Source organism: Schistocerca cancellata, chromosome 3 (genome assembly GCF_023864275.1).
Source record: "Schistocerca cancellata isolate TAMUIC-IGC-003103 chromosome 3, iqSchCanc2.1, whole genome shotgun sequence".
NCBI classification, from domain to species: domain Eukaryota; kingdom Metazoa; phylum Arthropoda; class Insecta; order Orthoptera; family Acrididae; genus Schistocerca; species Schistocerca cancellata.
Genome location: NC_064628.1, coordinates 939,320,107 through 939,608,464, shown reverse-complemented (window position 1 = coordinate 939,608,464; position 288,358 = coordinate 939,320,107). Strand labels below are relative to the sequence as shown.

Sequence of the window (288,358 nt, the reverse complement as noted above, 5' to 3'; positions counted from 1 at the left end):
GTGGTGGTGGCTGGTGGGTGCGGCGGAGCACATGTCCCTGGCCGGTCGCGCCAGGAGCTGTGTCTAGGTGAACACGTATTTGGAAAGGAATTTCACGGACGTGGAGTATGAATGCGGCTGTCGACGCCTCATGCTTGCGGAAGCCGAGCAGGGATCCGTGCGTGGTTTGAGGGCTGTCAGGCGTGCGACTTTGCGGGGGAGAGGGTATGGTGGTGGATGCTTGTGCGTGTCTGTTGCATTATTTTGCGAGCGGCCCTGTAGGCTGTACCATGCGTTATTTGGACAGTTTACGAGTACTGAGCGTGTTTGCAGATATGTGTACTGCATTATTTAGGAGAAGTTTGCTATTGTGCACTGAAATTAGGAGTTGTTTGCGTGTCTGCAGATTGCGTATTGTGACGCCAAGCACATCAGGAAGGATATTTTGTATCAGTGTGATGATATATTCAATAGCTAAAGAAAATGTTTGTAACTAAATAGAGTGAACTCCTCCTTTACTGCCCCGAGCAGCCCAGAGCAGGCTGAGTCGTTTCCCCTCACGATCTTGCTTTACGGCACGAAATGGACGACTGTGTCGTAGACCTCGTGGAGAACACACTATTTACCGCCAATATGGATAACTGTACTTCCGTCATCAGCTGGTGTCACTGAGGCGTCCTCTGATGGCGAGGTAATGTACTAAGACAGTTGGGGTCTGGAGTTCGTGGTGAACACACTAGGTGGCCCCATCTTAGATTACGATACTTGCGTCACTACAGCGTGCTCTAGTGGCATCGATATGAACTAAGTCAGTTGGGCTATAGACTCAGTGGCGAATACACTTGGTGGTGGTGTTGCCTCTAATTGTTTAAATAAGGCTGGTAAGTGATTTCGACAGTCGACGATTAGCAAGCAGAGTCTTTTACATGGATTATTACTTTGACGATTTAGGAGTTGTTTGGCTATATGGACATAAATGCTGTGCATTTTTTATGAGTGGTTCGCATGTCTCTCTGCTGTGCAATGTGTTAGATGGTTTACAATTAGCAAGCGAGTGTTTTTTTTTTTTGTGTTATGGTTTTAGGGCGCAAAACTGCTAAGGTCATTAGCGCCCGGCGCAAGCAAGCGAGTGTGTACAGCGTTATACATGAGGAGTAGTTTGCAGGTCCGTATGCAGTGGGACATATACGCCATCGGTAAATAAATTGCTCCAAAATAAATAAAGTACAATGCTTCCTCTCTCCATCAGCCTAGTGCAGGCTGAGTCCATTTACTACCCACCCCTAGAAAGAGGTGGCGGCCTGGTGACTTAGGTCAAAGGCGGTAGTGAGCTTTGTTTGCAACAATTTTCTTACGTTGGTAGGGAAAGAATAAGTGACCTTTCTTTACTGCCCGAATTCAAACTCGGCGCCAGTTCCTAGGAAGAGATGGCTGTCTGGATCGAACACCTTTTCCTACCTATATGAAGTCTAATCACGTGACTAATAAGAGTGCAGCATTCTAGGGGTAGGGTGCTAGGTCATGAATGAACACTGCACTGATAGTGAGAAAATATGGAACTTCTCATTTGATCATTGAATATTGAAATTGTAAATTGAATATGATTAAAACTGAAATCGAATTAAGTACTTGGGTATTTGATAGGTTAGATGCAAGATGTGTGTGTTAGCATATTTACAGAAGACTATGTGTGGCGCGTGTATGGAGGGAGCGCTCAGCCGCTCGCGGATCTGTGACACAAGTGGTCGGACGCCCGCAGGCCGGTGGCGCGGCGCGTGTCCGGTTATAAAGCGCGCACGCGAGCGAGCGAGCGAGCGAGCGAGAGAGAGAGAGAGAGAGAGAGAGAGAGAGAGCAGACGATCTTGTGTCATCACGCGACGTCACGGTAGCGTCCTCTGGTGGTCACGACGTAAACTAAGCCACTGGAGCTCGTGACGGATACATCGGGTGCAGCCATCTTGAATAACGGTACTTGCATCATGATCTGACATGAGGAGAGCGCCCTCTAGCTGCACCAATATGAACTAAGCCAATTGGAGTCCAGACCCAGTGGAGAACACAGCTGCTTGAAATTGGTTTTTCCCACCATTATCGTAGGTGTGCCGCATTATCATGTTGGAATTTGAACTTCGCGTGATTTTTATTGGGAAGGGGGTTAGGTTAGTGGAGGTAGGCCAAGTGTCCAATCTTACACCACGTGGTGGATACACTGGGCACAGCCATCTTGATTGGCGTCACGGTCGCCACCTTGGATGACGTCACAGTGGCGCTCTCTGGTGGCGACGATGTGAACTAAGCCAGTTGAGCTCTGAGCTCGTGGAGAACACACATGCTTTAAACTTGTTAAATAGTAAAGACATGTCCATTTTTCCCGCCATTATCCTGTTGGAATTTGAACTTGCCACCATTTATCTGAGGGAGGGAGGCGTGGCACTTTCCAGCCAAAATACAAACTTCCCGCCAAAATCCGTCCTCTTGGAAGACGTCACAGCCGCCATATTGGATGACGTCATCGCCGCCATCTTGGTTAACGGTACTTTGAGGTGGAAGCGGGTAGTTCCAATACTGACGTGTCACAGGATGAGGTCGTCACATTCCCTCTCACCCGCGTTTCGCCCCTTCTTTTGACGCCTCTGCGATGGAAGTCAGAAACGCGACGCCCGGCGATTTTCTTGCGAGTGGCCGAGGACAATATCCCAACCACACTGCCAATCAGAATCGGCACGAAAAGGCCGCAAGAAGTGGCATAACGGGTGTCAATGAGACTATCACTTTCCTTGTAGCGTCGATTCCCACACATTTCACGATCGAAAGCGACAGGTCGCAGTGTCATAGGCAACAGGATGACGTGCTGGACAACATTTGACACTGCTGTGGCCTTTTATTCGTACTTGTCGACACGTTGCTGTTTGAAGCTCAGGCTGACGTCGGAGGGCGATGTGATTTTGCACCACTGCACACAAAGGTAGTATGCACATTTGAGCAAAATTTCAAACTTAAGCGCAGCAGTGGGTGAGAATTGCGGGATTTCGAAAAAGTATCCATGTAATTCTGTTGTGCAGTGTATTCTTTTTTCTTTTTTGTAAGTATATGGAACTACAGGGTGTAAACGGTAAAGGGGTCAAAACAAACCTGTTAGTAGAACACAAGTAAATATTTCAAAACGTCTAGTAACATGTTTCTCCATTTCCTACGGTTGTCCTACAAAAAACAACAGTTCATCTTGGGACAATCTTTTTGGAAAAGTATACATTACCGCTGCGCGTACTGAAATCGCGAGCGTGACTCGCAAACATGATGGCTACAACGGCCGGCGTTGTTGAGTCACTGTAACACAAGTGTTTTTTATTCCAGTCATTGATCACAATATGAAGTCCATCGACGATGACCGGTTTCAGTCAGTAATGAGTATCTTCAGATATACAATATAAAAAATATACAACTAATGGGCAGTCTAGCTTTCAAAACAATACACTATTTCCTATCACGATATACTCTGATACAAACTGGGAGTGTGCTGATAAAATAAGGTAAAACGTACCTGTTCTACACCATGTCCTAATGTGATAAAGCCGTAATGGCATCGTCAAAACATATAAACACACTCATCAAAGCATCGTCACGCAGAACTAAACTATGGTGTAAAATAGGCCATATCGTTCACACAGTCATTTTGCAACTGGCGTTACTGTACAACACAGACTGAAGTGCAGTAGCTACCAAAAATACGTATGGCTATAGGTTTCACAGACGTAGCTGCTGTGGGCTTAGATGTAATCTTCATTTACGTAAGAACCGTAACACTATGAAAATACAGTAGGTAAAATACATATAGCAGACTTTTAAATTTTGATAATTACTATAGAAAACGGCTGTAATAAAATAAAAGACGAATACACCAACATATAAAATTATTTAAAGGAAATGTATAAAAGTGATAGGTTTGACACTTCTTTTGTTGAATTTATCGTAAAAATAAAAACTCTAATACAGTGCCTATAGCAACCTATAAATCACCTATGAAAGATAAAACGTCTATATGACAACATAACTGTATGGAAAAAAGACAGATCAATGATCAGTACCTTCTGTTGGCTCGGTCGCCATGATGTTACGCAGGCTCGTAGTGATCGTAAGAACTTAAAAGCTAGAGGGCTTTTCGTACATCGTGATACAACTTCCACAGAAAAGGTTTTTACAACATATTAACAGCCAATAAATAACATTATATAGTCTGCCCATACAGTCCACGAATAGACACAATATAATCAGTTACAGGATTAGAGGGACGAAAGTATGAAAGTGAGGCAAAATGCATACTTTTCTCGACATAAATCAGCAACAAGACTAGATAAAAAAGTGAGGCATTAAGTAGTTATTGTAATATATTATCAAAGGAAAGTAGGTGTTAGTCACAAAATAGCTCTGTCCATTGAGTACCCTTGTGGCCTCATAAATCTCCAACTCCTCTAACATATCGAGAGCACGACCCTTCTCCGCCTTGTGCAGAACTGTCAACATTCCCTATAGTGTGGTCGCTTTCTGCCAAATGCATTCCCAATGCAGTTTTGTTATAGGCCTGCAAATGCTCCTTGAATCTTACTTTAAAAGAACGGCCAGTCTGACCGATATAAAATCTGTCACAACCGCTACAAACGATCTTGTAAGCCCCAGAACCATCAAATTTTTCAGAATTATTACACAAATTGTGTTCTACACGGAGTTTCAGAGAGTTGTTAACTTGAAAACCACATCTAACCTTAGATTTCCTAAAATATTTTTCTATTAGTTGGGACAATTTTCCGTAAAATTTCATTGCAATAGTTTTCAGTTTTTCTTTACTGCTTCTTTCTTTCTGTGTAATTATGCGCCTGCCTACTGTTTATTTTCTGTTTTTTTTATTTGTTTGTATTGTACGGGCGCATAACATCATTTGTAGAAAAGCCGTTGGCTACTGCAATTTGTTTTTAGATACTAAGTTCTTGACGTATTTCATTGTTGGCCAATGCTAATCGAAAGAGTCGGTGGGTAATGGAGGTGACGAAGGCCCTTTTATATCTCGGCGGGTGGCGTGAACTGGCACCGATAACAGTATCTGTACATGTAGGCTTTCTGAAAATCTAAAATTTGTATCTGTTGTCAACTATCTTAATAGTAAGATCTAAATACACTCCTGGAAATGGAAAAAAGAACACATTGACACCGGTGTGTCAGACCCACCATACTTGCTCCGGACACTGCGAGAGGGCTGTACAAGCAATGATCACACGCACGGCACAGCGGACACACCAAGAACCGCGGTGTTGGCCGTCGAATGGCGCTAGCTGCGCAGCATTTGTGCACCGCCGCCGTCAGTGTCAGCCAGTTTGTCGTGGCATACGGAGCTCCATCGCAGTCTTTAACACTGGTAGCATGCCGCGACAGCGTGGACGTGAACCGTATGTGCAGTTGACGGACTTTGAGCGAGGGCGTATAGTGGGCATGCGGGAGGCCGGGTGGACGTACCGCCGAATTGGTCAACACGTGGGGCGTGAGGTCTCCACAGTACATCGATGTTGTCGCCAGTGGTCGGCCGAAGGTGCACGTGCCCGTCGACCTGGGACCGGACCGCAGCGACGCACGGATGCACGCCAAGACCGTAGGATCCTACGCAGTGCCGTAGGGGACCGCACCGCCACTTCCCAGCAAATTAGGGACACTGTTGCTCCTGGGGTATCGGCGAGGACCATTCGCAACCGTCTCCATGAAGCTGGGCTACGGTCCCGCACACCGTTAGGCCGTCTTCCGCTCACGCCCCAACATCGTGCAGCCCGCCTCCAGTGGTGTCGCGACAGGCGTGAATGGAGGGACGAATGGAGACGTGTCGTCTTCAGCGATGAGAGTCGCTTCTGCCTTGGTGCCAATGATGGTCGTATGCGTGTTTGGTGCCGTGCAGGTGAGCGCCACAATCAGGACTGCATACGACCGAGGCACACAGGGCCAACACCCGGCATCATGGTGTGGGGAGCGATCTCCTACACTAGCCGTACACCACTGGTGATCGTCGAGGGGACACTGAATCCAAACCGTCGTCGAACCCATCGTTCTACCATTCCTAGACCGGCAAGGGAACTTGCTGTTCCAACAGGACAATGCACGTCCGCATGTATCCCGTGCCACCCAACGTGCTCTAGAAGGTATAAGTCAACTACCCCGGCCAGCAAGATCTCCGGATCTGTCCCCCATTGAGCATGTTTGGGACTGGATGAAGCGTCGTCTCACGCGGTCTGCACGTCCAGCACGAACGCTGGTCCAACTGAGGCGCCAGGTGGAAATGGCATGGCAAGCCGTTCCACAGGACTACATCCAGCATCTCTACGATCGTCTCCATGGGAGAATAGCAGCCTGCATTGCTGCGAAAGGTGGATATACACTGTACTAGTGCCGACATTGTGCATGCTCTGTTGCCTGTGTCTATGTGCCTGTGGTTCTGTCAGTGTGATCATGTGATGTATCTGACCCCAGGAATGTGTCAATAAAGTTTCCCCTTCCTGGGACAATGAATTCACGGTGTTCTTATTTCAATTTCCAGGAGTGTAGTTAATGGAGCCCGCTTCTTCTACTTCTGTAGTAAAAGCTATTTTTTGGTGCTATGGCTTGAGCAAATGCAGTAACCTCATTCTCGTCACCCTCTAACAGTAGCAAGATGCCATCGACATAACGTTTATCACATATAGTCTTGTCTTTTAGTTTTGGAGACATCGACATAACTTTTGTAACATATAGTTTTGTCTTTTAGTTATGGAGACTTAGCGAAGAACTTACATTCTAAATCGTTCGTAAAAACGTCTGCTAACGTAACAGCCAAACTGTTATCCATCCCAAGACCATCTTTTTGTTGATATATCTTACCATTGATGGTAAAAAAGTTACAAGTTAACACAAATTACAAAAGTACTATTAATTCTGTGTATTCTGCAGTACTACTCTTCCTATGAATTACCAGATTACATTTAATGATCTGTATCGTTTCCTTTATCGCGACGTCACTGTAGAGGTTTTTACATCTAGGGAAGCTAGTGTCGCATTATTTGGAATTTGCATGTTCTTAATCGCATTAGCAAGGTCAGAACTGTTTTTCACACCAAAATTGGTAGTGGACGTTTACAATGCTTTAAGTTTGTTGCTAAGAAACTTATTTAGTCTACAACACGCCGATGACAATTTGTTAACAATTGGAAGGACTGGGTTTCCATGCTTATGTATCTTAACCTGCGATCTTAGTTGGGGGAGTTTAGGATTCATCATTTTCAGCGATTTCTTTTCGTAATCGTTAAGCAGAAACTGGGGCTATCTTTTTCTATAGATCTATCTGGAACTTCTGCCTTGGGTTTTTGTGAACTTATATTATCTCATTATGAGAGAAAAAGAAATCCTCTCGTGATTGACGGTAGCAGAAGAGTTACACCGACTGGATAAAGCTTTATTAACGGCTGTGTCCGCAACTTCTAGTTTCGTCATCTTAGCTGCTTCACAGGCTATTTTAGTTTCAACTGTGACTCTTGTAATAATACTAGTATTCATCCGTAGGTCTCTTTTTACAAGGATATAGGACATGTCGAAGTATTTACAAGTTTAGACCAATTTAAAATAAGCTAATTCGTATACATATATATTTACAGACTTCTAGTTAGAGACAATCATTAGATTTACTCCAGGTATATAATACTTGTTTTACAAATAACTTATTAAATAATTTAATGCCACACTGTTCACTCCTATCTCACTATCAGTCACCACACACACTATTGTACACTGTTTCATAACACTTCACTCACTACACACACAAGTATACAATACTTGTTTTACAAATAACTTATTAAATAATTTAATACCACACTGTTCACTCCTATCTCACTCTCAGTCACCACACACACTATTGTACATTGTTTCATAACACTTCACTCACTACACACACACACACACACACACACACACACACACACACACACACACACACTGGTGATCTCTGGGCCATTTTCTGTACTGCAGCTTCCCATTTGCTATCCTGAAAAACTGAGTCAGCATCCCTCCATAATGAGTGAGATGTTGAGCTCAGAAAGAGAAAGAGGTGTTAGTATTGTGCTATGCATAGCTTGGGGTAAGTATTTCTAGAAATGAAAAAAGAAAGAAAAAAACAAAGTGAAGGTGTTATGTGGAATGTTTTATAATCATTATTATTATTATTGTTATTATTATTTATTTGTACAACATTTTTTTAATCAAACCCCTACTCTGTTTTATCTAAGTAATCCCTTAACATATAAAATGTATTGCATAACAGATACTTTTTGGCTTCCTTTTTAAATAAGTGTAATTTAGCAATTTTTTAAATCTCTTTTGGTAATTTATTGTACAGTTTATTCATTGGTAGAAAATGCTGTTTTGAATTTTATGTTTATTTTTTCTTGGTAAATGTAAGTTGAGTCTATCTTTTGATGCATGGTCAAGGACAGAGCTGTTTGTGCAGTAATTACCAATGCTATTTTTGATGTGTACAACTGACTGGTAAATGTATTCACACGGAGCAGTTAAAATCCCCATTGTTTTGAACAGATCTTTACAATATGCTCGACTAGTGTTTTTGGTTATTATTCTTATGGCTCTTTTCTGGAGTTTGAAAATTGTGTTCATATTTTGTGCATTTGTTCCCCAAAAAAGAATGCCATTGCTTAGAAGTGTACATATGAATAACATGTAAGTAAAAGACACTGCATCTTACACACTGATGATAGGATTCTATGGGCATAGCATGCTAATGACATTTTGTTTGCAAGTACCTTTGTGTGTTCACACCACTTCAACTGAGAATCAATATTCATTCCTAGAAGTTTTGCATTTGTTACACAGTCTATAGAGGTTCCATTATTCCTCTTCAAACTAAAATTCATTGCATTAGTTTTCTTTATGTTCAATGTCACTTTATTGCTTAGTGACCAATCATAAACTTCCTTGAGAGTTTCATTTGCTTTCTCAGCAAGGTGTTCTCTTGTTTTCTCAGTGACTATAATATTGCTGTCATCAGCAAAGAGGTTTTTTTCACCATGAGTAACACTACTGGCAAAGTCATTGATGTATATCAGGAATAGTATTGGTCCTAATATGCTACCCTGTGGAACCCCTATATTAACCCTCCCGTCACCAAGCTTTTTCACACCTCTATATTACCAAGCGCGGTATTTGGACTACCCCAAAAGAGTTTTGTGTTTTATTGTAATATTTGTTCTCAGTTTTAGTTATTTCCATTGAATGGGTTTATTAAGTATTGAGAAACAGCTTTTCAGGTTATTAAAAGTATTTAATCAGACCACAGATACAAAGTACAAGTTTTTTTTTTTTATATCTTTCACTAAATTCAGTACTCAACGAACAGAAAATAATCTATGTACCTCAACAGTCACTGCAGTAAAATAACACAAGACTTTTTTCAACTTTTCAGTCAAGTACAGTTTTGCACTGCATGCACTTCACAGTAACAGTTTCTTCTCTGTGTATATTACAAACAGGTTTCTTGCATGTTACACAACAGAATCTTGTTTTCTGATCTATGGTTCTCTTGCAATCTTGACATTGTTGTAGCGTTGGTAACTTAGAGCACTGGGTGTGGATCACTGCTGTAGAATTGCAATGCCACAAGCTTTCAGTGCATCTTGTACAGCTTTATGATGACCGCTGATATTTTTGGCTCTTTCTTCCATGTTGCCTTTGCTGAGTCAAAATGTCAGTTCAGTCGTGAAAGAGTTTACATTCTTCTGCCATTCAGGAAATCTTTGAGTGTACAGAATATATGCATTCAGTGCTGCAATATCTATCATTTCCATGAAGATTCTTAGTGGCCACCATCTCGTTCCTCTAACACAACTGTATTCTCTTGTCATTTTGTCCCCATCATTTACACCACCTTTGGTTTTGTTGTAGTGCAGTATGATTTCAGGTTTGTGTTCACTTTCTTCACCACTCACTTGTCTCTCATTATGCTGAGTAGGGAGTAGTATTACTGCCTTTCCCTTCTTTGGAACATAGGAAACTAGAGTCAAGTCATTTGTGAAGCGAAACATTGCAGAATGAACTTCTCTTTTTCTGTTTGACAAGAATTCCTTCAGACTCTTTTTCTTATTGGAACGCTAGGTACCAACCAATGTCGTGTTTCGTTTTATTAGTTCAGCAGCCAATGGAAAACTGGTGAAAAAATTATCAGTTGTTACACCATGAACCTTATTCAGAAATGGTTCCATCAGATCCAAAACAACTCTCTGTCCTTGATTCACTTCCCAAGTATTGTCCACCATTCCTGTGTAAATTTGGATCCGTAATAAGTAAGATCTCTTCACATCAGCACAAACACAAATTTTAATGCCATACTTCCCAGGTTTGCTCTTCATATAAACCCTAAAAGGGCAGTTTCCTCAGTACATTGCTAATCGTTCATCGATCGGGGACATCAGAATTGTATAGAATTACCATGATCTCTTTGCTAGAAAATCCTTTTGACATCCTTACTTGCAGAGGAAATACTGACTCGTGTAATGTCAGCTCAACAGTGAACGTCAAATTCAACTCAACAATAGCAACCAGCAATAATAACAAACATTGGATCTATGGCAAAACTCAACAAAGAAGACGAATGACAGATATATTTCCCAAAATCTTCTTTTTCTACAAATAAGAAGTTTCATACCAAGTGGGGTAGTCTCACAACCCCACCAATAAATGACTTGAATAACAATGATAAAGCCAAAAAATTAGACAGTCTTGCATGTGAATTCAACGTCAATCATTTTAGTGCAAAGTCATGAAACCACAGGCGTATGGCCCTTCAGATAACATTATTATAGGGAAAAAAATCAACCTGGGGTAGTCAGAATACCCCGCTTGGTAATGCGAGGGTTAATGTATTTTGGTTCTGATAAGTGTTTCACTAAATGTTTAGATCTATTTGAGGTATGTGTTATCTCTACTCTTTGTACCCTATCTGCTAGGTATGATCAAAACCAGTCTTTAGCTACCCCTCTTATTCCTAATGCTTCTAGTTTAATAGAATCTTGTGGTCAACGGTATCAAACACCGTAGAAAGACCCAAAAATATACCTGTGATAGACTTATCTTTATCAAGAGCATCAAGTACAACTTTTTTGAATCTACAATGGCAGACACTGTATTTTTGTCACTTCAGAAACCAAACTGTGATTCTCTTAAAAGATTGTATTTATTCAGGTAATTCATTAATCTGTCTTCATAAATGCTTCTATTATTTTTGAGAATGCTGACAGGAGGGAAATGGGCTGGTAATTTTCTATGTCTTCTGCATTACCTTTCTTAAGCAAAGGTACAACTCTTGCCTGTTTTAACTGCTTTGGAAATGTCCCTGATGTGAAGGATTCATTTATTATATTTGTCAAGGGGGTTTGTGTAATCCCTTTGCATTGTTTCAGTACACACATTGGAAGCCTACTGACTTTTTATTTTTTTGGTTTTTGAACAGTTTTATTGACTTCATTCTCTGTGGTTGGAAGTAACATCATTGTATTTACTGCAACATTATTTACAGATGTTATATTTGTTTTGGGGGAATATTTGCTGTAACTTCTCTGCAATACTTGAAAAATGCTCGTTTACATAGTTTGCTAAGTGTTGTGAATCATTTATTACCTTATCCCCGTCCATTAGCAGTATGTTATTCTGCATTTGGTTGCCTCTCCCAGTTTCCTTTTTTATAACATCCCAAACTGCTTTGCTTTTATTCTCTGCAATATATATTATTTATCAGTGCTTGCTAAAACCATTTAAAATGTCACAAATTTTTGCACCACCCTCATGACTTGCATAGCTGGTGGGAAATACAGGGTGTCTCAAAAAGTCCACTGCAACTTCAATGTGCTATAGCATCCAAACTAATTAAGATATTCACACCACATCTGGCTTATGTGACAAGACAAATGTGTGAATCCTTAAGGGACCAAACTGCTCAGGTCACCTGTCCCTAGACTTACACACTACTTTAAGTAACTTAAACTAACTTATGCGAAGACAAACACACATACCCGTGCCCAAGGGAGGACTCGAACCTTCGAAGGGAGGGGCCCCATGGTTATGTGACAGACAAATTAACCAAGTCTTGTTGTGAGCATTCCAGGTTGCCTTGAGTTAAGCATAATGACAATGGTTCAAAAAAAAGGTTCAGTATGTGGAATGGTTTATTCAGACAAAATCGGACATGCAGGGTCAAAAGAACTTCTAAACACGGTATAGAAAGCAACCACCCTCGCAGGTGTCGATACGACGGTGGTGCACCGCCACACTGGGATCGGACAGTGCGAGATGTTCGAGACCAGGTGTTTCCATTTCGCTAGATTGGCAGGTGTGGTCAAATTCCCTGGTCTCCTAGGTCGCCTGATATTACACCAATGGACTTCATGCTACGGGGGTATGGCAAGGATAGCTACTACACGCCTGTCAATCACATCGATGACTTAAAGGACCGTATCGTTGCTGCCACTGCCTCAGTTGATACAGATATGTTGCGCCGAGTGTGGATACACCTTGAATGCAGGCTGGATGTTGTGCGTGATAACAAAGGTGCACCTGTTAAATAAGACTGAATGGCACAACAACTTTGTGAGACAGTGTGTCACGTAAGTCCAACATGTGAATATCTAAATTAGTTTGGATGCTATGATGCATTAAAGTTTTACTGTACGTTTTGAGACACCCAGTATTATCGCAAAAAAAGGGAAAAAAATGTGCACAGAGGATCAAACACGTGTCGAAGTCTGTTGGCACGAATGCAAATGTCCTTGCCAATGCCACAGGCAAAGTACATATTCTCGTTCAATAAATAAAAGGACAAGAGTAGGTGTCATACTTCGGCCACTAAAAATGTTAATAAATACTTGTGTTTATCACCTATTATTTGAAATTCTCCATAAAAATGTTAGTTGCTACAGGTGACAAAGTTGAGTCCACAGCAACCTCGTTACAATGTTCATAAAACATTCATACTGAAAATAACTCTACTGCAAGCATAATTCCACCAGGTCACACATATTTGGTTCGATTATCTCCAATGTATCTGGTACTGGGATGTTAGTCAGTAAAGACTTGGCACCAAAGTTCACCAGTAGGCCAGTTGGGAATACTTTTGTTGTTCGCAATGGATGCCAAATTAAAGTGCAGGCATGTTGCGTACTGTCTGGTCGATTCAGCCTTCTCCATTCTCTTCGGGGTACATACTAGCCATACTTTATGGGTAACAAATACAAGTTGGTGGTATTGACGACTGGTGACCATTACGGCACATATCTATCCCTCACGATCGGCGCTCAATGTCCAAATGATCTTGCTGCGGCCAGCTTTCTGTGCTGACAAGCCTTTTTGTTGTAAAAGTCTCAATGTGTGCACAGTCTCATATAGAAATGGACCTACGAGGTCTGTAACAGACCAAACAGTGTATAAGTACACTTTGCATTGTTCTGTTCACAAGTGGCTATACAACGCACTCTACTGGAACCACAATGAGAACCCAGATTTACATTTAAATCCATTATACAGGGTGTACATAAAGTCCGGAAACACATTCAATTAGTTATTGCACACGAACTAAACATTATACAGATGTCATATATATTGCATTTTGAAGAGAAACTCAAAGGTCCCCCCCCCCCCCCCCAACCATTCCCCATTCCATATGTGAACCATGAGTGACCCGGCAGTCTTTCCATACCCGTCCCAGCATGGCATCGTCGACTGTGGCAGTCGCTTCCTATATTTTCTCCCGGAGCTCTGCTACATCACGTGGTAAAAGCAGTACATACACCAGATGTTTAGTGTGTCCTCACAGTAATAAGTCATGCGGAGTGAGATCTGGTGATCGGGGAGGCCACTTGATGAAACAGCTGTCCCCTTCAGTAGCACAGCCGATCCATCGATGTTGCAGCTCCGTGTACGTGCTCAAGTTAATGGGATGCACGACGCACAGATTTCTTTGGACTCCTTATGAATGTATCTCGTATGCGCTCACACTGGGATGTCCGCTTCTCTTTGGCGGGCACAAGCAACCCGTCGTAATGAATTTGTTGTGCCAGTGGTAAATGGCCTTCCCTGTTGCAGGCTTCTTACTGTACTTGGTTCTAAACATCCGTTGAACAGCTGTAACACTCTTGTTTTTGTCGAACTCCAACACACATAGAGCTCCCTCCACACCTGAACTCGCCATGTTTGCAACTAGCACTGACTATTGGCAAATTACCAAACTACGCTGTGGTGGTGGTTTCTCTTCAAAGTGACATATGTATGAAATCTGTACAATGCTTGGTTCTTGTGCAATAAACAACTGAAAGTGTTCCCAGACTTTATGTACACCCTGTACACTATGTGATCAAAAGTATCCGGACAACCCCAAAAACATAAGTTTTTCGTATTAGGTGCATTGTGCTGCCACCTACTGCCAGATACATCATATCAGCGACCTCAGTAGTCATTAGACATTGTGAGAGAGCAGAATGAGGTGCTCCACGGAACTCATGGACTTCGAACATGGTCAGATGACTGCGTGTCCCTTGGGTCATATGTCTGTACACGAGATTTCCACACTCCTAAACATCTCTATGCCCACTGTTTCCAATGTGATGGTTAAGTGGAAACGTGAAGGGACATGTACAGCACAAAAGCATACAGGCCGACTGTTGTAACCGAGACCAGAACAGTTGCGGGGTTGCTGAGAACGAAGCACTGCGGGACCAAACGGGAGCGGTCCTGCAAACAAACAAACGGGAAAGGATGGACACGGACAACGACGGACGGCTGAGCAAGACTTTATGAACAACAACACGCAAGAAGCAACGGGGTCACAAGTAACAACCTCAAGAATTCCACAACATCCACTCGTATAAATGTAGATGTACAGGGTTATTACAAATGATTGAAGCGATTTCACAGCTCTACAATAACTTTATTATTTGAGATATTTTCACAATGCTTTGCACACACATATAAAAAAAGTTTTTTTAGGCATTCACAAATGCTCGATATGTGCCCCTTTGGTGATTCGGCAGACATCAAGCCGATAATCAAGTTCCTCCCACACTCGGCGCAGCATGTCCCCATCAATGAGTTCGAAAGCATCATTGATGCGAGCTTGCAGTTCTGGCACGTTTCTTGGTAGAGGAGGTTTAAACACTGAATCTTTCACATAACCCCACAGAAATAAATCGCATGGGGTTAAGTCGGGAGAGCGTGGAGGCCATGACATGAATTGCTGGTCATGATCTCCACCACGACCGATCCATCGGTTTTCCAATCTCCTGTTTAAGAAATGCCGAACATCACGATGGAAGTGCGGTGGAGCACCATCCTGTTGACCGTCGGCTGTTGTATGTTTAGCTCCCTGCTTGCTTTATTCGTCGACTTCCACGGGCTACGCGTGAAACTTGCCCGCCAGTGTTCAACCGTTTCTTCGCTCACTGCAGGCCGACCCGTTGATTTCCCCTTACAGAGGCATCCAGAAGCTTTAAACTGCGCATACCATCGCCGAATGGAGTTAGCAGTTGGTGTATCTTTGTTGAACTTCGTCCTGAAGTGTCGTTGCACTGTTATGACTGACTGATGTGAGTGCATTTCAAGCATGACATACGCTTTCTCGACTCCTGTCGCCATTTTGTCTGACTGCGCTCTCGAGCGCTTTGGCGGCAGAAACCTGAAGTGTGGCTTCAGTCGAACAAAACTTTATGAGTTTTTCTACGTATCTGTAGTGTGTCGTGACCATATGTCAATGAATGGAGCTACAGTGAATTTATGAAATCGCTTCAATCATTTGTAATAGCCCTGTAGATGTAGATGTACACAAAAACAAAGTAAACATGCTGTCTGTAGGTAAGATGTCGACAGACTCAGGCGAATATCAGACTGCCTCGATGAGCGAGGCAGGTGCTTAAATACAGTACAGGGGTTGTCGCTATTGGCTATTGGGACCACGTGCTTCACAGTGGCACCCTCATGTCTTAAACGGGCCAGGAACGCGCGCAGTCACAGCCTATGGCACAACAGCTGTAGAGACTACAGCGCAACGGCTGCAGAGACCTCTAGTGGTAATCTAGGTCCATGCTGTCAGACGTGGATTCAAAACCTGCGACACTCGGTACCACACCGACCTTGTCTGTTGACTGATAAAGACTGCCGATGGTTGAAGAGGGTCTTAATGTGTGATAGACAGACATCTATCCAGGCCATCACACAGGAATTCCAAACTGCATCAGGATCCACTGCAAGTACTATGACAGTTAGGCGGGAGCTGAGAAAATTTGGGTTTCACAGTCGAGCGGCTGCTCATAAGCCACACATCACGCCGGTAAATGCCAAACGACGCCTGACTTGGTGTAAGGAGCATAAACATTGGACAATTGAACAGTGGAAAAACATTGTGTGGAGTGACGAATCACGGTACACAATGTGGAGATCCCATGGCAGGGTGTGGGTATGGTGAATTCCCAGTGGACGTCATCTGCCAAGGTGTGTAGCGCCAACAGTAAAATTCAGAGGCGGTGGTGTTGTGGGTAGTCATGGTTTTCATGGAGGGGGCTTGCATGCCTTGTTGTTTTGCATGGCACTATCACAGCACTGGCCTACATTGATGCTTTAAGCAGCTACTTGCTTCCCACTGTTGGAGAGCAATTCAGAGACGGAGATTGCATCTTTCAACATGATCGAGCACCTGTTCATATTGCACAGCCTGTGGCGGAGTGGTTACACGTAATGGACTGGCCTGCACAGAGTCCTGGCCTAAATCCTACAGAACAGCTTTGGGATGTTTTGGAACGCTGACTTCGTGCCAGGCCTCACCGACCGATATTGATACCTCTCCTCAGTGCAGCAGTGAAGAATGGGCTGCCATTCCTCAAGAAACCTTCCAGCACCTATCTGTGAGAGTGAAAGCTATCATCAAGGCTACAGGTGGGCCAACACCATACTGAATTCCAGCATTACCGATGGAGGGCGGCACGAACTTTTAAGTCATTTTCAGCCAAGTGTCCGGATACTTTTGATCACATAGTGTATTTAGCTGTTCCCTGTGGTCAAATTAGTATTGAGAAAACACTAACATAGAAGTCAGGCTTACAATGGCCAGAATAGCCATTAGCAACAGTAATTTTTGGAGGAACGGACATTAAAGTCTGTTCACCATTCAGAAAATAGTAACTTTTCCCCTTTCCCTTAAATTAATGCTGTCATAACTTACTTGAGGAAGTTCCCTGCACAAGCCTTTGTTAAATGAGACTTCTTGAAGTTTAATTTGCTCAATAATGTATATTATTATTGTTGTACGGTGTACAATCAATCTATGTTGTTTTTGATGGTTGGCCTTCCTTTGTGCCCAAATTTGTTTCAACCTTCCTTTCTTTCATCAGACCATGGTGTTCCAGTCTGTTTTCTGATTTCCTTCTGACCAATTTTTTAATCCAAAATCTTTGGTCTGAATGTTTTTCTATCTGTAATGTCTGCCTGACTTATACAGGCACAACTCTAAGAGCCTCCTTAATCACAGTGATCCATTTAATTGGCTCAGATTTTGCCTTACTTCTGTTTCTATTTGTTTTGTCAACTTAGTGGGTGTCATTCTTTTAATTCACCCATAAAATTTAAGTCTTCGTTTTCTCATGTCACAATGTATGTCTTTGTATTCTTCTATTTCCTTATTACTTCTCAGCCTGTAAGTTCCTCCATCAATAATTTTGGAGCCTAATATTTCCCTCTTAATCTTTCTTTCTTCTGAATTTCTTCAATACCCCTTTTATATTTAAAATTAAATTTTCTGCTCCTTGAAGACATTCAGGTTTGATTGCAGCGTTGTGATGCCTAAGTTTGCTGAATTTAGAAAGTGATTTTTTATAACAAATATTTTGTGTTAATCTGAATACAGTTGCCATTTTCTGACAGCGAACTTAGTTTGCAGCTTTTTCCAGACTTTATTTGTATGATTTCCCCCAAGTATTTAAATTGAGAAACCCTTTTTGTTTTTCCATATTTAGCGTTCAAAAACTTTGGTGTTTGCTTGTTGAAAGTCATATATTCAGTTTTTTCGAATGATATTTGTAATCCTACCTTTTCTGCAACTTTTTAAAGGATTTCAATTTGTTTTTGAGCTGTGGTAATACCCCTAGTTAAAACTGATGGATCATTTGCAAAGGCGAGGCAGCCTACTCTAATATTACTTCTACCTAATTTGATTGATTGATCTATGTTTTGACTCGACTTTTGTTCTCACCATTCGGTAATTACCTTTTCCAAAATACAGTTAAACAGTAATGGGAAGAGTCCATCTCCCTGTCTGACACCAGTCTTTATATCAAATGGTTCAGAAATTTCTCCCATGAATTTAACTTCAGAGCTGGTTCCTGTTAACATTTCCTCAGTTAGTGTTAAGAGTTTTATTATCTAGCCCTTGTTTCTTTAAAATTTGGGAAAGAGATTCACAATCAACTGAGTCATATGCCTTTTTAAAACCTGCAAATGTACACACAATATTGTTACTAGAAATCCTTTAGTTTTAAATTAAGAATTCGTTCCAGACAGGATCTGTTCAGTGTAAAGCTTGCTTGGTATTAACCAACTTTGGGTTCTAACTGTTCTTAGCCTTGACAAAGTAAACATTGCAAGAGAATTTTGTATATGACTGGGAGAAGAGAGAGTCCTTGGTAATTATTAACACAGGTTATATCTCCTTTTTTTTGCAGTGGGTGAAGTAGGGCAATTTTCCAGTTACAGGTATTTTCTTAGTTTTCCAGGTATGTCCTATTAGTTGAGTGATCTCTTCTAGTGTTAGGGCCAGCTGATTTTAGTAGTTCTGCAATTATACTGTCTTCTCCGGCTGCTTTATTGTTTTACAGCCTCTTAATTTGTCTAGTTATTTCGATTTTGTGAGGTTCTTTAGAGTTAGGGTTGGTGTTATTAGTTTGGTATAGTCTGTATTTATTCGCTGGTTCTGGACAGTTTATAGTTTTCCAAATTAACCAGCAAGTACATTACAATTTTCCTGGTTGCTAAGAGCCAAACTCCCATTTACATATCTTAAGTAAAGACTCTGAGGTTGGTAACTGATTAGTTTTGTTTTGAATGTTCTATAAAAGTTTCTTGTATTGTTCTTTAGGAAGTTTTTTTTTATTTCTAAAAGTTGGGCATTTTTGTAGTTTCTTTTAGTCTGTTGGATTAATTTATGTGTTTCTTTTCTTACAGTTAGAAAGGTGGTGTACGTATTTTCAGTTTTGTTACTATTCCAATTCTTGAGTGCCTCATGCCTAGACTTAACTGCTGTTTTACAATCCGTGTTCCACCAAGGGTAGTTTTGTTTCTTTCGAAGCGGAATTAAATTCTGTGCTATTTTGATGAACTTTTCTTTTAGGCTTTGCAAACTGTTGAAGTGTTTTTTTGTGAAGTTCGCTTGTTAGAGTTGGGGTTATTTTGGCAGTGTCAAATTTTGGGATAAAATTTTTTGTTATGAAGAGTTTTTGAGGTTGAAGTTTTACATTTATTCACATTAAATAATGGTCAGAATCAATATTAGCCCTTTTCCTAACTCAGACATTTAAAATTTTTTTGTAGATAGGGTATAAAATTACTACGTGATCAACTTTAAATCCCCCAATAAATGTATTGGGTGCCCACCAAGTATTTTTGTTTAGAAGGGTTCGTTTTAAAATATGTTGACAAGATTTGAAGGTTAAAATTTTTTCATGTTTCAACAGGTCTTTGATCATTCTGGTTTGTCCATTTATGCACAGGAAATCCACCCAAACGTTTTCTTACATTTTTTTGCTTTACCTAATTGAGGATTAAAATTACCAGTAAAATTCTTAACATGGTTTGAAGGAATTTCCTAGGCTATGCTTTCTAACATTTCCCAAGCTTCATTAACTTCTTCAAGTTTTTTATGGTTATCCTCATTGACTGGCATATGGGCATTAAAAAAAGTGTATGCTTTTAAGAGAAATTGTCATTAGTCAGTTATTAATGGGTTTTACCTCCGTTATTGAACTTAAAATATTTTTGGAGACTGCAAAAACCACTCTCTAATGTGGTGTATTATTAAGTATTCTTTTATCAGTTTTACTTTTAAAAAGACGATAATTGCCGAAATACACGGCGTTATTGTCTGCCATTTGTGTTTCCTGAAGTGCCAAAATTTGAATCTTCTGTTCTTTTAATGTAGCTCCCAATTAACGAAGTTTATTTGTTTGCAAAAGTGTTTGTATGTTAAGTGTTGCAAAAATGTATTTTTCTTGGTTTTAAGTTGGCCAGAGCACTCCAACTGACTCTATTGAATCACATTGCATTTTAACCTGGCCGCTCCATAATACGAAAGACTAGTTGCACCAGTAATACTGGCAGTGGATTGACCGTCTGTGGTAATACTGTGATTATCAAAATGCTCCATGATGATTGTACCTGAAATCAGGTGGGGCTGAGTAGACTTACTGAGTGTGTTAAAACTGAAAGGATTACCTCCTGAATAGAAATTTCAGTGCATCACTGGTGAACAGACACTGACCACTTTGCCGATACAACATGACTGATGCAAAGTGGATTTGGTTTTGTCTTGCCTTGGTCCAGGACTGCTTATTCTGTACTCGCAGCTGTCCACCGTATCTGATGGGACACCTGTGACCCGTCCAATACCCTAGGCAAGCTCAGCTTCTTAAACCTTTAGTTACAAAATCTTGAAGCCTGGGTATAAAAATTCAACGCTGTGGCAACTGCTCTTGCAGAATGTTATCACTGAGCCAATATCTGAATACGGTAATGACAGATTTTCTATTAAAGCACATCCCCGTGGGTGATGTCAAATGATAGCTAATTTAGAAGCGAAACAATTGTGAATAAATTAGAAGTCAGAAGTTTGTGGGCGTTACAAGAACTTGGTGGTGGCTTAGTGAGCAGGTGTATGGGGAAATAGAGAACCTACCCACATCCACCATCCGCTTCGAACAATATGTATCCAATGGCGAACATAAACCACTCACACACCACACATAAAATATCTCGTAACAGAATCACAGTTATTTTCTTAACATTGCATTCATCGACTTTGACAACACATGACACGACTGCGCACTTTAAACATGTCGTAGATCTCACACCATGCTACTGATCTCCTGTCACCATAACCTGCAGTCTAAAAACTGATAAAGAAGCAACATAAACATTGTTAGTGATTTATTCCATTCACATTTTGTGCACATATGATGTCACACACAATACGACTGCACCCTGCATAAGTCAAAACTCATGTCCGGTGTTGGTAGCTTCAGCCAATCTGTGTCATGCCAGGTTTCAAATGCCTGAGGCTCAATCCCAAGTAACTCCAAGATTTTTTTTCTGTCTCATATCGCCTAGCATCCATTTGTTAATGTGGAAAATGCAACATGGTTTGGAGTCGACTGCAGGTCCCCTGATAACTGGCTGCGTAAATCGAGTTTAAAAGTCTGACGAAGGTACAGGGAAACCACCTCTTATAAGACCCTGATTAGTAAAAGCACTGAGGTGTTCAAATAAACCGTCACGTTAGTGACAACTTTAGCTTTACATAGAGTTGTGCTTACAGAGCATTTCTTTTCCTTTTTTAGCACAGAGGATAAATTTAAAAAAAGTAATGAGCAGCCAACTTCAATCACCATGCCAAAATTGATCTCTTATTCAATTTGTACATTACAGTATTACAAACAAAAATGGAAAGGCGTCATCAGCCCATAGGCCTTGAAAAACTGAACACAGATCAATCGAGAAAACAGGAAGAAGTTGTGTGGAACTATGAAAAAAAAATAAGCAAAATATACAAACTGAGTAGTCCATGTGCAAGATAGGCAACATCAAGGATAGTGTGAGCTCAGGAGCGCCGTGGTCCCGTGATTAGCGAGAGCAGCTGCGGAACGAGAAGTCCTTGGTTCAAGTCTTCCCTCGAATGAAAAGTATAATTTTTTATTTTCAGACAATTATTATCTCTGTCTGTCAATTATATTTTCATCACTTTTTTGGAAGTGATTATCACATCCACAAGAAAACCTAAATCGGGCAAGGTAGAAGAATCTTTTCACCCATTCGCCAAGTGTACAAGTTAGATGTGTCGATAACATGTTCCTGTCATGTGACGCGCATGCCGTCATCAGTGTCGTATAGAATATATCAGATGAGTTTTCCTGCGGAGGAATCGGTAGACCTATGACCTTGCGATCAAATGTTTTCAGTTCCCATTAGAGAGGCACGTCCTTTTGTCTACTAATCATACAGTTTTGCGGTATGGTCACAAAACACAGACACTAAACTTATTACAGTGAACAGAGACGCCAATGAACGAACGGACAGATCATAACTTTGCGAAAATAAAGAAAGTAAACTTTTCACTGGAGGGAAGACTTGAACCAAGGACCTCTTATTCCGCAGCTGCTCACGCTAACCACAGGACCATGGTGCTCCTGAGCTCACACTATCCTTGATGTTGCCTATCTCCGGATGGACTACTCAGTTTGTACATTTTGCTTATTTTTTTCATGGTTCCACACAACTTCTTCCTGTTTTCTCGATTGATCTGTGTTCCTTTTTTCAAGGCCTATCCACTGTGCCAACTTATAACTAAATCTGAGGGGGGTGCAAAGGGGAGGTTCCCTTGTTAGATTTTGTGTAATACTTCAGACTTTGATGACAGATTGCAGTATGTCATCAAATTACAACATACTGCAATATATGACAGTTTTCCTTACTTGAGTGTAGTTCCACACACACACAATACCAAACAGTGAAGGTTAGAGAACCATTTGATCAAATGCACAGAGAATACATGCATTCACAACAGTGAAATTATGTTTTCAAACAAAACATTGACTGCAGAACCAGTCATGTATAACAATACCACATACTCCAAACTATTGGACAGTGTCAATTGATCACAGAAAAGCAATACTGCGACTATTACCAATGTTTGACAGCCGATCAGAATGTTCAGTACAATCAGTACATTGTAGTATAGTATTGTCATATAGGAAAAAGATCACACATATTACCCCACACTAAAATATATTTAGCACCTTCAGCATATAAACTATAGCAGAACTTAAAGATGTGAATCATCATACATGAATCTAGATGCTTTGTGTAGTTGATTGTTTCCATAAATTTCCACAGAAAATAGAAATGGTAGATATATGGATTAGGGAAAATGCGAAACATACAACAGAATACAGGTCAGAGAGAAAGAACGAAATGCAACACTACTGAGCCTGAGGAATTCAGTAAGTCATGTGAAAAATCAAGCACTTGGTGTTTACTATTATCCACAGTGTGTTTTATCTGATTAGTGCAGGCAGCTTATCTATAGCTAAGTATTTCTGTAAAGTTTTATGGGTGACATGCACATCACTAAAGAGATCTTCCAGATGATCAACAAAATTCATCTACTCTGTTAACTATTTATTCATCACTTCAAGATACAGAGTCCAGGCAATAATTATGATTTGCCATTTCGATTTTGTTTTTGGTATTGGAGTTTACACATACTAAGCTTCATCCAACACAAAAGGGCGGGAGACCACATGTACTCTACCTTCCTCCCATAAGACTGGAAGTAATGCAAGTATGATATGTGTTTTCTACTTGTGCTGAGCACAAATAATTGATCCATCAATAACTGAAGTACAGACCACTTCTCTGAATAGGGATTTGAGAAACTTCTCATCATGGAATAGAAAGTGCTTTGTAATACATTGTCATACAAAATAGCCACGCAAAACACAACAGCTAAAAGTCATGTTCTGAGTCCTAGTATACTGCAGTAAAAATATTAAGCTGTCAACTCAAAAGTTGGTTTGAAAACCACAGTGCTTTACCAGGTGAAATACTTTTCGGGGTATTATACCCTTTCCTTTAACTTTCGAACTGACTAATCTAGGCAGATCCCTTGTTGGGATCAAATATTTGGTATTTTTCGTATCAACAGGTCATTCTCAAGAGCTGAAAAAATTATAGATGTAAGAAAAAATCTTAGGACCAACTAATGATTGAATCCCAGACTTTTGGCTTTCTTGTCCGACTTACCCATCGAGCCTCACATATCAAGATACATTTATATTATTTTATCCATACTCTATCTGAGACTGCCAATACATAATTAGTTGGTAGTTTCTTGTATCCTCCCAGTTTATTACCAGCAAATCATAACACAATGAAAAATTATAAGAATAATGAAGGTTCATCTCAACCTGTACAATTTTCCGTCATTTACTTGTCAGTTTATTTACCTCCATACACTTCAGGCTATAATTTTGCAATTTATTGACCTGAGGTTGTTCAGGTATGATTATAATATACCACATATATAGTAGAATAAAAACTCACATTTAATTCCAACCATAACCATTACGCATTTCATGACACTTAGGTCCACAAGTTACCATTTTGGTATTATGCTCACAGAACTTTTGTCAGTACAGGAATCTCTTATCCTGGAATCCTCAGATCTAGACACCAATTACCTTATTCTTCTGTAATATCTATCCCATAAAATTCACAAGAGACAACAGAATACAGGTCAGAGAGAAAGAATAAAATGCAACACTACTGAGCCTGAGGAAGTCATGTGAAAAATCAAGCATTTGGATATGTGCTTGTCTAACTGCTATAAAGATCTTTTGCGTAATCTCTCCTAGGCAGTTCATTGGCAGATTAAAAGCTCACTTCACTTCAATGAATTACAATGCTGGGCTCTCATGCACAGCAAAAGGATCAAGTGACATTCTTCTGTACTGATTGTTCTATTCAGAGAACCCACTGTAAATGAACAGAAACATTCCTATACCATCTAAAATGACAGAGTAAGTTCTGTAAACTAAATGAAATGAAAATTAAGAAAAACAAAAGGCAAATAAAACTTATTCTAATTGTTTGTGTGCTACAGAAATTAGTTTCTACAAAAGCAGGGTCAACACAATCAAAACCTGAATCATTGTAACACTCACCAAGAAGCCTGTAATTCCCTAATTCTGTACCTACATTACTGAAGTTCTCACTGGCTTGGCTATACCTAATACCATTATTACAAAATACAGGCATACATATAAGGAGGCAATATTCACTGCAGCAATGAACATTGTTTTTCAGGCAGTACTGATATCAAAAAGAGGACTATCAAAATAGTAAAAGAAATTTATGAGTATATTAGGGAAACAGGAGATACAGTTCTGTCGACAGATCCAGATAATATACTGTTGCTCACAGTGAAATCAACACTGACAAGCTTCTCATCAACCAGTCAAGACAATTCAACAACATCTCATGCAGGGGAGCAACAGAGGATTATATTGCAGTGTGGCTGAGAGAGTTTGGATGGTGAATAGCCGATACGAACAGCTATTGTAAAACAAGATAATCTAAATATTAACATACCAATTTTAGTTATCGCAAAATTAAAACCATATGAATGCAATTTTCAATTTTTTTTCAATTTACGATAGTTGAGAGAATTTTGATATTTTGTTATTTGCTACATACAAGTTCCGGTATGTACTTCGGAGATCGTAATAGTTTTCGGATAACTGTAATCGCACACGGGTGAATGTGTTACTATTACACTGTTCACAACAAAAAACAGGAGTTTCAAGCAATGTTTATGCAGAGCAGCATAGTGGACGCTGATACAAGTCTGCGCCAAAATGGAACTTAGCACAACAATGAATAAGTAGCTCTATTGTTGACAGCCTTTCTGGTAAATTATTTCTATGCCATGTTCTGCTGTAGAGTTTCATTAGCACAGCATCAATACCAGTAAGAATTCCGTCGGTAATTAATACAGAACTAAGGCAACTTTTCTTACTTCTATTTCATGAGCTAGGCTGCTTGCAACTGTATTTACTCACCGTTTAAGGGCCAGATATTCGACGGCAACGAATGAGCAGCGTAAACTCGACCAAGACTAATGTTGGCAGCCAAGGGACCAACCAGCACATGATCCTCGGGAGAACTGCTGTCAGTTTCAGGGGATTCAGATATGTCATAAGCGCCGACGCTTGCATTCGGTATTCCAATTGCTTCATGACTTGAATGACTGTCAGGAACACTTGACAAGGATCTTGCTCTTTGTCTATCACTCGACACAGCACCTGGAATTGCTCTTAGAAGGCTAAATCCCGTACTCCCAGCAGCAACAACATCGGAACTGCTACTCGTAGAAAATGTTCTAGTTCGCGGACTCGATCCTCCACCGTTTGCCGTACTGGCTTTAGCACCCATTACACTTGATGCGGTATTAAATTCCTAGCAAACAAAAATTTTGTATGTTGTGAGGACTACGGATTCGAATACGACCGAAATCGACACAATCATATCACTGACCCTAATACAATAACACGGCCACAACAACAAGCGGCCATAATGCTGCTGACTACCATAGCACACCCTAGCGCGCAAGAAAGAAAACAAAACATAGTGACGGCCAACTTCCTCGTAATGCTGCAAAATAATCTCTGGTGCTAAATAGTAGCGAAGCGAAAGGCTCTCTTTGGCGGTGGATTTGAAAGATCCATTTGTCGGCTACCATTTCTATACTGTGAGTAGTTTTTAAACATCTGAATAAGTTTATTGAATTTAACGTATATTATATTACAGTAAGCTTCGTATCTGCGAAAGCTATAACGCTGCAGTTCACAAACAAATGAGATAGGCAGGAAGATATCAGAATTCAATTTATAACACATAATAACAAATTGAAGTAGGGACTACAAGGGTTGCAGTATACCATATTCATTATCTGAATGACGTTAGAGGCATTCATAAGATAGTAAGTATGACAACGAATATCTACAGTCACATAGTTATTCTGAAAAACTATGCTATTCGTGAAAGGACAGTGACAAGTTATAAGCAGAACAACATACAATTTTAATAACAGAACTTTAAAAATTAATCAGTACAAAGTGCACCTACATCTGTAATTTTGCGGTAAAAATACAGATGTCAGACTCAATACACTAATCATCATTGTACTAGTAATAATAATAATAATACATTATTCTATTAAGTTTATTATAATGTTTCCCACAGTACATCACACGCAGTTAATTTTTATGTTAATTTAGGATGAATAGAAACAACTGGTTACATCATATGTAAGTATCAGATGACTGAACAGGTCGTGTAATATTGTATGCAAAAATTTACTGTTAACCTCTAATCTTGTAAATGTGCCATTGATAAACAGCAGTTTGACATAAAAGAGCAACAGTTTTTCTGTGAGATACAATTGTTGTGCCCTACAATGATCTGGTCAGTATGTAACTTTATATTACATTTTACAGCAGTAGTTGTTTTTATATTACTCTTCTTTCTTCATATTTCTTTTCATTTTATTTAGTTCTATGACAAAGTACTGAAAGTGCATTGAAATCCCCACACTATTTATTTTGTCAAAAAGAGCTAATTAATGATTGTTTCATGCAAATCATTTCATTATGAGTAACAAAACTACTTTGTCAGCTTTGATATAGTCTATGCAAGAACTAAAATAATACATTTTATGTTCATAATTTACAAAATATATTCATGTATAAGGAGGATCAGACAAGGAAATGCCCTTGCACATGATGTTTGGTCACAATAAAACAAAATGTGTGTACATGGTGACAAAAGCATATTTTTTAGTGACTGAATGGATGGTATCATACTAAATAATCTATACAGCAACTATGAAATCATGACCACATGTAAGAAGAATAAAAAATGAATATACTTTCAGATTTGATTAGTTAACCATAACAGAATATTGCCAATTACAAATCAGCATCAAATTCTTACCAAAGCAATAGCATAGGTTGTATAAGTTTCTTATAAATGTAAGTTAGCTGATGAAAGCTATGGCATTTTCATTATGTTTCACTGATGTCATCGTACAAACTTTATCAGAAGGCTGTATAATGAAGATTATCTGTACAATGAAGGTTATATATATTTTTACTGTTGCTTTGTTGTAATGAGCGACTCATTCAATCAGTTGTACATTCATTCATTTGTCCATTCATTCATGCATCGCATTATGTAAATAGTATCATGAAGCAGAGCCTTCATTGGTCTGGGATGAACCGAGTTATACATTTATAAGCAGTTACTGCAGGCTACTTCTGTACAGAATACTAACAACAAACTGTGACTAGCTCCAGTAATAATACTGATGATTAAGGTAAATACTTTACATCTGTGGAGGAACAAGTAATTTGAAACAATCTTATCATAATCAGCTGTTGTTGTCATTTAATAATTTTTTTACTTAAAATTAAGGATTTATGTAACTTAACACAGACCACCTCCAGCTATCTATATTTTGAGGCAAAACTGAAGATTGTGGTACCATCTGTTGACTTTTTTGCTCATGGTGTCATCAAGATGGTGGAGACCCTTATTTCAAACTTATATAACATGGTGTCCTTGATGTCACTCATTGCACATGTGAGCAAACACAAGTAATATGAAAAATATTTAATTGCAAAAATAATATGTAAGTAATGGGACAACTGCAGAAATTAGCTTGTTTTGGGTATGGACAAATTAAATAAACACCAATCCTAGTAACTAAGACATCCTAAAGAAATACTCACACACACATCAAGAAAAAACAGAAAGAAAGAAAACCCTCAGCAATTAAAACCACAATAAAAAAAAAAGCTTAACCTGGTATCAGAAATTTCACGTGACCTCTATACCTCAAATGCAGTTCGTGATGTCACAAACACACACATAGATTTAAAACCTGGTACCATAAATTTCACTTGACACATACAGCTCAAAAGAAGTTGACAATACTATGCACCCATACACAGTTCCAAAACCTGGTATCAGAAATTTTCAATCGACTTTTACATGAAACCCACAATACCCTGAAACTACACACAAAAAACCAGTACCTAAGACTTCACATGACCCAACAATGGAAAGTCCAGACTGTAATAACAACAATATGAAAAGGAATTATTTCTACGCACCGCATAGAGTTAGGCAATGAGTCGCTAACAGACGCAATGAAAATGCTTTTGCTGTGACAATCTTTTCATAGTGTCAGTCTGTGACTCAAAGACTTCACTTGCCCTATGTAGCTAAAACAAAATCTGCAGTATCACAAAACCTAACCTCAGCAATATAACTAATATCAAAAACCTATCCTCACCCTTGTAGGTAGAAGAAACTTCATGATACCTACCAATTACAATCCAACATCTAACAACACAATCCAGAACTTTATAAATAATTATTTATTATATAAATTATTATATTATATAAATTATTATAAATATTCCTGCTATACAAACTACAGTAAAAACAAAACAAAAAAACATGCTTACCATCCAGTCATCCAACATATAAATCTAGCAGTTTAGTGATAGCAAAAGTAATGACATCAATCCTCTTCGGGGGACACCATCTTGATGAAGCACTGTCTGTGCAAGTAGAGAGGCTTGCGCATCTGCAGGAAGCTGAGGGCTATGCCGAAGGTAGAGGACCTACTGCTGGAAAGGCCTCAGCCAATGGATCAGACTAAGAGTGTCCCACAATGTCCCTTCTTCCCCATCCACTTCTAGTCCTGCCCTGTTCCCTGACCCAACCCAAGGTGTAATACGATCTGTGCCGAGGGGTGCATGGCACATGGGAAGATGTGTCACAAATGGAGCCTCTGGGATACCGGGTGACCTCCCTGAGTAATTAGCCTTACACTGCGCGGGGTATTTCTGGTGTGGACCTTCTAGATCCCCAAATCTCATGGGACCAATATGGACACGATTATAAAAAATAAAGAAAAACAAACTGAGGAGCAAATTGAGACCTCAGATACCCAAACATCAGGGACAGAACTGATGGAAGGCATTCCCACTACTGAATCAGGGTCTAGACCTGGGCCAGAACTGGGAAACGTAACCAAGAAGCAAGACCAGATTAAGATCAGAGGCTTGTCTGGGGCCCAGAAGAGGAAACTACTCAGGAAACAGAGGAAAAAGGAAGGGAAAGAGTGGCTTCCTAAAGGCAAGTGGAGGGAATTAAAGGGACTAAAACCTAAGACCCCCAGGAAGAAATGTCTCAGGTTGAAGGGGACACACAGACCCCCACAACGTCAAAGACAGGTAGTAAGCAGATAAGGGAGGAATCAAAGACTCCCTCCTCCCTGGATAAGTGAGTCAAGAAAAAACTGAAGCAAGAAATGGGGAAACAGACCTATAGTACTGCTGTCTCGGTTTTTAGGATGGCAGTTATCCAGGAAGGTTATCCACTGGTGGCCATCACCTTGCAGCAGGAGGAACTGGTACAGATGGCCCTCTTTGAAAAGAATGGGGTGGACAGGTCTCGACTTCAGGAGGGTCTATCTAGATCGCGGTGCACTCATTTTTGTCTGTAAGGGGGTGCACACAGTAGAATGGCTCAAGAACAAGGTGCCCATGATATCCCCGTGGGAAGATGTGAAGCTGCTGGTTAAGATGGCAGGGGAGCTTCTAAGACCGCAAAGATATCATTATGGGTACCTAAGATTCTTAAGGAAGTCCCTCCCAAGACTCTGTTTGGGAAAATAGGGGCCCAGAACCCAAAAGTCTCAACAGAAGACTGGAGAGTGATTAACCAGAAGGTTGCTCCAGAAGGACGAACCCTGGTGGTGGAGGTTGGTGAGAAGTCCCTGAAGGCGATGCTGGAGCAGGACCTGAAATTGTTTTTAGGGTTCTCGCAGGTCACCGTGAGGGATCTCAAAGACCTCAAAGATGGCAGCAATATGGAGCCTGGAGGTGCTGCAGATTAATCTGCAGCACAGTAAAGGGTCCTCTGCTGCCCTGAGTCACTGCCTGGGGAGTCGGGAAATGGATGTGGTGCTGATACAAGAACCCCTATTTATACAAAGGGGGTGTATTGGGTCTTGGTTGCACTGGAGGTAAGCTGATCTATGATAGAAATCTAAGAAACTCAAGAACATGCATCTATGTAAGAAAAAATGGCATTTCTTTTATGCCAATGATGGATTTCTGCTCTAGGGACTTAGTGAACATTAAAATGCAGCAATGTGAGGAAGGTATCACAAGGGAAATTATTTTGGCCTCAGCATTCCTTCTTAATGAAGACAGCTCTCCTCCTCCCTTGGAGGTGAGGAGACTGGTAGAGACTTGCCATCGGCAAGGTGATCAACTGCTGGTGGGATGCGATGCCAATGCCCACAACCTAGTGTGGGGAAGCAAGGACACCAACAGTAGAGGTGAGTAACTTCTTGAATTTCTTTTAGCTCACAACTTAGAGGTCCTGACTAGGGGCAGTGAACCCACATTCAGGAATAGCAGAAAGGAAGAAGTAATTGACATAACCTTTGGTTCCATGACGATGGGTAGCTATGTTGAACAATGGCACGTGGTGTTGGAGCCATCCTCATTGGACCACACGTACATCAAATTCAAGGGTGAAATGGGAATCAGACAGACCATGACCTTTAGGAATCCCAGGAAAACAGACTGGGAGACATATAGGAGGGACCTTGACTTAGGATTATTGGAAATTAAAACCTCGATAAGGAATCCAGTAGAATTTGAGGAAGTAACAGAGGCTGTTACCTCTGCCATAGTGACCTCATATCAGGACAACTGCCACAATCACCAGCAAGTGCACAAATAGGATTGTTCCTTGGTGGAATAACAAACTGGAAACGCAAAGAAAACAGGTACAGAGACTGATTAATACTGCGAGACGTAAAGGACAATGGGCTAAATATCGTGAAGCCCTTGTCATTTACAATCTTGCAATAAGACAATCAAAGGAGGCATCCTGGAAGGCATTCTGTGAGGAAGTGGAGAGCATGGCTGCACAAGCCAGACTTCACAAGATTCTCACTAGAGTACCAGCCAATCCAGGAGGTATGTTGAGAAAGGAGGATGGGGAATATACAAAGGCAGCACATGAGCCACTGGAATTGCTCCTCAAAACTCACTTTCCTCAGTATGCTCTGGTGGACAACACAGACCAGTATGTGACCCCAGAGAGACAACAGCTCTCAGGCACTCAAAGAGAGGCCAAGAAGTGTGTGAACTTCAACAAAATCCAGTAGGCAGTGGGAACATTCCAACCATTCAAGTCATCTGGCCCAGATGGAATTTTTCCAGCTCTCCTGCAACAGGCAGGAGGAAAGCTCATAAGAGTCCTATGCAGGCTATTCAGGGTTAGCCTAGCAGTAGGAATCATTCCCGATGCTTGGAGGGCAGTGAAGGTTGTCTTCATTCCAAAGCCAGGGAGAATTGATCATACCAAGGCCAAGGATATGAGACCAATCAGTCTGTCCTCCTTTATTCTCAAAACATCAGAAAAACTGGTTAATGTATGTGTTGGGGAGAGGAGGCCTCTACACCCGAATCAACATGCATACCAACCAGGTAAATCATGTGAGACGGTTCTTCACCAACTCATTGGGAAGGTGGAAAAAGCACTTCATTTCCAAGAAATAGCCTTCTGCATTGAGACGCTCGCTAAACCCGCTGGGCGGAACAGGTGATTAGGATTGTGGAAAGGGCCAAATAAGGTTGGGGTCAGTTTCACCTTAAAATTGTAATTTATTGTACTTTAATAACACATTTACAACCAAAGTGGCACATAGCTGAACCTTCACAACTATGAGTTTCAGAATACAATTCTTTCATGGCTGAAGGCCTCCAAACAAGAAATCTTAAAAATCAACAAGATAAAAAGTACAGTTAAAAAGGTCAATAAAATAATTAATATATATATATATATATATATGACAGCTAGACTGAAAGCCTCAAGGCAAGGGTGGATAGACAAACATAAACAAGACACAATACAAATGGCTGAAGGCCCATAATAAAATTTTCTAGATTTTAAAATAAATTACCATAACCTTTCAAAGGCAGAAGGCCACAATGTCTAAGCTTGAAAGGTAATTTTAACAATAAGGTTTTAAGGCTGAAGGCCCACAATTAATTTTCCAATTTTAAGAAAAATATAACCATAATCCTTAAGTTTTAATTAGCTGAAACTGGACTAACAAAAAAGACAACACAATGGCAATAACCTTTCAGCAAATATCCACTTGCCAGAATTCAAACTTACTTACATAAAACACAGTAAAACCGAGAGAGAAACGCAGTAAAGACAACAGCACTCAGTGAGACAGGTGGTGAACCCAACTACACTTGATCCGTCGAAACCCAACCAAGGGACAGCCATGGACAGACCGACAAATGACTTGCTTGCCACCAATTGGTACATGAGAATTCAAACACAAAGTGTTATGGGGGTGATTATCCACAATCAAATATGTATATGCATTAAGCTGTAAAAAGTACACACCGTGTTGGACAGTGACAAGAGGAGAGGAAAGGACATGCCTGAAATTACGTTAATGGCCAGGGCAGATAACTGGAAAGTGCCAAATAAGTTTGGGGTCAGTTTCACCTTAAAATTGTAATTTAATAACACATTTACAACAAAAGCAGCATATAGCCGAACTTTTACTACTACGAGTTTCAAACTCAAATCTTTCATGGCTGAAGGCCTCCAAACAAGAATCTCAGTCTGGCACACAGTTTTAATCTGCCAGGAAGTTTCATAACAGTGCACACTTCGCTGCAGAGTGAAAATCTCATTCTGGAAATATGTATATGTGTTAAGTTGTCAAAACTACACACCATGCTGGACAGTGACAACAGGTGAGGAAAGGACACTGCCTAAAATTACATTAGTGGCCAGGGCAGGTAACTGGAACACTAACAGCCACAAGGCAGAAAATTCCGCTGGTGCACTTGAATTGTAGTCAACCAATATAGTTAATTCCACCGCATGGCGGCTAAATTTCAGCAATACAAACACTCGGTGTTGCTCACAGGAAAACCTCCCCAACAGTGAACCACCGAAATGAACCACACAACATGAATTGATGTGGCTTGATTACTTGAAACCACTACTCAACTTTGACATCCTGGGTTGGTGAACCACAAAGCCCATAACAATTGGACAGCTCCACACACACTCCGACACTGCGCAGGGACCGCTTGCAGACCCATCCAGCTGCACCCTGTGGAGATAACTTCCCCGGTCCGCTGCAACCAACCGACCACCTGCTGGTCCGTCCGCGACTGCTGCTCCATCGTGACTGCACTGCTGGTGTGTCTCCCACTCACTTCCAGACACCCGACGGAGGAAATACTGGCTCGGACCCAACCATGCGGAGGAAACACCCACTGGTTACCCGACATCCCTGCCCCAGGAAGAGAGGGAGCTAAGTTCCACAAGATGGTAATGTAAGGGGCCCAGAAGTGCTCAGAGAACCAGTTACACGTCACCTGATGAGACGACTGAGCTTTCAGAGCCAACAATATGCCGACGACATTTAAAATAACTTGTCAATCAAAATCACACAAACTACACACACAACCTGACAAACACTTGCACGAAAATCTGAATGATACCCAGCAGTAACTAAGCACACATGAAGACAAATTGGGAGTCAATGTATACAAACAGCTGACTCATGAATGATCGGCGAGCCAAATTGCGTTGTCCTGTAGGACGAACGACCGATGATTCACCAAGACCACGGCCCGGCTCAAGTGGTGCGTGGTGGCAATGGTTGGGCGAAGCGATGTTGATGCAGACCTCACAGTTACAACCCAACTGCACTAGTGCTGCATAGCAACTCCCCAATTGGCAGGTCTGAACTGCGCTGCAGGCGCGTTCCAACTGACTGGCAGACCTGAAATAGCGACCTGAACTCCTTTATGACAGACAGCAACTGGGAAGTAATAGCAGTCGAGCAAGATACTACGAATGGGGATATACTGATATGTGTTGCTAGCGCCATTCATGGTCAGGCAAAGCAGCAACTCAGTGACAATAGCAATTTAAATTAATGCAGTGAGGTGGAAGTACGTGAAAAACAGGATGTAAAATACATGATGGCGGGAACGTGAGCCACACACGGCTCATGCATCTTCCTGGATATCAAGGGGGCCTTCAGTAACATGAACTTCGATTCCATGGTAAGGGCAGCAGAGGTGCATGACCTGGGGACCACTATATGTAGGCGGACCAGGGCCATGCTTAGTTGAAGGAAGGTAGAGGCTACCATGATGAATGAAAAGATGGTAATTAAGACCACTAGAGGCTGCCATAAGGAGGAGTTTTCCTCTATTGTGGAATCTAGTGGTGAACAAACTCATTGAGGAATTAAGTTCTAGACAATGCTTCTGCCAAGGATACACAGATGACCTTGTCATAGTAATACTTGGCAAATCGCTGACACAGTCAGGAATATGGCACAAGGAGGATTGTTCATTGTGCAAAAATGGCACATTAAACAGGATCTGAGAGTTAATCCTAAGAAGACTGTTGTGGTGCCATTTACGAAGAGACATATTCAGCATGCAAGTTGGAATATAAAGCTCTTCGATGAAACTCTACCTGTGAAGGGGATAGTGAAATATCTAGGGGTAACCTTGGATGAGAAGCTAACTTGGACCCCTCACATTAAGAGCATCTGCTCCAAGACAAAAAGGAGTTTAGTGAGTACTAGGGGGGCTTGTGGCAAAAACTGGGGCCTAAGCCACAGGGGTATGCACTGGATATGCACCACAGTCGTTAGACCTAGGATTTCCCACAGGGCCGTAGTGAGGTGGAAGAAGGTAGAACAGTGGGTTGCTGCTAAGGAGCTTGCTAAGGTGCAGAGATTGGCCTGCTTAGCCATAACAGGTGGAATTAGCAGCACACCAACCGCTGGAATGGAAGCCATGCTGGATATGCCTCCACTTCACATTTGGGTCAAGATGGAGGCAACAGCTGGGGCACACAGACTTAAAGCTGGCAAAACATGGATCTCATTCAGATATCCAGAATCACACACTAACAAAGTGAATGAGGTAAATATAGGAATGGCCGGGGAAATGCCTGCCAACTATACGATGACTCCCAACTGCTCCAACAAGCCTTACAACATAATACACTCCTGGAAATTGAAATAAGAACACCGTGAATTCATTGTCCCAGGAAGGGGAAACTTTATTGACACATTCCTGGGGTCAGATACATCACATGATCACACTGACAGAACCACAGGCACATAGACACAGGCAACAGAGCATGCACAATGTCGGCACTAGTACAGTGTATATCCAACTTTCGCAGCAATGCAGGCTGCTATTCTCCCATGGAGACGAACGTAGAGATGCTGGATGTAGTCCTGTGGAACGGCTTGCCATGCCATTTCCACCTGGCGCCTCAGTTGGACCAGCGTTGGTGCTGGACGTGCAGACCGCGTGAGACGACGCTTCATCCAGTCCCAAACATGCTCAATGGGGGACAGATCCGGAGATCTTGCTGGCCAGGGTAGTTGACTTACACCTTCTAGAGCACGTTGGGTGGCACGGGATACATGCAGACGTGCATTGTCCTGTTGGAACAGCAAGTTCCCTTGCCGGTCTAGAAATGGTAGAACGATGGGTTCGATGACGGTTTGGATGTACCGTGCACTATTCAGTGTCCCCTCGACGATCACCAGTGGTGTACGGCCAGTGTAGGAGATCGCTCCCCACACCATGATGCCGGGTGTTGGCCCTGTGTGCCTCGGTCGTATGCAGTCCTGATTGTGGCGCTCACCTGCACGGCGCCAAACACGCATACGACCATCATTGGCACCAAGGCAGAAGCGACTCTCATCGCTGAAGACGACACGTCTCCATTCGTCCCTCCATTCACGCCTGTCGCGACACCACTGGAGGCGGGCTGCACGATGTTGGGGCGTGAGCGGAAGACGGCCTAACGGTGTGCGGGACTGTAGCCCAGCTTCATGGAGACGGTTGCGAATCGTCCTCGCCGATACCCCAGGAGCAACAGTGTCCCTAATTTGCTGGGAAGTGGCAGTGCGGTCCCCTACGGCACTGCATAGGATCCTACGGTCTTGGCGTGCATCCGTGCGTCGCTGCGGTCCAGTCCCAGGTCGACGAGCACGTGCACCTTCCGCCGACCACTGGCGACAACATCGATGTACTGTGGAGACCTCACGCCCCACGTGTTGAGCAACTCGGCGGTACGTCCACCCGGCCTCCCGCATGCCCACTATACGCCCTCGCTCAAAGTCCGTCAACTGCACATACGGTTCACGTCCACGCTGTCGCGGCATGCTACCAGTGTTAAAGACTGCGATGGAGCTCCGTATGCCACGGCAAACTGGCTGACACTGACGGCGGCGGTGCACTAATGCTGCGCAGCTAGCGCCATTCGACGGCCAACACGGCGGTTCCTGGTGTGTCCGCTGTGCCGTGCGTGTGATCATTGCTTGTACAGCCCTCTCGCAGTGTCCGGAGCAAGTATGGTGGGTCTGACACACCGGTGTCAATGTGTTCTTTTTTTCATTTCCAGGAGTGTAATTGGAAGTAGGGAGCAGTGGGAAAAAACAGTTCGACACCGTACAGGGGACATTGTTTGGTTCACCGATGGGTCAAAAACAGACCAAGGCATTGGGGCAGGGGTGTACAGAGTACAGCCAAGACTGGAGAGCATCATCACTCTAGGGAAACTGGCCTCTGTATTCCAAGCTGAAATTACTACAATCAGGGCACGTTTGGAGGAGAATATGTGTAGGTGCTACAATGACCATAGCATCTACATCTATTCAGACAGCCAGGCAGCCCTGAAATCATTGGCAGCTCTGCAACAAGATCTAAGATTGTTACAGATTGCCGCAGGGCTCTGGTGGAGCTAGGGGGAAGCAGCAGGGTAAACCTAGTGTGGGTCCCGGGACACTCAGGGATCTGTGGCAATGAACAAGCTGATAGATTGGCTAGGATGGGGGCAACAACTCCGTGTATTGGATCCGAACCTGTTCTGACAATCACCAATCAAATTAGAATCACAGAACTGGCTTAGGAAACAGCACGTAGGATATTGGACCAAGGTCCATAAACAAAAACATGGTAAGGTAATGATGCCCAAGCCATATTTTAAAAGAAGCTCTGTAATCCTGGGATTGAACAGGAAAGAGATCAAACTCATGACTGGACTGATGACAGGCCATGGGAATTTCAAAAAACACCTACACACAATGGGTATAATGGAAGAGGACCCTAAATGTAGGATCTGTGATGAGGGTGAAGAAACTGCATCACACCTAATCTTCAAATGCATGGCATTGGAGAGTAAAAGATACAGAATCTTCGGGACAACCTGACCTGAAGAAATTGTGTCTAACAAAAAACTGGTAGAGGGACTCCTTGCACTATTTAAGGGCACTGGTTGGCTTTAGTAGATATACAGGGAGCGATACCACACAATAAACCTAGTTTCGGTGTGGGCAGTGGTGGGTCAGACCTAAGCTGTTTTAGCTTCCCTGTTAAAATCAATCAATCAATGTCATCAATGCAATCTCTCGAATGGCCAGCCTAGACTTATCAAACCAAGAATCCCCTGGGACATATCACCATACTTTGTCCCACTGACAATGTCACATATACTAGTCCATGGTGTGAAGTGCAACAACTTTAGTCAATCCTATACCTTCTCCATGAGTGGAACACTTCACATACTTCTTGACATGAAAGGGAATAATTATATATTTGTATGTAACATACAAACAAACAAACATACAAACAAACAAAAGAATACACCCACCATAAAATTAAATCTCCATCCTTAAAGAACACACCATGCTAATAATTCCAAACATGAAAATGAATCAATGGTCTATAACTGCCAACATAAAAATAAAAATAGCTCACAAACCAGCTGCCATAAACTCTTCCAATATTATTCTCACAAACAGTGCTTAACAAGTTCAACTAATCACTAACAGCATTCACAAACAATTTAAAAACATAAACATCCCACAGTAGATATGCCACTACATACTCCAGCATGCCCTCTGCAAACACGATCTGTTTCAAATATGCTATGCCACTATGGCGTCACACAACACAAAACAGTTACATCCCAGTGCAAAGCAGGCAGGGAATGCCTTAAACTTTGGTTGACCTCATACTGGCGAAGTCAAGATCCGTTTCTATTAAAAGTTAAATTTAGGTCAAATTAACACCAGAAGTCCAAATATTCTGACAAATTGTAGGACCAGCTAATGAGGTATTCTTTTCTTTATTTTTGAATATTTAGGGATTTTCAATGTCTTGCCCTATATCTGTTAGTAATCTGTTAAATTATTGACACATAATGTAAAATTCTTTGCTGAAACATAGACACAGATGCATAGTCTAAAAGGAATTTGTTTTTACTTCTATTTTTGTAGTGGAAGAGAACTAGCTGCGCATAGCAATTCCATCTGCTTGCCAAATACAGTGCACAGTACTTGAAATAGCTACGGAACACCACATCAGTCATGATAATGTTTGCTAGGCAATTGTGGATTTTTGCACTCACAATGCTGTTCCACCATAGGAAAAGCTTTTTAATAGCTAGAGTAAAAGAAACACTCAAAATGACTTGTGAGACAGGGAAGGGAGCCTGCAGTAGCTGTGTGTGCATGTTGATGTATAACTTGACTTGCTTCTCTTATCTGAAGGACTTGATAACTTTTCTCTGTGATTCAATTTATGGAGTATAATACATGTGTGAACAGTTTGAGGATGAGGGGAAATGAAGATGAAGAGACAGGTATATGATGGAGATTAGTAGGGGAAACATATTCTCAATGATGTTTACAGTTGGACAGTTTGTAATAAATTAAATATGAACGTAAGGAAAATAGACATCAAGCACTTCAGCATTAAGTGGGACAAACTTGTAACACTAAGCATAAATGATAAAGATATAGATCTACAGACTGTATAATAATCAAAGTTTTTAGGAATGTATATTGGTTGTCAGGTAACACAGAATGAACACTCAAAGATACTGGCAAAGAGAAAGCCTTCAGAATGTTATTCTCTTAGTACTTTATCATGAATTTAACAACAGACTCAATCAGTATTTGACAAAATAATTTTATTGGATAGATAAAAAATCTGCTCACCAGGTAGTGGCAGAAAACACACGCAAAAGATTGTTGTAATTAGGCAAGGTTTTGGAGCCAGTGGTTCCTCCTTCAGCTAGAGGGATTGATGGGGAAGGAAAAGGGGTAAAGGAAAAGAATTGGAGAGATGTACGAAAAAGGGTAGGTTTCGGGAAAGTCACCCAGAACCATGGGTCAGGGGAGACTTACCGAGTCCTGAAATCTCCGGAGCATGGAATGTTAGATCCCTTAATTGGGCAGGTATGTTAAAAATTTTTAAAAGGGAAATGTACAGGTTGACGTTTGATATAGTGGGAATTAGTGAAGTTCAATGACAGGAGAAACAGGCCTTCTGTTCAGGTGAGTATAGGGGTATAAATACAAAATGTAATAGGGGTATTGCAGGGGTGTTTTTAATAAAGAGTAAGAAAATAGGAATGTGGTTAAGGTACTATAAACAGCATAGTGAATGCATAATCATAGCCAAAATAGACATGAAGTCCACACCTACCACAGCAGTACAAGTTTATATTCCAACTAGCTCCACAGGTGATGAAAAGATCGAAGAAATGTATGGTAAGATAAAAGAAATTATTGAAGTAGTTAAGGGAGGCAAAAATTTAATTGTGATGGAGGACTGGAGTTCGACAGCAGGGAAAGGAAGAGAAGGAAAAATAGTAGGTGAATACGGACTGGGGGAAATGAATTAAAGAGGAAGCTGCCTGGTAGAATTTTGCCCAGAACATAATTTAATCTTCGCTGACACTTTATTTAAGAATCATGAAAGAAGGTTGAATTTGTGGAAGAGACCTGGAGACACAAAAGGTTCAAGACGTTTCCAGTGGCAGATGTGGACTTTGACCACAGTTTATTGGTTATGAACTGTAGATTAAAACTAGAGAAATTGCAAAAAGATAGGAAATTAAGGAGATGGGACTTGGAAAAGTTGAAAGATCCAGAGTTGTTGAGAGTTACAGTTGACTAGAACACTGGAAAGAAATATAGTAGGAGATGAATGGTTAGTTTTAAAAGATGAAATGGTGAAGGCAGCAAAGGATCAAATAGGTAAAAAGACAATGCCTAGTAGAAATCCTTGGATAACATGGGAGATATTGAATTTAATAAATGAAAGGAGAAAATATAAAAGTACACTAAATGAAGCAGACAAAAGGGAGTACAAACATATAAAAAATGATATTGACAGAAAGTGCAATATTGGCTAAGCAGGAATGGCTAGAGGACAAATGTATGGATTTAGAAGCATATTTCATTAGGGGAAAGATGGATACTATCTACAAGGAAATTAAAGAGACTTTTGGAGAAAATAGTAGCAGTCATTTGAATATCAAGAGCTCATGTGGATAACCAGTCCTAAGCAAAGAAGGGAAAGCTTCACCCTCCATCGCCAGTGGTGAACTGGAGCTGAGATCGTGGCTGGAGACTATATGTATCTGGTACTCCAAGGTCTGAGGGATTCTCCACGGTCATTTCTGGTGCAGTTCTCCTCTTGCTACCTGTGACGGTTTTTCGCTGCTGTACGGGAAGCCGAAAATGACCGCGGAGAAGCTCTCGGATGTTGGCGCACTAGGTACTTATAGTGTGCAGCCGTGAGCTCGGCTCCAGTTCACCATCGGCAGTGGAGGGTGAAGCTTTGACAATGCCAGCCACTTGTGCTGGCGAAATGTCAGTAAAATCATCAGATGAACGTCGGCTGAAGAACCCGAGACAGAAGCCAATAGGCACTTTGTCAACAAGTGGTGTCAACAAGTGGCCACGAAAGCCTTAACAATTTTGTAAGGAAGGGAAAGCTGAAAGGTGGAAGGAGTATATGGAGGGCCTGTAAAAGGGAGATGAACTTGGAAGGCAGTATTATTGAAATGCAAGAGGACATAGAGGAAGATGAAATGGGAGATATGCTACTGCGAGAAGAATTTGACAGGGCACTGTAAGACCGAAGTTGAAACAATGCCCTGGGAGTAGACGACATTACGTCAGAACTGCTGATGGCCTTGGGATGGGTAGCCATGACAAAACACTTCCATCTGATGTGCAAGATTTATGACACAGGCAAAATACCTTCAGACTTCACGAAGAATGTAATAATTCCAATTCCAAAGAGAACAGTTGCTGACAGCTGCAAAAATTACTGAACTATCAGCCTAATAAATCACAGTTGCGAAATACTAACATGAATGATCTACAGAAAAATGGAAAAACTGATAGAAGCCAACCTCGGGGAGGATCAATTTGGTTTCCAGAGAAATGTAGGAACACGCAAGAGAATACTGACCCTACGACTTATCTTAGAAGATAGGTTAAGGAAAGGTAAACCTGTGTTTATAGCAATTATAGCCTAAGAGAAAGCTTTAAGGCAGTTTACAACATATACAGAAAATAGACGGCAGTTGTAAGAGTTGAGGCTCATGATAGGGAATCAGTGGTTGGGAATGAAGTGAGACAGGGTTGTAGCCTATCCCTGGTGATATTCAGTCTGTATGTTGTGCAAGCAGTAAAGGAAATCGAAGAAAAATTTGGAGTAGGAATTAAAGTTCAGGGAAAAGAAATAAAAACTTTGAGGTGTGTCGATCACCCTGTAATTCTGTCAGAGGCAGCAAAGGACTTGGAAGATCAGTTGAACAGAATGGACAGTGTCTTGAAAGAAAGATATAAGATGAACACCAACAAAAGCAAAACAAGGATAATGGAATGTAGTCTAATTAAATCAGATGATGCTAAGTGAATCAGATTAGGAAACAAGACACTTAAAGTAGTAGATGAGTTTTGCTATTTGGGCAGCAAAATTACTGATGATGGCCAAAGTAGAGAGGATATAAAATTTAGACTGGCAATGGCAAGGAAAGCGTTTCTGAAGAAGAGAAATCTGTCAACATCAAGTATAGATTTAAGTGTCAGGAAGTCTTTTCTGAAAGTATTTGTATGGGGTGTAGCCATATATGGAAATGAAACATGGACGATAACTAGTTTAGACAGGAAGAGGGTAGAAGCTTTTGAAATGTGGTGCTACGGAAGAATGCTGAAGATTGGATGGGTCGATGACATAAATAATGAGGAAGTACTGAATAGAATTGCAGTGACAAGAAATCTGTGGTAAAAGGGATTAAAAGAAGGGATCGGTTGACAGGACACATTCTAAGACATCAAGGGATTGCCCGTTTAGATTGGAGGGAAGTGTGTGGGGTAAAAATCGTAGAGGGAGACCAAGAGATGAATACAGGAAGTAGATTCAGAAGGATGTAGGTTGCAGTAGCTATTCAGAGATAAAGAGACTTGCCCAAGATAGAGGAGCATGGCGAGCTGTACCAAACCAGTCTATGGACTGAAGACAACAACAACAATAAAACAACAACAAAAGAACAAAATGGGAGAACTACAATATCTTTTTATATTACAGTACATGATTATAATCTGATGTTTTTACAAATAAATAATGTGAGAATATCTATAGTGCGCAATAGTAGTAATGCTTATTCTCCTAAGCTCATCATCTCACTCGTCAAGGTTGGATGCTGATTCAGTTCTCCATATGCACTGAAGGGTATAGTAGCATGTGTACAGGCCTGGAATCAGTTTTGCAAACAGACTGATGGAAATGCAAGGGGCACAGCATTGTGTGTGTGGTCCTGTAGTCACCAGTGTATGTCCATAGTACATTAAGTGATGCAGTGCAGATCTATGTTTTATTAAAAACTGAAATATACACTATTGATGTTCTACAGTAGTAATTATTTTATATTTTGCTGTGAACTGGCTTTTGGCTTTCTCAGCCATCTTCAGACAATATAAAACAAATATTATTGTTGTGGAACTTCAATGCTGTGTATTTCATTTTTCAGTATTTCTATGTTTCTTGAAGCACTGTTGGAATATGTGATAAAAAACTATGTTTTGTACTAGAAGTTATCTAGTTATATATTGCAAACTGTGAATGATAAAAAAAAATTTTATTGTAGATACCAACTGAAAAGAAGCAGTGCAGTTTGTTAAGACACTGACCCCATATTCAGAAGGATGGCACTCATTCTGTCCAGCTACCCTGATTTAGGTTTTCCTAAATAATTTGAGGATAATGCCAAAATGGTATCTTCATCAAAGTCACAGCTGACCACATGACCTACCCTCATAAAAACATACTTACTTTTTGTGTGTGTATGCTTGAGCTTTTTGTTTATGTTGTGCTATGATGAGAAATACTATATCATTGAGAGATGACACATGGGCGAATAAATGAATTTTTTGGAGCACTGTGCCAATGTCAATTCAGAGCTGATATAAGAGTGAAATGGGAAATGAGGGTATACAGTGGAGAAGAAATGACTAGTGAAATGAACAGAGCATTTGAAAACTGATAAGAAGACAGGGGAAAAACAAAAAAGTGAAAGAGGGAGGAACTATTGAACAAGATAGAATAAAATATCAATATAATGAAAACCTGTATATATTACACAAATTTTGAGGAGAGGACACAAGGATACAAACTCCCCCACTCATACTTTCAAATGAAAGATTGAACCTTAGCAATGTAAAATGAAGAAAACTATGAAATTGTTGCTGAATACTTTTAAGTTGTGAAAAGCCAGTTCCTCCAATCAGAACTAATAAAGAAAGAGATCAAAATGGGTGGTCTCTTCCCCCAGACTGCAGTGATATCAAACACAATATCCACAAACTAAAAACAATGAGGCTGCCAGAGAAGACTCCACAATAGTAGAATTACGTACATTTGTGTTTGAATAAGCAATAAATGTTTTACATAAAACCATAGAAAAGCAAATCAGAGAAAGAAGAACTACATAATGAGGGGAAGTTAACCTTAATTCATCCTCTGCATAATAAAGGAAATACTACAGAAGTGAATAATTGGTGTAGCATCTAATTACTCCCAGTAACATACAACATTCCATCACTATTCACCTTAAAACACAGGTATCTTTTCCATAAATACCAGAATTCTCATTAAAACTCTGTCATAAACCTAGTGTGTTTCTTGGCATTTCAGTGTCTTATCCTCTCTGAGAGAAGTTAAATAGCTAAACTGGAAAGAAAAAAGAGAAAGATCATACAGGATGTAATAGATCCACATTATAAAAATGGGAGTTACATAAGAAAATGAAAAAAAGAAATATATTCTAAAACAAAACGCGTTCTACGGATCGGAGCGTGGAATGTCAGATCACTTAATTGGGCAGGTAGGTTAGAAAATTTAAAAAGGGAGATGGATAGGTTAAAGTTAGATATAGTGGGAATTAGTGAAGTTCGGTGGCAGGAGGAACAAGACTTTTGGTCAGGTGATTACAGGGTTATAAATACAAAATCAAATAGGGGTAATGCAGGAGTAGGTTTAATAATGAATAAAAAAATAGGAGTGCGGGTTAGCTACTACAAACAGCATAGTGAACGCATTATTGTGGCCAAGATAGACACAAAGCCCATGCCTACTACAGTAGTACAAGTTTATATGCCAACTAGCTCTGCAGATGATGAAGAAATAGATGAAATGTATGACGAGATAAAAGAAATTATTCAGGTAGTGAAGGGAGACGAAAATTTAATAGTGATGGGTGACTGGAATTCGTCAGTAGGAAAAGGGAGAGAAGGAAACATAGTAGGTGAATATGGATTGGGGGGAAGGAATGAAAGAGGAAGCCGCCTTGTAGAATTTTGCACAGAGCATAACTTAATCATAGCTAACACTTGGTTCAAGAATCATGAAAGGAAGCTGTATACATGGAAGAAGCCTGGAGATACTGACAGGTTTCAGATAGATTATATAATGGTAAGACAGAGATTTAGGAACCAGGTTTTAAATTGTAAGACATTTCCTGGGGCAGATGTAGATTCTGACCACAATCTATTGGTTATGAACTGCAGATTGAAACTGAAGAAACTGCAAAAAGGTGGGAATTTAAGGAGATGGGACCTGGATAAACTGAAAGAACCAGAGGTTGTAGAGAGTTTCAGGGAGAGCATTAGGGAACAATTGACAGGAATGGGGGAAAGAAATACAGTAGAAGAAGAATGGGTAGCTCTGAGGGATGAAGTGGTGAAGGCAGCAGACGATCAAGTAGGTAAAAAGACGCGGGCTAATAGAAATCCTTGGGTAACAGAAGAAATATTGAATTTAATTGATGAAAGGAGAAAATATAAAAATGCAGTAAATGAAGCAGGCAAAAAGGAATACAAACGTCTCAAAAATGAAATCGACAGGAAGTGCAAAATGGCTAAGCAGGGATGGCTAGAGGACAAATGTAAGGATGTAGAGGCTTGTCTCACTAGGGGTAAGATAGATATTGCCTACAGGAAAATTAAAGAGACCTTTGGAGAGAAGAGAACCACTTGTATGAACATCAAGAGCTCAGATGGCAACCCAGTTCTAAACAAAGAAGGGAAAGCAGAAAGGTGGAAGGAGTATATAGAGGGTTTATACAAGGGCGATGTACTTGAGGACAATATTATGGAAATGGAAGAGGATGTAGATGAAGATGAAATGGGAGATAAGATACTGCGTGAAGAGTTTGACAGATCACTGAAAGACCTGAGTCAAAACAAGGCCCCGGGAGTAGACAACATTCCATTAGAACTACTGATGGCCTCAGGAGAGCCAGTCATGACAAAACTCTACCATCTGGTGAGCACGATGTATGAGACAGGGGAAATACCCTCAGACTTTAAGAAGAATATAATAATTCCAATCCCAAAGAAAGCAGGTGTTGACAGATGTGAAAGTTACCGAACTATCAGTTTAATAAGTCACAGCTGCAAAATACTAACGCGAATTCTTTACAGACGAATGGAAAAACTGGTAGAAGCCGACCTCGGGGAAGATCAGTTTGGATTCCGTAGAAATGTTGGAACACGTGAGGCAATACTGACCTTACGACTTATCTTGGAAGAAAGATTAAGAAAAGGCAAACCTACATTTCTAGCATTTGTAGACTTAGAGAAAGCTTTTGACAATGTTGACTGGAATACTCTCTTTCAAATTCTGAAGGTGGCAGGGGTAAAATACAGGGAGCGAAAGGCTATTTACAATTTGTACAGAAACCAGATGGCAGTTATAAGAGTCGAGGGGCATGAAAGGGAAGCAGTGATTGGGAAAGGAGTGAGACAGGGTTGTAGCCTCTCCCCGATGTTATTCAATCTGTATATTGAGCAAGCAGTAAAGGAAACAAAAGAAAAATTCGGAGTAAGTATTAAAATTCATGGAGAAGAAGTAAAAACTTTGAGGTTCGCCGATGACATTGTAATTCTGTCAGAGACAGAAAAGGACTTGGAAGAGCAGTTGAACGGAATGGACAGTGTCTTGAAAGGAGGATATAAGATGAACAAAAGCAAAACGAGGATAATGGAATGTAGTCAAATTAAGTCGGGTGATGCTGAAGGAATTAGATTAGGAAATGAGACACTTAAAGTAGTAAAGGAGTTTTGCTATTTAGGGAGTAAAATAACCGATGATGGTCGAAGTAGAGAGGATATAAAATGTAGACTGGCAATGGCAAGGAAAGCGTTTCTCAAGAAGAGAAATTTGTTAACATCGAATATAGATTTAGGTGTCAGGAAGTCGTTTCTGAAAGTATTTGTATGGAGTGTAGCCATGTATGGAAGTGAGACATGGACGATAACTAGTTTGGACAAGAAGAGAATAGAAGCTTTCGAAATGTGGTGCTACAGAAGAATGCTGAAGATAAGGTGGGTAGATCACGTAACTAATGAGGAGGTATTGAATATGATTGGGGAGAAGAGAAGTTTGTGGCACAACTTGACTAGAAGAAGGGATCGGTTGGTAGGACATGTTCTGAGGCATCGAGGGATCACAAATTTAGCATTGGTGGGCAGCGTGGAGGGTAAAAATCGTAGAGGGAGACCAAGAGATCAATACACTAAGTAGATTCAGAAGGATGTAGGTTGCAGTAGGTACTGGGAGATGAAGAAGCTTGCACAGGATAGAGTAGCATGGAGAGCTGCATCAAACCAGTCTCAGGACTGAAGACCACAACAACAACAACAACAACAACAACATTCTAAAACAGGGAAATTAAGGACACAATGCAGTAACAGAGTTTATTTTTTGGCCATATAAGAGGAATGAATAATTTGAAATGGACAAAATGCATCTTAGCATATTTTTTGTGTACTCAAAAACGAAAGTCTGCTCTGTACTGGAAATTTACATTTACTGTGGAATGGTACATAATTTAACTAGTTATTTGCTGCTGTCATCTGGAAATACAATCATATGGTCCACAGTAGCCAAAGAAACATTAGTACTTCATTCTGATATTACGGCAAAATTTTCATCTGCAACATCTGTTGGTAGTGGGTTGAAGAAGAAAACTTAGTTCGGCTGAGACTATTTAGTATAATGTTTTTTAATATCTTGTTATCACATCTCTTTTAGTGTATGGTAATACATTTAATAATCTGGATTAATGTCAGTAAAGTTGAGAAGTGTATGCAAATTTTTCCTTACATTTGACAATATAAAATTAATCTATTACCAGTGTATTCACTAATATTATTGACTCCTGTTTTCCACTGGGGATTTCTTGTGCCCGGTCCATTATTTTGTTCTCAGTCAGGATTTGGTTGCCAAAATCTTTTTCATCTTTATTCAGCAGACCACGAAGATTCTCCATCATTGTAGCTCCAAATGCAGCCTGGAAATCTACATCTATGTATACACTGCAACATACTATGAAGCTATCTTCTATTCCTTCAAGATCAAACTCTGTTTCTTTGACACACAAAAGGTTATTTCATGTTTTCTTAATGGTTGTAGCTCTGGGAAATCCAGCTGCCGGCCCAGTTGCAAATGACGCACTTTCTGTTTTATTAAGGGCTGTTCACTTATATTGCCTTTAGCATTGAAGCACACCATACATTCATCAAGTTGCTTGCATCTATGAAGGTGCTTATAAGTGAGACTTACTCCTTGATCCATATGCTGGATCAGTGGAGTAATGTTTGAAAAGAGAAACATACAGTACACTTACTCAGTCCATCATCAATAGACAGACAAGGGGAATGAGCGGGGTCATTCTCCAAAATGAATAATACTTTCACATATTCATGTTTCAGTTATAACTTTTCAATTTGCAGTTTTCAAACTTCTGGGGTGAAGATGTTCTTGAACTTACTGTGCAGAAATTCAAGCCTTTTTCAATGAAATTATGTGGTTCCAGAGACCTTTTCAAGTCTCAAACATGTATGATGTATATATGCAGACTGAAGTGACGTGAAAGTTTGTACCAAGGCCGGGATATATAGATCATACATGTCTGAGACTCGAAAAGGTCTTTGGAACCGTATAGTTTCATTTGATTAAAGCACCTGCCTGGGTTACAGGCAGGTTTTGTTCGATGCTGAGGTGCTATACAGCTGGAGAGCCTCTGCAATGTTGTTTGAGTTTATGGGGAATACCAAGTGGTCTGAGGTGTAAATGGAAATTTTGATTGGAAGAGAGGCACGTTAGGGTAAACCATGCAGTTGTGTAAAGGCACTGTGCCATTGCGATGTAGTGGTTAGCGCATTTGCCTAGTGAGCAGGAGACGCGTGTTTGGATTCCGGCCTTGAGCCTTTTTGTTAGCTTTATAGGTGACTAGGAGTGCTGCATAATATTTTTGATTGCCCTAGGTATTAAAGATTTCCCAGCTACAAGTGATTTAAAATAGTGCCATTATCACAGAAAATACTAGTGGTTTGTTCTTTGTTCGTTTTATGTCAAGGTGTTGAAATGTCTTTCCTACTGCCACGAGTATTGTTGGGGAAAGATTTCCAAAACTAGCCAGTTTCCTCATGTTAAAGAGAAATTTCCCTCCTATAAGATGAAATGGTTCAACACTTGCAACATTTGCACTTAAACATTCCCCACACAGTTTTTGGTAGACATTACAGAATCTGCCAGTACTAGCCTTCAAACTTGTGTGGCCTAACTTATCTGAAAATGTTTCCTCTGCAGCCTTCGGTTGGACTTTTTATGGGGCCTCCAACAAAGCATTATTGTTTGTACTGGGTGCACACATCATCATAGGCAGTGGTTAGTTTTGGTTCAGTTGTCTGTTTTTGTTTTATCTGAAAATCTAAAGTTTTATTGTAATTTTTTCTCAATTGCTCAAAAGTTACCTTAGCAATGCCTAACTCTGTCATAACACTCTGGCAAAAGCACCAGCTTTGATTTTATTACGCACTTTCCTTTTATTTTCTAAACTTAAGGAGAGTTTGTTTACAGGCAAAAATTAGAAAATTTTCACATTTTACAAAACACGCCCTAGAATATTACGTACTCTTTCCTGTACAAAATAGCGCATAAATTATCTGTGTGTGACGTTTAGAAGTATTTTATTTTTAATTTTGAAGTCTTACATGCGTATCTGCAAGATCACCAAATTTCGGACGTGCTTCTGTTTATATGTGAATATCTCGGAAACTACATTTTATAGAAGGCTGTGATTTTCATATCTGACAGAAAATATGTGGTGCTCAATGTTAGTCACACTGCTATTTCACAGTTACTTGGCAATTGTTTGTTTGTTTTGAGCGAAACAGTGACTTTCGATGTAATCTGGTGCAGTTTGACGTAATATAAACATGCCTAGAAGTGCTAGTCTATTCAAGAAACCTAAGTTTGGTGGGAACAAACACACTAGAAGTGTAAAACCATGTGTTATTCAAGAGTTGGAACCCACAAGCAGTGTAAAATCAAATAATCTTGATGTGCCACTGGAGAACAAGGGAGATGCGACCTCACCGAATGCAAGTAAAACTAAATTACATAAACAACTCGAGGAACTAGGGTTACTGCAGGATAATTTAGAAACTAGTACTTCTGGTTGGGGCTATATTTTGTGTGACATGAACGTTTTAATTTAGGTGCTGCGTGATACATTGTGCTATAATATTTGTGGCAGAAAAGTAATTATTGAAGAAGATTTTTCTGCAAGAATAGGACTCACTATGACAATAGTAATTATTTGCACTGGCTCTGACAACAAAAAGTCATTTGTAATGTCAAATGGATGCAAGAATAATCTTTATGAGGTAAATGTAAGATTTTTCTGTACCATGAGAGCCACTGGAAAAGGTCTTAGTGCAGCTCAGTGTTTCTGTTCGGTTATGAATCTACCATCACCACCTACAAAAATTCAGAGGAATACTGAAGTTGTAGGAGAAGCTGTTGAATCTGTCACTTCCCTGTCAATGAAGGTTGCAACAAATGAAGCTGTTGAAGTGAATGAAGACAACATTGATATACCAGCTGTGTCTGATGGGACACGGCAAAGCGTGGTCACACATCGAAAAACTCAATTGCCACAATCACAAGTGTAGACACAGGCAAAGTAATTGACTTTGAGGCACTTACAAAACATTGCTATAGCTCCTGTGACAAAAATGGAAAAAATGAACATGAAAACTGCCAGAAAAATTATGAAGGAACTACCGGAAGAATGGGAGCTGATGCCGCAATGAAAATGTTTAGCAGATCACTGCAGGAAAGGGGTGTACGATACACCCAGTTCCTTGGTGATGGAGATTCTAAGGCATATAACTGTGTTGTTGAAGCAAATCCATATGAAAATATTGTGATAAAGAAACTGGAATGTGTTGAGCATGTGCAAAAGAGGATGGGTACACATCTCAGAAAATTAAAACAATCTCTTCCCACCACCACACTGTCTGATGACAAGCCACTTAGAGATCAGCTGACTGATAAAACAATAGATCAGGTCCAGAAGTATTATGGAATGGCCATCAGAAATAATGGAAATGATTTAGAAAGTATGAGAAAAGCAGTCTGGGCCACATACTTTTCCACAAACATTCAACCGACAGAAAATCGACACATGCACTCTGCCCACCTGGACCTGAATCGTGGTGTCAATTACAGAAGGCTGAAGTTTCAGGACTGTCTTTTGTACACAAGAACTCTATTCCTGAAGCTGTTATGGAAGCAATAAAACCAATTTATAGGGACCTAGCTCACCCAGACCTCCTCCTAAAGTGTCTACATGGGCAAACACAGAATCCTATCAATACACTAAAATGGGGCATTAGTGATGCTGTATTAACATTTAATGATAAAAATATAGGAAGAATAAGAGTTCTAAAACATCTTAACATCACTCCAGGCTGCCATACTGTAAAGGGCTTGAAGTTATTGGAGAAGATAAGGCTCGCGTGCAGCTCAGTTCACCACCAAAAAAGCAAGATCAATCAGAAGAAAGAAGCTTTTGGAGAAGGAAGCTGGCAAAGATAGTGATGCTGGCTATGCTGCTGGGTGTTTTTGAGACTTAATTTAAAATTACAAATAAATTTTTATTATTTTATACTTTAAATATGATTTTCTCAAAATGACATTTTTATGCTTTATGTTCCTTTATATCAAAACCTACTTGTGATAGCTATATAAGACATTGGCACCTGTTTCATTATAATATATTGTATGTACTGAAGCAAAACCATAGCAATAACTTGAATAGAAGGCCATCTAAGGCATTATGTGTACAATTATTTCTAATAAAAAATATTGTAATTGAAAATACATATATAGACCTATCTCTCCTTCTTTTGTACCTCATCTCTTAAATCTGGTTCAGTAGACATAAATAACATCAATAAGAACGCTGTAAAAATTGTACAGTGTTATCTTCATTGGTTCCAGAGCTAAAGGTACATGAAGTAGGCTAATTGCCCACATAGGCACTGCAAACTCCCCTTACCAATCTATGGGTACTTCTAACACTCATCTCAATAGCTGTATTGCACTGTACGACACTTTAATATACTTTCAAGTGATCACAAAGGTGGAATTTAACTGAGCTTGTTATTTGGGATTCAGTAAGTGGACTGAGCAGACTTCAACTTTGTTGCACGCTTCTGATCAACAATAATACATTTGTTACTTGTTATTGGCCATGAGTGAAATGAGTAGGGAAGGAGGGGATGTGTTCACCATTTTATAGTGAAAGATCTTGTTGTGAATGATGTCTGGTACAGTAAGACTTTGCAATAAGAAGCCTGTCCAAAATTTGAAGAAACAGCTCTTCAGATGGCCAAGACAAAACCCAGTTGTTGGTTTTTGTATGTTGACAATGCATTTATTTTTTGGCTGTATGGAGAAAACAAATTATCATAATTTCTAAATGTTCTGAATGATGTTTGTACTGATATAAGGTTCACTATGGAAGAAAGAGATGGGAGGTCAAATTTTATTTTTGGATGTGCAGGTATTCAGAAAACTTGATCGTATTTTAAATACAAACTCTACAGATACCTTCACAAGAATTCCAACTGCCATTCTAAGCAGGAAATAGGAGTGATTAAAACACTGGTCGATTAGGCTAAAGAAATTTGTGAGCCACAGAACAAGGAGGAAGAGCTCAATCATTTAAGAATTACTTTCAGAAGAAATGGCTACTTTGACCTACGGCTAAATAGGGCAACACATCCTAAAAGATCTGGAGCTTTCAATGAAACAGAACTAACTTATGGGAAAGTTTTACTTCCATTCGTAAAAATTGTTGCTGGCTCCTTTATCAGGGCACTAAGAAGTTACAGTATTCATACATTGTTTAAACTGACAAGAAAGGTGTGTGAATATCTAGCCACTCCAAAGGACTTACACCTGCTTGTTGCTGCAGCAAAAGTATACAAAAATCCCCTGCACATGTGCTCAGGTGTACATAGAAGCAACTAAAAGAACAAACACCTAGCTCAAAGAACACAAGAGCAATTGCCATTCAGGCAACACTAAACTGGCAGTAGTGAACTAGGGAATCACCCAATTCATTTTTCGAGTACTATAGTTTTATCAAGGTCCAATCATTATTATGCTAGGAAAAACTATGGTGGAATGTAACAATATTATGAAAAGTATAGTTGCTACTCACCATATAGCAGAGATGCTGAGTCCAGGATAGGCACAACAAAAAGACTGTCAGAAAGTGAGCTTTCGGCCAAGGCCTTTGTCAAAATTAGACAAAACACACACACACACACACACACACATACACACATGTAAATGCAACACACACACATATGACTAGCTTCAGCTGCCAGAGACTGTGGTTGTAGTCTTTTTGTTGTGCCTATCTGCGAATCAGGATCTCCATTATATGGTGAGCAGCAAATATCCTTTTCATAATATTGTTACACTATTGTGCTAGAATGTGCACAAGCACCATAGGGGAAAAAAAAGAAACTATATTATAAAAGGAGGAGGATTAAAATTAGACAAGATGTGGACCTTATTCTAAATAAAGCAAGGAGCACCAAATTTCCCTCACTATACACTCTGTGGCAGGTGCTGGAGCAACTCTGTAATGCTAAATGAACTCTAGAAACACCTTGGGGAAGATGTGATTGCCACAGAAGAGGAGAGACATTTTACAACTGCCCATAGGGAATCAGTCTGTGGAACCAGCTGGATATAGGATGGACAGGGAAGTTGAAAATGTTTAACAATGTCAATGTTTGGCTCTGTACTACATAAGCAGCTTGTAGTGAAATTGCGTGCTAATGGAATATTGTCTCAGTTATGTGACTGGATTCGTGACTCTGTCAGAGAGGTCACAGTTTGTAGTAATTGACAGAAAGTCATTGAATAAAACAGATGTGATTTCTGGCATTCCCCAATGTAGTGTTGTAGCCCCTTTGCTGTTCCTTATCTATATAAACAATTTAAGGAGGGGTAGGATGTCAAATGGGATGACTTGGAGCAAAAGAGGCATTACAGGACATTTTAATTTCCACTGTCTATACTTTTACAAATAAATTTATAAAACTTTTGCAGCATGACCAGGAAGGATTCATGATTAGCAGTGGAAGTTCAAAAACTCAACAAATAATTTTTTTTTATATATGAAATTTCATCAGTTTTTCACTTCTTATTGGCTGCATTTGTTCCTATAGGTACACTTTTCTTCATAACTAGGAGAGATTCTTCAATGAATTTTGCACAGCATACAAACCGTAGTTACAGGTGTATGAAACTCTAGAATTTTCCAAATCTATTAAAAACTGTGGTAAAAATTGAGATAATTGACTATAAAATTTGAGTTTGTTCTAAACATGAAGTTTAAAATGTAACAGCTTATTCATTTTTTTCATAAATTAAATAAATGCTGTGCAAAATTCATCGAAGAGTCTCTCCTACTTATGAAGAAAAGTGTACCTATAACAACAAATTCTGCCACCAGTAACTGAAAAAATGATGAAATTTCACATCTAAAAAAAAATTATTTTGTCATGTTTGTGAACTTCCACTGCTATGAGTGTGAATCCTGAATCCTTCCTGGTCATGCTGACAAAGTTTTAAAAATTTGTTGGTAAAAGTATAGACAGTGGAGATTAAAATGTCCTGTGGGGCCTCTCCTGCTCCAAGTCGTCCCGTCTGACGTCCTAATCCCCTTAAGAGACAATCTGAGCAGCCATCTTGCAGGTTGTTTGCAGATGACGCTGTTGTTTATCGACTAGTAAAGTCACCAGAAGATCAAAAAAATTGCAAAACAATTTGGAAAAGATATTTGTGTGGTGCGAAAATTGGCAATTCACCCTGAATAACGAAAAGTGTGAGGTCATCCAGATGAGCGCTAAAAGAAATCTGTTAAACTTTGGTTACATGATAAATCAGTCAAATCTAAAGGCAATAAATTCAACTAAATACCTAGGATTACAATTATAAACAACTTAAATTGGAAGGAGCACATAAAAAATGTTGTGGGGAAGGCTAACCAAAGACTGTTTTATTGGCAGTACACTTCGAAAATGTAACATATCTACTAAAGAGACTGCCTACACTATGCTTGCCCGTCCTCTTTTAGAATACTGCCGCACAGTGTGGGATCCTTACCAGACAGAGCATGAAAGACATCGAAAAAGTTCAAAGAAGGGCAGCACTTTTTGGATTATCCTGAAATAGTGGGGAGAGTGTCACTGAAATGATATAGCATTTGTGGTGGACATCATTAATACAAAGGCGTTTTTTGTTGCGGCAGAATCTTCTCATGAAGTTTCAATCACCAACTTTCTTCTCTGAATGTGAATATATTTTGTTGATGCTGACCTACATAAGGAGAAACGATACAAGAAGATATAGGTGCTCGTTTTTTCTGCGCACTATAGGTGATTGGAATAATAGAGAGTTGTGAAGGTAGTTTGATGAACCCTCTGCCAGGCACTTAGATGTAATTTGCAGAGAATCCATGTAGGTGTAGAACACATGATTGTGTTTCTTATACTACATGGTCTGTGGGCAAAATAGTATGACCCATTTAATTTTCTTTGTGAAGGATAATCACTAATTGGTAACAACTAAAGGAGTTAGCCATTTTTATCATGTTATCTTCACTAATATGCTACACTTTAATGAACTGTCCACTGCAAGACACTCTTTGTCACATAACCATTTTGGTCTCAATATTCTGTAATTGTAGGTCAGTGATATGTCAGGACATGACTTTCTATTGCTCTCAGTTAGGTTTGGGTCATGTTATTATGGAATAAAAGTAATGAGAAACAGCTTTTATTTTTCCAGGAAAAATACTCCCATGTATCAGCCATGATACATGATTAAATCACAAAATGTTCAGTATACGAAAATATATCTATTGACATGATACTTAATATCTTCTGGCCAATTGACATGTTGGTCCTCTGCCATTTTTGCATATTTTTTACTGACCTTGGCCTCTACACCATCCCATGTTCACTTTAATCAGCCAGTTTGGCATGTGAACTGTCCATAGCTCAAAGCCTATCTTCTCTTATAATTCTGGCAAGATATTCTTCTTAAATCCAGTCAAGAGAATCAATATACTTAGACCACAATTGTGAACATGTTTTGCACCAGAACTATGTGGTTGTAGGTCGAGTTGGAGACATTACACAATAGCCAGTTTATTTAAACAAATTGTGAGATTTTGTTAGAACTTTCAATATATCTTTGTGTTGGTCACATTTATCTGTCTGTTAAGCGAAAAACACATGGTGCAGGAATTTTGAGTTTTCTGCATTACAATAACAACAATCTAGAAAGAACATATTTCTACTCACCAAACAGAGGAGGCACTGTGTTGCAGATAGGCACAATGAAAAGAATATTGGTAATATTTAATCTTGCTAACAATGTCCATCCTCAGAAACAGAACTTCCACACAGTCACTCAACAGCAACAACTAATACACACATGGCTACAGTCTCCAGGTGCCTGGAGATAAAAGCCATGCACATGTCAGTTGTAGTTGTTTGAGTTTTCTACTTCTGAGGAAGGACTTTGTTCAAAAGCTTAAATATCTCTAGTATTCTTTTCTGTCTGTGGCTCAATGCCTCTTTTATGTGGTGAGTAGCAATCTACCCTTTCCATATTGTTGTTATTCCATCCTGGACTTTCCATTGTCTGTGATGGACACCTTATAAACAATACCACTGAAGATCAGGGTTGTTTACACTGGAACAGGTTATTTTTATTGACAGCATTTACATCATCAGTGCTAACAGTGCCACTGAAGCTCCTCGAACTTTTTAACCTACTCTTCTCTGTAAACTATGACAAATTTCTGAATGTTTGTCTCTTGATCACTGATGGCTACCCTGTCTCTTCTGCATGTATTAAATTCAGTGACAACCAAACACATCTGCATTTCCAGTGCTCTTTGCATTTTACTCCTCACCCTTTTTCTGTATTGAATAGTCCTCATCTAGTCAATTACAGGGCTTTTTTTTGGTAATGTGTTATTTCTATTATTGTTGTTCTTTTAAGTATTATTTTCATTCTGGAATTTCAAGAGATTTTCTTTTTTCCTTTTCATTTCACTGTACGTATTATGACTTCTCCATAGCCTTGTCTCATCTGTTCCTAATGAGTACGAATTATGAATCTTGTCTGCAGTGGTTGCGTTCTGTAGTTTCTGCTGTACACACTCACACACTTTCTTTTGTACTGTCCAACTTCACCTATATTTCTTCTATATTAAGGGAAAAATACTGTTTGTGAAAGCTGCAAACACAAGCTCAAGTTGCTAATGTTGGTATTCGACAAATGACAGCTATAGAAGAAATATTGAAAAGGAAAATATTTACCATAAGACTGATGAGGGATTTACCCTTGTTAATGAACATCACAGAAGATGCTGGAAATGGGCACCATTAATGTCAATGCTACACTGTGCCTGATTTATCAAAATGTGACACGTGGTTAGCAGCTCAGCCTGAGTAATAGCAGCAATAGTGTTCTCCATGTTCTGCAGTAACTCTTCCAGCGCGAGAGATTTGTTTGAATACAATTTTCTCCACAGGTAAAAATCACACCGAGAAAGATCAGGTGATCATGATATTGGACTACCTCTGCTGATTGTCCACACCTGACACAACACATCATACACTTGAGACAAAGCTCTCACGGTGACACGTGCTGTTGCTCTGTGTTGCTGAAAATATCCAAACACTCATTCATCTTCTATGAATTTATCCACATATGGATTAAACAGTTTCTAGACAGACCAGTTAACATTAACAGTTTGGTGAAACAATCGTATTATGATGTGGACACCAGTCATCGCGCACCTAATACCAATCTTGAGATGAGCTCTTGAAAGTTCTGATGCAGGTTTTCTGATGCATAATGGTATATGTTCTGTGAGCGCACGTACCACGACAGGCTGAACCAAGCCTCATCTGAAGAAATGAAAAACCGAGGATCTTGAAGTCCTGATTCTACTTCACTCAGAAACCACTGACAGAACACAACACATGAAATTTCATCCAGGTGCTTTGTAGGTATACAAATGAAGGTCTTTTTTATATTGTTTCAATACGATGATCTGTTAATTCCCACTTGCACAGTTAAATGAGATTTCATGACTTTGTTCTAGGCTTTCCTTCACTTGAGCAATGTTTTCTGATGTTCTTCGGATAATTTGGGATTTTATACACTATAGAGCTTGTTTTGCACCATTTCGCCACTAAGTTTTGCATTGCAGGCTATGCTGGAGGTTTCGCCACAACACTTCCAGTCTTAAGCACTTGCACAAACAGTTCCATATACATGATTTATGGTTTGCGTGAACCTCAACAATGAACACATGCTGTTTTATTGTAAGTGCCATTTTATGTTGTGCTCAACTGGTCTCTAAACGTGTCAGCTCCTCTCACTCATTCAAATGTAATGACACAGCAAAGTTTTTGTTTTTGGGAGAGGAGCATGAGCAGTTTTATTTTGCCCATGCTGTGTGTGTGTGTGTGTGTGTGTGTGTGTGTGTGTGTGTGAACACCAGTGACAGTACAAGTTTGAATCATCAGGCTTGTGGAACCACACTTCGACAGCTTAATGGTTAAGGCAACAGCTTGGAATAAATAGAATATCTGGAGTCCCAGTCCGGTAAAAATTTTATTTGTCACTACTGATTCATTACCATGCAGGTTCAGGTTCAGGTTCAGCATATTTAAAGAATTTGCACTAATATTATTTCATGTCATTGCATCTTAGCTGATTTCATTACCATCAATACATTTCAGTGCATTTAATTCATCTTGCAGACAAATACATAAGTTTCTAGGAAGCACCTTGAGAGACAGACAGGGAGAGGGAGAGTGAGAGTGAGTGAGAGTGGGTTGGGAGATGGAGATAGGCACACATGTATGGAATGAACAGAACAATGTTATGTTTTTATACTCTATTTATTTACATTTTTTAAACAAAGAACTTTATAAAACAAGTGTTCATTTTTGCAAAGAAGAGAAATCAAAAAATATAAAAATTGTACTATCATTTTATGGAAACTAGTTTAAAACAGTTTTAAAATAATAGAATGCTTTGTCATTGATTATCTTTTGGTTCTGAACTCCATTCTGAAAACATAAAAACTGCGAACTCCAGCAACAAAACAATGTTTCATGAAGTTTACCATGGTCATTTTCACGCATGTGAAGTATTATTTCTATGTCTGCAACCAAAAGAGAAAACTCATCACAGTACTGTATTTTGTCTAGCAGCTTCTAGATAAATGCTGGTCAAGACAGAAAGAAAAGAAGAGACAGAGCAAAAGGAGAAGTAAGGAAGAAGACAATGGCAGTGAATGTTAAAGTCTTATCCATCTATTGAATTCTCAAACCCAGTGATTAACAACATTACAGTTCACAGAATCTGCCTACAGCTCCCCTACTAGACACTTCTTTTTTGTTTAAATGGCACAGTGTTGGAGACAGAAGTAGCTAAATATGAGTAAACTGCAAGTTAAATTTAATGATCTGAATTTTCAACAAGTCACTGGAAAATCTGTCTAAATATCTTTTGCATAATGTATGATAATGTGGCATACTGTAACCAAAGAAATCTCATGGTACTAAAAATGTAGGCTTCACAATACTACAGCAATGTGAAGGAATGGTTTTTGTATGCAGATTACTTGAAGTGCACCATATGGAACTAATCTTTGCCACAGTACTCAGATACAGAACAAATCTCAAATAAGATAAAACATCGGTCCCTTAGTAGTACTGATGCATGACTATTCAAACATCTTAAAATATATACAGTATTTCTCATGAGGAGGCACCCATCTAAATCTTCCACTGCTATGATGAAATAGTAACACACAAGTTCTGTGTTACTAAAGGAATACTGCACATTTGTAGATAGCCAACTATTTTTTTTAATCAGTTTCCATGTATGTCCCTTAAAAACATGCACATGTACATGTACATAATCTATTGTGACATTATATTCACAAATTCTATTTAAATCTAATAATGTACATCTTTTCTTTACATGGTAATTTTAAATTATAAACTTCTCCAAGAGCTAAACAAACATATCAAATATACAAAATTTTACATCACTATCTTTCTTAAAATAAAATTCATGAGGATTCTATGCTTTTGAGTCACCATGTTCCATGTGCCATTCAAGAGAAGGCTATCTAAAACAATTATGTTTAGTAATGGTTTTGTTATACACACGTAAAAAAATAATATGTTTACTTGAATGCCCATTTTGTACAATAATGCAAACATGGTGACTAACAAATAGGTCAATAACAGTGTAGTACTTCATTTTCTGAACACAGCTGTGACCTGCTAAAAGTTTAATACAATCACAGGACTCTTGAGATGTCAATGAAAAATGTCTTAATAAATGAAATATAAGAAAACAAAACACCTTCAGCAATGGCAAAAAAAACATTTTATCCTTGAATATTAATCAGGAACTATTCGCTTTACTCCATCAAAGACCAAACCGTGCTGGGGTTCTTCTAGGTGTCGCAGGTGTACCAGGTTCTCGAAGGCCAGGTGTAACAATTTCACCACTGTAAAAATTTTAATTCTGGTATCACTGCATTGCAGTTATGACATATGTAAATAATATAAACAGTAATATCACATACAATATGAAATAAGCCATTACAGTAAAATGACACTGTGTAAGGTAATGTAACTAATTGGAAAAAGAATGCCAGGAACAACAGTAACAGAGTTATGAGAGTTTTTAATAACAATTTCATTATTTTTGATAATCTTGTATTAAAAAGATGTACTTTTGTTGTTGAAGCCTAACACTCTGGTTTACTTTTTGGATGTCACACTCTATCTGCCATTTAATATCATTGTGGGATGTATGAGAGGACATAAAATAATGTTTATCATATCAAAAGGAAAATTCAATTGAGAAAGTTGTTAACTTATAAAGAGACAGAATGGCTGGACAGTACCTTATTTCAGAATGCTACAATTCAAGTAATTTGGACAAAAACATTTAAAAGTATTTAAAAACTATCCCTAGTATTTGGAACTCGTATGTTCCTTCCTCATGAACAGGGTTAGGATTTCTAGATGTGAACCTTTTCTCTTAAGATAAATTGAAGCTCTGCGGAAAGATACCACAGTGCACAGTTTGGCTCTCATTGCAAAAAGATGTTTTTCATGCCCCATTCTGCCTTTTTTCCTTCAACCATGTCCATAAGCCCCCCCCTTTTTTTACTGTAGCTTTTCAGTAATATTCTTATGTGCATTTTATTATTTACAAGATAAATGACTTGTGAGTTTAATCCTACTTGTATATGGTTTCAAATCAATACAAAATATTTAACTTTCAATTAAAGTCTCCTCAGCTTGCAGTAAGCCTGCCTCTTTCAGTACATGTGAGAATGAAAGCACAGCTGCAACAATGGAAAATAGCTGTGTGTATGACAAATCCTCTTTGTCTCACTTTATCACCACAAATAGCCTGCAACAGTGCAAATAACGACGAGTGTATTTCATTCGATACTTTTAATTTCACCGGAATCAGCTTTACCATGCTGCTTTTCTGTTCTGGCTCAGAAAGTCAAGCAAGATTCCACAGAAACTGATGGAACAATTGCACTATTTATGATTTAAGAATTTTCATCATCATCTTCGTTTCCCCTCTATCCAACATCTGGTCGGGTTGGGGTATCAATGGTACTTTGCCACTTTACTTGGTCTTTCCACCATTCTTCTTCTGCAATTTGGTTCCATAGCAGGTTTCTCCTCCTTAAACTCACATTGTATCAATCCATCTTGTTCTCGCTCTTCCTCTTGGCCTCAATCTTGAACTCTATCATTCTTATTGGTATTCTTCCCTCTCCCATCCTCTTCACATGCCCAAACCATTTTAATCTAATCTTTTCAATTTTCTCAGTCAACTTCTCCACTCCAATGTCCTTCCTAACATCTTCATTTTTCACTCTGTCTTTCCTCGCCTTCCCTAGCATATTTCTCAGAAACTTTATTTCACTGGATTGTATCCTACTCTCCTATCTTCTACCGAGCGAGGTGGCGCAGTGGTTAGCACACTGGACTCGCATTCGGGAGGACGACGGTTCAATCCAGTCTCCGGCCATCCTGATTTAGGTTTTCCGTGATTTCCCTAAATCGCTTCAGGCAAATGCCGGGATGGTTCCTTTGAAAGGGCACGGCCGATTTCCTTCCCCATCCTTCCCTCACCCGAGCTTGCGCTCCGTCTCTAATGACCTCGTTGTCGACGGGACGTTAAACACTAATCTCCTCCTCCTCTCCTATCTTCTAGTCATAGTCCAAGTGTCTGAGCTGTAAATTAGTATAGGTGTGAAGTAAGTCTTGTATAGCACCAGCTTGCACCTCATTGGCACTTACCTTCCCCACACCAAGCCCCTCACACACTGGTAAAATGTAGTACTCTGTTGTATTCTTTTGCTAATTTCTGTCTCCAAACGAGCATTTCCCATTAATATATTTCCCAAATAAGTTGTCCAAATTTTCAATATCCTGTCCCTTAATATGAATTTGTCTCTTGCCCTCTCTATCCCCTCTGGTTACCACCACGGTCTTGCTTTACTCCACACTAAATTTAATTCCATATTTTTCGACCCTATCATTTAGGATGTCTATTTGCTTTTGTACCTCATTACTGCTTGTTCCCCACACCACAATATCATCAGCAAATACTAACAGCTTCATCCCCCTTCCTCTGTGGGCTTCTTTCGTCTCTCTGACTTTCATTCATCACCATTATAAATAATAGTGATGAAAACACACTTCCTTGTCTTAGTCCCATAACATTCTCAAAACCATTCAGTTCTTCCAACTGGTGTCTGCACACAACTAGAGCTTTTTTCATACATTGCCTGGATGACTTCAGGTGTTTGCTTTCTAACTCCCTTTCTCTTCAAGGTTGCCCATACCTTTTCCCTGGGAACACTATCATATGCTTTCACTAGGTCGAGAAATTCTTTCCATCAACTGTCTCATACTAAAAATTGGGTCCACTCTTGATCTACGATGAAGATAGCCATACTGCCCCTCTTCTAAATGCCCTTCCACTTTTACTCTCACTCTTCTTTCCAGTATTCTCTCCATTATTTTTGCTACTTGGGATATGAGTGTAAACCCTTGATAGTTGTCACATACTTTCCTGACACCCTTCTTGAAAACTGGAATTATTATTAGCTTTCCCCATTCTTCAGGTACACATCCTTTTTGCCACTGTAGCCCAATTGGTCCAGCTGCCTTTATCATCTACACAGTAATTTCATCTATCCCAGGTGTCTTTCCTGTTTTTATTTTTCTCAGAGCTAGTTTCACTTCTAACATCATTATATCCAGCCCCTCTACCATACTTCTATTCACTTTCCATTACCGTTCTTCACATTTAGTAACTTATCAAAGTACTCTTTTTGTATTTTCCTTGACTCCTCTGGTTGCATTAATAGCTCTCCATTTTCCCCTTTCACTAGCTTTGTGTGTGTTTTTTCCTTCCTCATACTCTTTGTAATTCCATATATCACCCTCTTACCACTAGTAACATCTTTTGCCAACTCTCGGGTGAATTTCTCCCAGCTTTTGCTCTTTTCTTCTGCTACCATTTTCTTACATTTATTTAAGAATTTTATTAGATGAAAAACACCAGGGAAATCACATCAAACAACACACTTCTTGCTCTAAGCAGAACACCACTCTTCACACAAATAAATTACAGCAACCTCTATTATTAAATGCTTTTGAACAGCGTTCTTCAAAAAGCCAAAATGTGAATAAATTCAACGTCAATTTGTATGCAACTCTTACACAAGCAGGAATTCCACTTAGTAAGATGAACCATCCTGCTTTCAAGGGATTTTTTTTTTCAAAAATGCACAAAGATATCAATGCCTATTGAGAGTATTTTAAGAAAAAACTATGTGGAGCCTGTTTACCAAGAAACCATACAAAGAATCGAGGAGGAAGTGTCCGACTGCAATGTGGGAATAATTTTGGATGAAACAATGTACTCAGTGGGATGATATTTAATTTTTCCCTTTGCAGGGAAGAAAGTTAAGTCCATACTGCACTGTTAAAAAATGTAAGAGCTGGAAAAAAACAATGGCAGTACAGTAATGAAATCATGGATTTCTGTCAAAAACAGTGGCCTTGTGGCACTGAGTTTGAGAAAATTCTTCCGGTTGTTAAAGATAACGTTCAGCACCTGGTTTCACCTGTTAACTAACTGAGACGTGAGCAAATGAATATGACATCACTAATCACTTCATCTCTGCTCTGAAGAAGACTGAAAAGAAAGCTCTGAGTCATATTGTTGCCCACAAGGAAATCACTGGCCTGCCCACAACAAATTTCTTGGTAATTACTCACTGGGGTTCCTGGGTTGGGTGTGCTGCTATGTTGTGTGAGAATTTTCACAAGATTAAAGAGTTTGTGCTGTTTTGGATCTAGCCAATACTTTCCATGGCACAGAAACTTCTGCTACTGGAGAAAATACATCATTTGCAGACAGAACTGTTGTGCATCCATAGTTACAAGTACCTCACAACAGCTATTAATGATGAAAAGTACAAGGTCTCATAGAGGAATAACAAAGGGATATTTTTACTTCACTTCCATTAGGGAGTAGTTAGATGGCTTTGCCAAAGACAAACTTGAGTCTAGCCTACAGAAGAATCCAGGTATTGAGGTATTTGCCACATCTGTACAACTGCCATTCTGAGTGACTAAAAAGTTTTCCTACTGGTTTCTGTGGTTTTAGCATCCATAAAGACATTGTATCTTCTAACATGAGCAGACTTATTTTTAAAAATACAGAGAGGTTTATTGTCTTGAAGTACACAGCTTCATTTTTGTCATTTTTACAGTGAATGATGACCTGATGTACTTGCTTGTAATTCAACAAACTAGAATAGGAGAATTTGTTGAATTAGTTGAGTAAATCAGGACCTTTTAGTCCCTTTTTTATCTCTTTTGCACCTGTTACCTTCATTTTTGATCTTCAATTTGCGTCTAAAAATCCCCACTTTGCTCATAAAGTAAAGTGAGGTTTGTTAGGGAAGATTGGAAAGGAGGAGCATGCTGAATGTGACATACCTATTGTGAGGATGAGGAAAAGGAGGTGGCATGAGAAAGAGTAGGAGGCCATAGTAAATTGGTGAAAAATGTGCAAAGCTTCATTTCAACGATGATAAATGAGAAATAAAGGTGGCCTATAAAGGAAGATAATTTAAAAGTGGAAAAAATAATGCAATTAAATGTCTTATGTGGTGTAGCAAGACTCAAGTCTCCTGACTCAAGACAGTTTAGTGGTAGTCATTCGTACATAAAAAGCCACACAGTCACCACATGGTGGTACATAGCATGCATGGTTTCACATACCTTTGATGTAGAACTTACCAGATGTGGGGCTGGAGTAAGTGGTAGTGAGCGGCTGCATGGTGTGTTTCTTACAGTGGGTGGAATTGCAGGGGAAGGGACTGTGGGGTAGGGATAACAGTCTGAGAATATCACATCGATTAACAAATATGGTGAGCAAGGCCCTGGCACAATGTAAAATAATTTAGAGTAAATGATACTAGTCAACAAACAGCAGAAGCACTGAGTTGCCAACAGGTAAACACAAAGAAAGAAAGCAAACTTGCTAGCTTTTGGAATAAATCCTTTGACAAGGTATACCCCAGAAGGAAGTGTGCAGCCACACACGATGCCCCCCCCCCCCCCCCCCTCACACATACACCTATGGCCATAAATAGTGCTGGATGGACTCATTGCATGGTTTGACAAGGATGTCATGGACTTTTGAAGGGCCATGGAAGGTGCCAGTGAGTCATGTGGGAACAATATCAAGGAGGAATGATCTGATCTGAGAGTTTGACTGGAGAAAAACTTAAGATTTGACAGAGTAATGTATTGCGCCATTTGAGGCTAGTGTAGTACTGGGTGACAAAGTGGGTGCTTCAGAGTTAAATTTGTCGTCATAAGATAAGATGAAGAGATTTATATATGGACACAATCCATAGTGTAGTTGTGGGAGAACAAAATGAGGAAGAGGTGGTTGGTGTAGGAGTTGAGGAATTTTCTGTAGGTGCAAATATGTTTGCATGGAGGCCTAGGTTGTAGGGAAGAGAGAGTTTCATGTGCTCATGAATACTGATGAGCAATGCAGTTGTGGTACTTGATAGTGATGAACAGAAAATATAAAACTTCGAATGCTCTTAGAGTGTACAAGTAAACTACAAATATGAAGAACACCCAACATGAAAGAACAAACACTGCCTTATAAAGGATGGTTCTGGTGAGATACAAAACAGAATTTTGACATGCTAAAATGCACAGACCAGTGGAGCAGAAAGTAAAATAATTATTCGTCTTTCATCCATACTGCTTTTTCATTTACTGCTTCAATTTATTCTCCTTTTCTAGGGCACATATTGTTCTCTGTACACCGTCATTGATCTCATTCTAGTTCTTCAAAAATTTGCCCTTTGGAACTTAATTTTTAACTCTTCATACCACGAATATTTCATTCATTAATCAAGCAATCCCATAAATATATGCGAGCACATCTTCTCTCAAATTGCTGATGGCATTTGATAAAGAACTCTCAAATTCAAAAGTCTATTGAGGCCAGTTAACTGTTAATGGTTCCACCTGGAAAATTACTGATGACTGGCAGTACCAAAAACAACGAGGAAGCAAGTCAACTACGAATTTTCGCTATATGGTTAATTTAACTGATTCTGTTTAACAAACCAATAAATCTACTCTGTTGGAGTGAGAATGGAGGACAGACAGAAGGAAGACTGGCACTTGGCACTCCATAAATGACAATATCATGAGATGGAGCACACAGTTGGACAGAAAAAATATATGGAAGAAACTCGACTGTGTTCTTTTCAAATGAACCACACTGGCATTTACCTTGACTGATGCAGAAAAACCATGGAAAACCTAAATCTGGATGTCCAGATGGGGATTTGAAGGCACTCCTCTCAATGGAAGGATGGATACATGGAGGCAGGAACAAGGGCAAAAAATGACACAACATACACACCATAAGTGTTCCATATCTACTGAGGCCAATGTCTTTGGTAACCTAGGAGACAACTGTTTGATATTGTATTATTGATAATGCAAGGTTTATTGTTTGAGTCTACTTGTGTTTTATTAATCAATTAAAATACTGTGAAAAGGTTAGATTGCTATTCACTTCATAGATAACGAGTTGAGTTGCCGACAGGCCCAACATAAAGACTGTTGCACATTTGAGTTTTCAGCCAAGCCCTTCTTCAGAAATGAAAACACACACACATTCACACATACAGGTATGCTTCACACACACATGACCACTACCTCCATCTGCTGCAGCCAGAATGCAACTTTGGCATTGAACAAACGCAGCAAACTGTAGTGGGGTGGGGAATGGAGAGGGACAGCAGTGTATGAGGTGGGGAGGGGGATGGGAGGAACTGCTGGCTGGTGTGTGTGCAGGGACTAAATACCAGCAAGAACAAGGCTGTCTGGCACAGCACTGTACACTGTTATTAATCAATTAGTTGTTTGAGTTGGGAGGAAGCGTTTAGAATTTTCAGTTGGTCAGAATTAGTAGAGCAGTGTTACATGGAGAAGTAATTGATATAAAATGGAAGATTAATGTAGATGATGAGTGAGCACGGGAAATGTAATGAGATGATAAATATTAATTAGTGAAATGGTTGAAGAGATTATGATAAGGTGTTACTATAGAAGCAGTGCTCTGATTAAGAGCAACGGAAGTGGTTAACAGTTGCACTACTGAATGTATTGGGTTAAAATACTTGTCAAATAAACAGTCACTATATTTACATACATTGTTCATCCTGAATTGTTTAAAACACACAACTTTCATACTACTGACTATTTCAATTAAAATGAATAATAATGAAACTAAGACATGAAAGAATTACAGACATTGGATGTGAGTGGGCACTGAAATCAATTGGGACTGGGATTCGAACCCTGGTCTCCTGCTTGCAAGGCAGATGCTCTAGCCACTAAGCCACATGGACATGGTGGTCATTGTAGCTGCACGGACTACCCTAGCATGCCTCCCGTCAGACCCAAATTCAAACACTTCTAATTTAGTGCCCCTTGCCCATCATCTTCATTACTCGCACCATTTCGCTGATTCCCGTAAGAATTCAAGCCTGGTGTGCATCTGCATTGAAGAGATCTTGCCCTAATTTTGAAAGAACAGACACCACATATATAAATAATGAAACTGTTTTTAAATCAAAACAGGGACATAAGAGGGATACTAAGCACACAGTTACAGCTCTTAACTTCCCCCTGTATACCTGTATGGGAGCTCTGTCCAACTAAATAAAGTATGATTACCTTAATTAAATTTGTGATGGATAACATTCTTGAAACATAGAACACAAGCATATGTGAAAATATGCAATATGTAAAAAATCATTTACATTAAGTCATCATATCAAATAATTATGAATGAAATAATGCATCTGCATCCTCAACATTTGATTTCTCTGTTGAGTGGTCACACTTACGCTTTTGATGCTGCTTGCAATTTTCGTTCCTCTTCTTCCTTGCGCAGTCTGATCTCTTCCTGTGCAATTTTCATTTGACTTTCCATTTCTTGAAGATGCTCCAGAGCTTGTCGTCTCTTGGCTCTTCCTGAGCGACCTGTCTCCTTCACGGAAAAGAACATAGGGCCCAATTCTGCCAGCCAGTGGCCATCCACAGCAGTAACACACTGCATGTACTCCTATACAGAAGGAAATGACAGATACATTAACAATGTGAGAGACACATTCTCCAACCAGGATAAAATGTGACAGACCACCATTTCCTTTTCAATAGTTGAACTGTTTGTTTATTGGTTTGGTTTATTTTCATGCCAAGTTACTACATAAATCTTACAAATTTGCTGATAACAAAATTTATCACAAATGTCAATCTGGATAACAAACTAAAGTAATGAAACATAAAATTTCATGCTTAACAGATACTGAGTTAAGAGCACACCAGTGTAAATAAAAGCTACAAAAACAATCAATGCTGGAGGTAAATCATCCATAGGGCTGTATATATCTTTGGAGAGAAATACCACAAGAGGATAAGCAATGAACAATGAAGTTTCAACAAGATCTATCACAACCATCCCTCACATTTGACTCGTAAGTGCTGCAGGAAGTTTCAAGTCAACATCTGACTTTTGTAGTCATATACAACATGCTCACATGACAACTTAAGTGAAAAATGGAAAACAAGGGAGAAGGCACTGAGTTGCAGCCAGGCACAATGAAAAAGGCTATTAAAATAATTAAGCTTTTGGACAAAGCTCTTCTTCCCCAACAGAAAACATACACACACACATATTCATACGAGCACAAGTCACACACTTACAGCAACTGTTCTGTGTGCTTTGGGTCCATCTGCAACTGTGTCTAACATGAACAGGAAATTGCTGATGTGGGTAGCGGTGATAATGGGGAGACATGAGATACAAAAGGGAAGGGACAGTGGGGCAGGAATGGGAGAGGATACTGTGCTGCCTGTGGAAGCGTGCAAGGTTGTGACAGGGACGTAAGAGGGCTGCTACATGCGGTATTGATAGGCTGTGTTGGAGGACGGGGTGATCCTTTCCAAAGTGTTGATATTATTATTATTATTATTATTATTATTATAGGAGTAATGCAGGATTAGGTTTAATAATGAATAAAAAAAATAGGAATGTGGGTAAGCTACTACAAACAGCATAGTGAACGTGTTATTGTGGCCAAGATAGATACAAAGCCCACGCCTACCACAGTAGTACAAGTTTATATGCCAACTAGCTCCGCAGATGATGAAGAGATTGATGAAATGTATGATGAGATAACAGAAATTATTCAGATAGTGAAGGGAGACAAAAATTTAATAGTCATGGGTGACTGGAACGCGACAGTAGGAAAAGGAAGAGAAGGAAATTTAGTAGGTGAATATGGAATGGGAGTAAGGAATTTTACTGGTAGAATTTTACACAGAGCATAACTTAATCGTAGTTAACACTTGGTTCAAGAATGATGAAATAAGTGTGTATACATGGAAGAAGCCTGGAGATACTGGAAGGTATCATATAGATTATATAATGGTAAGACAGAGATTCAGGAATCAGGTTTTAAATTGTAAGACATTTCCAGGGGCAGATGTGGACTCTGACCACAATCTATTGGTTATGAACTGTAGATTAAAACTGAAGAAACTGCAAGAAGGTGGTAAATTGAGGAGATGGGACCTGGATAAACTGAAAGAACCAGAGGTTGTAGAGAGCTTCAGGGAGAGCATTAGGGCACAATTGACAAGAACAGGAGAAAGAAATACAGTAGAAGAATGGATAGCTTTGAGAGAAGAAATAGTGAAGATGGCAGAGGATCTATATCTACATCTACATTTATACTTCGCAAGCCACCCAACGGTGTGGCGGAGGGCACTTTATGTGCCACTGTCATTACTAGAGATGGGTAAAACTGTTCTTTTCAGAGATCGGATCAGAACTGTTCACTCCCTGAAATGAATTAGCTCTTTTTCATGACTCACCACTCATTTACAATAGAAAATAAATGGAAGGCACATTGCCCTTTAAACTTGGTTTATTCCAGTACTATACCTGTATTTTGATCTTATTTGATCCTGTTTTGAAGTAACACAGATAATGAGTAAGAATTTTGTATTGTTTATTGAAATTTCCACGATATGACAAAGTTTTTGATTATTGATTTATTTTGCACTATCGTGGTTTTTTGGGTGATCGGAAAATGTTGTAACTTGAGATTTACATTAACAATATATTTGGCTATAATGTATTATAATTTCATTAACCTCATACAAATACATCGCAAGCCATGTATTTTTAAAGTGAACGTTTCCTTCCGAAGACGCCTAAAATCGCAAAATCCGTACCAGAATAAGAAAAAAAAGTATAAATTTGACTGTAAAACGAAAGTGCTGCATATAGCCTTACGCAGAATAAAACAAGGAAAATATTGGTGTATCACATTTTGCGATACGTTTATCGGTTCGCTCGTAATTAAAGCGTAAATTCGAGTGTCCATAATAAAAATCCTATAGTAAGAGGAGTCGTCAGGAACCTAATCTGATCAGTTTAAACAAATAAAAATAAAAAAAAAAAAAACAAATGATGTATACATAACATAATAATGTAATATACATAGCGGTATTACTACGAAGAACAATATCCAGTAGAGACGAACTCCGATGCAGAAGCACTGAGTCGAGCAGGTCGAGCTAAGAGCTGTATTACTGCGTGAGCTAAGACCCCAGAGACCAGAGTGACACATGAGTTGCTTTGCTCAACGCTCTGGCTAGAGTCGAGAACGGTGGGGCGAGCGTTGAGCGGGCGAGTTCCGAGGGTGGGGGGAGCGGTGAACTCACCCGCTCCGAGACAAATCGTCCGTTCCCTTGCGAGCAGGTTGTTGCAAGTAGTTCCTATGTTATCCGCTAGGCGGCTCTCTGTCCTGTTGCTCGCATTAACTGCCCAGAGGGCAGGACGTGCGACTGAAACGATCGCCGACAGAGTGTGATGCGAAGTTAAGCTGCGCCAGACGACGCACAGAGACGGCACGGCATATGTGAAACACAAAATCCAATGGGGCACTGCACAATGCAGGCAGCCAAGGTAGAAGCAGGGCAGAGGCTGGCGCTGGCTGTGTTGTGTGGCGTGCACTGTGCTGTGACCAGCAGAGGCGCTGCTGATATGCTCCGTCTCTCTCTCTCTCTCTCTCTCTCTCTCTCTCTCTCTCTCTGCCGTGGGAAACGTTTGGAGCTACCGTTCTTTTTTTCTGAATCACTGATTGTTCACTCCTTTGAAAGATTCAACTCTATGAATCAGTTCAAGAGCGGATCCCCCATCTCTAGTCATTACCTCCCTTTCCTGTTCCAGTCGCATATGGTTTGCGGGAAGAACGACTGCCGGAAAGCCTCCCTGCGCGCTCAAATCTCTCTAATTTTACATTCGTGATGTCCTCGGGAGGTATAAGTAGGGGAAAGCAATATATTCGATACCTCATCCAGAAACGCACCCTCTCGAAACCTGGACAGCAAGCTACACCGCAATGTAGAGGGCCTCTCTTGCAGAGTTTGCCACTTGAGTTTGCTAAACATTACCGTAATGCTATCAAGCTTACCAAATAACCCTGTGATGAAATGCGCCACTCTTCTTTGGATCTTCTCTATCTCCTCTGTCAACCCGACCTGGTAGGGATCCCACACTGATGAGCAATACTCAAGTATAGGTCGAACGAGTGTTTTGTAAGCCACCTCCTTTGTTGATGACTACATTTTCTAAGGACTCTCCAAATGAATCTCAACCTGGCACCCGCCTTACCAACAATTCATTTTATATGATCATTCCACTTCAAATCGTTCCGCATGCATACTCCCAGATATTTTACAGAAGTAACTGCTACCGGTGTTTGTTCTGCTGTCATATAATCATACAATAAAGGATCCTTCTTTCTATGTATTCGCAATACATTACAGTTGCCTATGTTAAGGGTCAGTTGCCACTCCCTGCACCAAGTGCCTATCCGCTGCAGATCTTCCTGCATTTCGCTGCAATTTTCTAATGCTGCAACTTCTCTGTATACTACAGCATCATCCGCGAAAAGCCGCATGGAACTTCCGACACTATCTACTACGTCATTTATATATATTGTGAAAAGCAATGGTCCCATAACACTCCCTGTGGCACACCAGAGGTTCCTTTAACATCTGTAGACGTCTCTCCATTGAGAACAACATGCTGTGCTCTGTTTGCTAAAAACTCTTCAATCCAGCCACACAGCTGGTCTGATATTCCGTAGGCTCTTACTTTGTTTATCAGGCGACAGCGCGAAACTGTATTGAACGCCTTCCGGAGGTCAAGGAAAGTGGCATCTACCTGGGAGCCTGTATCTAATATTTTCTGGGTCTCATGAACAAATAAAGCGAGTTGGGTCTCACACGATCACTGTTTCTGGAATCCACGTTGATTCCTACAGAGTAGATTCTGGGTTTCCAGAAATGACATGATACATGAGCAAAAAACATGTTCTAAAATTCTACAACAGATCAATGTCAGAGATATAGGTCTATAGTTTTGCGCATCTGCTCGACGACCCTTCTTGAAGACTGGGTCTACCTGTGCTCTTTTCCAATCATTTGGAACCTTCAGTTCCTCTAGAGACTTGCGGTACATGGCTCTAAGAAGGGGGACAAGTTCTTTAGCGTACTCTGTGTAGAATCGAATTGGGATCCCATCAGGTCCAGTGGACTTTCCTCTGTTGAGTGGTTTCAGTTGCTTTTCTATTCCTTGGACACTTATTTCGATGTCAGCCATTTTTCCGTTTGTGTGAGTATTTAGAGAAGGAACTGCAGTGCGGTCTTCCTCTGTGAAACAGCTTTGGAAGAAGGTGTTTAGCATTTCAGCTTTACGTGTGTCATCCTCTGTTTCAATGCCATCATCATCCCAGAGTGTCTGGATATGCTGTTTCGAGCCACTTACTGATTTAACATAAGACCAGAACTTCCTAGGATTTTTTGTCAAGTTGGTACATAGAATTTTACTTTCGAATTCACTGAACGCTTCACGCATAGCCCTCCTTACACTAACTTTGGCATCGTTTAGCTTCTGTTTGTCTGAGAGGTTTTGGCTGCGTTTAAACTTGCAGTGAAGCTATCTTTGCTTTCGCAGTAGTTTCCTAACTTTTTTGTTGAACCACAGTGGGTTTTTCCCGTCCCTCACAGTTTTACTCAGCATGTACCTGTATAAAACGCATTTTACGATTGCCTTGAACTTTTTTCCATAAACACTCAACATTGTCAGTGTTGGAACAGAAATTTTCATTTTAATCCGTTAGGTAGTCTGAAATCTGCCTTCTATTACTCTTGCTAAACAGATAAACCTTCTTCCCTTTTTTTAATATTCCTATTCACTTCCATATTCAGGGATGCTGCAACGGCCTTATGATCACTGATTCCCTGTTCTGCGCTTACAGAATTGAAAAGTTTGGGTCTGTTTGTTATCAGCAGGCCCAAGATGTTATCTCCATGAGTCGGTTCTCTGTTTAATTGCTTGAGGTAATTTTCGGATAGTGCACTCAGTATAATGTTACTCGATGCTCTATCCCTACCACCCGTCCTAAACATCTGAGTGTCCCAGTCTATATTTGGTAAATTGAAATCTCCACTTAAGACTACAACATGCTGAGAAACTTTATGTGAAATGTATTCCAGATTTTCTCTCAGTTGTTTTGCCACTAATGCTGCTGAGTCTGGAGGTCAGTAAAAGGAGCCAATTATTAACCTAGCTCGGTTGCTGAGTATAACCTCCACCCATAATAATTCACAGGAACTATCCACTTGTACTTCACTACAGGATAAACTACTACTAAGAGCGACAAACACGTCACCACCGGTTGCATGCAAGCTATCCTTTCTAAACACCGTCTGTGCCTTTGTAAAAATTTCGGCAGAATTTATCTCTGGCTTCAGACAGCTTTCCGTACCTATAAAGATTTCAGCTTCGGTGCTTTCTATCAGCGCTTGAAGTTCCGGTACTTTACCAACACAGCTTGGACACAGCACCAACACAGCATGTCCTGACTTTGCCCCGCACCCTTTGAGGCTGTTGCCCTTTCTGTACTTGCCCGAGGCCATCTAACCTAAAAAACTGCCCAGTCCACGCCACACAACCCCTGCTACCCGTGTAGCCATCTGCTGTGTGTAATGGACTCCTGACCTATCCAGCAGAACCCGAAACCCCACCACCCTACGGCGCAAGTCAAGGAATCTGCAGCCCACATGGTCACAGAACCGTCTCAGTCTCTGATTAAAACCTTCCACTCAGCTCTGTACCACAGGTCCGCAGTCAGCCCTGTTGACAATGCTGCAGATGGTGAGCTCTGCTTTCATCCCGCTAGCAAGACTGGCAGTCTTTACCAAATCAGATAGCCGCCAGAAGCCAGACAGGATTTCCTCCGATCCATAGCGACACACATCATTGGTGCCGACATGAGCGACCACCTGCAAATGGCATCCGGAAGGACCCTTTCCACATCTGGAATGACTCCCCCCAGTATGCACACGGAGTGCACATTGGTTTTCTTCCCCTCTCTTGCTGCCATATCCCTAAGGGGCCCCATTACGCGCCTGACGTTGGAGCTCCCAACTACCAGTAAGCCCACCCACTGCGACCGCGGATCTTGCAGACAGAGGGGCAACCTCTGGAACAGGACAAGCAGCCATGTCTGGCCGAAGATCAGTATCAGCCGGAGACAGAGCCTGAAACCGGTTCGTCAGACAAACTGGAGAGGCCTTCCGTTCAGCCCTCCCCCTGCCACACCTCGAGACGACCTCCCACTCTACCATGGGTGAGGGGTCAGCCTCATCGGGCGATGCGTGGGACGAGCTGGCTGTCCCCGACAAACCCCCATCCGGACCTCCACAGTGATGCCCATTGACAACAGCCTCAATCTGTGTGACTGATCAAGTAGATAAAAGGACGAGAGCTAATAGAAATCCTTGGGTAACAGAAGAGATTTTGAACTTAATTGATGAAAGGAGAAAATACAAAAATGCAGTAAATGAAGCAGGCAAAAAGGAATACAAACGTCTCAAAAGTGAGATCGACAGGGAGTGCAAAATGGCTAAGCAGGGATGGTTAGAGGACAAATGTAAGGATGTAGAGGCGCATATCACTAGGGGTAAGATAACTACTGCCTACAGGAAAATTAAAGAGATCTTTGAAGAAAAGAGAACCACTTGCATGAATATCAAGAGCTCAGATGGAAATCCAGTAATAAGCAAAGAAGGGAAAGCAGAAAGGTGGAAGGAGTATATAGAGAGTCTATACAAGGGCAATTTTCTTGAGGACAATATTATAGAAATGGAAGAGAATGTAGATGAAGAGGAAATAGGAGATAAGATACTGCGTGAAGAGTGTGACAGAGCACTGAAAGACCTAAGTCGAAACAAGGCCCCAGGAGTAGACAACATCCCATTAGAACTAATGACAGCCTTGGGAGAGCCAGGCCTAACAAAACTCTACCATCTAGTGAGCAAGATGTATGAGAAAGGCGAAATACCCTCAGACTTCAAGAAGAATATAATAATTCCAATCTCAAAGAAAGATGGTGTTGACAGATGTGAAAATTATCAAACTATCAGTTTGATAAGCCATGGCTGCAAAATACTAACAAGAATTCTTTACAGGTGAATGGAAAAACTGGTAGAAGCCGACCTCGGGAAAGATCAGGTTGGATTTCATAGAAATGTTGCAACATGTGAGGCAATACTGACCCTACAACGTATTTTACAAAATAGATTAAGGAAAGGAAAACCTACATTTCTAGCGTTTGTAGACTTAGAGAAAGCTTTTGACAATGTTGACTGGAATACTCTCTTTCAAATTCTAAAGGTGGCAGGGGTAAAATACAGGGAGTGAAAGGCTATTTAACAATTTGTACAAAAACCAGATGGCTGTTATAAGAGTTGAGTGGCATGAAAGGGAATCAGTGGTTGGGAAGGGAGTGAGACCTGGTTGTAGCCTATCCCCGATGTTATTCAATCTGTATATTGGGCAAGCAGTAAAGGAAACAAAAGAAAAATTCGGAGTAGGTATCAAAATCTATGGAGAAGAAATAAAAACTTTGAGGTTCGCCGATGACATTATAATTCTGTCAGAGACAGCAAAGGACCTGGAAGAGCAGCTGAATGGAATGGACAGTGTCTTGAAAGGAGGATGTAAGACGAACATTAACAGAAGCAAAATGAGGATAATGGAATGTAGTCGAATTAAATCGGGTGATGCTGCGGGAATTAGATTAGGAAATGAGAGGCTTAAAGTAGTAAATGAGTTTTGCTATTTGGGGAGCAAAATAACTGATGATGGTCGAAGCAGAGAGGATATAAAATGTAGACTGGCAATGGCACGGAAGGTGTTTCCGAAGAAGAGAAATTTGTTAACATCAAGTATAGATTTAAGTGTCAGGGAGTCAGTCATTTCTGAAAGTATTTGTATGGAGTGTAGCCATGTATGGAAGTGAAACATAGATGATAAATAGTTTGGACAAGAAGAGAATAGAAGCTTTTGAAATGTGGTGCTACAGAAGAATGCTGAAGATTAGATGGGTAGATCACATAACTAATGAGGAGGTATTGAATAGAATTGGAGAGAAGGGAAATTTGTGGCACAACTTGACTAGAAGAAGGGATCGCTTGGCAGGGCATATTCTGAGACATCAAGGGATCACCAATTTAGTATTGGAGTGCAGCGTGGAAGGTAAAAATCGTAGAGGGAGACCAAGAGATGAATACACAAAACAGATTCAGAAGATTGCAGTAGGTACTGGGAAATGAACAAGCTTGCACAAGATAGAGTAGCATGGAGAGCTGCATCAAACCAGTCTCTGGACTGAAGACCACAACAACAACATTATTATTATTATTATTATTATTGCACAGTAAACTTTCCACTGTTTGTAAAACAAGATAAAGATGCAAAATTTTAAAAACAGAAATGAGTTTGTGGCAACATAAAATATGAATAAAGTACTTATGCCATCACTGATGTGCTGCAGAATATAGCCTGCTGCAAGACAGTTTATAAGGGCATCTCTTGCGTCTTATGTAAATGCATGTTAAACACTCTGGCAGGAAAATGAATAATCTTACAGGTATATGAGATGATAAAGCTTATGAAGTATCAATTTCTGTGGATGACTGTTATTCAAAAAGCTGTGATGAGTGAAGGTTACGGGAAATGTGTCCAAGTACACCACTAATTTGTAAAGTACGTTACACAGGTTATGTGTGCAGTGCATCGATGTTAAAAGTGACTGAATTTATTTCAGACTTACAATGACAAAATAATATCAATAGTGAGGAAGTTAGCTCTTGAAGGTAATGTTTCTTGGGGCTTGTGCATTATAATTTGTCAAGATTGGGAATGGGCAATGTAGTTTGACAATCAATGCATACAAATATAGGGAAATTCCCTTGCTATCAAAATTCTGAAGATGAGGAAAAAATGCTAGTAAAAGAAAAGGTTTTACAGAAAAGAAATACTATCCACATTAATGAACAGAACACTGAGATGCATGGAAGAGAACTTCTTATTATAGTACACTTAACAATTGGCACAATGCAGTTATCAACATTTACTTCTTAATGAAAATGTGTGATTAAAGTTAAATAGGTTCGAAGTGAAGCAAAAGCGACCATACTGCTAGTTATTTATAAAATCATTAAAATGTTAATATCATGTGACCAGATGGGTAAAAAATCTACTCAACCAAGCAGCAGCAGGAGAACACACACACACACACACACACACACACACACACACACACACACACACACACACACACATATATAAAGGTTCAGGGAATCTGCCAACTTTTGCAGCCAGTCACACCATCTTCCGGCAGAAGAGTTGAAGGGGAAGGGAGAGGATAAAGAAGAAGGGACTGGTGAGGTTTAGGAAATGGTAAATGCTATAACTGTGTATGTAATAATTGGCTACACAATACAGTACCAAGGCGCCAGCTACGCTCTGACTAATCTATCAATGGCATCTGTGCAAGCTGGCCACCAGAGCCTACCTGCGTTTGGCCACATGTCTTGTGCATATGGTACAATATCTGCCTACCGGAGCCCTCGCCTTTATGAGCTCAGCGCAGCAGGCACTTGCTCTCATATTGTGTTCATACTAATGCTTCTATCAGTACCTAGATTGTTTCTATGTTTATGTCTATGTTCTCAACTGCAGTTTCTTGTATATGAAAGAAGAATAAACTCTGGTTCATTGTGGTTGTGGTGTTGTTTGTGTCCTGCAAAGAATAAACTCTGGTTCATTGTGGTTGTGGTGTTGTTTGTGTCTTGCAGTACAATACAACTAGTGATGCATGTAGTGTCCACTACCAGTTGTTCAGTCTATTTGGTTGTTGCTTCGCTTCTTCTGGCCAAGGAGGCAGTTCTCCAATCTCTCCTAGAGCAGCAGAAGGCTCTTACAGTTGCTACCTCGAACTTGCTGGCCAGAGTGCCTATACAAGCTTCCACACCGTCAGTGTACCGCCGCCCTTTCTGCCTTACAACAATGTGGCTGAAGACTGTGAAGCTTATGACAAGCAGCTCTGGCAACACTTCCTCACTTTTGGTGTCACTGATGCAAACATCTGTAAGGCTTTATTCCTTTCTTGGATTTCTCTCCAGATCTACCAGCCATTTTGCCAGTTAGCCTGCATCACTTTCGTTCAACAACATGCATAGGTGGTTGTCGAATTATCACTATAAACACACACACGTCATTGCAGTGCACACTGGCATCTACTGTAGTCGTAAACAGCCACACCAGCACTACCGGGGATGGGTGGCCAAATTCCATGGCCTCAGTCACAAATGTCAGTTTGTTACTGATGCTCATCATGTTTCCTATGCTGATTCTATGGTCTGTGACACCATCATTCAGTCGGCTCCTGACTAGGAGGTGTGTCAACACGCAATACAGTACAAGAATCCATCTTTGGTTGAAGTGTTAAAAATTGCTCAATCTTCTGAGGTATCTCGTGCTGTTGGTGATGAGACTGAGGCTTACTGTGACATTACCACAGTGGCTCCTGTTCCTCGTCGTCGGGAATCAGCCAGTTTTCAGGGGGAGGATGATGTGGCAGCCACACAAACACGGCCCCTGCACTGCACTGGACAGCAATGTGCTAAACAACAACCACAGCAATGGCAGCACTCTGTACCCCATTTTGCCCACACTGTTTCGTGAAACAAGACAGGACTGCATGCCCTAAGCAATGGGCAACTTACAACAGTCAGAAAAAAGACATATAGCGTCTGTGCATCATTCCCAGCCCCCTCCAGTAGACTTTGACATTATGAAGGAACTGACCAACAGAGCTTGTTTGGTTACATATAGTAATACACAATACTCACAGTAGAGGACCTCACAATATCTGAAGTATAAGACTTTGTGATACAGAATACATTTTTCTCAAAATAAGAAGACCATGTAAGAACGTGGATGTTAAGTGTGCATTTCCATTGCTTACATAACATAAACTGTTTACTAAAGTGAGAGTGATGGACAAAGTCCTCAGACTGCGAGGAGATGTGTGTGCAGCCATGTATTTATTGGACACACAAACTCTGGTGGATTTGGCATATACAGCCTTGTCTCCAGTTATTTGACCTTTGGTGAGCTACAACAAGCAGCATATTCCAGTTTTGTGGCAATTTATGGCTCCCACTACGTATAGATCTGTGGTTCATTCCTTGACTTTTTTTGTAGTGGATGATGCTGACATTGCGAATTTGTTCTATCTGGATTCTCTTAATGCTTTTGGTTTTCCATTCTGGACATAGTCCACTTCATCTGTGACCAGGTCCTTTACCAGCTGTTACATTGTCTATTGTCTGAGTTCTAGTTCCTCTTCACGGATGGGTTAGTTTGTGCCACTAATTTAGTGGCCCATATTATCCACAAAGCTACATCAAGACTGCATTTTTTCTATACATGCTTTATTCTAGAGCCTCTGTGTGAGCAAGTGAAATCAGAATTGAATAGGCTGATGTCGTGGGATTCATACAGTTTATCACATTAAGTGAGTTGTCTACCTCCCTTGTGACTATTAAAATGCCAACTGGTTAGCTTTGTCTCTGTGGTGACTTTAAAGTTTCAATTAATGCTCAGTCTATCATTGACACCTTCCAATTTGCCCTGTCCAGATGAGGTATTGGTTAAACATGCAGGGGACCAGTTTTTCTCAAAAATGATTTACCTGAAGCGTTTCTACATGATCTGTTCAATGAGGATTGTAAATGGCTCCTTGTAATTAACACGACCTTTGGGGTGTAACCAATATCAGCACTTCCCGATCGGTATGGCTAGCGCTCTGTGGAATTTTCAGCATTTTTTTTTTTTTGGAACAGCTGGCGACACCTGTTTTGGGATGCATCAACTACCTCGATGACATTGTTGTGATGGGCACACCAAATAGAGAGCATTTACATAACTTCTGCACCTTGTTCACAGTCTTACATACTGCGGGGTTGAAATGCAACTGGGCCAAGTCATACTTTTTTTCATCCATTCTTTGTGTATTTGGGGTTTGAAGTTTCTCAGAATGGTAACAGGTCTTTACGTCATCATGTCACCAAAGTCACAGCTCAGACTCACCCTACAAATGTCAAAGAACTCCAAGCACATTCAGGTAAAATTGCTTATTATCCCTGATGTGACTGCATTGGTCCATCCTGCTTTGGGTCATCCCCTGCAAGCAATGCTTCACTGTGCCAATCAGTGGATATTGGTCTGTGAGTGTACATTCACACTTCTGAAATCTAAATTACATTCTGCTGCTTGTTTGGCTACTTTCCATCCTGGCCACTACATAGTTTTGGCTATGGACACCTCTCTGTATGGACTCAGGGCCATTCTCACACACTGATATGAGGATGGTTCCGAATGTTCGATAACGCAAGTACCATAAATGCTCAACACCACTCAGCAGCGCTACTCCTAAGTTGAAAAGCAAACACTTGCTATTGTCTACACCCTCAAAGTTTTTCATGTGTTCTTGTATAGAACTAAGTTCCACCTCATTACAGACCAAAATCCCTTGGTTTCGGTGTTTAATCCTTCTGCTTCATTGCCTGACAAAGCAGCATATTATCTCCAACACTGGGCTTTATTTCTGTCTCACTAAACCTTTGAAATACATTTTCAGCCTATTGTATGGCATGCCAATGCTGACCCACTGTCTCAGCTTCCATTGCGGCTAGATATTTTGATCAGGATGAACTCCTTTGTTTCACTTACAAGGGAACCTCCCCATCGCACCCTCCTCACATTTAGTTATAAGTTGGCACAGTGGATAGGCCTTGAAAAACTAAAAACAGATCAATCGAGAAAACAGGAAGAAGTTGTGAGGAACTATGAAAAAAATTAGTAAAACATACAAACTGAGTAGCCACGCGCAAGATAGGGAATATCAAGGATAACGTGAACTCAGGAGCGCCATAGTCCCGTGGTTAGCGTAATTGCGGAACGAGAGGTCCTTGGTTCAAGTCTTCCCCCGACTGAAAATTTTACTTTCTTTATTTTTGCAAAGTTATGATCTGTCCGTTCGTTCATTGACGTCTCTGTTCACTGTAATAAGTTTAGTGTCTGTGTTTTGCGACCGCACTGCAAAACCGTGCGATTAGTAGACGAAAGGATGTGCCTCTCCAATGGGAACCGAAAACATTTGATCGCAAGGTCATAGGTCAACCGATTCCTCCACAGGAAAACACGTCTGATATATTCTATACGACACTGGTGGCGGCATGTGTGTCACATGACAGGAATATGTTGTCGACCCACCTAACTTGTACACTTGGCGAACGGGTAAAAAGATTTTTCTACCTTGCCCGATTTAGGTTTTCTTGTGGATGTGATAATCACTCCCAAAAAAGTGATGAAAACATAAGAGTTTGTCACATAAACTGAAAATAAAAAATTAAACTTTTCACTCGAGGGAAGACTTGAACCTAGGACCTCTCATTCCGTAGCTACTCTCGCTAACCACGGCGTTCCTTGACTCCCATTGTCCTTGACGTTGCCTATCTTCGCATGGACTACTCAGTTTGTATATTTTACTAGTTTTTTTCATAGTTCCACACAACTTCTTCCTGTTTTCTCGATTGATCTGTGCTCAGTTTTTCAAGGCCTATCCACTGTGCCAACTTATAACTAAATCTGAGGGGGGTACGATGGGGAGGTTCCCTTGTTAGATGTTGAAAGTGCAATGTACAGTGGAAGGGTTTGCTATCAAGGGCTGTTGGATGACAGTGGCTGTCATTGTTGATTTGGTTTTGTGTCAAGTTGTTCACTTTATTCAGCATGGTTGGCTGGCCAGGCCTGTGGGTTTTTGGTACTTTGCGTAACTATTTTGCCTTAAATCACTGCCTTTGAGTATCTGATGGAGTACTCTTCATTATAGACGAGCTGTTACCTATGGTTGTGATCCCGGCTGCCCTACAGTGGGATGTACTTCAGCTCCCACATCAGAGACACTGGAGGTCTCGTGTACCAAGTTATAAGACCATTAGGCACCTGTTTTGGTCTGGCATCGATGATGACATCATTCATACATCTTGTCGCTGACTGCTCTCAGTGTGCTTCTCAACAGGTGACGTCATATGTGACACACTCGCTGTGGCCCGCTCTGCAGCATCCATGGGATTCGTTGTTGATGCTTTCTCTATGGTTCTATACATTATCCACAGTCCTTCAATGTCAGCCACAGCTATAATTCAGGCCCCCTCTGAAAGTTTTTCTATTGGAGTGCCTTATACACTTTTGACAGATAACGATCCACAGTTTGTGCCTCAGGCCTTCCACGATTTCTACGCCTGTCAAGACATTCGCCATATGACTGCTCCTCATTTTTACCCCCAATTTAACAGCAAAGCAGAACTCATAGAAAGGCAATGCCTTGACATGCTTCTCGACTTCCTACAAATGTAGGCCACAGGGGGATTGCAGTCCAGTGGAGACACTCCTTGGTCACCAGGCACATATCCTGAATCTGCTCATGCCCCCACCAATGACTGTTGATGCGGGCTTGTAACGGTTCGCTCCAGGCTCCCCAGTCTACACCTGGGAAGTCAACTGCCATCTCAAGTGGATCCTGGCAACGGACCACAAGCTGCTGAGGCTGCCGCATCTGTATGGTATGCACCGGTGTGCGGCTGCATGACGGTGTGAGTCCTCATGCAAAAGCGTGAGACGTGGATCTGCAGCTCTCACATCCACCTCCTCCCTCAGTGCATGTCCCTCCTATGGGGGTGGACTCGCACTCTTTGTGGATATCACTACCTCCTGCCTCTCCTCGCCTGTTGCTGAGTCTTCCCAAGATACTTCACTACCATCTGTAATTCTGTCACTGGTTGGGCCAGCGCCTTTGAGTTCTTGAACACCAGTGTCCCCAGGGCCTCCAGACTGGGCAAGCCTGAGCCTTCATTGTCGGCGCAGTTCCACCACATTGAGGAACCGGACAATGCGATACAATCAGCACCGGTGGCACTGATCCTCTCTTATGCTACTTTGCAGGGGAGCAGCCATTGTGCGTGTACATGGCTGTGCCACTTGCCCCCTCTACTCACTGGTTCCAACTCAGAATCTCCCTCCAGTGCTGCCATCACTTGCCGTGTCCATCACAGAGACCACCAATGTTTCAACAGTTAACCCAATGCCCACATGGACGAAATGGCCTTTCCCAAAGGGGGTTGGGGTGTTATGACACTGTATATAAGACTTTGATAAGAGCTGCAGCATTATGCCATCGGTGTGCTGCATTTTGAATATTTTGCCACCGGCATCTATGCATTCCAGCCACCAGGGCCTACCTGCAGTGTACCACATGAGTTGTGCACTCTGCACAGCTCTGCCGCACCATCACTCAGAGCCCTTGCCTTTATAAGCTCAGATCAGTGGCACTTGTTCTCATATTGTGTTCATACTTATTGACAGCAATTGCTTGTATCAGTCCTGGCATTGTTTGTACATATTCTCAACTGCTGTAGGCATGTATGTGGGAGAATAAACTTTGGTTCATTGTGGTCATGAGTTGTTTTTGTCTTACAATACGAGGGAGTTTGGGAAAGTTGCTCAGAATGTCGGGTCAGGGTAGGCTTACCAGCTGGGATGAGAAGGAAAAGATTTTCTTTCTCATCCCGTCCAGTGAGTCCCCCTGACTTGGAGTTCTGGGTGGCTTTTCCGAGCTCTCTGCATTTCCTAAAACCTGCTAGTCCTTTTCTTCATCCCTCGCTCTTCCCTCTCGGCCTTTCTGCAAGGAGGAGGAGCCACTGGCTAAGCTTGCAAATTTCCTTAATCTGTATATGTGTGTGTTCTACTGCTGCTGCTTGGTGAGTAGATTGTTTATCTATCCAGTTACAATGTATTTCAAAAACTGAAGATCCGTTATTTTCATTGATACATTAACATGTTAAGCTGTGTATACAGAAGACAAGAACAATTACATAACAGGTAAGATTATTTTTACTGAAATGACATACCTTTGCAGTCATAATAAGTTCATGGTAAACTACATAATCTGGTGTAAAACCCATTCCAAATAAAGCTGATGTTGGATGCAAATGGCAAGGCATTCCTGTACGACAATTTACATATTCACCAATGCCTTTAAGTCTTGCTGCCTGGTGGAAATATGCTGGAAATAAATTATTATAACATCTTATTTTCAAATAGAAAACGGAAATATCTAGCTTTAATGATTTTGTTCAACAGATTTAATTACCTGAGCAAATGCATTTCCTTATTATATCCCAGTCTGTTCCACATGAAACAACTTCAATTTTTTGTTGTTCTAATATATCTTTCAGTTGCTGACGAACTTCACGAACTTTACGCATGGCTTTAACGTGTATAAAGTGATCATTGCACCAAGCTGCTGAGTAACTATGAACAAATACAATCAATATTAGAATAACAGATCCAACATACAATTTCTCTTAAAAGTGATATGGCGGTTAACTTTGTATCAGAACAATGTAAAATGATTTAAAACAATCCCTTTGTACATCCACTGCAAATAATCTAAACAATAATTAAATATATTAACCAGAAATTACAATGTTATATGCAAGTATAAGATATGGATTTTTATCATGATATAAACTAACTAACAAAAACAATTTTCCTGGTTACACTTATTGGTATCAGGATATTACAGTTTTCATTGTCCTACCACTTCCACTAAATCACTGCACTTTATACTTTCAGTGCCAAGCCCACAGAATTTAAAAGTAATCAGAAACTTGACAAATCCTAAGAAACAATGGAATGCTGTGCTTAACTTTGAGTATTACCTTTTACTGTGTTTTTGGCAGTCTTAGGCACTTATACGAACATCTTGCAGTCTTTGTTACAATTTGTGTTCACAGATGCATCAAGAAGACTTTGTATCTGACTCATTAAACAGTATTAAGTAAAGAATACAGGGATATACTCCAGTTCCCTGGGTATCGTGAAGACAAATTAGACTAATTACTGCAAATATAGAAGCATTTAAGGAGCCACTCATCCTACGTGCCATATGTGAATGGAATAGGGAAAAACGCCAATACACTGTGTGTGTGTGTGTGTGTGTGTGTGTGTGTGTGTGTGTGTGTGTGTGTGTGTGCGCGTGTGTGTGTGCGCGTGTGTGTGTCTCACGAAATAAGCATCAAATGAAAAAATTACAAAGAACGAAACTTGTCTAGCTTGAAGGGGGAAATCAGATGGCGCTATGGGTGGCCCGCTAGATGGTGCTGCTGGTGCTGCCATAGGTCAAACGCATACCAACTGCGTTTTTTTAAAATAGGAACCCCCATTTTTAATTACATATTCCTGTAGTACCTAAAGAAATATGATTGTTTTAGTTGGACCACTTTTTTCGCTTTGTAATAGATGGCTCTGTAATAGTCACAAACTTATAAGTACGTGGTATCACGTAACATTCCACCAGTGAGGATGGTATATGCTTTGTGATACATTACCTGTGTTAAAATAGATGGTTTACCAATTGCGGAAAAGGTTGATATCGTGTTGATGTATGCCTATTGTGATCAAAATGCCCAACGGGCGTGTGCTATGTATGCTGCTCGGTATCCTGGACGATATCATCCAAGTGTTGGGACCATTCGCCGGATAGTTACGTTATTTAAGGAAACAGGAAGTGTTCAGCCACATGTGAAATGTCAACCATGACCTTCAGCAAATGACGATGCCCAAGTAGGTGTTTTAGCTGCTGTCGAGGCTAATCCGCACATCAGTAGCAGACAGATTGCAGGACAATCGGGAATCTCAAAACCATTGGTGTTGAGAATGCCACATCAACATTGACTGCACCCGTACCATATTTCTATGCACCAGGAATTGCACGGTGACGACTTTGAACATGGTGTACAGTTCTGCCACTGGGCACAAGAGAAATTACAGGACGATGACAGATTTTTTGCACGCGTTCTATTTAGCGACGAAGCGTCATTCACCAACAGCGGTAACGTAAAGTGGCATAATATGCACTACTGGGCAACAGAAAATCCATGATGGCTGTGAAAAGTGGAACATCAGCGACTTTGGTGGGTTAATGTATGGTGCGGCATTACGGGCGGAAGGACAATTGGCCCCCCATTTTATCGACGGCAATCTAAGTGGTGCAATGTATGCTGATTTCCTATGTAATGTTCTACCGACGTTACTACAAGATGTTTCACTGCATGACAGAATGGCAATGTACATCCAACATCATGGATGTCCGGCACATAGCTCGAGTGCATTTTAAGCAGTATTGAATAGCATATTTCATGACAGGTGGTTTGGTCGTCGAAGCACTGTACCATGGCTCGCACGTTCACCGGATCTGATGTCCCCGGATTTCTTTCAGTGGGGAAAGTTGAAGGATATTTGCTATCGTGATCCATTGACAACACCTGACAACATGCGTCAGTGCATTGTCAATGCATGTGCGAACATTACAGAAGGCGAACTACTCGGTGTAGAGAGGAATGTCATTACACATACTGCCAAATGCATTGAGGTTGACGGACATCATTCTGAGCATTTATTGCATTCATGTGGTATTTACAGGTAATCATGCTGTAACAGTATGCATTCTCAGAAACGGTAAGTTCACAAAGGTACATGTATCACTTTGGAACAACCGAAATAAAATGTTTAAAAGTACCTACGTTCTGTATTTTGATTTAAAAAATTTAAAATTGTGAGCCATATGTTTGTGACTATTACAGAGCCATCTATCACAAAGCGAAAAAAGTGGTCCAACTAAAACATTCATATTTCTTTACATACTACACGAATATGTAATAAAAACTGGGGGTTCCTATTTTTAAAAAACACGTTAATATCCGTTTGAGCTATGGCAGCGCCATCTAGCGGGCCAACCATAGCGCCATCTGGTTTCCCCCTTCAAGCTAGGCAAGTTTCATTCTTTGTAGTTTTTTCGTTTGACACTTATTTCGTGAGATATTTGGCCCGGTCACGATCAATGGACCACCCTGTATATATCGGTAGTTGTGATTAACATGTATAGACGAACTAATTATTACAATTTCAGAAAAATTGAATGACTGGTTCAAGACAAAGAACTTCACAAACTGAACAAGTCAGTAACAAGTTGGTCCACTTCTGGCCCTTATGGAAGCAGTTATTCAGCTTGGCACTGATTGATAGAGTTGTATGATCTCCTGGACGATCTCATGCCAAATTCCGTCCAATTGGCATGTTAGATTGTCAAAATCCCATGCTGGTTGGAGGGCCCTACCCATAATGCTCCAAATATTCTCAGTTGGGAAGATATCTGGCGACCTTGATGGCTGAGGTAGTGTTTGGCAAGCATGAAGAGAAGTAGTAGAAACTCTTTCCATGTATGGGTGGGAATTATCTTGCTGAAATGTAAGCCCATGATGGCTTGCCATGAAGGACAACAAAAACAAGGCGCAGAATATTATTACTGTACTACAGTGCTGTAAGGGGGGGCATGGATGACAACCAATGGGGTTCTGCTGTGAAAAGAAATGGCACCTCAGACCTTTACTCTTTGTTCTCACAGAATGTGGCTGTGACAGAAAGATTCATAGCACTGCCCAGACAAATATTTGGCCTGGAATCTCACTGACTGGAGCAAAATTATCTTCAGTGATGAATCCTGCTTCAGACTGAGCCCCAATGTCCAGCTGAGGTGTGTCTTGAGACAGCGGTGGGAAACCAACCTGACTGTCACCTGATACACATCCTGACAATCAGGAGTGATGGTGTGGGATCACATTTCATTTCGCAGGACCCCCTGATTATCGGCAACACCTTTACAGCAGGTCCTATTTTGCTGCTCTTCATGGCAAGCTGTCCTGGACTTCATTTCAGCGAGATTATTCCTATCTGCAAATTTTGAGGTTTCTACTGCTTATCTTTGTGCTTGCTGAACGCTACCTTTGCCAGCAAGGTTGCACCAACTGAGAACATTTGGAGTATTATGGGCAGAGTGCTCCAATCAGTTTGGGATTTTGAGAATCTAATCATCAACTGGCGCAATGTACCTCAGGAGAGGATACAACAACTCTATCAGTCAATGCCAAGCTGAATAACTTCTTGCATATGGGCCAGATGTGGACCAAGTCATTAGTGAGTTGTTCAATTCGTGAAGCTCTTTTTCTTGAATAAATCTTCCAATTTTTCTCACATAATAATTCCCCCCCTTTCAATACTGGTACACCACATCGACCAATTTCCAACCTTTTCAGATAATTTCTTAATGGTGCGTCATCTTGTTTGTCTCAGAGTGTATGTGGTACGATTGGGAGTATCTTGTGCCAGTCACTTAAAAGTGGTTTGCCAAGTACGTATGTACAAAACAGTGAATGATTTCGTAACTGCAGAGTACAAAATTCAGGGGTGTTTACTTGTGTTTTCACTAAACTGCATGAGACTGGTGCAATACCCAGCAGCCATGTCTCATACAAATGGGCTAATGAACAGTGTGAGAATCAAGTTGAGGACATTATTCTGTTGGTAGGAAATAGTCCTTCAGTAAGTACACACCAAATTTCTACATGTCTCAGTGTTTCACTTCAACAATATGGCTGTATTATGTATGCACAACTGCTACCCTTATCATTTACAATTGGCATTTGGACATTTGTCACTGGCTAATTGCAAATCACTGAATAATCTCACTAATGCTGATGAAAACAATTTTACTCATGTTGATATCAATAAAACTCATAATTCACTTTGATGTCCAATGAATACCCACGTGCCTTTGTGGAGACACATTTTCATGAATGTTTCCCTGTAAATGTGTGGTGTAGTATCATAAACAACCAGTTGATTAGGCCTGTCATTTCAATGTATCATCTTACAGGACCTCTTTATCTAGACTTCCTTGAAAGTGAGCTTCCACCATTACACAAACAGGTTCCTTTGGCTACAAGGATAGGTGTGTTCCTCCAGCACGAAGGGGACACAGAACATTCTCGTTATCAGATGACACTGCACCTAAACCAAACATTCCCCAGAAGGTACATTGGCAGAACAATGAAAAATGAAACACCACAGATGAACTGATCATTCAGATTATGAATAGTGTTCCCCCATAAGAGAAAGTGAAGACGATCTCGGAAGACTGAAAAGTGTTGTAAGCAGAATTTGAAGAGGGTGTATATGCGGACGAGGAAAACAAATTCCCAATTTCCTGGTTCAAAATACACTTTCTCCCAGATAAAAACACACTTTATCTGTGTTAAGTGACAGTATAATTTCCCTCGGAACTGTAAAACTTATCAATCCTTTGAAGGGTTAAGGTTTTATGAACCGGCTTGAACTTCCTGGCTCATTAGTACACGACCATGAGAGAGAGAAGGGAGGGAAGGCAAAATAATATATAAAAAATTGATGTGCTGCAACATGTATGCTGCATATTTTCATACTACAGTATTATAAATTCGAACTCCACGTTAGTTTTCGAAGTGTTGAAATCGAGATTGCGGTGTGCTTTTGTAAGTAAATCATAGATCATGTCACGTGATCTCGCCAGCCAATGAAAGCAGATATTCCGAGCATACAACTGGTGATGTAGTCAGTCAACACTGTTAAGTAGCACAAACACACAAGAAGGAAAAATTAATGGTTTAAATTAATATACGCGTGTAGCTACAAGAAGAGCTACACTTTCACATATAATACGGGTCTCCAAGATCAATTAGCCACCAGAAAAGCTAAGCTTTCATGTATAAACTGGTCTTTTTTTGTGTGTGTTATACTTTAAGAAACGTCACACAAATGTGCCAGTAAAATTTTTAAATAATGACATAAATGTCTGGTCTTCTGGCTCAAAATTCTTTTAAGTGGCTGGTCCTTAAAGTGTAAAGTTTTAAATGAGATTCAAACACTCTGTGATTTAAAAAATTCATCGCACATTCTCCTATGCAACATCATTCATCTTGCGTAAAAGGAAATATACATTGAAAGTGACACTTTTCAAACCACCATTCGCAATATTTTCCCGCGAGCTATTAGAAACAGGTTCATTTCAGCAGTTGCCATTGACCGCCAGAGAACAGTCATTACTGCCCATGTGCAGCTACGATGACGTAGGAAGCCTGTATATTTGTTTGCTCAAAGCATTATCAGATCTTATATTACGTCATAAAAGAAACAGTACTTCAGATGATACCACAAGAGCATGAGAACTTTGTAAACCATACTAAAATACATCATTCCACTTAAAGTATAAATTAGTATGTCAAGATTCACAATGAAGTAGGCCCCAACCTGATATTAAGCTTTTCAGTGTGGTTTTCGGGATTTAAATCTTCTTGGAGTACCAGTACTGCATTACCTCATGTTTGGGTCTTTATTATGGCATAATGCCATACATGCCAGAAGATGAAAATGTGAGCTTGAAATCCAGCAAACAATTGAAACTAGCCACTAGTCTGGAATGCACCACTTCGTTTCAAATAAATTGACTGCCTCGGTGGAAAGATTAATAACAGTCAAGTTTCTTTAGCAGACCGATGAAAATTACTTCATTGTTCTGCAAGGCGATTAATGCCTGACTGTTAAAAACCTAGAAATAAAATATAAACAAAAAACTGAAACTAATAATGTATTTTAGCCTTCCATAATTATGTGAATGAATTTTAATTCATTTGCTGGCTCCAGGTCACAGAAATCCATATTGTTTTCATTTGATGTGAGAGCTGTAAATGAAGACAAAACAGCACAATCGCTTAATGTAAACACTGGGTGCCAGAAAAAAATTTTCCGGGTTGCACCTGTCTGTCTGCTACTGCTGATACAGACAACAGTAGCCAGAAGTGGGAGAATGTACTGTTCATACGTGACTCAACTGTGCAGGCACATGAGCCCGCTGGCAACTGCTCTTATGAAAATAATGTAAACAACTGTGACGTCATACTCATCGCAAGCAGTTTGTTGTTATGAAGTGTTGCATAGTCTTTCACCCTAATGCCTTTAACACATTTTGCTGTGGGCAGACGCTTGTGTGTGCAGTGTGTTTTGTTGTAAATGACGCATTTCCTTTGCAACTTAAAGTTTTACTTAATTTTTTTCTCTCGTTTATGTTTTATTGCTGCTGTATAATTCTGCTGTAACGGGATAAAATAACATTCTTTGTTAGACTGACAGTTGTAAGCAGTCAAAATTACAAAATTTAATTGAAAACTAAAACACTGAAAAATTCTCGGAATTCTAAAAAATAGCCGTGTTTCTCCTGGATGAAAAAATTCCAAGGTTTTTCCCAGATTTCCCAGGGCGTGTACACACTGTTGAAAGTGTGCTGAAGTGAGAGGTGGAATTTATGAAAATCAGCTTCGAACTTCATCATTTGCCTTTGTTTAACATTTTCTGTGAGTGTTTGGGTTATACTCTTAACAGTTGTAGCTCTGTAACCAATAACAATGGGACAAATGTTATACGGAATGCTTTATTTGAATCAATTTGTACTACCACCTCTTAAAGTATTCACTATTTCTCCTGAAACAACCTGTATGTATTTTAGAAGGGAAACTACAACATACAGGGAGCTTTGACAAAGGGAAGGTCATTATGGTTCAGCACCTGAAAATGAGCACCTCAGAAACTGCAGAGCTAGTCAGTTGTTTATGTACTACTGTTGTGAGCATCTACAGAAACTAGATGAAGGGTGATGAACCATGAGTGGGCAATAAGGTGTTGGATGTCCACACCTCATCACAGAATAGGGAGTTTGGTGGCTTGTCCTATCTGTGAAGCAGGACAGACAGTGATCTGTGGCTGACAGTGTTGGTGCAGGCAAATGTGTTTGGAGTACACATTGTTGAATGTGAAACTCCACAGCAGATGACCACTGTATGATCCCATGTTGACTCAGTCACATTGTCAATTATGACTGCAGTGTGCACTACTGTTCAAGGAAATGACCTACTTAGGTATACACTGACGGAAAAAAAGTTGCAACTCGCAAAAAGTGTGTTACATCTGAAAGAAGATGTCTATTCACTATCCAAATTTCGCATCAGTCTCATGAGAGTGGCAGCAGTAGAACTACTATGAGGATGCATATCAGCTATTAAAAGCACTGTTATGAGGTGCCCATCAGCCATTAGTAGCACCACTAAGAGGATGCAAATCAGATTTCCTTTAAATAAATGCTGCAAAGATTAAGAGCATTAGTTATTTTTGAGATTGGATGTGGTGAGTTGATGTCGGTCAAGAAAGTCCTTAAGGTAACAACGATGCCATTATCAACACCTGACTGAGTTTGAATGAGGTCTTGTAATAGAGCTACAAGAAGCAGGCTATCCATTCTGTGATACTGCATAATGACTTGGCAGGAATGTAGCCATTGTACATGACTGTTTGCAGTGCTGGTCACGAGAATGTACAGTCGCTAGATGCCTGGAGGCAGCCAAGTACCACTGCCGAGCTGTGTTCAGTGTATGGCTCTGGCATATCATACTGCATCTGCAACAGTAATTTGAGCATCGGTTGGCACCACAATGACACAGTGAACCGTTGCAAATTGGTTACTTTCAAGGACAGCTCTGAGTCGGATGCCCTGTAACATGCAACCCTAAACCAATGCCATTTGTGACATCAGTGGTGTTTAGTGAGAGCTCACTGGAGAGCAGGGTGAAGGTCTGTTGTTTTTCCTGATGAAAGCTAGTTCTATCTCAGTGCCAGTGATGAATGTGTGTTGGTTAGGAGTCCAGTTGAGGACCTGCAATCAACCTTTCTCTGTGTTCCACACACTGGACCTACATGTGGAGTTATAATCTGGGGTGTTATTTCGTATGACAATTTGAGCACTCTTGTGTTTATTCCACACACCCTGACTGCAAATCTGTATGTCAATCTGGTGATTCAACTTGTTATGCTGCCATTCATGAACAGCACCCCAGGGAATGTTTTCCAATAGGATAATGCTCACCCACATACCACTGCTGTAACCCAGCACGCTCTCCAGAGTGTCGATATGTTGCCTTGTCCTGTTCAATCACCAGATTTGTTTCCAATCACACACATATGTGACATCATTGGATGACAACTCAAGCATTAATTGTGTATTGACCAATGAAGTGCAACAGCCGCCGAACTGCATCCCACAACTGACATCTGGCACCTTACAACACAATGCATGCACATTTGCATGCTTGCATTCAATGTTTGGAAGGTTACAACCTTATTAACGTACCAGTATTTCACATCTGCAATCTCCTGCTTACACTGAGCTGTGATCTTGCAATGTTAATTCTTACATTTATTAACTAGAAAAAGGTATTCCCAAAATTTCATTTCTCAACAGTAATTATTTTTTTATCTGATTTTTTTTGCATCAGTATATTCTTCCTCCAGTGTAGATGAACAAGCTCTTGCCAATATCAACAAGCTATAGTGACAACTACTGTCAATGCATTATCCTAATTATCCTGGCGGGAAAGAGCAAACCAAGTTTCCCGAGTTTTTCAATAAAAAAGAAAAATATTTAAAGGTGTGTCCCTCCCATTAAACATATATATATCAGCCATTAGTTGATTAAACTTTTTAAAATATAAATGATTTCTTGTTCTTTCTGTATCTTTCCTTCAACTAAAGGCAAAAGTTGAAATTTTTACATACGATGCTAAAATAACACTCAACCAACTCCACTGATAAAGACAGCCCAAGAAAAATTCTCATGAACATCAATACCATGATTATGCTGCTGGAACACAATAATTTTTTTAATCAGTGAAGCCATTAAAGAACAGAAAGCTTAAATAGAGAGATAGTGTGTGTGTGTGTGTGTGTGTGTGTGTGTGTGTGTGAGAAAGTGTAGTAACATGATGGGCGAAACAAGGAGGACACAAAAAGCAGACTAACACAGTCAAAGAGGGCATTCCTGGCCAAAACAAGTTCATTAGTATCAAACATTGGTCTTAATTTGAGGAAGAAATGTATGAGAACATCTGTTTGGAGCACAGCATTGTATTGTAGTGAAACACACACTGTGAGAAAAACAGAACAGAAGAGAATCAAAGCGTCTGAGAAGTGGTGCTACAGGAGGATGTTGAAAATTAAGTGAATTGGCAAGGAGAAAAATATGTGGAAAGCACTGTCTTGAAGAAGGGACAGGACAATTAAGGTATCAGTGGATAGCTTCCATGGTACTAGAGCAGCAGTCAGCAAGCCACGTGACACGAGCTGTATGCCTTTTCCTTATGGCCCACAGATATTTTATTAATAAGAGTCTTATCATTTACAATTACTTTAATTTTGCATCAAATCTGAATTCCAAGTATCAATGATGACAACTGCTGTCCGTGCACCACCAGTGCCGGTTGATAAAGCGAAACGAGTTATTGTGCATCCACAGCACTGTAGGAAACTAACAATTATTTCGTTTTCAACAATGGAAACACCAGGATGGAACATAACACTATTATGAAAAGGATAGTTGCTACTCACCATATAGCGGAGATGCTGAGTCGCACGTAGACACAACAAAAAGACTGTCAGAAAATGAGCTTCTGGCCAACAAGGCCTTCATCAAATACAGAAAACACACACACACACACACACACACACACACACACACACACACACACACACGTGACCTCAATCTCTGGTTACTGATGCTACATTGCAAGCAGTTGCGCGTGATGGGAGACACAACTGGTGTGGGGGGGGGGGGGGGGGGGGCTGGCGATAAGGAGAAAGCTGGGGCAGGGAGGGGGAGGGATAACAGGGTAGGGGTGGGGGGATCATGAGATGCTGCTTTTGGGAGCACATAGGGGCAAGGAGGAGAGAGGGGAGGGTAGGGAAGCTAGGTACAGTCGGGAGATCAAATGGAGGGCAGTGGTGGAGGGGGGGGGGAGGGAGGTTCACAGAAAAGGAGAGAGAGTGCATTGGTGGAATAGAAGGCTGTGTTGAGCTGTAATTGGAACAAGGAAGGGGCTAGAGGGTGAGGACAATGACTAACAAAGGCTGAGGCCAGGAGGGTTATGGGAACGTAGGATATACTATTGCAGGGAAAGTTCTCACCTGCACAGTTCAGAAAAGCTGGCATTGGTGGGAACGATCCTGATGAAAAGGCGGTGAAGCAATCATTGACACAAAGAATGTCGTGTTGGGCAGTGCACTCAGTAATGGGGGTGGTCCAGCTGTTTCTACGCCACAGTTTGTAGATTGCCATTCATGTGGCCAGATAGCTTGTTGATCATCATGCCCACATAGCAGGAAGCACAGTAGTTGCAGTTTAGTTTGTAGATCACATGACTGGTTTCAAAGAAAGCCCTGCCTTCGATGGGATAAGTGATATTTGTGACCGGACTGGAGGTGATGGTGGGAGGATGTATGGGACAGGTCTTGCATCTAGCTCTACTACAGGGATATGAGCCAAGAGGCAAGAGGTTGGGAGCAAGAGTTGTGTATGGATGGAAGATGATATTGTGTAGGTTTGGTGGGCTGCAGATTACCATTGCAGGAGGGGTGGAAATGATAGCGGGTAGGTCATTCTTCATTTGACAGCATGATGAGAGGCACTAGAAACCCTGGTGGAGAATGAATTCAGTTGCTCCAGTCCTGGGTGGTACTGAGTCACAAGAGGAATGCTCATCTGTTGTCGGATGGTGGGACTTTGGGATGTAGTGTGTGATTGGAAGGAGATAACAAAGGGAGATCTGTTTTTGTACAAGGTTGGGAGGATAATTATGGTCTCGGAATGCCTCAGTGTGACCCTTGGTGTATTTCATGAGAGACCGCTTGTCACGACAGATGTGATGGCCACAGGTAGCTATGCTGTATGGAAAGAACTTCTTGGTAAGGAATGTGGATAGCTGTCAAAGTTGAGCTATTGCTGGTGTTTGGTAGTTTTGATATGGGCAGAGTTACTGATGTAGCTATCTATGAGGTGGAGGCCAACATCAAGGAAAGTGTGTTGAGTAGGACCCAGTGAAGCAAATGGGAGAGATGGTGCTGCTATTCTGGAAGAATGTGGGATAGGATGTCCTCACCCTTGATCCAGATCATGAAGATGTCGTCAATAAATCTGAACCAGGTGAGGGATTTGGGATTATAGATGTTTAGGAAGGATTCCTCTAGATGGCCCAAGAATAGGTTGGCATAGGATGGTGTCATGCGAATGATATAGCCATACCCTATATGAAGGTAATGACTTCAAAGGAGAAGTAATTGTGGATGAGGATATAGTTGATCATGGTGATTAGGAAGGAGATTGTCGGTTTGGAATCTGTTGGATAAGATGGGAAAGGTAGTGTCCAACAACAGTACGGCCATGGCATTAGGGATGTCAGTGTCAAGGGAGACGGCATCAATAGTGATGAGCAGGACACCAAGTGGTAAAGGAACAGGAACTGTGGAGAGTAGGTAGAGGAAATGGTTGGTATTTTATATAGGAGGATAGGTTGCAGTTAATAGGCTGAAGGTGTTGGTCTACTAGAACAGAGATTCTCTTAGTGGGGGCACAGTAAGGGGCCACAATGGTGTGTCCTGGGTGGTTGGGTTTATGAACTTTAGGAAGCATGTAGAAGGTAGGAGTGTGGGGAGTGGTTGGGTGAAGAGAGAGATGGACTGTGGGGAGAGGTTTTCAGATGGGCCTAAGGATTTGTAGGGGGACTGGAGATCCTGCTGGATTTATGGAACTGGGTCACTGTGGCAGGGTTTGTAGATGGATGAATCTGACAGCTGGCGGTGTCCTGCCAGGTACTCCTTGCAGTTCAAAACAACAGTGGTGAAGCCTTTGTCAACAGGTAGGACTATAAGGTTACGATCAGTTTTTAGGTGGTGGATTGCAATTCTTTCTGCAGATGTAAGGCTAGTTTGCATGTTGATGGATTTGGGAAATGATGGTGAGCCAAGGTTTGAGATTAAGAAATTCTGGAAAGTTAAAGGGGGTGGTTTGGGGGCAGTGGCGGTGGATCACGGTTGGATGAAGGAGTGAATTGAGTCAGGCAGGGTTCAACTTTGGTTGGGACCAGTAGAAGGAGAAAAGGTCTTTAACAAGTCCTTCATGATTGAATTTGGGGGTGGTGGGAGGGGGGGGGGGGGGGCAAAAGGCAGGATCCTTGGAAAGGACTGATATTTTTGCGGGGCTAAGGCTTTTTGAAGGAAAGGTTCAGACTGTGTTTCGTGTCTGGTTAGGTTCTGGTTTCTGTATGGTGGAGAGAGGAGTTGTGGAGGATGAGGTAAATGTAGTAGGTCTGAGGCATGATTTGTTGTCTGGTGGCAGCCGGAGGTGGGTAACATGAGCCAAGCAACAACACAGGAACAGTATGTGGGAATGGTTCTGACTAGGGAAAAGGAAACTTATCTGTATTGGTGAAGATGGAAGGAGTAAGGATCCATGGTGGAGGATAAAACCACATGAAAATATGTAGCTAACATAGAAATATGTCCAAAAAATTCACAAAAATACACTAAAACACGTGGGAAAAATGCCACAAAGGATGAAACAGGTGGAGTAGGGGAAAACAAGATGACATCTGTGGTAGTAGGCCGATAGTTAAAGACAAGAACCAACTGAGATTGGCATGGAGACACAAGGAGATCAAGGAAAAAATAAATAAAAATATTAGAATGTGGGTTGTTGATGGATAAGTGTGAAGAAGGGGGACAGCAGATGTGACTAGTTAGGTGAAGTTAGTATGTGCAAACTGGAATAGAGTGGAGGGGGAGGGGGGGTGGAACAGGTTGGTAGGATGAGATACAAGGTTGTGTGGCACAGGAAGGTATGGGAAATAACACGCGAAATTATGCAGGTGTGCTGCAGGAAGAGTAATCAATTAGAAGGTATTGGATTTAGTGGGAGTAATGTGCGACATGAGATGCTGCACCAACAATCAGTGTGGTATTGTAGCTGTCTGCTGTGCAAAGCAGAGATGGTTGATACAGTGTGATAAGAAAGTATAGGTTGCAGGCCGGTGCAGTTTGTAAGGCAACAAGAGAAACACAGGAAAGAAGAGAAAGAAGGACTGACACTGATTACAGTAATGCATTAGAAAATAGTAACACAGGAAAACAGCACTGGGAAAGAAGAAAAGCCATCAGGCAAAATTCAACAATGGAAAATCCAGGATGCAATGTAACAATATTATGATAAGGATAGTTGCTACTCCCCACATAGCAGAGATGTTCAGTCGCAGACACGCAAATGGGAAAAAAGGTCATAAAATAAGCTTACGGCCACCAAGGCCTTCTTTGGAGGTACACACACACACACACACACACACACACACACACACACACAAGTGCAACTCACATGTACATCACCACAGTCTCTGCGGCTGAGGCCACATTGCAAGCAGCATTGTATGATGGGAGATGCAACCGGGTGGTGGCAGTACAGTGGAGGCAGGGATTGGGAGGTGGAGGTGGAGGGATAGCAGGATAGGGATGGGGGATGGTGAAGTGCTGCTTGTGGGGGCATACAAAGGTGAGGTGGAGAGAGGGTAAGGCATCTAGGTGCAAGTCAGGAGGTTAGATAGATGGCAGGGAGAGAGGTTAGTGGAAAAGGAAAGAGGTTAAGTGACTGTGGATGCACTGGTGGAATAGAAGACTGTGTAATGCTGGATGGGAATAGGGAAGGGGCAAGGGGGTAGGACAATGACTAATGAAGGTTGAGGCCAGGAGGGTTACAGCAACTTAGGCTGTATTGCAGGGACAGTTCCCACCTGCGCAATTCAGTAAAGGTGGTGATGGTGGGAATGATCCAGATGGCACAGGCTGTGAAGCAGTTGCTGAAAATGAAGAACATAGTGTTGGGCGGCGTGTTCAGCAATGGGATGCTTCAGCTGCATCTTGGGCACAGTTCATAGGTTCATGCGGACAGGCAGCTTGTTGGTTGTCATGCACATGTAGAATGCAGCACAATGCTTGCAGCTTAGCTTGTAAATCACATGATTGGTTTTACAGCCCCATTATAGCAAGTTACTGTGCCCCCACTGTGAGAATCTCTACTCTCATAGACCATACCTTCAACCCATTATCCACAATATATCCTCCTACACAAAATATACCAACCATTTCCACCACCAACTCTCCACAGTTCCAATTCCTCTACCACGTGGTGCCCTGCTCGTCACTATTGATGCCACCTCCCTGTACATTAACATTCCAAACGCCCATTGTCTTCCCACTATTGAACACTACCTATCCCAATGCCCGATGGATTCCACACAAATAACCTCCTTCCTAGTCGCCATAACCAACTAGGCGCCATAACCAACTATATCCTCTCCCATAATTACTTCTGCTTTGATGGCATTACCTACAAATAAATCTGGGGTACAGCTGTGGGCACTCACACAGTGCCAACCCATTCATGGGACATCTAGAAGAATCCTTCCTAAACACCTAGAATCCCAAACCCCTCAACTGGTTCAGATTCAATGACATCTTCATGATCTGGATCGAGGATGAGGACAGCCTATCCACATTCCTCCAGAATCTCAACACCTTCACCCCATTCGCTTCACCTGGTCCTATTCAACTCAACAAACCACTTATCTTGATGTTGGCCTCCATCTCAAAGATGACTACATCAGTATCTCCATCCATATCAAACCTACCAAGCATCAGCAATAATTCGACAGCTGCCACCCATTCCATACCAAGAAGTTTCATCCATACAGACTACCCATCCACAACCATCGCATGTGTAGTGACAAGTGGCCACTCTCGAACAGAACAAGGATTTCACTGAGGCATTCACAGAGCATTATTACCCTCCCAATTTTGTACAAAAACAGATCTCCCGTGCCTTATCTCCCGTCACCCACCACATCCCAGAGTCCCATTGTCCAGCCACAGATGAGCATTCCCCTCCTGACTGAGTACCACCCAGGGCTGGAGCAACTAAATCACAATCTCTGCCAAGGTTTCAGCTATCTCTCGTCATGCCCTGAAATGTTAAATGTCCTACCCACTATCCTTCCCACCGCTCCCACAATTTTATTCCACTACCTACTGAACCTACACAATATCGTTTGTGGAATTGATTACAACCTTAATGTTTTTGATAAGCTTTAATAGTTATGCTGTTTGAAAGGAATGATTAAGGGGGAAGTTTTATTTCACCACTTAGAACAAGCATTTGCATCATATGAATGCATGGTTTTGCGATGATATGTACAGATAAAATTCTCTCAAGCTTCCATCCGTGTCAAGTAGCTTAAAATACACTTTTGAGTGGTGATCATCTTTGGTTGCTGCAACCAAAAGCAGCCAAAAGACGGTAACAAACTGACAATGACTGATATGTACTGGGCAAAAGCTTGTGGATTTTAAATCACTTGATATGACTGAAAGCTCAGGAGAATTTTATGAATTCTTAGTGTCAATGCAATTACCATGGCTAAAACTGGTAAGTGTTACAACTGACGGAGGCAAAGCAATGAGTGAACAAAATAAGGGTCCGATGGGTAGAATGGAAACTAAACTGGCAGAATAAGTTGTGATATCTCATTATTTTTGCATCATGTTGTTCATTAAAAAGTGTTAGTCTACAGAATTCTTGCATGGGCGGAAGTAATGGACAACTTGGTATCCACTGTACATTTAATAACAAAAAATGGATTGATACATTACTAGTTCCAACAGTTCCTGTCAGATATGGATGCACGTCACTGAGGTGTCCTGTATTATTCTGAAGTGAGGTGCTTAAGCAGAGGTGCAGCACTAAGAAGATTTTTTGACATCAGAAAAAAATCAACACAGTTATAAAAGAAAAAGGCAAATGTATTCCAGAACTTACAGACCCTAAATGGTCTTCGAATTTTGACCTTCGAATTTTGACAGATTTAACAAGAGAGTTAAATATTTGAATATGACTCCTCAAGTACATGGTACACACACTAATGCAAAGTGATTCCATGTGAAAAACAAGCTCTCCATAAAACATATTAATGGGAAAAACCTGGAATATGTCCCAAATTGTACAAAAGCTGTCAAGGAAGTTGGAATGAATTTCCATTGGAAAAATGATAAACTGAAATGCAGTTTAACACAGCTACAAAATCAGTTCAATGAGAGAACTCTTTCTATGAAATCAGTGATCTTGTTAAATTTTATGGCAGTTTGCCATCTAGTTGTGAAGAAATGAAAATGTTTGCTTAGCAATTAAATACAATTTTTGGCAGCATTTACTCCTGTGAGCACACTTTTTAAATTCTAGAAGAAATAATTAATTCCCCCCCCCCCCCCCCCCCCTCACAGACAAGCATTTTAGTACCAGTCTGTGAATTTCTATGACATAAATGAAAGCAAAGACTGCACATCCACAACTAGGTAGCCAAATACAGCTCCAAACATCAATTTCAAGTCTGATTCAACTTGCATGTAGGCCTATAATTATTTCAAAATTCTCATTTAATTTGTCTGTTTTTTCCTTATTTTCCTTTCACCATTGTTCCTACTTCATAATAAAATGATGATGAATAAAATGTAAAAGCGAATATCTGTGTTTTTGGATTTTTAATATCATCATATAGTTACGGATACACAAAATTATTAATGGGTGCAGCTCGCCTTTATTTCATTTGATACTACATGGTTCTTGTCTGCTAAAAGGTTGCCGACCACTTCACTTGATGGGAGTGTGTAGACAGTAAAAATTGTAGAGGAAGACACAGACTGTAATATATGCAACAAATAATTAAAGCTGTTGGGTGCAAGTGATCCTCTGAAATGAAGAGGTTGTGCAAGATAGAAAGTCGTAGCACGCCGCATCAAACCAGTCATATGAGCAGTGAGGAAAAAACAGCAAAACAAAGTAGCATTTTGGTGAATATTGCTAAAATTGTCCAGTTTTTACAGCCCAGAACAGAGAGTAGGAATGGTAGTGACAGAGAGAGAAAAAAAAAAAACAAAAAAAAAAAAAAAAAAAAAAAAAAACACCCAGTATACCATAATTAAAAGTTATTTTGTAATGCCACTCCCTTTTTTGCTTATGGAGAGCTGCATCAACCCAGTCTCAAGACAGAAGACCACAACTACTACAATTCACCTATCATTCATCAGAGGACATTTCCTAATATGATGTGATTTACATTTGAAGAATAATGTAAAATGTCTAGACGCAATGGGACTGTGGTTATGGAGGATGATGGACAAAACGGTTTGGACAGAATGGAAGAGAAATGAAGCAGTATTAAAAAGAATAAAAGTATATTTATTGGACTGTACATAACCATGGTATGGAAAATGAAATAAGAGTTTGGCACATAAGACAGATGGGGTTCGTTGGTATGTAACTGAGTATTGTGATGCACCATTTTGCTTAACTACGCTAGCAACTGGAAGAAACAGTGAATATGATTTTTACTGTTTTCATTCTTTACCTAGATGTTTGGTTTGTATTCAATGAATCATACTGAGTTTAAAACCTATTAATTGCACTTATGTCACCACTCGAGGTGGGAACGTCTGAATTCAAACTTCTCTGAAAGCTTTTAACTGTGGGCATAATTTTTTTCTAGTAGACTGTAACAGACATTATAGATTACAGTGAATATTTTCTGACAATCAGGTGATCCAGTAATATTGTATTACTAATTTGATGATACTGCCCATTTATGAGAACTTTAAGGATGAGGAGGAGATTAGGTAGGGTTTAACATCCCACCAACAACGAGGTCATTAGAGACAGAGCACAAGCTCAGATTAGGTAAGGACAAAGAGGGAAGTCAGCTGTGCCCTTTCAAAGGACCCATCCTGACGTTTGTCTTAAAAGATTTAGAGAACTCAAAGAAAATCTAAATCAGGTTTGAACCATCATTCTCCTGAATACAAGTCCAGTGGGCTAGCCACTATGCTACCTCACTTGTCACATTCTTGCTTGTTCGCACTTTGTCCAAGTACTCTGCTGTCAATTTATTGGGAAATTGTAACCACTACTTTAAACAGTTAGGGATACTAAGCATTACGTGCAGCCGTACTAATTTGTAACATATGTAAGCTGAATTGGTAACAGTTTCATGCTCCGTTCTATCTTTTAAGACTAGCTTTCCAAATGTTGCTTTTGTGGTCGGTTATTTTCTCTGCCATAAGACACCACATCTTTCACAACTTTAGCTACTTGAAGAAAACTACACTCCTGGAAATGGAAAAAAGAACACATAGACACCGGTGTGTCAGACCCACCATACTTGCTCCGGACACTGCGAGAGGGCTGTACAAGCAATGATCACACGCACGGCACAGCGGACACACCAGGAACCGCAGTGTTGGCCGTCGAATGGCGCTAGTTGCGCAGCATTTGTGCACCGCCGCCGTCAGTGTCAGCCAGTTTGCCGTGGCATACGGAGCTCCATCGCAGTATTTAACACTGGTAGCATGCCGCGACAGCGTGGATGTGAACCGTATGTGCAGTTGACGGACTTTGAGCGAGGGCGTATAGTGGGCATGCGGGAGGCCGGGTGGACGTACCGCCGAATTGCTCAACACGTGGGGCGTGAGGTCTCCACAGTACATCGATGTTGTCGCCAGTGGTCGGCGGAAGGTGCACGTGCCCGTCGACCTGGGACCGGACCGCAGCGACGCACGGATGCACGCCAAGACCGTAGGTTCCTACGCAGTGCCGTAGGGGACCGCACCGCCACTTCCCAGCAAATTAGGGACACTGTTGCTCCTGGGGTATCGGCGAGGACCATTCGCAACCGTCTCCATGAAGCTGGGCTACGGTCCCGCACACCGTTAGGCCGTCTTCCGCTCACGCCCCAACATCGTGCAGCCCGCCTCCAGTGGTGTCGCGACAGGCGTGAATGGAGGGACGAATGGAGACGTGTCGTCTTCAGCGATGAGAGTCGCTTCTGCCTTGGTGCCAATGATGGTCGTATGCGTGTTTGGCGCCGTGCAGGTGAGCGCCACAATCAGGACTGCATACGACCGAGGCACACAGGGCCAACACCCGGCATCATGGTGTGGGGAGCGATCTCCTACACTGGCCGTACACCACTGGTGATCGTCGAGGGGACACTGAATAGTGCACGGTACATCCAAACCGTCATCGAACCCATCGTTCTACCATTCCTAGACCGGCAAGGGAACTTGCTGTTCCAACAGGACAATGCACGTCCGCATGTATCCCGTGCCACCCAACGTGCTCTAGAAGGTTTAAGTCAACTACCCTGGCCAGCAAGATCTCCGGATCTGTCCCCCATTGAGCATGTTTGGGACTGGATGAAGCGTCGTCTCACGCGGTCTGCACGTCCAGCACGAACGCTGGTCCAACTGAGGCGCCAGGTGGAAATGGCATGGCAAGCCGTTCCACAGGACTACATCCAGCATCTCTACGATCGTCTCCATGGGAGAATAGCAGCCTGCATTGCTGCGAAAGGTGGATATACACTGTACTAGTGCCGACATTGTGCATGCTCTGTTGCCTGTGTCTATGTGCCTGTGATTCTGTCAGTGTGATCATGTGATGTATCTGACCCCAGGAATGTGTCAATAAAGTTTCCCCTTCCTGGGACAATGAATTCACGGTGTTCTTATTTCAATTTCCAGGAGTGTATATGAATTACTGTGGGCTGATATGCAGTAATGGCAGCTGTTTCATTTCTCTCACACTTGATGTCATAATTTGGGTAAACATTGTCCAAATCATCGCCATCTTTTTCTTTATAGTGAATTCGAACAAACAATTAAAAGAAAGGAAAAATGTAGCTATGAACTCTCCACTTTCAGGTTACCATTCCAATCTTCTGTCCATTACACCATGAGGAACAGATGTGAGCGTAGTCTCTCTGAACATATGACTTGATTTTATCCATTCCACCATAAGATACAGATGAGAGAGTAATCTCTCTAAACATGGCTCCATATGCTTGTAGAATGTACTTTTGTGGCTTTAATATTCATTCCAAACTGTGCAATGTTATAATTTCAAGTTGCAAAAGACAAATATAAGTGGCTTTAGAAAATAAAAAAGTTGCTGGTAAAATTGGTCCTCCATTCTTAGTTAGCCTGAATGGTTAATAGTGAGCCCTCATACACATATTCTTAGACATTTTACAGCACCTGTGCCGCATATTTATTGGCATGTACGTGCTATTGCTGCAATTCAAACATTCACCTGGTTCATAATTTATGACGTAAAGAAAGCAATACTTAGAACATGGGACATAGGTGAATACAAAAAGAGTGTCAGATACCTCGAATTTACTGAATCAATGGCCCACTCCATCTGCCTGGCATTATACTATGTCCTAGTTGTTCTGCTTTTTATGCTGCTACTGCCAAATAGTCTATGTATCTGCCATTTTGTCTACAGTGGCCTTTTTTTTTTTTTTTTTTTTTTTTTTTTTTTTTTTTTTTTTTTGCTGAGTGTATCTAAACTATGAAGAAATGAAGAAAAATGTGGAAAAAATAACTGAATGGTTGCAGTGACAAGGCACAGCTTTCAGTAAATGAAGATTACTAAATTATTTGACCATCTGTAAAATACAGCGTGATTCAAAAAGAATACCACAACTTTAGGAATTTAAAACTCTGCCACGACAAAAGGCAGAGCTAAGCACTATCTGTCGGCGAATTAAGGGAGCTATAAACTTTCATTTAGTTGTACATTTGTTCGCTTGAGGCGCTGTTGACTAGGCGTCAGCGTCAGTTGATGTTAAGATGGCGACCGCTCAACAGAAAGCTTTTTGTGTTATTGAGTACGGCAGAAGTGAATCGACGACAGATGTTCAGCGTGCATTTCGAATGAAGTATGGTGTTAAACCTCCTGATAGGTGGTGTATTAAACGTTGGTATAAACAATTTACAGAGAATGGGTGTTTGTGCAAAGGGAAAAGTTCTGGACGGCCGAGAACGAGTGATGAAAATGTAGCACGCATCCAGCAAGCATTTGTTCGCAGCCCAGGAAAATCGACTCGCAGAGCTAGCAGAGAGCTGCAAATTCCACAATCAACTGTATGGAGAGTCCTACGAAAAAGGTTAGTTATGAAACCTTATCGTCTGAAATTGGTTCAAGCACTGTCTGCAGCTGATAAGATTAAAAGAATCGATTTCTATGATTTTATCCTTGCTCAAATGGAAACAGATGAATCTTTCGTTTCAAAGATTGTGTTTAGTGATGAAGCAACTTTCCACACTAACGGGAAAGTAAACCGTCACAATGTCTGTATATGGGGCACTGAGAATCCGCGGGAAACAACTCAGTATGAACGTGACTCGCCTAAGGTGAACGTTTTCTGTGCCATTTCAGCCAATAAAGTGTTTTGTCCCTTTTTCTTCGAAAATGCTACTGTAACTGGACTACAGTATCTGGAGATGTTAGAGAATTGGCTGTTCCCTCAGCTCGAACAAGAAGCACAACAATTCATATTTCAGCAGGATGGAGCGCCACCACATTGGCACTTATCTGTCCGTAACTACCTGAACGTCAACTACCCGAGGCGATGGATCGGCCGCCAGGCAGCCCGTGACAGAGCACTTCATCACTGGCCTCCAAGAAGCCCTGATCTTACCCCCTGCGATTTTTTCTTATGGGGGTATGTTAAGGATATGGTGTTTCGGCCACCTCTCCCAGCCACCATTGATGATTTGAAACGAGAAATAACAGCAGCTATCCAAACTGTTATGCCTGATAATGCTACAGAGAGTGTGGAACGAGTTGGAGTATCGGGTTGATATTGCTCGAGTGTCTGGAGGGGGCCATATTGAACATCTCTGAACTTGTTTTTGAGTGAAAAAAAAACCTTTTTAAATATTCTTTGTAATGATGTATAACAGAAGGTTATATTATGTTTCTTTCATTAAATAAACATTTTTAAAGTTGTGGTATTCTTTTTGAATCACCCTGTATTTTTAACTTCTACAGACACTGCAGTACCGGCTATAGCTAGCAATATTGTACTGTTACTCTACTGATATTGTCATATTTCAGAGCTCTTTCTACAAAGTCAATGATTCAAGCCTGTAGTCAATAATTACTGGGCAGCCAGCTTTCAAGATGTCTGCAAACTATTAACAACCTACTTGTTGCTTTTCCATTGATTGTAGACATTGAGATAGGTCAGGTGATCTGATTCTGGAACCTGGAATTTCTCTCTCACTGCATCAGCTTCTTCTTCGCGTCCTTTGGGGCGATAAAAAATTGATGGCACAGACAGCATGGAAACTGAAAAAAACATTCAAGATTAATCACTAACAGCAGAACAATAAAGTCTCAAGCCTATTAAATATACAGGAATCTACCACAAACGCAAAGGAAACAGATTAATCAAGGAAAGATTTGAATGTGAGAATTAATATATTTAAATACTGTTGCAAATATGATCATCCTGGCCACATAATACAGTTATTATTTTCTATGTTTTTAGTGTTCTTAGTCCATCTTTTCATGTTAAGCTACTTGTTCTGGAAAAAAAATCAATTCAGCTGTAACTAAAACAAAGAATAAATATACTGAAAAAAAATAATGAATGAATTTTCCCAAGCAGATTTACAGTGGTCCATTAGAAGAGTAGACACTTGAAAATACTAGCTGATGAAAGAACATTTATCAAGGCCATTGAATATATGATTCTCTGTACAGATATAAAACAACAGTACTGTAGAAACTTGTCCTTATAACAAGCTTTTAAGAGTCACCTATGACAGAAACAGTTCATTACAAGAAGAAAAGGCCACAAATCATAACTTGAGCCTAAATGTTACAAATACGAGGGCTATCCACAAAGTACATTACGTTTTGGAATTAAAAATAAATAAAATATTGGAAATTTTTTTATTATATACAGATGAAAGCCACACTTAAATACTAATTTTCTACATAGTTGCCATTTAAATTAAGGCACTTATCATAGCGATGGACGAGCTTGGAAATTCCTTTGTCGTAAAATTCGGCCGCCTGCGCCTTTAACCACGTGGTTACCTCTTCTTGAAGCTGTGCGTCGTCATCAAAACGGTGCATAGCCAACCACCTCTTCATTGCTGGGAATAAGTGGAAGTCGCTCGGTGCCAGGTCGGGACTGTACGGCGGATGAGGAAACAACTCCCACTTAAAAGATTCGAGAACTTCACGAGTGGCATTTGCCGTGTGGGCCTGGGCGTTGTCGTGAATCAGCAAGATCTTTGAGCCCAACTTTCCCCTGCGCTTGTTTTGTATTGCTCTTCTGAGGTTGTGCAGAGTTTGGTAATACCTTTGAGAGTTTATTGTAGTGCCTCTTTCCAGGAAATCCACAAAAATCACACCTTTTCTGTCCCAAAAGACAGTCATTACGTGGTTGAAGGCGCAGACGGCCGAATTTTACGATGAAGGAATTTCCAAGCTCGTCCATCGCTACGATGAGTGCCTTAATTTAAATGGCAACTATGCAGAAAAGTAGTATTTAAGTGTGGCTTTCATCTGTATATAATAAAAAAAATTCCAATACTTTATTTATTTTTAATTCCAAAACGTAATGTACTTTGTGGATAGCCCTCGTATGTTGCTTTAGATTATGGTCACGAAATATTCAAAATGGAATCAAATTGACCACAGGGTAAAAGGCAAATAGGAAATGCCTACATTTTGAAACCTACGATTCTTAATAAGATGAAGAGGGAAGAGGGGAATTAAACAATTTATTAGCAAATAAATGTGAAAAGATAAGAAAAGTATGGCAAGCAGGAAAATTCACCTAAAGAAAGAGACAATACAGGTGTTGTCATTAGTCACAGTTGGTATTAAATGAATTACAAGCCATTACAGATTTTGGGGAGAGAAATTCCGCCTTATGCAAGACACCTTTATTCTGTTTTCTTTCACCCAGACATGTTTCAGCACTTTTTGTGCTATCTTAAGTGGGTTATATTTTTATTTTCTAACTGTAAAATTGTTATTATATATTAACATTTAACAAAACTTTCACATTTGAGATATGTGTTGATGACCTGATGCACTATATATTGTTTATAACATAATGTCAAAGTTCTATACAGCTTAATTGGCAAAAAGAGTGGATGTATGCATTAGTTTACATACCTTACATGATACTATTGGACACTTATTTTGCTAGCTATTCTGGTACACAATCTACAACTTCTCATCTGCAAACAGCAAAATGTAATTTTTATTTTTCTGTTTATTATGCTTTTACAAAGGGATATGGATATAATCACATTTTTCGTGTGTAACTTACAGTTTTGATATTGTGGTCCTGTTTCACATGTTGCTGGCAAAGTGAACAGGCAGATTTAATGACCTATGGTCGCGACACTGCACTTTCTCCGATTTTTCAGAACACAGGGAGAGTTTTCACCACCATTACGTGTTGTTGTGACTGTGTAGTATTCATTTGTTTTGTAGTGTGTTTGGCAGGGTGAGACATGCGAGTTGCATTGTGTTTGGTGTCTCTGTGGTGTGTGTGTGTGTGTGTGTGTGTGTGTGTGTGTGTGTGTGTGTGTGTGTTCGGGACTGGGGCAGAGAGAGAGAGAGAGAGAGAGAGAGAGAGAGAGAGAGAGAAAGGGGGGGGGGGGAGGAGAAATTTTTTTCCACCCTCAATAGTAGTTTTGGTGTGAGTGTTATTTGTATAGTTCTTCTATTGTGGCGAAGAGAGTTTTATTGCACAGTAATGTGTATTCATTAAGTACTTTCTTTCCTCTTTCACTAAGATGTGATCATTAAGAAGTGATCCAACAAACCAATACTGAAGTAAGTTACCGAAAACCCTGAAAAACATAGAAATCATTTTCACAGAAACACAGATTAAAAGAATGATACAGAAAATTCCCAAGGCCCCCACCCTAAAATCATTGCCTAAAGTTCACAAACCCAGAATACATATGCGTCCATTGATAAACTTTACCAAAGCACCAACATACTACTTAGCCAAACACACACACACACACACACACACACACACACACACACACACACAGCCACAGACAGTATATAAACACACTGAAAACAGAAGTCTAAAGAACTCAAGTGACATAATAGAAAAAATAAGGAATGAAAACATACCAAACATGGCAACACTGATTTCATTTGACATAATTTCCATGTACACACACATCCCAACACAATAAACCATTAACATCATAGAAAGAAACCTCCAACTACATGGAAACATAGCCACAACAAACATACAAGAAATATCAGCCACACTCAGGATCATCACAGAGAAAAACTACTTCACATTCAACAACAGATTTTACTCTCAATAAGATGGACTACTCATGGGATTCCCATCACTGCCCTCCTAGCTGACATTTTCCTCAATCAGATAGAAAAACAAATCTTTGACAAAATAGTAATACCAAAACAGAACAAAATAATTTAATGGTACAGATATGTGGATGACATATTTGCTTAATAGATGAACCACTGCCTCGCATAAAAGAACTTCAAGAAAACATAAACTCCATCCACCCACAAATATAGTTCACCATTGAAACACAAACAGATGAAAAACTTAATTTCTTAGATCTCACCATACACAAAAGAAACAACAAACATGAATTCACAATCTAAAGAAAGCCCACAATCACCAGCACCATTATTCATAACCAATCCAATCACCCTATAACTCACAAAGAATCCAGCTTCAGATATTTACTACACAGACTGAACAAAATACCCATGAACAAACATGATTACACACAAGAATTGAACACAATAACACGAATTGGACAGGAGAATGGATATGTTTAGAGGCACCTGTTTTCGCAAAGTTCAAAATGGCAAAATTTTACACATTTTGGTGAAAACGTGGAACTATTTACTTTTAAGCCAAATCGCGAAATAATTGAGGAAAGTTTGCAAAATCTCGTCATTTGAACTTAACTGCGGAAATTCGATTGGAGTTATGGTAATACAATCCAGATATCGATTGTACACCGTTTCAATATATATAGTATATAGAGTATTCCAAAGACATTCTACAATGTTCTGGCAGTATATTCAGTATTGGGTGTTGGAAATTGTTGTGGATCGCCGGAGCATTGAGTGTGGTATTTTGTGTTTTGTTTTCGTGCTGCAGATGATTAATATGGTATTGATAGTTTTCGACTGAGAAAAAGAATTTTCGTCAGAAGGATTTTATGTTTTCGACAAAAGTAAGAAGATACTTATGTGCAACTACTGCAATGTGCGTATTGAGTGGCAGAGGAAGGACACATGCCTGAAACACATTAACAACAGTTCTTCCCATAAGAAGAACACGGAGAAGGCACTAACAACTACTGGTATAAAAAGACAAGCTATGTTCATGGAAGTCACTGCAGCGGCAAAATGAGTGAAAAATGATAAAGAAGAATTCATTTTATCGACTACTCGAGCTTTCATTGAGGCTAACATTCCGATGGAAAAAGTTGATCATCCGAAGCTGAGAGAATGGATCAACAAATACATACCAAGTTTGTGTAATAATTACTTTATCGTCTGCTAATCGCAGCAAAGATTAGGTAATCTCGATAGCCAGAATAGTCCTATATTAAAAATAATTTTTCCTCAAGCACCTTCTTAAAAAAGTCTTATAATTGGGTAATGTGGTAATTTAATTCATTACATAGTACTCTAATAGCAGTTCTATTGACATTTTCAAGGTGCTGGAGACTTACCCTCAGCTGGAAGACTACTGGAAGGTTACATACATCGAATCATCAAAGAAGAAGAGGAAAGATTAAAAGGAGCCGTGAAAGACAAAAGAGTTTCAATTCTTTGTGATGAAACGACAGACAGAAAAGGGCAGTGTGTGTTTGTGGTTCTGATAAAAGTACTTAGTTGTGGCGATGGTGCAGTTCAGAAATTATTTGTCAGGGGAGTGAAAGTTATTGCAAATGCAACTACTACATAATGTTCACAAGCAATTAGTGTAATACAGAAACTTGAAATTCAGTACAGAAATGTAGTTTCTATAACTTCAGATTCAGCCCGTTATATGGGCAAGTGTATAAATGCAGTTAGGATTTTAGTTTCAGAAGGGTTAGTACACACACACACAATGATGGGCTCATAAATTAAATTTGGTTGGCAATGTGTAGGCTGTGGAACTTTGTGATTTGAACCATTGTGTTTTGCAGACAAAACACATCTTCCTTAATACCCGAAAGAGAAAGCATGCATACATTCAGTTCTTAGCTCAGAAATATGTAGGTGTACCCACAAAAGCTAAACTTTTCCCTATTCTTGTCATCACTAGGTGGAACTTGTGGTTTGAAAGTGCTGAGTACCTTGGAGAATATCTCTGTGATATAGTAGAATTTGTTGAAACTGTTGAAGATGTGAGCTTAGCTGTCAATTATTTTAAAGCTTTGATTTCTGCTGAAGAAAAAAAAACAAAAAACAAAAAAAAAAAAAAAAAAAAAATTCAGTGCCTAGCTATTTTTCTTGTTGAGCACTGCTCAAAATGTTGCAATTTGCTGCTGACATTAGAGGGCTCCAATATACCGTTAATTCATCTTCTGCAGTCTAAGCTTGGTGACCTTACAAAGAGCTTGAAGTTACTAGATGACGCACCCCCCCCCCCCCCCCGCCCCCGCCCCCGAGGACAACCTCAGAAAAACATCTTAAACTGCCAGAGCATATGCAAGTACAGTTAACATCACTCTTCCAGTCTGTAGGTAGAGCAAGTCTTACAAAACAGAACCACTTGATGGAGTGTGATAGGGGAAAAATTGTCATTTCTTCTATAGGTAAATTGTTTGATCCAAGAAACATAATAAAAGGCAATTTAGACAGTGCTGAAATCTCTCAGCTGATAAAGAAAATTTACATTCTACAAGAACTTCCAACATCACAATTTCTTGTACCATACACATTGTTTAGGGATTTAGTAGTTAGTTCTTGTAGAGAAGGAAAAGATGATTACGTGATTGGTATTCTTCTTTCCCTGAAATCAGAGTATGGACTTTTTGTGGAAGCTGCAGTGAAGGCTTTGTGGATCCCAGTCAGTAATATTGATAGTGAGAGATCATTTTCTAGATATTGCAATATAATGTCTGAGAGGAGAACAGCTAGAACAGCTCTGACTCCCAGTAATATGAAAGTCATGGTATCCTTGTCTTCCTCAGACAGACTAGTGTGTTGTGTACATACACTAGGACAGGATAAATATTTTCCAAACTTTCATCATTCGGTATTTGTGTTTTAATAAGATTTATAATTTTTATGCTTTTTTAATTTATCTAAAATAAAAAGATTTTTCACTGCAAATGTGCCATAAATGTATTTCCTTTACCTTTTACTACTGAAAAGTGGAAATAAAATTTGGTGGAATTATTGACAAAATGGAAAAAAACTGGCGAAAAATATACCGAAATAACTTTTTAAAAATGACAAAATCGGGCAAACATTTTCCACCACAAACAGGTGCCTCTAGATATGATGCAAAGATAGTAGACAAAATAAACCACAAAATACAAAAACAAACAATACATAACAATGAAACACACACACAAACAAACACAACACAACACACAACAAATCAGCAGACAGTAAGCAACAAATGGCACATAATGACTTACAACAACAAAGTCACACACAGGGTAGCTAATATACTAAACAAACAAGGACTCAACATAGCATACAGAACCAACAACATAATACAAAGCAGACTCGGAAGAAATACCACCAGCACTGACAAATACAGCCAGTCCTGTATATACCAATTTACTTGCAACTGCTGTCAATCTGTATATGTGGACCAAACATGCAAGAAATTCAGAACCAGGTACACAGAACACCTCAGTGCACTGAAAAGCAATAGCTCACACACAACATTTGCAGACAACCTGATGGCACACAATGACCACCCAACAAACATTGAAACTGACTTACACATCCTTAAAACTAGTAGCAGATTATACCAAAAATTAACTATAGAAGGAAACTATCACATCCAAAAATCACTAGCCCAAGGAAAGAAAGTACTCAATGAATACACATCACTGTGCAATAAAACTCTCTTCGCCACATTATAAGAACTATACAAATAACACCCACACCAAAACTACTATTGAGGGAGGAAAAAAACTTCTCTCTCCCCCCCACCCCCTCTCTGCTCCAGTCCCGAAACCACACACACACACACACACACACACACACACACACACACACACACACAAACCAAACACCACAGACACCAAACACCACAGACACCAAACACAATGCAAACTCACATGCCTCATCCTACCAAATACACTACGAAACAAATGAATACTACAGTCACAACAACACGTAATGGCGGTGAAAACTCTCCTATGTTCTGAAAAATCAGAGAAAGTGCAGTGTCAAGCGACCATAGGTCACTAAATGTGCCTATTCACTTTGCCAACAACATATGACAAAGGATCACAATACCAAAACTGCAAGTTAGACACAAAAAGCGTGATATATATGGATATTCATTTGTAAATGCCATTCGAGAGTGGAATGGTACAGAGGTAGTACAAAAATGGTTCAATGAACCCTTCGCCAGGCTCTTACGTGTGCATTGCAGAGTAACCATGTAGATGTAGGTAAACAGAAAAATAAAAATTACGTTTTGCTGTTTGCAGATGAGAAGTTGTAGATTGTGTACCAGAATAGCTACCAAAATAAATGTACACTAGTATCATGTAAGGTATGTAAACTAATGCATACATCCACTCTTTTCACCAATGAAGCTATAAATAGAACTTTGACATAATGTTGTAAACAACACATAGTGCATCAGGTCGTTAACACATATCTGAGCTGTGAACTATGAACATATGATGTATAATATTTTACAACAATTATTCATTCACAATTGTAAATATTATGTACCAAAAGTTTCGCTAAGTGTTAATATACGAGGGCAGTTCAATAAGTAATGCAACACATTTTTTTTTCTCGGCCAATTTTGGTTGAAAAAACCGGAAATTTCTTGTGGAATATTTTCAAACATTCCCACTTCGTCTCGTATAGTTTCATTGACTTCCGACAGGTGGCAGCGCTGTACGGAGCTGTTAAAATGGCGTCTGTAACGGATGTGCGTTGTAAACAACGGGCAGTGATCAAGTTTCTTTTGGCGGAAAACCAGGGCATCTCAGATATTCATAGGCGCTTGCAGAATGTCTACGGTGATCTGGCAGTGGACAAAAGCACGGTGAGTCGTTGGGCAAAGCATGTGTCATCATCGCCGCAAGGTCAAGCAAGACTGTCTGATCTCCCGCGTGCGGGCCGGCCGTGCACAGCTGTGACTCCTGCAATGGCGGAGCGTGCGAACACACTCGTTCGAGATGATCGACGGATCACCATCAAACAACTCAGTGCTCAACTTGACATCTCTGTTGGTAGTGCTGTCACAATTGTTCACCAGTTGGGATATTCAAAGGTTTGTTCCTGCTAGGTCCCTCGTTGTCTAACCGAACATCATAAAGAGCAAAGGAGAACCATCTGTGCAGAATTGCTTGCTCGTCATGTGGCCGAGGGTGACAATTTCTTGTCAAAGATGGTTACAGGCGATGAAACATGGGTTCATCACTTCGAACCTGAAACAAAACGGCAATCAATGGAGTGGCGCCACACCCACTCCCCTACCAAGAAAAAGTTTAAAGCCATACCCTCAGCCGGTAAAGTCACGGTTACAGTCTTCTGGGACGCTGAAGGGGTTATTCTGTTCGATGTCCTTCCCCATGGTCAAATGGTCAACTCTGAAGTGTATTGTGCTACTCTTCAGAAATTGAAGAAACGACTTCAGCGTGTTCGTAGGCACAAAAATCTGAATGAACTTCTCCTTCCTCATGACAACGCAAGACCTCACACAAGTCTTCGCACTCGAGAGGAGCTCACAAAACTTCAGTGGACTGTTCTTCCTCATGCACCCTACAGCCCCGATCTCGCACCGTCGGATTTCCATATGTTTGGCCCAATGAAGGACGCAATCCGTGGGAGGCACTACGCGGATGATGAAGAAGTTATTGATGCAGTACGACGTTGGCTCCGACATCGACCAATGGAATGGTACCGTGCAGGCATACAGGCCCTCATTTCAAGGTGGCGTAAGGCCGTAGCATTGAATGGAGATTACGTTGAAAAATAGTGTTGTGTAGCTAAAAGATTGGGGAATAATCTGGTGTATTTCAATGCTGAATAAAACAACCCCTGTTTCAGAAAAAAAATGTGTTGCATTACTTATTGAACTGCCCTCGTATAACAACAATTTTACAGTTAGAAAATAAAAAAATAACCCACTGAAGATAGCACACAAAGTGCTGAAACATGTCTAGGTGAAAGAAAACAGAAAAAAAGGTGTCTTGCATAAGGTGGAATTTCTCTTCCTATTTCGTAGCAAGCATAACAAGAACGACTGCAACACCACAAGATGATTATTACAGATTTTAGTACAGCAATACTTCAATTCATTTTTTTATGTGCATACATACACTATTACAAAATACATACCAATAATAAGTATATCAGCTGAGCAACCCATTTCACAAGATACAATGAGCATTTGACACTGAGGAGGATCAAGTGGAAATTCTGCCATTTGTCTTCCAAGAGGTGTAAGAGAACCAGTGTGATCTAGTGCTCCTAAAATCCACAGCTGGTACAATGAATTCAAAATGTTGTCCTGAAGAGATAACAATTTTTTTAAATTAAAAGATTGAAATAACTCACATAAAATGAAGTATGATCTTACTTAACAGGTAGTATAGATGACAAAAGCATCTATGTGACGTAGTATAACTATTATTTCCTTTACTATTTTTTTATCTCATTGCCTTTTAACATTATCTTACAACAAAAGCAGGTCCATAGTTCTGGACCTCATTTGCACAAAAGAATGGATGAATTCAGTAACCGATGTTTGGGACACATTACTATCTACCTCATATTATATACAATTTCTAATTTGGCTGCAGCACTATCAAAATATTGAATTATAAAATTCCAAACTGAAAATTATGATGACGAAGATGATAGTAGTAGTAGTAGTAGTAGTAGTAGTAGTAATAATAATAATAAAATAAACATTCAGCACAAGAATTTACTGCATTTTACACATATTAATAATAGTTGAAGAATGGGAAATGTTAGATGAAAATCTTTTGCCATTTCACTGTTATGATTTCAGAAATTGATGGAAAATCCAAATCAGTATGTGATAAATGAATCACAGTTAAATTTTTGGCTGCAGCCCTGGATTTTTCCTCATGAATATTAGGTCTCATGTGTCTGTTTCGATAGTTCTCATGACCACGATATTGAAAAGCATGGGATCTGAAGTGATAAATGATTTGCAGCAGAAAAGCTAAGTCCTTATTTGACAACTCGCTTAGTCATATGAGCAGCTGCCTGAGCATATTTAGCTTTGTTTTCATCCTATAAAAAAACCTACAGTTTAACAAGAAACCTGAACCATGCTGCAACTTGATATTTTTCCCAGACATAAACCATTATCAAAGATAAAACAACATCTGTCAGAAAAATCCTTGGTATGACTGGGAGCATACTTCAGACCTTTTTGTATACCCTTGTCATCAAGCCACAGAAATAAGAAAGGATACATAAATACATATATGAGTCACATTACTATCATGACCACCCATATATGACAAAGTCATAGGCTGTGGTCTGTAAGACGTCATACACTACTGTGGAGGATGTGTAACTCTGCCTACTACATCAACATATACCTTTTTACTATTGTGAGAAAAAGGAACAATTTAACAGAGTTATTACTGATTTGTTTGCTAGTTACTGCAGTATTTCTAAATTAGCACAGTCCTTGAACTGTTCCCTACTCGTGAAAATCAGCTGTAAATGAACAAATGTGATCAGTGTGAGTAACCAACATGTAAACTGTTTTCTGCGACATAGAAAACTGATGTTGCAGATGACTCAGTTCTTAGGATATATGGGGTTGACCAAGTGTGCCTGCATTTAAATTTGCCAGGGATTTTCAAACTTCAACAAAACAGCTCAAAAATCTGTTGTGTACATGGCTCTGAAGCAAATTGATCATCACTATTCTTTATGACAATAAAGGTGAATAAATATGGGTAGTGATATCGAAATTAGTTTCTGCTGTTGGTCAATGTCCCCAATGAGCCCCACTGTCCATAACATGGGTGCTGGCATGTAAGGTGAGAAACAATAGACAACACACACATCTCAATAATTACTGAAAAATGTATGTTAGCAGTGGTGGTGTAATGCTATGGTGATTGTTTTGTGATACTTTCAAGCACCATGCCTTCATGTAGCCATTACTGATAAGATTGTCACAATCATTTGTAGCCAAACATTCTCTAATAAACAATTCCAATATCATTTTAAATGTACAGCCTTCCATGCAGTTACCTGAGGTGGTGGATCCATGAAATGAAACTGCAACAAATCTTGAACACCAAGAGATTTTAAAAGCAACACTGTATTTGCAAGGTTGGTCCTCTGGATCTCTGGGACAGTTGTAACAAGCAGTTCATCTTTATACTGCCTTTCTGTATATAACCTAAAACAACAAACATACAATATAAATAATAAAGTAGCAAAAAATGAAATCAGTCAAAAGGTAATGCAATTTGCTAAAGAAAGTCAGTCAATGAGAAACAAATGTGACAGTATTGCACTCAGCAGAAAAAGGAGCCACTATGCATATGTTAGAAGAAATACATGTACACACACACACACACACACACACACACACACACAAACACAAACATGCACACAGTTCCCCTGACTATACACTTAAAGAGCAGACTGAATTGGCTAATACTCCTTTTCTGAAAAACTTCCAGAAATTACAGAATGGGTCATTAGTCAGTTGGTCAAAAACCTGTTCAGTGCAATAGCACTAAATAAATGAAAATACAGATTTATTATCAAGAAAGAAAAGCATATACAGTTCAATGAAACTACAGAAGATGCTCAAAGTGATTTCTATGCTGTTACAAGCAAACATTGCATCTTTTCAACACAATTTACAAATTTTGTCGCAAATCTTTTCGGATTGTACATTTTCAACTTCTCATTGGATTCCTTCCCTCAAATGCTTAACATCACTAACCTTGATCGAATAAACCTCATTTTTTAGTATAGCCCAGACAGAAAAATCCATGATGTAATATGTGGGGATTGTGGAGGTCATTCAATACTATGCTCTCTGCCAATCCATTAGTCAAAACTTCCATTCAGAAAGTCCTTCAGAATAACTCAACAATGCGGAGTTACTCTATCTTGTTGCCATATCAACTTTTCCTTAACTGACTGCAGATATTTAAAAAAAATGGACTATTTTCCAGTTCTGACTACACTTTTTGATGGATATCTATGTGATTCATAGAATTGACACTATCGTTACAAAAGAAGGCTCTATTAGCTCACTCCTGAAAATCCCTGTCCATACATTCATGCCCTTTCCCCCCCATGAACCATGGACCTTGTCGTTGGTGGGGAGGCTTGTGTGCCTCAGCGATACAGATAGCCGTACCGTAGGTACAACCACAACGGAGGGGTATCTGTTGAGAGGCCAGACAAACGTGTGGTTCCTGAAGATGGGCAGCAGCCTTTTCAGTAGTTACAAGGGCAACAGTCTGGATGATTGACTGATCTGGCCTTGTAACAATAACCAAAACGGCCTTGCTGTGCTGGTACTGCGAACGGCTGAAAGCAAGGGGAAACTACGGCAGTATTTTTTCCCGAGGGCATGCAGCTTGACTGTATGATTAAATGATGATGCCGTCCTCTTGGGTAAAATATTCCGGAGGTAAAATAGTCCCCCATTCGGATCTCCGGGCGGGGACTACTCAAGAGGATGTCGTTATCAGCAGAAAGAAAACTGGCGTTCTACGGATCGGAGCGTGGAATGTCAGATCCCTTAATCGGGCAGGTAGGTTAGAAAATTTAAAAAGGGAAATGGATAGGTTAAAGTTAGATATAGTGCGAATTAGTGAAGTTCGGTGGCAGGAGGAACAAGACTTCTGGTCAGGTGACTACAGGGTTATAAACACAAAGTCAAATAGGGGCAATGCAGGAGTAGGTTTAATAATGAATAGGAAAATAGGAATGCGGGTAAGCTACTACAAACAGCATAGTGAACGCATTATTGTGGCCAAGATAGATACGAAGCCCACACCTACTACAGTAGTACAAGTTCATATGCCAATTAGCTCTGCAGATGACGAAGAAATTGAAGAAATGTATGATGAAATAAAAGAAATTATTCAGATAGTGAAGGGAGATGAAAATTTAATAGTCATGGGTGACTGGAATTCGAGTGTAGGAAAAGGGAGAGAAGGAAACGTAGTAGGTGAATATGGATTGGGGCTAAGAAATGAAAGAGGAAGCCGCCTGGTAGAATTTTGCACAGAGCAAAACTTAATCATAGCTAACACTTGGTTTAACAATCATGATAGAAGGTTGTATACATGGAAGAACCCTGGAGATACTAAAAGGTATCAGATAGATTATATAATGGTAAGACAGAGATTTAGGAACCAGGTTTTAAATTGTAAGACATTTCCAGGGGCAGATGTGGACTCTAACCACAATTTATTGGTTATGACCTGTAGATTAAAACTGAAGAAACTGCAAAAAGGTGGGAATTTAAGGAGATGGGACCTGGATAAACTGAAAGAACCAGAGGTTGTACAGAGTTTCAGGGAGAGCATAAGGGAACAATTGACAGGAATGGGGGAAAGAAATACAGTAGAAGAAGAATGGGTAGCTTTGAGGGATGAAGTAGTGAAGGCAGCAGAGGATCAAGTACGTAAAAAGACGAGGGCTAGTAGAAATCCTTGGGTAACAGAAGAAATATTGAATTTAATTGATGAAAGGAGAGAATATAAAAATGCAGTAAGTGAAGCAGGCAAAAAGGAATACAAATGTCTCAAAAATGAGATCGACAGGAAGTGCAAAATGGCTAAGCAGGCATGGCTAGAGGACAAATGTAAGGATGTAGAGGCTTATCTCACTAGGGGTAAGATAGATACTGCTTACAGGAAAATTAAAGAGACCTTTGGAGATAAGAGAACCACTTGTATGAACATCAAGAGCTCAGGTGGAAACCCAGTTCCAAGCAAAGAAGGGAAAGCAGAAAGGTGGAAGGAGTATATAGAGGGTCTATACAAGGGCGATGCACTTGAGGACAATATTATGGAAATGGAAGAGGATGTAGATGAAGACGAAATGGGAGATACGATACTGCGTGAAGAGTTTGACAGAGCACTGAAAGACCTGAGTCGAAACAAGGCCCCCGGAGTAGACAACATTCCATTGGAACTACTGACGGCCTTGGGAGAGCCAGTACTGGCAAAAGTCTACCATCTGGTGAGCAAGATGTATGAAACAGGCGAAATACCCTCAGACTTCAAGAAGAATATAATAATTCCAATCCCAAAGAAAGCAGGTGTTGACAGATGTGAAAATTATCGAACAATCAGTTTAATAAGCCACAGCTGCAAAATACTAACACGAATTCTTTACAGACGAATGGAAAAACTAGTAGAAGCCGACCTCGGGGAAGATCAGTTTGGATTCCGTAGAAATGTTGGAACACGTGAGGCAATACTGACCTTACGACTTATCTTAGAAGAAAGATTAAGGAAAGGCAAACCTACGTTCCTAGCATTTGTAGACTTAGAGAAAGCTTTTGACAATGTTGACTGGAATACTCTCTTTCAAATTCTAAAGGTGGGAGGGGTAAAATACAGGGAGCGAAAGGCTATTTACAATTTGTATAGAAACCAGATGGCAGTTATAAGAGTCGAGGGGCATGAAAGAGAAGCAGTGGTTGAGAAGGGAATAAGACAGGGTTGTAGCCTCTCCCGGATGCTATTCAATCTGTATATTGAGCAAGCACTAAAGGAAACAAAAGAAAAATTCGGAGTAGGTATTAAAATCCATGGAGAAGAAATAAAAACGTTGAGGTTCGCCGATGACATTGTAATTCTGTCAGAGACAGCAAAGGACTTGGAAGAGCAGTTGAACGGAATGGATAGTGTCTTGAAGGGAGGATATAAGATGAACATCAACAAAAGCAAAACGAGGATAATGGAATGTAGTCTAATTAAGTCGGGTGATGTTGAGGGTATTAGATTAGGAAATGAGACACTCAAAGTAGTAAAGGAGTTTTGCTATTTGGGGAGCAAAATAACTGATGATGGTCGAAGTAAAGAGGATATAAAATGTAGACTGGCAATGGCAAGGAAAGCGTTTCTGAAGAAGAGAAATTTGTTAACATCGAGTATAGATTTAAGTGTCAGGAAGTCATTTTTGAAAGTATTTGTATGGAGTGTAGCCATGTATGGAAGTGAAACATGGACGGTAAATAGTTTGGACAAGAAAAGAATAGAAGCTTTCGAAATGTGGTGCTACAGAAGAATGCTGAAGATTAGATGGGTAGATCACATAACTAATGAGGAAGTATTGAATAGGATTGAGGAGAAGAGAAGTTTGTGGCACAACTTGACCAGAAGAAGGGATCGGTTGGTAGGACATGTTCTGAGGCATCAAGGGATCACCAATTTAGTATTGGAGGGCAGCGTGGAGGGTAAAAATCGTAGGGGGAGACCAAGAGATGAATACACTAAGCAGATTCAGAAAGATGTAGGTTGCAGTAGGTACTGGGAGATGAAGAAGCTTGCACAGGATAGAGTAGCATGGAGAGCTGCATCAAACCAGTCTCAGGACTGAAGACCACAACAACAACATTCATGCCAGGAGAGTTTAATTTTGTCGCCATTATCAGATGGGGATTTGTAGGATCTCAGTAGGTACTGTTGTGTCTGTTCACTCTGCCATTTGCCTTCAAAGTCACTTTACCGATCCACAGGATGCTTTCATAAAACTGTAAGTCTTTCTATTCACTGTTTCTCTGGCAACAAAAAACAACTGTTAACTGAGTTACTGATACTGTGCACTAGTCAGGTTCACAACTCACTACCATTACACACAGAAAAAAGTCTATGGTTTGCTAGTGACAATTAACTTATGGCCCACCCCGTACTATCCACACGCCAATATAAACAATGTTTCTACACTTCCCTGAAGATCAAGTTACAAATCTTATAATATTGTACATATCTACTAAACTCAATAATTTTCATGTCACTAAATATGAATAAATTTTAATACACTGTCATCACAGAAACAGTAATCTACAGCTACAATTAGATATGTAGTCAGCAAGCCACTGTACGGTGCACGACAGAAGGTACCACTGCAAGTCATTTTCTTTCCTGTTCGAACCATGAATAGAGTGACTGAAAAACAGCTGTTTATAAGCCTCTGTACAACTCCTATTCTCTCTCATCTTATCTTCGAGGTCCTTGCAAAAATTGTATGTCAATGGCAATAGAATCGATCTGCAATCGACTTCTAAAGCCAGTTCCATAAATTTCTGCAATAGTGCCTCATGAAGAGAGAATTGTCCCCTGTTCACAGATTGCCATTTGTGTTAATGAAGCATTTTAGTAATACTTAATCTACTGGAAATAAATCTAGCAGGCCGCCTCTGGATTGCTTCGATGTCTTCCTTTAATCTGTCCTAGTGGGGATCTCAAACACTTGTGCAGTACCCAATAATGAATTGCACTAGCATTTATGCCGTCTCCTTTCTAGATAAGCTACACTTTCCCAAAACTCTCCCAATAAAATGAAGTTGAGCATTCGCCTTCCTGACTACCAACCTGATGTGTTCACTCCATTTCATATTGTTCTGCAATGTTATGCCTCGATATTTAAATGATGTGATGCTGTCAAGCAACAAAATACTAATGCTGTATTCAAACAATACAGAATTGTTTATCTATTCCTCTGCATTAACTTAAATTCTTCTAAATTTACAGCAAGCTTTCATTCATCATGCTAACTAGAAATTCTGTGTGTCATCTTGTACCATCTTAGTCTCTCAACAATGACACCATTCCATCCACCAAAGCATCGTCAGCAAACAGCCACCAACTGCTGTTCACCCTGTCTGCCAGACCATTTTATATAGAGAATAACAACAGTCCTATCACAATTTCCTGGACACTCTTGATGATACCCTTGCCTCTGACAAGCACTCGCCATTGAGGACAACATACTGGGTTCTATTACTTAAAAAGTCTTCAAGTCATTCATGTATCAGGGAAACTAATCCGTGGACTGTGGACTTTTGTCAACAGTCTGCAGTGAGGCACCACGTCAAACTCTTTCCAGAAATCTGCGAATGGTTTGCAGGATGTCAGGTGAGAAAAGGCCAAGCTGAGATTTGCATGAGTGATGCTTTCCAAATCCTTGCTGATTTGTGGACAGAAGCTTATCTGTCTCAAGGAAATTTATTATATTTGGCTCAGAATGTGTTCAACAATTATGCAGCTAACTGATTTGAAGGATATTGGCCTGTAATTATGCAGGTCCATTCTTTTACCTTTCTTTTATACAGGAGTGACCTGCACTTTTTCCCAGTTGCTTGAGACTTCGCACTGGTTGATACATTTGCAATAAATGGAAGCTAAGTAACAGATCAATGCTGCAGAGTAGTCTCAGTAAAACTGAATTCGAATTCTGGACATGTTGACTCATTTGGTTTCAACTCTTTCACTTGCTCTTCTACACCAGGAATGCCCATTACTATGTCCCTCCTGTGGGAGTCTGAATGACAGTCAAACAATGTTATGTCTGTATGATCCTCCTGTGTGAAAGATTTCTAAAACACGAAGTATAAAACTTCAACTTTCCTTTTATTGCCACATCAGACTGGTTGAGAGTGACAGGATAAGTCTTCACTCTACTTAATCACTTTCTACATCTACATCCCCCCCCCCATGAACCATGGACTTTGCCGTTGGTGGGGAGGCTTGCGTGCCTCAGCGATACAGATAGCCGTACCGTAGCTACAACCACAACGGAGGGGTATCTGTTGAGAGGCCAGACAAACGTGTGGTTCCTGAAGAGGGGCAGCAGCCTTTTCAGTAGTTGCAAGGGCAACAGTCTGGATGATTGACTGATCTGGCCTTGTAACAATAACCAAAACGGCCTTGCTGTGCTGGTACTGCGAACGGCTGAAAGCAAGGGGAAACTACGGCCGTAATTTTTCCCGAAGGCACGCAGCTTTACTGTATGATTAAATGATGATGGCGTCCTCTTGGGTAAAATATTCCGGAGGTAAAATAGTCCCCCATTCGGATCTCCGGGCGGGGACTACTCAAGAGGATGTCGTTATCAGGAGAAAGAAAACTGGCGTTCTACGGATCGGAGCGTGGAATGTCAGATCCCTTAATCGGGCAGGTAGGTTAGAAAATTTAAAAAGGGAAATGGATAGGTTAAAGTTAGATATAGTGGGAATTAGTGAAGTTCGGTGGCAGGAGGAACAAGACTTCTGGTCAGGTGACTACAGGGTTATAAACACAAAGCCAAATAGGGGTAATGCAGGAGTAGGTTTAATAATGAATAAGAAAATAGGAGTGCGGGTAAGCTACTACAAACAGCATAGTGAACGCATTATTGTGGCCAAGATAGATACGAAGCCCACACCTACTACAGTAGTACAAGTTCATATGCCAACTAGCTCTGCAGATGACGAAGAAATTGAAGAAATGTATGATGAAATAAAAGAAATTATTCAGATAGTGAAGGGAGACGAAAATTTAATAGTCATGGGTGACTGGAATTCGAGTGTAGGAAAAGGGAGAGAAGGAAACGTAGTAGGTGAATATGGATTGGGGCTAAGAAATGAAAGAGGGAGCCGCCTGGTAGAATTTTGCACAGAGCACAACTTAATCATAGCTAACACTTGGTTTAAGAATCATGAAGGAAGGTTGTATACATGGAAGAACCCTGGAGACACTAAAAGGTATCAGATAGATTATATAATGGTAAGACAGAGATTTAGGAACCAGGTTTTAATTTGTAAGACATTTCCAGGGGCAGATGTGGACTTTGACCACAATCTATTGGTTAAGACCTGTAGATTAAAACTGAAGAAACAGCACAAAAAGGTGGGAATTTAAGGAGATGGGACCTGGATAAACTGAAAGAACCAGAGGTTGTACAGAGTTTCAGGGAGAGCATAAGGGAACAATTGACAGGAACGGGGGAAAGAGATACAGTAGAAGAAGAATGGGTAGCTTTGAGGGATGAAGTAGTGAAGGCAGCAGAGGATCAAGTACGTAAAAAGACGAGGGCTAGTAGAAATCCTTGGGTAACAGAAGAAATATTGAATTTAATTGATGAAAGGAGAAAATATAAAAATGCAGTAAATGAAGCAGGCAAAAAGAAATACAAACGTCTCAAAAATGAGATCGACAGGAAGTGCAAAATGGCTAAGCAGGGATGGCTAGAGGACAAATGTAAGGATGTAGAGGCTTATCTCACTAGGGGTAAGATAGATACTGCCTACAGGAAAATTAAAGAGACCTTTGGAGATAAGAGAACCACTTGTATGAACATCAAGAGCTCAGGTGGAAACCCAGTTCCAAGCAAAGAAGGGAAAGCAGAAAGGTGGAAGGAGTATATAGAGGGTCTATACAAGGGCGATGAACTTGAGGACAATATTATGGAAATGGAAGAGGATGTAGATGAAGACGAAATGGGAGATACGATACTGCGTGAAGAGTTTGACAGAGCACTGAAAGACCTGAGTCGAAACAAGGCCCCCGGAGTAGACAACATTCCATTGGAACTACTGACGGCCTTGGGAGAGCCAGTACTGACAAAACTCTACCATCTGGTGAGCAAGATGTATGAAACAGGCGAAATACCCTCAGACTTCAAGAAGAATATAATAATTCCAATCCCAAAGAAAGCAGGTGTTGACAGATGTGAAAATTACCGAACAATCAGTTTAATAAGCCACAGCTGCAAAATACTAACACGAATGGAAAAACTGGTAGAAGCCGACCTCGGGGAAGATCAGTTTGGATTCCGTAGAAATGTTGGAACACGTGAGGCAATACTGACCTTACGACTTATCTTAGAAGAAAGATTAAGGAAAGGCAAACCTACGTTTCTAGCATTTGTAGTCTTAGAGAAAGCTTTTGACAATGTTGACTGGAATACTCTCTTTCAAATTCTAAAGGTGGCAGGGGTAAAATACAGGGAGCGAAAGGCTATTTACAATTTGTACAGAAACCAGATGGCAGTTATAAGAGTCGAGGGACATGAAAGGGAAGCAGTGGTTAAGAAGGGAGTAAGACAGGGTTGTAGCCTCTCCCCGATGTTATTCAATCTGTATATTGAGCAAGCACTAAAGGAAACAAAAGAAAAATTCGGAGTAGGTATTAAAATCCATGGAGAAGAAATAAAAACGTTGAGGTTCGCCGATGACATTGTAATTCTGTCAGAGACAGCAAAGGACTTGGAAGAGCAGTTGAATGGAATGGATGGTGTCTAGAAGGGAGGATATAAGATGAACATCAACAAAAGCAAAACGAGGATAATGGAATGTAGTCGAATTAAGTCGGGTGATGTTGAGGGTATTAGATTAGGAAATGAGACACTTAAAGTAGTAAAGGAGTTTTGCTATTTGGGGAGCAAAATAACTGATGATGGTCGAAGTAGAGAGGATATAAAATGTAGACTGGCAAGGGCAAGGAAAGCGTTTCTGAAGAAGAGAAATTTGTTAACATCGAGTATAGATTTAAGTGTCAGGAAGTCATTTCTGAAAGTATTTGTATGGAGTGTAGCCATGTATGGAAGTGAAACATGGACGGTAAATAGTTTGGACAAGAAGAGAATAGAAGCTTTCGAAATGTGGTGCTACAGAAGAATGCTGAAGATTAGATGGGTAGATCACATAACTAATGAGGAAGTACTGAATAGGATTGGGGAGAAGAGAAGTTTGTGGCACAACTTGACCAGAAGAAGGGATCGGTTGGTAGGACATGTTCTGAGGCATCAAGGGATCACCATTTTAGTATTGGAGGGCAGCGTGGAGGGTAAAAATCGTAGGGGGGAGACCAAGAGATGAATACACTAAGCAGATTCAGAAGGATGTAGGTTACAGTAGGTACTGGGAGATGAAGAAGCTTGCACAGGATAGAGTAGCATGGAGAGCTGCATCAAACCAGTCTCAGGACTGAAGACCATAACAACAACAACAACAACACATCTACATCTACATTTATACTCCGCAAGCCACCCAACGGAGTGTGGTGGAAGGCACTTTACGTGCCACTGTCATTGCCTCCCTTTCTTGTTCCAGTCGCATATGGTTTGCGGGAAGAACGATTACCAGAAAGCCTCCGTGTGTGCTCGAATCTCTTTAATTTTACATTCGTGATGTCCTCGGAAGGTATATGTAGGGGGAAGCAATATATTCAATACCTCATCCAGAAACGCAACCTCTCGAAACCTGGACAGCAAGCTACACTGCGATGCAGAGCGCCTCTCTGGCAGAGTCTGCCACTTGAGTTGGCTAACCATCTCCGTAACGCTATCATGCTTACCAAATAACCCTGTGACGAAACGCGCCGCTCTTCTTTGGATCTTCTCTATCTCTTCTGTCAAACCGACCTGGTATGGATACCACACTGATGAGCAATACTCAAGTATAGGACGAACGACTGTTTAGGAAGCCACCTCCTTTGTTCATGGACTACATTTTCTAAAGACTCTCCCAATGAATCTCAACCTGGCACCCGCTTTACCAACAATTCATTTTATATGATCATTCCACTTCAAATCGTTCCATACGCATACTCCCAGATATTTTACAGAAGTAACTGCTACCGGTGTTTATTCTGCTATCATATAATCATACAATAAAGGATCCTTCTTTCTATGTATTCGCAATACATTACATTTGTCTATGTTAAAGGTCAGCTGCCACTCCCTGCACCAAGTGCCTATACGCTGCAGATCTCCCTGCATTTCGCTGCAATTTTCTAATGCTGCAACTTCTCTGTATACTACAGCATCATCCGCGAAAAGCCACATTGAACTTCCGACACTATCTACTAGGTCATTTATATATATTGTGAAAAGCAATGGTCCCATAACACTCCCCTGTGGCATGCCAGAGGTTACTTTAACGTCTGTGGACATCTCTCCATTGAGAACAACTTGCTGTGTTCTGTTTGCTCAAAACTATTCAATGCAGCCACACAGCTGGTCTGATATTCCGTAGGCTCTTACTTCGTTTATCAGGCGACAGTGTGGAACTTTATCGAATGCCTTCCGGAGGTCAAGGAAAATGGCATCTACCTGGGAGCCTGTATCTAATATTTTCTGGGCCTCATGAACAAATAAAGCGAGTTGGGTCTCACACGATCACTGTTTCCAGAATCCATGTTGATTCCTACAGAGTAGTAGAAATGACATGATATGCGAGCAGAAAACATGTTCTAAAATTCTACAACATATCGATCTCAGAGATATAGGCCTATAGTTTTGTGCATCTGCTCGATGACCCTTCTTGAAAACTGGGACTACCTGTGCTCTTCTCCAATCATTTGGAACCTTCCGTTCCTCTAGAGACCTGCGGTACACGGCTGTTAGAAGGGGGACAAGTTCTTTCGTGTACTCTGTGTAGAATCGAATTGGGATCCCATCAGGTCCAGTGGACTTTCCTCTGTTGAGTGATTTCAGTTGCTTTTCTATTCCTTGGACACTTATTTCATTGTCAGCCATTTTTTTCGTTTGTGCGAGGATTTAGAGAAGGAACTGCAGTGCGGTCTTCCTCTGTGAAACAGCTTTGGAAGAAGGTGTTTAGTATTTCAGCTTTACGTGTGTCATCCTCTATTTCAATGCCATTATCATCCCAGAGTGACTGCTTACATATGTGGCTTTGTGCCTAATGGAGTGGAACATATCTGTTACAGGACTGGAAGAGGATGTGGTGACTGGATGCACAGGAGAGATGTAGCACCTCTGTATTTTACAGGGATATAGTGCATATGGCAAGAGGTTGGGGTAGATTTTGCATAAGGATGGACAAGTTATTTTGTAGATGTGGTGAGTGGCAGAATTTTCCAGATTTTGGACTGTTCTACAGTGCTATGCATGTTAACAAAGGACTACCAGTAGTGACATTTTTTTCATGGCCTGTTCAAGACTGATAGTTGCCATTCTGCCCTTAATTTGAAATATAACGCATAAAAAAAAATGGCTCTGAGCACTATGGGACATAACTTCTGAGGTCGTCAGTCCCCTAGAACTTAGAACTACTTAAACCCAACTAACCTAAGGACATCACACACACCCATGCCCGAAGCAGGATTTGAACCTGTGACCGTAGCGGTTGCGCGGTTCCAGACCTTAGCGCCTAGAACCGCTTGGCCACCCTGGCCGACAGAGATATAAGGCAGTAGAAGGTGAAGCTAAGGATAGCTTTCCTTGATGAGAGTGATATTTACTAATAAACATAAATCAGAGGCTCCTTAAGTTACGGTGAAGATAGCATAATTATCCATATAAATATATTTGAGAATATACAGGTATGTAATATGATTTGATGAAATGACATATTGTTATATCATATGTAAATGAAGTATTTCTCTGTATGTACTCCTGTTTCAATGTCATAAACATTATAGGTGGAACAAATATATAAATAATTTTTAAGTATACCCTTGAAATTAATGGGGCATGCTTGCAAGCCATGGCTTATCAATTATTCACTGTACTGACTGGTACAACTGTTCTTTAATAACTACTGGGTGCCCGCCAAATGAAACAAAATATCAATATCTCTCTGAAAATGATTATACTGTCTAATATTCTTCCTCCACATATAAATCTACATCACATTTTGTCCTCAGAGAATAAGCTACGAAATATTTCAAACAGGTCTGTACAAGACCAAGAACAACAAAAAAATAACAGTGCACAGGATCAAACCAGTTAGCTATTTGGCAAATTGTTTGGTCAAGTACAGAACAATCTCTTTAACCTGAACAACTTCATTTATGAACATTGTTGTTGTTGTTGTTGTTGTTGTTGTGGTGGTGGTGGTGGTGGTGGTGGTGGTGGTGACAGTCTTCAGTCCAGAGACTGGTTGGATGCAGCTCTCCATGATACTCTATCCTGTGTAAGCTTCTTCATGTGTGAATAACAACTGCAAACTACATCCTTCTGAATCTGCTTACTGTATTCATCTCTTGGTCTCCCTCTACAACTTTTACCCTCCACGCTTCCCTCCAGTACTAAATTGGTGATCCCTTGATGCCTCAGAACGTGTCCTACCAAAAGGTCTCTTCTTCTAGTCAAATTGTGCCAGAAATTCCTCTTTTCCCCAATTCTATTCAGTACCTCCTCAATAGTTATGTGATCTACCCATCCAATCTTCAGCATTCTTCTGTAGCGCCACATTTCAGAAGTTTCTATTCTCTTCTTGTCCGAACTATTTAGCATCCATGTTTCACTTCCATACAAATACCGTAAGAAAGTTTTTCCTGATACTTAAATCTATACTTGACGTTAACAAATTTCTCTACTTCAGAAATGCTTTCCTTGCCATAGCCAGTCTACATTTTATATCCTCTCTACTTTGACCACCATCAGTTATTTTGCTCCTCAAACAGCAAAACTCATCTACTACTTTAAGCGTCCCTTTCCCTAATCTAATTCCCTTGGCATTACCTGATTTCATTCAACTACATTCCATTATCCTCATTTTGCTTTTGTTGATGTTTATCTTATATCCTCCTATCAAGACACTGTCCATTCCGTTCAATTATTCTTCCAGGTCCTTTGCTGTATCTGACAGAATTACAATGTCATCGGTAAACCTCAAAGTTTTTTATTTCTTCTCCATGGATTTTAATTCCTACTTCAAATTTTTCTTTTGTTTCCTTTACTGCTTGCTCAGTATACAGATTGAATAACATTGGGGATAGGCTATAACCCTGTCTCACTCCCTTCCCAATCACTGCTTCCCTTTCATGTCCCTCAACTCTTATAACTGCCATCTGGTTTCTGTACAAATTGTAAATAGCCTTTCGCTCCCTTCAGAATTAGAAAGAGAGTATTCCAGTCAACATTGTCAAAAGTTTCTCTAAGCCAACAAATGCTAGAAATGTAGGTTTGCCTTTCCTTAATCTATCTTCTAAGATAAGTCATAGGGTCAGTATTGCCTCACGTGTTCCAACATTTCTACAGAATCCAAACTGATCTTCCCCAAGAGCAGATTCTACCAGTTTTTCCATTTATATGTAAAGAATTCATGTGACTTATTAAACTGACAGTTCGGTAATTTTCACAACTGTCAACATCTGATTTCTTTGGGATTAGAATTGTTATATTCTTCTTAAATTCTGAGGGTCTCGCACACCCTGCTCACCAGATGGTAGAGTTTTGTCATGGCTGGCTCTCCTGAGGCTATCAGTAGTTCTAATGGAATGGTGTCTACTCCTGGGGCCTTGTTTCGACTCAGGTCTTTCAGTGCTCCATAAAATTCTTCATGCAATATCATATCTTACATCTCATCTTCATCTACAGCCTCTTCTATTTCCATAATATTGCCCTCAAGCACACTGCCCTTGTATAGACCCTCTATATACACCTTCCACCTTTCTGCTTACCCTTCTTTGCTTAGGACTGGTTTTCCATCTGAGCTCTTGATATTCATACAGGTGGTTCTCTTTTCTCCACAGTTCTCTTCAATTTTCCTGTACGCAGTATCTATCTTACCCATAGTGATATATGGCAGAACATCATCGCGTTTGTCTTCTAGCCATCCCTGCTTAGCCAATTTGCACTTCTGTCAATCTCATTTTTGAGATGTTTGTATCCTTTTTGCCTGCTTCATTTTTATATTCTCTCCTTTCATCAATTAAGTTCAATATCTCATCTGTTACCCACAGATTTCTACTAGCTCTCGCCTTTTTCCATACTTGATCTTCTGGTGCCTTCACTATTTCATCTCTGAAGGCTATCTATTCTTCTTCTACAGTATTTCTTTCCCCTGTTCTTGTCAATTGTTCCCTAATGCTCTCTCTGAAACTCTCTACAACCTCTGGTTCTTTCAGTTTATCCAGATCCCATCTCCTTAAATTACTATATTTTTGCAATTTCTTCAGGTTTAATCTACAGTTCATAACCAATAAACTGTGTACAGAGTTCACATCTGCCCCTAGAAATGTCTTACAATTTAATGTCTGGTTCCTAAATCTATCTTACCATTATATAATCTATCTGAAACCCAGTGTCTCCAGACCTCTTCCATGTATACAACCTTCTTTCATGGATCTTAAACCAAGTGTTAGTTATGATTAGGTTATGTTCTGTGCAGAATTCTACTAGGGGTCTTCCTCTTTCATTCTTTACCCACCCATCCGTATTCTGCTACTACTTTTCCTTCTATCAAATTCCAGTCCCACATGACTATTTGATTTCTTTCTTCCTTAACTATCTAAGTCATTTCTTTTATCACATAATACATTTCATCAATCTCTTCATCATCTGCGGAGCTAGTCGGCATATAAACTTGTACTACTGTGATAGGCATGGGCTTCGTGTCTATCTTGGCTACAATAATATGTTCATTATGCTGTTCATAGTAGCTTATCCGTGTTCCTATTTTTTTATTCATTATTACACTAACTCCTGCATTACCACTATTTGATTTTGTATTTATAACCCTGTACTCACCTGACCAGAAGTCTTGTTCCTCCTACTACAGAACCTCACCAATTCCCACTATATATAACTTTAAGCTGTCCGTTTCCCTTTTTAAATTTTCTAACCTACCTGGGATCTGACATTCCACACTCTGATCCGTAGAATGCCAGTTTTCTTTCTCCTGATAATGATGTACTCCCGACTAGTCCTTGCCCAGAGATCCAAATGGGGGACTATTTTACCTCCGGAATTGATTGTATCATAAGACAAAGGCAGTTGCAAGTTACAGTACACAGTGAAGTGAAAATTATTATGTGATGTTTAATTCTCAAGATCAATAAACGTCTATCCAATTTAATAGTGACAACTTAAAAAAAATGGCTGACACTTACTACAAAATAAGAATCATCATTAATTTTAACAATGGAAACTGCCACAGTTATCATGAAGGTTGTTTCCTCCACCCTCCTTTCTCACAAAAACGACTTGAGATGGAATGAACATAACAGAACCAAAGTAATGAGACAGCTTTTGACAGTAGCTTTTCCACTTAATCACTGACATGCAATTCTGACTTTGCGGGTATTGTCCACTTCCCTACAAGACAAAAGATAACATTAAACTGGTCTATAAAGTGGATGTGGTAGAACAGTCCATCAAAATTTTGCAATACACTTCATGGCAGTGAGTCTGATCTGTAGCCCAGCAGAATTGTGCTGCGGGAGATAAACTCTTCTCTCCTCAGTCTCAAAATTTCATCTTTTAGGTTGGTTAGCATAACTTTGTGGTGCCCTGGAATGGGTTCTCCAGGTTCTGCATTATCAAAAAGAATCACACCATTTTCTATGGACATCATCTAACTGCAGGTGGTTAAGTCATCAAAAACTTGTTAGTTGGTTGATTTGGTGGAGGGCACTAAACAGCAAGGTCATCAGTCCCATCAGGTTGGGGAAGGATGGGGAAGGAAATCAGAAAAGCCCTTTCAAAGGAACCAGTGTGCTAACCACTGCGCCACCTCGTTTGGTTGAGATCAAGAACAAACAAACTTTGGGACAAAAATGTCTTATGTAAAGCATTAAATCTGACATTCAGCAGGATGTAAAGATGCTTTTCACTGTAATATCTGATAGGCAATACCAGGAACATTGCTTTTTACATACATCAATTTCCTTAAAGTACTCACATCTGCTGTATCTTCTCGATACATCATCGGGAAATGTTTGTGAATAACAATCTCGAGTTGTGTTTCTGTGAGGAATTCTGTGATCTACTTGCATTTTTTTTATGGATTTGTACAACAGATGAAATTCTGAAACACTACAGCTACTACTAGTATTATGACAAAACACTAATACAATATTAGCAGAAAGGTTCACCATCAGTTATAACACAATCAACAACCAAGTCAACACAAAAAAACAAATTGGAGATTTTACTTTTAGAATGCCCCGCAAACACAATCATAACTGCGTATGAATGTCTGGTAATAAGTTACCTGAAGCATTGGCCTGGGCCTGTTCTTCCCGCCCGACCTGATCGCTGATTGGCATTGGCCTGGCTAATAGGATATATTTGTAGAGCATCCATACCAATACGAGGATTGTAGACTTTCAGTTTGCAGTAACCTGAATCTACCACATACATTATTCCATCCACTGAAAAACAAACAAAACATAAAAGTGAAGATGTGAAAACAAAAAATCCTCATGCATAATAGGTACCTGGTTAAACACAAAGAGACATGCCAGAATGCCAATATGGTGTGCTGCAGACTCTTCCCTGACAATTTTATTGTAAATGATTGCTTAATAAAATACTTATTGTATTCCAGAAACCAAATCGTTAGTACACTCATGAAAATCAAATAATTTTCTTTATATTTTTCACAGTCAAGACTTAAAAACTTGATATGATCAATGTGGAAAGACGACTATGTAATCATTATTTACTACACTGGAGGTATATGTATTTATTATGTACTACATATTTTTATTTACTACTTCAATAACTCATAATTTGCCTGGAGCCTGAGTTCACTGTCAGGTGACTATTCACAGTGTGTCAACAGTTAGCAATACTACAAGGATAATCAAAACTCCAAAGGAATGAGGTGGTTCCTCTTTCTGTGTACTGTTGAAGGCACTGTGGTGCAGGGTAGTTGGTAACATCAGCACACGGCTTTTAGAGAACAGATTAACGCTAAAATGCAAGGCATACGGTTTCTGACATGGAACACTTGCAAACGTAAAATTTTAGTGGCCCAAGATGGTCAAAAAGTCAGCCAAGATGGCTATTTTAAATTCTTAGGACTGAGGGTGGGTGGAAAGCTTTAGTGGAAGCATCTAATTGGAGATATTGTGCATAATCTGACTGCTGATATATTCACTATAAGAATAGTCTGCACTATCTCTGATACTGAAACTCAAGGGCTTGTTTACTTTGCTTATTTTTACTCTTGTACCTGTATGGTGTAATATTTTGGAGTAACTCTATGGAGTTACCAAGAACGAAAGGGCGGGTGGGCAGAGTTGTGATGTTAATTCATGAACTTCAAGTAGGCTACTGTTCAAGTGTCCTACAATTCTGTGTCGTGCCTGTACATATATTCCATCATGGGATTTGTTGTTGATGATACCGACTCATTCTGAAGGAACAGCAACATTCATTCAGTAAACACTGGATGGAGAAATGGTATGCACTTGGATAAAACTTTCTTAAACATTGTACAGAAAGTTGTGCACTATTCAGCAAGTTTCATTTTCAACAGGCTTCCAGTGGAACTGAAAAAGTTGAGTGATATATCGCAAGTATTTAAACTGACACTGAAAGATTTTCTTGTGTCACATTCCTCCCTCACATTAGTTCAGAACTTTTCTCTGTAACAAATTATTTACTCATTACTGTCTTTCAATTTTTTTCATGTTTTATTAATTCTTTTGTTTATACATCTCCTAATTCGCATTTGGCAAACTATGTATGGACTCGTTCCATGACTGAGCACTTCTGACTCACATGGTCCCACAGAACGTGATTGATAAATAAATAAAAATAAAAAAAAAATAAAAATTTTGTACAGGTAGGTGGGCAAAACAGTGTCAACGACAAGCAGACAGGCTAAGCGTGTGTGTGTGTGTGTGTGTGTGTGTGTGTGTGTGTGTGTGTGTGTGTGTGTGTGAGAGATCTGTTTTTGACAAAGGCACTGTTGGCCAAAAGCTTGTTTGTGACAGTCTTTTTGTTGTGCTATCTGTGACTCAGCACCTCTGCTACATGATGAGTAGTAACTTTTTTTTTCATTACATTGTTGCATTCCATCCTGGATTTTCCATTGGTTGATTTTTGTAACAAGCAAACTGCATGCACTGGAGTCCAGGCTACTAGAGATAGCGATCATGTGTGTTTGAGGTGTGCTTGCTTGTGTGAATGAATCTGTCTATGATTCCTTTTCTGTTCAAGGCTTTGGCCAAACTCTAATGTATAAGTGTCTTTTCGTTGTGCCTGCCAGCAGCTCAACATGTCATCTTTTTTAATTTTAAGATTTGTGGTAGGACATATTCAAACAGTAATCTTCTTACAAATATTAACATTTATGTCTAAATGAGAAAGATAGTGACGTTCTGAAACTGCACGCTGTAAAAGAACAATTTTGTATGAATTCCGAGAATAATGTCTTCTGGAAGGAATGATTTTAAGCTTGCAACTACACACTGATTTACTGACAGCCATTCAGTTTTTTGGGTACTTAGAAGCTTTGATGTGGGAAATTTTGCAATTCTGAAGGCTGAAGAAACTTATTCACTACTGCTGAACAGACTTGTTTGTATTTCATTGCTATAACAGTGTTCTATCTCAATTGTTCTCACATTTGTGGTAATGTTAATTGCAATCTGCCTTACTGTCTTGGGGAAGAGGGAAAAGAACAACAGAAACAACAACTTCCCTTGCCTTTTGGATTACTTCAAGGTTCATATACTTCACTTATTGGAAGTTGTTGTTCTATATCGGTCTGACAATTCATCTGCACTAGCAAAAATATCTCTTCGGATAAATAGTTATGCAGAGGACCACCTCTTATTTACATAAAGCTGCAACAATTTCATACATAAACTTGAGAACTAGTACAACAATAAACTCAAGGTACAGTTGCTATGACGTGGCAACCACATACTATCATCTCAGTATGTTTCAAAGTTCACAGAGGAAGCATAAACATGCAATTTCTATAAAGTTGCTGCAGCCTGCTGCTGATAACAGTACATGAAAAAATGAGTTGCATAATTTTATTGCTGTAGAACTATCAGTATATAAATGAAGAAAAGCTATATAACTTTCTGGAATTAATTTTACAGTTACGTTCCAAAAGATAAATAAAAAAATCACTGTGTCTAATCTCATGTGATTAAAAAATACTGTAGCTTTTATCAGTTAATTTTGAAGAAATGGCTTAGTAAAAAAAATCAATTTTTTAAAATATTAATTTAATATTTTCATTTTGTTACGAAATATCATACAATTACTGATTATAATTATCAGGATATTCTGGTACTGATTTGAGAATATCATATTGCATCATGTCAGTGCTAGCTACTTTATGTCTGCTGCATTTTCAGTATCAACTATCACATTAAATGTAGCCAAAACTCTGATAAGTTTCTTCAACTGGAATTGCATCAACATTTTCCTCAGTTCAGAAGTAAATGCATTACATCAACGAGCACTGGCACTGTGCCTGCTGTCAATGTGTTGGATGCACTGGCATGCACTAGAATAGTGTTCTTAACTTCAGTCATGAGCAGTCTGTTGAAGCAGATGCACTTCACTCAGAATTAGTGACTGTGAAATAGTTTTGTACTTACTGCTGGGGGGGGGGGGGGGGGGGGGGGGGGGGGGAAGGGATGGACACCGAAAAGAGATAGGCCTGCACAAACTAGTTACATTTCACACAGTCAGTCAGTGGTTTTTATAGACTCGGTTGCTACATCAAAAAACAGAATAAAAGTTCAAGACCATTTTGACCAGTTTTTGTCTCCTATAAAAGTAAATGACACTTTGTAGCATAAACTTTTATTAACTAGTGCAGTCATCTGCTGCTGCAGCTACACTGCTACTGCAGCAGTCCTGCCACACAGTTCATGCTGGCTATTGGACACCATGGACAGGTGAATTGCACTTTAATAGAGAACTGTATGTGTCTCCATTCAGTATCATGGACACCAATCAAATCTATAACTTCTCTAACAATTAATCACAAAAAAATACTTGATGATTTCAATGGTAACAGCTACAAAACTTTGGCTTTCATTTTCATCTTGATAAATACATAAGATACTTTGCACTTTTGTTGTCCTGCGACGGTAGTAGATTACTCGCATGAAAAAGGACTTTAACAAGATATAATTGCTAGTGCAATTAGGAACAAGTTTCCATAAGCTAATTTACAACTTTACAGGCATTCTCCAAACTGATTTACGAGGGGCAGAGTGATGGGGAGGGAGGGAGGGAGGGATGGGGAGAGTGAGAGGAGTAGGGGTAGGTAGAGAGAGAGAGAGAGAGAGAGAGAGAGAGAGAGAGAGAGAAATTACTATACAAGGTTATGACAGTATCATTTAGAGAATATATGGATTAAGCACATCAGAGGTGCAGCACCCGAAATGGCTCTTAAAATGGCTAGAAAAAATTGCTGTTGCAGCAATCAAGATTATCAATAAATTTGGTAAATTAACATATAACTGGGCGGTTTCTTAGGTTAGAGGGTCTCAGAAAAACACAAGAAGGGCTTCAGTCACAAAGCATGCAGGCTAAACACAGGAAGAACGTAGATACAGGAATCAGTTGTAAATTGTTGCTGTCACAAGTAGTAGTTTAACTTGTCACAAAATTGAAGTAGATACTTCCTGTGAGTTAGTATGGGCAGAGGTCATTGTTGGCAACCAGAATAAAATAATAATTGGATCCTTTTACTGACCTCCCAGTTCAGATGACACAGTTGCTGAAATGTTGGCGAAAATACATGTTTAATTCCCGAGGTACGCATGAAATACCATCCGAAATTGTGCTAAATGCATTCTCTGAAAATTATTTCGAGCAGTTAGTTCACGAGACCACGTGAATAGTAAACGGTTGTGAAAACACACTTGACCTGTTAGCAACAAATAATCCTGAGTTAATAATGAGCATCAAAACCGATATTGGGATTAGTGAACACAGGGTTGTCGTAGCGAGATTGAATATTGTAATCCCCAAATCCTTGGAAAATAAGCGAAAAATATACATATTCAAAAAAGCAGATAAAAATTCACTTGACGCCTTCCTGAGAGACAATCTCCACTCATTTCAAATTAATAATATAAGTGTAGACCAGATGTGGCTTAAATTCAAAGAAATAGTATTGGCAGCAATCGAGAGATTTATACCAAATAAATTAACAAATGACGGAGCTGACCCTTCTTGGTACACAAAACGGGTTAGAACACTGTTGCAGAAACAACGAAACAAACATGCCAAATTTAAACAGACGGAAAATCCCCAAGATTGCAATCCATTACAGAAGCTCAAAATTTAGCACGGAGTTCAATGTGAGATGCTTATAACAGTTTCCACAACGAAGCTTTGTCTCGAAACCTGGCAGAAAATCCAGAGAGATTCTGGTTGTATGTGAAGTATGTTAACGGCAAGAAATAATCAATGCCTTCTCTGGATGATAGCAATGGAGATACTATCGAAGACAGTGCTGCCAAAGCAGAGTTACTAAACACAGCCTTCCGAAATGCCTTCACAAAAGAAGACGAAGTAAATATTTCAGAATTTGAATCAAGAACAGCTCCCAACATGAGTAACGTAGAAGTAAACATCCTCGGAGTAGTGAAGCAACTCAAATCACTTAATAAAAGCAGGTCTTCTGGTCCAGGCTGTATACCAATTAGGTTCCTTTCCGAGTATGCTGATGCAGTAGCTCCATACTTAACAATCATATACAACCGTTCACTCGACGAAAGATCTCTACCCCAAGACTGGAAAGTTGCACAGGTCACGCCAATATTTAAGAAAGGTAGTAGGAGTAATCCACTACATTACAGGCCCATGTTGTTAACGTCGATATGCAGTAGGATTTTAGATCATATATTGTGTTCGAACATTATGAATTACCTGAAAGGAAACGGTCTATTGTCACACAGTCAACATGGGTTTAGAAAACATTGTTCCTGTGAAACACAACTAGCTCTTTATTCACATGAAGTGCTGAGTGCTATTGACAAGGGATTTGAGATCGATTCCGTATTCCTGAATTTCTGGAAGGCTTTTGACTCTGTACCACACAAACAGCTCGTAGTGAAATTGCGTGCTTATGGAATATCGTCTCAGTTATGTGACTGGATTTGCAATTTCCTGTCAGAGAGGTCACAGTTTGTAGTAATTGACGGAAAGTCATCGAGTAAAACAGAAGTGATACCAAGCGTTCCCCAAGGTAATGTTATAGGCCCTTTGCTGTTCCTTATCTATATAAATGATTTGGGAGACAATCTGAGCAGCCGTACTCGGTTGTTTGCAGATGACGCTGTCATTTTTCGACTAATAAAGTCACCAGAAGATCAAAACAAACTGCAAAATGATTAGAAAAAATATCTGAATGGTGCGAAAAGTGGCAGTTGAGCCTAAATAACGAAAAGTGTGAGGTCATCCACATGAGTGCTAAAAGGAACTCGTTAAACTTCGGTTAGACTATAAATCAGTCTAATCTAAAAGCCGTAAATTCAACTAAATACCTAGGTATTACAATTACGAACAACTTAAATTGGAATGAACACATAGAAAATGTTGTGGGGAAGGCTAACCAAAGGCTGCACCTTATTCGCAGGACATTTAGAAAATGTAACAGACCTACTAAGGAGACTGCGTACACTACGCTTGTCCGTCCTCTTTTAGAAAACTGCTGTCTGGTGCGGGATCCTTACCAGATAAGACTGACGGAGTACATCAAAAAAGTTCAAAGAAAGGCAGCAAGCTTTGTATCATCGCGAAATATGGGAGAGAGTGTCACAGAAATGATGCAGGATTTGGGCTGAAAATCATTAAAAGAAAGGCGTTTTTCATTGTGAAGGAATCTTCTCATGACATTCCAATCACCAACTTTCTCCTCTGAATGCGAAAATATTTTGTTGACACCGGCCTACGTAGGGAGAAATGAACATCACGATAAAATAAGGGAAAATCAGAGGTCGTACGGAAAGATATAAGTGTTCATTCTTTCCACGTGGTTTACGAGATTGGAATAATAGAGACTTGTGAAGGTGGTTCGATGAACCCTCTGCCAGGCACTTAAATGTGATTTGCAGAGTAACCATGTAGATGTAGATATATGAATTTAAAAAAATAGCTTTTTTCTTTTAGTCATACTTTACAAATATTTATTAATGTCACACATTTTAGCATCATGATGGCATCATCTGGCACTTCACAGTTACATGTATGTTAATTTTTAATATTGTACATTCTTTTGAAGTGTTATGAGGTCAATTTGCTGGTTGTACCAGTGAGGAGTTATGTACAGAAAAATTAGTTTATTTCAGTGTGTACCTTACGTAAATTGTTCGTTTAAATCACCTCATTTCAGTACATAATCTCACCACAACATCCGACAAACAGACTTCACCATGTTTCAGAAAAACCTTGAATTAAAAATTAGTGTACACACAAATGTAAAGCACCTGATTATGCTGCCGAAACATGCCATGCTAATAAACACCAGTAAAAAGTGACTTAACCACAAAAAATAATTATAAATTTTGTAATACAGTCACTGATCTCAAGACATTCCATAACACATGGATAAATTTAAGTTTAAAGTTACGAATAAGGATACCACATGATGAACTAATGTTCCAAAATGGCAATATAATTATGAGCTATCTAATTTTTGAAGCACTATAAAACATGTATAAATCTCTACAACAAACTGTTAACAATTTTTAAAGGAGTAAGTATTCCATGTTACTGTTACTTCTACAACATCAGATGTACTGCCCACAGCACCAAGGTGTCTAACGTATCCATAACTATACCTATCTTTTTGTTATTTAGTACTTAATGCTGAAGTTGACAAAATTTTTGAATAAGCATAAACACACACTAACAACCATGATGTATCACTATTATCAGTACCATGAAGTTAGTAGTAACAATGATAGGATTTCCACGGTTGCAAAATTCCTTTTGCCTTTATCTCAAAACACACATTTTGCAGATACATTGTTATGACTCTAAACCCACGAATATTTCATTCAATAGTGAAAACTTTCTATTACTTAGTGTCACAGCAGGTTCTAGTTTAAGTTAAGAATTCTGTTTATATATTTTATGATTAAAACAACAGTTTAATCAAGCCATGCTCAGATGGTGAGTTCTGAAAATATTTCACATTAAGTCAGTAAACAGCATTAGGGAAATCTTAAAAAGTGAGAACAAGATGGGTAACAAAGGGCAAGAAAGTGAACTAATGACAGTGGACTAACGAGAGCAGGAGAGTGAACTAAGAAGAGGTTTTCCATGTTTCTTTACCTGTCAGTGAAGTTTCTGCAATATTGGTTGCAACAACACACTTCCTGAGTCCTTCTGGTGATCTCTGGAAGATCTTTGCTTGCAGATCTGATGGCAGTTGCGAATAAATTGGAAGAACAGAAAGCTGAGGAGCATTATCTATTTCCCCAAGTCTCTCAGCAAGAACTTCACACGTTACCTCAATATCCTCCTGCCCAGGCATAAAAATGAGGATATCTCCTGTTAAAAAGTGAGAATGTGAAATATTTAGAATGGCCATTTAATGATTTTCAAACAATATACTTTTACAAGGTAACAACACATCAGATGGAGAATTAATACCTCCAATAATTTTTGTTTGATACTGATACCTTCGTTTGGCTGCAGATGAATCTGTAGAGCTTGCTTCACAGCAGCATCAACATAATCTTCCACTGGGTTTTTGCTGAAGAAAATTTCCACAGGAAATGTTCTTCCCGGGATCGTGAATGTTGGGACATTACCAAAAAATGTAGAAAATTTTGTAGCATCCATAGTAGCTGAGGTAACTATCAATTTTAGATCATGTCTCCTAGCAACAACCTGAAACAGACAAGTACAGTTGTATGGCCTGGCTTGCTTGCAAATACTCCATTACCACCATGTATAATTTGTGCTGGTCATTGCATGATACAGGAAGGAAGACATGAAGGAAGCAAGGAAGATTTGAGTTTAACATCCCCTCAACATCAAGGTCATTAGAGGCAGAGCACAAGCTCAGATAGTGTCAAGGGTGAGGAAGGAAATCGGCCGTGCCCTTTGAAAGGGACCATCCCGATATTTGCCAGGACTGATTTAGAGAAATCATGGAGAACCTAAATGTGGATGGCCAGACACAGGTTTGAACTGTCATTGCACTGAATTCGAATCCAGTGTTACACAGTTACACAGGGGTGCTTGCAAATACTCCACTACTTCCCAGTAACTTGTGCCAGTCTCATGTCAAACTGTGAATTTGTTGGTCTCTCTCTCTCTCTTCTCGAAAGCTATGAATATCCGGGGACAAAACTTAACCTACAATAAGATTTACAGAATGCAAACGATATTGTTTTAGGAAAACTTATGCAAGACTCATCACCAAAAGATTTGTAAAAGATGCCAACTTTCCTAAGGAAGGAATACTAAGATTGAACATTGTCGTGAGTTGTAGGAAGGAAATTGGCTGTCTCCTTTTCAAAAGAATCATCCTGATATTTGTCCTAAGTGAAAACACAGAAAAGTTAAACCTGGATAACCAGACGGTGATGTGAACCACTGTCCTCATAAATGTTGTCTATTGTTCCAACAGCAGTGCCATCTCATTTAGTCCAAAATAGCTAAGAATGCCTTTTTACACTGAGAATTGCTCAAAATACAATTCCCATGGTCAAAGCAAAAACTGGAGATTGAACCTCTCATACAAACCTAATGTGCCAAACTCGCTCAATCTCCAATCATGTATGCCCCCCCCCCCCCCCTCTTTTATTTTGGCTTAGTGCAGCCCTGTACAAGGTGATACTGCCTCGCATCACCCAGCCTCAAGCATTCTCTTTGCTGGAAGTGCTTTTAGCATGACGAGTGAAGTGCAACACCAGGGTGTATACGTGGACAAGGATTTCCCTGTTAAAAATACGCTTTCTCCCAGGTGACAGTATATTTTTCCTTATCTATCATTTGAATGGTTGTGGTTTTATACACGGGTGTACAATTTTCCTGCACTTTAGAAAACGAAACTCAGGGAAAAAGACACGTTTTGGGAATATCTTTGATGTGCAGCAACATGTACGCTGCCTATTTTCTTATTACGAAAGTATACATTGAAATTCCACCAAACACCGCATGTTACTTTCCGAATCATTGAAATCGAGATTTCACTGCGCTTTTGTAAGCCGTTCGTAGCTCATGTCACGTGATCTCGCCGGCAGATGACAGCGGATATTCAGAGCCTAGGACACGTGATGATTGATTGATGTAGTCAGCAAACAGCAACATCACTGTTAAGTAGCACGAACACACAAACAGGGAAAGTTAATAGTTTAAATTAATATACATAGTGTTGCTACAAGAAAAACAAAGCTTTCACATACAATAGTGTTCCCAAGCTGCAAGAGAAGCTAAGCTTTCGCATATACTGTTGATCGTTTTTGCGCGTGTTACTCTTTTAAGAACTATCACACAAATATGCCAGTAAAATTTTTAATAATGACATAAATGTCTGATCTTCAGCGTTCGAAATTCTTCTAAATGGCTCGTCATCAAAGAGTTGATTTTTAAATGAGAGTCAAACGCTCTGTGATTTAATAAATTCATGGTACATTCCTGCACATAGTTCAACTTACGTAAAAGGATATTTACTTTGAAAGTAACGCTTTTCAAACCACTATTCGCAATATTTTCCCGCGACCTGTTAGAAATAGGTTCGTTTCAGCAGTTGCCAGAGATCGCAGATAACAGGCGACACCGCGCCTGGGTACCTATCGTGACGTAGGAAGCCCGTACGTACGTGCGTGTAAAACATTGAAAGATCATACATTATATCATAAAAGAAACAAGACATCAGTGGATACTGCAAGAGCATCAGAATTTATTAAAATGTGCACATTTAAAGTGCACATTCATATGTCCGGATTCCCAATGAAGTAGACCTCGACCTGATATTAAGCGTTTCAGTGTGGTTTTCGGAATGTAAATTTTCTTGGAGCACCAGTACTGTATTATATCATGTTTGGTTCTTTATTATGGCATAATGCCAAACGTGCTAGAAAATGAAAACGTGCACTTGAAATGCAGCGAACAGTTGAAACTAGCCAGTACTGTGGAATCAAACATTTCGTTTCAAATACATTGACTGCCTCTGCGGAAAAGGTCAAATATCTTTAGCAAACATACAAAAATAACTTCATTGTTCCTCAAGGCGATTAATGCTTGACTGTGAGAAAGGTGGAAATAAAATAAAATCTGAAACTAATGACATAATTTAGCCTTTCGTAATTACGTGATGTGTTTTAATGCACTTGATAGCTCCCGACCAGAGATATCCGTTTTGTTTTCATTTGACGTCAGAGTAAACGAAGGGAAAACAGCGAAATGTAAACACGCTTTATGTGGAGACTACCCACTATACCGCAGACTGCTCTGCGCAAGAGCCTCGGATCTATGACATTTGCGAACCGGGTCAACACTAAAAAAAATCGGATTTTCAAAATAGACCCTATGTTCATCTTGTAGCGCACATCTTTCTGAAAAATGAAACATATGTATTCGAGGAAATGTAAGACATATTGTTTGGTCTTAAGTATGCCAAAGTGCAGTGCCACGCCTCTTCATAAAGCATTTTTCTACCGCACGTCCAAACTATATTCAGGACAGTGGAAATTGAAATGTCCTATGGTGCCTCTCTTGCTCCCAGTCGCCCGGTTTGACAGCCTGGCCCTCTTTTTTTTTTAAAAAAAAAAAAAAAAAAAAAAAAGTAATCTCGCAATTAATAGCGGATGGGATTATTTGTAATCGAGAGAACTCTTCAGAAAACCTGAACTCTTTATTGCCTATTAGTTAATAACTTGCTATTTTGTGTGACATAAAATTAAATATAGGATATATAAAACCAATACTGACAAGAGATAAGCAAGAAATTACACATTTCTTCAAACCTCAACTCCTAGCATTTTTTTCTCTAATCTTGCTACAGCTTTAGATGGCGTGCCTTCCTTTCTGCTAAAGAATCTATTACCTCATCAAAGTTCGTCAAACGATTTGCTACATGAAAAATCGAAATGTCGTTATCTAATATTCAAAAAGCTGTTAATACAAATAATACCCAAGACTGGTGTGGTTTCTCGATCCGATTACGTCTATTTTGTCACTGTCTGTTAGATAAAACAAAATAGGCCTTTCTAATATGGCAGCAATTTTGTAACACACACCAAATAAACGAGACTGTTTTGGCACAAATGGCCATTTTTATAACACAACAGAATATAATTCACGAAGTACCAGTATCAAATGCCTATTAGGCCTACTACAAGCAAAAAGCTTTATGTTAGGAAATAGTTTCACATTTCATTCACACGTACCTGTGTCTCAGGCACGAGATCGAAAAGAAGTACTACAAAATTTTTATATAAATTTGGAAGCGTCTTATTCTTCCATAATTTGTGTCATGTCCCCGTTTCTTCTCCTTCCCCGTTCTGACAAACAATCTTGTCATCACCAATTCTGTATCTATTCCTGCCATTGTCAAAATTTGTTCACCGATCAACTTCCCCAACCCTGCCAGAATCACAGGTTTAGTTATCCCGCGATAATTTTGCGGTTAGGTGTTATTACGTGTTCGTACAACACATGTTCCTCATTACTTCCAAAACAGAACTTGAGCAGCTGCTAGCCGGAGACTACTGGTCCTTACTAGTGTAGCGATCTGGCCAAAAATTTTCTGTCAAAATTTCCTTTTCTTGGATACACCGAGAAGATAATACGTAATCTTTTTTACCTGTTATTCCTCTTAGTCGTTTATTTCCATTCTGGTAGTCTGAATCTATGGATTTCGCTAGTAATTATAAAAACAATGCTGATCATTCGCAAACCCAATCAACCACATAATCAGACAGCGATTGGCATTCATCCGATCGGCTTTACTCCCTCAGTTCGTATAGCACCGTCCCCTTTTGTCTGCGGAAAGTTTATTTCTAGATGCGACGAGGATTCTCCTTCAGAGACATCACGTACACTATGCGTGCATTCAAAAGTCAACTTATGATTCATTCAGAAATCAACTTGAAATGAGTTAAAAATCATGTGAATAATCGATAGATAAACGTGCGCTGGATGCTAGGCGCTTTGTGAAACAAGTTTTTTTCCCCTCAAGAATATGAATTTGGCGCCCCCTTTTCCCGGTAGCATCTAGCTGGTTGCTGCGACTGCTTGCACAGCCAACAGCCACATTCCTGTAGCAAGAAGCGGGAGAATCTACTACTCAAACGTGACTCAACTGCGCATGCGCATGAGCCCACGCGTAGCTGCAAAAACAAATCGAATGTAAACAGTTGCGACTTCACGCTCATTGGAGACAATTTGTTGTTATGGAGCACTGCATAGTCTTCCTAAAGCCTTTGACACATTTTCAATTGGCAGACGCTTGCATGAGCACTGTGTGTCGTCGTTGTACATAGCGCATTTCCTTTACAATTTAAGTTATTTTCGTTTTTTTCTCTCGTTTATGTTTTATTGTTGAAGTATTATTCTGCAGTAGCGGGATACAGTAATATCCTTTGTTAGAGTATCGGTTCTTACCAGTCAAAATTACAAAAATTTAACTGAAAACTACAACAATGAAAAATTCCCGGAATTCTAAAACTATCCCGAGTTTTTTCCGGTTTTCTCCCGGATGAAAAAATTCCCGGGTTTTTCCCGGATCGTATACACCCTGAACACCCTCAAAGAGTTGCTAGCAAGGATAAAGTAACAGTGATGACTAGAGTGGCATGTGTTCTTTATCACTGCAATCGCTGTATTTCTAGAGTGGAAATGGCCTATACCCTGTGGACATTCAAAGAGAAAATTGAAATGATGGAGGATTTAGTTATGACAATGGGTGCTAGCTTGAGATTTTATAATGAAATAGTCTGTGCAAAGGAAAGAACTGCTTGCAAATACTGTCCCCAAAAAGTTTTGGCAGTCATAATGCCATAGCTTGTGAATGAAGATATGAATAAAATGCATCACAAACATTTCTTGACACAGAAAGATTGTCTATTAGTTCTATTACAACATGGCCCTTTCTTAGTGCTCCCACCACAGCAATCTGTTTAGAGAACTAAAAGTTTTAATTATGAATGTTTAAAAACTATTGCTTCTTTTCTTGCAGCACAGGAACGGTGGGGAAAAAAAATCTCTCAAGTTATGGAGGTTACACAGGAGGCGAAAGATACTATGTTCTTACATCTGGGTAAATTCCTGGGTGAGAGTGTTGGTGAGTTTCATGTTCCACAGATCATTCTGCACGATAAATTGTAATGATGTGGAACGAGTCATTTCACATTGAAACAGCAAATTAATTTGTAAATATGGCTACATGTTGAATATTTATGAGATTTTATTTTTTAAATATACAGATATGAGTTAGTAGTTCCAGAACACCACCTTTTACACATTACAATAGAATACACATTACAATGGAACAGAAGGAGTTGACAAGGAGAAGCTTCTCCAGTTCGTGTTCAAATTTTACTTTGCTGTCTGTCAGACATGTTATATCATTGCATGCACGATCAAAAATTTTTAGTTCTAGCTTTGTGCACTGCTTTTTGTGCTAAAGACAACTTTAATGAGGAGAAATGAATGTCACTTTTCCTTCTGGTATTGTAATTATGTATCATTCTTCCTTTTGAACTCTAGTGGATCATTGTCAACAAACTTCATGAGGGAATAGATATATGCTGAAGTAGTAGTCGGAATGCTCTACTTCTTAGACAGATATCTACAAGACAATCACAGGTGAGCACCATATATTATTCTTACAGTGTGTTTTTGAGCAAGTGATTGAACTATGTTGCTTTAGGAGTTCCAAAATCTGCTGCTTTCAGTTTAAATTCCCATCAATATGGACACCTAAAAATTTTGAAGTTTCCACCCCTTTTATTAATTCTTCACCATGTCTTAACTTATAACTGGTGTAGTGCCCCTAAATGTGCGGAGCTGAATATGCAGTGTCTTTTTGAAACAGAGGGCGAGACCATTCGCAGAAACCAGTCAACTGTAGTTTTAAGAACAATGATACCATTTCTTCTGTTGCTGTATGTATCCCTGAACTAATTGCAATACTAGTGTCATCTGCAAAAAGAACTAATTTTGCTTGTTGCATATTAGACAGATGATCTAAGTACTGGAACAGACTTGTTTTTACAATTAGCTTCTGTCGTTAACAATATGTTGCCTGTACAAATAAAACTGAAGTAACAAAAGCAATGTGTTTAAGATGTGTTTCTTCACAAAATTCTGAAAGAAACTAACACCAATGAAACTCTTCGTAAGGAAATCTTGTTCTTAAGGACATGAGATTTCTGATATAAGTAAAATGACAAATAAAATCTCATTCTAACAAGTTGCACCTGCTATGAAACCTATTTCTGTGACCACAGCAATAAAATTTACCTTGAAAAATACTTGCATCATTAAAAATATCTGATGTCATGTAAGTAAACTGCTGGCCATTAAAACTGCAACATCATGAAGGAAGGCAAAAAACAAAATTTTGAAAATTATATGTATGCAACGTAGTAGGAAAGTAACATGAGTAAATTGGGTGGGAAGGAGGGGGGGGGGGGGGTTACAGGGTGTGTGAAATTTAGCACAATACACACACACACACACACACACACACAAAACGCTGTAAACTGGCTGGGCACTCATTTGGACTGAGCTGGGATTACAGATAAGGGTGTGTAATTTCACACTGATCCACCTTCATGACAGAGTCCACAAATCGTAATAGCTGGTGAGTGACGATGTGTGAGTCTCTCAGCAACCCAAGAACAGATGTTTCAGATGGGTGTGTGATGTGGAGAATGTGCCGGCCAGGCCAACAGTTGAACACCCTGTGCACCAAGACAGGCAAAGACGGCACAGGCACTGTGCAGTCTAGTGTTGTGTTAGACCCTTATGCATTAGTTCCCCTCAGAGATTTCACACATGGTTATGTCACTCGAGAGGTTGTATGCAGAACGAGGACTTATGTGTAAGGACTGTGTGGTCCCATTCCTGAGTACAGTGTTGTTGTCGGGTGCAATACTTTCGGCTCATTTCTCTCTGCTGCCATACCACAACAATGATCACCGCACTGACAGATTGTGGTGCTCCAGACACTGCTGCATTGTCTGTGTGGATACTTGTCTTGCTGCAAATGAGTCCAGTTCCTGACTCCAGGTAGATGATGTGGCTTTATACCCCGCACTGTCTGGCAAACAATATGACTGTCCTATACGACACTAGCTAGTGGTGACACTGAGATTCTGTCCGGCACTGAGTCTGGCCCTGCAGTACCCATCAACTCCATGACAGTAGTGGAATCCCAACCGACACAGGCAGGAATATTGCAGAATGATAAACTGCAGTTTGACATCTGAATCCCATGTACAAACTCGTATCTAGCATAACTTGTAAGCTACAACTAGTGAATCTGTAAATGACTGTATTAACATGTTATGTCAGTATGAATAATAATTTGACCAACATAAATGTTCAACGTCAATACTTCTCAAGAGCCGAAAAAGAAATAGTCATACAAAGGTTCAACCAAAGCAAAACAAAGTCCAATCACAAACTACCAGAGGGAAATTTCATAAAACAAAAGATGGGGAAAAATTTAGTGTAATGGAAAATGTCACTTGCTATGATACTGAAAATGTGAAATGAAAAATATCTGTCCCACACAAATTACGGGGCAGTCGCATGACATCCTAGGTCAAAATTATTTAAATATACTTTTTTTCCCTCCTTATTTGGCAACTTTCCTGAACTAGTGAAACCTTGGGAAGGACTTGTAGTCACGTTCCCCCAACCCTCTTTGTATTCTCTTTATCTCAATGAGATTTTTGCTCCCTCATTTACACCTTCCAACATAAATTTGATGGCATTGCATACAATAACAAATGCCAAGTCATAAAGATCTTTCCCAGCAACTAAGGTGTGGTAAGACTTTGGTGCCATACTATGTACCAAAGAATTAGCAATGAGAACTCTTTAAATACACAGGTTGACAAGCAACAATCAACTGAGAAGGCCACGTCTTGGGAACAAAGAAATGGAATCGCTCAGCACAACAACGCATTCCTGCACAAAGCTAAGGTGTTTGGTACGAACTCTAACTTCACCTACATGACGTTAACCCGTATGCTGCACACCACATGTACCTGAAGATGAGATGTTAAATATTAAAATGAACTGGACAGTATTAATAAACTAATATGTAATTGTTTATGGAAATTATTATTTGGAAATAATGAGATAGTCTATGTTGGATGGAAACAGGTACCTATTTATAATCTGACCAAACAAGATAAGCCTTTTAAGATCAAGCAAAAACAAAGAAATCAAGTACCTTCCTATAAAAGATCTGAATTTTCTAACAGCCTGAGATTTTACATCTTTTTTAATCTGTTTCATGGTACTTGCTCTGGGTTTTGTTTTCTTACCAGATTCTAAGCAAGTACTTTAAAAAAACTTCATATTTGACTTTCATATTTTGGAAATAGAAAAAAAGTCTTTTCTAGTATACATAGTACACATGATATGTGATCTGTAACTGTTGGAACTTAGAAAGGTTACCCTTAGCTAAAAACAGTGATTAAGAGGTATGCACTAAATGACTTGCATACAAGTTAATACTGCAAGTTCTTGGCTGTGCTGTACAAGCAACAACTGCATCACTTATGTAGAACGAAAATGTGAGATATGAACAATGATTGATGCAACTGAATTAATTAACTGTCTGAATTTTAATGGGACAAAGAGACAAAAATGCATGTTACTTAGTAATCCAAAATACAATATAGAATATAATAAAAATATACATCTAAAAAGATTTTTCAAATTGTCATTGAAATTATACAAATTAATGTTCAGTTTCTAGTTTTTAAATAATTTAAGAAAAGAACATATATACAGTTCTTATAATATGAGTTTAAATGCAAGACCGCTATCACAAGACTAAGGTGATTATCCTGAAACACACAGAAGATATGACATACTTAAATTCCGCTTAGAAGGTACAGATTATAAAGTTAAGATAGCATCCTGTTATCTGATGCATGGCGGTTTATGATATCTCAGTTTTACTATCTGCTTAAATACACACCTTCATTGATAGAGCAGGTTTTGAGATGTGCGGCTGCATTAAGACAACTTGTCTTTAGCTTCAGTTTAATTGAAAACTTGTGTCTTGTGTTCATCCAGTAGCAATAAATTTATCGTTACAGACACTACAGTTTATCAGTGGAACTAACCATGGACATATATATGTAAGTTACAACACTGTCAGAATGTTCTGAACTGGCTACATTTTTTTCTTGACTTCTGTGTAAAGTACTATGTAAGATGTATCACCCCAAGAAAAACCAAGTAAACATTGGAAAAATTAATTGGATTAAATATAACAATTTTAACATTCTACAAATTCACAATGTAGGAAAGTGTTTCCAAAATAGTGTCTAAGGAATCATATTGCACTTTTTCAAAAAGTTGTTTTTAATGGCAGCATTAAATGAGGATACATAGAACTCTGTTAAATAATGTAATTTACAGCATGTACAAGAAATATTCAGAAAATAGAATGCTAAGAGATATGTAGTTCTCATTCAGCTAGCAGCTTCGAAGGTAACAGATGTAGTGTTATGTTTGCCCTCTCTGTTAGTGTGTCTGAGTTAAGTGATGTTAACTAGGTTGAGTGGCAGAGAGAACTGCGATGCATGACGGCTACCAGTTGTTTTCAGGACTGTTTGTGTACAGTACCTTATACATTTTTCTCTTGCAGGTTTGCCTTCACAGCGCTGCCTCAGTCAAAAAAAGGAAGAACACAAAGTAATATGGGAGGGAAAGGAAAACAAAAGACCACAAAAATGAATGGTGAGCTATTTTCATAAATACATAGCAACATTATTATAATCTATTACAATAGGGGTGCTCTGTGTACAGGTGGAGGCTGTTTTTTGTGAACTGTTTCTGGTAACTGTACATCACTGACAAATGTATGATAAAAAGGCTTCAGTTGCTCGATGCTTAATTAAAGAAAATACATTACAGCATCAAATAAAAAATGCACTGCTCTTGTTACACGATTGTTGTTAAAGACACTAACATGACTATCAATACAATAAGCACACTCAGGAGGAGGAAAATGTGGCAAATGTATAACATTCTGTGTTTTGTAAAGTGGCAAATTATTACTGGAATGCTCGAAAACTATTTGTAGTTAGTAAAGAGTATATGGCTACAAAGTATGCAACCTATTCTTGTCAGTTAATTCCATGGATCATTAGCATGATAAATCACAATGATGCAATGAGAACAGACATCTGGGACAATTAAAATCCTTATAAATGAAGCAGCAAATTGTGTTTGCATACTTTAGAGCTTAAAATAATGTTTACTATGGCAAGACACATGTTCTTTTTCACATTAATTAAGTCGCAGTTTTCTTTGCTTTTAGATATAACGCAATATTGAGGTAATCTTGTGTTGTGTGGGTAAGAGATAAGATATACCACTTCCCTGATAACAGAGGCTTGTCAGCCGGTCCGAACCAATAGCCTGTCTTTTGTGATAGGTGTGTTAGAAGTCACAGTCCACTCTGAAATTTGATACATGACTTGTGCAGGTACCGGGAAAGTGTCAACCATGAAGTTCACAGTGAGGACTACATCTAAATGGCTATCAGGTGATGAAAAAAGGGTCTTCTGCAATGTTATGGAAAGTGGTGACATTATAGAAGTGCAAAATGACACCTTACATATATGGGGTATTGGCATAAAAACAAGTAAGTGATATACATAATTTGGTTTTTGCACTTTTAGTATTATATTTAAGTGCTATCTTATAAAATTTTCATTTGACAGAGACCAAAGATGGAAACAAAATAGAAGTTGCATATTATAAGCCATCAAATGAACCAAATGTAATGGGTAAAATAGTACGAGAACCACTGGAAAACTTTTGGACTGAAGGTTCACAGATCAGAATAAACAACAGCAGTGACAAAACACATCAGCATCATAGTGAGGAAGAAGTTGTCCAACGAGTGGAACATGTAATATAAAACTGTTACAAAAAAATTGCTACAAATGATAGCAGGTTAAGAATAAATTTCTAATTTTATTTATTTTTACAGGCACTTCAACACAAAAGCAGAAAGTGGCATAATTCTGAACACTTTGCATTCTGGTGTCGACATGGAGAAAAACTGACAGACAAACGACAGGTATGAAATTTTATTTTAATTAAGTTCATTATTTGTGAGATGGAAAGCAAAAAGGACCTCCTGTCAAAAATTTTGGGTTTTGAGCGTAATTTTTATGTTCAAGATTAAATTCGGAACATAACAAACTCCCCCCCCCACCCCCACCCCCCAGTCCCATATAGTGGTCAAAGGATTTGATTTTTCACTTCTAAAATACTTGCGTCGGTAGCTGTTCAAGATCGTCCACAAAGAGCTTTCTTCTATGCTGAGAGTTGGTTCATACAGTCAGATACAGAAAGATGTACAATTTAATGTCAAATCCGGATCACAATACAACTTGATGTTTTTCACAGATAGAAAGTATTTTCAGAGGGGAATGTCACAGTACTATCAGCAAAAACTGTAGGACCAAACACATTCTGTATCCCAAAAACTTGTATCTGCAGCCTACTATCACTTAACTCTGAAACCACCAACAAATATATTTCAAAACAAAGGGAGTATTCAAATATTTTGTGATTAAGCAGTGTTTCTTGAACAATAAATGTGTACAGCGTCACCCTTAGTTCAAGTCTTTCTTCTTCAGTTTAATAATGACTTGTTAAATGAGGTAGTGCTTTACACACAAGAAACTCTGTATGTAACTTCACATCCGATTCCCCATTCCATTCTTCAACACTCTACAAGATAACATAAGTTCCTCATACTCCATAAATACATATTTTTTAAAAATTAACATTAAACAGTGTAACAATGTTTTTAGAAGAATTTGCTATTCTTGACGAGTACTATCCTTTTTGAAAAATGAGTTCTTTTCTATTTTTAGGTATTACATCAAAGCTCAATGGGCTAAAGCATTGATGAGTTCAAAGTGTTGCAATGTTAATTAAAAATCTAGGCTGAGCAATGTAAAAGAATATGTAACTCAATGTTTAGCTTATATTTATAATTTCCGTGTGCATGAACCACATATCTTCCACTTTAGGGATTATTTATAACAGCTTCTGTACTTTTATGCAAGGTTTATGATGTAATAAGATACATTGCTTATAAAATTATGTATCATCAATAACTCTCTGTGCTGCTCCCACAAAGGAGTAACATCACTTTTGCAACATTATATTTATTTGAATTTTATTTTAATTTTAATGCTGCTACTGTCTATGAACTGCTTCCTTGTTATTCTTTATTTTTTTTTTTAATTATCAAGTCCCACAAAATTTTGGAAAACTCACCGGCAAAGTTAATACTGAAGCACTATGAGTGACATTTCATTAGATGTTATGCTTTTAGCATACTGTGTTGATCTACGTAAATGATATCAAAATGGGAAAGGTAACTATTGATGGCTGAACAAAGTTGCTCAGTAATAGTCAGTGTTTGGCATCAAGTCAAATGTCTGCATTGCATCATTTTTCGCTCTCTTCTTGACAGCTTGACATACATGTAAGAAGTCACAAAAAAGGGCAGATAGAACCTATTCCTCATTATTGCTAGTTAATACAAACTCGAAATTTCTTTCAAATATTGAAACACTATTCTCAGTTCAGGTACATGTCAGATTTATTTTCAATTTTGAGCTTATAAATACTAGGTATTATCTCTGCTGAAACAGCGATGACTGACGATAAAAGAAACATACTAATAAAACAGAAAGAAACCTCTCTGGAATAAAAAGAGAAAAACAAGAAAAAGAAAACAAAACTGCTGTTCTAGGACATATGTGTGAAAAATTAAGAAACATGAGATGTTATGAAACAAAAGAGATGTGCAAGTTTGCTTTTTGGAATAATATTTGTACATGGAATAATGGAATCCACTGAAATGATGCTGCCTAGTTAGAGTAAGTCCATCAAGAAATGTGCATGCAGTTCTTGCTCCTCCCGACTCATCATTAATTTTACATAATCTATATACAAGCAAGACAATTATTCTGCTTACAATGCACATAATATGACACACTAAGGCCTCAAAATGATTTGAACTAAATGAATTCCTACACAGTGCACAAACATATTAATTAATAAAAACTGCTTCCATGTAAGTGTGGTTTTATAGCAAATTTTTAACATAAAATTATTTATTTGCAGATGTCTGATGTCGCAAAGTGGGGGAGTTTGTCTGCATCGGCTGGTGTGTGGATGTTTATGAGAAAGAGACACAACACACAATGAATCATGTGTAACAATATTTTTTTCATCTCTCATCTTATTTAATGTCATTTGTACATATCTGTATATCACCTGTATATAGTTTCTATCCAATTCAACTTTGTCTTAGGTGTATTTATTTTTTATTTTTTTTTACTACTGCAGATGAATCAATAAATTGTACATATGAACAGATTAATTGTTTTCATTTTACAAATTTCTATAACAAACACAATGTAGCTGGAGATAATTTAAACATGAAGAAATTTGTTGATTTGCCATATTTCCATTCACTAACAAGCAAAGGAATCCTTTGTAATGAAAATAGTATCTTTAGAACATCTATTAAAAATTCAGTATTTTGACAACTATTTGAAACTATATATACATAATGTCCTTTGCTAACTAACTAGCTTGCAATTATCAATATTTCTCTTTTATCAAAAAAGATGCATAACATGAATGTAATATAAAAAGACCAGTGCATAAAGATTTCAAGGTCTTAACATTAGTACAGAAGGTAGTTAGATTCATGGCTACATTTGTATTTAATGCACTTCCGCAGTGTATTAAATGTCTTTTTAGTAATATAGTGGAATTTAAGTGTGAGGTAAGACTTTCAGTTGGGCAGTTTGTTTTAATACAATGAAGAGTATCTTCACATGGACTCTTCAAATGAATGTATTACATTATAGCATAATTCATATTAATATTATAATAAAGCTCGTGACGCACGATAGTGATCTCCTTAACAGAGCACGCTGGCCACTTTGTCACACTGCAGATATCGTAGAACTGATACCAGTCAGTCATGTGACTCTCCACTGGTGACGCAAGTCATCGCAGTGAAATGCCAGCTGATTGTATGGAATTTAGTACAGTAAGATGTTCCTTCAACAAGCAAATTTCTAAACATACCCGTGTTCCGCATACCAGAATATGGTGCACATCATGTACAGACGACCTCAATCCCTATCATTTACAGCAGATGCAACATCTTCGAGAAGGAGCTGAAGAAAGATGATTGGAATGTTTTCGATCCTAATTGCAAATCCAATTGTTACGGAATCAATGACACTCATAACTCACATTGGTGGTCTGACGAAATCACACATGCTTTTGTGGAGACATGTTTTCAAAAACACTTCCCTGTAAATATGAGATGCGGTATGTGCACATTCTAGTCATTAGGTGACCCATCGTCTAAACAACACCCTCGGGAGATGGATTGGCATAAACTGTCACACTTCTTGACCACCTACGTCCCTGGTCCTACCTCTTCAAATTTTTGCCTGTGGGGATGGTAGAAAAATGAAGTGTACAAAGAAAAAGTAAATACAAAGAGATGAGTTCGTTGTTCACATTATGAACTTTGCTGTCCTCGCAAAAGAAAGTGAAGATGACCTCACAAGAGTTACATATAGTGCTGCAAAGAGAATTCAAATGTGTAGTCAAATCATAGTTGGAATTAACGAAAATCAATTTTGGACTTCATCATTTGTCTGTGTCTAACACATTCCGTGACTATTTGCTTAGGTTACAATGTAACAGCTGTAGCTCTGTAACAAATAAAAATGGCACAAATGTTATACAGAATGTTTTATTCAAATTAGTCAGTACTACCACCTCCTAAAATATTCACTATTCTTCCTGAAACACACTGTAGTACAGAAACACTGTTTTCAATTTTAGTGGTTTGGAAGGACTAGAATAATTCCTAATTAAGTATTTACACTGGGAAAGGTTTCTGTCCTGTGTACAGAAACTTTAGTTTATATGATATGAAACACTACAAAAGGAAAAACAGCTAACAAAGCTGTTTATGACTTACATGAGGCTGCTCTGCCCTCTTTGATTTTCTTCATAATTAAAAGATTTGAAGGTCAGTAACCAGACATAAATTTTCTAATGCAGTACGAAGCAATTCTTAAAGGCGCATGTAAAAATCACCTTTGAAGAATAGAAAATATTTGACAGCTATTAACACAATCACCATTGTGATGAGTTGTAGATTGCAGGACATGACTACATAATTTAAACTGCATGACATGCGCAGCTTGGAAACGCAAGCTTCACTATATGAATGCATGGGGTCCAATTTCTAACTAATAGATGACTCTTAAAAGTATTCTAAAATGAAGCACGGCCACAAATATAATGTGGCAGATGATCGCACCAAACAACCAACATAGTGAAGCGATTAGTTAGTGGTGGTGATGAGGAGGGTTTGCAAAGGCTTGCTGATACTCTTTTCAACAGCGATAATGAAGTATGTGACTTGCCTTTCAGTGATACAGGTATGAAGAACCACAAGCACTAGTTCAAAGTAAATATATTTATGAATGTATGGATAAAAGTGATGATAATGATGAGTGTGCATTGGCCTCTTCAACACATGTTCATAGTATGACACAGACTAAACAAAGTGAATGGGACTGGAAAAAAACTGATAACAACCCTGTTATCCTTTTACATTCTATGTCTGAAGTGGGGCTTACAAAAATTTGTTTAATAAATGTACATGCAGCATGTGAACTATACACTTTTAGAATATATGGATGGGGCAATTGTTCAAACAGATTTTTGATGAGTCTAATGTCTATGTGAGGAAACAACTGAACAATAAAGACGGCACAAAAATTGCTTATACGAGAAAACAACTGAACAACAAACACAGAAAAAGAAGCTGAAAAGGTGATAAATTGTTTGAAATTATGCTGGATGAGATTAGGACATATTTTGCATTACTTATCCTGATGTCACTATTGCAAAAATCTAGAATGAAATTGTACTGGCACAAAAATAGGTCTTTGGAGACAGCTATCTGTCATGACACAATGAGTAGAGAGGGATTCAATATTATTTTGTATCATGGATGAAGAGAAAGCAGACTGAAGTGATATACAGAAAAAAGTAGGGCCCATCATTTAGTATTTTCTTTTAAATTTTTTGAATTATACTTTCCTTACCAGGACACAGCTGTAGAAAAAAGTCTAATGAACTTCAGAGGCTGCCTTTCTTATGTTCAACGCAATATCCATACACGGGCAACATATCGTGTACAGGTCTAAAAAATTGTGAATCTAGTTCTGGTTACTGCCTCTCTTTCAAAATTTATACCGGTGATGACGTGACAGGTCCTACCTTTCTAGGCAGTACAAATATAGTGCTAAAATGTGTAAACCATAGTTGGATAAAGGTTGCACATTACTTATGGATAACTGGCATTCTTCCCTTGACTTATTTACAAGACCGACAAACAACTAGACAAATTACGGATGTCCATCCTACTGCATGGACGAGGGACTTCAGCTGATGAAATGTGTGAGAGAAAGTGCCACCACGGCTGTACCTTGAGAATGTCCTCATTGTCTCACACAACCAGTTTCGGCGGCACAATACCACCATCCTCAGGCCCCACCACTGCCAAAAGAGTATCAAATTTCCTTGGTGCATTTATTGTGGGGTCATTGTTACTACAGTCTGTTCACCGAGAGCTGGGACGAAACACAAACAGTGTCACGTGAGTGACTACGCTCGTTTCCAGAGAAAGCATTCAGTGTTCACATGATACATAGGGGTGTGGAAAATCCTTGGCGCACGCTTTGCAGCTGGCGGCTTTCGGCTGGCTGCCGAGCTGTCACAGCGGACCGTGAGAAACCTGAGCAACAACGTACGAAATAAATTTAACAATAATGTTAAAATAATGTTAAACTGAGTTCATTATGTCGAAGCAGATTTATTTTCATTCAGGTTGCTAACAAAACGTTCCATTCAAACACAATTAATTGTTAATTTTAATAACAATACCAGTAATAATAATGATTCAGGACGAAACAAGGTTCACTCTGTCGAACTGTTTTCATTGAGGTTTATAACAAACCGCTCCTCTCTCTCCTCTATAATGCAGTCTAATTTCCACATTTGAGTTTCCGCTTTTTCTACGACATGGAGGACACACTTGCTCCAATCCTCTGCAGTCACTGTTCTTACTGCTTCTTCTAGCAGTACTTTAACTTCCGGCATTTTGCATGTTTTGTTTTTCGCTGCAAAATAGCCTTTGATTCTGTCCACACTAACTCGATGGCGTTTAATTCACAGTGGTATGGAGGAATTCTGAGAACAGTTTTCCCTGCATTCTTCGCCATTTCATCTATTGCATATTCGTTGTGCACTGTTCTGTGATTTTTAACTATATCTAAAAGTTCTTTCTTCAACATACCGTCTTCGAAATCGATGTTTCTAGATTTTAGCCACTCTGATATTTCGTGGTTATTGGAATTCGCACTGGGAACTTTTTCTTTCCTCTGAGAATGGTACGGCGCGTTATCAAGAACAATAACCAATACCTGAAGCCGAGGAAGAACATCTTGAAACCACTCTCGAAGGTTTCGGTGCACATCTCCTCATGATAATCTCCACTTTTCTTGGATTCGAAAGTCCACACACATACTTCAACGAACCCTGCTTTGCTGCCAATGTAAGCGATAATCAGACGTTTCCCTATACCTAATGGGCCCTTGCTTCCGGTGGATAATGCAGATAGAAACGCTTGTTTTGAGGAATTTATAGTGTCGTCTACCCAGACGTAACTTCGGGTATGTCCTGCGTTCACCCACGTCTCGTCCAAATAGTAAATGGGTCTGCCTTCATCTCTCAACCGTTTAATGGGTCGAAGATAACGCCGCCTCCATAAAATCATGTCATCCCTGTCTATAAGCATGCTATCGCGCCCACGCCAGACATATTTGAAATTCATTTCTCTCAATAACTTATAAAATGCAGTTCTCCGAAAATTGCCCATATCTGCATCTACGTTCACGACTGTAAGCACTTTGTCAATTGTTGGCAATTCCTTACGGAAAAAAAAAAAAAAAAAAAAAAAAAAAAAAAAAAAAAAAAAAAAAAAATCGTGTACTTTCCTTCGTACCGCATTTCTATCGAAGTCATCAACACTTTCAGAAAGTTTCTGTTGTAATTTCCCTTTCTTGGGAGACTTCAAAGAGTGTGTGGCCTTGTACTCACTCATCACACGATACACTGAAGAATGTCCAACACCTGTAGCTGCAGCTGTTTTCGAAACAATGTCACTCATCGACTGCTCTGGATGTAACAGTTCCGTTTTATACACATTAAGCACCATGTGCTTCTCAGGAGAACTTAATGATATCTTCTTTGCTCGCTTCTTTGGTAGACTCAGAACCGATACGTCGACCTCGCTTGCTGAATCCGTGGATGACATAATGAAGACAGCCGTATGTGATGCTAATGAAATAAGTGAATATATAAAATAAGAAACCATGCGATGCTATTGGATGCGCAAAACAGTGAATGCTCAGCCTGACTACAAACACATATACTTACTCTAATAATCAACAACTAGTCTTTCAAGCATCTTTACAGATGAATTTAAGATATCCTGAAATCGCCGCTGTACAACACCCACTAACGAGCTCACACCAGCAACTGAGACGGCCACGCTGACTGAGTGCCGCGCCTGCAAACCGCACAATGCATCGCTCATAAAGGACAAACGGTTGCACCCATCGCATTCGAACAAACTACAAAATTAAATTCAAACCTTTATGAAACTTTTCTCGCTTGTTGTTGTTGTTGTGGTCTTCAGTCCTGAGACTGGTTTGATGCAGCTCTCCATGCTACTCTATCCTGTGCAAGCTTCTTCATCTCCCAGTATCTACTGCAACCTACATCCTTCTGAATCTGCTTAGTGTATTCATCTCTTGGTCTCCCTCTACGATTTTTACCCTCCACACTGCCCTCCAATGCTAAATTTGTGATCCCTTGATGCCTCAAAACATGTCCTACCAACCGATCCCTTCTTCTAGTCAAGTTGTGCCACAAACTTCTCTTCTCCCCAATCCTATTCAATACCTCCTCATTAGTTACGTGATCTACCCACCTTATCTTCAGCATTCTTCTGTAGCACCACATTTCGAAAGCTTCTATTCTCTTCTTGTCCAAAATAGTTATCGTCCATGTTTCACTTCCATACATGGCTACACTCCATACAAATACTTTCAGAAACGACTTCCTGACAATTAAATCTATACTTGATGTTAACAAATTCCTCTTCTTGAGAAACGCTTTCCTTGCCATTGCCAGTCTACATTTTATATCCTCTCTACTTCGACCATCATCGGTTATTTTACTCCCTAAATAGCAAAACTCCTTTACTACTTTAAGTGTCTCATTTCCTAATCTAATTCCCTCAGCATCACCCGACTTAATTTGACTACATTCCATTATCCTCGTTTTGCTTTTGTTGATGTTCATCTTATATCCTCCTTTCAAGACACTGTCCATTCCGTTCAACTGCTCTTCCAAGTCCTTTGCTGTCTCTGACAGAATTACAATGTCATCGGCGAACCTCAACGTTTTTATTTCTTCTCCATGGATTTTAATACCTACTCCGAATTTTTCTTTTGTTTCCTTTACTGCTTGCTCAATATACAGATTGAATAACATCGGGGAGAGGCTACAACCCTGTCTTACTCCTTTCCCAACCACTGCTTCCCTTTCATGCCCCTCGACTCTTATAACTGCCATCTGGTTTCTGTACAAACTGTAAATAGCCTTTCGCTCCCTGTATTTTACCCCTGCCACCTTCAGAATTTGAAAGAGAGTATTCCAGTTAACATTGTCAAAAGCTTTCTCTAAGTCTACAAATGGTAGAAACGTAGGTTTGCCTTTTCTTAATCTTTCTTCTAAGATAAGTCGCAAGGTCAGTATTGCCTCACGTGTTCCAATATTTCTACGGAATCCAAACTGATCTTCCCAGAGGTCGGCTTCTACCAGTTTTTCCATTCGTCTGTAAAGAATTCGCGTTAGTATTTTGCAGCTGTGACTTATTAAACTGATAGTTCGGTAATTTTCACATCTGTCAACACCTGCTTTCTTTGGGATTGGAATTATTATATTCTTCTTGAAGTCTGAGGGTATTTCGCCTGTCTCATACATCGTGCTCACCAGATGGTAGAGTTTTGTCATGACTGGCTCTCCCGAGGCCATCAGTAGTTCTAATGGAATGTTGTCTACACCCGGGGCCTTGTTTCGACTCAGGTCTTTCAGTGCTCTGTCAAACTCTTCACGCAGTATCTTATCTCCCATTTCGTCTTCATCTACATCCTTTTCCATTTCCATAATATTGTCCTCAAGTACATCGCCCTTGTATAAACCCTCTATATACTCCTTCCACCTTTCTGCCTTCCCTTCTTTGCTTAGAACTGGGTTGCCATCTGAGCTCTTGATATTCATACAAGTGGTTCTCTTCTCTCCAAAGGTCTCTTTAATTTTCCTGTAGGCAGTATCTATCTTACCCCTAGTGAGACAAGCCTCTACATCCTTACATTTGTCCTCTAGCCATCCCTACTTAGCCATTTTGCACTTCCTGTCGATATCATTTTTGAGACGTCTGTATTCCTTTTTGCCTGCTTCATTTACTGCATTTTTGTATTTTCTCCTTTCATCAATTAAATTCAATATTTCTTCTGTTACCCAAGGATTTCTATTAGCCCTCGTCTTTTTACCTACTTGATCCTCTGCTGCCTTCACTACTTCATCCCTCAGAGCTACCCATTCTTCTTCTACTGTATTTCTTTCCCCCCATTCCTGTCAATTGTTCCCTTATGCTCTCCCTGAAACTCTCTACAACCTCTGGTTCATTCAGTTTATCCAGGTCCCATCTCCTTAAATTCCCACCTTTTTGCAGTTTCTTCAGTTTCAATCTGCAGTTCATAACCAATAGATTGTGGTCAGAATCCACATCTGCCCCAGGAAATGTCTTACAATTTAAAACCTGGTTCCTAAATCTCTGTCTTACCATTATATAATCTATCTGATACCTACTAGTATCTCCAGGATTCTTCCAGGTATACAACTTTTCTCGCTTACACCCCCACAAAAAAATTCAAAGGGGAAAAGTTTGTCGCTTACTATATTTCGGATGATGATTTGGTAAAAGTTCTGCATCAGACGTGAGATTTTAATTTATTACTTCACTATTACTGACTCTATTGGGCAGAAAATTTGCAGACGTCATCAACATATAGTACTGAAGGCAATTATAAAATTATTTTGCTGTGAGACACACAGTTTAGCAGATATGGCGTGATAAATATAGAGTAACGCGAAAAAACAACTTTTCCTGAAAGCTTAAATATTTCTCTTTTTCAGTGACATAAAATTTTAATGTAATGTAAAAAAAGTTGTCAGAAGGTAGTTCTCGGATCACTTTATCATGTTCAGGCGCCAAATTATAAAAAACACGACTTTAATTATTTAATTTCTGACGCCCCTGCCTTGTACACCCCTCGACGGCACCGCTGTGGTCACGCGCCTTGCCGTGTTTACAATACGTCTCTTGTTTCAGTGAATGGGTATAGTGTACGAGGGCTAGCTTTCGACAGGAGTCTCTACTTGACACCATGTTGTCTCCCAAACAACACAGTGTTGAGCAGAAATTCCTGAGGAAAGCTATCCCATGTATACTAGTAACACTGACCCCACAATAAGTGCACCAAGGAAATTTGATACTCTTTTGGCAGTGGTGGGGCCTGAGGATGGCGGTATTGTGCTGCTGAAACTGGTCGTGTGAGACAATGAGGACATTCTCAAGGTACAGCTATGGCGGTACTTTTTCTCACACAGCCAGACAAATGTTGTAGGCACTTAAGACAAAACATAATAGAACATGTCTCAGGACATCCCCTTTAGGGGGGGGGGGGGGGGGGGGAAGAGGAGCCATAGACAACACGAGAGGTTGTCCTGTTACATATATTGCGTGTGAAGTGGTACTATAAAGATGTCTGGCTTTTGTATGTTAAACATGAATCTGTAGACATGATGGGAAAAGACAAACCAAGAAGACAGAAAAGTCAGACACCATGAGACAAGGCAATAAAACTAAATTACCACTGAACATCAGAATCGAGTAGGTCACACAAACCTTCAAGAAAGTTCTCTTTCCAGTCACGTGATGCACAGTGAAGGGATACACATTGGAGGCTGCTACTATGGTTGCTAACTGTGGTGGGATGCACACAAGGATTTTTTAGATTAGGCAACTCTCTATCCAATCTAGATAGCGATAGCTGTTTGAAACCCAGAAGTATCAGTGTAAGATCAAAAGAAATCCTTCCACAGGCGAAAATATTAAAATCCTAATGGTTAACTGATGAATCATTTGCAACAAAGTGCCAGAGTTTGAGGCGCTCCTGAAAAAACAGTGAAGCTCGCATAATACTAGGTACAGAAAGCTGGTTGAAGCCTGAATTTCATAGCAGTGAGATTTTTGGGGACAAATTAAGTGTGTATCAAAAGAATAGGCAAATGGAAAATGAAGATGGTGTATTTGTCACAATAGACGAGAAACTCAAATCAGATCGTTGGGGCAAGACCCACTATCAGTAATGGGCATAAAATGATAATTGGATCCTTCTATTACCCACAGACTCATCTCCCGATGTAACTGAAAACTTTAGAGAAAACCTCAGTTCACTTGTACGTAAGTTCCCTGTTATCACTGGAGGAGATTTTAACCATCCAACAATGAATTGGGATAGTTACAGTTTTGTTAGTGGTGGGTGTGACAAGACATACTGTGAAATGTCACTAAATACTTTCTCTGAAAACTACCTAAAACTGATAACTCGAAACCCCACTCATGATACAAGTATACAGGATCTAATGGCAACACACAGACCTGACCTCTTTCAGGACGTCCACACTGAAACTGGTATCAGTGAACATGATGCAGTTGAGGCAACAGTGATTAACAAAGAACAAAGGACAGCTAAAACAAGCAGAAAGATATTATATTCAGTAAAATAGATAACAATCAGTAGTGTCATATCTCAATGAGGAACTTGAAACTTTCAGTGCAGAGCAGAAGCATGTTGAGGAGCTATGGCTCAAGTTTAAAAGAATGGTTGACCATGCACTGGAAAAATATGTACCTAGTAGAACAGCTCATAACTGGAGGGACCCTCAATGGTACACAGTCACTGTAAGGAAACTTCTAAGGAAGTAGAGATCACTGCATAATAGATGAAAAACAAAAGCATAGAACTATAGACAGAGAGATGCTGAATAAAATGTGCTTGGCTGTCAAGACAGCAATGTGTTAAGCCTTCAATAACTAACGTAGCAGAATATTGTCAAATGATTGTTCACAAAACCCAAAGAAATTATGGTCAATGTAAAGCCTGTTAGTGGCACCAAAGTTAGTGTCCAGTCCATAGTGAATGAGACAAGAACTGAAATTGAGGGCAGCAAAGCAAAAGCTGAAATGCTTTATTCTGCTTTCAAAAGCCCCTTTGCAAAGGAAAACCCAGCCGAATTGTGTCAATTTAATCCTCCTACCACTGAAAAGATGAGTGAAATAAGTGTTATGATTAGCAGTGTTGAGAAACAGCTGTAATTATTAAAACTGATCACACCTCCAAGGCCTGGTGGAATCTCTAACAGATTCTATACTGAATCTGGGGCTAAGTTAGCCATTGTTCTAACTATAACCTACTGTAGATCCCTTGAACAAAAAGCCTTGCCCAGTTCTTGGAAAAAAGCACAGGTCACACCCGTCTACAAGAAGGGTAGTAGAAGTGATCCACAAAAATACTGTCCAATATCCTTGACATCGATTTGTTATAAAATCTCAGAACATGTTCTGAGCGCCAACATAATGAGGTATAATGAGATATCGCGAACAGAACAACCTCGTATATGCCAACCAGTATTGATTCAAAATATATCAAACACATGAAACACAACTTACTCTTTTCTCACATGACACACTGAAAGCTTTGGATCAATAGAGGCAGGTAGATGCAGTATTTCTTGATTTTCAAAAAGCGTCTGATTCAGTGCTACACCTATGCTTATTGTCATAAGTATGATTACATGGAGTCTCAAGTGAAATCTGTGACTGGATTGAGGACTTTTATGTAGGGAGGATGCAGCATTTTTTCTTGGATGGAGAATCATTGTCAGTTGTAGAAGTACTTCAGATGGGCACAGGGAAGTGTGTTGTGATCCTTGTTGTTTATGTTGCAGATTGTCGACCTTGCAGACAATGTTAATAGTAACCGCAGACTTTTAGCAGACAATTCAGTTATCTATAATGAAATATTGTCTGATAGAAGCTGCATAAATATTCAGTCAGTTTTTAACATTTCAAAGTGGTGCGGAATCGGCCAACCCGTACAAATACCCGATTATAGCACTTTGTGGATATACGAAATGGACTGATCAAGTAGGCTCAGTCATGAGTAAAGCAAGTGCTAGACTTTAGTTTATTGGTAGAATACTGGGGAAGCGCAATCAGTCTACAAAGGGGATTGCTTACAAATCATTTGTGTGACCGGTTCTAGAATATTGGTCACATGTGTGGTACCAGTACCAAACAGGACTAACAGGGGGTATTGAACATATACAGAGAGGGTTTGTTTGATCCATGGGAGAGTATAAAGAGATACTGAAGAAAATGAACTGGCAGACTCTTGAAGATAGATGTAAACTACCCCGAGAAAATCTTTTCAAGAAACGGCTTTAAATGATGACTCTAGGAATATACTACAACACCCTGCATATTGCTCACATAGGGATCATGAGGGCAAGCTTGGAACATTTACAGCACAAACAGAGGCATTCAAACAATCATTCTTTCCACGGTCCCTATATGAAGGAATGGGAAAAAACCCTAGTAAGGGTACAGTGAGACACATCGTCTACCATGCTCTTCAGAGTGGTTTGCAGAATATAAATGTAGATGTAGATCCCAGCCTCAAACTAAGCCCACCAGTTTCCATCCCCTCTCTCTTATCACCTCATCCCTATTCACATCCCCTCACCCTCATTTTGTGCCAACCTCACCCAACATACCCACCCATCTTTTCCTTTCCCTGCTCCTCTCATTTGCTACTCCCCCACAATAATCTCCCAACACTGTACCGAGTGGCAGTCTTATCGTGACTCCATCTAGTCCCTGATTGCTCAATGCTCTACCAGACATCTTCTCTTCCCCCCTCCATACCCTGCTATCCCATCATATGGTGAGTAGCAATTAATCCTTTTCTTTATATTGTTGATATTCAAACTTGGAATTTTCACTATTTAATTTATAGTGCATTTTTTGTCAAATTTAAACAACCTTTACTAGAATATAACTAATCATGAATTTATATTTGGACTGTGCAATATACAAGAAGTCATAATTTTCTATATACCTGTGTAGGTTACAGACACTGTGATAGCAATAGCTCCAAAAAACAACTTCTTCCTCCATGCACAAAATTCCGTATAAACATAAATTTAGATAAACAGTGTCTGTGGTACGAAGTGCATAATCTAAAATGAATAGTTCAGCCCATAATTGAGAACAGTATTCAGATAATTTTGGGTTAGTTGTACAAGAGAACAAGAATTACTTAATAAATAATAATAATAATAATAATAAAAAGTTACTTAAGAAGTAGGAATCTTCAGCTCTCAGGAATTTTTAATCTGAATCAAAGAATTTACAAGAAATTAGACAGTCGCCTTCAAGATTCAAGCGGTATTACCATCTAGTACGCATGCATGGATTCGTGCATGGATTCATGCCTAGACTATACGGCAAAAAAATAAAAATATCCATTTGTGTTTTGGTTGTGTTAGTTGGTTCAGTTTAGTTTGGTATTGTCTGGTACTATTTCACTTGCAACCTGTACCTTGTGTCACAATGTTCTGCTGAAGGATTACCTATTATTTGATGAATATGGCTTGTATGTGATTCTAGTCGCCGCGTAGAATTTTGTGCCTTACATGTGCGGACTTCTCTGAAGTGTCTTCTCTGCTACAGAAAATTGCTAAAGCTTTCTGACTATCGACCTGTACCAAATTATCAAATGTCAACTTAATAAGTCACAATAGGCACACACGCACTCATGCAAAAACAACTCGCACACATGTCTGCAGTCTCAGGCAACTGAAACCACATTGCCTGGACTGCAGATGTGTGTGTGAGTTGCGTTTGCGCTCGTGTGTGTGTGTGTGTGTGTGTGTGTGTGTGTGTGTGTGTGTGTAATGTTGACAAAGGCCTTAATGGCTGATAGCTAAAATTGTGTGAATCTTTTTGCTGTGCCTATCACGACTTAGCATCTCCGCTATATGGAGGAGGAGGTTAGTGTTTAACGTCCCGTCGACAACGAGGTCATTAGAGACGGAGCGCAAGCTCGGGTGAGGGAAGGATGGGGAAGGAAATCAGCCGTGCCCTTTCAAAGGAACCATCCCGGCATTTGCCTGAAGCGATTTAGGGAAATCACGGAAAACCTAAATCAGGATGGCCGGAGACGGGATTGAACCGTCGTCCTCCCGAATGCGAGTCCAGTGTGTCCGCTATATGGTAAGCACCTACTTTCCTTCTCTAATATTGTTACATTCCATTCTGGATTTTCCATAGTTTCATTATTTAAGAGCTTGTTATCCTGTAAAGAGTCTGTAACAACAACAACACTGTACTATTGTACATATAAATAATATTTTGTTTCTTCTGGTTTTTGATAAATTAGTGTAATCAATGTTCTGATTTCATTTCTTCTTTTTGTTTCATGTCATTGTGTTAAGAAAACTGTAAACAAATTTCGATGTGAATATTAATGTTTATGTCAAATGTCAAACAATATTGTAACAGAATTGAAGTGCAACAAATGTTGAGACTGTTGTAAGATGTTAAAAGTTGTAATTGTGCGTCTGGTCCATATGTAGGCAATGTATTAGGATATGTAGAATGCAAAACCTCGGGTGAATACCCTGTCTGTAGGGGAGCGGTAAAAGGTGGATGGCAGGCGAGCACAGGAAAATGCGCACGGGCGCTGCACGGCATAACGGGCTCAGCAGTAGTTGTCAGAGTTGGGCATTGATCTGAGCAACACGTTCTGGAGCGAGGAGGCTCTCCTGGAAGACACAGTTTCATTGCGCCTCAGATATGCCGTTCCTACGCCCATACAGCATGGCAAAATTCCATAGGCACTAAATGGAAAAGTATTGCGACGCCAAGAAGAATTAAAGTGCCGACACATCAAGAGCCATAGCTGTGGTTGTATGTGTGCTCTGTGCCTCGCCATCTCGCCGCCTGCCAACCGCTGCATCGATACGAACAGGTTGAAACGTTTAGTACTGTATTCGTGTGGACCAGTGTTACTTTTGTTCCATACTGTTCAATAACAACTTAAATTTTACCAGAACTGTCCTATCATTTAATTATCCTCACAACTGACCTAGATAGGGTCCTTTCCACATGTTGTGCAATCCGAGTGTCCCGAGATGAATAATTAAAGTTTGTGTTAATAATAATTACCTGCAGACCTAACTATGTTAGAATGGTGTTTAAAGATCTGTCTTGTTAATGAACTAGTTGATGAATCACGAAGGTCTGACAAAGTTGGAAGATAATTTTGATATTGATTTAGTAATGAAGTTTAATTATTTCGAGAAAGATATAATGATATTTAAATGAGCAGGAAATAAGAAAGAGTAGTAACTCATATGTTGGAAATCTTGAGCACATAATGATTTCAGTAATCAAATTTTTTAATATAGTGATCATAACAGTTTCAGGGTCCCCCCCCCCTTTTTTTATTCATTTGAATTCTGAAGTGTTCTAAACTGATTTGACCAGCAAAGTTAAAGCCAATATAAAAACCATTTATCAGTGTTTTACCTTTATCAAAATTGACATTGTGTGTGTGTTTCGAAAGTGCTATTTCGACGGTAACCTATGCCCGATTTTAATCAGATCAATAGACAGTACGAAGTTTTGTAGTAAACATTATAGTGTAGTGTTATGTATTTATGGTTATCCATATCAGTACAGAAAGTGAAATTATCAGTTCAGTAGATTTTCTGGTTCTAAAATTTACCATATTATGCAGTGTTACTATGTGTTGTTTTGCATGAACGTACATCGACTTGTACAGGGAAGAAACTTAGTTAATTAGGCTGGCGACCGTATTACTAACAAATTGGTAGCATCTGCTGTGTTGCTTTTCGTCCGTCCTGACGTGTAGTTGCATTTCGGACTTGCTTGACGTATCATTGTTATTACGGAGTGGGTGTAAGTCTGATTTGCCTCCATTTAGGTACACGCAGTCAATATTTTTACGAAAATCCTTTCTCATAAGGTGAAGCCCATCAACTTACCATAGTACAGGCTTTAAAGAGTATCGTGTGCCACGCACACAGCGTTACAAGTGGCTCACGGTGACAGGACGTCCAGTTGTTATCGGTCACAAATTAATGTGAATACCGAACAGTGGATGTTCAGTGGCACGAATTGCAATATTATTCAGTACAGTAAATAGCAGTGAACATCACGTACGGCAGTGAGGTGTAATTTGCGTTCAGTATGGACAGGAACGTAGACACAGTAGATGTGCCGAGCGTAATGGAAAATGCGGCTGGCAATGACAGGAGTGTACGCGGCCAGATAACAGATGGCGTTAGCGGAAGACAATTGGCGTACATACAATATCACGAACATGTTAACGAACAGATTGAAATGTCGAAATTGCCTCGAACATAGCAAGGAATAAAACAGGAAGTAGAGGATGACTTTGTAGATGATAGTGTGTATGTGAACGAATCCACTGAGATGTTTGATTCACCACAGATAAAGAAAGAACGAAAGAAAATTTTAATGTAGGATCGGAACACACCGATTTCGTAGAACAAAACAGCGTGAAAATTTTAAGCATGAACGATTTATTTGAACAATTAACCAAACAAATTGCAGGACAGAGTGAACAACTCAAAACACAGAATGATCAGCTTAAAACACACGTTGACGAGCAGCTTAAAACACAGAATGATCAGCTTAAAACACAGTTGAAAAAGGCAGTTTCAGATACTGAAAGAAATTTAGGCGAAAAAGTTATCACACAAGTTGGTCAGCTTAAAGCACAGGTCGAAGAACAAGGAATTAAAATTAGTAAACAAATAGAACAGGTAGAACAAAAAGTGGGTAATTTAAGCTCTATAGTAAATACTATGAAGTCTGAAATTGACACAATTAATAAAAATATGAGTACTATGCAAGGGGAAATTGACAACATTAACAGTAGGTTTGATGTTGAAATTCTCAACATCCAAGAGAAAGTAGAGCCTCTAGTTGAAACAAAAGTAGACGAAAAAGTTTTCAGTCTCAAAACTGAGATAGTAAACGAATGCCAACACGGAATATCACAGTTGAAAAAGGCAGCATTAGGTACGAACATTGCCGTAAGAGCTGGTGAATACATTACGAGTGGTAATTCCATGGCGAAGGAAATAGTAGATGAAACAGTGGATACACAGAGAGGTGCGGTTAGCAGTGTTAGCAATAAAGTAAATGGCGAGAATGAATTAGCAGAAGTAACTGATTGGCGTGTGCAGATCGACGATCTGTACAAGGGCCTCAAGCAATGTGAGTGGGAGGATTTTAAGAAGGAATATGAGGCAAGGAGGTTAATTAGTGAAAAAGGAAATAATAGGGACATCGATAAGGTGACGTGGTCCAAATTTGAAGAGGAGAGAGTAAATAGCGCCGTGCAAAGTACGCGTGCTGCCGATAGGACGAAGGTTAAAGATAGGAAGGAATTGGAGGATGAAATCCTAAGCATTGACGAGGAAGTAACTTCTGTTAACGATCCGCCAACAGTACAAGCTGTTAATGAAAGGCACCGTGGGGAAGGGACAGGTAATTACCTAAGAGTAACTGAAGTCTACGAGGATTACACTAAATATGAAGTAACAGTGGATGTGAGTAAAGCTGATAATGAGGCCGTTTTGTCAAAAGAGGATACTGAGTTAAAATCAAAGCCTGACAAAAATGCAGAGGAAGAACTTAGTGCCTGTCTCAGAAAAGCTTTCATGTTAGAACCTGAAAGCGATCCAGCATGGTCGGATTCGAACGATAGGTCAGATGACGAGTATTTCGGTACTAGTGAAAGTAATGGGAATACAGCTAATTGCGATATTGTACCTACTTATGACGAAGTTTCAAAACAAAATCCCGATGTTGAGACTGAACAAAGAAAGAAAGAACCACCTGACGACTCAGTGTTTATTTTGCAAAGAGTTCAAGTAAGTAAAGACTTTGAACTCCAGAAACCTAGAAAGCCACCAGATATAAATGGTTCATAGGTCAGAAACGTATCTTGAGACGATGTCACGGTCGACCAAGGTGCGTTGTGTGTTTTTTTAAAAAAAAAAAAAAAGGAAGGGGCATGAATTAGAGTCTGGGGCAGATTTATATTGGACTTTGAGAATGTCATGAACACCTTACAATATGAATCTACTGGGTTCGACTGGAAGAAATTTTGTTAGGCAGCAGAAGTAAAAGTTTAATTGAGGAAAAACTAGAGTTTCCACCTTGTACAAGCTTGGGGTTGAGTAAAAAGAAAGAATTAGTCAGAAAAAGGGCAAAGCCAAAAGCTGAATCTAGATCTAAAAGACATGATAAACATCTGAAAGTTTCAAAATTTAAAATTGGGGATTATGTTCTTTTAAAAACCCACGGAAAATCTAGTGAACTGAACCATGAAATTTCCAAATTAAAATATATTTATAATGGACCGTATATAATACAGAACATTCCACACGATAATGCTTACTACCTCATCTACCCAAAATCCAAAAGACCTTTAGGAGTAAGAAACGTTGTGGACCTGAAACTGTATGTTCCTAGGAGTGAGTGACCTAAGTACAATCAGAAAGCAATCTGCAGTAAATGTGCTTTATCTTATACTGAAACTACTTTATTCTAAATGCAACAAATCTTTGTAAATGTATGTATACAAATGTCAGTGTGCTAATGTAGTTATGTGAGTTTCAGATTACCAAATGTACTATAAATGTAAAGATGTATGGAGAAAAGGACTGAAAAGAAAGGGTAAATGCTGCAAGCCAAATAATATAAAGGACTGCCAAACACCAAAGAGGGCAGATCAATAGTCAAAGGAGAATTGTAAGTGTGGTGCACGTGATGTGATAAAATGATGCGAAATGGACTGCCCAAATCTGAATAATAGGCAGCAAATATGTGTAGTAATTTTTCTTAATATTATTGTGTGTTTATTAGTAAATAAGGAAATGGACTGCCATTCAATGAAAGCAGCAACAAATTGTCTTATAGTGTATATAGATATTTGTATATGCTTTGTAGTTAAGTGTTTGTGTTTCAGCTATTGAATTTATTTCTCTGAGAAATTTAATAATAATGAGTAATTTGCTATTTAAATCATGTTGTGATAGGAGGTTGGACTGTGCCAAAGGCACTTGAGCAAATGATAGGTAAATGTTCTTGATACGTTAAAAAGTATAGACCTATATAATGTGAGTGAAAGTAAGTTGTGGTATAAATGATTAATGGAAAATCTCATATAGAGATGTGAAACAAATACTAACAAAGAGATAGAGGGGCTGGCCAGTACTTACCTCAGCTCAGTACAGCCGATAGATACACATAAAACAAAACCGAAAATTTATGTTCCTAGCTTTCGGAACAAATGTTCCTTCATCAGGGAGGAGAGAGGGGAAAGAAAGGGAAGAAGGGAAAGGAGATTCAGTTACTCACAACCCAGGTTATGAAGCAACAGGGAAAGGAAAATAGGGAGGGTAGCAAGGATGGAGGCATGGTTGTCAGAGGGAAGCCAAAGATATTCTACTGTAAGTACTGTGCCAGCTTCAAACCAAAGAGGATGCATACAGAAGTAAAGAGGTATATAGTATAAAGATAAACACAACTATGCAGGATGAAAAGATGCATGAATGGCTAAGAGGAAAGGGAAAGAGGAGAAGACTGAAGAGTAAATGGGAGTGAGGTTGTTTAACGTAGGTTCAGTCCAGGGGGATGGCGGGATGAAAGGATGTGTTGGAGTGCAAGTTCCCATCTCCGCAGTTCAGAGGGACTGGTGTTGCCAAATGGCACATCCGGTGTAGCAGGTTCCTAGGTCCCTAGAATTATGCTGGAGGGCATGCTCCGCTACTGGGTACTGGGCATCTCCTAGGCGGACAGTTCGTCTGTGTCCGTTCATGCGCTCAGCCAGTTTAGTTGTTGTCATGCCGATGTAAAAGGCTGTGCAGTGCAGGCATGTCAGTTGATAAATGACATGTGTAGTTTCACATGTGGCCCTGCCTTGAATTGTGTACGTTTTACCAGTAGCGGGGCTGGAGTAAGTGGTTGTGGGGGGATGCATGGGGCAGGTTTTGCAGCGGGGTCGGTTACAGGGGTAGGAACCGCTGGGTAGAGAAGGTAGTCTGGGAATATTGTAGGGTTTAACAAGGATGTTACGGAGGTTAGGGGGCCGACGAAAGGAAACTCTGGGTGGTGTGGGGAGAATTTTGTCAAGGGATGATCTCATTTCAGGGGTTGACTTGAGAAAATCATATCCCTGGCGGAGTAATTTGTTGATGTTTTCGAGGCCAGGATAATATTGGGTGACAAGGGGGATGCTTCTGTGTGGTCTGGGGGTAGGAACATTGTTGTTGGACGGGGAGGAATGTATTGCTCGAGAGATCTGTTTGTGGACAAGGTCTGCAGGATAGTTGCGGGAGAGGAAAGCACTGGTCAGGTTATTGGTGTAATTGTTGAGGGATTCGTCACTGGAGCAGATACGTTTGCCACGAATACCTAGGCTGTAGGGAAGGGAGCGTTTGATGTGGAATGGATGGCAGCTATCAAAGTGAAGGTACTGTTGTTTGTTTGTGGGTTTGATATGGACGGAGGTGTGGATGTGAGCTTCAACAAGATGAAGGTCAACATCCAGGAAGGTGGCTTGGGTTTTGGAGAAGGACCAGGTGAAATTCAGATTCGAAAAGGAGTTGAGGTTATGGAGGAAATTAAGGAGTGTTTCTTCACCATGAGTCCAGACCACAAAGATGTCATCTATAAACCTATACCAGGCCAGGGGAAGCAGCTGTTGGGTCTTCAGGAAAGCCTCCTCCATGCGGCCCATGAAGAGGTTGGCATAGGACAGAGCCATCCTGGTTCCCATGGCCGTTCCCCTGATTTGTTTGTAGGTCTGGCCTTCAAAAGTGAAGTAATTATGGGTGAGGATGAAGTTGGTAAGTGTGATAAGGAACGAGGTTTTTGGAAGATCTTAGGGTGGGCGTTGGGAGAGGTAGTGCTCAAGGGCAGAGAGACCATGGGTATGTGGGATGTTTGTGTAAAGGGATGTAGCATCTATGGTGACAAGAAAGGTTTCAGGTGGGAGAGGAGTGGGAATGGATTTGAGGCGTTCTAGGAAGTGGTTTGTGTCTTTGATGTAGGATGGGAGTCTGCGGGTGATAGGTTGGAGGTGCTGGTCTTACTCCAGCCCCGCTACTGGTAAAACGTACACAATTCAAGGCAGGGCCACATGTGAAACTACACATGTCATTTATCAACTGACATGCCTGCACTGCACAGCCTTTTACATCGGCATGACAACAACTAAACTGGCTGAGCGCATGAACGGACACAGACGAACTGTCCGCCTAGGAGATGCCCAATACCCAGTAGCGGAGCAAGCCCTCCAGCATAATTCTAGGGACCTAGGAACCTGCTACACCGGATGTGCCATTTGGCTTCTCCCACCCAACACCAGTCCCTCTGAACTGCGGAGATGGGAACTTGCACTCCAACACATCCTTTCATCCCGCCATCTCCCTGGACTGAACCTACGTTAAACAACCTCACTCCCATTTACTCTTCAGTCTTCTCCTCTTTCCCTTTCCTCTTAGCCATTCACGCATCTTTTCATCCTGCATAGTTGTGTTTATCTTTATACTATATACCTCTTTACTTCTGTATGCATCCTCTTTGGTTTGAAGCTGGCACAGTACTTACAGTAGAATATCTTTGGCTTCCCTCTGACAACCATGCCTCCATCCTTGCTACCCTCCCTATTTTCCTTTCCCTGTTGCTTCATAACCTGAGTTGTGAGTAACTGAATCTCCTTTCCCTTCTTCCCTTTCTTTCCCCTCTCTCCTCCCTGATGAAGGAACATTTGTTCCGAAAGCTAGGAACATAAATTTTCGGTTTTGTTTTATGTGTGTCTATCGGCTGTACTGAGCTAAGTACTGGCCAGCCCCTCTATCTCTTTGTTAGTAAGTTGTGGTATAAACTTTTATGATGGCACATTCATGCAAAGATTCAGAACCCCTGTATAAATATAAAGTTTAGTGTTCCCATCAAATTTGCACTTAGTGAAATTTACTGGAAACAGGGGCATGTGTAATAACAACAACGCTGTACTATTGTACATATAAATAATATTTTGTTTCTTCTGATTTTTGATAAACTAGTGTAATCAATGTTCTGATTTCATTTCTTCTTTTTGTTTCATGTCATTGTGTTAAGAAAACTGTAAACAAATTTCGATGTGATTATTAATGTTTATGTCAAATGTCAAACAATATTGTAACAGAATTGAAGTGCAACAAATGTTGAGACTGTTGTAAGATGTTAAAAGTTGTAATTGTGCGTCTGGTCCATATGTAGGCAATGTATTAGGATATGTAGAATGCAAAACCTCGGGTGAATACCCTGTCTGTAGGGGAGCGGTAAAAGGTGGATGGCAGGCGAGCACAGGAAAATGCGCACGGGCGCTGCACGGCATAACGGGCTCAGCAGTAGTTGTCAGAGTTGGGCATTGATCTGAGCAACACGTTCTGGAGCAAGGAGGCTCTCCTGGAAGACGCAGTTTCATTGAGCCTCAGATATGCCGTTCCTACGCCCATACAGCATGGCAAAATTCCATAGGCACTAAATGGAAAAGTATTGCGACGCCAAGAAGAATTAAAGTGCCGACACATCAAGAGCCATAGCTGTGGTTGTATGTGTGCTCTGTGCCTCGCCATCTCGCCGCCTGCCAACCGCTGCATCGATACGAACAGGTTGAAACTTTTAGTACTGTATTCGTGTGGACCAGTGTTACTTTTGTTCCATACTGTTCAATAACAACTTAAATTTTACCAGAACTGTCCTATCATTTAATTATCCTCACAACTGACCTAGATAGGGTCCTTTCCACATGTTGTGCAATCCGAGTGTCCCGAGATGAATAATTAAAGTTTGTGTTAATAATAATTACCTGCAGACCTAACTATGTTAGAATGGTGTTTAAAGATCTGTCTTGTTAATGAACTAGTTGATGAATCACGAAGGTCTGACGAAGTTGGAAGATAATTTTGATATTGATTTAGTAATGAAGTTTAATTATTTCGAGAAAGATATAATGATATTTAAATGAGCAGGAAATAAGAAAGAGTAGTAACTCATATGTTGGAAATCTTGAGCACATAATGATTTCAGTAATCAAATTTTTTAATACAGTGATCATAACAGTTTCAGGGTCCCCCCCCCCCCCCCTTTTTTTATTCATTTGAATTCTGAAGTGTTCTAAACTGATTTGACCAGCAAAGTTAAGGCCAATATAAAAACCATTTATCAGTGTTTTACCTTTATCAAAATTGACATTGTGTGTGTGTTTCGAAAGTGCTATTTCGAGGGTAACCTATGCCCGATTTTAATCAGATCAATAGACAGTACGAAGTTTTGTAGTAAACATTATAGTGTAGTGTTATGTATTTATGGTTTATCCATATCAGTACAGAAAATGAAATTATCAGTTCAGTAGATTTTCTGGTTCTAAAATTTACCATATTATGCAGTGTTACTATGTGTTGTTTTGCATGAACGTACATCGACTTGTACAGGGAAGAAACTTAGTTAATTAGGCTGGCGACCGTATTATTAACAAATTGGTAGCATCTGCTGTGTTGCTTTTCGTCCGTCCTGACGTGTAGTTGCATTTCGGACTTGCTTGACGTATCATTGTTATTACGGAGTGGGTGTAAGTCTGATTTGCCTCCATTTAGGTACACGCAGTCAATATTTTTACGAAAATCCTTTCTCATAAGGTGAAGCCCATCAACTTACCATAGTACAGGCTTTAAAGAGTATCGTGTGCCACGCGCACAGCGTTACAAGTCTACACGTAAGTTTGTGCTGGATATTTCAAACTGTACGTTGTTGAACTTATCTCTAACATTACGATAATATTGCTTTAATTCCATATTTACTACTTGATGTACTTTATCAGGTAAGTTTTCTATGAGAGTGTTATCCTTTGTGTAAATACCTGTTAACTTTGTTGCCTGCTCCGTTATTTCAGCTTTGAAATCCTCTTTTAATGTTTCAGTTACGTTACTAGTTATAGTTTCTTGTATGATATCCTGTTTTGCATTAAACTTAACATCTACAATATCTTCTGTTGTAGTATTTATATTATCTAGTTTGTCTGTTAAGGTTTTAATAGGTTCTTCTGAGCTCTGCGACGTTGAAGATAACACTTGTGCTCAAAGTCTCGAATTTAGTGTTTAAAGTAGCAAACAGTTTTTTGTTATTGTCATTATTGTCTTTCAATTTCAAACAATGGAAAATCCACGATGGAGTGTAACAATATTGAAAAAAAGGAAAGTTGCTACTCGCCATATAGCAGAGATGCTGAGTCGCAGATAGGCACAACAAAAAGACTATCACAAATAAAGCCTTTTGCCATTAAGACGACCTTCAACAAAAGACGACACACACACACACACACACACACACACACACACACACACACACACACACACACACACACAACAAACAAATGCAACTCACACACATGACTGCATTTTCAGGCAACTGAAACCACACTGTGAAGAGCAGCTCCAGTGCATGATGGGAGTGGCAACTGTGTGGGGGTAAGGAGGAGGCTGGGACGGTGAGGGGGAGAAGGATAGTATGATGGGGGTGTGGACAGTGAAGTACTTCAGGTTAGATGGAGGGCAGGGGAGAGGGAAGGGGGAGGGGGGGGGGGGAGTATCGGAAAAGGAGTAAAGTAAAAAGATTGGGTGTGATGGTAGAACGATGACTGTGTAGTGCTAGAACAGGAACAGGGAAGGCGCTGGATGGGTGAGGACACTGACTAACAAAGGTTGAGGCCAGGAGGGTTACAGGAATGTCGGATGTATTGCAGGGAAAGTTCCCACCAGCAGAATTCAGAAAAGCTGGTGTTGGTGGGAAGGATCCATATGGTGCACGTTGCGAAACAGTCCTCAAAATGAAGGATGTCATGTTTGGCAGCATGTTCATGTTCAGGAACATGGTGGCCCACTTATTTCTTGACCACAGTTTGTCGGTGGCCATTCATGCAGACAGCCAGCTTGTTGGCTGTCATGCCTGTACAGAATGCTGCATAGTGATTGCAGCTCAGCTTGCAGATCATGACTGGTTTCACAGGTAGCCTTGTCTTTGATGGGATAGGTGATGTTAGTGACCAGACTGGAGTACGTGGTGATGAGAGGCTGTATGGGACAGGTCTTGCATCTAGGTCTATTACAGGGGTATGAGCCATGAGGTAATGGGTTGGGAGTAGGGGTTGTGTAATGATGGATGAGTATATTGTGTAGATTTGGTGGACGGTGGAATACCACTGTGGGAGGGGTGGGAAGGGTAGTGGGCAGAACATTTCTCATTTCAGGGCACGATGAGAGGTAATCAAAACCCTGGTGGAGGATGTAATTCAGTTGCTTCAGTCCTGGGTGCTACTGAATTACGAGGGGAATGCTCCTTTGTGGCCAGACGGTGGGACTTTTGGAGGTGGTGGGAGACTGGAAAGATATGGGACAGGAGATTTGTTTTTGTACACAATTGGTAGGATAATTATGGTCTGTGAAGGCCTCGGTGAGACCCTTGGTATATTTTGAGAGGGACTGCTGATCACTGCAGATGAAACGACTATGGGTGGCTAGGCTGTGTGGAGGGGACTTCTCAGTATGGAATGGGTGGTAGCTGTCGAAGTGGAGGTATTGCTGGTGGTTAGTAGGTTTGATATGGTCAGAGGTACTGATGTAGCATCTTTGAGGTGGAGGTCAACATCTAGAAGGTGGCTTGTTGGGCTGAGAATGACCAGGTGAAGCAAATGGGGGAGAAGTTGCTGAGGTCCTGGAGGAATGTGGATAGGGTATCCTCACCCTCAATCTAGATTGCAAAGATGTCATCAATGAATCTGAACCAGGTGAGGGGTTTAGCATTCTGTTTTTATTTTTATTTTTTTTTATAGGAAGGATTCATCTAGATGGCTGACGAATAGGTTGGCATATGATGGCGCCATGCAGGTGGCCATAGCCGTACCCCAGATTTTTTTGTAGGTAATGCCTTCTAAGGAGACATAACTGTGGGTGAGGATATGGTTGGTCATGGTGACTAGGAAGGAAGTTGTTGGTTTGGAATCTGTTGGGTGCTGGGAAAGGATCTTCAGTCACTACTCAAATCCTTAGACCCATCCCAGAACCTCTCCCCTAAGTCCATTTCTCAACTCCCCTCTACCACTCCCCATACCTTCTACATGCTTCCTAAAGTACATAAACCTAACCACCCAGGGTGCCCCATTGTTGCCACTTACTGTGCCCCCACAGAGACAATCTCTGCTCTTGAAGATCAACACCTTCAACTTATTACTCGGAACCTACCCTTCAACATAAAAGGTATCAAATATTACCTCCACCGCCTCTCCACAGTTCTTGTCCCTTTATCACATGATGCCCAGGTCATCACTATTGATGGCACCTCCCTTTACATTAACATTCCTGATGCCCATGGCCTTACCACTACCTATATTCCAACAACCTCCTTTCTAGTTGCCATGACCAACTATATATAATAGCACAAGCAAAATAAAGTCAAATAAAAACAACCAGGTTAAGTCTCAAGTGTTTGTACGTCGAAGTAACCCGACGACAATGGACTAACAGGACTGCCCTTAGGCGGGAATACGAAAGTATGAAGCTGTATAATGTGACTGACTCCTACTCTCATGACACAAAGGGCATGGACAAATGACAACTTAGTCACGTCACGTTTTCGAGGGAAATAAAGGATACATCAATGAAATAATCTGTGATGCATCAAATGACCCACATAAATTATAATAAAAGAACATGGTGGATTAAAATAGGAAGTATTATCAATGCACGTCGAAAACACTTGCGTGAGAGAAATACAAATGAAAATAGTTATTGATACTGCACGGCAAGAATAGGGAACAGGACAAATAATACATAGAGATAGAAGAAAGAGGGTAAAATTTGAGGAAAGGTATTAAAGAACCTCTTCGTTCCTGGTCAATAAAGCAGTTAAATTTGCTGAGCAGTATTGTCTGACAAAAATACGGTGTACAAATAATGTGAACTCATGAAGGATTGGATATTATGTGGGTAGACAGAGATTGGAGTGACTGATCTGTACCGCAGCAACATAAGGTCCATTTGCAAGAGAAATGGTCTGTACCACTTTTATGAAATAGTTGAAGCAGGGTCACTTTCAAGTACAAATGAAAGTAAGTTGTGCAGTACTTACCCAAAAATGGAGAGGTTCAGCTATGATGCAATGAAAAAGAATTTAAGTAGGAGTTAGTGGGGATGTCGTGCATAAATAGAAAAGATACTTAAGGAGATTTATATTTATTATATAAGAAAATAATAAAGTGACGTCTTCTGCACGAGTGCGGGGATATGTAGTGTAACAGGACATTGTTGGTTAGGTCCTGTTCTGCTGTACAAAAACTGTAGTGTCAGCTACAGATGATCACGATGTTTGCGGGGTCAAATATTGATAGACTTACTGTGCATACCATATTTGTTCCTATGAGGGCATAAGAGGAAATATGTAGCCACAGTACGCGGAAGCCAGGAAAATGCTGACTACTTGCTGAGCATCCGGAATGTAGTTCATGGACCCAGAAGACGTGCACAGAATAAATGGGATTATGGTATCTCTTAGGAGAAAAACAAATGACATTTCTGGATTGTAATATAAGAAAGCTTTTGTATTACTGTTAGATTCGCAGCGCTCTTGTTTGAGTTCTCATAGAGAAAGAGTGTATCAGTGCCACGTTAATGGAGTGAATTGTAAATGCAGTTGTGCAATAAACATCTGGGAACAGATGCTAGAAAGTGAAAACACTTATTAAGTTGCCATTGATGATTTGGTACAAGTCAGAAAGTGTTGCAAGTGAAATAGTACTGGGCAATACCAAACTAAACTGAACCAACTAACACAACCAAAACCCAAATGGATAATTTTATTTTTTGCCATATAGTCTAGGCACTAGATGGTAATACTGCATGAATCTTGAAGGCGACTGTCTAATTTCTTGTACATTCTTTGATTCAAATTAAAAATTCCTGAGAGCTGAAGATTCCTATTTGTTAAGTAACTGTTTTTATTTTTTGATATTATTATTATTATTATTATTATTATTATTAATTACGTAATTCATGTTCTCTTGTATAACTAACACAAAATTATTTGAATTCTGTTCTCAATTATGGGCTGAACTCTTCATTTTATATTATGACACTTCGTATCACAGACACTGTTTATCTAAATTTACGTTTATACAGAATTTTGTGCATGGAGGAAGAAGTTGCTTTCTGGAGCTATTGCCATCATAATGTCTGTAACCCTTAGGATTAGGGCACAATAATGATGAAGAAAAGCCAGATGATGTTGGTTTCAAGCCTGGTTGGCAAGAGGCAATGAAGGTAATTGCATATATTCCCTACTAGTGAAGGAACTGAGGACTGAATGGCCGGTAGGAATTTCGGAAAGTCATGCTAATGGACGTGGCTTATTTCGACATGCTGCTGTTGATGATAAAGGAAGGAATTCACTCAAGTGACGCAGTTTCACCTAGGTGGAAGTAAGAATTGAACTATTTGTTTTATTTATTTTCTGATTGGACTCTCTCACCAACTATCACCAGTTTCTCCTTCCTAGCATGCTGACATAAAACAAAAGTTACAATCAAATCAAACATTAACTTTCACCAATTACAGCATTACCCATACAAGTCAGAAATTACACATATAAAATTACGTGCAGATTTACTCATAAATACCAGGTGTAGAAGTATGAAACCAGAATTTGATTGTAGTAATTACACGGTTGTTCTTTGAAACTGATAATAATATTTTATTTAAAATAATCTCCATTGCTATTTATACATTTCTCCCACATCTCAGGCAGGCTATGAATGTCACGTCAAAAAAACTGTTCTTTTTTTGAAGTGAACTAGTCAGCGAGCCATTTTTGTACATTATCATATACACTGGATCATTGTTCAGCGAGGCAAATAAATGATAATCAGATGGAGCCAAGGCTGGAGAATAAGCCGCATCCCTAGTATTTACCAACTGAATGTCTCGATCGTTTCCCTGACCCATTTTACTGTGTGTGATGGAGCATTATCATGGAGCCTTTTTCCATATTCTGGTAATTTGCATGTAATGCTCAATTTAAATTGATCATTTGGTGTTGGTAGCGATCAGTGGTAATGGTTTCATCAGGTATTAGCAGCTCATAATAGATGACACCCTTCTGATCCCACCAAACACAGAGCATTGTCTTCTTTCCAAAGCGATTTGGTCTTGCCCTGGATGTCAATGGTTTGCCTGGATTCACCCATGATTAAAGACGGTTAGGATTCTCAAAATATATCCAATGTTCATCACCTGTATTATTCAATGGAGAAGCAACTTTCTTTTGTATCTGGCGAGCAGTATTTCACAAGTGATCTTTTGATCTGCATGCTGTCTTTCATTTGGTTCATGCGGAACCCATTTTCCCACTTTCTGAACCTTTACCATAGCTTTAAACCAAAGAGAAATGGCTTTATGCATCACATTCAATTGTTCTGTGAGTTCCGTTGAGTCTGAGTATCATGTTCATCCAATAAAGCCTGCAGTTCATTGTCTTTGAACTTTTTTGGTGGTTTCCTGCACTCGTGGTTTTTCACATCAAAATCACCACTTTTGAATTTTTTGGGCCACTCAAAACATTGCGTTTTCGCAAGAGCATGTTCACCGAAAGCTTCAACAAGCATTCAATGCGATTCTGCAGCAGTTTTCTTCAAATGATAACAGAAAACCAATGCTGTCTGCAAATCATAATTTGTAGGCACAAAACTCAACATGTTTACAGGTTTGAAACAGATACAGATGTATGGAACTTGGGTTACTGTGTTTTGACATTCGTTGTCAGCTGTTACAAGGAGCAGATGGCACTGCAGATGTGGTCTCACGGGCCCTACGCTGACAGCTAGCACCATCTATAGGGAAATTCCATTTTCAGACTTCTACACCTGATAATTCCTGATGTGATTTATTATGACATAGTGGATTGTGATAATAATACAGACACCTTTCTTTACCATATACCTGAACCAGGATGCTTATTGCTTCTCTGGCTCATTATATTTCTAGAATATGAAGCAATCAGTACAAAGATTCCTTTTCGCAAACAACTAGTATAATAAAAAAAGTTTGTACGTAAAAAGTACTGCTTTTGTTTATGAATCTATGAAAATTTAATGACTGAAAAATTCACAAAATTTCCAATATGAAAATCTGAAGTTAGCTGCTGGACTCAGATTCCAACAACAACAATAAACCATAAACAATACCAAGCAGAAAGCATATTTGGAGTATCCCCTTCTCTACATGTGAAAGTTATTCCTGCCTAGTGTGCCTGTGCGGATAACTGGGAATTTAGAATGTCTTTCTATTTCTGAATGCATTTCTGAAGCATTTATGTTTTGGTTGCTCTGAGACAATGAATTTCTTTTTGTGGATTAGTATTTGGTGACCACTTTTTCCAGATATCTTCAACAAGAACAGATAGGCATAATCCCTCATAGTAACTGGTGGACACTGCCCTGCTTTCTTCAAGTGTGATACTGGTAATGTATCCTCTTGCAACAATGACGACAACATTATCCATTTGCTCACATTACTTCCTCCAGTTCTGGTAGATAAACATTACCAGGAAGATAATGATAGATAACTACCTATTTACTTCTTGGTCAGAATGGGATACAGTTGCGAATTCAATCCCAAATACAGTGTACTGGTAGGTACAGCTGGAAGCTTGTTCAGTCAATCTATAAACACAAAATGTTTTATTCAGTGGTGGCTGTTGCTGGTCACACTCTCAAATTTTCTTCACAATAATTTTCTTTGAGTCTGAGAGTTAGGGGTGGGCAATATTCAACATAATTATCAAAATAATAATGTTTCTGCAAATATTTATGAAGCAAATAATATGTTCCAAGCACATCCTATTGAAATTTTAACAGGCTGGGACTCACCATCAATACGTGATTTGCTACCATTCGTCTTTGTTTTGGATAGTCATAAAAAAACTAATTTGTTTCTGTTACTTTTTCTTTTAAAATGTCAGTAATTTGAAACAAATTGATACTATTTGTGCCTTGCCACTGTAAGAAACAGCTTCAGAGTTCTATTACATGCAGAGACAGCTCCATGCGTTCAGGGTCTTATTTATACATCGTATACGTTCTATCAGAGGCAGTTACCTCAGTGACTGCCGACTGCTATCCTTTGAAGTCTCACTGCTACAGGGTGCAGATGCTGGAGTATCCTGTTCCTTGAGATTTACAGAGTAATCGGCATTCTCTTTGGGTGGGCCAGCTCACTCCAGAGCATAAAAATGGCTGGCAGTGCACACCGGCGAAACGGAGGTCACCCGTATGAGGTTATTATGTGGCAGTGCCGTTGAATATGATCTCTGAGTTGGCGAATGAGAAGACCGTTTCTCTTTGTTTGATTTTTTAAGCCTCTGTGACCGACAGATGAAGATTCAGATGTTTATTGGCTGGAGGGACATAAGAAGTCTTCGTGGGAGTGTTCCTTTTGTCCTTTCTGGCCTGCCGGTTATGAAGCATGGGATTTCACCACCGTGGGTGAAGATTTTATGGCTTAGTGCACTTCTGGAAGAGGAGATGAGATGTTAGCATTATACTGGGCGATTAGATAACTGCAGTGCTGAATTTGAGGTTGCAAGTCTGCATGGCCATGTCTTTCACAGAGCACACTGTAGTAAGAATGGTACTGTAAGTGCCAGATGGTAAAACACAGGGCTTTAGACTAGTCAACATCTTGCGAGCGACAGCGTAAGCCACTTTTTCCTTCACCCCAATCTCCTGGAGAGACCACCTATCGAGATATACGGGACAGTCTTGAGATGAGGCAGCATAGACTCCATTACAATTGATACAGCAAGGAGCAGGAGGAGGTGGGCAATAGCCTTGTGAGCATCCCTACCACAAGTAACACATTTGGAGTGTTTCTACAGGACATTTGAGTGCTGTTGTAACACCGACACTGGTAGCAACACGTTGGGTTTCTAATGTACGGTCGCACGGTGTTGATTTCACAGCCTGCTTTGATGTTTGATGGAAGCACTACTCGATTAAAGTTGAGGAAAAGAGTGCTTATAAGAACTAAGGTGGCATCAACCTTTTTCATTACTCGATGCACTGCAGTGCGCCCTGATCAGAGGGAAGTCTGGATTTCTCCATTGGTCAGAACATCAAGCAGCTGAGTGTAAATAACACCAGGTGAAGAATTCAGTACTTGATGTGCCTTAACACGAACAGGATAGCCAAGGAGGAGAGAAACAGTAAGCAGTTTTTAGGCTTCAAAATCAGTATTAGTTTCCAGAAGCAAAGTGCCATTACATAGATAAGAGCAAGACTTCACAGGGCCAGCAATTGCTTCAATACCTTTCTGAATAATAAATGGATTAACCATAGCAAAGGACTGGCCATCTTCAGTACGTGACACAATGAGGAACTGAGGTGTGATAGAGAGAGTCATTGAATCCTTAGCCTCATTCCGTTTGCGTTTAGTAGACAGAGAGTGAGATGAAGGTGACTGGTTCATTGGGGGAGGGGGGGGGGGGAGGGGTAACATGATTGTCAGTGGCGTACTCCTTCCAACTGGGGGACCACTTGGAGGGGCCTCACCCACCTTAGGTGATTGTTCACACCTCCTGAACTTCTGACAGAGGGACCAACTGGCAATTTGAGAAGGTCACAACTCAGGCTAACACTCCTCCCTAGGCCTGGCCTGTACAAGGATACATGCAAACTCTGCCTGTTCAGCCGGGGCTGGGAATTACACGCTACCCAGGCACCTGTTATGCATCAAATGTGTGGGCTGGCCTTCAGGAGCACACACGGAGCAAGAAGAAACATAGAAGAACCTCAAACACCAAAGCAGAGGAAGGGTATGAGATGGAAAACGAAGAAAGAAAGAGAAGACAGATTAGGGGCTGTTCTGATGTCAGGCTATTAAAACCTCAGAACACATTCTCAAAAATATCCCATACAGGGTCCCCAATGGAGGGGAAAAGGACAGCAGAAGAATAGAGAGGCAGCACAGATAGGAAACTGGTGCTCCAAAGGCTGGAACACCAAGGTAGCCAAGCACGAATTCACCAAAGAGTGGTGAGGCCCCTAGGGGGTCAGCGGGGCAGTGTGTTAGATCCGCTGCTGTTCAAGATATACACCAATGAGTAGATAACACATGTCAATAGCCGGCAGTTTATGTGTGCTAGTGACATGGCTGTAGTTGTCCAAGGGGAGCCCCTTCGAGGAAGTGGAGGAGAAATTAACTAGCAGCTCTGAAATACTGGGGGATTATCATCAACAGAACCATCTGAAACCAAACCAATCAAAGATGCAAGTTTGCAGTTTCCACCTGAGGAACAAGGAAGCTGAAGAAAAATTATATATGCACTGGAAAGGGCAAGAGTTAGAGCACCGCTACACTCCCAGATACTTAGGCATGTATTTGGACAGAACTCTGACATTTACACAGTACTGTTCAGACACTAAGCAAAAGTTCAGTGGTAGGAACAGTATCATTTGTGACCTTACCAACAAAAACTGGGGTGCTGACTCCACAAGTGCTTTGATAAATAAATCAGTCATCCCGCATCATATCAGGATGTTTGATGCCCATACCAAATGCTCTCATAGGCACAGCTCCCCGCCCAGTATACGGAGGCAAGTAGCTGCCGAGGTGGAGAGGGAGAGAAATTTGACAGATAATCGTCACTCTCTACACAGGCACCGACAACAGTCCAGGAAGCTTCACTCAAGAAATAGCTTTCATCAGAAATTAGAGCCAATCAACGTCACCGACAAAGACAGGAGACTTTAGCTATCCTATGCTGCAACTGAAGGAAAAACTTGTGGCTGGAAGTAACAAATCCATCACAACCAGGAAGGCTCTCAACAGGCTGAGGAATAGGACTGCCCAACAGACTGCCCAATAGGACTACTTCGATGGAGAACCACTATGGGACTGTGGGAATGCCCACACGGATGACCACCAACTGGTGTGCCCAAACCTCATCACGAGCTGTATGCGACTAGATTTACAGGTAGATAATTATAAGGTGATCTGTGTATATGATTATTGGGCAAAATATAAAACGTAAATTGTATCATTGTTGGCTTATACTAGATTTTAATGTATGGTAATCTGGACACAGAAACTATGATATTATAAACATTTTTGCTGCAAAAAAGCTCAGAAGGTGAAATCGTAAATTTATTATTTGAATAATGAATAATTATTTGTTATTTGTTTGTATTTTTAAACTGTTTGTTGATTTGTTTTGCAACTGACCTTAACTCAATCAATAAAATAAGTCAATGTTATGAGATGGTGACATTTATTTCACACCACATTACCTAAATTACTGTAATAAAACTTTATTTTTATGGGTGGGGGTTATAGAAAGATTGGAAAATTTAAGCTTGCCCACCTTGGCAAAAATCCTAGTTCCAGACCTGCATTTTGCCATCTTTTTCTGTCTATCGCTATTCCTCCTGCTTCAGTTCAGCAACATTTTCGAATAATTTTTGTTTTGGCGTTATTCTCATCATACAACTGCTCCAAATTCTATATCAAATATGAACTAATCACTCTAACTACTTGAACAAACATGGCATTTTGTAACACACTTATCAGATTCAATGAGAGTTACTTTATTCAAATTATTGCTAACCTAATTTAAATTTACATTACCTTCTCTCTAATTTTGTATGGAATAGATTGGAAAGGTCACCATGGAGTCATTATGTACCAACACATGATATATACTGATCTCAGGATGGAAGTATATAAACTGGTAATTTCAGAAATGAAAATGTTGCGCACTTACCTCACGTAAGAGACCAAATAGCACATCTGTGCTGAGAGAGCGTTCATGTGCTTCATCCATTATAATTGCACTGTAGTTGTCTAGATCTGACTCCCGTAGAGACTCTCGCAACAGTATACCGTCTGTCATGTATTTTATAATAGTTTTCTGGAACAACAAAAAACAAATTTATGAAGGCACAAATATGAAATTTAATATTTTTTTTTCATTGTATAGTAAATATTGCTATCTACATATGAAGCAAAAATGCAATCTCACTCCATGAATCAAGCTGTAGCAGTCAAAGCTGCACTGATAATGATTAATTCATACATGTAGCTAATTGCAGATAGGTGAGCTTTAGCTGCAAAAAGGGAGCAGCAGTTAACTGCACGGATATACCAGTGAATTGGTCAATAGAGCAATTGTATGTCACTAATTTATTTCAATACATATTCAGGAGCAACTGAATTAGAGATATGTACCTAACAGAGTGAAGCACCACCCACTTTTAACCTTAATGATAGTGCTGTCGGCTGGATTCTATTCGAGACATCAAAAGTACTGGAGAGCCTTGGTAATTAATGATTACTCAATCACCACTCACAACTCAGAAAATTCACTGTCACTGGGTCCTAAGTGCACTTCATCTTACTCAGTGGCATCACAGATGTGCTAAATAAGATTGAGGTGAGGTGACTTAGGGGTCAGACATGCACTCTCATGCCTAGTACATATCATTCAAACCATTCTGATGAAATTTTGAAGTCACTGACTGGTGCACTGTCGTGCTGAAGGTTCAGTTCACTGAAGGGTATTGCAGCCACACAACTGGATACCCATGATGCAAGCAGGATGTTGAACCTCATATGGTTTTCAACATACTCACATGCAATTACTGTCAGCCACTGTGATGCGTATCCATCTCTTAAAATGACCATTTTCCAGACGGTGGACAATCAAGCATTGACTACCGATAAACTAATGAAAAGGGTAAATTGCTACTCACCATATAGATGAGATGTTGAGTCACCAAAAGGCATGACAAAAAGACTGCTATACATTTAAGCTTTCAGCCAACAGGTTTTCTTTTAAGCATAACTCACACACAACACATGACCACTGTCTCTGGTCACCAAGGCCAGATCCATTTTTTTGTTATCTGCACCCTCAATAGCAGTGTTCTTGTGCACGTAATTGTCTGTGCCATAAGTAATGGCACACACATGTGGAACAGTATCTTATACTACAGTACTTACAGAATGGATGTAATTATTGGTGGTGCAGCTGCCCATAATTTTTATTGTCTTGTATTAAACTGCTGAATGATTTGCTGCATTATGACTTATGCATACGAATAGTCGTCAACAACAACAACAACGACAACAACAATCATTTACACATTGTCACCGATGGCGCCATATTTGTATAGTTGCAGTTTTCCTTGAACTGAGGCACAAACACAGTCTGATGATATCCCAGTCATATGAAACACACTGAACAGTTCATCTCAGACTCAGGGGCCTCTTTCTTCAACAGATCAGCTATCTCTGACTCTGCTGCTCATGAGTGTAGGCATGATCTGTGCTATAAACAACTTTCTATCATTGTTGGCTATATTTGAATCAATGTGTACTGATTACACACACACATATTAAAGTTCTGTTTACAGAAATTCTCAAAATAGTTTCAGTGGAATGGTTTGATAAAATGCAGTGGTTCTTTTTGAAACATTTAAAATTATTTAAAAATCTTTTGTCTGCAACTTTAAAATTTAGAGTATGACAATTCAAATATATTTGAATCAACAAAAAATTCAAGTAGTAATAGTCCGACTGAAGCTACTCATATTGAGAAAATGGGAGGAGCCATCTATATTTAACTTCAAAAAACCTTTTATAACAACGATCGCATTAATTTAAATTTATTACAGATGACCGGTTTCATCAGTTGAAACTGTCATCTTATGATCTTCAATAAACACGATTTATAACCAAGAATGTTTTACAGATCAGATGGCAACAGTTTCGACTGTCGAAATTGATGGTCAAAAACAAATATTAATTAATAACATTCTGAACACAAATGAAATATCTGTACCTTTTTCAATCATTTCAAAGATTAATAAATCCCCAATGAAAATTGAACTTACCATTTCAAATCAAAGCAAAGAATGGACCAATAATGTTTAATAACAAGACCATTGATAAGCAGATACTATTGTGTTTATTCTCCCACTGGAACTTCCTCCTGAAAAGTGCATTCTTATTTATGTTCCTCCTCCTTCCACCAGTTAAGTGCAATGACAGGTATACAGATTCTGTTACATAAAGACTTTGTGCTATGAAGCATTGATTATAAAGAACAATGCTCTTCTTGTTTACAGGGGTGGGGGGTGTTCTTCATAGTTAAAATACCATTACTTCTAGACTGATCTGAGGTCACATTTATTGAGTTTGGAGCATGTGTAAAGGCGGCTACAGGCCAGATTTATGGAAGCAGGTTGAACTGTACCACGTGACTTTCAACCAGTCACTTTCTTCTTTTTGTTTTGTGCAGATCCTGTTGTGTTCTTAATGTTTACGGTTCATTTCAGTTATAGTGGTCAGCGCATACAGATTATTTTTTTCTCATAGTGTTTGCCATGAGTGATAAGAAGCAATCACACCAAGTACTGTACAAACAAGCTAGAGGAATAATGCTCTGTGTGGACCAGTATTTTAAAACAATAGTTTTCTGGCAAATCAGTGATGGCACAAGGTGTGTGTCATGCAGCTGCCAAGGATCAGCTGCACATGGAAGAAGACTGTGGGGCTGGTCTAAGGACTTAACAGGGAATATCCAGTGAACAGAATGTATCTACTCAAAACTGCATCTCAGCTGCTTTCAAGCCATGAGGCAAGTACCAAAACTGGAAAAAGATGTGTGTGATATCAACAATTTCACAAACAACGTTTTGTAGTGCATAATATGTATGCCAAAGGTGAATATCTTACAGCAGAAAAATCAGTTTTGCACATGAAAGAGGCTATAAAATGAGTGTGGGAATGGTAAACACAATGTTCTGGTTGCCAAAAGTAATAAGCCTTACAGAGCTTCATGTCAGAGCAGCAGAAACTGGCATTACTCCACACTGTAAGCAAATTTTTAAAGCGTCAAAGACTAATCATTCTGAATATTATTATTCTGACATGCTGTACAGTGTCTTTAACAGTGGTTTAGACAACAAATGTTGTCTTGTGTTATTATTATGGACAAAGCTGGCATCCCCTATGTGCAAGTCAACAAACCTCTAGTTATGAATACTGAAAAGGCAGATAATATTGTGTGGTTAACCTCTAACAGAATACATCAGAGTTTGGCACAGAACATAGCAGAATTGGTGATTCTTGTCAATGCACACAAGCCTGCCCACTGAATTTATGGGACAGACGAATTTGCCAAGAAAAACAATACATTCAGAATTGCCGATGTTGAGAGATTTAAAAATGAGGCAATACAAAGGATCTCAACACTTGTACAAGCTGCTTGCATAAGACATAGAGAATAAGCTCATATTTTTTACAGTCAGAAAATGCCTTAAATATACTTTATCATTGTGAATACCCAATGTAAGCAATGCAAAATGTCATATGATTGATGAAGAGGATCACTATTGCTACAAAGATGAAACATTATGTATTTACAGTATTTAAAGAAAGAAGCTGCATTATTATTATTATTGACAATATAGTTGCGTGTACATCTTACTCTCTCACTAAACAATCACATTACAGAGAATGGACTTCACTGTGGAAAACTGTGTATGCCACCACATATTCAGCTATCAGATTGCGTGAACTGACAGAAACAAATCAGCAACGTTGGGTCATATTTTCTGTCTCTCTGCACAGAATATGCTCTTCACCCACCTTCGTAGATTCTCCAAGCTCTTTAGGATGCTTCTACTGTCCAACAAAATTTTGTCAGTAAATGTAACAATATTACGAAAAGGATAGTTGCAACTCACCATATAATGGAGATTCTGAGTCACAGATGGGCACAACAAAATGACTGTCACAAAATGAGCCTTCGTGAGGGTGCACGCACGCACGCCCACACACACACACACACACACACACACACACACACACACACACACGGAGCTTCTCGCACACACATGACCACAGCCTCAAAAAAAGGCCTTGTTGGCCAAAAGCTCATTTTGTGACAGTCTTTTTATTGTGCCTATCTGTGACTCAGCTATATGCTGAGTAGCAACTATCCTTTTCATAATATTGTTACATTCCGTCCAGGATTTTCCACTGTTTGATACTCTCAGTAAATGATTCTATGAATTTCTGTAGACACAGTGGTGGGAGGGACTCCAGAAACGTTTTCTGTTTTACGGTTGACTTGCGCCTGAAGATGGGAACAGAGCAATTCATGGACTACCAATTTGCTGGACCTATCAAGATCACAGGAGATGCTCAAGTTTTATTTCACAATAATTTACCATCCTTTTTACGGACAAAATATTTCTTCAGGCATAAGAAATGTCTAACACAATATGCACTTTTCTCTGTGAATCGGCAGCTGCAGCGAATCATACAATCTGCTCTCTCCTTTTCCCCATCAAGGAGCAACCGCAATGTCGAAATTATACATCATAAAGCCCCTAAAATCAATTTGTCCTCTGAATTGGCACATGACTGCCAAAACATGAATCACTTGGCACTTAGCCCCTTGTTAATCAAGTCATCCTATTAGGGCATAAAAAAGTGAACTAATCTTCACCCTAGCTTATAATTTTTCTTCTCTCTTTAAAATATTTACACTACCCAAGCTGGACCATGGACCTTGCCGTTGGTGGGGAGGCTTGCGTGCCTCAGCGTTACAGATGGCCATACCGTAGGTGCAACCACAACGGAGAGGTATCTGTTGAGAGGCCTGACAAACGTGTGGTTCCTGATGAGGGGCAGCAGCCTTTTCAGTAGTTGCAGGGGCAACAGTCTGGATGATTGACTGATCTGGCCTTGTAACACTAATCAAAATGGCCTTGCTGTGCTGGTACTGTGAACGGCTGAAAGCAAAGGGAAACTACAGCTGTAATTTTTCCTGAGGGCATGCAGTTTTACTGTATGATTAAACGACGGTGGCGTCCTCTTGGGTAAAATATTCCGGAGGTAAAATAGTCTCCCATTTGGATCTCCGGGCAGGGACTACTCAATAGGACGTTGTTATCAGGAGAAAGAAAACTGGTGTTCTGCAGATCGGAGTGTGGAACGTCAGATCCCTTAATCGGGCAGGTAGGTTAGAAAATTTAAAAAGGGAAATGGATAGGTTAAAGTTAGATATAGAGGAAATTAGTGAAGTTCGGTGGCAGGAGAAACAAGACTTCTGGTCAGGTGAATACAGGGTTATAAATACAAAATCAAATAGGGGTAATGCAGGAGTAGGTTTAATAATGAATAAAAAAAATAGGAGTGTGAGTAAGCTACTCCAAACAGCATAGTGAATGCATTATTGTGGCCAAGATAAACACAAAGCCCACACCTACTACAGTAGTACAAGTTTATATGCCAACTAGCTCTGCAGATGATGAAGAAATTGATGAAATGTATGATGAGATAAAAGAAATTATTTAGGTAGTGAAGGGAGACAAAAATTTAATAGTCATAGGTGACTGGAATTCGGTAGTAGAAAAGGGAGAGAAGGAAACATAGTAGGTGAATATGGATTGGAGGTAAGAAATGAAAGAGGAAGCCACCTGGTAGAATTTTGCCCAAAGCATAACTTAATCATAGCTAACACTTGGTTCAAGAATCATAAAAGAAGGTTGTATACATGGTAGAAGCCTGGAGATACTACAAGGTCTCAGATAGATTATATAATGGTAAGACAGAGATTTAGGAACCAGGTTTTAAATTGTAAGACATTTCCAAGCCCAGATATAGACTCTGACCACAATCAATTGGTTATAAACTGTAGATTAAAACTGAAGAAACTGCAAAAAGATGGGAAATTGAGGACATGGGATCTGGATAAACTGAAAGAACCAGAGGTTGTACACAGCTTCAGGGAGAGCATTAGTGAACGATTGAGAAGAATGGGGGAAAGAAATACAGTAAAAGAGGAATGAGTAGCTTTGAGAGATGAAATAGTGAAGGTAGCAGAGGATCAAGTAGGTGAAAAGACGAGGGCTAATAGAAATCCTTGGGTAACAGAAGAGATACTGAATTTAATTGATGAAAGCATAAAATACAAAAATGCAGTACATGCAGCATGCAAAAAGGAATAGAAATGTCTCAAAAATGAGATAGATACTGGCTACAGGAAAATTAAAGAGACCTTTGGAGAAAAGAGGACGACTTGCATGAATATCAAGAGCACAGATGGAAACCCAGTACTAAGCAAAGAAGGGAAAGTAGAAAGCAGAAGGGTGGAAGGAGTATGTAGAGGGTCTATACAAGGGTAATGTTCTTGAGGACAAGGAAGAGGATGTAGATGAAGATGAAATGGGAGATATGATACTGTGTGAAGAGTCTGAGAGAGCACTGTAAGACCTGAGTCGAAACAAGGCCCCAGGAGTAGACAACATTCCATTAGAACTACTGATAGCCTTGGGAGAGACAGCCCTGAAAAAAACTCTACCATCTGGTGAGCAAGATGTATGAGACAGGCAAAATACCCTCAGACTTCAAGAAGAATATAGTAATTCCAATCCCAAAGAAAACAGGCATTGACAGATGTGAAAATACCGAACTATCAGTTTAATAAGTCACAGCTGCAAAATACTAATGCGAATTCTTTGCAGACGAATGGAAAAACTGGGAGAATCTGACCTCGGGGAAGATCAGTTTGGATTCCAAAGAAATGTTGGAACACGCGAGGCAATACTGACTCTGCGACTTATCTTAGAAAATAGAATAAGGAAAGGCAAACCTACATTTCTAGCATTTGTAGACTTAGAGAAAGTTTTTGACAATGTTGACTGGAATACTCTCTTTCAAATTCTAAAGGTGACAGGGGTCAAAAACAGGGAGTGAAAGGCTATTTACAGTTTGTACAGAAACCAGATGGCAGTTACGAGTCGAGGGGAATGAAAGGGAAGCAGTGGTTGGGAAGGGAGTGAGACCAGGTTGTAGCCTCTCCCAGATGTTATTCAATCTGTATATTGAACAAGCAGTGAAGGAAATAAAAGAAAAATTTGGAGTAGGTTTTAAAATCCATGGAGAAGAAATAAAAACATTGAGGTTCGCTGATAACGTTGTAATTCTGTCATCGACAGCAAAGGACTTGGAAGAGCAGTTGAACGGAATGGACAGTGTCTTGAAAGGAGGATATAAGATGAACATCAACTAAAGCAAAATGAGGATAATGGAATGTAATTGAATTAAGTCGGGTGATGCTCAGGGAATTAGATTAGGAAATGAGGCACTTGGGGAGCAAAATAACTGATGATGGTAGAAGTAGAGAGGATATAAAATGTAGACTGGCAATGGCAAGGAAAGCGGTTCTGAAGAAGAGGAATTTGTTAACATCGAGCACAGTACAGATTTAAGTGTCAGGAAGTTGTTTCTGAAAGTATTTGTATGGAGTGTAGCCATGTATGGAAGTGAAACATGGACGATAAATAGTTTGGACAAGAAGAGAATAGAAGCTTTCGAAATGTGGTGCTACAGAAGAATGTTGAAGATTAGGTGGGTAGATCACATAACTAATGAGGAGGTATTGAATAGGATTGGGGAGAAGAGACGTTTGCGGCACAACTTGACCAGAAGAAGGGATCGGTTGGTAGGACATGTTCTGAGGCATCAAGGTATCAGAAATTTAGCATTGGAGGGCAGCGTGGAGGGTAAAAATCGTAGAGGGAGACCAAGAGATGGATACACTAAGCAGATTCAGAAGGATGTAGGCTGCAGTAGGTACTGGGAGATGAAGGAGCTTGCAGAGGATAGATTAGCATGGAGAGCTGCATCAAACCAGTCTCAGGACTGAAGACCACAACAAGAAGCTGAAGTTAGGCTTTGTTTGCATGTCGAACGATTACACACACAGTGTCACGTGTGTAAACAATGATAACATCAAAATTTACTACATACACTTCACTTCAAAAATATTATCTAGTCAACTGAACAGTCTGTACACTTAAATCACTGTGTACAGCTACAGAGCATCACATTAGAGAACATAGATACAAAATGTTTTGATGAAATGTTATTAAGTGTAAAAACATGTACTACCTCTGATGTGCAATCCTCAAAACGGATTGCATATCCCACTTCTTCTCCAAGGTGCGTGCCCATTTCATCTGAGACTCTCTTGGCTACAGACATTGCTGCAACTCGACGAGGCTGCGTGCAGCCAATCATTCCATATTTACTGTAACCATCCTCATGAAGATACTGAGTTAATTGAGTTGTTTTCCCACTGCCAGTTTCACCAATAATTATCACTACATTATTCTCTCGGATTACATTAAGTAGCTGAAAATTAAACAGAAAAATTGCATTAGTGATAAAAATGTAACTTTTAACAATAAAGGAGAAATATAAAGGTAATGGTACATAGGACATGTAGCCTAATTTATAGAGACAAGGGCTCCCAAACTAAAAAAAAAAATAGATACAAAAATAAACATTCAGTATCAACAATAAGGGATGGAAAAAATGCAGTTTAAAGAAACAGAACTAACTCTTATAAGAGCATAACTAAAGGGATCAAACACTATGAAATACAAACAAGAACTCTGATCAATGGAGCACGACAGACCTAAGAATTTCTGCAATCATGGAATGACTGCAGCATACACAGGGCTGGTTTAAGGCCCAAGTGACACAAGCTGCCACTCAGGATGCCACAGTGGAAGGGACACCAGAGGTGCCACAACTGTAAGATTTCTATACAGGATGTTATCACAATTCGTAGCAGCCTCTTGGGGCACTGGGCTGACAAGGGGACCATATGAAGTTCCCCTCACTGCATTGTTCTAAAACCACAGTCCACCCAAGAACTTCAATTTCGTGAAGAGACAGTAATATGAGGGTGCCAGGTCAGGGGAGTAGTGTGCATGAGTCACTATGCCCCATCTAAACGACACAATAAAGTTGTGAGTAAGCCAGGTGGTATGGGGGTCTGGCATTGTCATGGAGGAGTAGCACACCATGGGTCAACATTCTTCTCGTTTTGTCTTTTATTTTTTCTAAACTTCTGTAGGATCTCTCAGTATGCAGCAGCACTGATGGTGGTCCATTTGGGCATGAAATCCACCGACAAGAGCCCTCTCCAGTCCCAAAACAAAGACACCGTCATTTTCCTCTCTGAAGGTTGAACTTTAAATTGTTTGGGGAGGATGGAGAATGGATATGGTACCAATGCAGAGGCAGTCTTTTTGACACCAATGTTTCATCCCCAGTCACAACTGAGTCGAGAAAGAATTTATTCTCAGTTGGAAAACACTTAATAAATTTATGTGCAGCCAACACGTGATTTTCACAGTGTTCCGAAGTGAACATTTTTGGTACCCACCTTGCACTTCTTAAATCTAAGTCTTTCCAACATGATTTCATCCAGGAGACTTCATGAAATGTGCGTAAAACTTACTTTAAGGGAGTCAAGAATCACACAGTGATTAATGTGAACTTTTCCTTCAACCCACTGTACAAACTCTTCTGGAACAAAAGACAGTCTCCCACTTTTTTCTTCATTGTAGATGTTGGTACAGCCTTACTTAAATAATCTAACACACTTGGTAACATACCAACAGTTCATTACCTTGGAACCATAGGTTTCCACAAGCTGGCAATGGATACTGGCCACCATTTCGTTGTACAAAGTCAGGAACCGAATGACTGAATGAATCTCACACTTGCTGTCAGTGGAGCAAGAGGAGGATGCACTGGATCAATGTGTTATGTTGCTCTGATGACATTTTGTAATTGACTGAGGTGCTCAACAGCCCTCTATTTAAACTGGAAGACACAACTCTCAACCAGTTTCGAGAAAGTCGAGATTAAGATTTTAGATGTGCTTATATACTATTTACAGTCACTTGTATTCATAGACTCCACACCTGTGGGATTAATTGCTTAGTCTTAGAAGCGCAAGCTCTCTGGATCAAATCTCGTCACTTGTATTCTTTCTCTTTCTATTTGCCCCTCTTCCCCACCCCATTTTCCATGTAATTCTGACAATGGATATGTGTGATATGCCACAATACTGTGTGACAAGGAAGAATCATTTATGAATGTAAATCAACCTTGTTTTGATTAGTGACTAAAAAAACAACACACATGCAAAAATTCAGCATTCATTATATGTGCTATACGTTGCAAAAATTATTGTTTTCCAAGTTTCTATGATCAGTACCATATGCAGAGCTCATAGGTTACACATTATACTTCTTACTACGGAGTCATTCCACGTCAAATCACGCAGGTCATGTCACCCATCATCTCAGATTTTCATGTAACTTTGCATGTTTGCTTATACTTATAACATAAAAACTTGTGCACAATCTTTATGCTCTAGGACTAAAACTTTTTTCTGTATCAATTTTAAATGTAGAATATTCTGATAACTGGGCTCTGAAAGACTGTCAATTCAAAGTGGAACTTACCTACATAAATGCCCATAACTCAGGTGTTTATGAACCTTTTGATTTGGAATTTTTTTAAAGAGAAGCACATACTTAACATATACGTAATTATTTAAGCAGTAAAGTTACAAAGAACAATACAAAAAAAATTAATATACGTCATTTTCCAATTTCCAGAAAATGTACACACACATTGAAAAATGCTTATATCACATTCTTCAACCTGGTGGGAACTTATAAGTGGTCTTAAATAACTCCCAAAACAGTACACATTGTAATAAAACAAGATGATTAATGGGTTTTCTACAAATGGACACATAAATAAATCCGAAATCACAATACTTTGTGGTGTGGGGGAAAAAATACTGCTTCAGATTCTCACGGAGATTTTTCTTTTTGTTACTTTCTGCATGGCAATAGTCAATGCAAAATTTCTCCATATACTTCATGTACGTTGAGTGGAAAAAATGGAAATGTTTTACAAAAGTAAATGCTGCAATTGAAGTTTGTCATTTGGATTGCATTGCTTCAGACAATAATAATAATAATAATAATAATAATAATAAGAAGAAGAAGAAGAAGAAGAAGAAGAAGAATAACAGAAGCTATCTTATTTTCAACACATCATTGTCATATTTCCCAGATGTCACACATGGGAGTATCTTTATTGGGAAAAATTAATAACTATTCTTGACTTATGGGAATATAGAAAATCAACTTTAGCTGTTGTGGTCCAAACAATGATTTTTAAATATGTAAAAAACTTGACGGCTGATAGAAGATTTATTTTTATCGAAACTCTGATAATATTTTTTTAAAAAAGTAAAAAGAAGTACCACCCTAGGTTTTGATAGATATCGGGTGTTCATTAAAAATGTATCACACCATTGTTCAGAAGATCATTCAAATCAGATTATGTAAACTGACAACCTGTAGGCAGGCTGCCTCATGAAAGTACAGAGCCGAAACATATACATTTAACTGAAACATTTTCATTGCACGGGTTAACTTTATTTAAACTGTCGAATTAGCATCTTTAACAAACAATTATTCTAGCCACACTAATGTTAATTTAAAATGTACGTATTCAGCAATGAAGGTCTCTGAAACTATCAGTGAAATTTCTTAAGAGCATCTCTGTTTTTAATCCATTGTGGCAAATTATATTCTGTTAACTTCATATTTTTTCCATTAAAGTAATACATTCTGCCTAATGATACTGACTTAGATACAACAACTGCACATAAAACGTTTTCCAAAGGCAACTAACAAGTCTTACTTCTCAGGCCAAAAGAATGACACTGCTGGTCCAGGTGGGTGGAAAAATGTAGTTCATCATAGACATTTGTGACGACAGCAAAGTACATCCTGTCATCATATACAACTTGTAGTGCCTCGAGAATTTCGGGGTAAATTCTAGTGACACTCATATTTCACCGTCTTGAACACACGATATTTTAAGGATGAGTGTGTGAGAATGGAAATGCATCTACTGCACCAGGGTTTATGTGTGTGCAGGATGGGTGTGTGTTACGAGAAGACTAAAGTTGTGTCGGTTGACAAGTGGTGGCCGCGCATGTCTTGGAAGCCGTATGTCCAGTACAAGGAGTAATCAAGGGCTACTCTTTGGCAGTGAAATAGTAGTGACTGTTGACAACAAATGAAGTATGTTTTATCTAGAGACTCTTATATCCTGTTGTTTGACTTGCTAGCAGCAAGAACTGTTTTGACAAGGGTTATTAAAAGCAAATGAGACTGTAATGATATATGTTAAATACTAAGCTCTTCCAGATGGGGGTGATTTGTGAGACTTTAAATGCATTTGAAACTTGTGTAGTTGTTTTAGTGTGAAGAAGAAAATATAGCGAAGTTGATATAAAAGTATTCTGAGAGTAAGAAATCATTTCAAAAGTAGAAAAGTAGTTCAGTATCATTTCCCTAACCAGCATGAAATTTTCGGAGAAGAAGCATTGTGGAGAGTGACACAGCCATTTGTCCTGAGAAGAAGATCGGCTGCACACAATACGTAAATCACCCGCGAGAGACGTGTGAGTCTTGCACCCCAGTACCACACAGTCTCTGGTCATCAGGAAAACGCTAGAACATGGCGACGCAAGTGAGAGGACTCAAAGAAAGCGGGAATTTTATGACAGAAATTGAGATAAGAAGATATTGAGTTGCCACAGCAACCGAGAGTAACAAGACAAAGAAACTGTTACGCAGAATTGGATTCTGCCTAAAAGGAAAAAAGAGTGAAAAAGTTAATAAACACTTAACAAAGGAAGAAACAGAGAATAGTTCGACTAAGAAGATTTGGTGTGGGGAAGTAAGCAGTCCTCACACATACGTCGATCCAGCCAACTCCGACGCAGTATCCCGCCAACGACGTCGACGTGGTAATCAGCCGCCGTCACCGACTGCAATTGCCGTTCACCGTTGCTGACTTCACGTCCACTCGCTGACACCGCAACCAATGTTCGACGCTGCTGGTGCCTGTGCTGTTCACCGGTGCCAATTCTACACCTGCTCACCGACACACCCTCGACCTCTACAACGGGTGAGCGAAAACCAGTAACTGTTTGGTAAAGTTGAAAGAACTGCAGGACAATAAACTGTTGGTGTACTTATTGTACACAATATTGTATTTTAGGTCAGATGATTACTAGGTTAAAAAAATGGGGGGGGGGAGAGGGGGAGAGGGGGGAGAGGGGGAGAGGGGGAGAGGGGGAGAGGGAGAGGGAGAGGGGGAGAGAGAGAGAGAGAGAGAGAGAGAGAGAGAGAGAGAGAGAGAGAGAGAGAGAGAAATGGATAATATTCAGAAAGTTGGAGAAACTTCAGAACCAGCCATGGTCGTGACGGTGAATCAGGAAATGCCAGACTTGTCTCAAGTAATAAATTTAATCAAAACTCAGAGTATACAATTAAATACTAGATTATATGAACAGAGAGCAGATTCAGCTTCTTTAAGACAAGAACTAAATGCTCAAAATGCTTCATTAAGGCAGGAACTGAGTGTTTCTTTAAGAAAGGAATTGAATGAAACTTTAAGTGCTCAAAGTCTTACGTTAGATTCAGTAAACACACAATTGAACATCAAATTTGATGCTCAGAGTGAGGTTTTAAGTAGCCCAAGTGAAATCTTAAACAGTCAAGCAACAAATATAAGTTTGCTAAAGACTGAACCTGACACTCCGATTAATAAAGTCAAGAATCTGAAGTTAGATTTAAAGAGTGAACTAACCAGTTCTTTAAATACTCACGTTAATCAATTATTTACTAAATTTAACCGGAGACAGGATTGAAATTTCAAGATTTAACTAAGAAATTATAATTTGATATATCTAAAAAGAAAGATGATGAGACTTACCAAACAAAAGCGTTGGCAGGTCGATAGACACACAAACAAACACAAACATACACACAAAATTCTAGCTTTCGCAACCAACGGCTGCTTCGTCAAGAAAGAGGGAAGGAGAGGGAAAGACGAAAGGATGTGGGTTTTAAGGGAGAGGGTAAGGAGTCATTCCAATCCCGGGAGCGGAAAGACTTACCTTAGGGGAAAAAAAGGACCTTCAATTTATTTCAAATAAGTAGGCCGAAGAAACAGGCTGCCCGAACACACATCGACATACACATAAGATTACACTTAAACATAAACATGAAAATTACAGGCTAGAAATCTAAAGCGATGTCAGAACCGCCAAGAGTTGGAGGGGAATATAGACATACGTACATCTGGATAGATGCACAAATTGTACGGTTGATATATGATGGTTCTGAATCGTCTCTTTTTTTTTCTTTCGTCGCTTCTTATATTTGTATACATAGGTATAAGTACAGAGACAGTTCTATATCACACAAGGAAGTGTGAGAAATGAAGGAGAGTAGAAACTAAGGAAGAACTAATGAGTATAAGCCAGGGAGGAACTAATGGAGATAATTATTTAGGAATATCAGCTGAATATTTGTTCTAATGATTTGTAGGATAATAGGACAAGTATAGAATAAAGAAAGGTATGATATACTGAATTATACATAAATATGAGGTCTGCTGAAAGTGTAGAAGTTGAAAAGTAGTGGAGAACTCTAGGGGATCAAATAATGTACCAAGAGGTAAGAGTTAAGTGCAAAGTAGAATTGAATTTTGCCGGGTAATATTTAGCGACAGTATACATTAAGATGTATATTAGGGCAATGAACTATGAAGCCTACTCAGGAAGGAGGAGGAGGGCGCAAACCAGCATTTATTGAATGAAGAAAAGGGCAGATAGGCAGACTGAAGAGAGGACTGACCTATATTGTGTGGGCAGTGGTACCAAGAAGGGGATTGATCTGTACCATAGTAGATTAGGAAGTTTAAAGGGGCATACCTTCCAAAACAGAAGAAGGAAGAGCATTCATAGCATCAACTCATATGTAAGGTATAGGTCCTGTGCCTAAAAGGAAAAAAGCAATATCGTGACAAAAGTCACACATTTTGTAGAGATTATTCTGGTAAGTTAGAATTCTCTATTCCACTAGCATTGTCAGGTTTTATATTTATAAGTGTCGGAAAGAACCTTTTCATTTGCCCAGAGTTCCTCCAGATTACAGGAAATGGTATTTAATGAAATTAATATGTACTAAAGAAAAAACAGTACAGAGGAGTAGACTAAGAATGACATAATTAAGTGTCTATGACACCTGGAGTCTGTGATTGGAGTTTAAGAATATTGTCCGCACAAGTCCTAACTTCAATATTAAGTGCAATGCTCAGATAATTATTACTGAAAAAAGAAGAGCTATGTATTAGATACAAGATTGCTAGAAAAAATGTTATATAAACTGATTGAAATGTAAATTAGTGTTATGTGAATACGATCTTGATGTACATAATGAACATGTATAAAATATCGCGCGTTCGAGCTAAGGGGAGGGATATGTAGTGCCTCAAGAATTTCGGGGCAAATTCTAGAGACACTCTTATTTCACCATCCCGAACACACGATATTTTAAGGATGAGTGTGTGAGAGTGGAAATGTGTCTACTGTGCTACGATTTATGTGTGTGCAGGACAAGCATGTTTTACGAGAAGACTAAAGTTGTGGCAGTCTATCGGTCTTGACAAGTGGTGGCTGCGCACGCCTTGGAAGCCGTATGTCCAGTACAAGGAGTAATCAAGGGCTACTCTTTGGCACTGAAATAGTAGTGACTGTTGGGAACAAACGAAATATGTTTTATCAAGAGACTCTCATACTCTGTTGTTTGACTTCCTAGGAGCAAGAACTGTTTTGACAAGGATTATTAATACCAAAAGAGACTGTAATGATATACATTAAGTACAAAGGTTTTCCAGACGGGGTCGATTTGCGAGACTTGAAAGCGCATGTGAAACTTGTGTAGTTGTTGTATTGTAAAGAAGAAAATATAGCGAAGCTGATATGAAAGTATTCTGAGAGTAAGAAATCATTTAAAAAGTACAGAAGTACTTCAGTATCATTTCCCTAACCAGCACAAAATCTTCACAGAAGAAGCATTGTGAAAATCAACACAGCCATCTGTCCTGAGAAGAAGATCGGCTCCACACAATATGTAAATCACCTGTGAGAGGTGTGCGAGTCTTGCACCCCAGTGCTACACAGTCTCCGGTCATCAGGAAAATGTTAGAAACTGCTACAAAAGAATTTTTTTGAGGATGAGTACATGTCCATTGTGGGGCATTTTCATTCAATGAAATAACCATGAAGGCTTTTCAGAAGAAGTTACTCTTCTAATCTCTAAAGAATCACAAGAAAGTGGTTTGTAATGGTTAAAATTCCTGGTACCAGGTATTTTGTGGGTTGTCGAAAATCTCTTACCGAGGTTCTTGTAAAGGAAATCCACACTAACTTTTTCTAAGAAGTGACAAAAACATTGTCAATATTAGCTTTGTGGAAATCTTAAATGCCAGATGTAGTTGTTATTTGTGTATCATCTGCTAGTTGATGACTAGCTCTTCTCAATATACGTTTTATAGTTCCTCCCAAACCATCACACACAGATTTACTGTGGCTAGTAGCAAAAAAGGAATGCTCAGTTTCAACAGAAATATTGTTTTTGTGCTCACACAAGTTTTTAAAGCTTTTTCTATTCTTATATTGAGCAGCACATCCAGCAGTGAAATAATGCACTTTCTTCACTTGTGGGTAATGCTCTGCCAGTCACTTAACCAGTTCTTTCTGGAAAGCATTTACAAATCCTACATCATGTTCCATATCATCACTTATAAAGCAATGGTTCACTATTACCAATTTACTCTCTTCATTTACCACATTAACACACACGGGATGGATTGCACAGCTGCTTCTGGTCCAGTAATAACTCTGAATTTCATTCTGAATTACAAAACTGTAGTTTTCAGCAAAGTCAATTAACAGAATTTCTTTTTCCGGGGTTAGATTTTCTTTCAATTTTTTCAATGATTTTGACTAACAATTATATATAAATGAGTGTGGCTTAAGTACCTGTAATTTTACTACCAACAAGTTGATGTATTCACTAACGGTTGCAGGCTGTTTTACCAGTTCCGCCTGATGATCTCTGTCTATCTACTGGCTGATCTCAATTTCATCATCAGCATCTTTGTAAGCTAATTTCTGTTTTAAATATTCATTAATTTCTGTTTGTCATCACTGAGACAATTATCACAGTGATTAAGCATGCAGTAGTTTTCAGAGTCACATATAAGAAATTTTATAAGTTCTTTGTATGTTTCTTCAATGTGTTCTGCACCCAAAAGAAATTTTACATTTTGGTGGATAAACACACACACACACACACACACACACACACAGAGAGAGAGAGAGAGAGAGAGAGAGAGAGAGAGAGAGAGAGAGAGAGAGAGAGAGAGAGAGAGTGAATGAGTGCTGGCAGGACCAGCTAAAATTCAACACTTCAGTCTTAGCGAACAGAATTTAGAAATACCAATGTTAATGTTTGTATTCTCTCATTTAAAACAAGAGTACAGTTCTCTTAAGTTGCAAAGGATGAGTCTTTTTTGCATATACACATTCTTCTGAATGCTAACTTCGTCTTTTGATTCTTGTAACATTTGAGTATATTCATCATTTTGGTAGAAATCAGTGACAATCTTTACTACTTCATGGGCAATAGCTTTCCCCCTGTTTCGTTTAGGAACTGATAAATTATCCATTTCTGTTTTCAGCTTCCTTGCTTGTCGAACCACGCACTCACTAACACTGAATTCTGACATTATGTTTTATTTTGATCAAGGGGGTGGAGCTAAAGTTAAAATTTCAATTCCTTAAGCTACTCTTACACTAGCCACATTTTCTTTCATTAACAATATCATGGCATCAAAATCGTTGGCTTTCTTAACAATTTCATCATCAAATTTTTCTTCTCTACGGTCAGGATCTTCAATACTGCAATCTAGTGCCTGTCCCACTTTTTTATCCAAAACATGCTACACTTTTTCTAGCTTCTTTTGCTGTGATTTGGAATTGAGTGAACTTTTAAGGAAGAGTATCCCAAATCATGTAAAGTTTTATTTGCATCCTCAATACTTTGACTTTTTAGTACTGATAAATGAGATGTCACCTCCGGATCATCTGCATCACTTTCATTTCTTTCACTGATGTTATTTTGCTGTTCACAAATATTACGACATGTTGTGCACAGTTTTTGGCCTGGTTTTAGCACTTAATGTTTTAGACAAAGACTGGCCTCAAAGATTTTTTAACTATTTGTCTGTGTTTTTTAAAAGGATCACAACAAGTTCTTTGATGACTTTCAAAAACTTTCAAGTAATAGTATCTGTGATGGTTCAAAATAGTATCTGTGATGTCCACACATAGCAGCACTTTCTTGATCGTGTGGAATGCTTATATTGGATAGCAGCAATCTCTGCCCAAATTCTTTGCCTTTGAATATGTCTGCTTGTGTCTGTATATGTGTGGATGGATATGAGTGTGTGTGCGCGAGTGTATACCCGTCCTTTTTTCCCCCTAAGGTAAGTCTTTCTGCTCCCGGGATTGGAATGACTCCTTACCCTCTCCCTTAAAACCCACATCCTTTCGTCTTTCCCTCTCCTTCCCTCTTTCCTGACGAAGCAGCCGTTGGTTGCGAAAGCTAGAATTTTGTGTGTATGTTTGTGTTTGTTTGTGTGTCTATCGACCTGCCAGTGCTTTCTTTTGGTAAGTCACATCATCTTTGTTTTTAGATATAAGTATCATTTTGCATTGACATTCTTGCAGAGCCCAGTTATCAGAATATCACAACATTTAAAGTGCAATACAAAATAAAGTTGTAGTCCAAGACCCCTATGTTATAAGCAAATATGCCAAGTTTTGTGAAAATCTGAGATTGAGGATTACAAATGCTTGAATTATTGGGTGTTTTGATGTATAATGACGCTAATGTAGATACAATAATATAAATAAAATGATTATACTGATCTGACTGGAAGTTATTTTGCATCCTTTTTTTTTCCCCCAACCTCATACAAAAATCTTTCTTTCTCCTTTTCTCAGGGTAAAGATCACAAAGATAATAAATGAATAATTGAATATTGTATAATTTGCAGTCATAATAAATCTGTTGTTAGAATTAAGTAAAGTATCAGCAGTGAAATTCGATACAGAGACCTCGCACTTGTTATCTTGTCTGCCAACTCCTTGAATACTAAAAACTGGGCAAAATATTGGCTTGGAGCATAAGTTCGTAATGTTTTTTTCCATTAGTTTAAAAAAACATTCTCCCGACACGGGTAACTTTTTGATTCTGTGACTGGAGAAATCATGTAGTTTTTGTTGTGACTCGCCGATCTTCCAAAGTGCCGCCGCGCAGTTACGCGGGTCCTCTACATGTGGCGCTGTCTGCCAGCCATGCAGCATCCGCGCCACCTAAGTGGCCAGCCAGCCAGCGGCCGCTAGACTTGGACTCAGTGCTGATTTGACTGTTACCGTGTACACGTCTTACTTTGCCTACTTGCTCTGTGACTTACATGTATTGTGTCGTCTTTGAAATATATGTGTTCAACTTGACATTATAACAATTGGCGGCGAGGTAGGGGAGTTTTTCTTTTCATCGTTGACCCACAGGTTTCCGTGGCTACTTTAGAGCAACTATTGCAAGGTCTCATTGAACAGCAAACGCTTCTCACATCGGTGATTCGCAATTTTGTCGTGGCATCCAATGCCTCTCGTCGTTGTCTATACTTCCTTTTCCTCCTTACAACGAGACGGCAGAAGACTGGTCTGATTACGAAAAAAGTCTTCGACAGCATTTCTTGGTATTTCATGTTGCGGACGAACAAACATGTAGGTCTCTGTTCCTTTCATGGATTTCGCCTCAAATGTATCGGTTGTTGAAGATCCTGCGTCTTTGTCCTTTGCTGAAATGTGCTCACTTCTGTCCATGTATTTTCAAAAGCATAGGCATGTGGTAGCCTCTCGTGTTGCCTTTTATCATTGTTAAAAACAACCGCATCAACCCTATCGCGCTTGGGCTGCTGAACTTCACGGCCACAGCAGAAAGTGTCAATTTGTTACTGAAGTTCACAAAGAATCCTACGCCGATTCCATGCTACGGGATGCTATTATCCGGTCGGCACCCGACAATGAAGTTAGGCAACGTGCCCTTCAGTTGGCACATCTGACTCTAGACGAAGTCCTATCCATTGCTCAGTCTTTTGAAATTTCTCGCACTGCTGGGGCACAAATAGAGGCGTGGGGAGACGTCGTGAAAGTACAACCTCTGTGCGCTGTTGATGAAGCGTGCGGAATGTCGCCGCCGGCCGACATGGTCGCAATACGCTCCCAAGCGCAGCCTCGGTCTAACCTTAAACAAACCTCTAAGAAACTGCAGCAAAACCCATGGTAACTTCCTTCGTGTCCGCGGTGTTTAACGCAACATTCACGAGAAGATTGTCCACACATTGGGCTGTGTGTTACAAATGCAAAAAGAAGGGTCGTGTGTCATCCGCTTGCAAATCTGAACGCATACCTGACGTTCATGAACGTGACGCTGATTCTGCTTCTGTGTTGTCTGTCAATGGTACTTCTCCCCTTTCAGGGAAGTTATTCCTCACTGTCCAAATCCTTGGTCAGGATGTTCACATGCACGTGGATACTGGTTCTGCTGCCACTATCATTAATTCTCAGACGTATCTTCAGTTGGGTTCTCCAATCCTATCACCTGTCATTCGGCAATTACGGGCATACAATAAACAGATCTCTCTCTTGGGACAATTTAATGCTGAGGTATCTTACAAATCCGTCGTTCGCACGGTTCCCATATTTGTGGTCGACCAGAGTAATGCAGAGAATCTTTTTGGTTTCGATGCCTTTCGGGTTTTTGGGTTCTCCATAGATGACTGTCAATATCGTCTCTGATGCTATTCCATATGCTCAATTGGAATCCTTGTCGACGACATTTTCGTCCCTTTTTCTCCTGGGTTAGGCCGTGCAAACGACTTTGAAGCTCATATCACTCTCAAAACCACTGCTCGGCCTAAGTTTCTTCGGGCTCGGCCCATTCCTGTGGCCCTTCATGATCGAGTAAAACGGGAGCTGGATCATCTCAGTGCTTCAGGGGTCTTGCTTCCTGTCACTTCCAGTGAGTGGTCCTCTCCTGTAGTTGTCGTTGCTAAGCCAAATGGTGATATTCATCTCTGTGGCGATTTTAAAGCCACTGTAAATGCTCAATGCCTCATCGACACTTACCCTATGCCCCGACCTGAAGAATTGTTCACTAAACTTGCTGGAGGCCAGTATTTTTCTAAAATTGACCGAAGCTTATCATCAACTTCCTCTCGACACTGCTTCCCAGCAGTTTCTGGTCCTTACCACACCTTTCGGCCTCTATCAATAAACAATTGCCATTCGGGGTTGCCAGCGCCCCTGCTCTCTTTCAGCAATTCTTGGGACAATTACTGCTCCCTGTCCCTGGGTGTATCAATTACATGGACGACATTGTTGTCACTGACTCCACCACTGAAGAACATCTTCATAATCTCCGTACACTTTTTCATGTCTTACAGACTGCCAGTCTTAAGTGTAATCTTCAGAAACCACAATTTTTTCAGGCATCTATCATGTACTTGGGGTTCCAACTCTCTCGGGAGGGTATTCGTCCGCTTCAGCAAACTGTCACTGCGATTGGTGCCCTTCCTCACCCTTCATCTGTTAAGGAACTGCTTTCTTGGGGAAAATCCTGACCTGGCATTCGATAGGGATGAACTTTTGTGCTTCCACCTGGATGTTTCCGAGCAGCGGGTTGTGGATGGGTTCCCCATCACCGGGGACCGGCTGGCGGCTACAACGGGTTCTGACCCTGTCTCACTCCCTTTTCAACCATTGCTTCCCTTTTGTGCTCCTCAACTCATATAATTGCTATCTCTCAGTTTACAAATGCTATAAATGTAGGTTTGCCTTTCCTTAACCTGTCTTGCGAAGGAAGTCACAGGGGTCAGTATTGCTTCGCACGTTCCTACATTTCTCCCAAATCTAAACTGATTTTTCCTGAGGTCGTCTTCTATCAATTTTTCCATTCTTCTGTAATGAATTTGTGTCTGTATTTTGCAAACGTGGTTTATTAAACTGTTGTTTGGTAATTTTCACACCTGTCAGCACCTGTTTTCTTTGGAATTGGAATTATTATATTCTTCTTTAAGACTGGGGATATATTGTCTATCCCATACATCTTGCACACCAGATGGAACAGTTTTGTCATGGTTGGCTCTCCTAAGGCTGTTAGCAGTTCTAACAGGATGTTGTCTACTCCTGGGGCCTTGCTTTCACTCTCGTCTTTCAGTGCTCTGTCAAATTCTTCATGCAGTTTCATATCTCCCACCTCATCTCCATGTATGCCCCCTTCCATTTCCATAATATTGCCTCAAGTACATCTCCCTTGTATAGACCCTTTGCACGACCCTTCCACCTTTCTGTTTTCCCTTCCTCACTTAGGACTGGTTTTCCATCAGAGCTCTTGATATTCATACAGGTGGTTCTTCTCTGTTAAAGATTATTTCTACAACAACAACAACAACAACAACAACAACAACAAGTTGTCAAGATTACTGCATTACAGATAACCAATTGGTACGCAATATAATTAAGCAAATTTAAATGTGAAAGAGATATAACGGCATCTAATAAAGTGTACCTCTTGCCGCACTGCAAAAACAGGTAAGTATCGTCTCTGCTGGAGTATAGATTTTTTCTTCGCAAATTCACTTGTTGCCTGAGTAGCATTTTGCATGTGTTCTGCAAACTTTTGATCAGTTTTATAATCCGTTTCATCATTTTCATTTTGTCGTATGTCCTGTAACACAGACATAAAACACAAGAATAAAATAAAACAATCTTTTGTAGCTGCCAGTATGTCAAAACGGTAGCAAAACACTAAGCAGTTGCAAGCAATTTAAAACAGATTTAAAGTGATATTGTTAAGGTGTTTACAGAAGGTCAGTAGTATGGTAAACTGTTAATTGTTGCTACTACTTCAATCTAAAAGTCACCTTGTACTCATATACATATTTTAACATTTCGCGTCAGGATAATGTTTCTAAAGGGCACCTAGATTTGAACATCCTTCTATTTCTTCAGATTCTTATTCAGATGTCACACGTACCTTGTTCTTCATCTCTGTTCCTGTAACTGATAGGATTTTGAGCACTGTAATGTCTCGGAGGCTGAACATATAATCTACCTTCTTAAAAAAGACCCTGCTTTGTACTCCGTCAGACAATGCATACTGCACATTATAAAGAGAAATATTTCAAGAAAACTAAATGATCTTGGTATAGATTCAAGGGAAATGGAAATAAGCTTATGATATATGCTTTTTATTAGTAATGTTTGAAATGATGCGTTATGCTAGAATAAGAGAAGAAAAGAGCAACCCTAAAATGATAAAGTGCTTATGACATATTGACTGAAATCTGCATGTGAAGTTCTTATTCTACAATGATTCTCAGCTATTTAGCAGCAGCTGCTAAGTTGCAGTTGCACCTGCCATCATTTTGATTCCCTTCAAATACAGCAGTTGTCCAAAACAACTGCATGTATGTAACAGTGGCAACTTTTGTTTTTATGTGTAACTACTCTTGCCAATGAGAGTTCCATACTTCTGTCTATGTCTTCCTTTCTGAAGTTTATTTTCTACTGTTGCCACTTTGGTCATCATTCTGATGTACTTGTTCTTCCATGTTTCTTTGTTATCTTGCACATCCTCCTCAAATTTTAGTCTCTGTATTTTCATCAATTGTAGTCTCTTAACTTGTAACTACGACACTGGCAATGTTTCAGTACATCACAAAAGGCTTTACAATAACTTCACGAAGTTTTACCTTTAACATAAATGTTGCCAGTCTACTGGTAGGAGCGTCACAAGTATGATGATGCATGACATATTACATCCAAACTTTTGATCATTCCATGGGCTACTGAATATGACAATCCATTAAAAACTGGTATAGCTGCAGATATATTTAAGTTTGTTTCCACCGTAACATACTTTATTGTCATGATACTGAAGAGTATATGAAACACAGTTTTGTTCACCGTTTTACAGAACTTGGTGTGCATTCCTAGAGCTGACCTTACAATATGGATTTATAATAGTGCAACGGTAGTTCAGGTATACATGCCGATGTCACAAGCTGAAGATGAAGAGATAGAGAAAGTATATGAGGATACTGAAAGGGTAATACAGTACGTAAAGGGAGATGAAAATCTAATAGTCATGGGGGACTGGAATGCAGTTGTAGGGGAAGGAGTAGAAGAAAAGGTTACAGGAGAATATGGGCTTCCACAAGGAATGAAAGAGGAGAAAGACTAATTGAGTTTTTTAATAAAGTTCAGCTATTAATAGCAAATACTCTGTTCAAGAATCACAAGAGGGGGAGGTATACTTGGAAAAGGCCAAGTGATACGGGAAGATTTCATGGTCACACAGATTCCAAAATCAGATGCTGGATTAAGGGCAATCACAGAAGTTGGAAAGAAAAACACAAGTACAAAGAATGTACCTGCAAAGAACCATGGGTAACAGAAGAAATACTTCAGCTGATTGATGAAATAAGTATAAAAATGTTTATGCAAATTCAGGAATACAGAAATACAAGTCAGTGGGGAAGGAAATAAATAGGAAGAGCAGGGAAGCTAAGGTGAAATGGCTGCAAGAAAAACGTGAAGAAATCGAAAAAGAAATGATTGTTGGAAGGACTGACTCGGCATATGGGAAAGTCAAAACAACCTTCGATTAAATTAAAAGCAGGGGGGTGGGGGGTGGGGGTAGGCATTGGTAACATTCAAAGTGCAATAGGAATTCCACTGTTAAATGCTGAGAAGAGATAGGTGGAAAGTGTACACTGAAAGCCTCTATGAGGGAGAAGATATGTCCAATGTCATAGAAGAAGAAATGGGAGTCAATTTAGAAAAGGGAAGAGATCTAGTAGTAGCATCAGAATTTAAAAGAGCTCTGGAGGACTTACGATCAATAAGGCATAAGGGGTAGACAACATTCCACTGGAATTTCTAAAATCATTGGGGGAAGTGTCAACAAAATGACTATTCACATTCTTGTGTAGAATGTATGAATCTGCCAACATACCATCTGACTTTCGAAAAAATATCATCCACATAATTCCGAAGACTGTAAGAGCTGACAAGTGAGAATGATTGCATAATCAGCTTAACATCTCATGCATCCACATTGCTAACAAGAATAAAATAGAGAAGAATGGAAAAGAAAATTGAGGATGTGTCAGATGATGATCAGTTTGGTTTTAGGAAAGGTAAAGGCACCAGAGTGGCAATTCTGACATTGTGGTTGACAATAAAAGCAAAATTAAAGAAAAATCAAGACACGTTCATAGGATTTGTCAAGCTGAAAAAAGTGTTCAATAATGTAAAATGGTGCAAGATGTTCGGAATTCTGAGAAAAGCGGGAGTAAACTTTAGGGAAAGATTGGTAATATACAATATGTACAAGGGCCAACAAGGAATAATAAGAGTGGATGACCAAGAACGAAGTGTTCTTATTAAAAAAGGTGTAAGGCAGGGGTGTAGTCTATCACCCATACTCATAAATCTGTACATCGAAGAAGCAGTGATGGAAATAAAAGAAAGGTTCAGGAGTAGGACTAAAATTGAAGGTGAAAGGATATCAATGATACGATTTGCTAATGACATTGCTATCCCGAGTGAAAGTGAGAAGAATTACGTGATATGCTGAATGGAATGAACAGTCTAATGAGTACAGAATATGGACTGAGAGTAAATCAAAGAAAGACGAAAGTAATGAGAAGTAGCAGAAATGAGAAAGTTAATATCACTGGTGGTAATCAAGAAGTAGATGAAGTTAAGGAATTCTACAACCTAGGCAGCAGACTAACCAATGATAAACGGAGAAAGGAGGACATAAAAAGTAAATACCACTGGCAAAAAGGACATTCCTGGGCAAGAAAAGTATACTAGTATCAAATCATAGGCCTTAATTTGAGGAAGAAATTTCTGCGAATGTACGTTTGGAGCACAGCATTGTATAATAGTGCAACGTGGACAGTGGGAAAACTAGAACAAGAGAATCGAAGTATCTGAGATGTGGTTCTACAGACGGATGTCGGAAATTAGGTGACTGATAAGGTAAGGAATGAGGAGGTTCTGCACAGAATCGGAGAGGAAAGGAATATGTGGAAAACACTGACAAGGAGAAGGGACAGGATGATAGGACATCTGTTAAGACACCAGGGAATAACTTCCATGGTACTAGAGGGAGCTGTAGAGGGCAAAAACTGCAGTGGAAGACAGATATGGGAATACATCCAGCAAATAATGGAGGAATCCAGCAAATAATGGAGGACATAGGTTGCAAGTGCTACTCTGGAATGAAGAGGTTGGCATAGGAGAGGAATATATGGCGGGCGGCATCAAACCAGTCAGAAGACCGATGACTCAAAGAAACACTCAGCACAAAAGCTAAAACGTCAAGTTAACCACACTCTGTGTAGTAGTGGTAGTGGGTGGTCAACAAGCACATGTGCAAGAAGGTGGTCAGTCCTCCCCCCCCCCCCCCCCCCCCCGCCCCCCTCTCTCTCAAGTTGAATCTGAAAAACAATGTTGACCAAAATCTAAAGAATGTTTCCAGTATTGTTTATGTGCCTATCATCCACTCAATGTCTGAGTTATATGGATATTCTGTTACTGCTTCCATTAATTGTGTTACATCAAGGGTTTTGCAATGTCATATGAGAAACGAAGAGACACAAATAATGTGACAGATATATGTTGTAATGTGAAAACAGCTGGATGTAGACTTGGAGTTCATATGAAACATAATCTTCTGTGAAGGGTTAACTTTACAGTGACAGGTGCAACTGGTGCAGTGAACACATGCAACTACTAGATTTTTTTCCAAGATGGAAAAAAAGTGTATTAGTATTGAAATATTCTTAATTCCACTCATACACTCCAACCAAGTCGCACAACCTTAACAATCTCTACAACTACTTTTTAATTCTGCTGATAATGTTAATTACGAATGCTATATACAGTTCCAACAAGGTTTTGCAGCACTGCTCCATCTTCATGAAGTGCGGTGTTACTTCAAATTTTCAAGGCAGGTTAAACCAGCCCCACTGGATGAGCACATTATTTGTAACACCTTATACCTCAATTTGGCTAAGTCTAGATCACGGCCAGCGGCAGTCAAGGTGGTGTTTCTCTACTGCTCATAGGTTGGCAACAGCTCAGTTTCGCTTAGTCAGTTGGATGATACTTTCAGGTAACCAATGACAGGCGAGAAAAGGGGAATAAACTTCTAGCATTGAAACAGTAACCATTCTCTTCTTTGCTGTTGTCACTGCTACGCACAAAACATAGTTTACAATCTTGATTATCACAATTACCGTATTTATTTGAATCTAAGCCGCACTTTTTTCCGGTTTTTGTAATCCAAAAAACCGCCTGCGGCTTAGAATCGAGTGCAAAGCAAGTGGAAGTTCTGAAAAATGTTGGTAGGTGCCGCCACAACTAACTTCTGCCGTCGAATATATGTAGCGCTACACAGGCATGCTTTGTATACACAAAGTTAAATACTGGCACCAAAACCTCTGCGTCAGTAAATAAATTAAAAAAAAAAGGTGGAAGACGAGTTTTTTTCTCCGACCCGAGTTTCGACCACTGCATTTTCATACATTATCCAACGAAGTAAATACAAATTCCGTATTGTTCATCTTCGAATGTAGCAGAATTTCAATGTACTACGAAAATCCGACTGGCAAGAGTGTTTGGGATGTTTGTCAATATGGCCAACTCTACGTTCTGAATTTTTTCCTACCTGTGAGAAGAGATGATTGCTAATAGGAACCTGATGAAATGTGAATCACATACAGTATTCTCTTCACCATAAGAATAATACGAATATAAACATTTTGCCATGTATTCTTTCGTGTTTGCTGCTACCTCATTTAAATCCTGTCTGCCTAATAAACTACGAAACTAGAGTGAGACAATAGCAAACGCGGAAGAATATACGTATCGTGTCATGTTTATATTCGTATTATTCTTATGCCTAATAGTGATACAGTCAGAAATGAAGCATGGTAACTGACTAGATTTTTAAATCTAAGATGACTCTAATTTCTGTGCAGAATTTGATGTAGTAAAGAAGAACATAGAATATGTTCTATCATACGCAGTCTATTATTTGGTTCTTGTTGATCATTATCAAAGAAAGCAGCAGTGTAAGTAACAACAAATAGCAGTCTCTTGCCATTGTTTCGCTAATGAGACGATTCCTCTCTTTTTTTTTTTTTTAATTGTAAGCGGCGGTAGTGCGCACAAAAGCAAGCCATGCCGCGAGCGGCGACAGGCCGTAAACACGCACTATCAGAATGTGACAAACAATGCGTGACACAGTACAGTAATGCATTTTCAGGTAGAGTGACGTAAACACCTATATCAAAGAAAACGGCACTTATCAGATCAAAGCAAAATAAGCAAACGATTCAAACCAGACGAAGCACGTGAAAAAGGAAGGGTACCCGTATAAATACGGACGGAGCGCCTGATGCATAGCAATGGCTACCTGTTAAAGCTTAACTGCTAAGCTTACGACTCGAACCAAACTACTGTAGCTGTATCGTCATTCATTCGACCTAAACTGTGTCTCATATTACAATGGACCAACTTTTCTCTCCCCCTTGAATTTCGAGTCTCAAATTTCAGGTGCGGCTTAGATTCGGGAAATTTTATTTTTCCTTTATTTCGAGTCTCATTTTTCAGGCGCGGCTTAGATTCGAGTGCGGCTTAGATTCGAGTAAATACGGTATTCATTTTTTTAATACATCACGATTTCAAAGGGTGCAGTTATGCTGGGACACAAGAGCAAAGATTAAATTCATATTATTTGTTGTCAAGAGTATTTAACTAAAGCAAACAATAGGGAGTCCAGGTTAGAATATCAACAATATTATGAAAATGACAGATTGTTACTCATTGTAAAGATGACACTTTGTGAGTTGCATACAGGCACAATAACAAAGCTGTTACACATTGAGCTTCCAGCCAAAGACTTCTTCAGAAAGGAAACACACACACTTTCACACAAGCAAGCACAGCTCACACGCACATGATTGCTACCTGTGGTCAGAATGCAACTGTCTTGAGTGGAAGTGGGGGTGGGGGAAGGGGATGGTTAGTAGTGCACAGATGGAAGGACCGTGCAGGGACTAGATGATGGTGGGACAGCACTGCCAACTGATAGGTGAAGTGTCAGGTAACTCTGGATGGGGAAGGGGGCAGGGGAACGGGGGAGGAGAGAAGTGGGAAATGGAAAATGGGTGTAGCAGAGAAGGGAAAGGCCTGGTGGGTGCATTGGCATGTTGTGCCACAGGGCGGTCCACTCCATCAGAGGCCACACCACCTGTGAAAGCAGTCATCCAGCTGTCCACCAAGATGAACAGATACTGACGAGCTGTGGACAAAAGCAAAGTGGACCACACTGTGGCACAACATGCAGCTGAACATGACAATGCTTGATTTCAATGGCTGTTTTCTCAACCTAGGCAATCTTGATCCTCCCCTGCACCACCAGATTTTCTGAACTGTACAGATGGGAGTTATTACAACACATTCTCCACTCCCAAAATTACCATGGCCTCAATCTATGGTAACCTACTTTCCCCACACCCTCCCTCCAACAGTTTCTGACCCTTCTGTCCTATCACCTCCTCCAAATTCAAGTCCCCTCACCCACACTGTGTGCCACTCTCTGCCTATGCACCCACCACACTTTTCCCCTTCTCTGATCCTCCTCTGCTCCCCACCCTCCCATTTCACTCCCCCACAGCCTCCTGACACTGTGTCCGGCAGCCTTGTCCTGCCAGTCTACTCCCTGCATGCTCCACCAGGCAGCACTCAGTCCACTGCCCACACCTGTACTCTGCTATCTCAGCATTGCTGCTTCTGTTCAATGCAGATGCATTCTGGCTGGAGTGGCCAGAGATAGCAGTCATGTGCGTGTGAGGTGTGCTTCCTGGTGTGCGTGTCTGTATGTTTCCAGTGTGTTTCCTTTATGATGGAAGCTTTTGCTGAAAGTTCAATGTGTAACAGTCTTCTTGTTGTGCCTGTCTGCAACTCAATGTGTCATCTTTGTGGTGAATAGCAGTTTATACTTCACAAATATTTGACAGTTTTTTCTGAGTACGTCATAAATTATGAGATTGTGGTTAGGTTGCAATGTGACAGTTTTGTTTGTTGGGAGTTAGCAAAGCTACAAAAACGTGATTTTGATGAGGCAGATCTGTGACTTAGCCTAAGTTTAGAATGAGTTAGAATGTGATGGCTTGGTTATGAGTTGGCGAAGCCAACAAATGTGGAAGCTAAAAAGTGGTGTATACACAAACAAGATGTTTCTGTGGAAAAGTCAGTTACATGTGAAAGTGTTCCAGAACTCACCTTTGGCCACCATTCTCAAGTAATTTGTAATCTAAGAGAGAACTAAAATATATATGAAAAACTTAGTGTTTTGTCAGTGTGTGTTACCCTTATCACATATGACAGTCAAATTTTAAATAATGGTATGGCAGGTATTCTGGGCCCGAACGTTTTCTAAGATTTGAATGAGACCCAAATGCTCTGTGATTTAAGAAATTCACTGGACATTCTCACACATAACATAATTCATCTTGTACAAAAGGAAATTTACAGTGAAAGTAATGCTTCTCAAACCACCATTTGCAGTATTTTCCTGCGACCTGTTAGAAATGTAAACAGTTGTGATGTCATTCTCATTAAAAGCAGTTTGTTGTTATGAAGTATTGCACACAGCCAGTACATATGTACCAACTTATCAGCCGACTGACTGAACAATTTTATGACAGCCTACATGTCCCTACCGACTGCACTCAAGAGATTACAGCACTGCCAAGTTGTTGGGATTTGTTTATCTTGGGTTCATATTGTTTACATTACATGAGATGCCACCTGGTTTTACAAAGGAACAAAAATGAGAATTTGATTGTTTTAGGGGTAACAAGCACAAAAAAGTCAAGAGAAAGGTGTGGGCAAAGAATTGGTTCATATAACAAAAGAAATTCACCCACATTCTGTTACTTAAGTGGCTGGGATTCAATGATTTTCTTAATTACCTAAGACTGGATGAATCATGCATTATGGAGCTGCTGAACATAATCAAACCTTTCTTAACGTGGATAACTGTTAGCTACATTACGATTTCTAGTGTGTGTGTGTGTGTGTGTGTGTGTGTGTGTGTGTGTGTGTGTGTGTGTGTGTGTGTGTGTAGCGCCCTACAGGTTTCGTCCTGTAGTTAACACATTTTGTTGTCTGTAGACGATTGTGTATGTGCTGTGTTTCATTGTTGCAAATGGCACATTTTCTTTGCAACTAAAGTTTTATTTTGGTGTTATTCTCTTATTTATATTTTATTGTTGCGGTATTACTCTATAGTAGTGGTCTAAAGTAAAATTCTTTGTTAGAGTATCAGTTCTTACCACTTAAAATTACAAAAATTTAACTGAAAACTAAAACAAAAGAAAATTTCCAGAATTTCAAAAAATTCGGGTTTTTTTTCCCAGATTTTTCTTGAGTGAAAAAATTCTTGTGTTTTTTCTGAATTTCCTGTGTGGCCTGTGGTGCAAACACCCTTTAAAACACCTCTTTGTCATGACAGACTAACTCGTAGCTTAGCCACAGGTCTTGGGTAGGTTGGAATAAGACAGCTTTACTTGCAAAAGTTAAATTAATAATCTTTGTTGTCATATATATTTGGCTCTTCTGAATATGATACTTATTATGAGTTTGTGGTTAGGAATGGACTTAACAGCACAGATTAAATTAAATTAATAATTTTGCTGTCAAAGTATTTGCCTTGTTTCCCGGAATGTGCAAAGATTTCAGAGGTGGTGATTCATTGATTTGAGCAGTCACAATATTCCTTCAAAACATGATGTCTGTCTGCTGTTCTTTCACTGACTGCATACACCTAGCAGCTGACACACACAATGTACTACCCACTGTACCTCACTGAGAGGGCTGAGAATGTTGCTGCACGAAACACATAACTATGCCACTGGCCCTGATCTAGACTTTTACCCTTCAACTTTTATTTCTGGAAAATTATCTTGTTAAAAAAAGAAGGACGACAACAATGACGACGATGATGATGATGATGATGATGAGGAGGAGGAGGAGGAGAGGATGGATGTATACTGCATTACCAATAGATGCCACACAAAACCTTAACAAAATCCAGAAGTTAAAAACTTGACACATTATGGAAAAGAGTGATCCAGTACCACTTCTCTGAATTGTCACAATAACTTTACACACAACCGCACAGAGTTAAAGCCCTTACTGAGGAACCCAATACATGCACAATACACCACACTTCTTAGATTTCATACAGCATCAAATGAGGGTAATCTGTAGTTTATACTCCAAATCATAACAATGATTTTGACATACCAGTGATGCTATCTGCTGTATAATTAACTTAGGTCACTTTGATATCTGTGACAAACATATAGAATAAAATGTTTAAATTTTGGAAGAATTAGAGGTAGGCTCTACCTGCAACATTACTGCATACAGAGCTGGGACATCATTCTGACTATTCACTACAATTTCAAAACTAGGAAACAAAACTGTTTAGTTAGTTTAAATTGCTACTGGTGGATAGGAAAGAAAAGACTCACAAATGAAAATTTAGATCCACTGCAACACAAGCTAAACAAGTCCCAAACTCAATAATTATCACCTTACCTTTTCATCTGTCTTCTGAACACCCATGATGTTTCCTATTGTTGTTCCTGCAAGCTCCCAATGCTTCTTCTGTGCTTTTCGTCTTTCTTTTTGTTCTCTAAAAATTTTAACTAAATTTGAACCTTTCCTTGCTACCATTGCCATATCTGATGTGGGATCCTGCAAACAATAATGGATAGATTAAATTTCTGTAAAATTTTTGAAGAATTTTATTTTATCTGATTTGATCCATTATAAATGGATTTTGAAAGCCTGCGACTGTGAAAACACAATAGGTTTGTTTATAAATAAATCTTCTGCTACCAGTCACGATTTTTCTTTATTTTACTTTTTGCACGACACGTTACAGGAAATGATTCCCATTTTTAAGTGTTTTTTTTTTGTGTGTATTAAACCATTTCTATTGACGTTGTCAATGTTCATTTCGTTGACTTTTACTGCAATGTATAAGAAACACACAATTTTTTAGATTGGGTATCGATTCTTTTGGTGAAGTTAGTGGCGAAATTTAGAAGAATTTGTACTTACAGTTTCCTTAGGGTCCATTTGTGCAAAGTTTCACACACACTAAACATCACACACAACTTGTTGTACACTTTACACATCAAAAATATCTTATATAAACAAAACAGTTACAAAGATCTTCTTACAGGTAGTCCACAGAGATAACGTTATGTGTGTTCCACAGATTATGATATGCTTTTGTACAGAGGTTATTTATCTTATCAATTTGGCTCATAAATTGCTTTATCAATTTTACAATTGTTCTTATTTCTATGTTTTACTATTTTTATTTAAGTATACTATCGAAACATCTGAAGAAATTCATTGATTCACTTTCAAGTTTCTCGTTTAATATTATATCTCCAGTTCTACTAGCAAATCCATTTTATGTCCTTTATTTAGCCGGTGGAGTACTCTGAAATTTTGCTCTATTTTTCCAAATGGGTGTCCTGTATTATGTTTCTACGTTGCTATTGCTGACGTAGTGTGTTTGTTGTGTGTGTAGGCTTTAATGTGCTCTGAGTACCTGGTGTTGAAATTTCGGCCTGTTTGTTCTAGGTAGAACATGGAGCATTCCTGGCATGTTACCTTGTATATTCCAGAGTCTGAAAATGGATCCTGATTACATTTTATATTATGTATTAGTTTTTGTTGTAGTTTATTAGATGTAGAAAACTCAATTTTTACTTTGTGATTTTTGAAAATATTTGCAATCTTCTGTGATACATTGCCTATGTATGGAATACAAGATATACATTTGCTTTTCTCTGTTTCTTCTGTGGTGCAGTTTGCACCTGGGCCTTTCTTCATTTTGTCTAGGATTGTGTCAACCATGGGAACATTGTAACCATTGTAACCATTCACAACTACAATCTTTTTCACTGTGTTTATTTCTTGTTGCATATTTTCTTGGTTCAACAGTATTTTTGTTGCCCTATGCAGCACTGACCCATACGCTGCCTGTTTATGGATATTTGGGTGACATGAGGTTGCAGGGATTGTGGTGTCAGTCATTGGGTTTTTCCTATAAATTTTGAAAGTGCATGTGTTGTTATTCCTTGTAATATTTAGGTCCAGAAAGTTGATGCTTTTATTTTGCTCACGTTCCACTGTAAATTTGATTTTCTCACCTAGATTACTGAAATAATTTAAAATGTCTGTGATGTCTTTGGTATCCCCTTTCACTAACAGTAGTGTGTCATCTACATATCTTCTAAAAATTCTATTTTCTTTAGGCAATGTTCTTGGCTGTCAAATAATTTTTGTTATAAACGATTTATGCATATGTCAGCTATGGTAACAGATATACATGATCCCATTGCTAGGCCATCTGGTTGTTTATAAATGTTGTTACTAAAGGTAAAGTAGTTGTAACTTAGGGTTAGCTGAAGGAGTTCCATAAATTTGACAATCTCTGTGTATGAAAGTTTCTTGTGTTGAATAAGGTTCTTTTGTATTACCTTTAGAGCTTGTTGTATGGGTATGTTTGAGTAAAGGTTGGTGATGTCACATGATATAAACTGCACATCTTGAGGGAGCTTTCTGATACTTAGTTCTTTAGCTAGTATCATGCTGTTTTTTATGGAATATGTTGTGTTGTGTCTAAACAAGACAGCCTAGACACAATGAGAGGAAGCCGAAAGGCATGCGCTTAAACTCACGCAGGCTGGCGTAAGGTCTGAAACAGGATACGTAATGAATGCTATAAAGACAAGTACGTAGCTTCTGGAATACTTAACTTTAATCCACATTTGTAGAACATCGCTCTTGATGATACATTAATAGAATCTCAATATCAATTGAATACGGTGCCTTGCTAGGTCGTAGCAAAAGTAGCTGAAGGCTATGCTAACTATCGTCTCGGCAAATGAGAGCGTAATTGTCAGTGAACCACGGCTATCAACGTCGGCTGTAGAACTGGGGCGAGTGCTAGTACGTCTCTCTAGACCTGCCGTGTGGTGGCGCTCGGTCTGCAATTACTGACAGTGGCGACACGCGGGTCCGTCGTATACTAGCGGACCGCGGCCGATTTAAAAGCTACCACTAGCAAGTGTGGTGTCTGGCGGTGACACCACATGTTGTTTCACGTGTATAATTTTTCATCAGTATGTTATTCAGTTTTTGTGACAGTTTGTATGCTGGGCTATTTATAGAGTTGACCACGGGACATATTGGATTTCCATCTTTGTGTATTTTTGGCTATGCTCTTAGGTGTGGTGCTTCTGGATTCATGCATGTAAGGTATTCTTTTCAGTTCCTGTCAATAGGAAATACGTGTTCTTTAATTGTTCCTTAATTAAATTTGAAAATGTTTGATTGGGTTTTTTTCAATGTGCTGAATATTATTAGCAGCAAAAAATTCATTGGTATTGTCTATGTATTTTTTTTTCTTTCATCACAACTAATGTATTGCTTTTATCTGACTTCACAACTATGGATTGGTTGTTTTTCAGTTTGTTATATATAGATTTTAGTGTTTTTGCATCATTTATTGTCTATTTAGATATAAACTTATCTTTATTCATTTCTTTCTCAAGAAGCTTGCTTACTTTGTGACCTATTGCTGCAAAATTAAATTCAAATACAAAAGCAGCAATAGGTCACATTGAGAAATGCATAGAAGAGGGTGGAGTCTGTGCAGGATATGGTGGCTGATGTGCAGTGATCATCTTTCATCCAATGCACTGGGCAAGTTCATTCGTTTGTTTGGAAAGCAAGGTCAACAAGTGTTTACCAGCTTTCAGCCAGTCAGCAATGGCAAAATCACGGCGCACGCCCTGCAATCTTTCTCAAACGCATTTACAGAAACTACACTCCTGGAAATTGAAATAAGAACACCGTGAATTCATTGTCCCAGGAAGGGGAAACTTTATTGACACATTCCTGGGGTCAGATACATCACATGATCACACTGACAGAACCACAGGCACATAGACACAGGCAACAGAGCATGCACAATGTCGGCACTAGTACAGTGTATATCCACCTTTCGCAGCAATGCAGGCTGCTATTCTCCCATCGAGACGATCGTAGAGATGCTGGATGTAGTCCTGTGGAACGGCTTGCCATGCCATTTCCACCTGGCGCCTCAGTTGGACCAGCGTTCGTGCTGGACGTGCAGACCGCGTGAGACGACGCTTCATCCAGTCCCAAACATGCTCAATGGGGGACAGATCCGGAGATCTTGCTGGCCAGGGTAGTTGACTTACACCTTCTAGAGCACGTTGGGTGGCACGGGATACATGCGGACGTGCATTGTCCTGTTGGAACAGCAAGTTCCCTTGCCGGTCTAGGAATGGTAGAACGATGGGTTCGATGACGGTTTGGATGTACCGTGCACTATTCAGTGTCCCCTCGACGATCACCAGAGGTGTACGGCCAGTGTAGGAGATCGCTCCCCACACCATGATGCCGGGTGTTGGCCCTGTGTGCCTCGGTCGTATGCAGTCCTGATTGTGGCGCTCACCTGCACGGCGCCAAACACGCATACGACCATCATTGGCACCAAGGCAGAAGCGACTCTCATCGCTGAAGACGACACGTCTCCATTCGTCCCTCCATTCACGCCTGTCGCGACACCACTGGAGGCGGGCTGCACGATGTTGGGGCGTGAGCGGAAGACGGCCTAACGGTGTGCGGGACCGTAGCCCAGCTTCATGGAGACGGTTGCGAATGGTCTTCACCGATACCCCAGGAGCAACAGTGTCCCTAATTTGCTGGGAAGTGGCGGTGCGGTCCCCTACGGCACTGCGTAGGATCCTACGGTCTTGGCGTGCATCCGTGCGTCGCTGCGGTCCGGTCCCAGGTCGATGGGCACGTGCACCTTCCGCCAACCACTGGCGACAACATCGATGTACTGTGGAGACCTCACGCCCCACGTGTTGAGCAATTCGGCAGTACGTCCACCCGGCGTCCCGCATGCCCACTATACGCCCTCGCTCAAAGTCCATCAACTGCACATACGGTTCACGTCCACGCTGTCGCGGCATGCTACCAGTGTTAAAGACTGCGATGTAGCTCCGTATGCCACGGCAATCTGGCTGACACTGACGGCGGCGGTGCACAAATGCTGCGCAGCTAGCGCCATTCGACGGCCAATACCGCGGTTCCTGGTGTGTCCGCTGTGCTGTGCGTGTGATCATTGCTTGTACAGCCCTCTCGCAGTGTCCGGAGCAAGTATGGTGGGTCTGACACACCGGTGTCAATGTGTTCTTTTTTCCATTTCCAGGAGTGTATTTGGTAAAAAAAATTCATTTCTGCTTTACTTATAACTTTATACGTCAGGTTCATTATGATGTGCCCATAATTTCATTAATGGTCACAGTTATTGTGATATTTACATGTAAGTAAGGCACTGCACGAAATTCGTAAAAGTTTGCAGTGAAAAATAGAGGTCACTATGATTTTGCATTTGTGGCATATTACGTAATATGCTGCTGCATACAAAATTAAGCTAACATATTGAATTATTATTATTATTATTATTATTATTTTTAGGTGGTTTGGGTAGAGGCATCTGTCACCAATCTTGAGAAAAATCATTTCACATAGCACTCTCATTATCTACCATGTTATTCCACTAACTACAGACTTTTTTGATGAAAGAATGTAATTTTTAAGGGCCATCAATAGCTGAGGAAATGGGAAATTCTATGGGTTTTGGAACAACATAAGTGGAGGAGACATTACATGTTTTTTAGTACTGAGGATGTGCTTTTTCATAAGCTACTGGCCTTATTTCTCCCCAGTTCCTAATTTAATAAACTTAATAAATAACTGCTTCAGAATTCCCTCACAACTGTGTCTGCACAATATGTTAGTGAGGCAAGGCTGTGCAAATTCCACTGTATTTTGGCAAAAACAAGCAAATTTTAACACAGTAACCACAGAAATTTGCAGGTTTTATTCAGAATTTGTCACTCATGATGCTTCTCTGAAAGTTAAAAAGTGTTAACAAGTCAGGCAAAAATAAATCACTGCATTTTCAGCAAAATTCTGTTTCAAAGCTAACCAAAGCAGAGATAACAGATCTTTCTACCATTGAAATGTGGGTATGGGGTGAGTCCACTTAATATTTACAAAAGATGTGATGTAGGCTTCTGCTTAGAATGGTGCTTCCCCTCAGTGTTCCGCATTTACGCTGCATCACCTGTAACCCCCACCACTGTCGCTCTCCCCAAGTGTGTCCTGCTGTCTGTGCACCTACTGGCCACAGTGTTCTGCATGGACTTTACTGATGAGCAGTCAGCATATTAATGGCAGAAGAATAACCCACAGAAAAAGTGCTGGACAATTTTTGCAACAAAAAATGACGGTAGTTCAACAAACAAATCTGCAAATACAGCATACCAGGGGATGAAAAAAATATTTAAATCCACTGTTACAATGATGAATGACGGCTAAAGTGTAGGCGTCCCAACATAATTCCTACATTCACTCAATGTTCTCTGTATCTAGTCAAAAAAGGTGCTAAACAACAGAAGAACAGTGGAAGTATTAATTAGAAAAGATAATGGCAATAACATGAACCACATTTATTTCAACCAACTTACCACTCAACTTAAAAAGCTGTAACTCCTGGCAAGATTAGTGTAAAGTAGGACTATCAATAAAGCACAAGGGTAAACATCCTGTGTTGCTGACTGAATGTAGGAGTCAGGTTTCTGGAATGGATAACTATATTTATCATGTTTGCACATTGGACTACAATAAAACTCATTTGTCTTTGCACCCGATAGCAAAACACAAAATGTAGTTTATAAGAACACACAACAAATAGGTTAGATGCTAAAGAAATGAGATGATTAACTCCAAATAATGGAAAGTCCAGGTTGGAATATCAACACTATTATGATTGGTTGGTTGGATGATTAAACGGACCAAACTACTAGGTAATCAGTCCTATTTCCCTCAAACAGATAGGTCTACAAGGCCGTAGATCAGAGATAGCCTACTGCACAAAACCCAGGAGAAGAAAACCCCAAGGTCTATGAAAGGTCAACGAAGGCGAGAGAGGGGACAAAAAGAAGAAAAGGAGAGAGAGGAAGAAAGGCAGGCTATGTGCCCCATCTAGAGAGCAGCCAGAAGCCCCTGAAAGCAGAGTGCAATTAGGCGACATACATCCCCCCTGCCCCTGCCCCTTATCGGAGGTACATCACTCGTCAGTTGCCTAGGAAAGACTAGCAATATGAACAGGGCAAGAGAATCACTGAGAGACAAGAGATGAACAAGTCTAACAGACAACGCAAGAGGGGAGGGGAGAAGAGGGGTGGAAGAAGAGTAAAAGAGCAGGTAGGGTGAGGACTGGACTGGACCACCAAGCCCAGACAGCAGCAGCTGCAGTCCAGAGAGATGATCATGAATCAGCCATTTATGGCCGATGCAGAGCCAGCAAAGGATGGTAGAATCTTTGTGAGAGGCCTGTGTGGAGCACCTTCATAGATTCATTGTCTCCTTTATCATCCGCAGTTTATTTGGTGAAGTCAGAGTGAGCCATTCCGTATTCAGATTCCTAAAACTTGATGGTGTGATAAAGATCGGAGGTCTGTTTCTGGAATACTGATCTCAAGAACTGGTTTACAGGTAGCCAGTTTTGCCAGGCTATAAGCAAGTTCATTTCCTGCGATCCCAATGTAGCCCAGGGTCGAGATAACAGCCACTGAGCTTCCCCATTGTTCAAGGTCATACTGGATAGCAATGAACAAGAAATGGCGAGGTTAACACCGGTGGAGAGCTTGCAAACTGCTCAGGGAGTCACTGTAGATGAGAAAGAACCCAGTGGTGCAGGAACGGATATATTCAGGAGCACAAGAGATGGCTACCATCTCTGTAGTGAAAACACTACTGCCATAAAACAAGGAGCACAGCACAGTGTGTCCCACATGAGTATAAGCAAAGCCTACATGACCAGCAGCCAGTACAGATTACTTCTGTACGCAGGGATGCATCACAGATGGAGAAGAATTGGTAGGGGAGGGCTTCAAGAGGCACCTATTCTTTCGGATCTTGTGATAGATCAAGCCAAACTGTGGCTGAGGGATGCACCATGGAGGGGTACGTGAGTGGGTCTGGAGAAGAGGTGGAAGAGGTACCAACTGCAGTTAAGAGAGGAGGACCGAATACGGATTGCGATTGCAATCTCTGATCTGGGCCACTATTGTGAGAGATTGATTCCCATGTTTGGAAAGAAGACGGTAACTCAGATGCTTAGGAAAGATGTGAACATGGGTAGCATAGTTGACAAGCTGCTGTTGGCACTTGATCAGTGAGGAGGGACTGCAGCCTCCATGAGTAAGCTGTTCACAGGGCTAGATCAAAAGGCTCCTGTCGCAAGTTCAACCCTCCAGTGGTGTATCGGATCCAGTATCCATAATACTGAGGGCAACGCCGAACCGTATGCCAGACTCCCACAATCACGGTGGGATTGTATCAGGGATTTGTAAGGCAAGAGAAGGGTAGTGCAATCTGCACCCCATTTGGTGTTACTCAGGCAGCAAAATATACTAAGGTGCAGCCAGCACTTTAGCTTAAGCATCAGAAGACTGGGAATCCACATAAACCAAGAATCGAAAACCAGTCCTAAAAAGCGGTATGTCTCTGCCATATTGAGTAGTTGGTTGTCGAGGTAAAGCTCTGATTGTGGGTGAATGGTACGACATCACCAGAAGTGCATGACGTGAGTCTTGGCAGCTGAAAACAGAAAGCCATGGATGAAAGGCCATGCCTGCACCTTTCGTACGGAACTTTGCAATCGAAGTTCAGTTTCACCCAGAAGTCATCAGTATACAAGGAGGGGTGATACGAGGACCCCACAGCTGCTACTAGCCAATTGATTTGCTACCAGTAAGAGAGACACACTCAGTATGAGCCCTGTAGGACCCCATTCTCTTGGATATGGGGGGTACTGAGCACCAACTAGAACCCAGAAAGTAAGGTACAACAGGAAGTTCTGGATAAAAATTGAGAGCAGATCCCAGAGACTCACTTTGTGCAAGATAGCAAGGATGTGGTGTCGCCATGTGGTGTCATAATCCTTTTGCATGTCGAAGAAGATGGCTACAAGGTGTTGACATCGAACAAAAGCTGTTTGGATGGCAGACTTAAGGTAAACCAGGTTATCAGAAGTGGAATGGCCTTGGTGAAACCATCGCCCTGAGACAGAGCCAGAAGACCCCGAGACTCAAGGAGCCAACACAACACACTGTTTACCATCCATTCGAGCAATGCACAGAGAACAATGGTGAGACTAGCTGGGTGATAACTGTCCATCCACAATGTTTGCAAATGGAAAGGTCAATCGCTGAGAAAGCTCCATGCGCCACACTGTAGTGTGTGGGGTTACCCGTATTCAAGAGGCCTGTCCTTGCCCCACAGCCTGGCATCCTTGTCCTGCCCCACCTAGTCCCTGCATGCTCAGCTAGGCAGCACTCACTTCTCTTCCCACATCCATACTCTGCTATCTCTCTGCTACTACAGATTGCTGCTTCTGTTCAACGCAGTTGCATTCTGGCTGGAGCTGATGAAGATAGTGGTCATATGTGTGTGAGGTGTGTTTCCAGTATGTTTCCTTTCTGAAGGAGGCTTTAGCTGAAAGCTCAATGTATAACAGTCTTTTCGTTGAGCCTGTCTGCAACTCAATGTGTCATCTTTGTGGTGAGTAGCAGTTTATCCTTTACAAATATTTTACTGTTTTTTTTTTTTTTCCTGAGCATGTCACGAATTACGAGGATGTGGTTAGGTTGTAATGTGATAGTCTGGTTTTCAGTTGACAAAGCAAACAAATGTGAAACCTAAAAAAGCATGGTTTTGTGGATCACTTCTGCTACCCTTCTCGTAGATGTGTGTGACCTGTGCCTTTTTCCAATCACTGGGCACTCTTTTTTGTTTAAATGATCTACAGTTTACAGTCCTGAACTGTTTTATTCTCCCTGGACACTCTTTTCGTTATGCTTTAACCACGCTCTGTCAGGCTGCCTATATAGATAACTTTTATCAGCTACTGTGTATCCTACTTTTCATTGTTATTTGCAATTGCAAGGTTTTCTTAAATACATGTTTTACTTAATAAATTAGTACTTACAACCAATTGTGTAAATCAGGAGCACTACGAAAGATATACTGATGTGCTGAAACATTATGACTGCAGCTTGTCACGAGACTGGATGGCACATAACGTGGAAAGGAAAGTATGTAAGCAGAGCAGAGACAAATTGAGAATCGTTCTAGTGATGATACAGCTGCAAATGGGGAAATCCACTAACGTAAGTGATTTTGGCACAGGGCACATTGTTTTGGCCTGGCACCTGGGAATGAGCATCTCAGAAACAGTGAAGCTGAGTGGTTGTTTGTGTGCTACTGTCATGAGAATGTATGGAAAGTGGTTAAAGCAACGAGTAGACAACGAAGTGTTGGGCATCAATTCCTCGCCACAGATCACAGGTGTTAGTAGCTTGCCCAATCTGTTTAAGTACAATAGATGGCAATCTGTGGTAAATCTGATGACATAGTACAATACTGGTGCAGCCACAACTGTTTTGGAGAACACCATTTGGCACACGTTTTTGAACATGGGACTCTGCAGCAGTAGGTGTTACCATGTTGATCCAACGAGTTACAAATGCAATGGAGCTCATACGTGAGCTCAGACTCTCATCAATGGAAACACATCACTGGATCCAATAAATCACATTTCTCGTCGCGGCAGGTCGATGATTGTGTCCTGATACACAGTCGTCCAGGAGAATGGCTCCCTAAGATACGCACTTTGCCACAGATGGTGTCTGGTTGGTGTAATATTATGCTACAAGGGACATTCACCTGGGCTTTGTGTGACCTGCAGTAGTAATAAAACAGACAATGACACATTCAGGCTACGGGAACACTACTACAGACCACCTGCATACCTTCATGTCTTTGTCAAAAAGCAAGAATTGGGCTATGGTGGTTTGAGGATCCTCCACAGTGTACTCATGTTATTGGCCTGGCCTCTCAATCTGCCTGATCGAACACATATGGGGTGCTACCTAGTGTCAGCTCTGCACTCACAGACCACTGGCCTCTAATTTATGAAAAGTGTGTGACCTGTGAATAGACATCTAGTGCCACATACCTCTGAAAACCTGCCAAGGACTTGTTGAAGCCTAGCCACACAGGACTGTTACCATACTGCATTCCAATATTAGACCAACATGCTACTAATCAGTTGGTCGCAATGTTTTGACTTCTTATTGTATTTGTGGAGGGATCAACCAGTCCAGGACAAAACAGTTGCATTGATGAATTGTCAATTTATATTGTGACAGGAAAAAACCATGCCAATTCCTGCCAACCTTTAAATAGACAAAAATATTTGTTGACAAGACATTTGATAGGGCAGGAAACAATCACAAACGTTTCATAGTTTAATTAAAGGAAACTTATATCTGCACTTCATGCACGATCTGTAATAGTTTAATAATTTCAAAAAATCTGGCTCCAAAATTAATGGTGTCTGAATAAATTTGGAAATCATGTCAGATTTTTACAAGAAATTTACATATGTATGTATGTATATCTAAAAACAAAGATGATGTGACTTACCAAAAGAAAGCGCTGGCAGGTCGATAGACACACAAACAAACACAAACATACACACAAAATTCTAGCTTTTGCAACCAACGGCTGCTTCGTCAGGAAAGAGGGAAGGAGAGTCTGCTTGTGTCTGTATGTGTGAGGATGGATATATGTGTGTGTGTGCGAGTGTATACCCGTCCTTTTTTCCCCCTAAGGTAAGTCTTTCCGCTCCCGGGATTGGAATGACTCCTTACCCTCTCCCTTAAAACCCACATCCCTTCGTCTTTCCCTCTCCTTCCCTCTTTCCTGACGAAGCAGCCGTTGGCTGCGAAAGCTAGAATTTTGTGTGTATGTTTGTGTTTGTTTGTGTGTCTATCGACCTGCCAGCGCTTTCTTTTGGTAAGTCACATCATCTTTGTTTTTAGATATATTTTTCCCACGTGGAATGTTTCCCTCTATTATATTCATATGTATGTATGTATGTATGTATGTATGTATACCTAAAAACAAAGATGATGTGACTTACCAAATGAAAGTGCTGGCAGGTCGACAGACACACAAACTAACACAAACATACACACAAAATTCAAGCTTTCGCAACAAACTGTTGCCTCATCAGGAAAGAGAGAAGGAGAGGGAAAGACGAAAGGATGTGGATTTTAAGGGAGAGGGTAAGGAGTCATTCCAGTCCCGGGAGCGGAAAGACTTACCTTAGGGGGAAAAAAGGACGGGTATACACTCGCGCACACACACACACATATCCATCCACACATATACAGACACAAGCAGATATATTTTGGTCTTTAAATATGTCTGCTTGTGTCTGTATATGTGTGGATGGATATGTGTGTGTGTGTGCGCGCGCGCGCGAGTGTATACCCGTCCTTTTTTCCCCCCTAAGGTAAGTCTTTCCGCTCCCGGGACTGGAATGACTCCTTACCCTCTCCCTTAAAACCCACATCCTTTCGTCTTTCCCTCTCCTTCTCTCTTTCCTGATGAGGCAACAGTTTGTTGCGAAAGCTTGAATTTTGTGTGTATGTTTGTGTTAGTTTGTGTGTCTGTCGACCTGCCAGCACTTTCATTTGGTAAGTCACATCATCTTTGTTTTTAGGTATATTTTTCCTTTGTGGAATGTTTCCTTCTATTATATCCATATGTATGTATGTATATGTATATATATGTATGTATTGTATGTATGTATGTATGTATACTGCTTGGTTTTCTGGGCTGTTATCCTTGACACTATTATCCTCCACATAATATTTTAATTTTTCATAATAATATGGAGTAGCCGAAGCCATTTTTTAAATATCATTCAATTTACTATTAATAAATGACACTAAAAAAAGTTACCTGCTTTATTCAACACCCATATACACCAGTTATTACAGTACTGTGTTCTGTTTACTTACCTTCACTGGAACTACTGGCTCTGGTTGTTTTGTAAAAACAATACGGCCGTCAAGGAATGGAGGCACAATGTTGTGCACCAATAAATGAACTCGGTCGATGTTTTCTTCATCAAAATCTTCATCCACGTCCACAGACTGTACAACACCACTTGTCAGCATTCGATTTCTTTCCCAGAGTTCATTGTCCTGTAAACGTAAGAAACAGTAGTTGAAAATACAGATCTACGAAGGACCACATAAATTCACAAGGAATGACAGAAAATTCCAGAAAAAGTAGTTTGAGGTACAAGCAAATGAAAACTACAACATCGAATAAAGTACCACAATATGTTGTTTTTTTCCAAATAATGAAGTGTTACTTTTTAATTTTTCAATTACTTTCTGTTAAAATATTATTCCATATTGGGCATGGGAGGCTACAGGAAACATCTTGGAAAAAAATACTATGGGTAAAACATACAAAAGAAAATAAATAAGAGGACTGTTAAGTTGCACACAAATAAAATAAAAAATAATATTTAGTGATGGAAGAAAATGATTGGGGGAAAAAATAGTGTTTAACATCTCACCAATGATGAGGCTGATAGAGCAGGGTCTAAGGCAGGAGAACTATGAGGAAGGAAACTGGTCATATCTTTTATCAGAAGAAGCCAGCTAGCATTCTACTAAAGTGATTTACTAAACCATCCCAAGTCTAAATATGAATGGTCAGACAGGGATTTGAATTCTGGTACTCTAAAATGTTAGTATAGTGTTTTAATAACTGCACCCCTCGCTTGAATATAATGGTGCACAAAATTAGGAAATATGCTGTCAATGGGAAGATTAACATTATTATTACATCTCTTTTAACAGTGTACAAATCAAATCAAGTCTACAGTGCAAATAATGGTGAATAACAATTATATGAATTTTCCCAATCAGAATGAGAATCAAAGAAAATATAGGTTCCGTAAATTCTTATGTGCTGGAATGAACAGAAAATTTGATGGTAATAAAAGCCATATATTTGAGTAATAACCACAAGGTCTCAAGTGTCTGTAGAAAATGATACCTAGAGATAAATGTGATTAAAATGAGTAAATATTTTAAATATACCATAAAATACACAATGAAATGATGGAATCTTCTGTGGCATAAAAAACACACACACACACACACACACACACACACACACGGGGGGAGGGGGGGGGGAGAGGAGGAAGAGGGGAAAGATGGGGGAGGAAAGGAGGGAGATTATAGTTCAAGACAATGAAAATAATCTTGTCTGTAAACTATACAACAAACATTAGAAACAGGACGAATCATCATAACAGTCACTCACGTTGCACATGTTACATTCTTGTCGTAAGAATTCACACTTTACAAGAATATTTCTTAAAAACTAGAAAAAATCTCATTTCACTCTCAGAGCATACTGCTTTATAAGTTTCTAAGTTTGGCAACTAAAATACTATGGCAAATGTATGTTGTTGACTGATCACTGCACTAAAAACTGATGTCCCAACAACAACACAGAACACCTAAACTACATAGATTCAGTGTGTACCAGATGCCTCTCCCACTGTCTGCCAAAATGGGAGTGTAATTAACAGCTACCATCTTGTCAATAAAATGCACTCTTTTCATTTCTCGAAAGTCAATGGCTTGCAAGAAATGGATCAAAGCGCTCCATTTCTTCTCAGTGGCTGGGCTGAGGAATGACACTGTCAAAGAGAAAAGTTGTTTTAAAGTGGTAGGAAGTGAAGGAGGAGGAGACTGACTGCACATTCATTGTTAGTCACTCTTTCTCTGGTTAACTCATGAACTTTCAACCACAACAGTGACATTACAGTCAAATGAGTAATAATACTTTGAGAAATTCTGCAAGCCTTGTAAGTTTTATTGTCTGCTAGCTCAATCAGATTATTTCCTTCAGTGATAATGATCCCTTGTAGGTACATAGCAGCATCTTTCATAGCACCAAAGACAAGTATTTACATTCTCTACACCATTTTGTCTGCCGGGTACATTTGGCAAACCACATGGAGGATCCAAAAGCAATTGGAGCCCATGAGAAATGTCTTTATTCACTCCCATCCATCTTTAGCATGCCTTTCAGACCACAAAAATTTTTCACAACAAAATGTAAATTTTTCAGGAATTAATGTTTGAAGTTATGGTCAGGTAAATCAGCTGATCAATCAAAGGTATTACTACATTTTCCACCCATCAACACACACAATACTTAAAAATATACTTCTATTAACAAGATATAGATTACATTCTTTGCTAAATTTTATGAAATTTAAAGTAATTTTGCTCCTTATACAAAGGAAAGGGTCATTCATATTGTGTAAACATTAATATTTACTACAGCTACTCACATTAATCCTCTCATGGCTACTGCATTGAGCGTCCCACCTTTCTGCCTGCCTGACTAGCTAACGGTGGCAAACATATTGTTCGCCTGGCTGGCATGTGACTGATTCAGATGAGGACCACAGCAGGATACAGTCACTGTAGACTGATCCCAAGTTCCAGCTGCATGCAGAACCACTCATCAATAACACTATTTTTAAAACCAGTAACACACTGTATGGTCACATTGGTTGCAGCTGATGATAAGCACGAAAGAGAGCTTCAGAACTGATCCTAGCTTTCTGTTATAAGTTTATTATGGACTGATAAAATATTCTGTAATTGCAAAATTCTGTAACTTGAGATTTACACTACTAATATATGTGCCTAAAACCTACTAAAATTCCATTAACACTGGACAAATATGTTTCAAGATACACAATGTAATCAAAAGTATCCGGACATCTGGCTGAAAATGACTTACAAGTTTGTGGCGCCCTCCATTGGTAATGCTGGAATTCAATACGGTGTTGGCCCACCCGTAGCCTTGACGACAGCTTCCACTCTCACAGGCTTACATTCAATCAGGTGCTGGAAGGTTTCTTGGGGAATGGCAGCCCATTCTTCAAGGAGTGCTGCACTGAGCAGAGATATTGATGTTGATAGGTGAGGCCTGGCACAATGTTGGCGTACCAAAACATCCCAAAGGTGTTCTGTAAGATTCAGGTCAGGGCTCTGTGCAGGCCAGTCCATTACAGGGATGTTATTGTCATGTAACCACTCTGCCACAGGCTGTGCATTATGAACAGGTGCTCGATCATGTTGAAAGATGCAATCGCCATCCCCAAAGTGCTCTTCAACAGTGGGAAGCAAGAAGGTGCTTAAAACATCAATGTGGGCCTGTGCTGTGATAGTGCCATGCTAAACAACAAGGGGTGTAAGCCCCCTCCATGAAAAACATGACCACACCACAACAACATCGCCTCCAAATTTTACTAGTGGCACTACACACGCTGGCAGATGATGTTCACTGTGCTTTCGCCATACCTACAACCTGCCATCGGATCGCCACATTGTGTACCTTGATTCGTCACTCCACACAACATTTTTTCACTGTTCAACCTCCGATTAGGCTCCTTATACCAAGCGAGGCATCGTTTGACATTTACCAGTGTGATGTGTGGCTTATGAGCAGCCGTTCGACCATGAAATCCAAGTTTTCTCACCTCCCGCCTAACTGTCATAGAACTTGCAGTGGATCCTGATGCAGTTTGGAACTCCTGGGTGATGGTCTGGATAGATGTCTGTGTATTACACATTAAGACCCTCTTCAACTGTCGGCGGTCTCTGTCGGTCAACAGACGATGTCGGCCTGTACGCTTTTGTGCTGCACGTGTCCCTTCATGTTTCCACTTCACTATCACATCAGAAACAGTAGCCCTAGGGATGTTTAGGAGTGTGGAAATCTTGCATATAGACATACGACACAAGTGACACCCAATCACCTGACCACGTTTGAAGTCCTTGAGTTCCACGGAGCGCCCTATTCTGCTCTCTCACAATGTCTAATGACTACTGAGGTCGCTGATATGGAGTACATGGCAGTAGGTGGCAGCACAATGCACCTAATATGAAAATCGTATGTTTCTGGGGGTGTCCGGATACTTTGGATCGCATAGTTTATATACTTTTAAAGTGACCAGTTCCTAGAGAAGATGTCTGAAGCTTGGAGATCTTGTGTTCCACTTGGCAGTGAGTGTTGCTGAGAAACTGCACATATTTCGTTGAACTGTTCACCTTTTGAAACATCTGATACATCAGTTCTCCACAACAATTCATGCTCTTTTGTAGATTACAAAAGGGAATTTAATTTGTTTGAGCGTGCATTCTGCTTACTGTTCCACATGGCAGCAGGTATTGCTGTGAAACTACACTAGTCTGTTACAATGTTTTCCTTTTTTCCATGGGTAAAAGGCTGGTAGTGCAATGGACGCACCAGCCTCCCACTCGTAATACCACAGTGAGAAGAGCCTGTACTCAACCTCTTGTTTGGGCAACAGCACGGTCACAGACTTGCATCACAGACGTCAGTACCATTCTCCTAAAAGGAGAATGGTACTGACCTTTTGGCTAAACCAATATCAAGCATTTGTTTCATTCTTTAAAACGTACTGACACAGCAATGCATGCAACAGTTTTTGGACTGAATCGGAAGTAGTAGGAGACACATTACTAGACTGACACTTTATATGACACAGTGAAACGTATTTTTATGGCTCAGTGTTGCATAGAAAAGGCAAACACCTAGGTTTGCGTCCCCACACTACCTTTACCTGCTATGAAGTTTCATTAGTGAACACAAGCAATAGTGTGAAGTTTCATTTGGCAATTCTGAGGTGAATCCTTTCTTCCAGATGTGTTGGTGAAGTAACATATGCAGAACTTTTGTGAAAGTATTGGACAGAGGCACCAGTGAACTTAAGCTTGCAATGAGACTGTCAGATGTGTTTAGGTGCTTCAGTCGGTAAGAGCACTGCCTGTAAGTCAAAAGGGTTGGGTTTGAGTCCCAGTTGGCATGAAGATTAAATTTTTCAAGAAGTAGCTTCCTTCAAGGTTAAGGATTATTTTCTGGTGGTTTTCCATTACTCTTGTGATGTGAAGATAACCAGGGTGTATACATGGACAAGGAAAAAGAATTCCCAGATTTTTCCCGGATTTCTCGGTTGAAAATACACTTTCTCCCGGGTGAAAACACATTTTTCCCCGTGTTATGTGAGAGTATACTTTTCCTCGGCACTGTAAAACATATCAGTCTTTTGAATGTTTATGGTTTTATACGCCGACGTAGAATTACCCGGCACGTTAGAAAACTGAACTCAGGGCGGAGGAGGGAAACACGTTTTGGAAAGATCTTTGATGTCACAAAAGAAACAAGACATCAGAGGACATTTCAAATTCATCGGAATTTCCTCAACCACACTTAAATGCATAATTGGGCTTAAAGTGCACATTTGTATGTCCAGATTCGGATGTAAATTTTCTTGAGTACCAGTACTATATTATCTCATGTTTGGTTCTTTATTATGGCACAATGCCATGCGAGCTAGAAGATGGAAAACATGCACTTGAAATGCAGCGAACAGTTGAAACTAGCCAACAGTGTGAAATTAAACACTTTGTTTCAAATAAGTTGACTGCCTCAGTGCAAAAGATCTCTTTAGCAAAACGACAAAAATAACTTCATTGTTCTGCAAGGTGATTAAAGCTTGACTGTCAGAAAGGTGGAAATAAAACCTGAAAATAATAACATATTTTAGCCTTCCGTAATTATGCGAACATATTTTAATTCATTTGATAGCTCCCGGCCACAGAAATCCGTTTTGTTTTCATTTGATGCGAGAGTAATAAATGAAGAGGAAACAGCAAAATCATTAAACGTAAACACAGGTCACGTGGAGACTACCTACCTCCCCACCACAACTCAGACTGCTCTGTGCATCAGCCCAGGATCTACGATATTTCTGAAGCGGGGCAATATTGGATAGTGACGCCAAGCCACACATCTATAGCCAGAAGTGGGAGAAGGTACTACCCATTCGTGACTCAACTGTGCATGCACAAGAGCCTGCCCGCAACTGCTCAAACGAATCTAATGTCAACAGCTGTCACGTCACGCTTATCGGAGGCAATTTGTCATTATGAATCATTGCATAGTCTTTCTAAAGCCTTTGACACACTTTGCTGTCGGCAGCTGCTTGTATGAGCACTATGTTTTGTTGTTGTATATGGCCTATTTCCTTTGCAACTTAAGTTTTATTTTCGTTTTTTCTTCCTCTTGTTAATGTTTTGTTGCTGCAGTATTATCCTGCAGACGTGGGACACAGTAATATCCTTTGTTGGAGTATTGGTTCTTAAAAGAGTCAAAATCACAAAAATTTAACTGAAAACTAAAACAATGAAACATTCCCGAAACTATAAAAAATTCCCGGGTTTTTCCCGGATGAAAAAATTCCCGGGTTTTTCCCGAATCTCCCGGTTGTCCCGGGTCGTATACACCCTGATAACATCCCATATTCTTTGAAAACGTACATCCTTCCATTTTTGTGCCCAGTTCTAGTTGTTGAAATGCCTCCACATAGTACAATAATGAGGGAACTGGTGCCAATAATCACTCCCTCAGCTTCGGGATCTCGGTCATCAAATTTGAACCCAGACTGCACAGGTTATATGTTTCATAGTAAGTTCAGCATATAACATCATCCTGGGTTTTGCGTGGTTTATGTAATGCTAGAGACATAGCAAGCACCGCCACAAACACATAAAGAAGACAACAAATGTAACAGATGGACCATATGTTAATTTTTTCCAACAGGTATGGCTCCTTACTAATGTGGTAATTGTAGTCATTGTAGTACAGACAAAATCCTCCACAGTGCTGCCTCGTCACATGACAAGCTAGATTTTAATAGCATGATAAGGACACTAGCAGGACAAAATATTTTTAAGCAGGGCAAATTAATGACTTGAATGAACAGCCTGAAGGAAAAAACAATAAAGAAATAGATACAATATAGACTGACAATAGCCACAAATAAAATACCTTATTAATCTGCCGTTGTTGAGCAGACAACCGCTTTTTTTTCCTTTGTTCAAGTTGCTCCTCTTTCTTTTTGGTGTAATCTTCACTGAGATTTGAGAAAGGATTGTGTTCTTCATCATAGCCATCATCCAACGAGTACCACTCTCTATCCAATCTTTTCTGTTCTTCTTCCCACAATTCTCGTTCCTCTGCCGAGGACCACTGTACATCATTTTCTATTAAAAAAGGAAGACAGATTTAGAAAAAGTAGTTAAGTATTTTACTAACATATTGTAATCCCTTTATTTTGCTAATGGGGTGGATATGAGTATCACACTACCAACTAGAGATTTCCCATAGCCAAGTTGAAGAGTGCAACATCTGTACAGACAATAAACAAGAATGAATCTTTCTGATACAAACATTAAATTTCTCTTTTAATTATTCTTCTGATAGTCCTTTGCAGATAGGATTCTTATAACCTCGACACTATTGTTGTTGAACTCAAATAGTTGTTTTCTACTTTAAAAGCCTCTCTATCTAGTGACAAAACAACCAAATACATTCTCTCCTTGGCATGAATATATCACAGTTGAGTCCTGTCCACTGATTCCCTGCTTGCAATGTAGATGAATGCATCTAATGAAATTGTGTGGAAGGAGAACCAACAGTCACTCATTAGAATTAACAGTATGCCAAAATGCTGCTTAAGTTCAAAGTATGCTGCTTCATTTAATGATCAAATAACCTAACGGAATGCAGCCAGGTGACGTCATCAACAACTGCCAATATTTCGACAGGACCATGCCCTGCCACTTTCAAGATATAACTGCAGCAAGTAATTGCTCTGCAAGGGAATTTAAAACCTCGGTTCTCAGAGAAACTATGGACAGATAATACAAACACACACACACACACACACACACACACACACACACACACACACACACTGTAAACACTAGCACCATCACAAACCAAAGATGACCAGTGTCAGAAGTTGTTGACAGTGAAATTAATATTCAATGGGTGGAGTAGCATAAACTCTGTCACTCTGTTTTTTGACATGGAAAAGATCAGAATTCCATGCAGAATTTAAACAAAAAGCACTTTCTCTACTTGTGAGGTTTCTTGCTTAATTTCAACAGCTTCCTTAATAACACTACCCCAATAGCTGGAAGTGCATGCCAGAATCAATTTGTTGTTACATTCCAATATTAGAGAAGGAAAGTTGCTACTCACCATATGGCAGAGAATCTAAGTTGCGACAGGCACAAGAAGAAGATTCACACAGTTATAGCTTTTGGCCAGTAAGCCCTTTGTCAGCAATAGAAACACATACACATCTGCAGTCTCAGACAATTGAAACCAGGTGTGTGCAAGTTGTGTGTGTGTGTGTGTTTCTATTGCTGACAAAGGTGTTAATGGCTGAAAGCTATAACTGTGTGAATCTTCTTGTTGTGCTTGTCGCAACTTAGCATCTCCGCCATATGGTGAGTAGCAACTTTCCTTCTCTAATATTGTTACATTCCATCCTGGATTTTCCATTGTTTGATTGTTGTTATATTTCATAGGACGACTGGTGCCAGGGCAATGTTCTGCAATCGTGGATTCACTTGGCTGTTGTAGCATGTGTGTCACTTATGATCAGCACATTGGTCCTCCAAAGTCCTGACAGTCTGACTGATACATGACATGACAAAACTGCAAGGAAAACAGTAGACACCTTAAGTAAAGTAGATCATTTTTCATGAAACTCAAAAGTACCCCAATCTTAGATGGTGGTCAAAAAATACACTTCACATCATATGTTCACAAAATGGACCACTCCTGTTCAAAATGCTCCCTGTGTAAAGCAAAATGTCATAGACTTTGGTGCCACCTCAGTATTATCATCACTCACTTGGTGCACAGTTGGTCAATAGTGCAAATCATATCTAATCTGTCTTTCGCTACAACCATTCTGACGGAAAGTGACTTCAAGACAGGTGAACTCAGTTGACAAACTCACAGGGATCAAGATGAGGTGGGCCCCTGTGAACCAAAGTATGCACTACCACTTCATGTTGAGCTGGACCTTCTTTGGTTAGGACTGGTTTTCCCTCTGAGCTCTTGATATTCATACATGTGGTTCTCTTTTCTCCAAAGGTCTCTTTAAATTTTCCTGTAGACAGTACCTATCTTACCCCTAGTGATACATTCCTCTAAATCCTTAAATTTCTCCTCTAACCATCCCTGCTAAGCCATGTTGCACTTCTTGTCAATCTCATTTTTGAGACATTTCTATCCCTTTTCACCTGTTTCATTTGCTGTATTCTTATATTTTCTCCTTTCATCAATTACATTTAATATCCCTTCTGATACTGATGGATTTCTACAGCCTTCGTCTTGTTACCAGCATGATCCTCTGTTGTCTTCACTATTCCATCTCTCAAAGCTATCTATTCTTCTTCTACTGCCCTCTTTTCCCTGTTCTTGTCAATCGTTCCCTAATGTTCTCTCTGAAACTCTCTTTAGCCTCTGGTTCTTTCAGTTTACCCAGGTCCCATCTCCTTAAATTCCTACCTTTGTGCAGTTTCTTCAGTTTTTGTCTAGAGTTCATAAACAATAAATTGTGCATCTGTCCTTGGAAATATATTACAATTAATAACCTGGTTCCTAAATCTCTGTCTTACCAACATATAATCTATCTGAAACATGCTGTCTCCAGGCTGCTTCCACGTATACAACCTTCTTTCATGATTCTTAAACCAAGTGTTAGCTATGATTCTACCAGGCAACTTCTTTTTCCATTCCTTAACCCGAGTCCATATCCACCTACTACTTTTCCTCCTCTCCCTTTCCTACTATCGAATTCCAGTCCCCCATGATTATTAAATTTTCGTCTCCCTTAAATACCTGAATAATTTCTTTTATTGCATCATACATTTCTTCAATCTCTCATCATCTGCGGAGCTAGTTGGCATTTAAACTTGTACGACTGTGGTAGGCATGGGCTTCATGTCTATCTTGGCTACAATGATGCATTCACTATGCTTATCCGTGTTCTTATGTTTTGTTCATTATTAAACCTACTCCTGCATTACCATTATTTGCATTTGTATTTATAACCCTGTATTCACCAGACCAGAAGTCTTGTTCCGCCTGCCACCGAACTTCACTAAATCCCACTATATCTAACTGTAATCTATACATTACCCTCTTTAAATTTTGTAACCTTCCTGCCAGATTAAGTGATCTGACATTCCACGCCCCAATCCGTAGAACACCAGTTTTGTTTCTGCTGATAACGACATCCACCTGAGTAGTCCCCACACAGAGACCCAAATGGGGGACTATTTTACCTCCGGAATATTTTACCCAAGAGGACGCCATCATCATTCAACCATACAGTACAGCTGCATGTTCTCGGGACAAATTATGGCTATAATTTCCCCTTGCTTTCAGCCGATGTACCAGCACAGCAAGGCCATTTTGGTTGATGTTACAAGATCACATCCAGACTGTGGCCCCTGAAACTACTGAAAAGGCTGCTGCCCCTCTTCAGGAACTGTCTGGCCTCTTAACAGATACCCCTCCGTTGTGGTTGCACCTATGGTATGGCTATCTGCATCGCTGAGGTACGCAAGCCTCCACACCAATGGCAAGGTCCATGGGGGTGGGGAGGGGGTCAGTGTGAATAGGCTTCCTATAAATGGCACATCCCAAAAAAATCGAGGAAGGGAAGACAGCCATATTTTTCCACCTCCATCATGAAACAAATATTCTGGAGGATTGAATTCAGGTATTCTAAAAAGTCTTTCAAATTCTCACTGCATTGAGGCCAAAGATCATAAGTATTATCTACGTGTCTGAAAAACAAACACACACACACGGACAGAGAGAGAGAGAGAGAGATATTCCAAGGCATGTTCCTTGACATCTTCTGTAAACCAATTGGCAATAACCGCTAACAACGAACTCCCCATTGCAACTGCACGTGTCTGCTTGTAGTACTTGTCATGGAATAAAAAGTAAGTGGGAGTCAACACACGGTGGAACAGGTTCGTTAATTCAGCAACAAACCTAATCTCAATCAACCATAACAAATCAGGCAGAGGGACATGAGTGGAGAGTGAGACCACATCAAAACTTACTAGACTCACACTGACCTACAGGGCTCAAGATAGTAGCAAGGTGTTTTGCTACACAATATGCTGGAGCACCTATGTTACTCACAATTGGATGAAGAGGGACCCCTTCTTTGAGGAATTTAAGGATGTCATATAATCTAGATGGAACAGCATAATAAGAATTAGGTCTTTTAGTCACCTGTGACAATGCTGCAAAATATCACAATAATCATCAATAAGGAATTTCTTACTGCTTTGCCACACAAATTCATGGCAATATCAAGCAGGAGGCATTTATCTAAAACATGAACATTTAATATGCGTTAACAGATACAGATTTATTATGGAGAAGGTCTAGGAATATCGTTAGAGTGTCTGCTTCGATCACAATGAAATGATGCATAAATGAATACTTAAATAAAAAGTTGGTTAACCAAATTATCTGCAAAGATAAGTTTTATGAAGGACATGACTAAAACTGTCACCATCTTGATATTCTGTGTACGATGAGCTGAGATGAAGGCACTGTTAGTGCAATGAATAAGGTGTAATTACTTAGCCGTGTACTGTTATTGATAGTCAAGTTGAATGTCCACTGCTGTCCATGTCCCTCTCTTTCTACATTTGTTTGTTTCCTCAGCAGTAATAACTCACAGTCCTTCATCCACTAATGTAATAAGTAACAGTGTACTTCAGAGCAAAATCTGATCACAGAGGACTATACAAAAGCACATTTCATAACGACCTCAGCCAATTACAGAGTATAAATATTTTTATGGCACCCACGTTTATCTTATTAGTGAGTGAGCTTAACAATGTTAACACATTTTTGTGGCCCTAGCAATGGAAGGAGATGGTATGTGTGTGTACTTACAATGAAACTGGAAGTCTTACAGAAATAGGAAATGCAGTCCTTTTCAAGTCTAAGGCAACTTGCGGTCTGCAGTGAAATGTACCATGTTTCTACTGATAATGGTTTACTTGGTGTTGTTTCTGCACACTATTTGAACAACTGATGAATAATTATCTTCAACTAGAATCACAAAGGGATCACAAATTTAGCATTGGAGGGCAGCGTGGAGGGTAAAAATCGTAGAGGGAGACCAAGAGATGAATACACTCAGCAGATTCAGAAGGATGTAGGTTGCAGTAAGTACTGGGAGATGAAGAAGCTTGTACAGGATAGAGTAGCATGGAGAGCTGCATCAAACCAGTCTCAGGACTGATGACCACAACAACAACAACAACAACATAGAATAATCACTCTAGTCTGAGCAATGAATACATCTGTCATAAGTGTGATCACATAAAAGGACCCTGTAATGAACATGACTAAATCAATGAAGGTCAAACACTACCAATAAACAAGGCCACACATGATTTGCCTCTCAACTGCAAGGCTATTTATGGCAGTATTTATAAAGTGTCATTAAATTCTGATGGAAAAGAGGTATCATGTGGCCAGTTTACTAAATTATTGTGTCCTGCACTCTCTTTACCTTCAATGCATGACTACATTGACATATGACAATAATTTAGTCTTCTCTAAGAGAACTAACTGCCGGAGGTCAACATAGTTATTTTCGGCAGAAGTTTTTCATGTGTGACCTATTATGTAGCAAATTATAATGTATTACCTTTTCCTGGCAGAGGTGTAGCACCAGTTCTCTTCCTGTCACGGGCCCAGCTATTGAATCTGTGGGCTGGGGTAGGTCTTGGAGTTTCATCTTTCCGTAGGCGCTTTTCTGTTCCTTTTCTGATTGACCAGTCACTGTCTGGTTCTCTTGTCTGTGGTGTTGGGAGATCCCAACTGGAATACTTTGATGGTGTCGGATCGTCATCATCCCAGCTCGTTCTGCAAGCATACAGCAGAGTATTTTTATAATGTAAAATAATGGTTTTAAATGTAAAGCACAAACAGCTGGACAACAAGAGGCATATGTACAATAACAACTAGCCTATCTGATTACTCATCTACTGTCTTCTTAGAATCTTAAGCTGCAATATAATTTTCTATGTTTTCCCTTAATGTAATAATCCTTCCATACCACATATCCAAGGCAACATGGAATGTCACCTATGTGATATTATAAGACATAATTCTTACTTGGATGTGGGATCCTTTATCTTTATTACTGGTGTGAGAGGCTCATCTCGAAAACGAGGTGTTTCAATCCAGCTGTGAGCAGAACGGGAAGATCCTCGCTCAGATCTTTTATCAACATCTCGTTCACGGCTCCTCCTTTCATTGTGATGACTTCTTTTATCACGATCTCTTTCTGCATAACAGTAATTCAGGGGAAATTGTCTTACTAAGACCTCAGCAAACAGAAAAAGATACCAAAAGACAGACTTTCTAAGTGATAAATAATTAAAAAAAATATAAACAATTATGTTCACTTGCAATGTGAGCTGTACAAGTGCTTCACTTTATCTCTTTGAAATATGAAATAAAATTTGATACACATCAGTATTCTATTGGTTACCTTTATAATGGTGGTGAGAATGTTTATGCCTGTCATCATGTGCTCGTTTCTCTCTATGTTTATCTTTTGTAGATGCGTGGACACCTCTCTCTTTGTTTTTCTGTAGTCTTTCAACTAATCTCTGGCGAGCTTCATCGGATATTCCTCCTGTGTATGTTGGAGTTTCTTCTTGAACATGGCGATAGTGCCTTTAAAATATTAAAGTAAGTCTTAGTACCATAGCTAAAAAAAGAGATGTGAAATTTTAAATGTTAACTGTGGTTCCAAAGTGATTCTGAAACACAACATTTAAGTGAAACCACATTTACCATGAAAGTGCAACAGTAAAACATTTGGAAACCATTCCAATCATGAAACTTCTAACAAGCTGCACATGACAATCACACCACAATGAGGGAAAGGGCGAGGGAGGGGGAAAGGGAGGGAGAGAGAGAGAAGGTGGAAGGGGTGGCTGAAGACTTACACAATTTGTCTGGAAATTAATGTCATTGGCTAAATAACACTTATGGTGTCATCAGCTCTTGTGTTGTTCGCTGATGTTGGCATATCATTGGTGTTGATCATAGCCAACTGGGTGATAGCATACAGCAGCCAATGAGGATCGCTAAATCTAATGATTTCTTTCAGCAGAAAATATGAATTGATTATGTTTGATTTCAGATCGAGAGTGGCGGCACAATATCTTTTATTGATCTGGTTATTACAAATTTTAAGTGTAGTTTGTGATTTTTGTATATCTTTGATAATTGGAAATAACCTAAATGTGCTGACAGATTGACCTGTAACTTTAATGTGACCACTAGCTTGTGTTTTGGCAAATCCACAAAAATATGATAGCCATAAAGACTGAATTGCAGAGTAACCTCAGATACACATTTGCCATTGCAATAACATACAGGGCTATTACAAATGATTGAAGCGATTTCATAAATTCACTGTAGCTCCATTCATTGACATATGGTCACGACACACTACAGATACGTAGAAAAACTCATAAAGTTTTGTTCGGCTGAAGCCGCACTTCAGGTTTCTGCCCCCAGAGCGCAGTGAGACAAAATGGCGACAGGAGCCGAGAAAGCGTATGTCGTGCTTGAAATGCACTCACATCAGTCAGTCATAACAGTGCAACGACACTTCAGGACGAAGTTCAACAAAGATCAACAACTGCTAACTCCATTCGGCGATGGTATGCGCAGTTTAAAGCTTCTGGATGCCTCCGTAAGGGGAAATCAACGGGTCGGCCTGCAGTGAGCGAAGAAACTGTTGAACACGTGCAGGCAAGTTTCACGCGTAGCCCGCGGAAGTCGAAGAATAAAGCAAGCAGGGAGCTAAACGTACCACAGCCGATGGTTTGGAAAATCTTACGGAAAAGGCTAAAGCAGAAGCCTTACCGTTTACAATTGCTACAAGCCCTGACAGCCGATGACAAAGTCAAACTCTTTGAATTTTCGGCGCGGTTGCAACAGCTCATGGAAGAGGATGCGTTCAGTGTAAAACTTGTTTTCAGTGATGAAGCAACATTTTTTCTTAATGGTGAAGTGAACAGACACAATGTGTGAATCTGGGCGGTAGAGAATCCTCACGCATTTGTGCAGCAAATTTGCAATTCACCAAAAGTTAACGTGTTTTGTGCAATCTCACGGTTTAAAGTTTACGGCCCCTTTTTCTTCTGCGAAAAAAACGTTACAGGACACGTGTATCTGGACATGCTGGAAAATTGGCTCATGCCACAACTGGAGACCGACAGCGCCGACTTCATCTTTCAACAGGATGGTGCTCCACCGCACTTCCATCATGATGTACGGCATTTCTTAAACAGGAGATTGGAAAACCGATGGATCGGTCGTGGTGGAGATCATGATCAGCAATTCATGTCATGGCCTCCACGCTCTCCCGACTTAACTCCATGTGATTTCTTTCTGTGGGGTTATGTGAAAGATTCAGTGTTTAAACCTCCTCTACCAAGAAACGTGCCAGAACTGCAAGCTCGCATCAACGATGCTTTCGAACTCATTGATGGGGACATGCTGTGCCGAGTGTGGGAGGAACTTGATTATCGGCTTGATGTCTGCCGAATCACTAAAAGGGCACATATCGAACATTTGTGAATGCCTAAAAAAACTTTTTGAGTTTTTGTATGTGTGTGCAAAGCATTGTGAAAATGTCTCAAATAATAGTTATTGTAGAGCTGTGAAATCACTTCAATCATTTGTAATAACCCTGTACTTTTACGTATTATTTCCAGTTCTGCTGGAAATTCGGGAGATGTGGTTAAACTCTAACCAAATAGAACAGAATATTAGCCAAATTTATTTAAGAAGTGTAGGAAATTATGAATGAGCGTTATGACTGCTATCGACACGCGATTCATGATTCATCCTACTCAGTTCTTATAGTTCACCACGTGAACTGTTACCAGTGTAAGCATGCAACAAACAGCCATGGATATCATAACTGCACTTTTACCTGCATCACCAGTTCTGTTCCGATGTCCCTATTGCTCAGAACTGCCCACCCAAGCTAACAGGTGAGGATTGTCAGCTTCCCAGTGCGACCAATCCCAATTTCATCTGAGCTTCTGGTGAGTCAGGACATGTCCCTACATGAAACTTGTCAATGGTCTGTTTCCAGCCGTGATGCATCATTCACTTGAAGAATGGTACACAATCAAATTCTACATGAAACTTGAAAAGCCCACTGCCACAACATTTCCAATGATCGGGCAGGTATTTGGGAGTGAATGGCTGTCAAAAGAGCATGTGTTTCAGTGGCACAAGGTGTTTCTGCAAAGCCGGGATGACGTCAATGACAAAAATATCTCTGGGTGCCCGTAAACGTCGAAAGTTGAAGACAGTGTGACTCGTGTATACAGCCAGTAGAATGAGTGTTCATCTGGCAGCTCAGACACTGAATATTTATAAAACTGTTGTCCATGAAATTATAACTGAACAATTGAAGATAAAGCAAAACTGGTACTAAAAATTTTGATCGACGACCACACGTCCAACGGAATGCTAATTTGTGAAGAACTTCTGGAATTCTTTTAAAACAAGGCTACCTTTTTTGGAAAATGTTACAATGGGAGATGAGTCATGGGTTTTCAGATGCCATCCTGAGATGAAGAGACAGAGCCCTGAGTGGCCACACCACGTAATTACAAAAGAAAAGAGAAGGAATGCTCACTGTCTTTTTCAATGATTAAACACAGTGAAGAAGCCAATGACAGAAATAAAAGAAAGGGTCAAGAGCGAGATTAAAATTCAAAGTGAAAGGACATCACTGATAATCTTTGACAACAGCATTATTATCCTCAGTGAGAATGAAGAAGAATTACATGATCCGTTGAATGGAATAAGCAGTCTAATGAGTTGAGCATAAATCAAAGAAAGATGAAAGTAATGGGAAATAGCAGAAATGAAAACAGTGAGAAACTTAACATTAGGATTGATGGTTACAAAGTAGATAAAGTTACTAAATTCTGTTACCTATAAAAAAAAAATAGGCAGCAATATAACCCATGATCGATGGAGCAATGGCGAGGAAAAAAACCAGATTAGCACTGGCAAGAAGGCATTCCTGGCCAAGAGAAGTCTACTAGTATCAAACACAGACCTTGATTTGAGGAAGAAATTTCTTAGAATGTATATTTGAGCACAGCATGGTACGGTAGTGAAACATGGACTGTGGAAAAAATGGAACAGAAGAGGATCAAAGCTTTTGTAATGTGGTACTATGAAAGAATGTTGAAAATAAGGTGGACTGATAAGGTAAGTACACAAACAGACTGATGTGACGAATGAAAATTTACACCAAGGCTGGGATTCAAACCCGGGTCTCCTGTTGACTAGATAGATATGCTAACTACAACTCCACCCTGGCACAACAGTTTTGCCAACTGCATGGACAACCCCAGCAAGGCTCCCTCCATAATCTAAATTTCAGATACATCACAGATGTATGACTTTGGAACTGCACAGTTTCATTTGATAAGGTACATTCCTTAAGGAATGAGGTTCTCTGAAAAATCGGCAAAGAATGGGTTATGGAAAACACAAAAAGAACGGACAGGATGATAGCTCATCTGTTAAGACACCAGGAAATAGCTTCCAAGGTACTAGAGGGGGCTGTACAGGGCAAAAACTGCAAAAGAAGACAAAGATTGGAATACATCCAGCAAATAATTGAGGATGTAGGTTGCAATTGCTACTCTGAGATGAAAAGGTTGGCACAGGGGAGGAATTCGTGGCAGGCTGTATCAAACAAGTCAGAAGACATGAAAAACAAGTGTAAGTGTTCAAAAGGCTGAAAACGAGGTCACGGGCATCAACCTACACATTGGCGGTTCTTGAATGCTTCACCAAGACAATGCACTGAGTCCTGTCCTTGTTTTATTTCTGTGCTACAAGACACTCTTGAAAGAATGCCATTTCAAGAACATCGACAGCTACTATTCGCAAACCCTAAAGGACATACAAACTCAGACCTTCCAGGATGCCTACAGCACATCAAATTCTCATCTAGAAAGAATGTATTAATGCAAGAGCATCTTATTTCGAAGAATTTATGGTCAATAAATTAATTTTTATGGACTTAGTGACACTTCTTTCCAGTCAAACCATTCTACACGACACAAATACTAAACTAGGGGACTACATTAATTTCTAAGGCGGTAATTACTAATGTTGCTTCTCAGCATAAATTTACACTGGAAATAAAGAGCAAACAGTAATAAGTAAAGCCATAAAATGTAAGCTATTTGGACCTTAGGTTTACAGCAACTATAAACACAAAATGAAAAATTAGGATATATTTTCAGTGCTCATGCAATGAATTGCTCATTGCCTCAAATTAAATTTGTTATTACATTCAAACAAAAGTGCAAAACAATTTTATCTTAGCACAATTTGTCCAACAAGACTGCACATGGATGCAGCAATTATTCCTAATTTAAAATGAATCTCGCTGATGAGTTCTCGAAGTCATTCCCTCTTAGCTTAGTTGCTACTTATATCAGTTCAACTGTCTGTAGCTTCTGCGAACTCCTCTGAAAATGTACATGACACACACAGCAGATTAAAGTGCAAAATCTGATGCAATATAAAAATCTGCACTCCCCCTTCATATTCCACCCACAGATAGTTTATAGGAAGAGATGTCACTGGTAATGTTGTGCATACTCTCAGATTTCTCTAATTTTATAATATATAATTTGGGGGAAGTAATATGTTTCTAGACTTTTACTGAAATGTACTAACAGCAAACTGCTTTTCTGTTTTTGGAAAATATATACACAATAGGCTCTAATAAAACTATCAAAACAAAAGTTTCAGACAGACTGGAATTAAGTAAATTAAGATACTAAATGTTTTTGGGCATGCACTTGTTACAACATGAAACGCAAACCAAAGATTACACATCATCTTACATAATAATTAATGAAAAGCACAAGATTGTGTATGTTCTATAAAATTAATTTATTTTGTTAAGCCGTGTTTGGTTTACAAGGCCAACATCAGACTTCAACTGGCTATTGCTGTCAAATAAGATGATGTTACACATCGAGAGTGATGTACAAACACAGATCAAATGTCATTAGCGGTAGTGGAGTAGTAAAGTAATTAAAAAGTGTTAAAAGTTAAATAGTAAATAAATATCATGGGACTAAATCAGTAAAACATCAAAACTAAACATTTGGAAAAAATAACTATACAATAATTTCATTTAAATTAAATTAAGAATGAGAATAAAATAAAATTAGGCTAATACAAAAGTACAGACAAATAGCTTGCAGAGGTATTACACACTGAAGGTGATGCAGAAACAGAGTGAAAGACAGGACTGACAATTGTAATGGAAAATACATATGCTAAATTATATATCAATGGTATGAATAATTTCTCTTATTGTAGGGAATGTGTACATATCACAAAAAAAAAAAACAGAATATATGGAGTAAATGCTGTAGCTCAGCAACTTAAGCAGATTCTTGAAACGAAAATATCAGAAAGTTAGGCCTACTCTACTTCATATATTTATATTTGTTTCTGTCAAATGATATAAAAATCTGAGAACATTCTACACACAGACACAAGGATGTAGTACTCATAGCCTGTAGTCTGCATTAGGTTAAATGTCTATAGTCTGTTTATAAATTTGGGAAAACCGACAAATGTATAATCACAAGAATGATTACTTTCTATACATTGCACATTCTGTAACGGTATTTCCTTGTCTGCTGAGAACCATTTTCCCAACAATGTTTCCAAGTTTTCAAGATATCTGAAGGAGTTAACTGCAAGATCTTCTCAAACCAAATCTTTCATTTATTGTTGGCACCCCGATACTCTTTGAGTTAAAATATATATGATTGTATGTCAGTCAGCACAGTGGTTATGTAGTGATAACAAACTGCATTGATAGGTAGCGCCATTGGGTCAGGCCAAGCTGATAGGTTGTACTGCATTCTTCATTACTTTCAACACAAAATACCCACTGTTCAAAAAATGTTGAAAACACAATGTAAGCTCACACTCTAGGAACTGTGGTACACAACTATTCAGTCTAAATCACACTATTCATTGCTTAAATGTTATTCTGTCTAAGAATGGAGCACATTATGCGATAATTAGAACAACTGGCAGACAGGTGAAGCCAGTATTAGCCAACCAATTTTAAAAATTATATTGTGAATAGGATAGATTACTACACCATCTAACAGGGATGCTAAGTCGCGAACAGGCACAACAATAAGACTGTCAAACGAGTAAGTTTTCAGTGAAAAAGGCTGTTTGTAACACAGGAGTGAGTAATAATGGTAATATGCAGTGCCTAATCTACAGCTTCTTGCAGACGGTCTTTTAAACTACTGGTTATGCTGACAAAAGCCTCAATAAATTTATTAGCTTTTCAACAATCAATTACAGTTCAAAAACAACAGTTAACTTTCATAAATACAGAAGGAGATCTGGCTAACATTCTTCCTTACCCAGCTTTTGTGTGGTATTCAGTCAGAAAATATCTTTGACCACCAACCCGGTGGTTTAAAGAATTTACTAGATAGTACAATGAACTCCATATACAAACTGAAATCATATCTGCTTGACAACTCCTCCTAATTCAGAGAATAATATTTGAATTGTAAACCCTTTTCAGGTTAACAGAAATGTCTGATTCCACCCGTCTGCTTTGACCAAAGATGTCACCAATATGGTGGAATCGACCATTCACAACAACTAGCATATTGCGACTATGACGCCATTACATAAACATGACAACAAACACAAAAATATATTGAAAACCCATCATACACATATTCCCCATAAATACAATGAAACTAACGGGACAAGTGGGGGAAATTGGGGGTTTTTGGGTGGGGACAAACAAAAAATAAACACACCACCAGAGAGAACCACCGACTGCAACAATACGCCACCTATAAGCACGCCACACACACAAACTAAACCAAAAACATCACCTAACTCACAACACATAAACACACCGCAAAAGAGCACCACTGATCACATCAAAACAACATCTACAAATACGCCACTCCCACAAACTAAATTCTGCACCTTCGTGACGCCACACACCACAACAGCCTTACATCGTGGGTCAAAGCCGATGGGTGGAATCGGACGCTTCCGTTGACCCGGTTTTTCTATGTGTGATTTTATTTTAGGGAGGGAGAGCAGTGGGGTGGGGGGGGGGGGGGGAAATATGTAATTGTGTAATTGAACTAGTAAAGTATAAATCACTGTTTTTTGAAAAGAAACACACAAATAAAAATTAGCTTAACACAATTCTGTAAATGGTCAGCCTGCTGTCATATTTTTTCAATGGGAAAGCACATAATAATAGGCTAATACTTTTTCCGCATCATAGTGTGAAGTCGCAATTACAACATGTGGAACTTGTAAACAGCTTAATTAAGTACAAGATACTCATGTAAATGGTTAGCATGAACCATCCACACTCTGAAATACATATAATTTTTATAAATTAACTGGCATGAGGCACATAACTGCAGGATACTATGTACACATTCCTTGTTCAAGGAATGTGCAAATAATTAAATTCAATAATAATATTAAAAACAAAAACTGAATTAAATAAAGAGAAATATTCTATTAAGCAAACAGCAACAGACACAGACAAGAACAAATAGAAATTTTTCATGGACTGTATCCTGTCCAGCTGTATCTCCAAAGATTGGAGGTCAATGGTGATTTTCCCCATATACTCACTGAAGAGATCTACTCGCATTAAATCTTTTGTTTCTTTTGCTGATGGGAAGAATACTTACTGCTTCCAAAGTTAGCATCTGTGTCTGATTTTGCTCAATTCTATGTCTGTTGCTATACTTTTCGTACACATTTTATTTAGGGAGCAAAATACCTCATATCAAAAATTATGGTATATTATGAAGATTTTTTGGATTAAGTATTTTGATAATAAGCCCAGGTAAACATGCATCTCACCTGTCTTTAGATTTTCGTTTGTGCTTTCTGTGACCATTATCATCCACTCTTTTTTCATCACCTTCAGATTTGTCAGACAGATGCTTAGCCTTCTTTGCATCATTTTGCTCTGCCTCTTGTTTCTCCTTTCTGCGTATTGCTGGAAGTATTTAAATACGTTTACCATTAGGGGCTGTGGGAGTATTTCTCAAAAGTCTTCAATCACATTAATTATTTCTCTTTGGGAAAGATGTATAATCCAAATGTTGTGTGAAACAAGGCTTCTGGTATGTTAGAACTGCCTGAAAACAACATTCTTCACAGATCACACGTTTAAACTGGAAACTTAGCTAAACTGTTTACATATGTGAAAAAATACCACATCTAGGGAACAACCTCAACACTTTATCTGGTGTGCAGTGTGTCACATTAATGAACTTACCACAAAGCTGGACGCAGCTCTTTATCTTGAGTTGTACAACGTAAAATAAATTATACAAGTATATGGACAATTATGTCGTCCATCTGATTTTAAGGATAACTGCTGAAGCAGTTGCGTTCACTGGTTGCTCCAACACTTATTAATCACGGAATACACAAAAATTTTCTTATTGTAAATTTTACATCCTCAATTGTCCAAGTAACCAAATTCTACACCAAAATTTATATTCCAAGCAATTTGTCAGCAATTGTGTACGGCTCCATATATCACGAATTACTCAAATCAGTTTGGAATCGTACACAACAACGACTGTCGTATAGTATAACAAGTAAAAAACCTTACTGGACGCTACGGTTATCATACCATAACTTCCAATTGGGTATTTTACCGATCTATGACTTCAACATTTATTATACTGGAAGATAACAAGTTATTACATCTAACTCTGGAACAAACAATCAGAAAAATAGTAACTTTTACCTGCTAACTTATCCAATCCAAGAAGTGACTTCTTCGGAGCTGGTGTTTTAAATACGCTGTCATCATTAACCGGTTTCTTCTTTACAACTAAACCACCTACTTCTTCAGTGATCCCTTCCAATCTGTAAACACCTTCTTCGTCTCCTTCCATTACAATGTTTCTGAGTGCCTAAGTTTTTCTGAAGTCTGGTACGTGACACTGCATGTTATTTCCAGAAATTGTAGCGGCAGATTGGAATTTTCATATCGGAAAAAATTCTACAGAAAATTGTAAACACAAACACAGAAAAGAACGCTTAACATCATATTATTGTCATGCCATCACAAAAGATATATTGCACTTTCGACTGACTTAAGTTTTCACACTTGTAAACATTGAACAAACCAAAGATCTTCAAGGAAAGTATTGTGCGCAATCGTAGATCATGTTAAATGTGATCTATGAACACAACATTAGTGCCAAAGACAACAAAGAACTTATTCTTGCAACACAATACGTAAACTGGAATAGTTGCAGCAGCTTATTCTTGGTCTGGAATGTAAATCATAATTTCTAAATATCGCGAGGACATAGAGTAATAACTAACAGAGCATTATAAACTTTTGAAAAACTGTAATCCATCAATAAATAATTAGAATGATGTCTTTTTTCAGACATGATCCTCAACCCTTTTCTGAGAAAGACAAGAAATTGTTGCTAGACCACAGCGAGAGAACTCAATCAAACATGTTTCTCAATCAAACATGTTCCTCAACTATTTTCTGCGGAATACAAGAAATTGTTGCTCGACCATAGCGAGAGAACTCAATCAAATTAGACACAATGTTTAAATATTCATAGAAAGAAACCAACTGATATGTTAAATTCCGATTACCCGAGAGCCACAATAATAGCTCTCGCGTGAACAGTGAGAACAGAGCTTTTAGTACTGATTTGTTGGTGAAAACATGAGGCCTAGTGTATGACAAACCTTCAGAGTTGTGTATTGTAGATGTATGTTGTTTTTAACAACTTTTTAAACTAAGTGAGAGGTCGGTATCTGAACCCTCTGGAGTGGGGTTTTAATTCCCCATTCGAGAATGCTCATTTAGACTTTCCATGGTTTCCGTGAATCATTTTTGGCAGAAGCCAGTGTAGGACTTTCAGCGATGGTACTGCTGACTCCTTTCCACGCCCTACCATCCGAACTAGCGTCCTGCCCACAGGGTCGGATGAAGGCCCAGGAGACACAAGTTACCTCTTGAGGAACCAAGCTGAGAGGGGCACCCGAGTGCAGGATTTCTATACAGTATCACAATTGACAGCAAAAATTGATGTTGGTGAAAGAGCACGAAGGAAAAAGGGTGGAGAGGGACGGGCAGGCAAATGAAAAGTCGCTCATGTGGAAAAATTTTTCTCAAACTGGCCCTGTCTGCCACAGTGTCCTTGTTGATGATGAGTTGTTAAAGTTTTTACTTTCCTTTCCTCTAGTCTTCTTGTAAAGTGATTGATTTGACGAGTAGTTTTATGCCTTCTCTCTCTTATCAGATTTGTTATAACATACTTTGTTATCACCGTTAACATGCTTTTGGCTTTAAATGACAGCTGACTTTTGAGGTAATCAGCAGAAACTACACATTTCTCTTTTTTAGACAACCACAACTGTTATTAATTGTCAATGATAAAATCCGCTACAGTTGCAAAAAAATATGTATTTATATAAAGCAAATCACTACACAGTTTCAGGATGTATGTCCCATTTTCCGGTTTATATTAAAATGTGAGTCCATTAGGATGCATAACTAAGATTAAAATAGGTCAAAATATGTTAAAACAGTGTACGCCTGGTACATGACATGCAAGGATGCACTATTTCAACATATTTTTGCCCATTTTAACCTTAGTTATGCATCCTTGTGGACCCACATTTTAATATGCTCCTGAATGTGGGACATACATCCTGAAACTGGGTACGGCTTTCCTTTCAAGAAATAAGTAATTTTTACAACCGTTGAGGATTTTAACATTGACAGTCAGCAGCTGCACTGATTCTTTACTTCCAAAAAGCATTTGACAGCGTGTGTCACCAATGCTGATTAACGAAAATCGATTATATGTAGTATTAAACGAAATTTGTGACTGGACTGAGGTTACGTTCTTTAGGGAGCACAGCATGTTAAATTGGAAGGATAGTCATCAGCAGACGCAGAAGTAATTTCAAGTGTGCCCAGAGAAGCGTGTTGAAACCCTTGCTTTCCACATTGTAAATCAGTGACCTCACAAACAATATTCATAGTAAGCTCAAACATTCGGCAGACGATGCAGTTATCTGTAATGAAGTACCATCTGGAAGGAAAGCTGTACAAATATTCAGTCAAGTCTTGATGAATTTTAAAAGTGATAGAAGGACTGGTAACTTGATTTAAAAGTTCAAAAACGTAAAACTGTTCACTTCAAAGAGGCGTAATATGGTATGACAAGAATATCAATGATGTCAATGAGTCGCAATTCGTATCAGTCAACTCATGTAAATAGGTTAAGAATCTGTTGAAAGTAAAGCAGATGGTTTACTTCGAACTGCAGCGGCTCACCCTAGAAAACTGCTCAATAGCGTAGGCCCTATACCAAACAAGAAAAACTGAGGTATTGAGCCTATTTTTCACAATAATGTTGAAAAACAGGAACTGGTAGATGTTTGAAGACAGACGTCACTCATACCATGAGAGCTTTCTTCCATTGTTTCAAGAATCAGTTGTAAGTGAGAAACCCCTTTCGTATGTCTTCCATAGGGACTGCGAAGACAGGACTAGACTGATTATAGTGCGCATGAAGGCATTTAAGCGATCATTCTTTCCAGACTGCGTAAGCGACTGAAATGAGAGTAAATCCAACTGTGTGAGGTATAGGGAAGTACCCTGAGCTGTGCGCCTCACAGTACTTTGCAGAGTGTGGATGTAGTAGGGGTAATGCTATTTTTGAAAGATGCAGACGACACAAGTAACGATGGTAGTCTAATAAATTTGACCAGTTTCATTATTTCGAGAATTACTGGCTACGAAAAAGATTCTTACAATTTGGACGTAAAAGATTTTATTTCAAAGAAAAAATAGAAGGGAAATCACTTGCATTAAATTTGAAAATACGATTATTGCTAGTTAACATTCGCATTTGTGATGTAGACGAAATTTGACAGATGGGGAGATGTTTGGGACAAAATGAATTATTAACAGGAACTAACAGAAAATGTCGTCAGATAATGCTGCAATAGTTAATAAATTTAGCTGAAATTTTTTGTCTACAATTATGGTTATGTGAATCATGACACAGAGAATAATGGAAAATTAATTTCTCCTGTTCCTATAACTGGATTTCTTACTTCTTGGCAGCTTGTATTCCAGATTTCTTAATTTTAGCCACAGTTTATGATCTACAGGATATTCAATTTTTATAGCGTTGTAATAGAACCTTCCTGGCAGATAAAACTCTGTTGGATAAAGAACTGTGAGGGCAGGTTGTGAGTCGCACACTGACGGTTCAATCGTATTCGCTTAGGCAGTGTACACACTGTCTGATCATTTGACTATTTTCAGCATCCTGACCGGAGTAAGTCGCGGTACTTTTGTTTGGAGCAGGGTGGAAGGTCTAAATCAGAGGCTCAGACGACTTCACGATGATAGCGGATGCGAATTTCTCGACCTCCGCTATCGGGTGGAGACTTGTAGGGTTCCCCTCAATAGGTGAGGCGTGCACCACGCGCAGGAAGCGGCTACTAGAGTAGCGGAGTACGTGTGGTTTACATGTGGGGCTTTTTCAGGTTAGAGAAACCCCTTAGCCCAGTAGGGAACAGAGACGAATTGCCTGCCAAAATCGAAGATACATCAGCCACATTGTACTCAGAGAATGCTCGTTCTCACAGATCGGATATACACTCCTGGAAATGGAAACAAGAACACATTGACACCGGTGTGTCAGACCCACCATACTTGCTCCGGACACTGCGAGAGGGCTGTACAAGCAATGATCACACGCACGGCACAGCGGACACACCAGGAACCGCGGTGTTGGCCGTCGAATGGCGCTAGCTGCGCAGCATTTGTGCACCGCCGCCGTCAGTGTCAGCCAGTTTGCCGTGGCATACGGAGCTCCATCGCAGTCTTTAACACTGGTAGCATGCCGCGACAGCGTGGACGTGAACCGTATGTGCAGTTGACGGACTTTGAGCGAGGGCGTATAGTGGGCATGCGGGAAGCCGGGTGGACGTACCGCCAAATTGCTCAACACGTGGGGCGTGAGGTCTCCACAGTACATCGATGTTGTCGCCAGTGGTCGGCGGAAGGTGCACGTGCCCGTCGACCTGGGACCGGACCGCAGCGACGCACGGATGCACGCCAAGACCGTAGGATCCTACGCAGTGCCGTAGGGGACCGCACCGCCACTTCCCAGCAAATTAGGGACACTGTTGCTCCTGGGGTATCGGCGAGGACCATTCGCAACCGTCTCCATGAAGCTGGGCTACGGTCCCGCACACCGTTAGGCCGTCTTCCGCTCACGCCCCAACATCGTGCAGCCTGCCTGCAGTGGTGTCGCGACAGGCGTGAATGGCAGGACGAATGGAGACGTGTCGTCTTCAGCGATGAGAGTCGCTTCTGCCTTGGTGCCAATGATGGTCGTATGCGTGTTTGGCGCCGTGCAGGTGAGCGCCACAATCAGGACTGCATACGACCGAGGCACACAGGGCCAACACCCGGCATCATGGTGTGGGGAGCGATCTCCTACACTGGCCGTACACCACTGGTGATCGTCGAGGGGACACTGAATAGTGCACGGTACATCCAAACCGTCATCGAACCCATCGTTCTACCATTCCTAGACCGGCAAGGGAACTTGCTGTTCCAACAGGACAATGCACGTCCGCATGTATCCTGTGCCACCCAACGTGCTCTAGAAGGTGTAAGTCAACTACCCTGGCCAGCAAGATCTCCGGATCTGTCCCCCATTGAGCATGTTTGGGACTGGATGAAGCGTCGTCTCACGCGGTCTGCACGTCCAGCACGAACGCTGGTCCAACTGAGGCGCCAGGTGGAAATGGCATGGCAAGCCGTTCCACAGGACTACATCCAGCATCTCTACGATCGTCTCCATGGGAGAATAGCAGCCTGCATTGCTGCGAAAGGTGGATATACACTGTACTAGTGCCGACATTGTGCATGCTCTGTTGCCTGTGTCTATGTGCCTGTGGTTCTGTCAGTGTGGTCATGTGATGTATCTGACCCCAGGAATGTGTCAATAAAGTTTCCCCTTCCTGGGACAATGAATTCACGGTGTTCTTATTTCAATTTCCAGGAGTGTAGAAAAGTTAATATGATATTAAAGTGCAGGAGCATCCAAGGAAACATATCAGAATTTGTATCGCTTATTCAAGGTTATATTGTATAACTGAACTTAATGAAGGGATCGGTTGATAAGACACATTCTGAGACATCAAGGGATCTCCAGTTTAGGGCTGGAGGTAAGTGTGGGCGGTAAAAATCGTAGAGGGAGACCAAGATGTGGATACAGTAAGCAGATTCAGAAGGATGTAAGTTGCAGTATTTGTTTGGAAACTAAGATACTTGTATAGGATAACTTGTATAGGAGAGCTGCATCAAGTCAGTCCTTGGACTGAACCACAACACACATACACGCACACGCACACACACACACACACACACACACACACACACACACACACACACACACATTGGACATATAGTATTAGGAACAGAAAGTTGATTGAAGCAACGAAATCCTAAGTTCAGGTTGCAAGGATATGTTAGACTGCCAATCGTGGTAGCTTATTTACTCCAGTAAAGAGATGCTTTAAATAGTTTCGATAGCGAAATTCAGTCTCGAAATAGAGCAGAAGCCCAAAGAGATTCTGGTCATAAGTACACCAACAGCAAAACGCCATCAATATCTTTAGTATGTGATAACAGTGGTGATGTCACTGATGACAGTCCCACTAAAGCTGAGTTACTAAGCACGGTTTTCCGAAACTCATTCACCGGATAAGACAGATCCGCCAGGTTAGCCGAGAGCGCTACCGCGCTGCTTCCTGGACTTGGGTAGGCGCGCCAGCCCTGGATCGAATCCGCCCGACGGATTAACGACGAGGGCCGGTGTGCCGGCCAGCCTGGATGTGGTTTTAGGCGGTTTTCCACATCCCCCTAGGAGAATACCGGGCTGGTCCCCACCTCCAGCCTCAGTTACGCGACTCGCATACATTTGAAGCACGTTCGCGCTATTTCACGGTTTACGCTAGACGCATACAGCTGGGGCACACTGATTCCATCCCAGGGGGTATGGGGAGGGCATCTGGCCACCCCTTCAATGAACCATGCCAAATCCGATCGTAACCATGCCGACCCTGCGAAAACTGCGGGACAAAGGGATTAGAAAAAGAAGAAAAGAAGATTCACCAGATAAGACGGAGTTAATATTGCAGAATTCGAATCTAGGACAAGTGCCAACATGAGTAACTCAGAGGCAGATACCCTCAGCGCAGTGAAGCCGCTTAAATCACTTCATAAAGGCGACACCTCCGGTGCAAATCGTGTACCAGTCAGGTTTATTTCAGAGGATGCTGATACAATAGCTTCACTACTTTGCAATCACATACAACTGCTCGCTCATCGAAGATTTCGTACCTAAATACTGGAAAGTTGCACAAGTTACACCAATACCCAAGAAACGAAATAAGAGTAATCCGCTGAACTACAGACAAATATTACCACATCGATTTGCAGTAGGACTTTGTAACATAGATCATATTTTAACATTATGAATTATCTCGAAGTGAACGATCTACTGACAAGTAGCACGGATTCAGAAAATATCAGTCTTGTGAAATGATGCAGGATTTGGGATGGACATCAAGGAGGAATCTTCTCACGAAATTCCAATCACCAACTGTCTCTTCCGAATGCGAAATTATTTTTTTGACTCTGACCTTCATAGGGAGAAACGATCACCATGATAAAATAAGGGAAATCAGAGCTCGTACGGAAAGATATAGGTGTTCGTTCTTTCTGCGCGTTATCGAGTGGAATAATAGAGAACTGTGAAGGTGGTTCGATGAACCCTCTGCCAGGCACTTGAATGTTATTTGTACAGTATCCTTGTAGATGTAGATGTAGATGTAGAAGTGGGCGTAAGTGATCGCTACGAGAGAAGGTACTAAGGGTTTAAGGCTTTGATGCTGACGTGTCCACAGTGTTTTGTGCTCTGGTCACGGGGGTGTACGGATAGAATCCGTGAACGGTAGATATACAGGAGGGTTCGACTCGGCGTTGCATCACGGTTGGGCCTGTGACAACTCTGCACTGCGACAGGGTGCTCACGACCTCGTGTTCTTGAAGGGCCAGCACTTGTGCAGCGTACAGTGCAGTGCAACACTGCCATACTCATAGCATAATCCGCAGCAGCGGCAGAGTAGTTCAATCCGATTTCACCCTTGTGGAATCCAAGACGATGGCTTGTCTCAAGTTCATCACACGCGTATGAATGTGTGGAGTCAACCTACTATAGCCACGGTTTCAATCGAGAATTTGCAGGGTTATGTAACGTGGAATTGTTGTTGTACTTTATTTGAGTGTAAATTCACGAGTGGACAAGTAGTTATTTTGTAGCTGAGCGAGTAGAACTGCTATCCACTTAAACTTACGCCTGAGCTTGGAAACAGAATTATCACTATTTTGACACCAGTCCAGAACGATACAGCTGAGAGGGCTGGGAAGGACACGTCAGCCAATTGCACGCTGACCGACCCCTCTCCATGACAACAACACAGCGGCCTCTGTGCGAAGAGAACAAAAGCGCCGCGCCCGACCGGCAGCGGTCCAGTTCTACAATAGCTTCAAAACTAGTCATGTCGCTTGTCCTATGAAGCATTGTCTATACTGAAGATACTTGCCTATTTTGTCTGTTGCTCTTTGCTTGCGACATAACTATGTACCTCTGAAAGACAAGTACTGTCATGTACTTTTCGTAATAAAACTCATTAATACTATTTGCTTGAATTGTTGTCTAGCGATCCGAGAAAGTAAGTTTCTTAGACGCCCAATATTCACTAGATCAAGCTACATGCAATTACCCACTGTTGAGGGAAATGCTTCCAATTATAGTAAATCATATGCAAATAAATTATTCCAAACGTTTAGCGTCAATCGAATTCAGATTTATTCAAATTCATCATTTTAGGATCTGTGTCGAGGGATGTAATTTCGTGTTATCCACTTAACTTTGGTTACAATTGAAAAGGTAGTTCATAAGAGACTGGCCTGCATTGTAAACCGATACTGAAATTTTGGAGGGGAAATATTAGATTGAGGATTGTTAATGTAGAATGGGATAAGCTCATTCCTTTTTCTTTAAAGCTGTGAGATTGATATGTTGATTTATGGGTCAGACATTGAGTTAGTTAAAAGATAAATCTTAACGGGGAGCAAGGCGCACCCCCAATTACTTCAGAATAGTGTTGAATTTGACAGTATTACGGACACGCACGAGACTGTGGGTTCTGATCAGTCACTAGATGAAGAGGCAATTTATTCCACAGAGCAATCAAGCCGAACAGGTGACGAAAATGACGGTAACATTTCGAATAACATCCAATTTAGGAATAATGTCAATTAAACGAGTGGCAGTACTCGAGAGGAAACGGAAAGGTTAGACAAAAAAGTCTTCAGGCAGTGGTAGTCACATGTAATTCGAAGAAGACATGAGAGTACTAGAGCAAACTGCATATGGCCACACTCTACATTACATTGTTGCCAAATTTATTCAAGACGGTGGATCCAAAGTGGCGGCCATAAATGCGGCAAAGTCGCAGCGATGTCATGTAGGGAAGCTCAAATTTTGGCAGGGCAATATGTTTTGGTTGGCAGGATAGCCAACACCGGGTTACTAGAGGAAGCCGAAAGGCACGCATTTCAGCTCACGCAGGCTGGCGTGACGTCTGGAACAGGACAAGGAAATTAGAATTTAGAAAAAAACGGACGTAGCTGGTGGAATACTTAACTTTAATCCATTAATGGTGAACGTCGCTCTTGACGGTACATGATTTACAGTATCAATAGTAACTGGTAATGGCGCCTTGCTAGGTCGTAGCAAATGACGTAGCTGAATGCTATGATAACTATCGTCTTGGCATATGAGAGCGTATTTTGTCAGTGAACCATCGCTAGCAAAGTCGGTTGTACAACTGGGGCGAGTGCTAGGAAGTCTCTCTAGACCTGCCGTGTGGCGGCGCTCGGTCTGCAATCACTGATAGTGGTGACACGCGGGTCCGACGTATACTAACGGACCGCGGCCGATTTAAAGGCTACCACCTAGCAAGTGTGGTGTCTGGCGGTGACACCGCATTCCTCCCCCGCAAATCGGTGTACGGTTGTGGCATAAGTCTTCCGCCCGCCGTCGGGAGGACCCCATGTTGACGTATGCGACGAGGTGGGGAGCCTAACAACAGGCGAGGCTGTGCCACCCGCACCCTGCCATTCGGACCGCGGGGAGCTAGGAAACGCCTGAAAACCTGCTCCAGGGTGCACGCCAACGTGCGGTGTATGCGCCCGCAGAGAGACGGGAGGGGCCGAAGGGTCGACCTCCATCGGGCCGGGGCACCCGACGGGCGAAGACGACATATGGTCCGGAGCGGGCAAGAGTGCCATGTCGGAGGACATCCGGTCACGGGAAGCGATCGGCAGCGCGTGACCCAGGGAGGCGCCCGGCGGTTGCAGCGACGTGTCCACTGCGGGCGTCGCCGGCGGGAGAACAGGCGGCGGCGGCGGTGGCGCGTCGCCATGGGGCAAAATGGAAGGCAGCGTCGGTAACACATGGGGCTGAGGCGAGCCAGTAGATGGGTCCCCAGGGCGCTGACCGGACGGCACCGTATCTGAAAGCAGACGGCGAGCGGCAGATCCCATGCGACGACAGAGGCGCAGCTGGTTGAGATGCCGGCGAAGAGAGGACACGCACCAGGCTCCCTGCCTCCTCCCCCCCCCCCCCCCCCCCCCCAAGTGTCGCCGGGCCACTGCCCCTCCTGCCGGAGGTTCGAGTCCTCCCTCGGGCATGCATGTGTGGTAAGTCTAGGAACCGATGACCTCAGCAGTTTGGTCTCTTAGAAATTCACACACATTTGAACATTTTTGTCTCCAGGCCGGGTTATGGCACGGCCACACGGTAGCCACAGGGCCACATGCTAAGCACTTCACGTCGCGTTTGAAATACCCACAGCCCTACTCCTTCCCATCCCCAGAGCACAGATATCCTTTATTGTTGAACACGAACTGCTTTAGGAGTTATTACATCTGGTGTTGCAGAATATTGTCATATACATAACTTGAAGATATCACAGGAACGAAATGTACCACTGCACGAAGAGAGAGAGAGAGAGAGAGAGAGAGAGAGAGAGAGAGAGAGAGAGAGCCCTGCAGATGAGCCGAGAATATTTAAACAATTGCACGTTTCATTCCGACGAATACCACCTCCGCCACACTTGAACACGGATTCTAAAAAGATCGTTACACACTTGTGAAACCATACCTAAGGTACTTTGCGTGCTTTTGTGGGAAATACACTTGTCTTTGAGTACGGACTGGATCAGAAGTTACTAAATCCAACTGAATATGTCTCTAAATATACCTTCAAAAAAGATCACTGCACAGTAGTTTGACTCAGTTTTTCGATGTATACCGCTACACTCGAACATGCACTCTAAAAATAGATCGCTGCTCGCTTGTGAAACCTCCCTGAGACACTTCACACGCTTTTGTGGGAAACAGATACCGAAACAGATGATGTTGTTGTTGTGGTCTTCAGTCCTGAGACTGGTTTGATGCAACTCTCCATGCTACTCTATCCTGTGCAAGCTTCTTCATTTCCCAGTACCTACTGCAGCCTACATCCTTCTGAATCTGTTTAGTGCATTCATCTCTTGGTCTTCCTCTACGATTTTTACCCTCCACACTGCCCTCCAATACTAAATTGGTGATCCCTTGATGCCTCAGAGCATGTCCTACCAACCGATCCCTTCTTCTAGTCAAGTTGTGCCACAAACTTCTCTTCTCCCCAATCCTATTCAATATCTCTTCATTAGTTATATGATCTACCCATCTGATCTTCAGCATTCTTCTGTAGCACCACATTTCGAAAGCTTCTATTCTCTTCTTGTCCAAACTAGTTATCGTCCATGTTTCACTTCCATACATGGCTACGCTCCATACAAATACTTTCAGAAACGACTTCCTGACACGTCAGTCTATACTCGATGTTAACAAATTTCTCTTCTTCAGAAACGCTTTCCTTGCCATTGCCAGTCTACATTTTATATCCTCTCTACTTCGACCATCATCAGTTATTTTGCTCCCCAAATAGCAAAACTCCTTTACTACTTTAAGTGTCTCATTTGCTAATCGAATTCCCTCAGCATCACCCGACTTAATTCGACTACATTCCATTATCCTCGTATTGCTTTTGTTGATGTTCATCTTATATCCTCCTTTCAAGACACTGTCCATTCCGTTCAACTGCTCTTCCAAGTCCTTGGAACAGATATCAGCTGCAATATGTAATTTTCACACCAAAACGATGATATTTGGAAGTCGAAATAAATAGCGCTGTAACTCTAAAAACTGGACTATCTCCTCACTTCGAGTTTTAGCTGCATGTTTGAAGGCACTGCCAGAGAGTGAGAAAAATTTCTGAGTCCTGCAGCTGTTGTGGTGTTAATCATATTCCTGAAACGGTGAGTGGGCTTAGTTATTTTCTGCTGCTGGAGTCAGGTGCGTTATTATCCTCACTTCTCTAAGCACATACTGGTGTCTAAGCACAGACAGGAAAATCAGAACAATTACACAAACAGAATTCAAAGCACTGTCCTACAGCTGAGAAAAATGGTTGGAAATTTGACGTATTGTAGATCCGCCTCTTAACATAGCTCTGTATATAACGCGCAGCAGATCCACCTTCAAACCCTTTAACGGATGTCGTATATTGTGGATCCACCGCACATATCCAGAGCGATGTTGGGACACAGTTCCATAATAGGAGATTTGGAATAGAGTTTGAAGGTGGATCTGTCGCGCTTTATACGCAGAGCGATGTTCAGAGGAGGATGCACAACAAGTGGATTTGCGCTACGTGTTGGCAACTGGACCACGTTTGCAATAAATTTTAGAATATGGAGCGAGAAGTGATGTCATGATCACATGGATAGAATCGATAAAATTACGGAAAATAGGCCGAAATGCGGGGATATTGAGGGAGTACTTGCTTGTTTTCTGCTTGTAGCAGGGACTTTCTTGTACATGGGAACGAGTATGTGACAGCAAGAGGAACACGAGCAAATATTGACATGGAAGCACCGGGAACCAGGGAGACAGCCATTCTTCGTCGACAGCGAAAGACGGTTGGAATAGAATGCTTTACGTGGATGACCAGTAATGGTAGAGTAACAGATTTATATATGTCGGATCACAAGCCCAGGTGTGATCCCAAAGTTATTGGCGATCGCCTTATAAACTTTTATAAAGTGTCCTTAGCTAAAGAGCGTTGTATTACCGCCTGGGGTGACTGCAGCATACAGCTACATGCTGTCGCATACTCGCGTATTTGACCCTGTACAGGTCTATTTAGGTGCTTTAGACTCAAACAGACATTATTTACAATTTGATTCTCTGTACTCTCTGCCAATCATAACCTTGCGACGTCAGCTAACAAACAGTTGCTGTTTGACAAACATTCTACTGTTGTCTATCGAAGTAATAGTGATACACGCAAGTCGATTGCTGTCTTTGATGCTTTCTAGGAAAAGAGAGCCATCTCCCTCTAAACTTACATGGATCTGCGTTAAAGGACGATAGGAAGTAGATGCAGTGATCGGTTGAGAAGAAGAGAGGGCGATGTTGCTGATGATAATTTATCGAACATTTAATCTTTTTTTTTCGTTGCTCTCTCGGGATGCATCAGTTTTGTGGTATAACCTGCGATCGACTCGTATAAAACTGTTTTTTCTGTGTGCGACTTAGAGCATTATCTACCTGCGATCGTTAACAGCTAACCTCTCCAAACCACAGTCATCAGATGACTTTCAATTCATGTGTGATGAAACGCGTCTGTCGATGGAAAACCTGTTTCAGTACCCTCCTCTAGACGAAAGAAGATGTATGTAAAGTAGCCTATTTCTCTGCCACATCTTGGACGGCATCGAGTCTTCAGTTTCATATGTACAAAACGACTGTTACTACACCTTTCATGTTCGTCCTATCCTAAATGAATGCAAGTGGATCATCGGGAGAGGGCTAGTCATGCACCTCTGGAAACGTATGTAGTGTTTGCGTTACAAAGATTCGGTGTTTTCTTTGGTGTGCAAGGTAGTAGTTTATCACTTTACAGTTTGTCGCCATAGTTTATCGCAATGAAACTTGCATGGAGAATGCATGTCATGCGCTGGAGATATATTTCTTACATTGGATTATTCGCATTTCACGCGATTAATGGGTGGGAAGCAGCACCGCTCTAGCGTTATAACATGTTTCAAGAGCAGAACCGTGTAGCCGTAGGAAAGCATGTGTTTATGTTCTCTCTTACCAATATCTTCTTGGTACTGACCGCAGAACAATACTTCTGAATTGACAGCGCAGTAGATTTACTTAAAATGCTTCAAACTAGATCCGTCTCGAAATCCATCATGCATAAACGACATGGTTCTTCTTCATAACCGTCTGTTATATCATCACAACACTTTCATATCTGCTACATACCGATAAGGGATGCTAACCCCCTTGACATACACGCATCGGGAGTGATCTTGTGCATTTGGATGGATGCGGTGAGGAAGACTGGTGCGGAACAACTTACAGACTTGGCTCGTTCTGCTCTTTCACGAGACATGGAATGTAGTGGTCTACTTCTGGTCAGCTGCAAAATAAGTCGACGATTATCCTAAGAATGTGATAGGGCTCTGTGGATCCCACCCACATAGGGAAAGATGGACAATGGTAATCATAAATTACACACTATGATGGAGGTGCTAGAAATATGTAGATCGCTGTCTGGTATACTTTGATGGATATATAAGTTTGGGAATCAACAATGAATGGACGTACTGCACAGTCATCTGCCTACATTCGCAATCTAGTGTACTCGCATAGTAGTGGAGGGGTGGTTTAGCGATGATACAGAAACTGAGTAGTTTGTCAGCGGTCGGTGTTGAAAAACTGGAAAATTGCTAAAATTGATCGCACTATCAACTGTGACGCTTATTGCAGTACATCGACGGTGTCTTTTCCACCCCATCCACCCACTGGTATGCTGTTGATTACCCCATATGATTGAATGACATCGCTTGTTTGAGATGGAGAACGAGATTTGGTGCCAGTCCTGAGACTGGATTGATGCAGCTCTCCATGCTACTCTATCCTGTGCAAGCTTCTTCATCTCCCAGTACTTACTGCAACCTACAGCCTTCTGAATCTGCTTAGTGTATTCATCTCTTGGTCTCCCTCTACGATTTTTACCCTCCACACTGCCCTCCAGTAATAAATTGGTGATCCCTTGATGCCTCAGAACATGTCCTACCAACCGATCCCTTCTTCTAGTCAAGTTGTGCCACAAATTTCTCTTCTCCCCAATTCTATTCAATACCTCCTCATTAGTTATGTGATCTACTCATCTAATCTTCAGCATTCTTCTGTAGCACCACATTTCGAAAGCTTCTATTCTCTTCTTGTCCAAACTATTTATCGCCCATGTTTCATTTCCATACATGGCTACACTCCATACAAATAATTTCAGAAACGACTTCCTGACACGTCAATCTATACTCGATGTTAACAAATTTCTCTTCTTCAGAAACGCGTTCCTTGCCATTGCCAGTCTACATTTTATATCCTCTCTACTTCGACCATCATAAGTTATTTTGCTCCCCAAATAGCAAAACTCCTTTACTACTTTAAGTGTCTCATTTCCTAATCTAATTCCCTCAGCATCACCCGACTTAATTCGACTACATTCCATTATCCTCGTTTTGCTTTTGTTGATGTTCATCTTATATCCTCCTTTCAAGACACTGTCCATTCCGTTCAGTTGCTCTTCCAGGTCCTTTGCTGTCTCTGAGAGAATTAGAATGTCATCGGCGTACCTCAAAGTTTTTATTTCTACTCCACGGACTTTAATTCCTACTCCGAATTTTTCTTTTGTTTCCTTTACTGCTTGCTCAATATACAGATTGAATAACATCGGGGATAGGCTACAACCCTGTCTCACTCCCTTCCCAACCACCGCTTCCCTTTCATGCCCCTCGACTCTTATAACTACCATCTGGTTTCTGTACAAATTGTAAATAGCCTTTCGCTCCCTGTATTTTACACCTGCCACTTTCAGAATTTGAAAGAGCGTATTCCAATCAACATTGTCAAAAGCTTTCTCTAAGTCTACAAATGCAAGAAACGTAGGTTTGCCTTTCCTTAATCTTTCTTCTAATGTAAGTCGTAAAGTCAGTATTTCCTCACGTGTTCCAACATTTCTACGGAATCCAAACTGATTTTCTCCGAGTTCGGCTTCTAACCGTTAACAGAGCTACGGCAAAATGCCCTCATTTGCACTGAGTGGTCAAAAAAGATGGTCCTGTCACATTAACTCAGCTCAACTTGTTTCTCCATGGGGTAAAGACGGTGGTAGATATAGTGCTCTACGACTTGTGTTCGGTTCCGACTGAAACTGGAATTACCACATGCACAAATCTGCAGGGACTGAGGTACAGTTACAAGATCCAGAGGGACTGTCTAAAGCAAAGTGAATTTTTGCTGTAGCAGTTAGGTTCGGAAAAGGTGACTCGTTTTGGGATATGGGAGTGGTACAAACATGATTCACCAAGGGTTGTAATCATTAAAAGAGATCTCCATATGATTAAATGCAAGTATGTGGTTGAATGGAGAGACTTGATTCCAAATTGCGGACAGCATTTCTACCAAAAGCGTAGACCGCTACAGTCGCAGGTTCGAATCCTGCCTCGGGCATGGATGTGTGTGATGTCCTTAGGTTAGTTAGGTTTAAGTAGTTCTAAGTTCTAGGGGGCTGATGACCACAGATATTAAGTCCCTTAGTGCTCAGAGCCATTTGAACCAAAAGCGTAACACTACAGATCTGAAAAGCCAGTGTACATTTCTTACGACCTCAAACTAGCATTGCTTCTTTAAGTGATCAGTCACATAACACACCATCTACTGTATGTGATCATTCTCAATGAGCCATCGGCTATAACACAGTGTATATATTGGAGAACCTGTGACATGGCATGGGGATAGAATGCGTTGCAAATACTGGAGAAATATCTAGCTGCGGGACGAGGGAGTTGCAAATACCAGCTTCATACCACGTTCCTTAGCCGAAGCACTTTGTAAGTTCTTCGATTTTATTACGAGCTTCCACCACTGGCGACGTGCACCTGCACTTTCGGTCTGTTAATACACACCCAGCGATCGCCATCTGTATTCAATGTCGCGGTATTTGTGTGGAAAGCCACTTCATTCGGCAACGATACGATACTTCGATTTATAAAGCTTGTATAGTTAAACATGGGTACCGTTAGCGTACTTTTGTGCGCCTGTAGAACAAATACCGCTTGTGACAGTAACATAGCTGGCTGTTGCCATCGTGGTTTCTTAATAGCTGGTCGTTGTTTGTAAGACGATTACGTCTCTCTTCCAAAGACACACTGGTGCCACTCGCAAGAAAAAACAAATGAAACATATCCATCCATCGCGGATTTTCACTCTGTATTGTTTGGCTTCGCCAGCATTCAGTTATTGGCGAGGTATTATACTTAGTAGTAGGAGATGAATGTTAGATTCGCCACGGTCAGCGGGCTTATAAAGTATGTGTCTGTTGCGACATGTGCAAAGAAAATGACTACGTCTTGTCACAAGGGTTCAAAATGGCTCTGAGCACTATGGGACTTAACATCTATGGTCATCAGTCCCCTAGAACTTAGAACTACTTAAACCTAACTAACCTAAGGACAGCACACAACACCCAGCCATCACGAGGCAGAGAAAATCCCTGACCCCGCCGGGAATCGAACCCCGGAACCCGGGCGTGGGAAGCGAGAACGCTACCGCACGACCACGAGATGCGCTCGTGGTCTCGCGGTAGCGTTCTCGCTTCCCGAGCACGGGGTCCCGGGTTCGATTCCCGGCGGGGTCAGGGATTTTCACCTGCCTCGAGATGACTGGGTGTTTGTGTTGTCCTCATCATTTCATCATCATCCAGGAAAGTGGCGAAATTGGACTGAGCAAAGATTGGATAATTGTACGGGCGCTGATAACCACGCAGTTGAGCGCCCCACAAACCAAACATCATCACAACATCATCACGAGATGCGGGCTTGTCATAAGGGAAGAATGGATTTGACGTCAAAAACTGTGATAGCCACAAGGGGAATGAAAGATTTTTTTTTATGTGAAAAATTAAGTGCAGTCTTAAGAATGGTACAGACATTTATATTTCCAGAGCCACAGTTGTCAGTAGGGGTATTTTGGATTCTTCAGTCTTTGTCAAATGTCGTGAGACTGAGATTGAAATTGCAATATTTAATTGTAAGTACAGCGGTCAAATATATATGTGGCCAGCTTCCCAGGACGATTCTGGGTGGGATGCGAGGCAAGTGGCTACGGTAGTCTGTATCCAGAACGACTGACGTTCCCGGTTTACGGCGGGAGCCATCTCGACTGGAGAAGCTGCCTGGGGTACAGGAATGTAGCTAACGCAACGGTGTTGCCCTCTGGGAAGCTGAACAGCCAACTAATACTCAGTGTGTGTTGGGCAGCTTTCGTGGTCGCGTATGTTCCCTGTGGAAATCTCATGAGAAGATTCAATGTGGGCATGCGGACCTGTCGGCAATTGAGAGCACGAAATCAGGAGTCGGGGTCATGATCTTCCAGAACATTGAGAAGAATCGAGCGACCACTAAAAATCCGGTAGCTTTTGGTAACAGAGTGCTGACGAAAATCGACAAGAATTACTCAGTGACCGAACGCAAGACTATAGTAGTGGTTTGCGGATTCAGAAGAATTGCTATACTTATTTTTACGTGGAAGGTGCAGCCATACACCTACCTCCGAGCATTAGAATTTCTACTGACAGCTAAATTAATCCACGACACTCTAACATGTTGGGTACCCTACTTGCAAGGTTTCACTTCTCCATAACGTACATACGTGGGACAACGAATATCATTGCCAATTCACTCTCATTAGGGAAGACTATCACTTAAGCCTGTACTGCCTGATAAATGTGGCCTTCGAAAGTTGTGGAATGGTGATACTACTGGACATGACCAGAGGACAGGATAGGAAACCAGTTCTCTGACAACAGAAGGAAAGACGGCAAAATAGGGAAGAAAAATCAACCCAGCTTATCTACCTGGTCTGGAGTGGAATCTTGTTTCATTGGGGGGTGTTACATGTTCACTGTGGGCACTTTACATCACAGAAGAGCTGAGAAAGAAAATAATATGATAGAACCATCTCAGCTATGCACGTTTCGGTCTGAGAAAATGTTTCTTAAACTTAAAAACGTTAAGCCATTTGAATAACGTGGAGGGCGAGATAAGGAAAGTCCTTTCTGTCTGTAAGGATTGTCAGAATGCTAAACCAGTCACCCAGGAAATGCAGGCACCGCTTTACCCCACAGTAACATCGAAGCTACATCTCGCCTCAGCTGATTTAGTGGATCCATTACCTGTAGCAAGGACATCGATACATCTTGGTTGTTATGGAGCTAACATTTAAATTCGTGATTCTTACGCTATTACACATGGCTATTGCACTCACTGTGTCTGAGGCACTATGCAAGGATTTTGTGTCACAAGTAGGATGTGTGGACACCATTATATCTGCGAATGTAGGCTTTCCCGGTGTATACTGCTGATGAAATCTTCTCGGGCTTCCATCCGGGTAGCTGCGTCGAAAATCCGCGACGTTTCGATGAGTGTAATTCTCATCATCTTCGCCAGAAGATGATGAGAATGACATACCCAGCTAGATATTTCATCGAAACGTCGCGGATTTTCGACGCAGCTACCCGGATGGAAGTCCGAGAAGATTTCATCAGCATTATATCTGACAAGGGGCCGCAGTTCAAACCAGATAGTTGGAGGGCCAATCTGCGCCGATATAGAATGTAATTTTGTACGTATCAGCGCACTACCCAAGCTCAAAGTCTGCCGAACAGATGATGAGGGAACTCAGAAACTAATGTCGCATATAGTGCCTGTTGTGGGTCGGCAGGAGAGCCAACACCGTGTTTTTAGAGGAAGCCGAAAGGCACGCGTTTTAGCTCACACAGGCTGGCGTGAGGTCTGGAACAGGACAAGGAAATTAGAATTTAGAAAAACGGACGTAGCTGGTGGAATACTTAACTTTAATCCATAAATGATGAACGTCGCTCTTGACGGTACATTATTCATAATATCAATAGTAACTGGTAATGGCGCCTTGCTAGGTCGTAGCAAATGACGTAGCTGAAGGCTATGCTAACTATCGTCTCGGCAAATGAGAGCGTATTTTGTCAGTGAACCATCGCTAGCAAAGTCGGTTGTACCACTGAGCGAGTACTAGGAAGTCTCTCTAGACCTGCCGTGTGGCGGCGCTCGGTTTGCAATCACTGATAGTGGCGACACGCGGGTCCGACGTGAACTAACGGACCGCGGGCGATTTGAAGGCTACCACCTAGCAAGTGTGGTGTCTGGCGGTGACACCACACTGTTGATACAGACCTACATCATAGACGATGATTATTTGATTTATTATTGTCCTCGCCAGTGATGCGAATGGACGTATTTGAGAAGGTTCGTGTGTACAGGCTCGCATCATAGACGATGATTATTTGATTTATTATTGTCCTCGCCAGTGTTGCGAATGGACGTATTTGAGAAGATTCGTGTGTTATACTGCACTGATGACAGAGAACGTCTTTATGTAGCATATGTTCGAAATGAAAAATGTTTTTGTATTTAGTAGGAGCATGTGGCTCCATGTTGGAATGACAAAGAGGTTGTTACTCAATTGAATAATAAGATGGACGAGAATGACCACAGGAAGACACAATGCAGTGCAGAATTTCCAAATGGTGACCAATCAGCAACTATTCCTTAGCCAGTGACAGCATTTGATAATGTATAAGTTGAACAATTCTTAATTCATATTATCTGTTAATAGCATTCAGGAGAATAGGTTACGTATCGGGTGATCAAAAAATCAGTATAAATTTGAAAACTTAATAAACCATGGAATAATGTAGATAGAAAGGTAAAAATTGAGACACATGCTTGGAATGACATGGGGTTTTATTAGAACAAAAAAAAAAAAGTACACCACATATTGCTAGGCGCGTGAAAGATCTCTTGCGCGCGTCGTTTGGGATGATCGTGTGCTCAGCCACCACTTTCGTCATACTTGGCCTCCCAGGTCCCCAGACCTCAGTCCGTGCGATTATTGGCTTTGGGGTTGCCTGAAGTCGCAAGTGTATCGTGGTCGACCGACATCTCTAGGGATGCTGAAAGACAACATCCGACGCCAATGCCTCACCATAACTCCGGACATGCTTTACATTGGTGTTCACAACATTATTCCTCGACTAAAGCTATTGCTCAGAAATTATGGTGGACATATTGAGCATTTCCTGTAAAGATCATCATCTTTGCTTTGGCTCACTTTCTTCTTCTTCTTCTTCTTCTTCGTTTCACCCAACTTTGGGGTACGTTGAATCAATCACTTCTGTGTGTTCTGTGCCTTTCTTTTCGCCCAGTACTGTTTCATTCTTTCTGATCTTGCTTTTCTTTCCTCATCAGAGATGACAATCGTTCTTTTCTTTCTATTTTGGAGCTGGAATCCCTCTTTTCTGTCTTTGCTTATCATTTTTGCGGTCCTGTCTGTGAGCATTTTTTCTGTGATGTGTAGTTCTCTTAAGTCTTTCTCTGTTTGGATAAACCAATTTGGTTTGGATTTTTTATTCCTGAAGTAGTCAAACATTCTTTTTGTAAGTCTATTTGGGTTCATTCTGAGAATGTGCCCATAAAACTCAATTCTTCTTTTCCTCATTGTATCCGAAAGTTTTTCTGTGGTTTTGTAGAGTGTTTCATTTTTGGTATGAATTAGTTTGTCGTTATGAAATTTGGGGCCTAAAATTTTTCTCAATATTTTTCTTTCTTTGATCTCTAGCCTTTCAATTGGGCCATGGTTAGTGATAGATAATGTCTCAGCTGCATATAGTGCTTCTGGTTTAATGACAGTGTTGTAATGTTTTATTTTTGAATTCCATGAGAGGGACTTTTTATTATAAGTATTTTTAGTAAGCTGAAAGGCTAGTTCAACTTTGTTTCTTCTTAATTCTATTGCTTTTTTCTCAAGGGCGTTCCAGCTAATCCATTCACCAAGATATTTGAATTCTTTAACAATTTCGATCTTTTGGTCTCTTACTTTAAGATATTTCATTGGATTTTTTATATTTGTGATTATTTTGGTTTTTTCAAAAGAAATTTTAAGGCCTATTTTCTCTGCTTGTTTCTGTAATTCGAGGATCTGTTCTTTGGCTTCTTCCCATGTTTCAGCTAGTAGGGCCATATCATCTGCAAATGCTAGGCAATTAACCTTGATGCCTTTGTTTTTTTGTTCCTAGTCGGATTCCACTATTGATTTTCTTGTTCCATTCTCTTACTATTTTTTCTAGGGCACAGTTAAATAACAATGGAGAGAGTCCATCACCTTGTCGTACTCCAGTTTTTATCTCAAATAGGTCTGAGAGTTCTCCCATAAATTTAATTTTGGAGTATGTGTTGGTGATGGTTTCTCTAATTAGGTTTGTAGTTTTATTGTCTAGGTTCAATTCTTTTAATATGGAGATTAGAGATTCCCTGTCTATGGAGTCGTACGCCTTTTGAAAGTCAATGAATGTGATGATATACGCTTTTGCTCTCGATTTTTGGTAGGCCATAAGATTTTTGAGGTTTAGAATTTGTTCTGGGCAGGATCTTCCCTTTCTGAAGCCTGCCTGGTATTCTCCAAGTTGACAGTCCAGCTGGGGTTCTGCTCTGTTCAAAAGGACTTTAGACAGTATTTTGTATGTTACGTCAAGGAGCGAAATCCCTCTGTAATTGTTGGGGTCTGTTCTGGATCCCCTCTTATGAATTGGGTGAATGAGGGCCATCTTCCATTCATCCGGAATTCTTTCTGTTTTCCATATTTCTTCAAATATGTTTTGGAGAGATTCTATGGCATTTCTATTGACATTTTTCCACAGTTCAGCTGTAATTTGGTTCTCTCCCGAAGCCTTATAGTTTTTGAGATTCAAAATGATTGATTGTAGTTCCTCGACGGTGGGTGGTTCTGAGTTAGGACTTGTTGAAGTTGAGTTGCTGAAATCCATTTTTTCAATTGGTTCTTTACAGTTGAGAAGGTTTCTGAAACATTCCCTCAAAATTTTGCAATTATCCCTGTTGTTGCGTGCAATATTACCATTTTTATCTTGTAATTGGAGTGTCGGTGGGCTGTACTTTGTTATTTTTTGTTTAAAAGTTCTGTAAAAGCTCCTAGTCTTGTTTTTGTTGAAGTCTTCGTTGATCTGCAAAAGGAGTTGATCTTCTTGCGCTTTTTTAATTCTTTTGAGGTTTTTACTCACTAGTTTTCTTACACTCAGGAAATTTTGCCTATTATATTCATTTTTCTGAGATTGCATCTGTTGCCATGCTTTCGTTCTTTGCTCAATAAGTTTGTCACATTCCTCTGTCCACAATGCGTGTTTTTTGATTTTGGTTATAGGTGCTATTTGTTCAGCTTTGGTTAGTAGGCTTTCCTTCATTTGATCCCAATTTTGGTTCCTTATATCTTGAGTCGCGAGGGGAAACTCCTTCGAATTCATTATCTTTTCTGCATCGTATCTTCTGCTTTTGGGTTTACTGTTTCTATCTTTCCTTTTGGGGATAATTTTGAGTTTTATTTTAGAAAGATAGTGATCAGAATCCAAGTTTGCTCCTCTGAGTACTTTGACATTTTGTATTTCTGTATGGTGTTTCCATTTTATCGCCACATGATCAAGTTGAAATTCACCCAAGTGTGGGTTTGGTGAGGTCCATGTCTTCTGTTTTCTGGGTAGTCTCTTAAAGGCTGTGGATTTCAGGATCAAGCCATGCGCTTGGCAGAGTTCTACTAATCTGACTCCATTTTGGTTAGTTCTATTGTGCGCTGGGTAGTTTCCAACAATATTTTTGTATTTCTTCTCTTTTCCTACTTGAGCATTGAAGTCCCCCGTAAGTATGATGTTGTGTTTGTCTGGGAGCTTTTGCACCGCGTCATCTAGTTGTTCCCAAAAACGTTCCACCTTTTCCTTATTTTTCCTATTGTCTTCATTTATGGGGGCATGTGCATTCACAATTGTGTATACTCTATTAGCAGATTTAAAAGTGAGTGTGGAGAGTCTTTCCGATTGTGATTGAAAGCTGATAATGGAGTCTAAAATACTTTTATCTATTATAAAGCCCGTTCCGAGGTGGGGTGTGTTTTTCATTATTCTTTTGCCTACCTTTCCTTTGTATATTCTGAAACCTCCGGAATCAAAATTGTTTTCATCTATGTATCGAGTTTCTTGTAGTGATGTTATGAGTATTCTATGATGTTTGAGGGTATCTGTAAGATGTTTTAATTTTCCTGTTTTTAAAAGAGAGTTTACATTGAAAGTAGCTATGTAACTTGTTTTTTTACATTTCAATTTGCTTGATGTCTTATCATGTCCCGATTCATCTCTGTGCAATGCTGCAGACTCCCCAGAATCCGATAGTCTGCTTGCGCACCTTGGTGCGGTGGATTGTCCACCTGGGGTAATTTGTTTCACATTACACTCTTCCATGATTGATAGTATTATGTAAGGGGTGACTCTTCGAGCCACAAATTTACAACCACGGTTGTTAGCCCTGGAGGTTTTTCCCAGCCGCCCCTAACCTGGGGAACAGACGCTGACCAAAGACCGCCCACTGTGAGACAGTCGCCTTTGGATTTCTGGTCCTGTGTTGGTCCACGGGTGGTATTTTATTTCCCACCTACCCTACATATCTGTAGAGCTTTCCCCTATCCGCCACCTGGGGACGCGCCCGGTAGGGGAACAGGTTCCCCCTCGGGTTGGCTCACTTTGTTATGCTAATTATTGCTATTCTGATCGGATGAGGCGCCATCTGACGGACATTTTTTGAACGTTTGTATTTTTTGGTTCTAATAAAACCCCATGTCATTCCAAGCATGTGTGTCAATTTGTACCTCTCTATCTACATTATTCCGTGATTTATTCAGTTTTCAAATTTATACTGACTTTTTGATCACCCGGTATATCAATGGACAACCAATGAAGGGGTGATGTATTGAATAATAACTGAGGAAGATATTCCAGCAGTAAAGGAAGAGGCTAATGGACAACTGTAGGTACAATGGTATGAAAGTGTGATGGACAGAAGGTAATTATGGCATCTACCCTCAGCTTCGAGAAATTGCTCAAAGTAAAAAAAAATCAATGTGCGTATACTGAAAGGTGATAGATAGCTGTGTGGGATATTGTCTCCGTAAACCTGTTTCAAACACTCAAAAATCTCATGGCCATTCTTGCCTAGCTTTGCAAGAAACTTGATGTTGACGCGCTGTTCCTCAATCAGAGAGAGCTCCATGCCGACGGGAGGTGAAAAAGCTGCTGCTGCTGCTGCTGCACACTCTTACCTTCTCGCAGAGTGCTCTGACTCGAACTGAGCGTTGATGGGATAGATTACAGCAGTAGTCGCACCTGGTGGTGACTGCAACTTGTAACATAAAGACATTATTCAACTTTTATATGTATTTTCCGGACAAACCTAGTACACTGTGCGCCCCACTCGTCGGTCGAAGGACGTCAAGACGAGTTCTGGTCGTGTATATGAGAGCCAGCACCGGCAATGCGGCGCCAACCGTTCTGATTGCTTCGTCTGACTGGCTGGTGTTTGGCAGACGCGGTCCCTGGAGGACGCCACAGAAAGGAGCCCGGTGGCGTGGCGTCGCGGGCGCACGGCAGCCTTGCAGTCGGTCCGGCGCTATCCGTCAGCTTCCCGGGAAATTTGTCACTCGGCGCGTCCAGCACGTTCGTTCACCAGAGTGCGGCGTTCAAGATGGCGGGCGGCTGCAGCTCTTCGATCTGTGGTCGCAGGAGCTGGTCTAGTTAAACACATGCCAGTACAGTCTTCTCTCCGAAGGAAAATGGGCCACTAACTCTGTAGCGCATCAGGCTGCACCAGACATTAGGATTCTGGCTATCACGGATGATGATGATGTTTGGTTTGTGGGGCGCTCAACTGCGTGGTTATCAGCGCCCGTACAATTACCCAATCTTTGCTCAGTCCAATTTCGCCACTGTCCTGGATGATGATGAAATGATGAGGACAACACAAACACCCAGTCATCTCGAGGCAGGTGAAAATCCCTGACCCCGCCGGGAATCGAACCCGGGACCCCGTGCTCGGGAAGCGAGAACGCTACCGCGAGACCACGAGCGGCGGACCGGCTGTCACGGATGCGTTCACATCGGCCGTGTTGTGTTTCGCAGGACCAAATTTTAATGTTGCGGCGAGTCAGATTTGCGCCTCTACTGGAAACTGGCGCTTTTTCAGGTAGTCGCTGCGGGCCTCTGTGGAGACCGGCGTGGGGCGTGCGAGTGCACGGTGCAGAGGGGTGGCAGGACGGGGCCGTACGCACTGCGGTGCGTGGATAAAAAATGCCTTTTCCTTCTGCAACTTGTTTTATTTGCTCCAGACGCGTTTCGCCTTTTGCTTAAAGCCATCTTTAGTGGAATCTAGAATGATATTGTTCTGTTGTACCATGCTATAGTTGTAGGCTATAAAACAGTTCAAGTCACGTTTTCTACGTAAATAAGTGATTATTTACAGTTCTTCGCGTTTTGATTAGCATCTGCGTTTTCTCTCATCTGGTCACATCCTGGGAGGTCGCGCTGTAACTTCACTTACGAAACATAAGCACGTTTTCATGTTACGAACTTTTTTCTTCACAATTTCACTTTGATTGCTCATATTTCTGTGGAGCGCTATTATTCTTTTGACACTAGTTGTAGATATTTTACCGAAAACTGTGATTTAAAGTCGTAACTCCTATGTGTTCGTTTAATGTATGTCTCGTCCTGTTTGGTTTGTTTACATACATGTTGCCAATATAAGAAACTATGTTCTAAAAACCAACGTCTATTAATTTGTGTTATGCTTATATCTGTGTGTGTGTGTGTTTGTGCCTAGCTATTCAGCGCAAATTGTAGAAAGTTGAATATGAATGTAATAGCTGTCAGAGTGGTTCAGAGTTTTGGTGTTCAGCTGATGTGAGTTTTGATTTAAATGTTTTGTGGAAAGGTTCATGGACAAGTGAGTGGAAAGGTGTTGGGTGGTATTATTATTATGATAATAATTCTCTGTTGAAGTCTTACTCTATTATTTTATCTATCAGTGTAAACCATGACTTATTTATCATGCATACTTGACCATTCAGTTGGCTTTTCTTTTCTCCTTTGGTTTTCTGTATGTGGTAATTTTCCTGTTGGGTTCAGAGGTGGTTTTAATTGTAAGATAAGACAGAAAGAAAACACTTTAAATGACAGTTTTCGGTAAAATATCTATAACTAGTGACAGAAGACCAACAGTACTCCACAGGCATAAGAGCAAAAAATATGAAAATTGTGAAGAAAAAAGTTCGTAGCAAGAAAAAGTGCTCATGTTTCGTAAGTGCGACCTCCACGATGTGAGCAGATGAGATGGCAGCCAAAAACGCAATCACTTATTTCGGCAAAAAACGAGACCTGAACTGTTTTATGATCTACAAATATCGCATAGAAAAAGCAAAACCGTACGATTCTAAATTCCGCTGAAGATGCTTTAAAGTAAAAGGCGAAACGCGCGTGGAAGAAATAAAATACATTTCAGCAAGAAAATGCGGTTTTTACTTACAAAACGAATATTTGCGTGCTTCCTGCGGTTGATGTCTATGCAAACAAACTTGTCATTTGCACTTTTTACGGATAACGGCGT

General features: G+C 40.1%; 3 protein-coding genes across 3 annotated transcripts; 1 reads left to right on the top strand and 2 right to left on the bottom strand.

The window, feature by feature from the left end:
* Window positions 1-25,899: 25,899 nt before the first annotated feature.
* LOC126176667 (uncharacterized) lies at window positions 25,900-26,446 on the bottom strand. Its single transcript, XM_049923826.1, has one exon. The coding sequence runs from the start codon at window positions 26,278-26,280 to the stop codon at window positions 25,900-25,902; it is 381 nt and encodes a 126-aa protein (XP_049779783.1). The 5' UTR covers window positions 26,281-26,446.
* A 34,135-nt stretch (window positions 26,447-60,581) lies between these two features.
* Window positions 60,582-261,630, bottom strand: LOC126176008 (pre-mRNA-splicing factor ATP-dependent RNA helicase PRP16). Its single transcript, XM_049923127.1, has 21 exons — window positions 261,252-261,630; window positions 260,351-260,489; window positions 251,874-252,061; window positions 251,495-251,666; window positions 251,025-251,242; window positions 245,300-245,514; window positions 238,360-238,545; window positions 225,893-226,051; window positions 215,769-215,927; window positions 201,271-201,513; window positions 193,067-193,213; window positions 145,224-145,434; window positions 144,874-145,092; window positions 136,817-136,976; window positions 120,139-120,289; window positions 118,234-118,405; window positions 108,858-108,999; window positions 86,116-86,276; window positions 85,874-86,028; window positions 69,316-69,533; window positions 60,582-61,317 (listed from the first exon to the last, which is right to left on the bottom strand). The coding sequence occupies exons 1-21, from the start codon at window positions 261,400-261,402 to the stop codon at window positions 61,236-61,238; spliced, it is 3,648 nt and encodes a 1,215-aa protein (XP_049779084.1). The 5' UTR covers window positions 261,403-261,630; the 3' UTR covers window positions 60,582-61,235.
* On the top strand, window positions 154,763-159,126 carry LOC126176009 (uncharacterized). The gene is made up of 6 exons (XM_049923128.1): window positions 154,763-154,883; window positions 155,396-155,487; window positions 156,239-156,397; window positions 156,477-156,667; window positions 156,749-156,838; window positions 158,908-159,126. The coding sequence occupies exons 1-6, from the start codon at window positions 154,870-154,872 to the stop codon at window positions 158,989-158,991; spliced, it is 630 nt and encodes a 209-aa protein (XP_049779085.1). The 5' UTR covers window positions 154,763-154,869; the 3' UTR covers window positions 158,992-159,126.
* Window positions 261,631-288,358: the final 26,728 nt, after the last annotated feature.

What these genes read in the sequence shown, in the direction of transcription:
- LOC126176008 (XM_049923127.1), bottom strand. Translation starts at nt 261,402, where the DNA reads ATGGAAGGAGACGAAGAAGGTGTTTACAGATTGGAAGGGATCACTGAA. An exon ending in TTCTCACCACCATTATAAAG is followed by an intron (nt 251,667 to 251,873) that starts GTAACCAATAGA and finishes ACTGTTATGCAG; the next exon opens with AAAGAGATCGTGATAAAAGA. An exon ending in AAGGAAATGCATTTGCTCAG is followed by an intron (nt 86,029 to 86,115) that starts GTAATTAAATCT and finishes ATTTATTTCCAG; the next exon opens with CATATTTCCACCAGGCAGCA.
- LOC126176009 (XM_049923128.1), top strand. An exon ending in AAAGACCACAAAAATGAATG is followed by an intron (nt 155,488 to 156,238) that starts GTGAGCTATTTT and finishes TGACTTGTGCAG; the next exon opens with GTACCGGGAAAGTGTCAACC. An exon ending in AACTGACAGACAAACGACAG is followed by an intron (nt 156,839 to 158,907) that starts GTATGAAATTTT and finishes ATTTATTTGCAG; the next exon opens with ATGTCTGATGTCGCAAAGTG.
- LOC126176667 (XM_049923826.1), bottom strand. Translation starts at nt 26,280, where the DNA reads ATGGGTGCTAAAGCCAGTACGGCAAACGGTGGAGGATCGAGTCCGCGA.